The sequence below is a fragment of the Lepidochelys kempii genome, chromosome 10 (assembly GCF_965140285.1).
Source record: "Lepidochelys kempii isolate rLepKem1 chromosome 10, rLepKem1.hap1, whole genome shotgun sequence".
In the NCBI taxonomy this organism is placed as follows: Eukaryota; Metazoa; Chordata; order Testudines; family Cheloniidae; genus Lepidochelys; species Lepidochelys kempii.
Genome location: NC_136389.1, coordinates 69810132 through 70053924, shown reverse-complemented (window position 1 = coordinate 70053924; position 243793 = coordinate 69810132). Strand labels below are relative to the sequence as shown.

Genomic DNA, 243793 nt, shown 5'->3' with positions numbered 1-243793 from the left:
AACCCGAGGGCTCTGCCAGACTAGGCCCGGCATGCAATCACGGGCTCCATGCCTTGCCTAGCAACAGGGCACCGAACAGCCTGAGGCCTCACTGGAGAAAAAAGGCCCATTCTTGTCTGTGAAAGATTCATCGTTTGGGCTGAAAGTGGCCCCTCCCCTCTTTCAAATACTTGTCAGCAGGGAGAATAAAGCTTAGATACTGGGCTGATCAGATCATGGCTAATCTGTTATTCGTTGCCACTAAAACTGCCAGAGGACTTTCAAACAACTCTACTGTGTGTGTGTGTCTGGAAGGAAGCAGGCGGGAGGCAGAGGGACGCTCAGGCCATGGTGCATATCAATGAAGGCTGCTGAAGGCACAGCCAGACGTGCATTTTCCTCTGTGTCTGTCATGGGCTGCAGGAGGGCACTTCCAGGTTGCAGCGCTCTGTAGGGACATACCAAGCAGCTAAATCCATAATGCTGTCTCTGCCCCATCCCAGAAACCACAGAGGATTAACTGCAATCCCCAGCACTAACTAAAGAGTCAAGGGGGGGAAGAGGACACAGGCCTGTTTCCAGCCAGGTGGGAGAAGCTTGCAGCAGGATATTAATCTGACATCACCCAGGTGAACCAGCCACAATGTAAATGCCACAGGAAGCTTGGCCAAATGCAGGGGCCCACTGGTATAAGAACTTGGCTGCTTCCAGATCTTCCAGGACCGGTGGTGCTTTCATGGTCGCTTCCCTGCAGTTTTGTGAAGTTTCCCACTTCGAAAGCACTGGCACCTGTAGCCAAAGCTCACAAAGCAGCGCCAGCCAAAGTGTGTACATCTCAGAAAAACACCTTTCAGGCTGATCGCAAAGGAATAAGAGGAGAGATTGACAGATACCAGCAAATTCCCACAGGTGTGCAAAAATTTTACTGATTGGCCCAGCTCTGCTCTTATTTACACCAATATAAATCAGTTGGGACTTCACTGACATCAGCAGAACTGCACTGTTGTAAAACTGGTGTGAGATCAGACTGGGACATGGAGTTCAGAGGATGGCACAGAAGAAGCAGCTCACATGTTAACCAATCTCATATGAAGAATGTTAGTGCTAGAGACCAAAAGCCTTGGCTGGAATTAAGCAGTGCAGCTGGCTGGAAAATGTGGCTTTTTTCTATATCAGAGGGGTAGCCGTGTTAGTCTATAGCCACAAAAACAACAAGGAGTCTGGTGGCACCTTAAAGACTAACACATTTATTTGGGCATAAGCTTTCGTGGGTATAAGAAGTGGGGTTTTTACCAACGAAACCTTATGCCCAAATAAATGTGTTAGTCTTTAAGGTGCCACCGGACTCCTCCTTCTTTTTTCTATAGAAAATTTTGCATTTAAAAAAAAAAAAAATTCAAACCATCCGCCTGAAACCAAAAAAACCCAGAAGTGTTCAGTATTTGGCTGAAAAATTTTGGTTTCTAGCCAAAAAGTTTTTGACTCAAATTCAAATTTTTCTGCAGAAAGCAGATACTTATTGCAGGAAAATTCTTTGTCAAAAACCCAAATTTTCCATCAAAAAACCGTTTTTGACGAGCCCTATTAAGCAGAGAGCAGAAGTCCTGGATAATCTTTGCTCAAAAAGCTCAGTGTCTGAACCTTAGTCTTCATCCAGAGCACCCCTTGGTAGGCCTGTTTTGGGCTCTTTACAGCCAACTTTGCTAATGCACCTCCATTTTGTCCCATAACACCCCCTGCTGGGCCTGTCTTGTGCTCCTTACACACAGTTTTATTGATGCATCTCAAGCCCAGCCTGCAGCACTGATAAACCCTCAATCTTACAGTTCTTCCGTGCTTGAGATTTGGGGAGGTGGATTATTGGGGCGGGCCAAATTGATGAGAGTCTGGTGAGGATGGGACAAGGGGTGCCCACTTAGACTGGTGCCTGGACTGAATCCTTCCAGGCTCAACAATCTCCTCTTAATCAAGAGCAATTAATGACCTTGTGGAGGATCTCAGCCTCAGCCCTTCCCTGCTCATGTACCAGCCCAAGGGGGGAGGAGACAGTGTAGAAGAGGGTAGAGAATTAATTGGATATTGTGCTGGGAATCGCCTCCTGGTTGCTGTCAATCTTTGAGTGAACAGCCTCTTGTCTCACTCAATGGGAACGTTATATGCTCCTTTAATCCTCCAGTCTGTATTGTCAGAGCTTCTCCCTCCTCCTGTCTCTTCTCCCCACCCAGGACTTCTGATGACCCCAGCTGGCAATCTTCTGTCTGATGCAATACAAAGAAGCCCTTAACTAACACACTGTGATCTATACAGGCAATAAAGGCTCCCCTTTACAAGGGCTTGCAGGCAAAATATATGCAAATGTTCATCCCAGTGTGGGTGGTTAGGTGTGTCACAAAAGCAATGACACAGTTTGGCATGATTCACACTCTCTTTGCAGCAGAGGGCCAGGACTAGAGTAGTGGGAAGTGCTGCAAGTCAGAGTGGAAGTGCTTGGGCCGAGCTGTGTACGTGGCCTAAATTAGGGACAGCAGGGGACTGCTTCACATAGGGACTGAGGTGCAGCAGCAGAATGGTGCATGGGAGACCAGGATGGGAATAGCAGGGAGTTTAGCCAGTCATTGGCAGAGCTGCCGGAGGGTGGGGCACAAGCAGACAGCAGAAGATGTTCCCAGTCAGAGGGCTTGTGTACACTGGCACTTTACAGTGCTGCCCAGAATGCCAGAGCTATTGGGGGACCCAACATGGGGTTGCTACAGGTCAGGACTGAGCTGCGTTGCCTCCCTGGCATGTGACTAAAACAAACAGGATAATGTCCCCTAGATTCAGTTTGGCTGCGGAGGCGTCGGCGAGGGATACAATCAAGTGTGTACAGTTCGGACAGACACGTGTACATTTGCAAACCAAATTTCCTTTGTTCTTCTAAACAGGTGAAGTGCAGCACTCTCCCCAGCAGTGCTCACTGGCTGATTCCTCACAGGTGCCATAGCAGAGTGGGGCTCCCGAGGAGAGCTGAATGAGCAGGGGCAATGGCCTTGAGGGCCAGTTCAGGGACAGCATTTGGAACATAGAGGAAGGTGCAAACATACTTGTGTGAGGAGCTGACAAATGGGAGACAAAGCTGGTGTCGCAGGTGGAGCAGAGGCAATGTACGGCAACCCCCATTCATGTCCATCCCATAGATGGCGCCCAGATGCCCTGGGCACATCTGTCGCAGAGACGTCCTATGGGCACCCCCGGTAGCCTACATCCCAGAGAAAGTGCAGGGATGACAATCAAAGACTGCATGAATTCTCCGCAATGTCCCCCTCACAATAGCTAGCTCCGATTTCGCACATTGGCATTTCTTCCTTCATCTCCTCCTGCAGACTATCCAGCCTCCAGCTGTGGTCCTCTTCCCTGTTGTTTCATCCTGCCTTCCCATTCTTTCACCCTGTGTTACCAATGTTCTCAGGAATTGCATCCATCTCTGGGGATGCCTCCTTCTCTGCAGAATCCCCCTGACCTTCCTCTCTGCTTGTCTCGACCTTAGAAAATGCTTCATCGCAACTTCCTTTAGCCAAATGTCACTAAGCCACAAGACGGGCAAGAGGAGCCTCCTCCAATGAAACTCCATTTCCTTCCTCTCCCTCCTCAACCCAGAGCTTCCATTTGACTGCATAGTCTGCAACCTTCATGCCATCCTTGACACTGGATTCTCCTTCTCTTTTGAGGTCTGAGACCTGCCTTTGGCTGCCTCTGCAACCTTGACCAAGAGTAGCATGGCCTCCCTGCAGGAGTCTTCATGCAGGTCAACATCTCCTCCTGCGTAGACTATTGCAACTCCCTTCTCCCCCTCACACATACCCCGGTCCCACCTTTCCAGATTCCAGCACACCCAGAATACTGCTGTTCCCTTCTCACCCATACAAAGCAGGCTGGCCAGCCCATCTAGCTCAGCATTGCCCTCCTTGTGTTTGCCACCATTCGGCCATCCTTATAGCCCTTCTCTTTCAACCTCTCTTCAGTTGTCTAGCACCGGCCTCTTGTCTTTCCCTTTCCACTGTCTTACCACTACTACAAAGGTGCAAGTTCTTGCTCCTTTGCAGCACCCTGTCTGTGCCTTGCCTCTCTCACTCTGGTAAATAAGTGCAGAATTTCACTCGTTAAAGCACCATATGAAAGATGCTGTACATAATAACATGGCGGCATCCTACTGCAGCTGAATTCCCCAGTGTCTGCGGTGTCCCCTCCAGTGACTGTGCAGCCCTGGGACAGGGAAAAGAACCTCAAGACTCAACCACATGGAAGAAGAATGAAAGTTAAAGCAAATGCTGTGTGGAAGCCAAGCACCCCTTCGGTGATCTGCTCCTGTCCTGTGAGCTGGGCGTTGGAAGGGCACTAGCAGCCAGCAGCCTGCTTAAGTTTCTCCCCTGAGGGTTTGGATCCCTGCTCTGGGAGTGTGTGCTGTTCCTTAGGAGGCCGGCAGCATCTCCTGAAGCCAGGAGGCCATGTTCCTTCCCACATTACCACATGAATAGGGCCGGGGAGGCAAGCCCCCACTGTCCACTCAAGCAAACAATTTGGATAGCAAATTGACATAATTACAAGGGACAGAGAGAAAAGAGAGGAGTGCCCCCTCCCCTGTGCTCCAGAGGGCCCGACCCCTGCCAAGTTACTTAGACCCTTTGTGAGACTCAATGCTAGGTACTGATTAGAAAACGTATGCCCTTTTCAAGGGCTCTAAGTGATTGGCTGCCTTAATCTGATTACAATTTACAGAGCTCCTTCAGAAGGGTCTGAAGAGCCATTCACACACACAGGGACACAGGGTCCAACACACACACACATGCATGGACACACTGAGACCAACCCACACATATATGAATAGACACACCGTGACTGACACACATACAGGTGACATAGAGACTAATGCACAGCTACACTGTGGCTGACACACATGCATACAGACACACCGTGACACTCTCTCTCTCTCACACACACACACACATATGCAGGGACACACAGACCGACCCAGGCACACCACAACTGACGCACAACCTGACACACACGCACGTGTGCACAGACACACTGAGACAAACACACGTGCACACCCTGACAGACGCCCCCCTACAGCTGCACAGTGGAGTTCCTATTCCGGGGGAGCTAGTGAGCTGAGTACAGGCCTTGCCCTTGTAAGTAGCTCTGTGGCAGCCCTTTCAGCAGCTGGCACATGATCTAAACCCACCTGCCTGCCTAGTCACCACAGGATTAAGTGCTGCTGTTCCCCACCTTGCCCCTTGCCCTGTTCCAATGCCATTTAATGGCCTCCCCTGAGGAAGCCACCATCTTTACATGAGAAGTTGTTTTTATCTTTTCTGCTTCTCGGCCCATAGATCCCAGGGGATTAATTGCCAGGCTGGGCCTTAGAGCCTATGTGAACGTAGGTTTGTCCATCCAGCCCACGCTCCTATGGGAACCTGTCTGGACAGCTTTGGCCAGTGGCCTCATCCTTCCCATCCAACTGGTACCTCCTAAACCCCAAGAGCCTGGGCCTGAAGCCTTCCATGACTTCTTTTCCCATACATCCTCCTGCCCTCCAGAAGAGGCCAATCCTGTGTTCTCACCAGCCCCTCAATGGGAAGCTCCCAGCCGGCTGTCACTGAACTTCACACACGCCATCTTGAGACTGACATTCTTTACAAGGCTCTGTTGGGGGTAGTGGGAAGCAAAAGGGGGAAAATCTACAGAGCCTAGTCCACCATCTCCCAGGGACAGGCATGGGAACGTACTACCAGGGAGGAAAACAGTCCATTGAAAGTGAGTGGACAGAGCAAATGTATTTGGAGGGACGGAGGGGCTGAGATGTGCAAGGCTCTGCCTGCCTGTCAGACGCAGGCACAGAGAGCAGGGCAGACTCATAAAGTTCAGCAAAGGGCCCTCACACAGTGTTCTCCCCCCAGGGAGACACGAGGTAGTGGCCTTGTTAAGCCAATGAGGGCTGTTTGACCTTTTGGGCGCTGACCTCCTCTGCCGCGGGGAGCAGCGAGAGGGCTGCCAGGAAGGACATGTCTGCACTGCATTGGGAGTGAGCCTCCCAGCCCAGGGCCACAGACTCATTTTGAAAAAAGCTCCATAGCCAGTGCGGCTCAGGCTGGCCAAAGCTGGGGGGTGAACGGTGGGCTTGAGAGACCGAGCTCCAGCCTGGGCTGCACCATCTGCAAAGCTCTTTTTTAGAGCACCAGCATGAGCCCTGCTAGCCTGAGTCTGGAGCAGGGCATGGGGCAGGGAACACACAATCCTAGCATAACGCAAGGCAACGCTTCTGGGAGCAGCCTATGGTGCAGACCTGGGGGACTGTGCAAGGCAGGGCACAGGAAGACACTAGCACTAGTTCCATTGCATGGTGATAAGCTGATAGAGATGAGATAAATAGACAGGGTAAGGATAGGGCCAGAATAACCTGAGAACCACGACACCTGGCTCCACCTGGCTCCTTGGGAGCTCCCTCTTTGGTGTGGCAACCAACATGCCCATTAAAAAGACTCACTCCCATATTTTGGGTTGAATATTTTAGGATTCACTTTTTAAAAGGGGGCACTTTACGACACCTAAGAGGTTTCCGAATTCTAGCTGGGCAGATTTCCCCCAGATGAAGGTATGTGCACAGAAAGGCCTGCTGTTTCCTTCCCTAGTGAAAACAGGTTCCGGGGTGAGCAGTGGCGGATTTAGAGTTAGTGGGGCCCTGTGCGCAGCTTCATTTTCAGGTTCCCCCCCTTGGGACCCAACAAAGAAAAAGAACATTCTCTCTTATCTCCCTCCCGTTTTTCATTCCTTTTTCTTCATCCTCCTCCTATATTATAAGTAATAAGTAAATGAAAATAAAGTGAGGTATCTTGATTGGGGAAGGGGATTGGGGTGCAGGAGCGGGTGAGGGGTGCAGGCTCTGGGCTGGGACAAGGGGTTGGGGGGGAGGGGTGCAGGCTCTGGGAGGAAGTTTGGGTGTGGGGTTTGGGGTCTGGGCTGGGACAGGGGATTGGGGTATGGGAGGGGTGCTGGCTCTGGGCTGGGGCAAAGGGTTGGGGGGAGGGGTGCAGGCTCTGGGCTGGGGCAAAGGGTTGGGGGGAGGGGTGCAGGCTCTGAGAGGAAGTTTGGGTGTGGGGTGTGGGGTCTGGGCTGGGACAGGGGATTGGGGTCTGGGAGGGGGTGAGGGGTGCTGGCTCTGGGCTGGGGCAAAGGGTTGGGGGGAGGGGTGCAGGCTCTGAGAGGAAGTTTGGGTGTGGGGTGCGGGGTCTGGGCTGGGGCTAGGGGTTGGGAGGGGTGCAGGCTCTGGGAGGAAGTTTGGGTGCAGGCTCTGGGCTGGGGCAGGGGGTTGGGGTGTGGGAGGGAGTCAGGGGGGCAGCGCTTACCTCTGGTGGCGCGGCTCCCAAAGTGACCAGCACACCCTTCTGGCAGTGGCTCCTAGGCGGGGTCAGTTCTCAGCCAATGGGAGTTGCGGAGTCGGCGCTCGGTGCGGGGGCAACGCGCGGAGACACCCCCCTCCCAGGGGCCGCAGGGACATGCCGGCCACTTCCGGGAGCGGCGCGGCATGGAGGGAGGGAGGCAGAGTGGGCAGGGAGCCGCCTTAGCCTTGCTCTGCTGCTGCTGGCGTGTCTCTGCGTGCCCCTTGGGGGAGGGGGGGGCAGTGGGTCTCCGTGTGCTGCTCGGGGTGGGGGCAGCGCGCGGAGCCACCTCTCCCCAGCCAGGGGCGCGTAGAGACGTGCCAGCAGCCAACCGCTTCTGGGAGCAGCACGGTGCCAGCGGCCATGGCATGCAGGCAGCCTGCCTACCTGTGCCCTGCAGCGCTGCTGCATTTTGGGGGCCCCCCTCTTGCTGGGGGCCCAGTGCCACCGCACAGCGTGTTTAATGGTTAATCCATTCCTGGGGGTGAGGGAGGTGAGATTAAATCTTTCCCCTGCAGCACTAGGAACCCAAACACCACAGCACCAAATTAGAGCCTGGGAGCCTGGTTGTGCCCCAGGCCTAGTCCTCAGTCACGCCCTTCCTGCCCTTGGGGCAGGGGTCGGAGAGTGACTTTAAGCACCTCACCCTGCCCCTTACATATTCTGACCTAATCCCCTACTGGGAGCGCTTACATCTGCTCTACACCAGCCAGGAAGGCCCTCGGTGGGCGGAGATATTCCCAATGGGGCCATTTCCACCCCCCTGAAGGCTCCATTATGGTGCCAAAGCTGCATAAAAAGGAGGTGAGCAAAACTGAGACTCAAGCCCCATGAGTCAAAATAGAAAGTGAAACTCATCAGGCTTGAGTAGGGTTACCAGATAGCAACTGTGAAAAAACGGGACACGGGTTGGGGAGTAATAGGCACCTATTTAAGAAAAAGTCCCAAAAAACAGGACTGTCCCTTTACAAATGGGATGGATGGTCTCTCTAGACTTGAGTGAAATGCTCTGTAAACAAAGAGCATCACAGGGAAATCTTGAATACTCTGTGCAGATGTGGTTGCCCCATCTCAAAAAAGATATATTGGAATTGGGAAAGGTACAGAAAAGAACAACAAAAATAATTTGCGGTATGGAACAGCTTCCATATGAGGAGAGATTAATAAGACTGGGACTTTTCAGCTCGGAAAAGAGACAACTAAGGGGGGATTAAGGGGAGGGATAGCGCAGCGGTTTGAGCATCGGCCTGCTAAACCCAGGATTGTGAGTTCAATCCTTGAGGGGGCCATTTAGGGATTTGAGCAGGGGGTTGGACTAGATGACCTCCTGAGGTCCCTTCCAACCCCCTGATATTCTATGATTCTATATGGTAGAGGTCTATAAAATCACGACTGGTATGAAGAAAGTAAATAAGGAAGTTTTATTTACTCCTTCTCATAACACAAGAAATAGGGGTCACCAAATGAAATTAATAGACAGCAGGTTTAAAACAAAGGAAATATTTCTTTACACAGCACAGTCAACCTGTGGAATTATTTGCCAGGGGATGTTGTGAAGGCCAAAACTATTACAGGGTTCAAAAAAGAACTAGATAAATATATGGAGGATAGGTCCATCAGTGGCTATTAGTATGGTATCCCTAGCCTCTGTGTGCCAGGGATGGATCACTAAATGATTACCTGTTCTGTTCATTCCCTCTGAAGCACCTGGCATTGGCCACTGTAGGAAGACAGGACACTGGGCTAGATGGACTTTTGGTCTGACCCAGTATGGCCATTCTTATGGAAAATGCAGTAAGGTCCCCAAGCCACCAGATCAGTTAGTTAAGCAGGGAAGGAACTACTTCACAATACTGGAATGGCTTTTTATCACATTAATAGAATTATTAGCACAAAAGACTGAAGCTCCCAACGTCTGTCCCTGGCTCCCTACAGGCATGGGGGTGAAGGGGGCTAGGATCCCTGCCAATTCAGCCAGCTGGACCCCTGAGGCAGGGGCACCTCATCTCCCTCTCTCCAGTTGACCCAGGAGTGGTGCTGATTGCTACCAGCCTCGTCACAAGGGTTTGAGTCTTTACTGCCCTGCACATTGTGCCATCATGTCCACCAGGGCAAAACCCTGCCACTTGGATCTGATCATGTTACACACTCCCTTTGCACTGCTCTAAGGTGCATGCAGTGGAGACTCTGACTCAGGGCCTTTGGACGGGGGAGAGTGTCAGGAAGAGCTCCCCTTTTAAAGATCCAAACTGCCCCACAGCAGCCCACCCCTTAATTTTTGCCACCCTGTCCAAGTAGAGGTGGATGAAGACTTATTTGGGCCCTGGACACAAAGAACATTTGGACTCCCCACACCCTCTTCACCAGGAGGCCCTGTCCCTTGCTCCTCCTCTTCCTCCCATAAGGCCCTGCCCCCTGGCCAGGCCAGAACCCGGAGCCAGACCATGGTAAGACACGGTAAGAGCTGCCCAGGGAGCCTGGGCTGCTGTGGGGAACCCCAAGCCCGCCACCTGTCCTGGGCAGTGTGGGGACATGGGCTGTGGGCTGCTCTCGAGCACCCCAGCCCACCGTGCAGGGGTTTCCGCAGCAGTCTGTTAATCCACCACTGTGCCCAAGGATGTCCAGTACTGGCCCATACTGCCACAGTGCTCCAAGCTGCAAACTTTGGGCCATTACTGCAAAGGATGGCAGTCCTTTTTTTTTTTTTTTTTTTTTAAAATAGCAGGTTCATCTCAGGTCAAACCAAGACAAACCCTGATTTCTACCAGAGCCTCTCCTGGCGCTGGGTTTCCTCGACCCGGGAACACAGCATTTCAGAGCCTCCTCCTTTGTCACAATGTTTTTCAGTTCCACCAAGCAAACTGTCCAATTAGAGCAGGGCCTCTTGCTTCCATCTTTGCCGACATTTAATTAACATGCTGCCACTGGCAGCTGCTGACAAATTCCAGAAACATGTTGTAAAGGGTTTTTGTCTTTACCCAGCATGGAAAATGAGGGTGTCACATCCCAAGGGGGCGTGAATAGCTACTTTCACCTCCCCCTCTCAGGTGTGAGAATTACAGAGAGACATAGAGAAGAGATCCCATCACCCCTCCCACCGCCTTTCTTTCCTTTTCCCTCTCTGTTCCTCATATATTACCCTGAGAAATACACTGGCTCCAGAACAGGTTTTCTCCCCTGCCCCCAAATTCCTCTCTTATTGCCAGTTTTTCACTTATGTGCTTGATGGATGGGAGAAGGTCGAGTGACTTGAGCACTGGACTGAAACTCAGGAGACTTAGGGTCTATTCTTGGCTCTGCTGAGTGACCTGGGGCAAATCACTTCCCCCCTCTGTACCTGGTTTCCCCATCTGTAAAATGGGGATAATGATATTGCCCTCCTTTGTAAAGCACTTTCAGCTCTACCAATGAAAAGCAATATACAAGAGCTAGGTATTATTAATATGGGAAAGGGATCCACATTCTGTATCTTGGACTCCGACGGATCAGGACCCTCCAGCATAACCATCTAGACAGAAGGGAATGATCTGTCCCAAGAGAGGGGGTAGGCATGGAGGAATGGCCTGAAACCAACAAAGAGGGAAAAGTTCCAAATAGTCAGTGACTGGGCAGTGAAACAGCTTCCCCAGGAGAGCGATAGAGGCCCGGTCACTGCAGCCTGGAGAATATGGGAGTGGGGACAACAGAGGCAGCAGTTCTGCTCAGACTGGAAGAACAAAGTGACCCATTTTCGCAAGGTATCAACGTGCAGCAAAAATATTTCCACCAAGCAGCCAGCACAACACTATTTGGACCCAAACACCAGCAGTTTGGAGAAGCAGAGCCAGTACACCAATGATCCGCAAGGCAGTCCTAGGCCCTGATCATCGGAACCATGTAGGTGTGATATCTGCGTGCATGGTTATTGTGATTTCACATGCAGCGAGTACAGCTGTGCACCCAAAGGCCCAGCCAGACCTCAAACCAGTCACTGATATGGGCACTGGCTTGGAATGTGAGCACAGATGGGCCTGATTTTCAAGTGCTCAGCATTTGCCATGAGGGCTAGATTTCCAAAAGGGCCCAGCACCCCACCTGCTGAGCAATTTGGAAAATCTGGCTCTTTACTTTAGTGCCTAAAATGGGACCTGAGCTCTCTGGGAAATTTGAGTCCATATAAGTGCTCAGCTCTAAGCAGCTAGGCCCTGATATGTCCCAGGCACAAGAGCATTGTCAGCCCATGGTGTTCAAAACACACAATGTGTCTGAAGTCAGTCTGAAACCAGACCATGTGGGCCGGAGTCCCCAAGGTGTGGAGCTTCCCAGCTCCCTGGACTTCACGGGGCATTGAGGAGAGGGGGGTTCAGTACCTGGGAAAAGATGGATTGAAATGTATTTCAGGTACATGGTGCTGGGCCCATAGGCCAACTGTCTCCCCTCACCCCATGTCCTTGGATTTTAGATGCTCTCTCCTTTGTTTTCACCAGCAGCATTCCTGTTCCCCACCCCAGTGTAGTAGCAGGAGGGGGCTGTTGGCCTGATCAGCCCCTTGATTGTGCTGACTCAGAGAGGAGGCTGGTAGCATGGGGCTCTGTGCAACAAAAACAGGGATCAACCTGCCCTCCTCCCCCACACCAAACCTTCCATTGAAGGCTGAAAAATTCCCATGAACCAATCATGTTGCAAGTGAATCTGTCTCTATCCCAGCATCCTCCCACCATGGCTCCCTTTGTATTGCTACTGGTCGAAATGGGGCAATGGACAGAGTCCCACCTGACTCTCACTGCTCATTAAAAATGGGACATCTCGTCACCCTAGTAAAGGGACAGTCCTGTTTTTTGGAACTTTTTCTTATATAGGGGCCTATTACCCCCCCACCCCGTCCCATTTTTTCACAGTTGCTTTCTGGTAACCCTACTCATTACCCAACGGAGCACACCGCTGGAAAGAATAACAGTGCTTTTTATTCACACGTCCAAGGAGCAAGAGCTAATGACAAAGAGGAGGGAGAGAGAAGGGCAGCCGAGCTCCAGGAGTCAGGGACAGTGGTCAGGCCAAGAAAGCAAACATTTGTTTTGAGTCAGCATCGCAAAGGAACTGAGAAAGGGGGTAGGCACGCAGACTCTTGGGTTCTAATCCCTTGAGCAAGTCACTTTCTTTCCTTGTGCCCGTTGTTCCCCATCTGCCAAATAGGAGTAATGATGCTTACCCACTTCACAGGGGTGTTGGGAGGGTTAATTATTAACGACTGCAAAGCACTGGATATGTGCCAAGTACGATTATCTACTCTAAGTGTAACAGCGCCCCCCAGCTGCAAGGACATGCTTCTCTTACCCCCACACTGGATCCATTATTATTGTCCCTTCATCCTCCACAATCCCCAACATCCAAGGTGTCGTGAGGCCCAGTTAACTCTGGGCCCAGACACAGCGCCAGCTGAATTGTTCCTGTGTGAAATCTGGGAACTTGAAAGCTGAGAGATCCCACCCAACAAGCACCTAGTAAAACAACTCCCCCCACAGGTGCTAAGCCCCCTCCCACTGCCGCTGCCCTGTGGCAGTGCTAAGGGAGATGCCCCAGTGTCCGTTTCAAACCTCTGGCCCCGTGCTCTCAGGTAAGCAAAGACATATGGCTTCACTGGCTGTTCTCCAGCATGTTGGCTGTGTTGGCTTTACTGGCTGTTCTCCAGTGTGTTGCTTAGTGTAAACAGGGCCTCTTCCAAGCTATCCCACCACGGAGGGGAATGTGGGAAAGGAAATGGGGCCTTCGGAAGCACTCAAAGAGTCTGTGTCCAGTTGGGGATTGTCGCAGGGCACCTCCTTTTCTCAAAATACACCAATAGTGTCTCTGGAGAGCTAGAGACGGAGGAGGAGTCCGAATGCCACCTAAAGGAAACCCAGAGGAAGAGGCAGGTCAGGGGTCTGTCTGTGACCTCTTAACATCAGGATGATGGAGAGTATCCCTCCCGCCCACTGGCTACCTGGCACATTCCCCTGGCAGCTGCCCGGCACCTGTACCCCTCCCGCCCCGACTGGGCTAGTGACTGAGCAGTCACCTTTGGGGTAAGGTTTCACTAGGCTGGGCATGGCCTGAGACACATGTGCTGGGCCGTTTAGCACCTCTCCTTACCCTTCTCCCGGTGAAATCCTGCCCTTTACTGTGACACCAATAACAGGCAGTTAGTACAGTCACACCACACACCCGTATACACCCACTCCCCAACCCCCTTCCTGCCATACCCACATGAGAGAGGTCTCAGTGCCCAGCATTTCTGCCACGAGGCAAGCATGCTGTCGTGGATCCCTGATGGATAAGCCCATGTGTGCATGGCACTGGCCAGTGCCCTGTGCCTGTGTGCTGCCACGAGGGCAACTAGGATCCACTAGTCCCTATCCATGCAGACTTCCAAGTGCTGGGTGCTAGTACTCTAGGGGCACCCTCTGCCCGACCAGCTCTTGGGCTCTTCAAGGCCTGCCCTCCCATGCATCGCAGCCCTGCCTACCCAGCTGGGTTAGGAAGTCACAGGTTTGAGGGTGGGGTCATGCATGTGGTACAGGCCGCTCTCCTCATCCTCAGGCACCTGCAAAGACAACGAAACTTCCATCAGGTCCCCATGCCCTGTCATGAAGGTATGGACAGGGCCTGCTTTCCTGCCAGTGGGGGGTGCCATAGCCACACAGCTGGGGAGGGAAACTATAAACAATGGTTTCAGAGTAACAGCCGTGTTAGTCTGTATTCGCAAAAAGAAAAGGAGTACTTGTGGCACCTTAGAGACTAACCAATTTATTAGAGCATAAGCTTTCGTGAGCTACAGCTCACTTCCTCAGATGCATATCGTGGAAACTGCAGCAGACTTTATATATACACAGAGAATATGAAACAAAAACAGTGGGGTGGGAGGAGGTATTGTTTCATATTCTCTGTGTATATATAAAGTCTGCTGCAGTTTCCACGATATGCATCCGAGGAAGTGAGCTGTAGCTCACGAAAGCTTATGCTCTAATAAATTGGTTAGTCTCTAAGGTGCCACAAGTCCTCCTTTTCTTATAAACAATGGTGCGGCCATGTCATGGACAATAGCGCCACCTTGTGGCACACCACAACTCCCAAACAGTCCACAGAGCTCAGGCCTAAAGCCACAAACAGGATCCCAACACCTCCTTCTGCCACGCACCGGCCCCCCATCACCAAACCCCATTACCCCAGCCATATGGACACTGAGCCCCAAATCCCCATCAGCCGAAGGGCACCTGACTGCGACACCCTCCCCTGCACTTCCTGCAAACAGGCCACCAGGCCCCAAAGCTCCCCTGCCCTGGCCACAGTGAAAAGGACCAGCCCCCATAGCTCACCTCCCAGTAGACATCATCCTCAAAGCAGTTCTCATCAGCAGGGTCCCCCAGGAACGGCAATTTCAAAATAGCACCTTAAAGCCACAAAACAGAGAGTGAGATGGGAAATGCCTCAAATCAATGAGAAACAAGCAGGCCAGGGCAAAGCAGCCAGGGACGAGCCCCACTGGGGTGAGCGGCTGGGGGAGAGAGGGATCAGGGAAACTATTCCCTTCCTGTGTTGTAGGTGAAGTGAGGTTGGGTCAGTTTTGAGCATGTCTAGCCCTGGCCCTTCATATTCTCCCTGCCCTGCAGGCCCAGGGGGGTCTTGTTTCGGGGAAGTCAGTGAAGTGGAGTTCACAGGCTGGGGGTAATTTTAAAGCGTGAATCATGTGGTGCATTATAGCAATGTGGGCAACCCTATGGGAAACATCTGGGGAAGGGGCCATCTCCTCTCCTACTATCTGTTAGATGCTGAAAGCAGAAAAGTGCTTCCTAAAAATGGAGACCTGCTCCTGAGTGAGCAACATCCCTGGGAGGCAGCAGGCAAGGCTTGGGCTAGAATTCCGCCATACCCCAACAACCCACAGGATGGTAGCAGCAAAACGTCAAATGGGGAAATGCAGAGCATCTGACCGCAAGTGTAACACCCGGGGCAGCCAATCAGAGACAGAAAAAATTAGAACTAGAGCTCACCCTTAGCTCAGCACTGAATCAAACCCGACTCACATCTAACCCAACCCAGCCACAAGCTGAACCAGACCCAATCAGAGACAACCCCAAATGAACAGCAACTTCCAAACTAACCAAAGGACTCAGGCTGAACCTGCTGAGATTCAGGGTTCTGCATTCGCTGATCTATTTCCTCTCCCCTTCTGGACTTGGGGGAGTTCAGCTGGAAGCAGAAGCCTTGAGGATCTCACAAGCCCTGGCCTGTTTTCCATGGAAATGCTCAGCTCTGTTTGGGATACAGAACTGATCCTCTAAAATTGTTATGTTCCCCATTCATTGCAGCCTTCCTGGTTCCTGCTGCTATTTTCCAGCCCCCCTTTTGGTTCATAACATGCCCCAAAGTCTCATCCTGCCTGCTAAAAGGGTCTGGAGCGGCAGATGGGGCTGCAGAACATCTGGGCAATTCCCTGCCCCAGGCTGTCAAAGATGTGCCTTATCCCAGTGTGTCTCGTGGTGGACAACGTGCCAGAGCCAGGATCTGCCCATTCTGCTGGGAACCTGCAGGGCACAGCGCCGTGCTGCCACACGAGGAAGGCCTACCTCCAGAGGGCAGTAGTTTTGGAAATGACATCATAGTTTCAACCAATCAACATTTCCCACATGACATCGGGAAGTGCCACTTTTGGAGGTAGGACTTCTTGCGATGCTGGGGTGGGAGAGGTATTAAAGGGTTGTTGTGATAGGGCCAGTGGGGAACAAAATAGTCCTTGGAATGCCACATGTTTGCAAGCCTTAGGGCTCATCTCAATTTCAGCGGCTGCATGTGGGAGCAGAAGGGTCTTCTAGCCCAGGAGATGGACCCTTCCTGTAAGCCAGGATGTGAGCAATTCGAGTGGCTGAGCCGGCCACTCTACAACCACAGCCTGGACCTGGGCCTTCTCCTCCATTCCCTGCACCCCGCCCACTCACCCACAATGGCCCCCCCAGCCAAGGCCATGGCCAGGGACACGAAAATGCCAGCTGCCTGGAACCCCCCTTGGACAGTGGGCGTCCAATCCTTGTAGTCACCCGTGAAATCAAAGGCACTGATGAGCCTGCGAGGAAGGGAAATGATGAGACCAGCTGTCAGAGAGACGCTCCTTTGAGTCAGGGAGTCCGCGCTGTGGAGGACGGGGGAGCTGCACTCACAGCCCTTTCAAACCATCTCCCTGGCACTGAGAGGACACATTCCCATCGAAGAGTGGGGAGATTGTAGCAATATAACCCGGCCTCTTTGCTTTTATTCCTTCTTTTCCAGTCTGTTCCCACCCCCAGAGGCCTCAGCCTGGACCTAGAGGGGTCCAAAAACCACGAGACCCAGGGTAGCTTTGAGACCTTCACGGTTTATCCTGGAGTTTGACCCAGAAAAGGAAGCAACAGAGATAAAGAGATGCCCCTTCATGAACCCAACTGCCCCTGCTCAGAGTCCTCCAGAATGAAGGTGGGCCTTGGAGTTATAGGGGCTCCCAAAAGGGGGCAGCTGGAAGAGGCGGCAATCCTCCAAGCCTGACTCAGCCCTACAGGCCCAGCACCACTCAGGATGCATATCTGTAAGGGGGAACTCAGCTGCTGCCACTGACTCATCTCATCTGCCTCCCCCCCCCAAACCACACACGCTGGCCCATAACCCACCCCATCGCCATGGGAGAGATTTAAGCCATCTTACCCTTCTTTTCCATACACCTCTTCAGTGGCTGCGGCTGCGGTGACAGCCCCCACGATCCCCCCAATAAGCCCCGGCATGGCATGTAGGTTGTGGATGCCGCAGGTGTCCTGGATCTTCAGCTTGGACTCCAGGAATGGCTGGAGGGAATGGAAGAGAGAGAAAGAGAGAGAGATTATTTCCTCTCCCTAACTAAGAGGCAAGAGCCTGGAATTCCTCTGAGCAGCACTTACCATGAGGTAGACAAACCCAGCGGTGGACACGATGCCACAGAGGAATCCAACGATGAGGGATCCGTATGGAGTCAGCATCATCTCCGCGCTGGTCCCCACAGCCACACCACCAGCCAGCGTTGCATTCTGGATATGAACCTGTGCAAATAACACTCACGTCTTACCACTTCGGCTTTGGGACAAGAGCGTTTTAAGCCCATTTGTGGCAACATTTCAAGGCAACCAAGGAGAAAAGCAGGGGAGAAAATGTTCACAGAGAAAATGAAGATCTGGGCCCATTTTCCTTTGCATTGGGATTGGCTCCCTGCCCATTGCAAATTCCCAATTACTGGATTTGCCTGAAGCCAGAGATTTTTGACCACCAAAAGTTACATGAATGGGAGGAGACTGAAGATGAAATGTCAACAGCTGATAGGCTGGGGCATCATTTTCATGTAGAAGAAACAAAACACTGCATCCACACGTGCACTGCTGCACAGATATTCCCAAAGCCTGGTGCTGCCACAACCACAGCTCTGTACGGGGCCTGCTGTCTCTCCCATACACGAGCACACACCCAGAAAACACCCTGCTCTGACACACACGTCACTGTATGGGCCCCGCTCCCTCACAAGCACACACACACCTAACACCGTATGCTTTCATGACACCGTACAGTTCAACCCTGGCACATGCCCACCACCATGGGACCATTCCCACCGGCTCTGCAGCACAGGTGTCTGCATGGCTCTGCCGTCCTAGGGATCCACCGGCACACAGGTGATCACATGTATCTGCTCCTCCATTTGCCCAAGCATGCTCACATACCTGCTGCTGCATGGAAACCGCACATGGTTTTCATGACAGAGCTTTGCAAAACAATTCATTCCTTGAACATGGCTCAAGCTGCTGTGCGGAGGCTAGGAGCCCTGGATGCAACCCCATGAAATCTGGTGCACAGTCACCAAAGGAAGCAGCCCCAATCAGACTGCCTGGCCCTTCAGTCATCCATGAAGCCAGGAGAGGGCACAGCAGGCGTCTCCAGTCCTTGCTTACCATGTCGAGCTTGCCTTTCTTCTGCAGCAGGCTGGAGAAGGCCACGGTGGTGAGGACACAGGAGGCCAGTGAGCAGTAGGTGTTAATGGCGGCTCGGTGCTGCGCATCCCCATGGTTTGAAACAGCTGAGTTAAAGCTGGGCCAGTACATCCACAGGTACAGGGTACCTGGGAGAGGAGGGGCAGGAGTGGGACAGTGAGGGGGAGAAGTAGGAGGGAGGGGAAGGAAAACAGGGAGCAGCAAGGGGAAGGGGAGTTAAAAAGAAACCATAAGAGATGGTAGTTATATGGCGAGGAGGCTAAAGCTGGCTGTGCCCCAAACCCCCAGCTCCACCTCCATGGCCAACTTTTCCCTCTTTCCGAAACACTCCAACCAGGAACTCAAAGCTGCAATAGCACATGGAGCCTTTCATTTCTAGGGCACCAATTCCTGTCAGACCCCAGGCTGGGGGGACTGTCTGGCTCTGGAATGCTGGGAATGGCACATGGAGCCTCTCACCTCACAACACCAGTTCCAATCGGACCCTAGGATGGGGGGACTGGCGGGCTCTGGGGTGTCTTGGAATGGGACATGGAGCCTCTCACCTCATAGCACCAGTTCCAGTCAGCCCCCAGGCTGGAAGTACAGGGCTCTGGGGTGTCTGGGAATGGCACATGGAGCCTTACAATTCTAGGGCACTAGTTCTAATCTTATCCAGCCCCGGGGCAGGGGATTGGGGGAGGGACTGGCCAGCTCTGAGGTGTCAGGATTAGGAAATGGGATACACAGGTTTTCACCACTAGGGCACTGGCTCCAGTCTGGTTTCACATAGCCTGTGGGATGTAGGAGGGACCCAGCACAGCTTTCATGAAGTCTCCAAGTCCACAGTTAACTCACCGATCATAGCAAAGAGGTCGGAGTGGTACACAGAGCCTTGCTTGTCTTTACTCTGTTCCAGGTTGGGCCGGTACAGAATTCTGGTCACTGTCAGGCCAAAATAGGCTCCAAAGGTATGAATGGTCATGGATCCACCAGCATCTTTAACCTGTGGACATAGAGCAGAGGAAAATTCACATGTTGGAAGTATTCTGGCCAATCGACTGTCCGTCCGTCCAGCCTGTGCTGGGTCACTACAGGAGGGGAACAGAAATGCTCCTGGTCCCTCCGACTGGCAGGCAGAGCATCTCAGCCACATCCTTCCAATTAGCCTCCTCTGTGGAAGGCATCATGGCAAAGGGGCATTTCTGGCCCCTCCATCATGTGACTCCATGGCACATGGGTTCCAGCAGCATCCCAGAGTAGAACTACCCCGAGGTGGCAGTCCCAGCGTGGGCAGGTAAAGGGCAGACAAAGAACAGGACTTTTAAATAGAGAGTTATTGCCCCTTGAAACCTGGGGCTTTTAGAACAAATATTAAAAAGCCACAAAACTCCCAGTAAAGGCCATGAGCAGAGATGGGCAGAACCAGAACTGCAGACCCATTGGCAATGCTCAGATCTGGATCCAAACTTCCAAGCTGGCCCTTATCTCTCTAAGGGGCTGACTCAGAACTCAAGGTGCAAATACCCCAGAACTTTGAGGGAGGGGTAATCAGGACCTGGCCACCATGAGGAATGAACCCCAGTCATCTCTCCCCTCAGCTCTTACTTTCCTCATTTTCTTCCCCTCTTCCCTTCACTGCTGCTGCCTCACACACTTGTGCTTGTTGTTTTCCATCCTTTTCTTCTGCCTCAAGACACACATGCAGCTGCTGAGATGAACTCTCCTGGAAGGGAGCTTTCCAAAGGCATTCCCCTAGCTAAGTTCACCCAGAGCATTGGTGTTGGGAGGAACAACTATGCAGATGGAAATAATGGGCAGTCCCCCAAAACTAAAAGGGTTGAACTTCCACCCCCACACACAAGCTCCGGTCTGGACACTTAAATTATTCGCTAATGAGACAGGAGGGAGTTTCAGAGATGAGAGTTTAAAGGGATACAGTAAAGATAATCATCACATATTTAAACAAGAATACCCTTCCTTGCTTATAAGCATCTACTAACCACCCCTGTCCCTCCCTGCATTCCCTCTGCTGGGTTACTAAGGCCACCTACGTAAGCGAGACAAGGTGGGTGAGGTCATATCTTTTGTTGGGCCAACTTCTGTTGGTGAGAGAGACAAGCCTGTGAGCTTACCCAGAGCTCTTCTACAGATCTGAAGAAGTTGACCTGAAGCAGAGCTCAGTGTAGCTTGAACACTTGTCTCTCTCTCCAACAGAAGTTGGTCCAATAAAAGATATGACCTCACCCACCTTGTCTCTCTAACAGCCTGGGACCAACACGGCTACAACAACACTGCATACATAGGTTAGTGACATTTGGCATCTCAAAGAACCCAGTTTCCCTGTGGTGACTGATGTTCTGTGTTTCATTCAGCTGGGCTGATCAGTTTCTCTTGTTCCCTTTCAGATGCCCCTGTGCATTTGGGCTCCCAACAGTGGAGGATTTAATCTATACTATAATTTTATTTTAAACCATGAAATTGTTGCCCTGGTACCTAGAGCACTGGACTGGGACTCTGGAGACCAGCAGTCCTGGGTTCTAGTCCTGACTCTGTCACTGGCCTGCTGTGTGCCCTTGGGCCAGTCATGTCACATCTCTGTGCCTCACTTTCCCCATTTGTAAAATTGGAATAGTGTTGCTCACCTCCTTTGTAAAGTGCTTTGAGATCTATAAATGAAAAATAATATATAAAACCTAGGGATTATTATTTCTCTGCATTTGAGGGATCCTTCCTCCACCTCCACCCCACTTTTGACCCCACCTGCACTTAGGATTGAGGTGAATGGGTTCCCCTTTCAGAACAAATCTCTTTTCCTCCGCCAGAGCAAAAATCTCTCATACGCTGCCAGAGGCCCTGCGGCTCCTTTACCAGACAGGTCTTCACTTTATGGTGTGCTCTGATTTTCTTCAGCTAAAGAAATATTATAGCAAGGGAAGGAGCCAAGAGGAAAATATTGTACAGCCATAAAGGGTCTGGCTACACCGCAAGAAAAAACCCTGCAGCAACGAGTCTCAGAGTCCAGGTCAACTGACTCGGGCTTGCACTACAGGGCTAAAAATAACAGTGTAGATGTTCCCGATGTGGCTGGAGCCCAGGCTCTGAGACTTGCTGCTGCTAGGGTTTTCTGCAGTGTAGACATACCCAAAGAGAGCATCAGGCCCTCTGTGTGGAGACTCCCTGGCTGTCTTAGGAAAACCCCACCAGAGGGGATCCCTTGCTCTCAAGTCACTGCCGCTGCTTGCGGAACCCTGGGAGATTTCCCATTCCCTGACTAAGGTAGGAGAGAAGCTAAAGGGTGGGAAAAGTAGCCCCGGCTGTTTGCTCATTGATGCGTTTGGAATCTTTTTACATTTCTGCTTGAATTGTTGTGGCTGGAATTAACCCTGTGTGTTTAGCCAAACAAGGAGCTGATGGACCTGACTGGAGCCAGGCACTGTACAATAGCCTACAGACAGCTCTGATGCTGCACCTCACTCCGGACCTGCCTCCCCTCTACCTGGCTCGGACACCCTGTTTGCACTGCCAGAGAGGAAGGGCAGGAGACAGCCGATTTTTCTGACTCGAGGGGAGCCTTACGTGGAGCAGGCTGATGAGGATGTACTCATTCACAGCAAAGAGCGTGACTTGAAACAACGTCAGGGTGAGCAGCTGCACAGGGCTGGTTTTGCCCAGGATGGCCCCAAAGGCGATGCAGACAGAACCAACGCAGAAATCTGCATTGATCAGGCTGGGGAGCAGGGGATGGGAGAGAAAACAACCTGCAGGTTAGTAATGGAGATCCTCCCCCCCTCCACCACTCCCAAATCTAGAGAGTTTCAACTTTGCCAGGACCTGAACCTCATCCTGGCTTCCCTACCAACACCCCCCTTGCTGGGTGTGACTAGAACATGGTCCCTTTAAGGGACAGTACCACTTCTGCATCCCCCTCCCGCTGGGCGGTGGCAGCATAGACTCATAGATGGAGGCCAGAAGCGACCATTGTGAACCTTTCTAACACAGGCCACAGAACTTCCCCCACAATAACTCCTAGAGCAGATCTATTAGAAAAACATCCAGTCTTGATTTAAAAATGGCCAGTGATGGAGAATCCCCCACGACCCTGGGTAAACTGTTCCAATGGTTAATTGCTGTCCCTGTACTCGGTATATGCATGGCTAAGGGTGAGATGAGTTATGGGTCTCTCTTCACTGGGGTCCCCAGAGGAGCTCCCAGTGGGAAGTTAGGAGACCCCTTGTAAGGATAAAGCCTTTTCCTGTAGCCATATTGTAAGGTCTGAGGCCTTTGTCTGCAGCCATGTTAGGAGAGCAGCAGCCAGGAGCAGAAGCAGAAAGTCACATCTTCACATTCTATCTAAATTACATTAAAACAATGTACTATCGGGCTGTTAAGAAAGTGATCCTGTCCTAATAGTAGCCATCATCACCAGATAAAGAAACAAATCTTAAGATGGTTAAAGAAAATGTTGTGTGATGGCATCCTGTCTGGCAACTTATCAACAAGTTGTGGTTGTGAAATCCCTACTTCTCTATTGTTTATCTGTATGGTCTTTGTCTGGTTCTTTGATTGTTTGTCTGTTGCATAACAAATTTTGCTGGGTGTAAATCAATTGAGGTGATGGGGTATGATTGCTTAAAGGATTGTTTTACAGTATGTTAGGATTGGTTAGAAAATTGTTTAGTCATATTTTAGTTAAATGATTAAGGTACAGCTAAGCAGGACTCAAGTTTCACTATTTAAACTGGATCCAAAAGGAAGTTCTTGAGAACCATCTCCAGGACACAGCCCCAAGATCAGAGCTGCCAGACCACAACACCCTGCTAATTACACCATGCAGAAACTGGAGTCCCCCAGATTTCGTGCTGGCCAGTCAGGATCAGGTTAAGTTTGTCTGCCTTATTGGGAGTGGTGAACATTGTATGCTTAGCATGGGCATTCTGTTTTGGTGATTGTTAATAAATAGAGGTTAAGTAGGATATTACTGTGTAAGACTCTTTCACTGGTGGAAGACCCTGTAAACCCGCAAAAGATTAAGCCCTGAGTCCACAGGGAATGGGTGTTTGTTCTCAGTCCACAGGGAATGGGTGTTTACCCAGAGCCCACGGAGGAGTAGAGCCCAGAGCCCACGGAGGGGTAAAGTTAGGTGCCTTTTGCCTGGAGCCCTAGGAATTGGGAAAGGGTGGGGGTGCCTAAATCAACTGGGTTATATGCCTTGAGCCCTAGGAACTAGGTAGAGGTGGGATGTCCTAGAATGTGCAGGCAACAAATTTAGGGTAAAGTTGGGTGCCTTATATCTGGAGCCCTAAGAACTGGGAAAGGGTGGAGTGCCTAAATTAACAGGGTTATGCCTTGAGCCCATGGAAGGGTAAAGGTGGGTGTCCTAGAGTGTGTGTAACAGAGAATTTTGTGCAGGTAACACCCTAGTCCTTAGCATGTGGAGAATGGCATAATGAAGTTTCATCAGATCTGAGGCTGTTTGTCCAAAAGGACCTGAGCAATGAAAGTCCCAAGACTGAGGACAAACAATGGCCCTGACACTTGGGGCTTGGCCTGGAGCCTGTGAGATTTGGTCTCATGTGGCTGGTCTTACCTGGCTCCTTCCTCACCATCCACCAGAGCCAGTCACCCCTGGAGTGGAGGGTGGAACCCAGTCACAGGTACACAGCGCCCTCACAGCTGAGGGGGGGAGGGGGAATTGGGACCAAAGACCTTTTCTTATGAAACAGGCTCCATGGGGTCTTTAACAGCAGGCAGGGCAGAAGATGTAATATGATCTGGAGCACCCTTTCTCCACAAAGAGCAGGGGCAGAACCTCCAGGCTGCTTGGTCCCCTCCCTCCCTGCATCTCCCCTGTCCAGCAGGAGATGGCTTCCATCAGTCCCAAACCCTCTTACTTTTCCACTCCAATGAGTATCTTTCCATTCTCGAAAGAATGGAACCAGCCCTGCATCAGGAGAGCCCACTGGATCCCAAAGGCGGCAAGGAGGAAGTTGAAGCCAACAGCTCCAAAGCCATAGCGCTGGAGGAATGTCATCAGGAAGCCAAAACCCACGAAGATCATCACGTGGACATCCTGGAAAGCTGTGTCAGGGAGGAGAATTCATCATTATCATGGGGGGAGGGGAGGCGGGGACTCCTGCTGTTTAGGAACTTGACAATACCCCTAGGTCAGAAATACCAATGATTTTTCAGGAGAAATTTTGAAAAAAAATTCATTTTAAATTGTGCACAAACATTTTTAAAACAAACTGAAAAATGAAAAACCTTCAGTTTTTGGAAATGCTTTTTGGTAAAATAGTTTGGCTTTGAGGAAAAACCATCAGTGTTTGGAAAGCCCTTTCAGTAAACATCATTGATTTTCATTTCAGTGAAAATATTCAGTTTTGAAAACAAAACACTTATATAAAAATAACCTGAGCTGTAAAGCACAAACATCTCCATTTTTTAACAAAAAAATCCCAGAGACTTTGAATCAGAATTAACATTTTCCATGCACACTTTTGCTCTACTTACAAACCCCTTTTCATTTAAAAAAACAGAAGTTTTGATAATTTTTTGCCCAACAACCTGTCTGAGCTGGGTCAGAACCCAGTGTCACTGACTGCTCTGCTCCTTCCTGCTCTGGGAACTATTATTGTTAGCAGCCGTTATTTGTATTATCATAGCACATACAAATGAATCCCAGTCATGGGCCAGCACCCCATTGTGCTAGGCACTGTACAAACAGCAAACAAAAAGACAGTCCCTGCTCCTAGGGGCTTACAATCTAAGTACAGGACAAGAGAGAACAGATGGACAGAGAGGAGGCACACACTCTGCTCACTTCAATGGAGGGTGAAATCCTGGCTGCAGTGAAGTCAATGGCAAAACTCCCATTGACTTCAATGGAGTCAGGATTTCACCCAGAGATTTTCATTCTTTGTTTCATTGTTTTCTTAATCGAAAGTGAACCTTCGTCTGACTGGAGGTGCACAGCCGCTTTACCGGACACTTGTACTGAATAAGCCTGGTACTCAGGGCATGACAGCTCGGACACCGCTCCATACGTTCTGGTAGGAAAATGAGCCTCGAGAGAGGAATCCTTTATGTGATAAACCTGGAGTGGACGTCAGCACTGCTGGTTTCTTTCCGATAACGCTCAGCCACAGCAATTTAAAGTGAAACTTGGGCACAGTTATAAATTAAACCATAAAAACCACATGTGTAAAAGCCTCCTGAGCAAGAGGAGGACGACGAGGACCGGTTCCCTCCACCAGTTCCCAGGGGGATCCCACAAGCAAACCAGCATGTGCTGCACTCTGCCACTGTGGAATGGAAAGGGTAAACGTTCCATATTGCTCAGCTACGTCAATGTCTGTACTACAGAGTGTGCAGAATATTGCACAACAGCATAGCATATTTGTTGTTTAAATGCTTGGGCACTGTCAGCTTGGCTTAGAGAATGGGCTGGCTCAGAGAAAGGAAAACACTGTGCAGCTAAATCATGCGGAGTCCGGTCTAGGCACTGACACTTACAATGGATTTTCCAGCCCTTTTCCCAGTGTTCAGAGGGAAGGCCGGCTGCATTTTTGTGGCTAGTTTGCCATCTAGTGAAAGCGCACGTCTTGAGTGGAACGAGAGTCTGATCCAGCTTCCACTGATGCCAATGGGATTCTTTCCTTTGACTTCAATGGGAGTCAGATCAGGCCTTGAATGAAGCAAGGCTCTGCAGGAGTCCTGGTTTCAGTTACTGTGCACTTCACAAGCTCTACCAAGGTGTGGGGGGACATGGGTGTGGATGGGATCAGGTCACGCTGTGCCAGACTCTGGGTTTTTTTTTGTTCTTTCAGAAAAACCTAGGAAAATCCATACAGACGAGCTACAGGGCCAGATCTGCAGCTGGTGTAAGTCAGCATAGTTCCACTTGCTCCAACAAACCTCTGCTGATTGATACCAGTCAAGGATCCAGACCATATAGATCTCAGAGGCCAATTTGCATATACACAAATTTTACCAAATATACACTGATACACATTTTCCCCTATTAGGCTACATATCCAACACCATTCTAAAAAGAAAAGAAAGAAGCAATAAATATGTGTATTGCCAATTAAATAATATTAACTGACATTTTCCACTTTAACAAAAATATTTAGACAAAAATCAAGATCATGAGAAATAATACATAAAATAAGGCCCAAAAGTCATAGTTCAGGTGGTGGGGTTGAGATATTAATTATATTATTTTATTATTATTTATCTGTATTGTGGTAGCATGAAGGAGCCCTACTCATTGGCCAGGACCCTATTGTGCTAGGAGTTGTACAAACTCAGAACAAAAAGACCACCCCCCCCGTCCCAAAGAGTTTACAATCTAAGGAAAGCTTTGTACTTTGTTTGCCCTTGAGAAGAGTAACGTGTTTGCGTCTCACATGGGCAGAGTAGGAGTCATGATGCTCTTAACCTTTTTATTACATTACAATTCAGTACTTGGGTTTTAGTTTGTTGTCATTTAGCAACCTTCACTGTTTACTGCAGGAAGAGTATGGCCCCTGGAATACTGTCTACACTGAAGAATCTTTCATCCCTTCTCCCCGCATTCAGAACAGATGATTCATTCTCCAGGGAATTTCACCAGCTGATTTTAAATTCAAGTGAATTTTAGTGCTGTTGCTGAACATGATTGAATTGACAGCCCTGGAAATGGGCACCCCTAGATCAGTTATACACACCTTCCTCCCTGCCCACATTTTTCAACCCTACCCAGGAGGAACCATCTCTAGGGCTAGAAGAGAGAGTTTCCCACTGTCCATTCTTTGTCTGCTGCTATTTTGTGAGCACCTTCCACCACTGCACAAATCAGGTCAGTTCCACTGTGGTACCAAGGATGAAAACGCTAATGAAAACCATTTCAACCACCTAGACCTGCTCTAAGCAGAGGTGACACAGAAAAAAATGCCACTGCCCTATCTACACTAGTGTGGCCCTCATTGCCACTACCCACAGAGCCACACTGGGGCTAATGCCACCATGGGAGATTTTAACAAATAGGCACAGTGGCTACCCGGACACTATGAGCTAGGGGTGTAGTTCCCAGCTCAGGTACATATACTTGCACTAGCATGACGAGAGTGAGCGAGCATGGCTTGTAGTGTAGACATGGCCAACTTTGGATGAACACTGGTTGGACACATGGCTTTCATAAGTAAACCCTGTTCTGAAAGACAATCCTTAGAGGCAACTGGGCTAGTCTCTAGACTTCTTTGTTTTAGCTATAAACACACTGTATTTGTAATGGAAGTGTTCTAAACCGGGGGTTCTCAACCTTTTTATTTCTGAGCCCCCCCCCCCCCCCCCAACATGCTATAAAACATCCACAGCCCAACTGTCACAATAATGGGCTTTCTGCATATAAAAGGCCAGGGCTGGTGTTAGTGGGTAGCAACCTCATGCCACAGGAGCCCCTGCAAAGCTACATTGCTCAGGCTTCGGCTTCAGCCTCGGGTGGCGGGGCTCAGGGCCCGAGCTTCAACCCCATGCGGCAGAGCTTTGGCTTTCTGCCCTGAGCCCCAGTGAGTCTGATGCTGGCCCTGCGTGGCGGCCCCCCTGAAATCTGCTCGCTGCCCCCCAGGGGGCCCTGGACCCCTGGTTGAGAACCACTGTTCAAAACAGATCTGTGGCTCAGTCCCTCATGCAGCCTTGGAAACAATCGTCTATCTTTGCAGATTCTTCTGAGCTGCCACTCACCAGGTGACTCCCACCGGATGGCTTGCACGGGGGCTCAGGCCAGTTGTAAAGGGGTCAGCCAGCTGAATGATCCCTGTTTGCACATGAGACAATGGCCCGAGTGCACAGGGAAGCTGCTGTGAGCCAGGGAGGACTCAGACACCAGGATGGGATCAGCAATCCAGGTGAGTTTCCCTAGGAAGCTAGACCTCCCCATCTGAGAATGGCAGGTATTTTGCGTCCCCTTTGCCCTAGCTTGGGACAAGACAAACCTAGAAGGGGTTAATCAGTGGCATAGCCTTTGGCCTCCAGGGCACATCCAGTTTATTAAACAAGGCGACACTAGTTTGGAGTCTCAGCCCCATCGTCACTCCCGCCCTGGCAGACAGCTGCACGCCTCCCAGCTTGGTGTGGCATGGGCGTTGCTCCATGGGCATTGGGTCGGTGGCACTCATGAACTTAACATGAATCTTGCATGCACTTGTTGATAAGGACACAACCTAATGAGGAAGCTGCCAGCTTGAGATACTTCCTTGGGTTGAGACCTGCAAGCCTCTTTGAGGGATTTGTATCTGAAATCCTCAAGGTCAGCTGCAGTTTGTCACACTTACTGCATCTGTAATGACTATATTGCACACTCCCACCAAGGGGTCCTTTTCCCTTTGTTTCACTGAAATACCCGGAGTTGCCTGCAGGTCTTGGAAGATCTTGTCCTCTCCCCTGTGACTTGCTCAAACACCGAAGTAATTTTCATTTGCCTTTGACGTCTCGCTGATCTTGTGCCAAACAGGGATGGGTGACCTGGAGTCCTGGCCCTGTATTGTACTGTGTCCTCTCAGCTGGAATTTCCTATCAGAGCTTGCAGGAGTCGGCTTTTTCTGGTTGCAGATGCTACTGCCTCCCCCTGTCCTCATGCACCCAGTTCACCCTCCACATACCTGCCTCCTTCCCTTCCCCCACTATACACCACAGCTGGTTTGTTCCAGAGAAACGGCTCATCCCCCAGCTGCCTTGCTATGAGAGGTGTGTGCTCTCCCCTCCTCAGGTGACCCAAAGGCTGGTGTCTGTCACACTCTGTGTTCAGGAGCACAGTCCCTCCCCCTATCCCTGAAAGAACTGCATGTCCCACTCCTGGGAGTGCTGCCCCCAGAAGCACTGCTGGCTGGCTGGCGGCATTTGGCACTGCTCCCAGTGCTATACTCAGGTGGACAGCACAGGAAACTGGCTTTGGTTACCTATTGCTGGGGAGAGAAGGCATCTCACCCGCCCCCACTAATCTTCTGATGCCAGCTAAACCCAGAACAATTGAAACCTTCTCATCTAAGGAAAGGAGGCCCCTAGGACACCACTTGTATCACCATGTCCACCCCCTACAGGAGTTCAAAATAATACTAACACCTGAATCTGCTCAAAGGTTTCCACGGAGATCCATTTGTACCAGGCACCACCCCAAACACGCCCTGAGGTACGGGGCTCCTTAGGGGACACAGTGGCAGAGTCCTCACCTGGTGCTGGTGTATCAGCTTAGAGTTTGCCGAAAGCTCTCGGGGCTGGATGTGAACGTGACACTGATAAATGCTCCTTGACTAGGGAAGACCTCACCACCTGCCTACTCTGCACCCTTTTCCATTGCAGTCCTAACGCAGCTGTGTCTATCCCAGCTGACAGCCCCCTGCTGCAAGTGCCAGGATATCTCCGCCAAGCCGTGAGGTTCTGTGCACACAGCACCCACCATCTGGCCATTTTATACAATGTTTTAGATCCTCCCTGTGTCAGCTCCTATTTCCACCCCCATCAGCTCCTGCCACCCTCCCTGCTGCCCGCCTCACTCTTTGGCTTTCCATCCCCCAAAGCTGGTCAGCCTCCCACCCACAACCACCCTGCCCATCGGTGCTACCACGCCGTATTTTAAACTGGCTAGTCAGGGGCTAAGGTGTCCCACCCTAGGTGTGCATGAGTGAAATTGAGCTCGTTCCTATTGGCTAGCTGTAAAAGAGGATACATTATTGCAGCATATGCTAGGTTGCAGCCATTTAAGTAGCGGGAGTGAGGCTTTGTCAAAGAGCAAAGCACTGCTGCTTCGGAGCACGACGAGCTGTCGGGACTGGGCCACTCACTGTTCGCTCCTGGTTTAGCAAAGTGAAGCATTTTGCTCAGGAAATCCAAGCAAGGGTGTTAACAGCAAAGTCCTGAGCCCCTCAGATGTTGTCTCTGCCTGCCCTGTGCAAGGCAAGGGAATGCCTCGAAGACACTGCAGGCAGATCAAACTTCTATGTTACACCCATGAGTCATTATTGTGGCCCCGTCAGTCATCTCCCAGAACGTGTCCCCCTGCCCTCAGCTGAGCTCAGGGCGAAGCAGCCAGCATTAAGTACATCAGCCCTTCATTCAGCACCTGTTTATTTACTCTGGGTGGCACAGCACTTCCTCATGCTACCCAGCTTGGTGAGCACTGAGCCACACAGGTGTTTGCTGCTCCTTGCCCAGGATGCCAGCCTCTCCCTTGAGCCAGCTGTCCACGGCACTGAGCTCTGGGAAAAACAGCCTTCCTCCCTCCACCGCAAATGAGGAGGTCAGGGCTGCTCCTGGGCGAGGGGCTCTCATGGCAGCTAGAGGTGAGTGACAGCTAGAGGAAAATGGAGTCAGGGATGGGGAGGGGAGACCAGGTGTTGTATCTTTGCACCCTCATCTCCTCCAGGGAGGATGCTCTGGATCTGGCCTGCTGGTCAGCGAGCTGCTGTCACACCCATCCCCACTCAGCTCTGTGGAGCAGGGTCATGTCCTGGGCTGAGGAAAGGGCTGGAGAATTGAGCGATTCATTCCTCCATATGAGCAGAAATGCTTTATCCAGCACAGCCCATGGGAGGTGGCAGCACACAGAAGCCTGCAGGATGGAGGAAAGTTTATCCCCTGGTCCTACAGAGCATAGGAAACATGGCACTGGCATGGCAAAGTGCTTCAGTCACAGGGCCGGAAGAGTTTGTGGGAGGCTATGCACCTTTGGTGTAACCAGCCCAGTTTCTGGGCAAAAGGGGTGCCCCTTAGGAAGATGTGATAAGTCCTCTCTGACAGGAATGATGGGGCTGAGGCCAGAAGGGGTGACTCACCAGAGGCAGGGAATCACCACAGCCATCCTTTAAATCTGGTGGCAGGACTGTATGAAGCAAGGACTGAAAGCAGCCATGTGCTTTCTCCTGGGCTAGATGTGCTGGGGGGGAGGAGAGAAGCCACAAGCATGTGTGCTGCTTGGCAAGGTAACAGCCACCAGCACCTTTCCTCCCAAAGGACCCCCAGGTACTTCTCAAACTATATACATAAAGCAGCAGGTGAATGCAGACACCTCTAGGGGTGTGCATCTCGGCCTATATGCGTCCTCAGAGCTGGAACAGCAGGGACAGGCTAGAGAATATTAACCCTGCGTCCCACATACCACATCCCAACTGCTATGGACTCATACACAGTTTCCTCCTCTTCTCCTTAGTGTGTTTCACTGGACAAGCAGAGAGCATTCTGATGTCCTACAGCAGGGATCGGCAACCTTTGGCACGCGGCCCGCCGGTTTGTTCACCTGCTGTGTCCACACATTCGGCCAATCACGGCTCCCACTGGCCGTGGTTTGCCACTCCAGGCCAATGGGGGCTGCGGGAAGCGGCGCAGGCCAAGGGATGTGCTGGCCGCTGCTTCCCGCAGCCCCCATTGGCCTGGGACAGCAAATTGCGGCCAGTGGGAGCCGCAATTGGCCAAACCTGTGGATGGGGCAGGTAAACAACTAGGGGGTTTACCCTGGCAGGCCGTGGGCCAAAGGTTGCCGATCCCTGTCCTACAGCCTGTTAAGCAGGGGGGCCCTAGGCTTAGACTCAAGGATCCCAGCAGTAGATACAACATTCCTTTAGCCCTTCAGTTGCTTTCCCCCATCCACCCCCCATGTCTGCAGGTAATACAGACAAATGGGACTGTGAAATGAGCTCAGTCCCACCTGGTCTCTAGCAGGCAAGTATCGAAATCCCTAAACCAGCCAGTCTGACATAGTTTCACAAGAAGTTCAGTCTTTGCTGCAGGAGAGGGATGAAATACATCTGCACAGCTGGAAGGAGATAGGGCTGGGGCAGCAGGTGTGGGGTAGCTGCAGGTCAGGACTGAGGTGCACTGGCAGAGCTGGGTGGGCAGCCCAGGACTGGGATGAGGGTGGGGGGAGCTGCAGGTCAGGAGTGAGGTGCTCTGGGAGGGCTGTTCTGGGGAACCTAATACTGGGATAGAACAGGGAGATGTAGAGCAAGATTGGGCAGAGCTGGGGGGGCAGGGGCAATGGGAGGGCTCAGGGCAGCAATAACCAGGGGTACTGCAGGCTGGGATGGAGGTGCATGAGCAGAGCTTCCGGGGGAAGTTCCCGCACCACCTGCCTTCACAATCCTGGGGCTGCTTGTCTTGGACTTTCACAAGCCCCAGAACTTCAGTGACATTTGTCTCATTCGCCTTCCTCCTGGCTGGCCTGTGGGGGGGTCTGGCATTTACCAGTGCAGGGGCTGGTGTTTGCCAGCTGTACTCACATGGATACCTGAAGTAGAAATCGTTCTCTATGTCACTGGTGAGGTTCTTCTGGTGCCACTCCTCCTTCCAATGCGCATCGGCTTCGGGGTCAAAACGCACAAAGACCCCAAAGAGGATGATCATAGCGATCTCCCAGAGGAGGCAGATGAGCGGCAGCCGCCAGCGCATGTATGTGTTCTTCACCATCCCAGACCAGCTCACCCGCTCAGATCCCAGAGAACCCGCTGGGGTGGAGGGGGTCCATGCACCTAGACAGCACCAGCCCCAGTCCTGACGCCTGGGGAGGCTCAGTCCATTTATACAAGTCTGGCGACGTGGGGCATGGTGCTGGGAGCTGTCAGTCCTCACAACTGCCTGGGGCAGGCTCATATTTCAGTTCATGGCAAGTTTAATAGATTTTAACTCTCTCTGCTTCCAGCCACAAGAAGGGGGGTTGGGAGCATGGAGGCACATTTCCAGCACCTTCTCTGAGGAGCTCAAACCTACCTAGGAGGATTATACTTATCCCAACTTTACAGATGGGGAAACCAAGGCACAAAAAGGGGCAACCGTCACATAGTGAATTGGCTGCAGAGCAGGGAACAGAACCCAGGACTCTTGATCCCCCCCACTCCCTTACTCTAGCCACTAGACCCCAATGTCCTTCAAGAGGCAGGAATAGAACCAAGGAGTCCTGAACCCCAGCTCCACACAGTAGCCACTAGATATGCTCCCCTCCAAGGGTCAGGAATACAGCCAGGGAGTCCTGAGCCTCATATCCCTTGCTCTAACCACTCGATCACTCTTCCCTCCTGGAATCTGAAATAGAACCCAGGAGTCCTGAATCCCTCCCTACTCTAACCACTAGGCCAGGGGTTCTCAACAAATTTTTTGCTGACCTCAGAGTGCAGCCACCAACTCTTGCTTGTGGCTGCACTGATGCTTTTTCCTAAAAGTATTTATTTTTCGTAAATTAACAAAGTAATATGCACATATATATATATATCCAAATCATTGTAATTGATTTATGTAAGGTTTGGGTTTTTTTTTTTCCCAGACTCAATAATAAAAATAATGCACAGTTATCCCTATTCTTTACTGGACCTAACAGATTAGAAACACAAATAAGGTGCTTTGCATGTTCTTGTCTTTTTTTATTATTGTTTCTTTTGCTTTTTTGGTAAAAGTGGTTGCACAACAATTCTGAAGTAAATTTTAAAAAGCTTTGACATAATAGAAGTCCCAATAGTAATGAAAAACATATCTGGGTGGCTTGGGTCTGGGAGAGGAGGGGAGGCATGGCTGTGGCTGCAGCTGGCCCTGGGGCTCCTCCAGGTAGGTGGCGGGGCTCAGGCTGGCTGTGGGGTGGGTGTGCTCCGGGCTTCAGCCAGTCAGGGGCTCCTCTGGTCCGGGGTGTGTGTCACTCGGGGCTTCAGCCAACCACAGGGGGGCCAGGGCTCCAGCTGCTGGGGGAGTCAGTGGCTAGCCTTCCCAAAGGGGTCTCCACCTGCTGTCCATGCGACTGCTGCTCACCTCCTCACCCCCCACCCACCTCTTGCATCCCTCCTCAGTCTCCCACCTGCTGCTTGCTTCCTCTCACCCACTGCTTGCCTCCTCACTCCCCTGCCACAGACACCCCCCTGCCGCCACGGGAACTCCTGCTCACCTCCTCACTCCCCCACTTGCAGCCAGACCCCCACACCTGCCTCCTTACCCTGCTGCTGGCTTGCCACATGCCTCCTTATTCCGTGGCCAGGCAGCGTCCCTCCTCAGTCCCCCACCCCGCCACCGCTCGCCTCCTCACTCCCCTGCCACAGACACCCCCATGAGAACCCCTGTGTTAGGATATAGATATTCAGACCTGTCTGTAAAGGCCTATACTCTAAGAATTTAGGTGTATTCTTATCACTTAGCTAGTTATAGAGGTATAAAAAAGAATCAAAATCACTGTCTGCTGGTGTAAGGGCCTTCTCTTACTGTGACAGTCTGAGGCCCTGTGCTTAGGCTAAGGCCTTTGGCTAAGCAGCAGAGACAGCCATAAGCTGGGAAGCGACCGGTCACCTCCTCACATTCCAAACTAGTCACATTGAAATAAGGTGCTATTGGGCTGTTAGGAATATAATCCTGTCCTGATAATGCCTATCGCCTCCAGAGAAAGGGAAGTGCCTAGAAAATGTAAAAGAAAACTTAGTTTGATAGAATCCTGTCTGGCAAGAACTCACTTATCAATAGCTGGGATGTGAAATCCTCACTTCTGTATTGTTTTGTCATTATAGTTCCCACTTTGCTATTGTTTGTTTGCATGGTCTCTGCTTCTGTGATTGTTTCTGTCTGCTGTATAATTAATTTTGCTGGGTGTAAACTAATTAAGGTGGTGGGATATAATTGGTTACATAATCATGTTACAATATGTTAGGATTGGTTAGTTAAATTTCAGGAAAATGATTGGTTAAGGTATAGCTAAGCAGAACTCAAGTTTTACTATATAGTCTGCAGTCAATCAGTAAGTGTGTGGGTGGGGGAAAATGGGAACAGGGGTGGGGAAATTGGAATAATGTTTTGCTAAGGGGGGAAATGGGAACAGGGACACAGGTAAAGCTCTGTGGTGTCAGAGCTGGGAAGGGCGACACTAAGGAAGGAAACTGGAATCATGCTTGCTGGAAGTTCACCCCAATAAACATCAAAGTTGTTTGCACCTTTGGACTTTGGGTATTGTTGCTCTCTGTTCATGCGAGAAGGACCAGGGAAGTGAGTGGGTGAAGGAATAAGCCCCCTAACATCCTGCTCGCTGGTGGCTCACTACGCTCTCTAATGAACTCACACAGGAAAATGACAAAAGACAAAAACATCACATCAGTTGTGGGTGAACACTTTTCAAAAAGTGATCACTCTATGTCTGAACTATCAGTCCTCATCCTGCACAACACTTTCAAAAGTTGAGCCTCGGACCTTAAATTGATAACTTTTCTAGACACTAAATATCATGGACTGAATAGAGACACTGGATTTAAGGTTTATTACAACAATCTAAAACCCACTAAGAACTCCTCCAAGCTGCTTCCCCCTTCCTTTCCACCTTATGATTGGAGTGCTGTTAACAGGCCCCTTCACCTTGAAGGGATTGTTTGGCATAAGTAGTTAACTCATATTTTGAGGGACTGTTCCACCTTGTATTGAGCTTTGACATTTAAAGTTTCCCAGACCTGAACAAGAACTCTGTGTACCACAAAAGCTTATCTCTCTCACCAACAGACACTGATCCAATAAATGATATTACCTCATCCAGCTTGTCTGGCTAAAGGAACCCTTTAAACTCCTAAGGTTGAGCTAATTAGACACAGCTGATCTGGCTTCCAAGTGAGTCAGCAAAGAGGCTCTTCATCTCTGTGCGGGGTCCTAGCACCTGACACCCTGATTCGCTCATACAAGATGCTTAATTTATGCCAGCTCTTTTCATCACTGTTGCATTTGGCTCCAAATCTTCAAAATAAAGGACAGCTATTAACCTTATTGCCTGCTTCTAGACTGCCAATCTAGCCTGAGAAAGTATGGCTCTGTCCTGAGGGCTTGATAGCACCATCCATCCTAAACAATCCCTTAAGATAGGTCCTGCATGCATTGTGAGGCCATTAACACATGATACCATTATTGCAAAAGCTCTCCTAACACAACAGCTCACTGCAGTGTTCCAGATGGTTACCATACACTCTGTTGGAGTATTTCTCATAAGGGAGAAAGAGCAAAGCAAGCTTGTATATCTGATCACAGCTCCTTCCTCCAGGGCTGTGCATATCCCACCTGTGGTAGGGGCCATCCTGCATCAGGTAGGACCTGTGAATGAGAGGCACTGGCATCCAGGCAGATAACCCAGCACATTGTGTTCTGGACTGTAGTTGACATGGTTCTCTGTTCCTCATCTGACTATACCACCCTGACTCCTGGCTATGGTACTGAGGTGTACCTGCCACTTGCTGTCCCAGGGAGTCTGTCTAGTTAGCCTGGGGGTGGAGTAGCCTCTTGGAATGCTACAGCTAGCAGCATCTGTCTTGGCTTACTCCAGCGCCCAGATCACAACATGCATGTAGAGACTGCGTTTGTCCTTGCAGATTCCCACCAAAGGCCAAGCACCTTCCCCGAAGGAGGATTTTTGGAGGACAAGCTTAGTTGCCCTGAGGACCTGGCACTCCCTGGAAGGCTGTTCAGAGTCCTACCCCTAATACCTCCATGTGACTCTGGTTGCATTTGCACACCTGAGTGACATGCATACCTGCAGCTCCAGTGCAGGGCATGACCTGGGCCATGATCCAGTCAGAGTTCAGATCCCTTCTTGATGTCCCCCGCAGCCAGTCCTGGCAGGCACCTGCTCCCTGCATTAGCTAAGGGAACGAGCACTGGTCTGTAGGATTGTTACGCCCCCTGTCAGAGATGTTGGGAAACCAGCCCTTTGCCCTGCAGCCCAGTCCAGACGTTTTCTTCTGCTGCCAAAGTGACTTCTAGAAGGTCTCTGATAAATGAGCGTGCAGGGTTCAAGGGAGAATTTTGTAACACAAGGAGTCCTGTCACAGCTGGCTATGCTGCTGGGAGGCATGGCGTGCGTGCGTGACTGCCCTCTAGCAGGGTAGGCCAGAATTGCTTTTGTATATCGATTCTGCAAAGCTGGATCTCTAGCTCACTGGGGAAAGGCCTGCATCCTGGGGACCATGCCACTGCCTCTGGTAATGATGCTATTGGCTCGGCTCTGCAGAGAGTCGCTGGGAAGATTAGCCGATACAGGCAGTGCTATAGAATCATCATTATCCTGGGCATAGAACGACGGCCATAGTCATCAACTGTTTGCCAGCCACCAGCATTGGCATACTATGGAGTAAGCACCAAGTGGCAGGGCCCTGCTTTACATGGGACGCAAGTGGCGAGGCATTTTTGCAGAGAACTGGGCTCCTTCGGTGCCCAAAGGTGCCAGTCTGAGTGGGGGGGGGGGGCCACTGGCACCCAGTGCTAGGCTTCCCTGACCCCTGCCAGCCCTCTCCTGCCCTGGAAGTGAGACTGGGACATTCCTCTGTGATACCACCCTAGGTGCTGTAAGGCACACGCTGGCACCATCTCACTTCCATAACCTCCAGTGTCAACCTCACACCAGCTGGACCAGAAGTGTCGGTCATTGGCTAACTATGGATTCTGAGCCCAATTCTTCCCTGGCACAAGTCTAGCTACATCCACTGGTTTACCCCAAGGGCAAATTTTGCCCATTGCAGTTACTATAAGAACTTGGAAGAAAGAGCTTCACATGTGTGTAGGGAAAGGGAAATCAGTGTGATTGCACCTAAGCTTCATGGGTTTGGCTTAGGGCCCATGGGTGCCTCTCCTTGTCCCCACTATAAGTAAGAATTAAGTAAGTATAAGAAACTATAAGTAACAGAAGAAAGTGAAGTGAAATTTTCCTCACAGTCCACATGTCCTAATCCACCTCCTCAGTCCCATCAGGGTGCTGGGAACAGGGCAGGGTTGGGAGGCTCCCGGTGGGGAGTGAACAGGCTCTGCAGAGCTTCTTTAGGGCCTGGCTGCTGCCCAGAAAGCCCCAGTGCCCCACTTATTCTTCTGGGCAGGGGGTTGAGTGGAGCTTTTATGGAGAGCATTTATTATGTGTACTGCAGTAGGGCCCAGTCACGGACCAGGAATCTGTTGTGCTAGGCGCTGTACAAACACAGAACAAAAAGGCAGTCCCTGCCCCCAAGAGTGTACCATAAAACTTCAGCTAATTACAGGGCAGCTGGAAGGAAAGCATTTAACAGGGCTGGCATGGCAGATCATCTCCATGTAAAGGCCCAAGGGGAACTGGGTTTCAGGGGGGGAAACAGTTCATTCCATTCACTGCCCTTTCCATTTCTGCTTCATTTTGCAGGGCTGGACTTGCGTAATTAGAAGTGGCAACTGCTTTTCACACTGATGAGTGTGTGTCACAGGGGCCTGTGCCATTATATGCATCGGTCCTGAGTCTGTGTGCTAGTCTGTAGTGCTGTGTGTGATGGGAGCTAGGCTGAAGGAAGCCATTTGGGCAATTATGGTTGGATTTATCAGGGATCAACCTTGTCCTACAGAACTTCTTGACATTTCAGTCCTGGGTTCCCCCCACCACCACAGCTGGGCTGCTGCTCCTCTGTCCTGACCTCAAATACCCCATTATTCTAGTCCTGGGTTCCCCATGCTGCCATCCCACCTCCTGCACTGAAACCCAACACACTCATTTCAAATGTGCCCCAATCCACATTTGAACCCAGCGACCCTGAAGTGGAAGGCATGACGCACTAGGTCATCTCAGCTCATCTCCAGGGCTTCAAACCAAACATCTTTGGCCAGACACTTTACAGAGGTTTTCAGTTCAGAGCCTGATTGAATAACAGCATCCTCGGAAAACGACCCTGAGATGCTCTCTACCCCTACAAAGATCCTTAGATCCGTGCGAAAGGCCAGAGAGACAAAGGCACTAGCTCCCTCCCTAGACCCTACAAATACTACTATTCTGGAACGCATGGATCATAACAGCTTCATTTACTGACCCCCTCTTTCCACCCTGCCTCCCCCTTCCTCACCAGCTGTTTAAGCATGGAGCTCCCATTATGGGAGCATGGGGCACAAGGTAATGTCTTTTCCACTGGCCTGATAGTCTCACCTTGCTGCACTGCTCAGCATTCCCACCTTATCAGCCTGCAGATCAGTGCTTTGCCACCAGAGTCCAGTCAGAGCCTGCATGCTCCAATGACTCCTCTGCACACATGCTCCCACTCTCACCTGAAAAGCCCCTATGGGGAGACTGTTCCTTTAGCAGCCACTTTCAGGCTTCTAGCCCTGGGAACAGTGCTGCTGGAGCGGCTGAAACAGGAGCAGCATTGTTAAGTGCCACAGAGCTTGAACTGTCCCAAAGAGGAGAGGTTGTGCAGTGCCACACCTGGGAGGGGGTACTGAGGAGTGGGGGTTGACCAGACAGCCTCTTGGAATCCATGGGCCTGATCAGAGTCCCCCTCTCCAGGTAGTCATTCTGTCACTGGCTAGGAGTTCACCGTTATTATCAGCTGCTGTCGGCCAGCAGCATGGGAGTTCCTAAATATCTTCTTCCCTGACAGCAGCCTCCCACCTCTCCCAGACCTAGCTGGCCACATCTGTTGGGACAGCTCCATCTCTGAAGGGGACACTTGTCATGGGACCCTCCCACCGCTCTACACATGTGTAAAGCTCTCTGCAGTGACTCAAGAGCATGAGTACCAAATCCCAAATTGGTTGTGAGTTCTATTCTTAGATTTCACCAACCACTTATCAAGTGTAAAGTCCTCAGGTTCTATAACAGCCTAAATAGAGGCTCACAGACAGTCCCCTTGGATACTCTGATCAGTCTCATCACCCAGGTAAACCTGGCTTTGTGATAAATGGCCCCTTACACCAAAAATCACAGCAATATTCAGGTTACTCCCAGTCTCAAAGGACCAGTCACTTACACCAAAGACAACGCTTCTAGCAAATCCTATAATAAACTAGCTAAAGATTTAACAACTAGGAAAAGGAAATATGAGAGTTAATTACAAGGTTAAAGCAGTTAAACATATATACACACAAATGAATTCCAATCTTAAGTTTTGAAAAGTAATAGAAGCTTCTATGATAAGCAAGCTCTATATGTCCTTTGGCTAACCCAGGCTAAGCACTAGGGATCTTTTGCATATGCCTAGTAATCCTGGCCCCTCAGAGTGCAAGCAGCATAAAGATACCGTTCCTCCTTGCTAGGAGTTTTTATTCCCTTCCCCAGCTCTGCTTGGAGCCGCAAGATGGGAGGAAATCACTTGCAAGACTGCTCTTCATGGTTTGGGGAGAGTAAACAATGAAGTCTTTTGTTCTCTTTAACATTCCACACTACTCCATCTGGGGTCTTGACCTTTCCTGTTGGGCAGGATGTAACACCTTCTGTTGGAGATCAGCAGTTCACACTAGTTAATGTCTCTCCCCTGTCTGGTGATTTACATAGTCACAAAGACTTACAATGCAAACACTCAAATATTACCTTACAATATGGGATACAGATGCTATAAGTGAGATTAACGCAGGCAGCAACTCACAAGCATTCAATAAAGTCTAAACACTACACACATTCTTATAATTCTAATTCCTATTTTTACAATATTAACACCCAGGTGAGCCAGACTGACTCCAGCTGTGTATTTGTCAGGGTTCTCTTGAGGCATGGGGACCTTGGCATGAGCTGGCTCCTGGTCTGCCAGTGTCACAATACTGTATTAGGCTTTTTATGGCAGCATAGCAGCTAGGGTTGGGGAGGTTACTGAGGTGGTAATAAGGTGCTAAAAGGTGTGGGTTCCTGCTGCAGAATATCACCATGCTCTCTGCTCAGGGCTGAGCCATTGCCCTAGAGGTCTTAGCACACATTCCTCTGTGACCGCCTAGGGATAAATCAATCCACCACGAGGCAGTTTGCTGACCCCTGGGAGGACAGTAATCCCTTGAGGGGAAAAATCTGGTATTTATTTATGATTCCAGGGCAGGAGGGAAGGGCTCAGACAGTTCATAGATACTAAGGTCAGAAGGGACCATTATGATCATCTAGTCCGACCTCCTGCACAACGCAGGACACAGAATCTCACCCACCCACTCCTGCGAAAAACCTCTCATCTATGTCCGAGCTATTGAAGTCCTCAAATCGTGGTTTAAAGACTTCAAGGAGCAGAGAATCCTCCAGCAAGTGACCCGTGCCCCATGTTACAGAGGAAGGCAAAAAACCTCCAGGGCCTCTTCCAATCTGCCCTGGAGGAAAATTCCTTCCTGACCCCACATATGGCGATCAGCTAACCCCTGAGCATATGGGCAAGATTCACCAGCCAGATACCCAGGAAAGAATTTTCTGTAGTAACTCAGATCCCACCCCATCTAACATCCCATCACAGGCCATTGGGCCTATTTACCCTGAATATTTAAAGATCAAATAATTACCAAAATCATGTTATCCCATCATACCATTTCCTCCATAAAACTTACCGAGTTTAATCTTGAAGCCAGATAGGTCTTTTGCCCTCACTGATTCCCTTGGAAGGCTATTCCAAAAGTTCAGTCCTCTGATGGTTAGAAACCTTTGTCTAATTTCAAGTCTAAACTTCCCAATGGCCAGCTGAAGGACTCCTCAAGTAAGAATTTGCCATAGATCTAATGGGGAAATCAGCTGGGTGACTCTGGCAGACATTGGTCCATGGCACGGCCCTACCACACAGTTTGGAAATATTGGTCATTTCTGCTCAGGAGAAACAGGACAGGAATGGCAGAGGGTGCTGCAGGTCAGGCCCGAGGTTCACTGGCAGAGCTGAGTAGGGGGGTGTCTGCACCATGCCTGGCCACAGCTGGATCTCTCAGTGCCTTGCTTTTATGAGCATTAAGTATTTTAAAAAGAAGACAGAACCCCTCCCTGTTTGCCTGATTCAGTGGGTAGAATCCCCAAGGAGGCAGGGGAGAAAAGAGGCTCTTTGGTTGGCAGTAAGCTGTCTCAGCTCATCCCCTTGCAGTGAATTGCAGGAGGGTGCTGCACTGACAGAGCGTACCTTCTGGGGTCAATGTGGCAGCAGGCTGCTCGTGTTCGGAGGGGATGTGGCGAGCCACGTCCTGATGCACCTTGCAGACAGGTGTCAGTGAGCCGGGAGGGCACGGCCCTGCAGGGCTGCAGGCTCCGGAGAACAAGGCCTGTCTTTTGTTTACCATGTTTGGAGTGAATTTGCTGCTCATGCAAGTGACTGGAACTTCCTGCACCAGCCAACAATGGAGACCAGGCTGGGGCCTTGCAAAGCACTTTGGAACGTGAGAACTGGAAACACAATGTCCAAGCAGATGCCTGATGCACCTGGGGGATCCCTGCCCAGGCAGCTGCAGCCTTGGTCCCAGGGGAAGCCGGGGCATCTCTGCCTAAGCAGCCACATCCATGTCCCCAAAGCACATCCCTGCCCTGGCAGTCCTGTCCCCAAGGCAGTCAGGGGCATCCCTGTTCAGGCAGCCCTGGCCCTGAATCAGCTAGAGGCATCCCCGGCCCTTGAGTGAGCCAGGGGCAGCCCTGGCTCAGGGTGCTGGTGGCATTCCTGCCTGTGCAGCCCTTGCCCTGTTTAGTTCTCATTTCTACTTTAATTAACTTCTGATAGCTCCCTGGGATCTGCTGGAATGAGGAGAATGAGGTAAATGCAGCCAAGATCTGAATCTTCTCTGAGCAAGAACACAAGGGCAGATGAGGAAGAAGATAGGGTCGGCATGAGCAGTGGAGCAAATCCTTCCTAGGCATAACTCCAGAGACATCATTGGATTTACACCAGGGATTAATTTGGCCCAGTGTGTTTTAGTAAGACGTGAGTGGAGGCCGCTCAAATCCCTTCACAGGAAGATAGTGCTGAATGACCCCTTGTGGGAATTCCCCTTCCCAGAACCTGATTGTTGCATCTGCCTGGCTCTGGGGGCCAGGGTGTGAACAGGGTGTCAGTGAACCAGGGATGTAGTAACACAATCTTCACCCGGTCAGGAGAGGGCAATCTCTGGAATCGTAGTGCCAAGGCAGTTTAGTTAACCCCTGCACTCGCCCAGTGCCCCAGTTCTCTTCCTGGAGCTCAGTCACACTCACAAGGGATGGGGTTGATTACTTATTTCCTGCCTTTGAAAGCATCCAAGACCCTCTTGTTCATCCTGACCCCACACTCCAAAGCCTGAATGAGCACAGGAGAAAACCCAGCAGCACCCACTAGAACTGGCCTTTGGGCATCAAGACATGGGACCAAATGTGGCCATGATATAGGTGGGCACAGCTCCAGTCAGTCCAGTACAGCAGGGGTGAATGCTGAATGCTCTCTGTGAGCAGGAGTTAGTATCCCCTCATGCACTCATCTGGTGTCAGGAGCCACCTATGATTATTATTTACTACCAAAAGTGTCACAAGGTGCATCCTACTATGGATCAAAGGAATGATCCCTACACATGAATTTGATGACCTGATGCTATCAGGAGGATGTGGGGAGGGGTGATGAGAGCATGGAGTGGTGGGAGAAGAAGTAGGAGGTGACCCCAAGGATGTTATTCAATTGCTCAGTAAGCGATGATTTGATCTTTGCCCTGCCTTCAAAGGTGGCTCATTTCCTGTCAGTTCTGCATAACCCAAGGTCAGTGCTTAATTGTAATGAAAGAGGTGCCGGGGCTCAAGCAATTTTTTTACATTCATAACTGATGCAGCAGGTGCCGGGGGGCTATGAAGTGCCACGCCTAGAGGTGGCAGGGCTCAGCCCTGGCACAAATTAAGCACTGCACATGGATCTTGAGGAGCACCTGTAAAGAGGAAAGGGCAGCATCCTTACAGACTAGCATGGAAAGGGTGAGCGTCTCATAGGGGGCAGCATGAAAGAGGCATAGACAAAGTTGTGGGAGAAGCAGACGAGCAGGCAGTCCAATCTGGCATCACTGGCAGAGCAGGTGCCTCGCCAAGGGCCAGCTCCATCTCCTTGTGAAGTCAATGGGAGTCTTTCAACTGGTTTCTTTGGAAGTTGGCTCAGGCTGTAAAATTCACGCACAGTTAAGCTGGGAGGGCCAGGTGAGGACAAACAGCTTGAACTTGGAGAAGGGGGATTCAAAGAGGGAGGGATGTGGTCAGGTGAGTGGCCAAGGGAGATGATCATGATGGCTATGCTTTGTGCAGACCGAAGGAGGGGCAATGTCAGTGAGGGAAGCTAGGCAGGAGATGTTAAAGCGATCAACATGAGAGGAGTAAAGAGGCTTCAGTGACGCACTCCAGCGGGACAACTCTGCTGGAGCAGCCCTTGCTCTGGAGGCCATATTAGCAGCTGTGGACTCTGGCAATCAATCCAGGAAGTTTGCAAACAGCATCTTTCAAGGAGACATCCATGAGAAACTATGCTGGGCTCAGCTTGTTTTTTGTCCTCAAGCAATCCCTGATAAGGCAGGTCTTGGTCACACCTCGCTAAGTGCCCTTCTTGAGCTGCTGGGACAGGATCGGCCTGGAGGGAAGCCTGCTAAATGCAAACAGGGCACCTTTGCTAGACAGGAACCATCTGGTGTTCCCATGGGCGAGTGGCAGTTGGTACAGAGAGGGATTCTGCTACCCGCTGTGGGGGTGAGGCTTTATTAAGAGAAAGTAAGTGCTGGCCTTTGAGAGGCCAAACACAACATCCCACTGAAGACTAAACAGTGGAAGGAGGGGTGATGGAGCCCACAGCTGCTAAGAGTAGAAGGGGCTATACCATGGCCAGCCAATGACACTCAATCTTGGCTCAGCTGAGAGCCTGGGAAGATTCACTGAAAGCTCAGGTTTGAATACAAGTCACCCTCACCGGACTTGGTTTATTTCAGAGATTCTGCTTTCGCCCAAACTGACACCCATGCAGCAGAAAACACAAGACACTCAATCCTCCCCCCAGAAGTACAAATCAAACAGGACAGCTCCTAGGTTCCCCAGGGCTCACTGGCCTGGCTTCTGGCCAGCCCACCCCCCTGCCCCTGTCTTCCCTAGGAAAAGAAGCCATTGCTGACAACAGATGCCAACAGGTGGCACAGTTGCTCTGGTGATAAACACAGTTCAGCTGCAACTTTAGCCATGGACAAAGCGTTTCAGCTGTACCTGTTAGTGGCCTCTCTGCAGCTAGCAATGGGTCACATTCCTGAGTGCAACACCCCCTTCTTTTAAAGTGCTCAGCTGCATCCAACTAGCTTCCAGCTGCAAGCCTGGTTCATCCCCAGGACACCACTCCATGGTGGACAGTCAGTCGTGGGCAGCCTACTGGGCAGACCCATTCCACCAAAAAGATATCATGGGGCTGGGGGGACCTCCTTCGGCCTCCAGCCCATCAAAATGACTGAATATGGGTGGGGTGAAGGGCCCGACAGCCAATACCCTCCAATGACAAGGCTGTTCAAGGGTCTGGTGCGGGGGTGAGGAGGCATTCGGAGGCATCCATTCGTTCTGCCACGTTACTTTATTATCGGACCGTTCGATGGAAGGGGGATTGTGAATCAATGTATCAGCACACTGAACAAGATCCAAATTCGGGAATCATCTCACCCCTCATTATTACCGCCTCATTTTTCAGAGCAGGACACTGAGGTACAGAAAGGTGAAGTGTTTTGCCCCAAATACAGACAGTGGGCCTGGCTCTCCATTGCCCTGCACCTTGTACAGTCATTTCTGCCAGTGCAAATCAGACAGCAGCCATTCGGACCTGATCGCATGGATCAGATCACTCCTCTCTGGCTGAACTCAGAAAGCCACGAATACCCAGTTCCATGCTATGTAATATCTGATATATTCCATGGTCTAATAGCAGATGTCATATCACAGGAGGGATGAGCTTCTCTAGAGAGCCACTTTGCTACATGCAGAAGGCTAATTGAGATCGGGTGTCCCTGAGTTACTTCTGGCTGGTAGTTTCTTCTTAGCCCCTGACTGGACCAGCTCCTGGTTCTGGGCCATTAAAAGCACCTGCTTCCATAGACAATAATAAAACTGATTGAGCAGTTTACTGCACACTTATCTCTGTTGCTCTATAAATACAACTGGTTGCTGAGGACACCGGTTTAAACTGGGGTGTGCAAGCTCTGGAGAGAAGCATGGCATAGACATGCAGGTGGCTCCAGTCTGCACCTCCTCCCCGATACACCTCCCAGCCCCTCTGTGTTTCTCCACTGAGAAGAACCATCAGTACCTGGACTGAACCTAAATCTTACTCTCCAGACCGAGGCAGGCAGGGTCTCACGTGGGATGCCGGGGGGAGGAGCAATGGAGCTAGATGGCGCAGCATACAGTGGGGAGTGGAGTCAGGGGAGGGTGGGTGGACTACAGTGGAGGAAGTGGGAGGGCAGCTGTGATCAGGCCACAGTGTGTAGATATTACACTGGACTATTCTACCCTCTCTGGTTCCCCTTCACCCTCATTTCCCATCCTTTACATTCCATTCCTGGCCTCATTCCTCCCACCCCCATATCTCAGCCCTTCCAGCTCCTTCCCTCCGTGAGTCCATTCATTTGTACCCCTCCCCTGGAGGCCCCCCCCCCCCAATTTCTCCAGTATACTGTTTCTTCTGGCTGCATTCAGCCTCCTCACTAATTATCCCATTTACCCTGGCTCTGTTCAGCTAATATGATGCCTCCTCAAGCTCTGTTCCTCCTTCCTCCACTGCAGTCCACGCTCCCTCCCCTGACTCCACTTCCCACTGTACATTGTCCCCTCCAGCTCGATTCCCCCTCCCTACCAGCATCCCATGCACTTGGACTCAGCACCCCCATTCAGGTCCCATTTCCTTAGAGCTGCCTGGGGTCAGCACTGTCAGATACTATTCCAGGAGACCTGGCCATCCATCAGATATCTGAGGGTGAGCTCTAGGAAGTGGCTGCTCTCCCCACCATGCTAACCCCAACAGGTTACCCCCCACTAGACCCAATTCCGCCCCCTTGGCAGGATCTTTAGAGTAGTTGAGCAGGGCTTCTTTATTCCCAGCCCCTTTCCCTCCTCAACATGTGTCAGTGGAGATGGAGTAGTAGATTATTTCCCAGCCTTGTTCATTAACAACACAGGAGCCAGGCCTCCACATGAAACTGTGAGGACTGGAGTGATGGAAAAAGTCACCTCTATGCACAAGACCCAAGGTCTGATTTTTGGGTGTGTAGTGACCTCTAGTGGGGAACATGTGTATGTTTAAAGTAGCCATGTAAGGTGAAAGGCAAAGGGCCTATAAGGAGAGAAAACGACAAAGCAGCGATAGGGGTGCAAGAGTGGGAAGAAAACCGCGTAGTGAGAAAAGCAGTAAAATCACAGACAATACAGAGCAATCCAGAATTTGCTGGTGCCTCTCTCTAGAAAGTCAAATATCTAGCAACTGGGAGAGGGGACTGTGGCTCTTGGGTTCTCATGCCTGTATAGGCTGTTATGATCCCCAAATCTTAGCAGCAAACTGTAGGGCTAAAATAAATTCTGCTACTGAGACCATAAGAACCATGGGAGAGTGAGGGAACATGCCTGGACCAGCAGGTGGTTCTACAGGTCTAGAGGAAGTACAGGGGGAGAAAAGTGGAGGGCCTGGAACTGGATTAGCAGAGGGTTCTGCAGGTCAGGACTGGATTAGTAGAAAAGTCAGTACAAATACCAAAGAACTTGATTCAAACAGCCCAGCAGATTCAAGGAATACACACTTAGCATTGCTAGAATAGCTCAGCACACCTCAAAATGCTTGATCGTTCAGACAGTCATGGGCAGAAGAACAAAGCAAAAAAAAAAAAGGCCAACATCTAAGAAGCTTCCTGAGCCAAGGACAATTAACCCTGAAGTAGTTACAAAAAAGCTATATGCCAAGAAACTAGAGTAGCAGAAACATCATGACATGAATGCCAAGCCTCCATCCCTGCTAGGGGAGAATGTTAGATTCTAAACAGAAAGCTGCTGGCAATCTTCTGCCAAAGTAAGAGCTACACCATCCAAACCAAAGTCATTCATCATAGTTACCCTGAGAGCCATGCCTATAGAACAGAAGCATCTAAACAAAACCAAGGAGAAAGCTAGTGCTCTGTTGAGGAAATCCAGAATCCTGCTGACAGAAGTAACATACATCCACCCCAGCCACTGACCAGGAATAACATATGGCACAGCAAACACACATTGCAGGTGATGGATCCACCTCAGCAGCCAAACAGAGCCCTGCTGAAGGAACTGTTCTGAGAACAAATGACCATGAGATCACAAAGCCATGGAAAATAAGAATTGGTGGCTACTGACAGATGTCCACTAAGAGGCAGTATAATCCTCGCCCCCCCACACCCTCATTGGGAGTTCAGGTTATCTCCATTTTTCATCTCATTGTACTAGTCTGTGGTTATTGTTTCTGGCTGTTATGTTTTGTTTGCTTTTGATTTTTAAAAAAATTGAAAGACCTCCGCCATGACGCCGGAGTGTTAGTCTTTGAAACCCTAACCCACTTCACATGAACTGCATCACTGCTGATCCCAAGTGTCCAAAAGTCAGGAGTCAGGCCTCAAAATCATAAAATAATTTTAAAAAACACAAGATTTCAAAAATATTAAATGCAGGATTCTTTTAATTTGCCTCCTGGAGTCTGAGCTTTTAGGGGTCACATTTTCAAGCTTTTCTCCACCAAATATTGCAAGATTTGAGATAAAAATCATGAAGGTTGGCAACACTTCCAGGGTTACCAATTTTGGCTGGATGTATTGCTTGGGGATTCATCATGACATAATATTTAAATAAAGATTCATCTTTAATTCCTGGTGACTCCATGACAATCCTGGAGGGTTGGCAACCCTTCAACCAGTTCAGGGGACTCATCCTCAAATGTGACTAGGGTTGCCAACCTTCCTGGCTTCATCGGGAGTCTCCCGGAATCAGGCTCTATCTCCCGGAGGCTACTGAAGCCAAAACAGGAGATTTTAGGCACTAAAAGTCCGGCAGTGCAGCTGGGCTAAGGCAGGCTTCCTGACTCCACACCTGCTCCCAGAAGCAACTGGCATATCTCTGTGGCCCCTGGGGGGCAGAGGGTCTCCGCATGCTGCCCCAGCCCTGAGCACTGACTCCGCAGCTCCTATTGGCTGAGAACAGCAACCAATGTGAGCTGCGGAGGCGGTTCCTGCAGGCAGGGGCACTGCAGAGCCCACTGGCCACACCCCTTAGGTGCCGCAGGGCGGTGCCAGCCGCTTCCGGGAGCCTGCCTTAGCCCTGCTGCACGACCAACAGGGAGCTGCCCAAGGTAAGTGCTGCTCAGCCAGAGCCTGCACCCCTCACCTGCTCCTGCGCCCAAGCTCCCTCCCATAGCCTGCACCCCTCACCCTCTCCCACATCCCAACCCCTTACCCCAGCTCAGAACCCCACAGCCAAATTCCCTCCCAGAGCCCGCACCCCTGACCCCCTCCTGTACCCAAACTCCCTCCCAGAGCCCACACCCTCTCCCATACCCCAACCCCAGCCCAGAGCCCACCCCCCCAACCCCTTGGCCCAGCCCAGAGCCTCCACCCAAACTCCCTCCCAGAGCCCACAACCCCTCTCGCACCCAAACTCCCTCTTAGAGCCCACAACCCCTCCCGCACCCCAACCTAGGGTTGCCAGGTGTCCAATTTTCAACCAAACACCCGGTCAAAAAGGGACCCTCTGCCCAGCCATCACCAGCCCAGTGAAAATGAGGGGGAGCGGGGCCTCAGAGAAGGAGTGGGGCAAGGGTGTTTGTGGAGTTAAACAATTGGCAGTCCTGAATGTGGGGTCACGGGGGGGCGCTGTCAGCGTTCCCCAGGGGGCTGGGCAGCAGGAGCCCTGACCCAAGGGGCTGATTCACGGGAGAGCCAGGAAGCCTCTGACGCTCCAGTGATGGATACCACCATAGTGACATCACAATGAAACCAGCGTTTCAGAGACCAATGAGCGGGTGGCAGCATCCTTGCTGCGATGGCAGCTAGGGTGTGAAGGGGGAGGGCAGACACCACGTGGTCGCCCGGCCAGGCAGCAGTGACGCCCTAGAGAGGGCATAGAAGACCCTAGCAATTACCTCATCATTGCCCAGCGATGACGTCATCACCTCCGTTCCTCTATTCACCATCCTCGCGCTGCCTCTCATCCCAGCCTTTAAATTTTAAACTCAGGGCACCAGCCAATCAGTGGTTCTCTCCCACAGGCTGACCCTGTACGTCACGGATGACCGCCAATCGCAGCCAGAATCCCTTCCGTCGGACCTATCAACTGGGAGTGGAATAGGGACTCCTGAGGAGACTGCGCCGCCCGGGTACTTCCGCCCAGAGCCTGTTCGGCAGGAGCCAATCAGAAGCCTGTGAGGGAGGGACGGGGGGGGGGTGTCACACAAACATCGCGAGAGGGCAGGGCTTGAGGGGATTCGGCCCAATTGGAGAAGCGGGATCGGGGCAGCCGGGAGCCAATGGGAGCAGGGGGAAGATGAGCGCGCGAGCAGTTGGATCGGGGCAAAAAAGGATTGCAATGGCGGTGGCGGCACCTTGAGAGGGGCAGGTGGCAGCGAGTCCGCGGGGCGACAAGGGGCCCATGGGGCGGAGTCGAGGGGGTGCCCGGGGGGGTCGTTGGCTCTGGGGTTAGGGAGCCCCTCTAGCCATACGTGTGGGGGGAGGCAACAGGGTGTGTGCCTGGGGGGACTAGGTCGGGGGGGGCAGCAGGGTGTGTGCGTGGGGGGGTCTAGCGGGGGGGCAGCAGGGTGTGTGCCTGGGGGGACTAGGTCGGGGGGGGGCAGCAGGGTGTGTGCGTGGGGGGGACTAGCTGGGGGGGCAGCAGGGTGTGTGCGTGGGGGGGGACTAGCTGGGGGGGCAGCAGGGTGTGTGCGTGGGGGGGGACTAGCTGGGGGGGCAGCAGGGTGTGTGCGTGGGGGGGGACTAGCTGGGGGGGCAGCAGGGTGTGTGCGTGGGGGGGGACTAGCTGGGGGGGCAGCAGGGTGTGTGCGTGGGGGGGACTAGCTGGAGGCAAGGAAGCAGCTGGGGGGCAACAGCCTGTGTGCAGGGGGGTTAGCTAGGGGTGGGCAGTCTCTGTGCATGTGAGGGGCTAACTTGGAGGGGGCAGCAGGGTGCGTGCGTTGGAGAGAGAAGCAGGGTGTGTGTCGGGTAGGGGGGGTTGCCGCCTGAGGTGCTTTGTGATTGGACAACTCCTTCAGTGGCAACATGACCTGCTCCCACAATGTGGTTTTTCTACTGGATGTGGCCAGCTCCCTGCAGAAGAACCAGCTCCAGCTGGGCTGCCTGAGGATTCTGAACTACTTGGGCTGCAGGTTTGGCCTGGCCAAGGTACGATGGGGTTTCAAGTTCTTTGACTCGTTGGGCGCCCGAGGCAGAGCCGCCCGCGTGGGTGATTTCTGTGAGCTGGGGCCCCGCAGCTGGGAAGACTTTGAGGAAGAACTGGAGTCCAGGTTTGGGGTGCAGAGCCACAAATCTCATTTACCTGGCCCAGTGCCGAGAGCCACCCTCACCCAGAATGTGCTGAAGGAAACACTACTGGATTACCAGTGGGATCGACCTGAGATCACCTCACCAGCCAAGCCATTCTTGAGGAGCCAGAAGAGCAGGTTGATTGTGGCCCCAGATGAGCCACTTGAGAGCCATATGCCCTCTGAGGGCTTTGTGAATGCCGTCTTTCTTTTCTCTCCCTGCCCTCATTCTCAGAGGGAGCTACTGCAGTTTGTGTCTGGAAGTGATGTCCATTCCTGCTGTGATTTGCCCTCTTCTCAAGAGGTGGCAGAGAAACTCTTACCCAAGAGAGTCCAGGAGATGATTGCAGGCCAGAAAATCACTCTGTATTGGGTAGACACTGCTGAATGGTCCAAGGTAATGAGAGCTAATGCAGTAGAGTATTTAAGACCAGTGTTAGTGTACCACTCCCTACCAGGTTTCAGAGTAACAGCCGTGTTAGTCTGTATTCGCAAAAAGAAAAGGAGTACTTGTGGCACCTTAGAGACTAACCAATTTATTTGAGCATGAGCTTTCGATGAAGTGAGCTGTAGCTCACGAAAGCTCATGCTCAAATAAATTGGTTAGTCTCTAAGGTGCAACAAGTACTCCTTTTCTTTTCACTCCCTACCAGTTATCCAACTGCACAGGATGATGTCAGGTAGCTTTATAGTCTAACCTTTTGGTGTGAGGTGACTTTCATTACAAATGAAATGAGTAGAATTATCTGCTTAATAGCTAATGGGCATCCCTGCTCAGCTGAGGCCCATGACTGGAATGGCAATTACCTTTGTTCAGATTTAGGTACACTGGAAGATGGGGAATCATAGAATCATAGAATATCAGGGTTGGAAGGGACCTCAGGAGGTCATCTAGTCCAACCCCCTGCTCAAAGCAGGACCAATCCCCAATTAAACCATCCCAGCCAGGGCTTTGTCAAGCCTGACCTTAAAAACTTCTAAGGAAGGAGATTCTACCACCTCCCTAGGTAATGCATTCCAGTGTTTCACCACCCTCCTAGTGAAAAAGTTTTTCCTAATATCCAACCTAAACCTCCCCCACTGCAACTTGAGACCATTACTCCTTGTCCTGTCATCTGCTACCACTGAGAATAGTCTAGAACCATCCTCTTTGGAACCACCTCTCAGGTAGTTGAAAGCAGCTATCAAATCCCCCCTCATTCTTCTCTTCTGCAGACTAAACAATCCCAGTTCCCTCAGCCTCTCCTCATAAGTCATGTGTTCCAGACCCCTAATCATTTTTGTTGCCCTTCGCTGGACTCTCTCCAATGTTTCCACATCCTTCTTGTAGTGTGGGGCCCAAAACTGCACACAGTACTCCAGATGAGGCCTCACCAATGTCGAATAGAGGGGAACGATCACGTCCCTTGATCTGCTGGCTATGCCCCTACTTATACATCTCAAAATGCCATTGAACCGTGCCAAAGTGCTTATTTGTGGGATGTCTCATCCATTGACTTAAGTGGGAGGGCAGGTGCTTAAATACGTGGGTGCCTAAATTCAGGCATCCAAGCTTGAAAGCTGTGGCCTTACCTTGTTAAATAGGAATGATAATACCTTCCTTGCAGGGTGGTTGTGAGGATTTGCTAGATAATGATTATAAAGCATTTGAAGAACCCTGCTGTATTGAATATAATTATAAAATGTAATTATGCATAAAAATTAAGGATGCAGGAAGCTATATTTAAGAAGAAAAAAGGCAAATAGGCCATCCCTCGCCCCAGTACCTTCTTAGATATTCTCTTGCACCATTTTCTCTAAATGACAACTATTTACATTTCCTGATAGTGATCATCTTATTGCTAGTACTAACTTGTTTCCTTATTTCATTTCAGGTGCTAGAGTCTCCAGATCATGCTGGGTACTGGACAATCTTTGAACTGATCTGTCTGGTGGGTGGCATCGTTTTGCCATCCGAGACCTTAATTCAGGGTTTGAGTCACCACAGAACAGAGGCAGCCCCTCTCTTTTGTAGAAAGTCCAGCTCTTCTAGGCCACAGTTTGTGCCATGGACCACAATCTTGCCCTTTACTTCAACCTTGAACTGTCTGCTCTCTAAGCCTTCTGTATTCCAAGCATCATTCCCGCAGCAAGAAGGAGCATTATTCCTCAGCAAGCATGGTAATGGAAGGGGTGGCCAGGCTTTACTTAATAATGGATTCTGTGTTAGAGACCAGAGCCATGATGTTTCCTCTTGCTAAAAGCACATGTAGAGGATTCCAGTTATTTAAGGAGATCTCAAATGATAACAGTAAAATAGAAAGACAGTGCCTTGAACAAACTCCAAAGGGGCCACTCATGTGTGAGCCAACATAACTAGGCTTGGAAGGATTACGTTTTTACGGGTGAATGTCAGTTTCACCATATACACACAAACCAAAGAAACAATATTTCCGTCGATAATAATCAAAATTTACTGATAGACGAAGTATGAAAAATGCTTCTTGAGAACTTATTAGAGTTTGATTTAAGGATAATAACGGTGTATATTTGTGATGTTGATTAACTGTATTGGTTATAAAGCTTTAACTTTTTGAATTTGTGTCTGCCATTAAATAAATAGCGTCTGACTTCTTCTATTGTTTGACACCCCCCATAATTTTCCTCATTGTGAAAACTTAAATTAATAAAAGTTTATTTTAAAGCATTTTTAATTTAATATCTGTTGATATTATAAAAAATACAAATTGAATTCTGCCCAGCCTAAATATAACTGTTGGCCTCTGTTGTGCTGTTTCTGAATGAATACAGATAAGTAATGGACAGGAGCCTGATTTGAGACCTTCTGAAGTACCTATACCTCTATTGCAGAGCCTTGTGCACATGCATGTGTGTGGGTTCCTGTGTGCGTTCCTCTCTTTAATCTGCACCACTTTCCCTTACCTTTCCTTTGGCCAAAGAGAGCTGAATGGGAGACCTCCTTCAAAGCTGATTAGATCAGCTTACAGGGTGTAGCTTTCCAAGTGATATGCAGTGCTTGTTTTTCTCCAACATGAGCTGAGTTTGCTGTCTCCACAGTGCTCTCAGCCCTTGTGCTCAGGACCACAAAAGCTCAGATCTTTCCTGTGGTCCCATAGCATACTTACCACAGAGCCACTGCCTGCCTGCCTAATCCATGAGCTTTTTTTACACTTGCTGCTGAGTCTTCTGTTCCTTTACCCATTGTTTGTTTTTTCACCTTGAATAGGAGTAGAGAAGCAGTGGAGATGTGCAGTGATTTTGGAGCCCATAGCCATGAACCAGAGACACTTCCAGAGTCCAGTCAGCATCTTCCTGAAAGGCACCTTGACAGACTGGAATTTGGTGAAGGCTGACAACTTCCTCACTGAGAGCTGGATACTGCAGAGCTCCCAGGCAGGACAATCAGAACAAGACATGTTGTTTCAACAGCTTGTAAGAAGGCTAATTACTGAAAAACTACACATGGTAAATGTTCCTGCCTGTACTTAGCTACTACCCTTTCTAGAAACTGCAAAGAAATAGCAGGCACTCATATTACAGTGATGAGGGCTATCTTAGTGGTTTGATAAATGTTAGTCTGCTCCACAAACTCATATTTTGTTCTAAATTTAGAAACTTTTTTACAAAATTCAGTCTCTAACCTAGTTGTGAGCTGCTTCTTCTGCCGTTTGAAGGCTGTTTATATTTAGTATTTTTAGATAACCTAGATGTCTTTCCCCTTCATATAGATTGCTGAAGTGTCTGCATCTGAAGTTTGGTCCCCCTGCACTGCAGTTTTATCCCCACTCTCTGACACTGTTGCAGTCCTTACCCTATTCTGCACTGAAAAGGCTGCTGAAGTTCAGAGATGTCTCCTCCAAGGAGCTGTGACTGAGAGTTCTTCCAAGGACTATGCCTTTCATCTCCCAGAAGTTGTGAGCAGTGTATTGAGTCAAGTTGATATTTCAATCAGAGATGATCTAGATAGTTCTGGTAAGTGTGTAGAATGCAAAATGAATCTCCTTTTGATAGTCCCTAGGTCTGAATTCTTAGAGATTGAAAATTGGTGTTCCTAGTGGACCGTCTCTGGCTTTGGAACTTGCTCCCTCTGGCTATCTGCCAGGGTCCAAGTTTGCTGGACCCCAGGCTACTGTGGTGGGTGGTAAGTGTTGTTGTTGACTGAGCATTTGCTTTACTGTGCTTATTGGAAAGGCTCGGTGACACGTGCCAGGTAGTAGAAGCGTTTGGGGCTTTGGGAGCGCTGAGGCCACTTGAAATATCCTTAGTTTCATTCTAACTTTTGCCTTTCTGTCCAGAAGAGCCTTCAGTCCCAGAGTGGGTCCAGCAAGAACTGTCCCGCACAGGTGGCTGGAATCCTGCCATAGTTGAAGGGTGGTACTCTCTATCGAACATCTGTGGAGCAAGTTCAGATTTAATGGAGTCATTCAAGTAATTCTCTTTCACCTATCCCTGAATATCATTTGGACGTTGTTACTTTAGACCAGGAAATGTCACTTACACTTCTCTAACTAATCTCTAAACTCTACATAATTACCTGATACTTGCAATGCTTGTTAAATAGGTAGATGTTACTGTACCTGCTTTACAGAGGAGTAAGAACCAGGGCTGGAATCCTGACTAGTGCTCCCTCGTTTTAAAAACTATACCAGCGGTTCTCAAACTGTGGTTTGGGACCCCAAAGTGGGTTGCGAACCCATTTTAATGGGCTCATCAGGGCTGGCTTAGACTTGCTGGGCCTGGAGTTGAAACTGAAGCCTGAGCCCCATTGCCCGAGGCCAGAGCCGAAGCCTGAGGGCTTCAGTGCTAGGCGGTGGGGCTCAAGTTACAGGATCCTGCCTGGGGCTGAAGCGCTTTGGCTTTGCCCTGCCCCGCCCAAGGGCTCTGTCAGGCTCAGACTTCGGTTCCCCCTCCTGAGGTCATGTAGTAATTTTTGTTGTCAGAAAGGAGTCACGGCTCAATGAGGTTTGAGAACCCCTGAACTAGATCTATGTCCTTTGATGCTGGGTATTTCTAGGACACCAAAATGAGACCGAGATACTGCAGACTTCATCCCTTAAGATTTAGTACAATCCAGCGCAATACAGTGAAGTCAATTGGCTCATTAAGAAGGAAATTTGTTTCTATTTATGCTTACTGGTGCCCCGTGAATGCTGACTGATTATAGTGAGATCCTCCTAAAGGGCTTTCTGTGTGAAACATGCAAAAAATACTTACTGAGGGTCAGGATGTGATTAGATTACTGAAACTGTGTTCTTGGCATTGGTCAGTGACATGTCTATTATACAAGAAGAATTCTTATTTTTTTTTCCTGAGCGTCACCACCTTAGCATAAACTGAAAATATTTTCCTTTTTCTCTGTGCCAGCACACAAACTCTAGGCAAAGTTTTGAGAGCAAGGGGTTTGGAGAAAGTAGGGGTTCTCTAGCAGGTACTATGCAGGGGATCAGGCTGAACTTTCCTGAGATGAGGGTGGGTGGGCAACCTGCAGTGAGGGTACCGAATTCCTCTCGTTCCCTGCTTCTGCTGATATCTATTTTTAATTGCTTTGACTTTTTTACAGGCTGCTGCAGGCTGTTTCTGCTACTGAGAAGGAAGAGGCCTCCCAGCCTGAAATGGAGCTGACACACTGTCTATCTGAGTTCTATCAGAGAAAATCGAGTGAAGCATCTGCCACAGCTGAGCCAAGGGACCACAAAAAAAGACGTATGTCTAGACGAGGATTGCGTGAGTGCTGAGCATTCCCATCATCCTGTAGTCTTTGGCATTTTGCAGCAACATTCTTGGTAACCTGAAACTTGAACACCTGACCTTCCCTGAGCAAAGGCACAGTTCTGAGCTGCTTCAGATGGTGGCAATGTAGCTTGTTTATTAAAGGGTAATGTTATTTATGCATAAAATGAACCCTGAGCCCCAGCTGGACCCAAGCAAAGCTGTACAGTTATTGACAAACCCATTTTCAATAACCATGCAATATGCAAATCTCTGCACTTTAGTTGCCTATTGCCTTCTGGACTTCTCATCTTTTTGCCCACAACTAACATGACTTCACATCTTCTCCACTTTTCTTAATTTTTTAAAATTAGAACAAACATTTTAACCAGCTTTCTTCTCACAATATTTAAGCATTAGACATTTCAGTATAATAATTCAGGGATACTTTATGAATGTCTTGGACTGCTAATCCCCTACATTTTCAGGGAAAGTTTACCTAGGTGGGATATAGTGGTGGAATTATATAAATAAGAAGCTGCCTCATATTACAGAAATTGAATTCTTTCTGACATAGGGAAGGATGCTTTAGTTTCTAATGCAGAACTAGGGTTTTTACCCGGTTAAGCAGCTCCACTCTGGGAGCATCTGAATCATATAATCCCTGTATAGCTATTTCTCAGTGACATTTCAGTTAATATGCAGATTTCTATACTCTGTATTATAAACCCTCTGCTCTAATTAGACTCTGTACTCAGGATTTTCAAGCTGCTTGCCTGCAACAAATATACCACTTAATCATCATTCTCTCTTCACTGAAGCAGAAAACCTCTAAAATGTACTTTAAACATTAGGAGAAAATGCCCAAAAAGCACTGAAAAGTGGGGTTTGCTTTTTAAAATTAAAAAAACTGTATTTCCCTGTTTACAAGCCAGCCGGACACTTGTCCCCACCATAGCTCATATATCTGGATTTATATTGTCCATCCTTCACTGTTGATAAACAAAAATGTATTGAAATCATTCAGAAGACATGAGCCTGACGCTTAAGGAGAAAGAGGCTGAGGAGAGGGAGGCAGGAATGACAGAATCTTTTAAAGAATTTTTAATGTTTTAAGCCATTTGCCCCCCTCAATTTGAGAGCCCATTTTGAAACAACAGACTGGGGAAACCTTTTGTTAAGCTGGTAAAAACCATGTTCTGAGCTAAAAACAGTTTGGTTTCCAGCCTGGTTTTTAGTCCAGGATACAACTGTTGTCTTGAAAACAGGAAGCTGAGCTTGCTCTAACATTCTCCCCCCTTGTGTAACATGGTACTCTCGTCCTTACTCTAAGATGAAGCTACTTGCCCTGGGTTCCTCTTCAGTCACTAATGGGGTTGCCCCTCTAATACCATTTCTCTTGTAGAAAGCACTGAGCAAAGGCCAGGTGCCCGGAATAACTGTTTGAGAGCAGTGTATCTATACATTACGATTACATTGGGTACGTGTGTTGCATACGTTCAAAGATCATGATGTGGCTAGCTAACTGAAAACAGTTAGCAGTCTCTATTCCTTCCTAGGTGAGCTGGAGATCCACCCTTCAAAAAGGAGGCTGAGCCTAGTGAAACCGGCAGAACCACCTGCCTGAGTCTTTCCCTCACATTCTGAATTCTTCTTGCCCCATCACTCTGCCGAGGGAAGCTAACGTTGCTGTATTGAAATTTACATTTTAAACAACCAAAAATTTATGTTAGCGATGTAGCATCTAGCCTGTCTTGTGGTGCCAGTGTTCTGCCGGATGGCGTCTTGTGATCACGCCGTCTGAATTCCAACTCCTCTGTGCCCGATGAGAATTTAACCTTTTGTGATCCTACAGGGGGGGTCCCCCGGACTCCAGTCAGGCAGAAGATGAAGACCATGTCCCGCTCCCTGCAGATGTTGAATGTAGCAAGGCTGAATGTAAAGGCTCAAAAGTTTCAGCCAGATGGGGTGCCACCAGCAGCTGGTGAGAAGGTACCTCAGAAGCTGTTACGGAGATCAGATGATAAGCTGGAAGAAAATCGAAGAGTGCTGAAAATATCCATAGGTACATGTCAGACAGGTTTATTGGCTCTGGTGTTTGTGACGGGGGCAGAGCAGAGCAATTAGGTAAAGTGGCATGGCAGCAGATACAGGTTTGGGGCACTCTCTTGAGATTCTCTCTCTTCATGCCAGTGGGGGTGAAGTTCTTTCCCTCTGAGGTTTGCTTTCTAGACCTTTATACTGACCTATTGGACTGCATAATTTGTAGCATAGGATGTGGTTAATTACTCCTCTAGTTGCAAAATAATTGAAAGCAATGTGAGACTGTATACGGGAGGAAACAAAGATGTCAAAGCATCTAGGTGTAGGTGGAAACAGTTATGCCCATGATATGGGGGGCTTTCTTGTCTTAGGCTTTATTCTGAGGCAAGGAAAGAGCCCTGTGAAGCTACCTCTGGTGTTGATCTATTCCAGTCCTCCCTCTTGGGATTTTGAGGGGGATTTGACTGGGTGGCACTGAAGCTAAAGCCCCAGGAGCCCAGGCAGGATTTCATTTTAATCTGATGGTGTTGGCTTTTGTTTTCATAATTTGGAAGTGAAGGCTGTGCCAGCTATAGGTACTATAGCTTTTTACTGCTATCCTGTATAGGAATAGTCCTGTGTGCATGTGGGGAGGCTCGCATAGCGCCTGCCATTCCAGACAGTAGGTCTTGCTGCCCCCAGGGCTTGGTGTCTGTTACTGGCATATTAGAGGTAGTCTGGAAGCCTGTTTCAGTCTGAGAAGGACTGAGAGCTTTATCGGTTCACTTGCCTTGGGTCTGAGTTGAGGATTCCTGAGGGACTTCTTTTGTAAATCTTCTGTTGGCCTGGCCATCATGTTGCAAGAGAACTGCTGTTACAACCCCACTCTGTTATATGGGCCTGGTTATTGGAGAGGACAGCTGTATCTGCCCATTCATTACTTCTTGCTTATAGTTCGTTTGCTCTGCTTACCTTGCAGATTTCAAAACTGAAGAGGAGATGCTTTCCCATTTAACTGCAAATTACCAAGAGGCTGTGGTTAATGGAGAATTTCTGACTTTTGTGTGTGCACGGAATATGGTCACAGCCATTAAAAGCTTTCTGAAACCAAAAGATGCCAAAGAAAGAGAGGTAGGCAAATCTGTTGACAAATGCATATGCTGAGGCTGTGCTTTCAGTGACGCAGGTCTTTCCAGTTAATGCCACACATAGATAAAGATCTATGTAAAAGTGTCTCCAGGCTCTTAAACTCTAGAGATGTGGGTGTTTGGTTAAAATTACATGCCAGGATCACTGCTGAAGTATGAGATTCAAGAAAAACTCACTAAATTTTAGAATTATTTCATCGTGTGTGTGTGTGTGTATAAATGAGCCAGTTCAGGCATGCACACACAAACCTTCGCTCTTCTGCCTGAACTGGTTCATTTATACAAGAATCAGACCGTTATAAGAAATGTACTGCCATGGAGTTCTCTGGAAAATTGTTTGTAAACTAAAAACTGATTTGGTACTGATTCAAAAGAAAATGTATTTGAGTTCATATTTGAAGCAACAGCTGGGGAGTTGTGGGTTCATAAGGCTATTTAGAAATAAAAAATTGGTTGGTTCACAAATAATTGAAGGGAGGAATAGTGTGGAAGATACAAAATTCCAAAGTTCTTTTGAGGGTCCTCCAGTCAAAACCAGATCTATGTCTGCACACTTTCCTGCCTCCTGAGTGCTTACATTAGCTACATTTTAGTACAGATAAGACCACACGTATGGATGAACTGCAATAACACTGAATTGGTTTCCTTTCAGACACACTAGATTGTTCATAGACAGAGATGGAAAAGGCCTATTATGTCACATTTAGTTCTTCCTCTGCCAGAGGCCAGGGCAGGATTGTGGGGTGGGTTTTTTTTGTTTTTTTTAAATCCCTTCCTACTAAAATGTCTGCCACTTCTGTTGGGAAATTATTCTACGGTCTACTATTCTCAACCCACGGCCCAATCAGAACATAGCTGTGACCCATGTGACTTCCTCAGGGCTATACAGGTAGTGGCTGAGGCCCACATCGCACAGCGAGCCGCATAAGCGGCCCACAATGGTAAATTGGTTGAGAACCACTGATCTAACTGATAGTCTAAATTTTCCCTGCTTATTTTCATCCCTTTACTCCTTATTGTATATTCTTGTACTATTTTTACTAGCTTCAAAACCTGGATTTTTTTACTGAGTTGTCTTCCATAGTACTGAACAAGTTAGAATGAGAACTTGCTGCATGATGAGGGAAAAAGTACCTTGGAGCCCCTGTGCTATGTTTCTGTGTATTTGCAGGTGGCCTGTCTGGACAGAGTCCGAAGTCATCTCCTGAAGTCCAGCAAAACTCTCCGACAACAGTATGATGTCAATCCTAACAAGGAAACCAAAGTCAGAGAGTATGATGCACAATATTCTATTTACTGCAACTTAAAAACCACTGCAGTTTTGATTAGCTATTTTAGAGGTCACTTTGCAGTACAACTAGAGATGTATTTCTATGGGCAAATCTTCAGGGATAATTTCTGTATCAAAGTGAGTGAATATCCACTGCAGTGAAAGCTTTATTACAGCGAGATACAGTGTTTAAGAGAACATGTCACTCCTTTCAAGGAAAGAAAACTAACCAAATGAATTTTATATTAATAATCCCATTTCCCCCCTCCCCCACCCCCAAACCTTTGAAAGCTCTAGTCAGTGAGCAGTAACATGAATGTGACTGTTTGACTAGAAAGAATGGCAATAAATTACTTACTGTTTCTGTGTAGGTGTCAGCTTCAGGTATTTCTGCGCCTTGAGATGTGTCTGCAGTGTCCCTCGCTACAGAGCAGAACAGATGAAATGGAGCAACTGGTGGAGGAGGCAAGTAAATACGGCTGGGCTTCTAGATGGGATTGGAAATGTTGACCTGGAACACGTAGCTTTCCCAGCCCAATTTTCTTTGCTCACACCATAAGGATCGGTCTTGGAGCGGTTGATCTGTGACACTTCTCCCCCATCTGATCTTCTCTTACAGATGACCGAGATGCTGCGCATTTTGTGTCTCACTGAAGACCCAGGGTACCTTACAAAGTTTCTTGAGGAAGTCTTAGTAGCGTAAGTGCTTTATGGTGGTGGTTAAATATTAAATGTTATCACTGGAATATAGGCTTGGTTAGGTACCTGTCATAGGTAAATGGCAAACTTTGAGCATTGATTTCAGGTAGCTTTGTAAAACTGTCATGAAAATGTACTAGCTCAGATACAATCCACTTGCCATACTTTATCCTTATTGTTAAAGAAAAGACAACATGATATTTTACTTGCCCATCAAAAACAGTTACTTGCTTAGGACGAGTAGAATTTTAAGTCATGGTAAAGGCATAGGTACAAAAGTTAGAAGTGAAATCTCACAGGGGTGGATTTTGTGGGTCTTGCTGCCTATTGTGTGTTTGACATGTATTCAGGCTTGGAAGAGTTAGATTATTTTTTTCCCCCCCAGTAAATGTCGATTTGACCATACACACACAAATTGATGAGAAATATTTATACCAATGCTAACTGAAATTTACAGATAGACAAAGCAATAAAAGGGCTGCTTGAGAACTTATTAAAATTTGATTTAAGGTATTTTGACAAGCTGCAGTTCAGCAGTTATAAAGCTTTAACTTTTTGAATCTCAGTATTTATTGGTGGTTAAATAATTGTATGATCATCCCATAAGTTCCCCCATTGTGAAAATTTAAATAGATAAAAATAGAAAGCTTAAAAACAAACATTGATATGTGTCAAAAGTAAAAATAAAAATTTGAATTCTGCCAAGCTTACCTATGTTGTTTATCCGGTGGTACCTTCTAGATATATGGACTCCATACCAAAGACCCTTGGTGGTCTTTACTACAGTCTGGGTACGCAGATTCCTCCGAAGTTGGCATCTGTTCTGCCTGCAGACTTCTTCAGTGATGACTCGATGACTCTGGATAGTAGATCTCCAACTCTTCCTCCATCTGTGACATCGGTCCCAGCTCACAGCACAGCTTCCCTAAGCACTGAGACTGATCAATTGGAGGAGCTGCGCACCAGATCTGCCAAAAAGAGGAGGAGGTATTTCCTAAGGGGGAGGGTTTTATTTTGTTCACAACCCTGTGACTGAGTAGCTATCTAATCTATAGTCCTCATCATGGTGAGCTCAGTTGCTGGATAACTAATCAGGGCTGATCTTGGTAAGTATCTAATGAATTAGTTCATGCTATTCAGGCCCTAAATCCGTTAAATCACATTAAAAGCTGTGCCATGCTTCTGGGAATATGGTTGTTTTGTCCATGGAAATGGAACTGTGCCATGATGGGCTTGTAAGAGAGAATTGTGGCTTGGGCCTTTGACATAAATTAAACCCAGAAGACATTTTAGTTAAAAATTTGTCTAACTACTTTCTTTATATCTGGATTAATGACTAATGCTAGTTTTAAACAACTTAATCACGCTCCATGGGAACATCATGGCCTATTGTGTAAATTGATTAGCCAGGTAAATGAATTTGAATCCTGCCTTTGTGATCTGTTGCCCAATTTCTCTTCTGGGAGGGGTTCCATACCCCAGGCTGGAGTGTTCGTTTATTTTTTTAAAAGAAATCAAATCAAACTCCACCAGATTTCTTAGACTACAATGGAGTTAAATGAAACCCACCCAAACAAGGAATTTGCAATCTAACTCCATGTGCTGAAAGTTTTGCATGCTCTGGGATATCCTGCAGTCTTAATAGTGTCACTGATCTGTACAGATACCAAGTCCATTCTGTGGAGGAGTCACGCTGTGCAATATATTTCTTCAGGAACCCGAGGAGTTAAAGATGAAACTGAATTACTCATTGTGGCTGAGCCTAGGTGATATGGTTTTGAATGAATTAAGGACTGAGTTTCAGCCTTGTTTTTGGATTATAGTTGGAGCTGTTTTATCAAAACACCTAAAGGCTCCTTGCAGTATAGATGAGGTCCCTGTCCCAACGAGCTTGCAATCCTAATACAGATGAAGTCTGTAATATGACCTGCTTGCCTCACTAGAAACAAACTCAAGTTATGTTCCATATAAGAACTGATATCAGTAGAGCTGGTACTTACATTTGTCTGTCTTTATTCTATCTTCGTTTCTTGTACCCTTTCTAAAGGAATAATGCATTAGCCAGACACAGGAGCATGACAGAAGCATCGCAGAATTTACGCCAGATTGAAATTCCCCAACTACCCAAGAATCCCATCAGAAAGGTAAAGCTTTCCTAGGGGATTGGGTGGGGTATCGGCAGCATTGTAATACCACATGTGGGTGCATTGTGTTCTTTGCCTATTGAGTGCCCTGTATCAGCTGCACAAATCCTTGTGAGGCAGAATTTGAAAACTGAAATACTTGTCTAAATGTTTCACACTTATGATTTTAAGTATAAACTAGCAGTTTAACACTTATTACATCTTCATTTCAGGAAAACTCTCTCTCTTACTTTGCCACGGAAAAAGCCCAACAGCTGCTTCCCCTGCAGAAGGAGGCAGTGCAAGGTATGACAACTAGCTTCTCCATAGAAAGCTGAGTGGTTCCACACACGGCTGATTTCATTGTACATTGTAGTGAGCCAGGAGTGTTCCACAAATAAAGAGACAGGAAATCTGCAGGAAATGTTCCCACGGTCTGTGGAAACTTTGGGGAAAAGTATTGGCGTTCGTGAGTTAATTCACTCAACACGCTGATAGGCTGTTGAGTAAGTTACTGAATAATTTTATAAAAAATGACTAATTTCAATCAGTGTAGTCTCAAAAATATACAAAATGTCAGTCTTCCATGTCTCCCTTGATCTGCCAGTTTCCTTAGATCTTCTTAGATTTCCTTAGATCCTTTTGCCTCTGATTCATGCTCAGAGGACCACAAAGAAATTTGATATAACAACCATTGGGCTTCAGTCACCACCCCATTGAGACGAAGGGGCAGTTCATACTCCATTCTTATCAAAGCTCTCATAAATGTCATGTTCAGGATATCTTTGCAACTAGAAACTTGTTAATGTCGGTTTCAAAATTCAAGTGTTCTATAAAATGTTAGGTAACAAACCTACCACCGGTGCTGCAGCTCAGATTCTCTGTCGTGGATATTTCCCATGGCCCTAATCGTGATCCTTTTGGTGCTTTGAACTCGACCTACCTTCTTTCTCCTTCTTAGCCTCTTTCTGTAGATTACTGTCAAGGGAACCCTACATAGCTGACAAGTGTAAATAAAAAGGAACCCTCATAAGAGAACTCCAGGGTGGGTTTGGGGAAGGGCATGGATAGTGACTGTTTTCACCAGTACAAACTACCTCTTCAGTTATTTGGCTTTTTCACACCTTTTCAAAAGTTATTTGCTTTCATAAGTGTCGGGTCTATTTACATTCTTCCTACCTCCAGTGCCCCATGAGAGAATTACCTTTGTGGTATATCTACTTAGTTTTTGCCATTTCTGGTGCTTTCAGAGGTGACAAAAGTGCGACGGAACCTCTTCAATGAAGAGATGCTTTCTCCATCAAAAAGGTCCCTGAAGAAGATGCCTCGAAGCCAGTCAGTATCAGCTGTGGAAGGTCTGAGACACAAACGCCGCTGCTCTGACGAGGATGGTAGAGGTGGGATATGAGCTTACGCAATTGCCTATATCTGGGATCTGCAAGAGAAACTTGCATTTACTTCCCCCGCTTCCATAACAAAACAAGAATTTCTGGCATCTCTTGTTACCTGTAAAGTGAATTTGCTTCCTATTATGGAGATGGTATTTTTAGCTCAATGCTGCAGTGATTGGGTTGCAAATGGTGCAGGGTAATATTTAAATCCAAACCTGTTTTCATCTGTAAATTAAATATTTTCTCACAAAGAAAGCAACTGTTAATCAGTGAAGATCGCTTGAAGTGAAAACCTACCCACACAAACCCTTAAAGAAAACATCCATGTAAGAGATCGTTTAGCGTACCTTGACACTCAGACATCACATTTAACTTTCATTGACTTCACGCCTCTATAAAAGGGATGGAGTCTGTGCAAATAACTCACCTTCCTGTCCTGAAGGCAGCTTGGATCTTTTAATCTTTTTTCATGTGTCTGGCTGCTGTGGTACAAGAAAAATGAGAGATGATTGAATCCTTATACAGACCATTAAAATGTGGATGTCTGTGAGGGTACTGTGCATTTATCTGTCACTAAACTCAATTCAATAGATATCAGGGCTATCCCCTGAAGTCCCAGGTGTCTGTATTTCTATACTATTAAGTCCCATAATTGTACAATGAAAGTTAAGCACAAACCTGCTTAACTTTAGATCCCTTCCTTTTACATTAATGCTATCTATTATTTCTTTAGCACTGTAGGTGTACTCAGTGCATTACAGATCTATGGGAAGACAAGGTTCCTGCCCCAAACAACTAACAACTTAAGTACACCTCTACCCCGATATAACGTGACCCGATATAACACAAATTCAGATATAACGTAGTAAAGCAGCGCTCTGGGGTGCAGGGCTGCGCGCTCCAGCAGATCAGCGTGTCTGGCTCCGATACGCTTCTCTGAGCAGCATGTTAAGGGTCCCAGGCAGGGGTTGAGGGCTTGGATAAGGGGCAGAGGGTCTTAGGGGACGGTCAGGGGATAGGGAGCATGGGGGGTTGGATGGTTCGGAGGTTCTGGGGGCAGGGCAGACGGGGAACGGGGGCGTGGGAGTCCCACGGGGCCTGTCAGGAGGCGGGGGTGTGGATAGGGGTCGGGACAGTCAGGGGAGAGGAAGCAGGGGGGTTGGGTAGGGAGCGGGGTTCTGGGGGTGATTAGGGATGGGGGGGTCTTTGGAGGCAGCGGTCAGGGGACAAGGAGCAGGGAGGCTTAGATAAGGGATGGGGTCTTGGGAGGGATAGTTAAGGGCAGGGGGTCTCTGGAGGGGTAGTCAGGGGACAAGGAGCAGGGGGGGTGTTGGATGGGTTGGGGGTTCTGGGGGTGGGAAGTGACTTAATAACGGAAATGCTTGAGGCCAAAGCAAGTTCGATATAACGCGGTTTCACCTATAACACGGTAAGATTTTTTTGGCTCCCAAGGACCACGTTATATTGGGGTAGAGGTTTAGTTATTTGGGCTACTTGCAAGATAAGGACTTAAATTAGGTCTAATAAACGAGGGAACAAAGGGATGTAACATAAAAGTTATGTGAATGGACTAATTTCAAGATTTTATATATAAAACTCACCTTTAACTGTAAAATTTATATTGTGTGTGAGGTGTGCCATGAGAGCAGCTTGGCTGTTGTTTTGATGGTTCAAACTGAAGTGTACAATTGCCCACCTGCCCTGAATAGAGACTAAATAATATGTAGATGTGATCTATAAGGCTCTAAAATCTTCACACTCCCTCAATCCTATCCAACTCCCCTCTCAGGCTTGTTTTCAATGTCTGATTGTGGTTTTGTCACTTTCAGATCATCGCAAGCTACTGACCAAGAGAGTCTCAGAGACGCCGCTGCACAAACAGATCTCCAGGAGGCTGCTTCATAAACAGATCAAAGGCCGGTGAGTGAATGGTATTGGGTAGTTCTGAAATGTTTTTAACCAACTGCTGGGTGGCCAAGATGTGGACTTCAGACCAAACAAGTACTATGGAATTTAGCAGTGTGGATACAGCAAGACAATTTGTGGAGACTACAGGTCCCAGCATTTAAGTGAGGACAACAACCACCTGCTTCATCATGCATATTAAATGCATCTCTTATGCTTGCATCAAGTTGCCATTGTGCCCCTTAGGCAAAGTTGGGTGCCACTTCTTAGGGTTCCCCTACAAAGGCTGGTTTGGTGGTGTGTTTTATACAGTGAGTTACTAATGAGAACCAGGGGAAATCTCAGCTGAAGTTGGGCCTGTTCTCCTGTCTGTTACTTGTTTGTGCCACAGCTGGAAAGACATCCTGTGGCCAGATTGATCTCTTGATGGGAGGCGGTGCCTACTAATCACATGTTGAGACTACCTTGCAACTTGTTGATGTGGCCTTTGTTAGCAAATGGTGATCTCTGCAGCTCTGAAAAACAAATGTTTAGTTTACTCTCAAACCAGGCATGGTGTTATGGGGAGTCTGAAATGTTTTCACTGTTTCTCCAAGGTGTTCTAATCCTGGCTCTGACATCAGTATTGTGGAAGAATCGCCAGAGAAAGCCATGAGTGGTAGGTATTAATTTAATACAGACTGATCACTTTCCTTTTTTTACCTTGCTGCAGTTCATACTAAGATAGCACCCTTCAGTCTGGATGATTCCCAAGGACCCTAAACTACAATATATAGAGAACATTCCACCCCTGGAGTGGAAGGCAACAGTGAACTATACAGAGCTTTTAAGAAAGAATGAGAACTTTAGGGAAGCAGAACATAATTCCCCAAACTGGCCATATCACAGCTATGAACATCTCAACTTTTGCCAGGAATGCTGTAGGACTTCTGGACCGCGGAAGCCACATTTAAAAGACATTACCTCCTAGCCTTGTGCTGGGACCCCTCGTTTCTCTTCTCTAATATACTACAGCATAGTGTCTGAGGCTCTGCAGAGAGTTAGGAGACCACGTGGTTCCAGCTGGTCAGTCTTGCCCCCAGCTAAGGAACAGAACAGCAAGATGGGTTTGGGGTGAGATGAAATGAAGAGCAAAAACCAACAATGGAATTAACTAGTCAAAAGACAAAACTCTTATTATCCAAAGAAGCCAAAAACATGTTTTCCTAATATTACTTTTCTAAATAACTGTTGTAGATGCCACAGAATGTTGAATGATTATGAATGGGAGGAGATGTAGCCATAAGGCACCTTTTTAGATACAGGGGGTCTTTGCAATGAAGATATTTGGACTGGAAGGAAGCATATGTTGTAGTATTAGAAGTCCCCACTGAAGTTGGGGAGTTGGGTTTCCTTTTAACGCTTTTCATCTTCTGATTTTATTGAATGTTCCACAAACTAGCCCCTTCCCTGCCTGAGACAGGGTTAGTGAACAAATGATTGTTGGATAGCTGCAGAGAGATCCCTTCCAGAGGCACTTGTCTGCCAGCTGTAGCTTCCTTTTGGAAGTGGTGTGTGTTTTGAGAGAGAAAGCCCTGATAGTATTACTCTTGACTTCCAGAAGTGGGTTTAAGAAGAAGTCCGCGCATCAAACAGCTGTCGCTGAATAGGACACACTCTGGCTCTTTCTACTCCACCGCACAGCCCAGCTCACGGAATATGCAACGAGTACACTTGGTACAGCGAGAAGTGACCTGTGTTAAGCAGGATATAACAGGTACTGGGGTTACTTACCTGGCATTAACTGCCGTAGGTAGTCTAGCTGCCAGATTCTGGTGCAGAAGCATTTTCTGGTTGGCACTACAGACAGAACTCTTAAGGGTCTGAGGCATCTGTTGTGGTGAGAACTGCCAGATGGCATCCATTATAGCCAGCAGAATATAGCATTTTTGTATTTGGAATCTCTGTGTTAGGAACCACTGTAGCTCCATTCTCCTATGAGAAAAGGAAGGTCTTTATTACTCAGCCAGCCGAGAAACAATCTGACCCAAACCAAGAAACTGCCTTACCCATTAAACGTAACATAACCTTGTCAGCAGCAGGAGTCCTAAAGCTGCTGCCAGACCCTGGTCTTCTCTGTGGGAGCATAATGCAGTGCTTGATGGACTCTTCAGAAGGATTGTAAACTGATTCTACTGAGCAGTTCAGGACTTAGTCGTGCTATTCATCCTAACAGCTTTGTCCTTGAGGACTTTTTCCACACGTGTGTGTTCAGCTATTAGTAACAGCTGTTTAGTGTTAGTTATTTTCCTGTGATACTATAGAAAACAGTACTGATTAGCTCAGGATGTGAAACTTTGGGTAGCCAGCAAAGAGCAAGTGGTGCCAATACTGTAGCCCTTTAATTGTCTCTGACCATCTGAGTGCCAGGAACAACTGTGCCCAATCACATGTCAATGCTTGGTGCCAATCTAACTGCACTATGCTTTTTGAAGGCATTCCACAGTATCCTGATAACCCAACCATCCCGTCTCCCAAGAGGCTTCTCTTTGGAGCAGTTCTTGAGGCGAATAGCCCTAAATTGAAGGATTCACTTGGAACAAGGAGAACAAGACACAGCTCAGACTTGGAGGAACCAATTGCCTATCAGGTAAAAACACCTTCCCACTCTCTCCCCCTCTGCTTATATGTACTTAGAGAGACAAGGTGGGTGAGGAAATATCTCTCACCAGAGAGAAGCTAGCCCAGTAAGAGAGACAAGACACAGTGTGGCTTGAAAGTTTGTCTCACTCAGAACTAGTTAGTTAGAACAGAAGTTAGTCCAATAAAAGAGAGTGCCTCACCCATCTTGTCTCTCTAATATCGTGGGACCAACATGGCTACAACTACATTGCATATACGTACTTGTGCGTCTTTAAATAGCTCCTTCTGTTTGTGTGTGACTTAAATTGTGCGGCTCTAGTCAAACAGCTTCTGTGGTTTTTATCACCAGAAATGGGTTTTAAGATGCCATTACACAGTAGTATTAAGTATGTTCTGTTCTTACTCTTAGACTCCCCAGAAGCCCCTGAGCTCTGCCAGTAGAATGCCAAGGAAATCCCCTCGTACTCCACACAGAACACCAAAAACGTTGAAGATGACTCCTGGCAAAAGTCCAGCTGCTAAGCAGACTGCAGCTAAATGTTTGGGAAGGTATTTCTCTCCTTCCAGACAGGAGAAGTCACCACCTTATCGTAATGAAAGAAAGAAGGCTTATTTAGCACAAGTAACTCCTCGGAAAGATTCTTCTCCAGTGAGATTATCCTCCCCTTACAAGGAGGTGGGGTTACTGACTCCAGAAAAGCAGGCTGGGAATGAAGTGCTTGATGATATGTTTAGTGCACCTCTAAAAGATTCCAGTCCAGCAACTGCTTCATATACAGCAGCACAATTGCTTTGTACTACCAATGAAAAATCTATCACAGACCCACAGACTCAAAGACGCTCCTTGAGATCCTTCCAGAAAACAGCATCTCCAGCTTCTATTCAGATGCAGACTCTCCACGTGGAGATTCAGAGAAATCCACAGCTAAATTTCCATTTAGAGTCAGTGTCTCAGCCAATGGAAGCAACTTCCAGGAAGGTTAGATGTGCAGCTCCAAAATCTTCGAGTCCAGTGGGTGGAGTGGCTGCTGCTTTATCTCCAGAAGCCCAAGCCACTTCGAAAACACGGTCTTCACTTAATTCTCCTTTTGAATCTTCCATAAAGACTCTGTCCACAGATTCTCCTCCTCACAGTAAAACAAGATACCTTGACTGGGAGTTTAATACACCTAAAAAATCTCCTTTGAAATCTCAAAACATCGCAGGCACATCCCCAAGGAAAGCCCTAGGGTCTCCTATCTGTGCACCTGGGCACACCAAATGTGGAGAAGAAAATCCTGCTCTTTCGCTCTCAAAGTCTGCTAGAAATAAGCAGAAACATCATAGTAATGGTAATGCTAGGCTTCCTGCACAAAGCTCTCTGATTCATGAGCCCAAGGCTTCTGAAAGTGTCCACATGTTAGAGAGAAGTGAACTAGTGGGTATAGATGCTCAGGGCTCCTCCCCAAGAAAGGATCAGAGTTTGGAAAAGCAACTGTCCCCTGAAGGACATGTGCAGATCTCAGATGTTGTGAGTGAGTGTGAGCACTTAGATTCCTCTTCTTTAGACAGCAGAAAGAGTGATGCCTCAGAAGCTAGAGTTTTGCCATCAGAAGAGCCTAAAGAGTCAAAGACGTTTACTGTTAAGAAACCCTCCAGATCTGACATTCTGAATGCTTTGCCTGCTACCTCAAAGTCTGCCTCTCCTGCCTACTCATTGCGCTGCACGCCAGACAGAATGCAGCGGGAGGCTGCAGCACGACTAGGGAATCCTGAACTTCCAGCAAAGTTTTCTACTCCTAAAAGTCATAAGTTGGCCTCTGCTAGTCCACCAACTTATGAGGTTGAACTTGAGATGCAAGCTTCTGGCCTGCCTAAGCTTCGCATTAAGAGGGTTGGTTCTGGCTCAGCCATGGAAGTACAGTCACAGCTGAAGACCAGCAAACCCAGTGGAGAGGAAAGTCCCTTTAGTGAACTTGCTGTGGCCTGGTGTGCTAGACACCCAGGAAAACTAGCAGCTGCCTGTGTTTCACCGTCCTGCTGTCACTCTTCTCACAGTACGCCTGGGAAGGGTGGAGGCCAGACCTACATTTGCCAGTCATACACCCCAACTAGCTGTGCTTCTAACACCACCTCCCCATCTCATGTGGATACTGGAGTTCCCTGGACACCGTCTCCAAAGCACAAAGGGAAGACCACCCCCGATGCCATCAAGGACTGGCCACGGAGAAAAAAAGCAGCAAACAGCAATGCCAATGGTGGCTGCGGTCGATGTGAGAAGCATGCAGAATGTACAGGGAATGTGTCAGCAAGTGAAGAGGGAGGAACAATTTCTGACCAGTGCATCAGCAGCAAAGCTCTGCGGCTGGCTGACTTTGAACTGGAAGGGGTTTATAGGCTTCAGGACCAGTCACCTTCCAGCGACACTGAGCCCCGAGCTGATGAGGGTGCTTCCACAGGGACTTTTGGCCTGAAATCCAGGAAGCGGGCCTTTGATCTCCTGTCTCCAGAGGAGGAAACCAAAGGAGAGGCTAAGAGGTCTTGCACAACTAGAGACTACCTGGATCTGGTCAGCTCTTCCACAGATGAGAGCAGCACAAGCAAAAGGAGGATATCCACAATGCCTCCTGGTAGAACCACCATGTCTTCAAACAGAACTCCTGGGCCACAAAGTTCCATAGGGGATGACGATGTCTTCAGTGTTTCAGGTAATCCATTGTCAAGTGTCACCCTACTGAAATGCAGAGATGCTAATTTGAGAATTTGGAAACAAAGTGAGATGCGGCTGGGAACATGCAGCTAATACATCAGAAGAAATTTGAAAGGCAGATCTATTGGAATGAGATGGAAGGGTGTGAATGGATAGCAAATTACATGAGTCCTAATGCCATATTGCAGCTAAAAAGACCAGTGTTGATTAGGGTGTATATGCAGTCATGTCATGGACTGGGTAGGTAGCTCTGCAGCATCAGAATATTTGCCTCTGTTGTGGGAAACTTTTATTAGAATATTGACAAATTGGAGAGAGATCAGAGAAAAGGATAAACTGACTGGCAGCTGGAGGCTCTTACATGGTGGGGGATTAAGGGCTAAAATGATTGTGGAGTCACATCCCTGTCCCTTTTCTTAACATAGTGAAAGGGTATTAAAACCCATGATTGGAGAGTTGTAATTTGGGGTGGTAGCAATGTGGTGAAACTAGGAGTAATGGAATGGGAGGAATGTAAGCTGCATATGATTGGAGAATCTCCCTGACATATGTATTAGGCTGGGGTGTAATAGCCTCGGGCCTTGGACACTTTAAATTGAGCAATATATTAGACACCTGGAAGAATGCTGCATGGGTTCGTGGGATATGGAGTATGATTCTATGCTTCTCACCCCTAGGCTTGCCTTCTCTGGTACCAATAGCTTTATTTCCACTCACCCTTTTTCAGCATTATGCATTTCACTCTTTAAACTCATTTTAAGAGGTTGGTTTTTCTCTGAAGTAGGCACATGCAAGAACGTACGTATTGTACATGCAAGCACCACAACTGTGTGCAAATAGCCATGTCGACAACTGGCCCTTAGCACTTGCAGTTTCTTATTTTCAGATGCAGACATGGCAACTGCACACTCAGATAAGACGTGCAATTATATGCCCATGTCCTTGCCAGCAGTAATGCCAAGTCAGCAACAGACTTGGAAATTACAACTAATTTTATTAAGGGGGTTTGCAGTCATAGTCAGTATTGTAAGCAAGGCCCCATAGATTTCATGTCCTTGGAATCCATCCTTTGTTCTACAACTTATGTTGTTTTTTTAAGAATTGTTTCTATTCCTTATGGTTGCAAAGAGCCCCTTAACTATGATGCTAGAGTAACTGATGCCGTGTCTGAGTCTGCAGACAGCCTGAAACAATAAGTACTAAAAGTTACAAACTGACAATTCTTCCTGGGTATTCTGTTAACTCAAAAGCTTAGTTATGCCCTTAAGGGAAGTGTTGCTTACTCCTTCACATAAGAACCAGGGGTCACACAGTGAAATTAATAGGCAGCAGTTTTAAATCAAACACAAGGAAGTACTTTTTCACACAACGCACAGAGCTCCTGTGGAACTTGTTGGCAGGGATATTGTGAAAGCCAAAAGTATAACTGGGTTCAAAAGAAAAATAGATAAGTCCATGGAGTGTAGGTCCATCAATGACCATTAGCCAAGATGGTCAGGGACACAACCGCATGCTCTGGGTGTCCCTAAATCTCTGACTACCAGAAGCTGGGACTGGATGATGGGGATAGATCACTCAATAATTGCCCTGTTCTGTTGAATCCCTCTGAAGCATCTGGCACTGGCTTGTCAGAAGACAGGATACTGGGTTAGATGAGCTATTGGGCTGACCCATTATGGTGGTTCTTATATTCTCTGCTGATCACTTTAGTAAAATCATTCGCATATCCCAAATTGTCTCCCACTCCTTCCTAGACTTCTCAGTTTCCCCTGACCATCTCAAACCAGCAGTTGTTGACATAGGGCAGCGTAAAAGCCAGCTCTTGACTTACTTGAAAATTTCCATTGTGCCACACCAGTGTGCTGCAGTAACCAGAGGCCTTGGTGGGAATGCTGCAGTTTCACGTCTCATTGTGCTTTTCCAGGTTCAACTCCACCAGTGAAGGGCTCCCTCTCCGCTAGTGGTCTTCGAGCACTGACCCAGTCCCCGCTGCTCTACCAGGGACAAACACCATCTCGGAAGAAGTGTGCCAAGGGTAACAGTTACCTGTCATTTCATAAAGCCTTGCACTCAAATAGATACTAGACCTGTGATCTGCCTGCAGTTAAGTCAGGTGGAAAGTGCACAGGCTCTGTAACTAGGAAAGGGGGGTGTGGGGAAAAGCTGGAGGATTTGCTGTGTCTGTGCCCAGCGGGCTCCTGTTGCCAAGGAGTTTGGCCTTAGAACTGAGGTAAAACTGAACTACATTTGCTTGGGAGGGTGGGGAAGTAGCATGGGGCTAAAATGATTTGAAGGGAAATGGAATTTACTGGTAGTGGGTTTCCTGAGGCAGGTGCTGAGCTGTAAACCTGAAAGGGTAGATTTTCACTAACCCTTTCTGCCCTCTCTAGAAGATGAGCTGGATGTCTTTCAAAGCATTACGGACCAAGAAGTGTCTCCGTTCTCCAGTGCAGGCTCCCGGAGGCGGCCCCTTAGCAGGACTTATTCACGGAAGAAGCTACTCAGCTGAACTCTGCAGCCAGCGAAAGAGAGTACTTGAATGATGATCTCGCCCACTATGTGGTACATCCTGCTGTCCCTAAGAGAGCGAGCTTGCTTTTTTGAACTCATGGGGGGCTCATTGCTATAGGGACTTGTCTGTAGCCAGGATGTGGGAATCCCCATCTCCACACCTGTGGGGTTTAATGAGGAATCAGTGTTTGAATCAGCCCTGCAAGCTCCTCCTTCCATTTGGCTGGGAAAGAGGCAGTCATGTGGCAGTGGGAATAGGGAGGGCTCCTTAGGGTTCACTAGAAAGTTTTTTTTAACACAGTAGGGATGTATCTCCATCTATTCTAATCCTGGTTCTGTCTTATGGGTGTTTCCCTGTTGGAGTTTGTGTGCCACAGATTCAGTTCGACCACATGAAGAGAATGGTCACTATTTTAGCATTCTTTTGTAAAAATAAACTAATCTGAACTGCTACTTTTGTGCTTTGTGTTAAGAATTGTGGATCTGGTTCTGGGAGTTTGAAGGGCTGTTGGATGAGCTTGTGAAGTCCTCTAAGCCTGAGCAGTGGGGGGCATATACTGTGTATTGCTCTTACATAACATGTACTTCCTCTCTGTGAATCTAGTCTAATATAAGGCTGTGAGCTTTCTCTTCTCCCCTGTCCCAAATTTACAATGGGTGGGCTGGCCTTAACCGTGCAACAGCTGTATTCTCTGAGCAGGATACTGCAAGGGAACACTTGAGATTATAGTTCAGAGCCAGCTGCTTCTCTTTCTACTAAATGACAGGGGGTGTATATCTCCCCTCACTGAAAAGCAAGGTGGTTAAGTACTAGGTGGATTGCACTTGTTGTGTGTAACTTCTCTCTCCTGTAAAATCTCATTGGGTGGGGGGGGAGATGAAGTGCACTTCCATAGCATGACAGGCTCCTTCTAAGCTTCAGCCTCACAGATTCTCATTTCAGTTTCCCCCGGGTAAGGAAGATCAGATGGCACTTAACAAATGCCAGTCCCATGACTGCTTAGAGATGCCTGCACCTCCCTCCCTCGGGAAGATGTAGAAGGAGGGCTTTTGTAGCAATTACGCTGGAGGCAGAATGCAATGGATTCTCCTCTGCTGGAGGCTATTCCGTACAGAAGGAGAAAAACCAAGTGAGTTAAAAGCTTGGGAAAGGAACAGCCATGAAACCCAGCCTCTGAAATGATGATCCAGGACCCTTGGAGCTCTGTGTAATGTACTGCTACCAACAGGCAATACAAGAAAAAAAGGTTAAGTCTGGTCATAAGGGTCAGGTTCTGGCTAAGACATAGCACACAGATGCGTTGCCTGACCATAGCCAGTTGAGAGGTTCCGTGTTCCCAAGCCAGTGCCTCACCCTCAGGGGTTGAGAGAGTGTAGGAGGCTGTGACACAAGTGATTTAATAAAACTCAGGCTGCTTTATTAGAAAGTTACAGCAGAAATGTAAAAAAGTTACTACAAAGATATTTACAAGTCCCCCTACACGTAGTGCTAATGTCAGAAAGCAGCTCCCCCTGCTGCAGCCAATAGAGGCTTTCCCTGAGGGAGATGCCAGCAGGCAGGCTCCAGAACTGTAAACATAAGTCCATAGTGGTAGAGGCTGACCAGAGCTCTGCCCAGGGAAGCTGCTGGGGCGGGGGGGGGGACTGCCCAGCTAACACAACTGGGCTGGGACACCAAAGTGGAACTGACTACACCTCCCCTCAGCTGCCTTTTTAGCAATTTTTCCTTGTGGTGAAAATGTCCCAGCCCAGTCCTTAATGAAATGCAGTATGTTTGTAGCCAAGCTGCCTTGGCCAAAAGGCAGAGCAGGAGGGTATTTACTAGCTACCTGTGGCAGTGATTGCTCCTCCCAGCGCTGTGCACAGTTAGTTAGGGTTCAAAGCTTGAGTCTAGACTGGGTTTCTCCTGACATCAATCATTCCTGGATGGGAGGGCATTGGAGCAACATTGAGGCTTGCTCTGCGCAGCTCCCTCCAGGGTTTGGGCAGAGGAGCCAGGTTCCATGGCAGAACCATGTCCTGGGGCTGCCCAAGTCTCAGCAGGTACTCTGCCTCTCTCTGCTGAATCCCCTCTGGGCCCAAAGGGTTGTCACTGGGTAGTGAAGAGCGCCTCCATGTGGATGGTAAAGGTGCATGCACCAATTCCCTATTCTCATCCCTGCACTTATGGCTTCCTTCAGTGACAGCCACCTGCACCTGCTGTTCCACAATACCAGTGCCCAATTCTTCACAGGTCCCAAGTACAGCAGGTGGTCTGTCCCCAGCTCCAAGCATGCTTCTGTCCGCTCCTGCTGGAGAAGACAGGTTGTTAGAGAAGTGGTTCTTTGGAGAGACCCTTAGATAAGTCAGGGAAACTCAAGTGCGTGCAAGTTACAGCAAGAGATTGCTGAAGGGCTCCATCCCCTCTGCACCGAAAGAGTGGGCATGGATAATAATCCAGAGGCAACTGCCCCGACATAGGCTCTGCCCTGCCCTTCAAACTCTTGCTGCTATAGAAATGGGAGTTTGCACCTGGTCACGTGCAGGCAAATGAAAGCATGCCTCGGGGGTAAAACTCAAGCGGCACTCCCTACCCTGACCAGCAGGGGTTTCCTCACCTTTGCTCTGTCCTGGGTGGCTCAGATTACTCAGCCTCTGGTTCAGCACCTGGTTTGCCCACACGTAGCGGCTCAATTCTTTTTCCAGCACTTGGATTCTTCCCTCAAACTGTAGCTTGCTGCTGGCCAGCCCCTCACCCATGTGCTCTACAAAGAGAAGGAGTGTTATTCCAGGTGGTGGAGCTTAGACACTGCGCTGTAGTTGCCCTGCAAAGGGTTCATGAAGCAGAGGAGCTGTTGGGCCACAGAACTCCATCATGGAAGGGTTAACTGAGGCAGGGGTATCAAGGAGCCCACTTGGCTTGACGGAAGAACAGGGTCCACCTCCAGGGGCATAGGGAGGCAGGGGCGTTACCTTGGCTCTGCTGGAGCAGGAACTGGATGTTCTGCTCGTGCTCCTTCTGTTGCAGGGTGAGCTGGCGGTCCATCTCCAGGTGCTGGCGCTCCACGGCCACCTCCAGCCAGTACACCTGCTGCTGTTGCTCCTCCAGCTGCATTTCCAGCTCGGAGAAAGCAATGTGCTGCCTGTGCTGATCCTCTCGCAGGGTCACCACCTGCCCCGGGCCCAAGAGCAGGCCCCATGTCAAACCCTCACCAAGGCTCGGAAGCTTCGCTCTTCCCCGCTGATCAAGTTAGTTTCTTGCTAAGGAGCAAAAAGGGCTTGGTCTTCAGTAGACGCCAGCACTTTCAAAGGGCCACAGCTGCCTCAGTGCCATGGGGGGAGCCATGCAGCATCTGAGAGCAATGTCAGGGGGCCAGCTAGAGCAGAGCCCAGCTGGGGTACCCAGCACTTCCACCCCAGTCAGGGTGTTTGCAACACTGGGGGCTTGTGTGTCACACAGAAACCAGGCTACAAAAGGAATAGCGGGGGGCTGCCCCCTCACAGTAGAAAGCCAGCAAAGGACCAGGACTCCTGGGCAAAGGTACCGCACAGTGCAGGAGGGAAGTGCCATTTGATTAGACACCACGGTCCCAAGCTGAGCAGAGGGCTGGGGCAGGGCACCTATCTGGACCCTACCTTATCAAAGTACTTGCAGAGCAGAGCTCGGGTCTCGGAGGAGGAGAGGTAACTGAGCTTGGCCATGAGGTTCATCTCGCACTGGGACAGCAGGCTGGCCGAGGCCCGCAGGACCCGCTGTCTGCATGTGATTGACTCGTTCTTGTACTCGATCGCAGCATCCAGAGCCTCAATAGCCTCGTCCAGCTGGAACAGGATCCGCTCCTCCTGCCGCCCCGGGGGGAGGAAGGGAGCTGCAGTTACTCCTGGGTTAGAATGAGGGGGAACGGAATCCACCCAGAGCAGTCAGGTAGGTGATCTGCAAGCTACACCCAGGCTTCAGCCCTGCCGGGGCCCCTCACTCTTGAGCCCCCCCTCTTATTCCACTCGTATCTGACACACACAGAGCTCTGCCAATGCACCTTACTACAGACACGGGCCTCCCAAAACGGATATGTCCAGCCTCAGGCCTCTTCCAAGGCTGACAACTGTACTCAACTGTGCTAGATTTGGATTGACTGTAATGTGCAAAATCAGGCCCATCACAGTCTTCTTCCATGTGACCAGCGTAGCTCTGAGGCTAGGCGCGAAAGGTTAGCACACAGCCCTTTCCTAGACATCCTCTCACTATCTACACGAGCTGTGGGGTGGGCCCAAAAGGCAGCTGGTTACCTCCGGGGATAGCAGGGTGCCCTGGCGCAGCTTGTTGTCTATCTCCAGCCTTTGTTTGAGCAGCTGGTCCTTCTCCTGGCGCAAGCTATTGATCTCCTGCCGGATCTGCTGCTGATCGTGGGCGCTGCCATGACGGAGCTGTCCGTTTTTCTCCGTCAGCTCCTTTTCCAGGAGTTCCAGGCGGCTGGACACACGCACGATGTCATCCGTCAAGGCCTGGAGCAGCAGGAGAAACAAGACCTCACCTGAGCACCTCCCCAAGGGAAACCCAGCCCTGCAACTGCCCTCCACAACACCCACGCAAGCCAAGGGCAATTAAACCAAACCATCCCCCAAGCCACAGCGAGGGAGATTCCAAGGCAGGAGTTTAATGGAGAGGCTGATGTGGCTCAGATTAAAGGTCAAGAGAAGGCAGAGAGCCAGCAGAAGTCACACAGCGTGGGCACTACTCCCTACCCCAAACCCTGCTGATGCTGCCTCAGTCCAGACCACATCCCCAGCCCCGCCAAAGCACCTCACTCCTGCAAGCGTAGGGCAAGCACTCTCCCCCTCCCCATTCCCCAGCAGGAGCAGCTGTGTCCGAGGGACCTTCTGCATCCCACCTGGCTGGACCGGCGTCTCTTCTTCTCCAGGCCGTTCTTCTCCTGCAGCAGCGCTTCCTTTTTGGCCACTATGGCTTCCCGTTTCCTCAGCTCATCCTCCAGCTCGTCCAGGGCACGACGCTGCTCAAGGACTTTGTCCATTTCCAGGTCCAGCCACTTCTTCTGCTCCTCGATTTTCTGATGGAAAGAAAGGAAGAGAGGTAGGGGATGGGGGAAGGATGTGGTCACCGATAGGAGGGAGGTTAGGTCTGGGGGGCAGAGGCTTCTACTAGCTACTTCTCTGGCCCCATCACTGCAGATCTGAATGCTTCACCCCTTAATGGATTTATCCTCACACACCCCTCTGAGCTAGGGCAGTGCTCTTATCCCCAGTGTACAGAGGAGGAACTGAGGCACGCATAGGCTGTGATTTGCCCAAGGGCACACAGGAAGTCCGTAGCAGAATAGAGAACAGAACCCAGGTCTCCTGAGTAACAGGTTAGTGTCCTAAGCACTGGGCCGGCCCTCCTGTCATCCAGCCAACAGAGAAGGCTTCACCACAGCTGCTCCATGCCCCAGCCATTTGGGATTACTGGGGCTCAGGAGGGTCCTGGCAAGGACAGGTCAGTGCACTTCAGGTCCCAAGAATATGTGGGGCCCAGAGCAGAGGCTGCATGTGAGCTTTGCCCCCTGGGGAAGGAGGATACAGTGAATGTTAGGGGTGTGGGTCAAGCTCAGTCTGTCCTGCCTGGGGGAGATTCCAGTGACAGCTGCTAATGAGGACATGGGGGCCAGACACCTTTGCTGACATTACCAATCTGGTGCAGGACTCCCCTAGGTGCCCCCCGCATTGGAACAGGCAGGTCACTGCTATGTACCTGCTGCTGCTCCAGGCTGATCACAGACCCATTGCTGCCGCTCCTCCGTTTCCTCTGGAAAGCTGCAATCTCCTCAGTCTTGATGCGCAGGATCTTCTGATGCTGCTCATGTTTCAGTTCCAGCTCCTGCGTGGGGGGAGCAGCCGTTAGTTTGGGGGTGCAGTGGGGGGAGAACAGGTTGATCCCGAGCCAAGGAGCTCAGACTGACAGACAGGGCTGGAGCCCTCACAGCCTCAAGCTCAACTCATTGGGCCAAGCTGTTACTGCAGAAAAGGCAGTACAGGCTTCCCTCCGCAACCTGCTGCAGATGAGGACACACGGACACACACCAGAGCTACCCTCTGCCCTTGGCTGGCCCCCAGGGGTCTCGCTCTTACCTTGACTCGGTGCTGCCGTTTGTGCATCTCCGTCTCCAGGCGGCGTTTCTGCTCCGTCTCCTCACGCAGGCGCCTCTGCAGCTGCCCCTGCTGCCGCCGCATCAGCTGGATGTTCCTTTCCAGCTCCCGCACCCGCTTCTCGCTCTGGGCAGACAGCGACACCAGCCTCTCCGTCGCTTGCTTCTTCTCTCGCAGCACCTGCCACGGGACAGCTGCTCTCAGACTCGAGGCCAGGAAAGTGGACACCACCCTGCCCTTCGGAGAATCCCTGATAGCCTTTGGAGAGAGAGCGAGCCCCCAACCCTATTCCTTCGACAACCCCTCAGACACAGGAGCCACAGCCTGGGGGCAAGCAAGCTGTGCTCAACCTGCAAGCGCTTCAACTCCTCCCAGCTGGGGCAGAGAGGTGAGGACCCCGCGCTCACACTGACCCGTGCCTTGCTCTGGGCTGCTGCAACCCTCGTGCGATATTCCTGCAGTTTGCATTTCTCTCCAGCGTCCTGGGGCTCCTTCCCCTCCAGTTCCTGCAGCTGCTTCTGGCCACTGCTCAGCTCTGCTCGCACCTGTTCCGCCTCCTGCTCCAGCTCAAAGATCTTCTGGCAGTACTGTCTGTTCATGGCCTGGGCATCCTTGCCTGAAAGCACCAGGAAATCCACACTGTTGCCAACTGCTCTGCACCCTCCCACCCCTCTCCCTTCCAGGAGGCACAGCTGGAAGGACAGCAACGCCAAGGGACTGAATGGACCTGGCAGCTTCAGGCATTCGCCAGCCCCTCAAGAGCAGCAGTTGTGGCATCAGGATACTGGGCTGTGCTAGAATAACCTCCGCAGGGCACGAGCTGGGGCTGTCCCGGGCCTGTTGCACAGGTGCACAGGCAAGGAGTCACTTCCCTTTTCTGGGGATCAGATTTCCCACCTTGCCCCAACGTTCTCTTGGCTCATCCTGCAGGAAGCCCCACTGCAGCATACTACGTAGGCCACCAGCCCTGCTGGTCTGATCTCCAGCAATCCCTGCTCTGGCTTGAGATGGGGCTGGATGCTGTGACTCCTCCCCTTCTTCCAGTCAGCACCCTTCCTTCCCTCAGCTCCTCCAATGAGAGACCCTGAGAGAGCCAGAGGAGAAGCCAAGAAGACGGATCTCAACCAGTAGGTGGTGGCAGAAGCAGCACTAGAGTGGATAGAGGGGGAGAGAGATGGCTGAGGGGGGGACTGTCTCATACTGCATGCAAGGGTTTAATCAGTATTTTCTGAGGCCAGGCAAGCAGCTGGGCACAGGGCCCACTTCCCTGCTGAGGAGGGAGAGTCCCCTTGCTAGCAGTAAGAGCAAGCCCCCCAAGATGCAGGAGAGCGTAGCCCAGATCCAGGGAGTGGGGCTATGCTTGTGGTAACAAGTGTGGCGGGGAAGGTCACTCAGCGCACTGCGAACCTGGCCTAATGGGGAAGGCGCACAGGGAGGGATGCAGAGTTGGAGGAACAGAGGGAACAATGTCCCACCAGGAGAGAAGACAGGCAGAGATCCAGCACCTCCTCCCATAGGTGTAAGCCCAAAAGCCCCAAAGCCTCCTTGGTAGGAACATCACCACTCCAGTAGCTCTGCACCTGTCTTGATGAGCTCCGCGATCAGCTCCTCCTTCATGCGAATGTTTATTGCAAGCTCCCGGATCTTCTGCTGGGCTTGCATCAGCCGCCGCTCTGAGTCCTTCCCTGAAAGACCTTCCCTGGGACCAGCCTGCTCCCTTCTCCCGCAGGCCTCTGTAACACAGAGAGCGAGCCTGCTTCAGATCCTCGCCCAGGAAGCTGCCGTCCCAAAAGCAAGGTGGAGAGCGAACAAGCCAATAATGCTGTGGCCCAGATCAGGCGGAACGCAGTCCATGGTTGCCCTCATCTTTAATACCACCACTACAACCCTCAGTCTACAGATCCCAGCATGCAATGCTCCATCTTGAGAAAAGCGGCCGGGCCACAATCTGCTCCGTTCTGCATTAGTCTGGCCTAGGTTGGGCAGTCTGGATGCCCCTGCACCACCTTTTTTTTCCAGAGCAGAGCACATGGCTGGGCTCCTCACCACTGCCAATAGGGACTGAGGGCATCACGAACCTTCAGAAGATCCCCCCTAGTCTCCACTCACCTTTGGCCAGTTCCGGGGGCTCCTCCTGCATGGGCAATGAGTTGCCTCTGCTCTGCTCCTCACACACCTTGCTGGAAACGTCCTTCTTGATCCAGCTTCGGATCCCATTTCTAGAACAGCAGCAAATCAGTTTAGCTGGGTGCAGGCTCCGCTACAACTGAGGGAAGAAGGAACCTGCTCCAAGCCTGCCACATGGCACTAGCCCAACAGAGAGGGATGAGACTGCCCTTGGCCTATCAGGCAAACCAATGCTCTGCGGGAATGGGTTTCAGAGGGGCTGGAATCAGGAATGAAGCAGCAGACTCAAATCCATCTCAGGCCATTTTCCAGTGGACAGGTGCTCACATCCTCCAAGCCAGCAGTTGGCCAAGGGCTGAATGGCCCCAGAGATGGAGCTCACCTCTCAACTCTAAAAATGGCCCCTCCAAATCAGGGCAGCGATACAGGAGGAGGAAGCTTGAAATGCCCCTGCCTGTGCTGTGCAGGGTGGGCTCAGTCTCTGGGGCCATCAGGCCTCTGCCAGCACTAGCCTTGCTGAGCAGTTAGATGCTAATCTGCAATTCAGCCATTACAAACACACTCACTTTTCCTGACTCTTCCGGTTTGGCTTCTGTAGTTCTACAAGTACCTCTCGGACTTAGGGGACATGGCACACGCCTGGCTAAGGGCTCCGAGGTGGCTCATTTAGAGCCAGCCCAATTCCTGGTGCAGGAGTCTCTGGCTGGCGATTGGACAAGTCCTTAATCAGGGGAAGCAGACATGGTGTTCAAGGAGTGGCCCCAGCCGACGTTCCCGTGTGTGCAGCCTCCACTCACCTGCGCTGGTGCAGGGACCGTTTCTGCTCCCCCTCTTCGTCCAAGGATGGCTCAGAGTCCTCACTGCACTCCCTCATCAGCATCACGTCTTTGGCCTCCAGACTGCAGGCACGGCTTTGGCAATGCACCACCAGGTCCTCCCCCAGGTGGGATGGGCTGCTGCTGAGCTGCTTGGGGCAAAGCGGGTGGTCATGCACGGAAAGATGAACAAACTGCGTAAGGCCCAGGGCTCAGGAGGGGGCACTGAGTTATAAAGAGGGAGACAATGTGGAGCTCAGTGGCTTTGTGAGCAGGGCTGGTGAGTTCCTGGACCCAGCCAGCTGCTCAGCACACCAGGCTTTACCTGCAGCCTGGGCTCGGGATGCAATATGTAAGTGCTCAGACTTGGTTGAAACCAGTTTTTTCCCAAACTGAGCAAAGGCCTCACAACAGGGAGGACAGCACCAACGCCTAGGGCCGAGTTAGAGACTGAACATGGGAAAGGCCAGCTCCTCCAATCAGGGGAGCCAGAACAGAAACCAGCCCTTCCCAAGAGCAAACACCCGTGGAAATGACTTACACCCCCACCTTTCCACAATGGACTCTTCTGCTCTGGCTCGTGTGGGACGGCGTGGACTGGACCAGGCTGAGGCCATGGGACCGCGTGGTATCCAGCGGGGCCGTGTGAGGTCTCTGGGCGAGCTCCACCAGGTGAATGTTCTGCAGCAGCTCTGGCACCTGCAGGTCTGGCATCGCCATCTCCAGGCGCACATGTAGCTCAGATATGGCATCCTGCTGCTCCTGCAACTTGTTGCTCTGAAAAACAACGGAAGATGGGGTTTCCCACGCACGTCTCAGGCCTGCTGCTAGCACAGTAGCAAACAGGACATGCTGCACTCTCCCTGATTTCCCGCCCCCGCTCTCTGTGCCATCCGGAAAAGGAGTGGCAGATTAATAGGAGAGATGAGATAGGCAGGGAGATTTGGCTGGGTTTGGGGAGTGGAGGGGGCAGGCACTAAAAATCCAACAGGAAAATCCCACCCCAGAAGGGAAAATCTACAGCACAGGGCAGGCTGGGCCAGGCAGCATCTGAAATTAAAGGCTCCCTAGTTGGGCCTATTCTCTGAGGAATAACAGTGCGATGAAGGTTGAAAAGGGAGCAAGGGCCTGCAGGGACACCAGGAGAGTGCAGGGAGGGTTTGCCCACCAGGACAGAGAGGTGCAGGCTGCAGGCAACAGGAAGGGGAGGGGACTGCTGGGTCAGATATTCCCCTGGGCATGGGCAGAGGCCAGCAGTACCTGCAGTTTGTACTGCTCCATGGCATCCTCCAGGGCAGCTAGGAAGTCACGGTTCTCCTCCTCCAGACGCTCCACCTGTCTCTGCAGCTGGGCCAGGTGCTCGTCTCTGGCTGCCTCACATACTTTCTCTGTGCTCACCTGCCCGCAGGGAAGGGAAGAGAGACGGCATCAGTAACCCCCCAAACGTCACTGTGCCCCCCTCCCCGCCCCACACACGGCACAAACAGGTATGTCTGCTATACGGTGTGCCACTCACCAGTCGGACACAAAGACCTGTTCACGTCTCCCCATGTGATTGGGGTGACAGGCCCGAGAGGAAAGATGTTATTTAGACCGTTACTAAGTCAGGCTGCAATGGGGGACACTGCTGGGAGCGAAGAGTTGCAGTGCTAGCCATTCCCTCTGCAGGTTGTGCTCAGTGGGGCTCCCACAACACACCCCCCCTCCCGCCCCATTGAAATAACTTCTCTAGTTCTACAACCGCTTTCCCCACCAGAGGGGTGGGTACGTTCCAAACTACATTGGAAGCTACTTTAATTTCACATTTAAAAAAAAAATCCCACTGGAACCCAGCCACCGTTCGGCCTCGCTACCATCTGCCAGCAGGATCCAGGCTTCTCCCTCACTCCTCGGCCACATTCCCTGTGTGGATGCTGCTTTCCACCTCAACAGCAGCTGCCTTTCAGTGGGGAGGCACCTAAGAGGGATTGGGAAGCTTTCCTAGTTGATGTCTGAGAAGCACTTTGTCCTCTGTGGAGGACAGGGACTGCTGAGTTATTCAGGGGAAACCAAAACTGAACCTGTGTCTCCCAAATCCCAGGCTAACCCTAACCATTGGCCCATCCTTCTTCTCTCATAGGGAGTACTACTCCCCTCTACCCCCAGGAGGCTGCGCCCACTCACAGATGGGCTCTAATGAGGGCCTAACACAGAGACAACCTCATCTCATTCTCTTCTTTCCCACTGCCAATGCAGCTTTTCCTTTACTGTCCTTCCCAGGTGCTTCTCAGCACTCTGCTCTCGCACGAAGCATCACTGCCTGCGTAGCCTGGCCTGGGGCAGGTGATACCAGACTGACACTTCTCACTGCCCAGGGTGACCAAACAAGGGTGACACCCCAATACCTGAGTCTGTGGCGGCTTTGAGCCTTGTGCCTGGGGGCGCCGATCCTCTGCTGAGGTGCTCTCAATGCCGCTATCCAGTCCAGAGGCAGAGGTCAGCTCGCTCCTCTCACTCTCAACCGCACACAACCACTCCTTCACTCGCAGGATCTGCTCCATGGTCAGGTTGCCCTCCCCTTGCAGTTCCATCAGGAGCTGGTAGGCAGCGTCCGTGCACGTCCTGTAGTGAGCGCACTCTGCCAGCAAGCGGGCCGTGCGGTCTTGTGGGCACCGCTTGGCAGCGTCGGAGCGGTTTATGATACGGGTCTCCGAGCGATGCCGCTGCTCCAGCGCCCTCTGCAGGTTCTTTATTTGAAGCTGCAGCTCCTCTACATGCTCTGTCTCCCTGCGGCAGTTCACCATGGCCTTGTTCTTGATGTTCTGAGCTCGGCTGGCGTAGTTCAGCGTGTTGAGACTCTCATCGAAGTCAGAGGAGGAAGGGCTGACGCAGGCGATCATGACAGTCTGGGCATTCCCTCCCAGGGAGTCTTTCAGGATCCTAAGGAGAAGAGCGAAGACATCAGATCAGAGCAAGGGGCTGCAGCCCATGCTACGGCAGACATGCCAGGGGCTGGCAGGGTATTCACAGCACCACCCTTCTGACAGGGTAAACCCAGGAGTACAAAACGCTTTTCATCAGCTCAGTGCTGGGGAAAGGGGCCAGGACGACAGCCCTGAGCTCCTGTATGTTCCTACGGGAGAGGGAGAGCACAGCCTGAAGCACTGCAAGCGTCCCTCATACCGATCTCTGGTGAAAACGCCTCCAGTACAGCATCCCTTCTGGGGCTGAGAGGGGCTCCAATAACCTCTGCTGGGCATGGTAACAAGGGAACCAGTTATGTGACCCTGTCCAGGCTAGGAACTAGACTGAGACCACCTTAGTTCACACAGGCCCCAAACCGCCATCTGATGGGAGCATCTGCTAGTCTCGGCTAGGCAGGAACAGATGGGACCCTCCATACCCCACTCCCAGTGCCCTGAGCCACAGCAGCACAGGTCACCCGCCGAATGTTTTATAGTGAAGCAGCATTGGAACAAGCTGGACTTTCACGCTTATCCTTGGCTCCCTGCTTCTCAGGGACCCCTCCAGCCAAACACACCTACAGGATAGACTGACAGGCCTGGATACCTGTGGCCTTTTGGAGAGATGGACAGCTGACCCCTTCAGAACCAGTCAGAGAGCCTCCAAGTGAGAGCAGCAGGGGCAAGCAACCTGGCAAATTTAACTGTGGCAGCCACCAACCCTGACTGGGCAAGGGTGGTCAAACCCCAGCGAAACCCCTCGGCACGCTGGGAAGGAGTAGAGAAGGCTGTTATCCCTGCTACGGGGCTAAGAGAGCACCAGCCAGATAAGCAGTGTGATGTGGGTGGCCCAGGAACCATGGGGTACCTGGTGATTTTGGAATCCCTGTAAGGAATGTGGCTGCATTTCCTGCGGGGGTCTCCCAAGGCGCTGATCACATTGCCCAGAGCCAGCAGGCCACTGTTGATCTGGATACTCTCCTTCAGGCGCTCCCCTGTGTTTCCAGTCTTCACCACCCGCTCTGAGCCCGCTAGGTCCACAAAGTGGAATTTGGAAGCCAGGACTTGGCCGGAGGCCGGGACCGAGGCCCTGTCGTGGAGGGTGAGGCGGGTGAGTCGGCCAGCACCGCGCCGCTGCTCCATGGTTACTGTGAAGATGGTGTGCGAACGGCTCGACTGTGTGTTGATGTGGGTGGCTCCCGTGTGCTTGACCGTGTTGCCCATTTCCAGCAGGCTCAGGACCTCATCCAGCCCCTCCACTTCGGTTTCCTTTACCCCATACAACACTGTAACGAGACAAACACAGCAGTGACAGTGCTGGCATGGATACTCACACTTACTGCCCGGGAAAGCCACACAAAGAGACAGCTAGGATGTTCAGCAGGGGTGGAAGGGCAGTTGGGACTCACATATAGAGTAACTCCCAGAAGGGAAATCTGTTTCCTACCCAAAGGCTTTTCCTCCAGTCAGCAGGGTACACCGGTTTGTTATTGTAGGGTTGCTCGAAAGGGCCAGACTGCGCACCCAGCTAATTCATCATGGGCCACGCTCCTGCATTCAGCCATAGGCATATATTTTAAGCAACCAATGCTGGCTCATTTGTTTGGGAGACAAACCCTTCCACCCCAGCCTCACCAAATAAATAATGGGCGTAGCTCAGATACAGTGAAGCAGAAAAATGAGGTTGCTTAGCTACCCTTGGGAACAGCCCCAGGACTGAAATGTTGGTCCCGATCACATACAATCCCTTTGGAGGCCTCCACAGCACACCCTGGCTGAGCTTCTCAGAGCCGACGGTGCTTAAGAAAGGTGAGGGGCCACAAATCACAAGTGTTGCTGAAAATGGAGACTGACACCCTGAAGGCGTCCCTTTAGACCCCTTCCATGCCGACTGCTGCCATCACTTTCACATGGTCCCGCTGGACCCCAGGAATTTCAGAGGGAATGGACCAGAGACATCAGGCAGCAGAGCAGTACTGAACTAAGGCCAGTGTCTCATCCAGTATTGTCCTAGCAATGCCAGATGTCCTTCAAATATTCCACTTTCCTTAGAGAATACATAATCCAGAGCTGCCCCTAGAAGACAGAGACTCTACCACAAGGCTAGCGTGGGTTTGTTTGGCCACCATTACTTTCTGTGCATAAGGTAACTACTAGGCACATGGCTAGTGTTCAAAGGTGAGGCCCCTGCGCTGCTTCAGAGAGCCCAGTGCAGATGGGGCTATAAAAAAGCTCTCCTTGCACTATTCAGCAGAGCCTGCTAGCCAAGGTCAGCTGCATGGACAGCGAGTGAGATCTCAGGTGCCAGGAGACTTCCTTTCACCCCCATGTTAAATGGCCACCTGTGAAATGACTTTCCAGCCCCGGGGGACCTGAAAGGCTGAGCTGCTGAAGATGTTGGAAGGGATGTTGCTCCACCCACGTTCAGAAAAAAAAGCCCTTAGATAAAGCCTCACAGCTGGGCCCGCCCCAGTCAGAGCACATATTATGCCCCGTATTCTGTAACTGCATGCTATTGTGGCCAAAAACCTGAGTCCCAGCCATGGTCACCATTCATAAGTTTCAGAGTAAGAGGCTGGGGGAGAGAAATGGAGATAATCGCTTCTTTGTCAGGGCAGAAGCACAGTGCACTGCTTTGCAGGAACACACGTCCAGCCCTGGCCATGGGAGTCAGTCCAGGAGGGGAGTCTAAGAGCAGCCACAAGTACCAATATTGCCCTTGTCGTCCTCACGGATCTGGATGTCCTTGCTGGCCGTTTCCACTTGCAGCAGGTCCTGGAACTCCTCCTTATACACCTCCAAGTAGGAGATTCTGACTGTGTAGTCAATCAGGTCATTCTCATCAATGAGTTTGAAGGTCTCAGCCATGGCACGTGGGATGATGCCCTGCTCATCCTCATTGATGGAAGCTGGCACCGAGAGAGACACACAATCACCAGAAGCAGTGGATGCCCAGAGAGCCAACTCCAGTGTGGTGTGCAGCAGAGGACAATCAAAGCAGAGCACATCTCATGCCGTAAGGACAGTATGCCACAGGGACCAGCCTTACACCATCCCATGTGCTCAGCAGTGAGGGTCCATATTAAAGGCCCCTAAAGGAGCACTTCTCATAGGAGATCCTAGGGTCCTTGTCCAAAATTCCCCTCAACCCACTGGTGCATTACTGCTGCCCTTCATGCAGAGGTGGTGTATCTTAGGGTATGTCTTCACAGCACAGTTAACTTAGCCTGGGTGTGAGTGTTCCCACAGCCAAATTATGCCCATGTCCTCACTGTTTCTGCACTTGGCCTTGTGTATGGAGGCACATCCCACAGTTCTTTGTACTGAGAGGTTCTAGGATTCTTTCCCAGCCAGTTGTGTCAATTGTAGGAAAACTTGCTTGTCCTTTGGGGGGAATTGTGGGACAGCACTGGAGGATTATCAACACTTGAGTGATTTAGCCTGAATCCTCACTGCAAAATGGACAGGCTGCAGCCTAAGTGAAAGCAAGGTCTGGGCTCTAACCCACACCCCTAGCCAGGATAACTAGCCCAGGTTTAACCTGGGACAGAGATTTTTCTGTGTGGAAGGTCCTGGGGGGTTGGGCTAAACATAGTGAAGAACCAAGGTTAACTGTGCAGTGAAGACATATCCTTAGTGGTACTGCATGTATGGACTAGTAAAGTGCTTTCTTTAGGAGAGAAAAGTAAATTATAATATCCGTAGGTAGCAAACATTATGGCTGAGGCTGAAATGTGATTTCCTTTGAATCCAGCTCTGCTCAGAACTTTCTCCAATCAAAAAAAATGTTCTTCTGGGCTGAGAATTTCTTTAAATTAAATTAAGTTTTACATTGACCTTTGATGTGTGTGGGGAGTCTCCAATATCCCCAAACCATCTGAAGTTGTAAGCCTCAAACTTGGCATGAAGACAGCCCCAACTGCAAAAGGAAAAGTCAAGCCAAGCTTGAACACATACAAGCAATTTAGTATTTTTATAGCTATCTTTCTGCACATGCGCAGTAAATATTTTAAGGGGCCTTATGTACCAAAACAGCCAACCCTTCAGTATTAAAGCATTTATGGGAACTGAACAGCAGAAGCTCAAGAAAAGGGGGAAAAGGAAAGTGCAACAACAAAAACCTATGAAATGAAATGAAATGCAAAACTCTGTTAAGACTGATTTAGGGTATGTCTACACTTAAACAGCTATAGCTGTAGTGCTTCAGCATAGACACTCGCTACAGCAGCGGGAGGGGTTCTCCCATCGCTGTAGTTAATCCACCTCCCTGCGAGGCAGTAGCTAGATTGATGGAAGAACTCTTCCATTAACCTAGCACTGTCTATACTGGGGGTTAGGTCAGCATCTCTGAGGGGTGTGGATTTTTCACACTCCGAGGGATGTAGCTATGCTGATGTAAATTTTTAGGGCCCTGAGAAATAAAGGAAGCATGGCTCAGGAAAGTCAAAGGTGAAGGCACCCTTAGGAAATCACAAAACAATCTCCTTGCTTGACCTTCCCAAGATAAGCAAGTGGTAACCATACTTCACGTGCTGCTCAAACACAGGTATTGATCCCAAGCCAGTGGATGAATAGTTTTGCAAAAGTTAAGTCAGGTTCCTATGGGAATATTACATCAGACACAGGAAAATGTGCAGTGCCTAGTTTTGCAGCTAAACATAAAAGCTCACTATCCACGGGGCACCAGAGAGAGATGTGTACTCTCTTGGTACAAGTGCAGGACAGGCAGTATGGCCAAGCTGAGGAGCCTTTGAATTTCCTCAACTTTTTGCCTGCTTCATTTCTCAGCCTTGACGTTGCACTATCATCATCTTTTCATGCTATTATTACTAAACTAGCCCAAGAAGTCCTGTCTGCCCTGCTCACAGCCAGGCCCTGGGCAGTGAGTGGAGGAGGGTACCATTACCACACATGCATCAAGGGGGACAAGACTAGGAAGGTGCTACTTCTCCAGATACTCACAGACACTTGCTTCCCCAATGGTGTACGTTTTGCCCGAGCCTGTCTGGCCATAAGCAAACACAGTAACGTTGAAGCCTTCAAAGAAGGCCTCGACAAGCGGCTGCACACAGGCGCCATACACAGACTCCTGGTTTGAGGATTCAGTGAAGACAGCATCAAAGTGGAAATGGCGGTTACGCCCCAGGGTCACCTTGTTGGTCTCTGGGTCCCCATGCAGGCAGGCCTCGTGTCCATGCAACAGCTCCTTGGGCAGCAGGGGTCGAATGCGCACGGCCACTCTGACGGGAGTCTCCTCAGCTCGAGGCTGGGCCTCAGCTTTCAGACCCATGGTCAGCAACAACAGCAAAGTCAGGAGAGCCCCAAGCCAGGCGCTGGCACCATCTCCCTGCCCACATGCTGTAAGGAGAGAAGTGGGTTAGTGTAGATTCAGGCCAGCAATTGCCTCTGAACAACCATGGAGAAAGGTTCCTGATGATTTGATTGAGGGCTGCAGAGAGCAGAGCTGGAAAAAATCCAGGATCCAGCTACCAGGGGTCAGTGCAGGGTTGGGCCCTACTGTACATTTACTGGAGCTTTATCCAGTCTTGTTTCACACTTCCTTAGTTTTGGGGCTCCCACGCATTTCTTGAGGGGCTATTCCCCAGCCAGCTCAACCTCAGAGCCAGGACTTTATCCCCATAGTCGGTCTGCATTTCTCCACTGTTAATCTCCTCTAGCTCCCCATGCACAGCCTGAACAATGCCTCCGGCCCCTGGAGTTCATCTGCTTCACCTTGACTCTGCCCTGGCGACTGGAGGGTCACTCCTTTCCCCCACTCATCTGATTAAAATGGGGACAGGCTGGGGGCACAGGCAGACCTGGTAATCTGTGCCTCTTGGTGCCACCTACCAAGGCCTCTAGGCACCACCACTAAGCAGAGAGAGCAGCGCTCTCCATAACTACCCGGGCGGCCCTAGCAAACCCCCACTCCCACAGGTACACACAGACCCTTAAATCTCCCCAGGGGCTTTGGGGGGGTGGGGGAAGCTGCTGCCCCACTGAGCCAGCTGGAGACAGGAGGGGTGCCCTGAGCCCCTCCAGATGGGAGAGCAAGGTGGGAGAAGAGGGTCACCACTCTGACCCCAGGGCAGTGGCTGTGTGTGTGTGTGGGGGGGGGGGGGATGCCAAGGGACCCAGGGGTGGTGGGTGTGTACCACGCTGGGCGTGTACCCCCGTCGCAGGGCACTGCACTGAGCCCCCTAGGGTGCTGGGCGCCCCGGGGGGTGGGGGGGTCACTGAGCGCCCCGGGGGCGGGTTGGGGCCGCGGCGCTGAGCCCAGCAGCCCCCGCACTCACCCCTCGAGCCGGCCGGACACTAAGAAGCCCCGGGCCGGGCGGAGGGGCCGGGCGCGCTGGGATGGCGTCAGGCGCGCGCCCCGGCCTGGGGGGGGCTCGAGTCCCGCCCCGTTAGCGCCGCCCCCGCTAGGGGCGTCAACTCCGCCTCCCGCCGCGTCAGACTCCAGCGTCATCAGCCGCCCCCCACCCCCCCTCCAGGGTCATCAGCCGCCCCCAGTCCTGCCACCCCGCCCCCACCAGGGTCATCACCCCCCCCGCAGTCCTGCCACCCCGCCCCCACCAGGGTCATCACCGCCCCCCCAGTCCTGCTACCCGCCCCCACCAGGGTCATCACCCGCCCCGCAGTCCTGCTACCCGCCCCCACCAGGGTCATCACCCCCCCGCAGTCCTGCCACCCCGCCCCCACCAGGGTCATTATCACCCCCCCCGCAGTCCTGCCACCCCGCCCCCACCAGGGTCATCACCCCCCCGCAGTCCTGCTACCCGCCCCCACCAGGGTCATCACCCGCCCCGCAGTCCTGCCACCCCGCCCCCACCAGGGTCATCATCACCCCCCCCCCCCGCAGTCCTGCCACCCCGCCCCCACCAGGGTCATCACCCCCCCGCAGTCCTGCCACCCCGCCCCCACCAGGGTCATCATACCACCGTCCCACCCAATCCTGCCACCCCGCCCCCACCAGGGTCATCACCTCCCCCACCCAGTCTTGCCACCCCACCCCCACTAGGGTCGGGGGAGGGATAGCTCAGTGGTTTGAGCATTAGCCTGCTAAACCCAGGGTTGTGAGTTCAATCCTTGAGGGGGCCATTTAGGGGATCTGGAGCAGAAATTGGGGATTGGTCCTGCTTTGAGCAGGGGGTTGGACTAGATGAGCTCCTGAGGTTCCTTCCAACCCTGGTATTCTGTGATCACCCCTCATCCCCCAGTCCTGCCACCCCCAACCAGCATCATCAGCCCTCCCCTCCCCAGCCCTGCCATCCCTCTCCAGGGTCATCAGCCCCTGCCACCCCAACCAATGTCAACAGCCCCCCAGCTCTGCTACCCCCCCGAGTCATCAGCCCCCCAGTCCTGACACACCCCCCCACCAGGGTCATCAGTCCCCTGGCCAGCCCTAACACCCCTCCCCCCACCAGGGTAATCAGCCCTCTCCAGGGTCATCATCCCAGGAGTCCTGCCAGCCTAACCAGTTTCATCAGCCCTATCCCAATCCTGCAACCCCCCTGGGTCATCAAGGTTGTCACTCCCCCCAGCCCTGCCACCCCCAACCAGCATCATCAGACCCCCCCAGTCCTGCCATCCCTCCAAAACCAGGGTTATCCCCCCCAGTCCTGCCACCCCCCTACCAGAGTCATAAGCCCCCTATCCCTGCCATCCCCTCCCCAGCCCTGCCAACCCCCACCAAGCCCTGCCACCATCCTGTTCCAGCCAGGGTTATCAGTTCCCCCAACCCAGCCACCCCCTTTCCCCAACCACCCCTTATCCCAGCCCGTTAAACACTGCCTGATCTGGTGTAGGCACTCTGGCTCTCAGGAGTGATGGGGAGGGCTTACATGGCGGTGTCTTTGTGGCTTAGTGCAGGGAGGGCTTTTATTGCATGAACCCCCTTGGGATGGGGTGTGCCAGGCTGAGGGTGGTATGAAGAGAGGTGCTCAGGAGGTGGAATGGCTGGGACAGAGGGGCCAGGGGCTGATGTGATGCCAACTGTGAAGGGCAGAGTTGTGAAGTGCTCTGAAGGGTTGGTGCAAGAAGCTTGAAGTTGGTGTGGTAGAGGACGGGGAGCCAGTGGAGGAAGTCAAGGAGGTGGAGGTGACATGGTGAGAGCGCTGGGCAAAGCAGGTAACCAGCCTTGTGGTCTGAGGAGGGGTGACGAGGGTGAGATTGGCACAAAGACACCTCCTTGATGTCATCCCTGACAGGGGCCTGGGACTCCGCTCAGCCAGTACAAATCCCCTCATTCAAAATACGGTGCAGTCTCGGCCCTGGTGAGAGGTCATGGACAGGAGTTACAGGCTGAGTGACCGCTCTGGACAACTGGGTTAATTGTGCTCATGTCACAAGTGAAATGAGCTTGGTGATCTCAACTAGTGAGTGTTTGTCCACATCACAGAGTCATTGCACATAACGGCACAATTAGAAGTCCCTGCTTGTGCGACAGACTAGGTCTGGGAATGTTATAATCAGGAATGAAGTGTGTGTGTGTGGTGAGGGGAGTTGGTGGCAGACTGGAACAGGAGTGGGGAGCTGCATGTCATAACAGATGTATCAGCAGAGCGGCGGGGGGTGGGAAGGGAAGCACTGGAATAGCAGGGGGTGCTGCAGGTCAAGAACAAGGTGTCTTCGCAGAGTTATGGGGTGTGTGTGTGTGTGTGAAATACCCACCTTCCTCGCCAGAAGCCCCATAATACATCCAAGGATGTAAGAGCAAAGTGGGAGGAATGCAGCCCTGGGATGCCTGCGGGGTGAGGTACCATGGATGGACTGTCCTTCCAAATGACATGCCAAAAGCATGGAAGGAGCTGGCGGCCTGCTCAGCTGAGGATCCACTATTGGACATGGTTTGGAGAACAGCTGCTGAGGTCAGACACTGCTTAGCCCCATCAGGATCCTCCCAGCCCTCTGCTACTGCAGGGTCAGGTTTGGGGTCTTTCTTTTAGGATGATTTGATTGGTATCAAAGTTGGGATTTTTTAATCTTGGGAATCTTACAATGAATGGTTAGGTCTGCCGCTGTCACCCCCTGCAAGTTTTGGGAATGGTATGGCCCATGCAGATTACTCCCTCAGTGAGGGCTAGAATAAGAAGAGAGGGGAGTCATTCTACCTCAAACAGTGGAGAGGACTGGCAGACAGACAGACAGACTCTGCTGAGAGAGAGAGAGAGATCGATTTACAAATGGTTCTCCGAATCCCTCTGCGCAGAAGTGCCAGCTTCACCCCAGACCACCAGCCCTTGATGGAGATGTCCAGTCCCACCGCGCTGAAAATGGAAGCGAATATGCTAGTTATGGGAGCAAACAGCGTGGGGAAATCAGGTAAGAACTTTAATCACCAAAGGAAGAGCAGGGAGAACATGGAAAACTTCCTAGCTGGGAGATCCTTGGAGCTGGAGAAAGCTCCCCCAAGGGAAGGGATATGACTGTGAGCTAAATCTTAGGGACTTTTAAAATCGAACTGGACAAAGCTTGGAGAATAAGCTGTAGGGAACAACCCTGCCATAGCCAAAAGACAGTGGAGATGGGACCTGTTTGGTCTATTCCATCTCAAAGAGCTGTGATTCAAAGTGGGAAAGCAGAGTGCATCCTCTGAGACAAGAGAGTTCCTTGATGGGTATGTTCTGTAAGTGAAAATGCTTCCTAGTCAGTTTCAGTCCATTGAAATGCTGGTTCAGGAGAGTTCCTGATCTATTCATCCTCTCTTAGCAAACTTGCTGGTTCGGCAACGTGTGAAATAAAATACAGAGATTGTTCACACGCAGCTCAGTGAGAGTTTAGTGGATACAGAAATGGAGAGATGGCTTCATTGCAGAGCAGGCTGTCCATACCAGGCTGGTGGCTGGTGCTGAGCTGGGTTCAGGGTAGTAATCGCTCCACTCGGGTTTGCAAGGGAGCTAAAAAATGTCATCTAAAATCCTTAGGTTTTTTTTTTTTCTGTTCTCTTCTTTGAAGCCTTGACGGTGCGTTTCCTTACCAGGCGATTCATTGGGGAATATGGAGACATGGGTGAGTTTCATGCTGGGGGCTTGCGTGTTAACTTCCCCTTGTCCTTGTGGGGTGTGAATTGACCAATTTGGAAAAGTCCTGATTTGTGTGACTGGGTCTATCTGTGGGATTTGGCTGTTTCCTGAGCCATCTCTTTTCCTCTCCAGGGTTCTTGCCTGCTAACTGCAGGCTTAAGGGTTAAATCTACTCATCAGAACCAGTTGGTGCATTTAGAAGCGTTTCTTGTAGAGGTGCGAGGAGCTCCTGCGTGGAGCAGCTAGTGGGGACGCAGGTGCAAGTGCACTGACTGAAGGACAAGAGGGAGATAGATACTCCGACAGGTTGGGTTGTTGGATGGCAGACTCTCTGGCTGAATGCCAACATGCTAGGTGTGGCTGGTGCCTTACATACAGCACAAAGGCCGTGGTCCTTGCCCCCTGGAGTCTGATCTCCCACCTGGAGGAGAGGGGGTGTGTGCAGCAGGGAGGCAGTGAGTGCGTGGCAGGGTTGTCATTGAGAGGACACGGCTCTCTGGTTGTCTGTGATCTATACATGCAGTGATTTCTGTGCCTTTTGGCAGAATCCATCTACAGCCACAGCCTGGCAATGGAGGGCAGAGAGATCCTCGTCCACATATGGGACGTCCCCTGTTCACAGGTGAGGGGCCTCTGCTGCTGCTGTCTCACATTCTTGCCCCCAGGAAAAACTATTCTCCTAGCTAAGAAAACCCAAAGGCAAACCATGGACTTGAAGCATCAGCCAGACTGTAACCCCTACTTCCGACTCTCCCCAACATGACTAACCTTTGGGCCAACCAGGTGGCTAGTAGGCAGCTTGCAGGGATAGCGCCTCTCTCATGCTTCCAGCTGGAGGGTAAAGGCCTTGGGACAGCAAAGACTGTATTCCCAGGCTAGCACCAGTGCAGAACTTGCCACCCTGCTCCACTAGTCCTGGATGGGAAAGAAAGGGGATGAAGCAGCAGCTAGCTCAGTGCTGGACCTGATTGAATTCCCCCCCCCCCCCCGCCATACTGGTTCAGTGGACGTGGCAGGGAGCACCAAGCGAGGTCCTAAGCTGAGAACGCCAAACTCGTATAACCTGCAGCCAGAGCAAGCATGGCCAAAAGCCCTCTTTGCTCCACACGATGCGAGGTGAGGATAGCAAGCCTGACTCTTGTCTCTTCCCAAGTGTTCTGGCCTAGCCTTGGTGGGCTCTGCCAGGTATCGCTCCTCCCCTTCCTTTTACATTGAGGTTGTTGCTCTTCTCATTTCCCCCTCACCTTCCCTGTTTCTTTCTGCCCACTAGGGTGTTCCTCCCTGGGGAGGATGTGACTGTCACCCCCTTCCCTTGCCCGCCTGTCCAAAGACAGGGTGTGCTGCATCTCTGCCAGCATGGAGTCAGAAGCCTCCAGCTGCTCTTGAGCCTGGATGCTTTGCACAGAAGGGCAGTAAGTTGCTGCTAGTTGCAAGCACAGCCTCCTTGAACCAAACTGGTGGAAGGGCCCCTCCGCTCCCCTCCTGGGAGTCGAAGGTGGCTTGGTTTGGGTATAGGAGGTTAGGTGGTAAAAACTTTACCTTTGGGTTATGGGTACCAGTCTAGTTTATGGTCGGGGCTCAGCCCCTGTGCTGGCCAAGACCAGGATCAAAGTCTCTCTCCTCCTGCAGCTGGTGTTTCCAGATCGGGGTTGACGTGACCGGCAGAGGTCACTACCCAGCTGCAGTTGGCCTGTATGTTGTTCAGAGGGGAGTGTAGGAGCTTCAGTTTCCAGCCCAGCCGGATGATCGTGTGACCTTTGTCAACACTAACATCCTCCCCAGAGACTCACTCATTTATCAAACTCCACCCCATCTTCCTGTCCCATCTCTCCTCCCCCAGGACTGGGTGGATGAGAGCTCTGCCAAGGAAAAGCGAGTCCAGTGGGCAGATGGCTTCGTCCTGGTCTACAGCATCTGCGACCGTGCCAGCTTCAATGTGCTGCGCCCCAAAGTCCAGGTCCTCAAGGCAGCCAAGGAGGCTCTAAGCCAGGAGAAGGTGCCTATCGTCATCGTGGGCAACAAGCGGGACCTACACCACCAGCGGGCGGTCTCCAGTGAGGAGGGCCGTCTCCTGGCACTCTCCATGGACTGTGAATTCTATGAGGTCTCTGCAGCTGAGGCTTATCATGGGGCACTCATGGTCTTTCAGGGGCTGGCGGAGCGCATCTGCGAGGCCAAGCTGGCATTGAAGAAGGGCACTGGGATCCGCAGCATTGTCAAAAGCATGTCGGCTGTGTTTGCCCGGAAGAGGACGGACTCGCTCTGAGCTGGAGCCTGTTTGTTACTTCCCCATGTGCTGCCAGCTGGAAAGACCAGGGTGCCCAGCCTGCTTCACTAGACTAAGCCCTCCTACCCCTGTGAAAAGAGCCATGTACTCTATATGAGGAGTCAAATGGATTCCCCCAGCCTCACACCTGAGAGCCTCAGGAAAATGGCTGAGTCTGCCCCTGCCATCATATATATACCAGTGCAACCTGGGGTCTTTATAATTCAACACCTAGGAGTCCATACTGTCCATCCCCAGGGGGTTGGGCCCTGTTATACAGTGACTAGCATGGTGTCCAATTTAGCTATAAATGTGCCACCCCTGAGCTTCCACCCTTTCCCTTGAGGACAGGATTCCTCAGCCAAGTAGTCTGAATATTATGTATATTACAATAGCATCCAGAGACTCCAGTCAGCACCGGTGCCCCGTTGTCAAGCTCACAGGCTCTCTTAGTTTTCACTCTGCTAAATAACTCCCTTCCCCTCCCCTCCCCTCCCTAATATTGGAAAATACCAGAGCATCTTTCTGCTGCTTCTGGGAGGATCTTACCTCCCCCAGTTCCTTTGGTGGGGAGCTGCCACTTCCTCTCAATACAAATGAGTGGGAAGGACCAGCTGTCTCCTAGTCCTCTGTTCCAATCTCAGCTCTCTCAACTGGGAATCTAGGAGCAATGACTTGGGCATGTGGCTGTTTGTATCTGTCTTAGGTACTTATTATGGTCTCTATCACCATAACATCTGAGCACCTCACAAGACTGCTGTGAGGTGGGGCAGTGCTATTAATCCTACTTTACAGAGGGGGAACTGAGACACAGACACATTAAGTCACTTGCCCAAGGTCACACACAGTCTGGTAGATAAGGGAATTGACCCCTGGTTTCCAGAGTCCCAAGCTATTGCCCTGACCCGTAGACCCTCCTTCCTTCCCCTTCACAGGGACGTGGTATTGGGTAATGCTCCTTGTAAGCATGACTGATGCTGATGTGGTTCTGGAGTGGCTAGTGGGTGCACGCTGCATGTACAGAGGGTGGCATCTGTATCTGCCCATTGGTGTTTCTCAGCATCTCAAATGTCTGTATCTTCAGCCGACACCAAAGCCCCTGGGATTCAGGGAACGTTGTCAGCCTCTGGTTCTGTGCCTCTTCTCTGTGCAATCTCGACTAGTTACTGAGCTGTCACAGTGCCTGGTGTTGTCTGTGCCGACCAGCTCCTTCCCCCAGTTCTTTTGCTGACAGCAGAGGTTTCTGTTGTTTAAACGATGCATTAGACATGCATGTAAGATTGGAGACGTGGCTGGTTTCCAGGGCTCTAGCATGGGATCCAGTGTATGCTAACCTGGTCCCTGCTGGGAGCCACCGTTTGTCTGTCCCTAGATGGTCATCAGGCAGGGCCTGTGAGTTGAAGGAAGGGCTAGGTTCTCCCCACAGATGGGCTGAAAACCAGTAAAATTTCTCTATGAATGTGGAGCGGCGTCTCTGCTCCTTCTACCCCAGCCCCAGGGCTGTAAAGGTTGAGCGTAAATAAGAGGGTGCGTCTGTAAACACAGTGATTTCTACTGCAATAAACCCCCTTTTTATAGGAAGCTCCTGGCTCATCACAGCCTTGGTTTTTGTGCAGGGGAAGGGGGAACACGCCTATGGAGGAGGTGGGTGAGGATAACTGCCTTTTGGCCTAGCCTGCCCTAGAGTGTGACAGACCAAGGGCAGAAATCTGGGCACCTGCTGCAATTTGGCTAAATCTTCCTCTTGCTGTAGTCCCAGGCCCTTCACTATTAACCCAGCACAAGTCAGCTCAAACTGTCCTGGTGAACTTGTGCCTTTTGCTGGCAGCCCAGCTAATCCGGCCGGTTTGATAGCTGTGAGGAGCTGGACAAACTATTCTTTTCTCCCTTGGCTTCTGTACACAGCCCCTGGTTTGGATCAGAGTGCTATGGAACAGCGTGTATACGATGAGCTGTGTGTGGTTATTGTTGGACTGGCATTGCAACGCGAGGGGCTCAGCACCTTAGCACCAGGCCCCCAACCTTGTGCTGCTGCGTGGCACTAACTTGTCGGATTTTAAATAGTTTTGGGTTTCAGATCAAACCTGTGAGAGTGCTGATGGAAGGCAGAGCCTGGCTCAGACTGGTCCTTGCAGCGCTGGAGAATGAGTTGGACTGTCCCTGTGTCCACACTTACAGAGCGGGGCCCATTGCCTGGATTTGCAGAATCCCCAAATGTCTTGGCCCATTAGCCCTCTGGGGCCTGGCACTGTCTGGAGCACTTGGGAGCCAGGGCTCTGGAAAGCCACGCTGTAGGAGCAGGTGCTGCCTGAGCCTTTCTCCATACAGAGTAAAGAAAAAACACTACAACAGCTGTGCTGTGTGACTGTGGAGTGCAGGCAAGGGCAGGAAAGGCAGGAATCTCCTGTCCCTGCTGTACAGCAGCTCAGCAGAGAGAGCTACGGTGGGTGCATGTTTCCCTGCCTATGGCTGGAAGGCGGCCTCAGCAGCTCCCAGCAACGAGTATGGGACAGGACAGCTCCGTCTGGCACTGCCCTCTTGTTCCAGGTCTGAGTAGGTTAGTCACATCCATCAGGGCAGCCCCAGCCCTCCTGAAAATAGTCACCCCTCCGTAAAGACAGAGAGCTGGAGGGGAGGAGCATCTCCAGCTAGGCCTGTTCCCTCCCATCACCTAGTGCGTGGGGTGGGGAGACTATTGAGGTGTGGGCGAGGGGCATCCCATCTGATAAATGAAAGGGCCCAGGCTCCAGGCCACTGGAGGTTCAGACCCTCTTCTCCCCTCACTGCTACCCTGGCACAAACTCCCCTTTGCCTAAGGCCAGGAAGTATAGGGCACTAGCCAGCCTGACACAAGGCACTGCCCGGTTGGGGGGAGCTGGCGCCGAGTCAGGAGGAGGAGCTGGCATGGACTAGTCACAATATTGCACAACACGCAGCCCTTCCCCAGCCGCTGGAGGGAGCGGCTGGCCCCAAAGGCCCAGATGATGCCTCCTCTGCCAGGACCATACACAGCACCACCCAGCCCTGTTTATAGGCCCATGGAGAAGCTCTGCCCCAGCTTATGTCACGCTCTTTGGGCTGCAGCCACCCCCGGCCCCTGTCTGTGGCTGTGCCTTTGGGATCAGGTCTTTGGACCTGTGCCACCCAGGGATGCAGGGACCAAGACAGTTGCAGTTTGATCCAGTTCAGTGGGGACAGCCCCAGTGGCACAATCTCACTCACCCGGAGGAAACGAGTATACCAGGCACTAGACAAGTGGGGAATGTTTATTATTGCAGTAAATAGAAGAGCCGGTTGCCCTGAGTGGGGGATGGGGAAACACACAGCTGGGAGGGGGATACAGCTCACCGTCCTGCAGGGAACCTACCCGGATACTGAGCTGCTCCTACAGGATAGGAAGAAAGGGACTCCAAGAGCTCCCCCATGCCATAGACTGCATAACACATGCCTTGTTACTGACTCCACAAAGCCCTAACACCACATGGAGGGCCAAGGAGATGGCCTGGCTTCTGGGGAGCTCCCACCCATGGATCCTGCCGTCCAGCACGGATTTCTTCCCTTGGGTCTCAAGTGACTTCTGCAGAGGAAGACTAGGCCAGAGGCAGGGTTGTCCTGCGTGGGATGAAGGTGGGAAGGAACGAGGATGGGAAGCCACGTTCCCCCCTCAGGCATTTATAAAACTGCTGTCTGATGGGAGGGGCTGGTCTGCAGCAGAACCCGGCTCCCCCAGCCTACAGTGCAAAGACAAGCCTCCGCCTCAGCTGCTGCCCACACAGGGTACATGCAAGATAAGCACTACTGAGCAAGGCCCAGCCCTAGGCAACATGGCCTCCCAGCTCCTGCCCTTTCCTGCAATCCTTTCCCTCTTCTCTGCTCCCTCTTCCCCCTCCTTCTCTGCTCCCTCACGGTAGAGCTGCTTCTTCCTTCATTTTCCTGCTTCCAGTCCTCACCTTCCCACTCAGGAAACTGCCTCTTACTGTGTCACTGCCATTCAACCCATCACACGCAAGAGGGGGCCAGCAATTGCCCCCCTACCCCCCGACCCACACTACAGCCGGCTTATTGCATCTACCTCACAAGGCAGTTTGGGGGAATAAAAGAAACCCAGAATGACACACATGGCAAGCCATGTAACTACAAGGACCAGTGAACCTGGTGGAGAAAGGACATCTTTGCTAAGGATTCAGCACATTGTCCTTTCAACTGAGGGCTGAGAAGACTCCCAGGATAATGCAAAAGCCCCAGTGGCTCCACTGGTAAAACCAGCACAGACCAGCCCTGACATTCCTGATACAGCGCCTGCCGTAAAATACCAGCAGCATTTGGGATTGAGGACCCTCTGACCTCTCTTCAGAAAGAAGCCAACAGGGCACAACCCCATTTCTTTCTCTGTGGGGTCACCTTGGAGGGATGGGCAGTGACACAAACTGCAACCCTGCCCTCGTTTTCCCCCCATGGCCATTGTGATACTGCACAGCAGGCCTCCCCACTAAGCAGGGCCTCAAGTCAGTCTCAGTCTCCAGGCCAGCTCCCTTCTGGGCAGACACACAGAAACAGGCCTGAATGCACCCGGCCTGCTGGGAAAGGGAATGAGCTGGGACTGTCAAACTCATTTCACTCCTGGCCTCAAGCTGCAATTGACCATGGTGCCAGAGGTGAAGGTAAGTCCCCGTCCCTGTCCCCTTATCTGTGCTGGGGCTGTACAGAGGGAACACTGCTTTGAGATTAACTCCTGAGGGTCCTAATACTGAAACCAACAGCATGATGCTCGACAAGGCACTAAGCGCAGCAGGTGCAGGCTGGCATGTGTGAAGCAGGGAGTGAACGAGCTCCCGCCCCGGTTCAGTCCTTCTTGAAGGCCATGGTGTAGAGGTTGCTATAGTTAGCCCTGGTGTACACAGGCTCTGGGCTGTAGCGGTATGAATTTTTGCTCACCCTCCTGGTGCTGAGCCCCTCCCTATAGGGGGAGAAGGCAGATTTGCGGGTCATGGGGTGGTCGGGCTCGAAGGTTGGGCTCCGCTGTAGAGCCTGGCGCTGGAAGGAGCTCGGCTGCAGGAAGAAGGGATCCTCCAGCCCCAGGAAGGAGAGGGGATGGTGAGCTCGGTTGGCTCGCCAGTTTCCTCTCAGCTGGGATTTCTCTGGGGATGGGGAAGCCACAGGCCTGGAGCCCTCCTGACTTCGGTGTTGCTCAGGAGTGGGATCATTCTCATGTGCCGTCTCCTCTTTCTTTGCCAGCAGCCTGGGGAGCTGAACAACAAGAGAACACGTGATAACACCCCGCCTGCCTATGGGTGGCCTGAAGCACTGCTCTGCCCCTTGGCCAATGGCTGCCAGAGGGACATCTGAGTACGGAGGAAACTGCATTTAGCTCCTGTCTGCTCTGCACCATAACTAAAGGGGTCCTGACACTTACCAAAAGAGTTGCGGTTTGCCCCCGGGTCTGGCCAGAAACCACTGCCGCACTGTCCCCACCCCAGAGGTGGCTGCATTTTAATGGCTCGGCATGTGCAGAAAGATGCTATGGAAATAACCAGAGGAAGGGCATGTCTGGCCCTCCATCCTCTGCCCTAGGTCCCCATTGGCATTTGGCTGAACCCCCCTGTTCATTCCCAGAGAGGGGGAGGAAACCCACCCTGCTCCAGACCTGCCCTGTGCTCCAGACCTCCCCATGCCCTCAGTGGGTGCAGAGTGTGAGGGGGCTGCATGAGCCTCAGCCCAAAGAGGCCTCCATCTGGACCATTCTGCTCAGAGGGAATTAATCCCTTTAGCTAAATCCCCACGCGCTGGGCAGGGATGAGCAGGCTTCACTGCAGCTCTTACACACCGAGTACAACCAAACCTGGCAGGAATAAAAGGGCTAGGAGGGGGCTGGAGAGCTAGCGCAGTGGCCTCGGGGGGTAAGGAATGCCAAGACTGCAAAGCATGGCCCCCGCAGATGCCCTCCCTGGCCTTCAGCATCCTCCCTGCTTCCCCTGCAGGAGACGGGGCAGCAGGACCAGCCGCACCAAACTCATTCTCTGCTCAGTGGGGGACCCTGTGGGGTTAGCTTCCCCCCCACCATCCCACACATTTCTGCTTCAGACTGGAGCCAAGAAGCCTCCCTGCCCCCTCCCCACAAGTGACTGCTCCCAGATCTAGGAGGTCACGCTGTTCATCCTGGGACAGCATACCAAAGGGACAGTGGCGCACTGGCCAAAGGGCCCAGGCTGGCCCTCAGGACCAACTCAGGTCTGGAGATACTGCAGCGCTAGTAGGCCCAGACCTGCTGTCAGGCTCCAGGGGACCTTCAGCTGACCCACCCCTCCCCCTCAGGCTCCAGGGGACTCTTCCCTCCTCGGGCCGGAGGCTCCAGAGGACCAGACCTACTCCCCTCCAGCCCTGCTCAATCACCAGGGGACAGGCTGCTGCAGAGGCTGGGAGATGCAGTGATCAGCTAGAGGAGCAGAGCTAGGTTCTCTAAACAGTTGATTCTGATTTGTCTCTCCAGCCATGTGGGCGCTGGACCCCGAGTTAGGGTCCCTTAGCTCGGGTTGTCTCTCACTGTCCAGATGAAGGATGTATTAGGTCAGGTTGTTCTGGTCTCGGCTGCTTCTGGGATTTTCACTGCAAGGCTTTTCCAAAGGCCTGCTGGCCTCAGGGGGCAGACCCCAGGGGGCTGAGGGTTCCCCACCTAGCTTGTGTGCTCAAAGACAGAGGGCCAACGCTGCCCGGGGATGGGGAGGTACACAAGTAAAGCCTCCCAAAGACAGGACCAGGTTGGCCCCTAGACCCAGCCCTACTCCATCCCCAGTCAGGATCCGCCCTGCATGTAACATGCAAGGAGGGTGTCTGCTGCCTGGACTCCCAAGTGGAGTCTGGCCCAGGCACCAGACTGAGCCCCAGACAGAGCAGGGTGATTGGTTCAATGCTGGGGCTGGTCCCCTTCGCCATCTTGGCTTCTTTGCTCCAAGCCAGGCTGCCGAGCTGCCCAGAAGGTGACCAGTCCCAGGACAGCGAGTGCTGCAGCCGTGGGAGCAGGGACCCAGAGCCAGGTGCCTCAGTGTGACAGGAAGAGTCAGGGTCAGATGCCCTGGGGAGCAGTGCTCAGGGGGGTGACATCAAGGCACTGAGGCTTTTCCTGACTGCTGAGCCAGCCCAAGGGGTCTGTCGACAGGGAGGCAGTTCTGGCTGGATTCCTAGGAGCTACTGGGACCGACGTAAGGAGGAGCCAGTGATTTTGCTGGGCTGGTGTTTGAAAGAACCCACCTCCCCACCCCACCACTCTGCAAAAATGGCCCCTCCCTGCCAGGCACCTGCTCCCTTCACTCTGCAGAAAGAGCGCTAGGAGGAGACTGCAGAGCGTCCCCTGCCACCAGGCAAGGGCCTCTCCCCAATCCTCATCCCTCCCACCCTTTGAGGCAGTGGCATTTTGTGTCGTAAGTATAGTGCACACTGGAGAATGATGGGACCCCAGGCCCACATGGGAATGCACCCCATTCCAGGGGACCCCTGCATGCAGGTGACTGCCTTGTCCATGGACTATTACTGACACAGTCACAAACACCGACCAGCTAAGTAGGTGCCAGACACCAGCCCTCCCAGTGGGGCTCTGCACCAGGAGTGGCTCGGGGGACCTTGAGTCTTTATTCACCACCACACTGATCTGACAATACTGCCTGCTCCTCAATGGGCCCCTCTCCCTGCCCCTCCCAATCTCTATCTTCTATCCCTCACAAAGCTCTGTATCCTCGAGGCTACTCAGACCTTACACCCACCACGGAGCTGGGGCTCCTGGCCATTCCTGCCACACAAAGCGGAAAAGCCTGCAGCTGAGAACTCAACTCCAGACAGATCCCCAGGGGTTGGGCAGTGGAGCCCAGTGGGCAGTCTGCATCTCCATGGACACATGATTAATGGGCTGAGAGCCCTGGCTCAGGCAGGGGAAGGGAGGGAGGGAGGGAGGCAGGCAGGAATCAGCTGGAGGGGAGGTGGGTCACTCCCTGAACTTTCACCTTGCCAGGAATTTCTGGTCACAGACCCAAACTCTCTCAGCTGGGATTTCCTAGGACAGTCCACGTGAGCAGCGCTCCAGGGGCCTGGCTGCATCAGTCTGGTGAATGGAAGGACAGACCCCACATGCAGTATGGGGCTTTTGGGCCAGCCAATCTGAGAGGCCAAGTTAGCTAAGGGGTGCGACTTGGCTGTGCATCTCACAGCTGACTGGCAGTAGCCCCTGCTTTGAGGCTCCAGACAACGGTCTCCAGGGACCCTCAATCATGACTTTGGCTTCACAGGAGGAAGGGGGCAAAGGACTGGACTGGCAGGGCGGCTGCAGGTCAGGACTGAAGGGCACTGGCACAGCTGGGTGTGAGGCGGCCAAGACTGGGGTACATCAACAGGGCACCCCTCTGCACCATGGCCCGTGTAAGCAAAGCCAAGAGTCCATTGCTTCCCCAAGCCCAGGAGGTACCCCTTAGCCCCTTCCCCCGGACTGCCCCATTCTGAGCTGAAGGAGGCATCTCTAACATGGCCCAAAGGAACCCCAGACTGGCAGTGAGTCTGGTGCTGTAAGAGCCCTTGATAGGATTCCCAGCAGGGAGGGGCTCCAGCCAGAGGTGGAGGAAGATACATGCCCCAGGCCAGAAGAGGCTGATCCTGGCCAAGCGTGTCTTGCCTTCACACTGCAGCGCAGGAAGGGAGCTCTCAGAGGAAGGGATAAACTCACCTGCACGTAGTGGGACAGGGTCTCCACCATGCTCCCGGTAACAGTGCGTAGGGCATCCCCCAGAGCGCCCACCTTCTCTCTGGCTATGGAAGCTGCCTTGCGAGGGGTGAGTTGGAGCAACTCCCCAGCTGTCCCCCAGGCAGCAGAGGGTACCCTCTTCACGTTGGAGATGGTGGAGAGATAGGCAGTTTGTAGGTTCTGGGCCATGCTGCCCAGGAGGCTTGGAGTCTTGGCAACCTCAGCCATCTGCAAAGAGAAATATGCCCAGCCCTTCTGGTAAGTGCCAGGCATGGCCCATGCTGGGGGGCAGCAGGCCCCACCTCTGTCCTGCAGCCCTGTCCTTCCCTTTGAGTGCCCCAGCTCCCAGAAGCCCAAAGACTGAACAGATGATTCAGAGCCAGAGCCATTGGCCTTAGGCTGAGCAGCTTGCACTGGGGCTCTCTCTTGTCCTCCCTCGCCCAACCCCCCAGGCCTCCAGAGACAAGACAAGCCTGCGCCCCCCCCCCAGCTATTTGGTTCAAGGCTGTATTTCCGGCGGAAGTTTGTCCAACTCCCCTAGTTGTACTGAGAGTGGGGAGGGCAAAGGTGCAGGGCCCTCACTTCCCTTCTTCCTTGTCCCAGCAGACCTACTAGAGGAAAGTTTCCACTCAGCCATTTCCAGCGCTTAATCTCTGGGCCAGGTTCTCGGTCCTGGTCCGGCAGCACAAAGCAGCTGTGAAGCCAGTGATTCTAGCCTCCCAAGGATTCCCCTGCAGAGTGACCTCATCCCTAGGTGTCAGAGCTTCACTAGTAGTGGTTCTATGCCACCCTCTGTGCCCAGTGCAAGGCCCTGGGCCCCCTTGGGCAAAGAGCGGCGAAGCAGGGCATCCCTACTCACCAGCTAGTCCTGGCTGCTGGAACTGCCCCCTAGGGCTGTGGGCCGAAAACTGGAAGTTTGTTGCAGTGAGGGGTGTGGAGCAGGGGAAGCCAGGCCAGAGACTCCAGGCCTCTGCATCTGACAGGCCTGGAGGCTGCCAACTCCCTTTTCAAGGGTAGTGGCTGTAGGACAGGGGCCTCTTCAGAGTCTCGACCAAGTGAGGGAGGCTAAAGACCATCACTTCCTGCCCCTCCGCCAGGGCTTCCAAACCCTCAGCTTGCAACAGCCGTCTCCACACCTCCACCTGGGAAGGCACAAGCAGAGGGGACCCTCGAGAGCTGCCCATGCCTGTTTCTTGGGAATAAAGACCAAGTGGCTGAGGGGCACGGGGAGCATGGCCCATTGGATCAGTGGCTTCTAAATAGAACTGTTTCCCTTCATGTGGCAGTGTTGTCTAGCAGTTATTGCAGGGGCCTGGAAGCCAGGACTCTGAGCTCTGCTACTGATTCCCTCTACAGCCTTGGGAGAATCACGCCCTTCCCTCCCTCACCTCCTCCTCTATACCTGATCCCTGACTGTAGTAAGGGCCACAACTGCTGCCTTGGCCACTGGACAGGACCTGCAGGGGGTTTGTAAAGATTCCCTCGCTGACCCATCAGAGCAGGTGTGCTCGCTGCTCTGCCCCTCTCTGTACCTCACTTCCTTTGGTTTCTTCTTTCTCCAGCTCTTCCTTCTCTTGCTCCTGTTCTGGCTCCTTACTTTGCTCCTTGCTCAGCCAACCAGCTGCTGCATTCTGCACATCACACAGGACCTGCTGGGCCTTGGCCGTGCTCTGCCTGGCCACGGCACCCTGCAGTGAGAGAGAGCAGAGAGCCCCTGCTCACAGGTGGGACCTCACCAGGGCCACCATGGAGCAGGGTGGCGGCTGCATTGTGGCTGCACTTGGGATTTCTTGACTGCATCCCTTGTGCTTGTCACTGGCTCCTGAATCCAGGTATTTCTGCAGCCCACCATGGCAATGCATGATGGCCAGCACAAGGCTGATAAGTCAGAGTTCACTGCCCCTTGCCAGGGCTCCAGATTCCCACAGCAAAGCGGAGTGTACACGGGGAGCCTGCGGGCCAGCATAAAGGGAGGGGGAGCTGCATTAACACACAGCACAGCACAGGACCTTTCCATGCGAGGGCCTAACTGTGCTTCATGCTGGGCAAGCCAGCCCCGATCCACACCTGTTCCAACCTGCGCACCGGGGACAGTGCTGCTGACCCAGCGCTGATGGAGCTGCGAGGCTAGGCCCGTTGATGCTTTGCAGGCTCAGGTACTACAGTGAGGAGATGAACGCTAAGGGGAAAGCCAAGCAATAAATCTGTTAAAATGCCAACATTTCCCCTGTCAGCCTCCCGCCCCCTAGAGCTGAGGGACACACAGGGAACCCTCACCCACCACTGACATGCTGCCTCATCTAGGTGCAAAGCAGCAGCTGTTTAACTGATCCATAACAAAGGTGCACACCAGTTTAGGACAGAAAGTAAAGAGAATTCCAGAGCCATTAAAAACCACAGGGGGGATTTGGCGAGCCGAGATGCAATTACCCTGGATAGAATTTGGCCAGAACACAGGAGTCAAAACCCTAACTCTTTCCAAAAGTGACTTTAGATCTTTAATCACCACAAGTGGCCCAGACCTTGGAGTTAGGTACCCTCCGATTCTCTCCCCTCACACCACTCTGCGCAGCACAGCACCCCTCGTGTCACACTGGAGCACTGTGGTCAAGAGAGTCCTCTAACGAGTCACTCACACCCCATCCCTTGCAGCAGCTCCACGATCCTTGGTGGTCTCCCAGCCAACCAGGCCAGCTCTGTTTAGCTTGGGAGCTCTAATTGGAATGAGTGGTTCGCAGGATCCATTCTGCGTCAGTGCTGTAATTGTAATGGGATGTCCAAGGGTCAGAGAACAGAGACACACATGGGAAGAAATCCCAAAGGCAGCAGGGGACTGTGGGTTCTGGCGGGGCTGGGGGTGGTTTCCAACCCCAGGGGAGCAGAGTGGCGAGACGGTGGGTTGGAGGTGGGCTTTTTACTCCTGATTTTATCTGTGCCTCCACTGGGGCCTTTTGCTTTGGGAAGGATGTTATGTCAAGATCATTAATTAACCGTCTAAATTTAGAGCCAGTTAAAAATAATCCAGCCTGCTAGCTTGGTGGGGGCCTTGTGTGCGCTGATGCCACAGAGATTATAAGGGGCCAGGACCCTGCCTGCCTTGGAGGGAGAGTGAGCAGCTAGCAGCAAAGCATGAGCCAAAGAGCCACTTGGTTCTTCCCATGGAGCAAGTGAAGAGAAATATATTCACAACAGCAATACCCAATGTCCTGATCTCCACCAAGCGTGAGGCCCTGAAATGTACTGGCTTAGCTCCTAGACGGGGCAGTGGTGGATGGGCCTAAACAGTTAGAATAGGACGTTGGGTGGCAGGACGCCTGGGTTCTGTTCCGGACATGAACTTGCTGTGACCTTGGTGACTTGGGCAACTGTGTCTCAGTTTCTCCTCAGTGAAATGAGGATAAAACCCCGTTCTATCCTGCTGAGAGGTTTAACTGAGTAGGGTGTGTAAACCACTCGGAGAGCCTTAGAGACAGAAATAGACAGATGCCAAGATGAGAAGAGCATAGGATAATTTAGTATTACTACTTATGTTTACTTCCCTGTCTCTGTGCTAGCATCCTTCAGTACGGTTCAGGAGATGGGGATTGTGCAGTAACTGCTGCTACACCAGCAGGCGGCCCCAAAGCACTGATTCTGTCTAGGTCCTCCATTAAACATTGGCTGTCGTTCGTGTGGCTTGGGATCCAGACTTTCATAGGTCCAAGGGGCTATCAGCCCACGTTTTATGGCAGATCAGTCCCGGCACTAAGCTGCTGCCAGGGTCCCCAGGAGTTCCCCTTAGCTGTGCAGGGGCACTCACCAAGCCTGGAATCCATGTGGTCAGCTCCTGCCCTCCGGCTTTAGTGCGCTGGATGGTTCTGGCTGACTGCTGGTAGGCGCGGTGGGAGATGGTGCTGGCCAAAGCACCGATCCTGGTGAAGATGCCAGGCTGTGGCTGGGAGGGCGTCACTTCAGATCCATGCACCCTTGTGGGCTCATGAGCTACAGGCAAAGAGGCAGAGCCAACTGGGAACGGGCATGAAACTAGTATGGGGAGAGGTGGGAACAGGACATGTGGCCTGGGATTCACCTGACTAGCTCTGCACCCCCTTTCCATGGGAGACTTGGCATGGAACTGCTCTCCTGGGATCTCTGGGGGTGGAATTCTAGTGGTGCACAGAAGCAGGTCTCTGCATTGGGACTGCCCCGCTACCCAGCTGTACAGCAAAGCCCCATACAGCCCTGTTCAGCACCTGGCACCCTAGGGCTTTCATTTCAGAAGCCTCTTTTTCAGCCCTCCATGCCTCCCCCTCAGCTCCAATGACCCAGCCAAGTGGTGCACCTTGCTGAGGAATAATCAGCCCCCTTCTCTCTTCTTTCAGGCTCCATCTGCAGGAGGCATCTGACCAGGGTGACAGCGCCACCTTGTGGAAAGCTCAGCAGCTGGCTCCCTGAGAACTGGTTGGTTGCAGGAGGTAGATCATACCTGTGTTTAAAGGGCCCATCATGTGGGGCCCCTCGCATAGGCAGAATTGCTGGGCCATTTACTGTGTCCGAGGACATAACAAGGAAGAAGGAACAATAACCTGAGAAGAAGGGTATTCACAGGGCCACCCCACCCTCCCTATTGCTACTCAGTACACAGCCAGGGGATCTCCCGAGCAGGCTAGGTTTGAGAGAGGAGGCTCTACCCAACCCCATAAATCCTCACACGTTCCCATGGAGGCATTCGCCAGGCGTGCGGGGAAGACAGCACAAAAGAGACATTCTCCTTTGGTCCTGGCCAGAACCAGCCGTAGTGTAGACAGAGGCTGGAAACGTTGCCAGTGCACCTCAGTCCTGAATGGCAGCAAACTCTGCTAACCTGGTGCTGGAGCCCTCACACTAACCTGCCCAAGCTCCGGACCTCAAACTCCCGCCCCACCCCAGTCCTGCGCGTCTGAGCAGAGGCCTGACAAACTCACTGAACTGGGCAGTCTTCACTGTGCTGTGTCCCAGACAAAGGCCACCAGAGCCATTTTCGTGTGAATCAGATTTAAGACCAGGTCTCCCCAAAGGAAAGACTTCTGGATTAGCACCAAGTGCCCCCCTCCCACTCGCGACGCCATTCATTGATGATTGAGGAGGCAGGATTACCTGGCTCATGCTCCTCTTCTGGCAGGAGAAACTCCACCAGCTTCTCTAGCTGTCCCAGGGCTCCATCTACCCTGGCAGCTGCCATCTGGCTAACCCGGCTGCTCCAGATATATTCTGCTGTGCTCTTGGTCAGCTCATAACCCTCAGCAGTCAGCCCCAAGACCCTTTCCAAGGTGCCAGCTATGGAGTTGCCAATGGTGCTCCTGGCAGTTTGAATGGGGGTGGAGATGGAGTCCTTCAGTTCGGATGCAATCTGCAGGAGAAGAGATGGAGAAGAGACATGCAACATGATTCAGTCACCCAGGTCTCACTGCATGAAGATACAGTGACCAATGGAACCCAAAGCATGGCTGTGTGTGGAGATGGCTCAGAGGCAACCCCACAGGAGAGGAGCATCAGCACCTAGATGGTCTCACTCTGGGTTGAAGGATGCTGAAGGGGATGGAGCACAGGAAGCAGCATGAGCAGGTGTGACATGACCCCACTGGTCTGCATGTGTTTAGGAATGACCCTTGGGGGCCCCCCCAAACCCTCACCCCTAACAGTGGATGACTCTCTGGGGCCCCAGGGGAGACCAGTGGCTCCTAGCATGTTACCCTATTAGCCTCAGAAGAGCCCATCACCACCCAGTTATCACACACATGGAATCTGGGAATGAAGTCAATGCCCCCACTGTCCCATGAAAACAGAGCTCTCCCCCGGGAGATTCATGGGGTGGGCATCATCCAGGAATGGATGGGTCCCACGGGGGGGAGTGGGGGGGAGAGAAGGGCAGGAATGGATGGGTCCCACATGGGTGTGGGTGGTGCCCAGGAATAGATGGATCCCATAGGCTGATGGGGGAGAGGGGTTGGGTCCATTACTTACTTTCTCCACTGGGTACTGGAGGGCAGGGATCTTCTCCTCCAGGTGATCCAAGCCCCTACAGGCCAGAATGTTGGCAGCTGTGACTGAACCAGACAAAGCCTGGATATTAGCATGGTGGTAGAGGGCTCTGTGCTGCATGGAGGGGAGGTGGATGACTCAGTAGGGGATTCCCTCTTCTTTGTCAGTGCAGATCCTGATACCCCGCCACAAAGCTAGCAGGCACTGTGCTGCAGGGAGGGGTGTAGGTGGCATCGTAGAGGGCACCTTTGCTCTCTAGGGCGTTGTGTTTAGTACTGACTCAGAGCGGTGCTGAGGCTGGGGGGGGCGGGGGGTGGTGGGAAGGGGGAGGTACAACGCTTCTTAAGTGCAATGCCCGGAGCCCTCCTCCCTGACACAGGCTGAATGAGTTCCTACTGTTTGTACAGCACTTGGAGGTGCTTGGATGGCGCAGGCAGGCAATATAGTAGAGCTAGTACTGATGGATTCTACCCTCCCTCTGCCGCGTCCCCTGGCGGCTGCATTAGCACCCTCCTGCTCCACACCTAACCTGATGTGTCCTGGGGAAGTGCAGGAAACACATGGGTCAGAGGGGACAATCAAAGGGGTGTGGCCAGGTCCCCAGACAGACAGACTACAGCTCCTGCCGGCCTGTGCCATGTTCCCCACCTAGCACCGCGAGGGTGGGCATTGGGAAAGGTGCCTGGCTGTGTGGCTGAGCTCTGGCTGCAGATTGGATGCACCCAGGGATTTGCTGCACCCTGGCCCCGGCTTGGGCACTTAGCATTGGGAAAGAGCTGGGAAGGAGCCAGCTGGATGGAGCACTTGGGCCTCGTGCTGAGCTGCTGACTTTGCACTTTCTTTTCCTCCCCTCCCCTGCAAGACTCTCCCCCTCCCCACCGTGGGATGGAATCATGGTGTTCTGGGAACTGCAGACAGACCTGGGCTTGACCCTTCACTGATTTTCCCACAATTCCTTTCTGGAGATGCTGCAGGGGCTTTTTCTTTGGGGGAGGGAGGCTGGGCTAGAGGGGTGGCCAGGCCCTACTAGCAGGTCTGCCAGGGGGAATCCACAGCTGCCAGGCCCAGACACACTGCTCTGAGGGCCAGGGTGGGTCCTGATGTTCCAGCTGTGTCCTAGAGAGAGGAGGGACTCTGACTCTGTTGCTGTGTTATAGACACAGGTCTCCAACAGCTTAAACCAGCCCAGGCAAAGCTTGAAGCCCAACCACCTACCTAAGTCTACGTGGGAAATGTTTAGCACATGTACGGGCACTGTTCTCCCTTCATTAACTCAGCACAGGGAGGGCTGACAGAGTCACAAGTGCAAACTGAGGCAGGGTAGTTACGAAACTTGCCCCAGGCCATGGAGTGAGTTGGTGGCACGGCCAGGCCTAGAACAAGGTGTTCTCAACTCCCAGGCCTGTGCTTTGGCTGCTAGTCAGAATCTCTCCGCTGCAGCCTTCTTTTCTGGCCGCTCCCATGTGCTGACAGTCCCTGGTTCCCACATTCTCCCCGTGCCCCACTCCCCCGCAGCTGGGAAGAATCCAGACTCACACTGAGGCTCCAGTCTGCGCACCACAGGCTCCATGCTCCACACAGCCAACGAGCTGGCCCCCTTGACTCCTCTCTCATAGGCCTCACACACCGATGCCACGAGTGGGTGTACCTCTTTGGTACTGGTGTATGTCCTCTGAAGGCTTTCGCAGGTTGTGTTCACCACCGGCAGCTGCAAGACCCTCTGCAGCACATTCTCCTGTGCTCAGCAAGAAGGGGACAAATTGGGGGACTGTGTACAAGAGAGAGAGCCCTGTAGGAAACACTTGCTAATACAGGAGCAGGAATCTCAGTGGCACCATTTACGTAACAACGGCCACACAGGTCTCCCCCGTCAACTACAACAGTCAGTCTCTCAGCTCCTGCTGCAGCTGTAAGAGGGGACCTGGGGGCTTGTCTTTTGTTTCTTTGCAGCAATCAGGGTTTGGGAGAGGGGAGGAAGATAGGAGAGACGTGTTTATTTAACCTTCCTCTCCTTGCACCCACTGACACTTAACCTTGGGCTCTAACACATCCTGTCACCATAGAGGTGGGTGAGGTATAAGACCCCGAATAGAACAGAATGGAGGTGAGTGGGACAATCTGTAAGTGGGGCAGCGCTCTCTGCAGAAGAGCCCTTCCACATGCAGCTCACAGGAAGCATGTTGGAAGGCTGGGCACTGCATGCCTCTGTCCATGACCTTGTTTGCACGGGCTCTGCAGTGTGGGGGGTAATAATGCTAATTCCCAGACAAGAGTCAGTAAGACATTACAGCTGGACAGAGCACTCTGAACTGAAAGCACTGTTAGAACATTGTGTTCATACAAAGCAAGCACTAAAAATCAAGACCTTCCTAGTTAAGTGAAAACACCTTGGCTCTGCCCCTTTATCCCTGGCCCCCATCACCCAGTGCAGTACATGAGTCTGATCAGGACATTAGGAAGTGGAGAGGTTCTCCAATACGACCTCAGTGTGGGAGGAGGAATGGGGTAGAGATTGGGCTAATCAAGGCTTGGCAAATGGTGGCTATGAGGCAAGTGCTGCTTCTGGAATGTATGTTGCAGAGTAAGAGGAGATGTTGGAGTTTCCAGTGATCTCCAGGTGGGTGTGGGGGAGGTGAGGAGAGTTTCTGTATTTGGATTGGTGCCCACATATGTCCTGAGCTGACTATAGGTCTGTTCATATAAGAAATATGGTAGTTGATGGCATTTCCAGGGCTAGCAATCACATAACTCTTACACTAAGGCCATCTGAATGGCTCTGGTTCTTTACATTTGTACTGTATTCTCAGCATGGTAGCAGGTTTGTGGTCCATACTGCAAAAGTGGGTAAGGTCAGTCACTGTGCACAGAGATTATTGATATATAGGCAGTTAAACTGTCAAAATTAAGGTTGCTTCTGGACTCTGAACTACTGAGTTTCTAGACTTTAATTTTTTGGGCTTCTTTGGTTTTTTGGGGGGGGGATGAGGAAGCTGGGGTTTTTAATAACTACAATTTTCTAACCATGTTTAATTTAAACTGATATTTACAATATTGATTGAATCAAAGATTTTGTCTGAGAATTTCTTAATTTTTTTTAAGAGAAAGCATTTAAAAACACAGATCTTGCTAAAGATTATCACTGTTTTCTTCCAGCAGACACTGTATATTGCTCTAGTTACAGATCTGTTGCACAGACAATGCAGCCTTGCTCAACGGAACACAATACAGCATAATATTTGAATTAAATACTCCGCTGGCAGCATTAGCAACCCCCTACTCCTCAAGCCAGACTGATGTTGCTCATACACAACAGTCTTTGCCTCTCTACCTCTTGCCCACACTCACCTTTGTGCTTCCATTCTGCATTTTCTGGCTCCTGTTTGCTGCCATCATGATACATCAGTCTGCAAAGCAAAGTTCAGAGCCTAGTCAAGGAGCTCCCTGGGAAAACAATGCTGGAAATGGTCTGAGCACTAGTCTGTAGTCAACCCAGTGGCTCTGATGGAGTCTCAAGCTATATGGTACATTATGACCTTTTGCATCCTAGACTGGCAAGGGCAGAGAGCTATGCTGAGGCAGCAAGTGCCTTGGGTGGGTGAGACCTGGTATTGCTTAACAGCAAGCCATCTATCCAATTAAGCAGCAGAATTGGGGATTCCAAGAAGAGTCCCAAATGACCTTCCTCAGCTAAAGAAAGCATCTGCAACACAGGGACTCAAAGATGAGGTTGAGACGCATCAGCAAAGCTGCGGAGTCCAAAATTGCAGTAACGGTCCTGTGAGCCAGGGCTCGTGCATTGAAGAGCTTGCGGGGGGGACGGGGACGGGGGACGACGACTCAGGATATGAATAGCGGGGGTGCTGAGTCATGACTGAGGTGCAGCAGTACAGCTGTGCAGGGTTGAGGTAGAGGACTGGGGTGGGGACTGCAGCAGCATTGGCAGAACTGCGCAAAGAGCCCAGGATAAGAGTAGCAAGAGGTGCAGCAGGTCAGGATTGAGGCACACTGGCAAAGCTGAGGATAATGGTCAGGGCTAGATTAGATGGTGCCATGGTGGGTCAGGATGAAGGAGCATTGGCAGAGCTCAAGAATGAAAGAGCACAATCCACTCACGCTGTGCCAGCTCTGGAGAACACAGAAAGCAGACACACTCCACCTACTCAGGAGCACAGCCCAGTGCTAGTTCAGATACAGATTCCAAGACACCTCAATGCCACGTCCAATGCATTGCAACAGCACAATGCATGCTCCACCCACTGTGGCCAATGCATCCCAAAGCCATCTCAGGAAGGAGCCTATTTCAATCTCCAAAACCCTAATGCCACCTCAGGGGCATCCCTTCGGACACCCCTTATTGCCACTTCCAGCACAGATTCCTTCTTTCCCAGCCCAATTAAATGCAGAACCATTAAGCAGAACTGCTTCGCTAGCTGTCCCCTGCCCCTTCCCTCCCCAGCATTAGAGAGACTGTACACTAGGCATATGCCTGCTGTTGGGTACTCACGGAGCAGCAGTCAGATGCTGTCCTCAGCAGGGTGCCAGGAGCTGAGAGCGTCTGGTCGTGCTATCCCCAGAGCAGATCCTCTGACTAAGATGCAGCTTACCCCAGACGGTACCACCTCAAAGCCCCACCTCCTAGCCGCACAGGCCAAGGAGTCTGCAAGTTGCTGTGGTAACATGACAAATGGCTCCCTCGGCCATACCAAATTCAAAACAGATGATTGCATGACCAGTCTGGAAAACGCCCCTGCCCAGTCTCATTGCAGATCCTAGGAACTGAGACACAGGACCTGTATCTAACCCGACTCTATCAAAATAATGTAACAAACGGGGAGAGAAAAATCCCTTGACATTAACACTCAATGGAACCATGAGCAATAGGCAGCCTCGGGGCAGTCAGGAAGAATATGTCTTTTTTGCCAGCCCAGGTGGCTCTCACTGGCAGAGTGACAATGTTGGTGGATGGATGGAGTGCAATAAGGCTCGCATATTTAGGACTGAGACTGTAGCTCACAAAAATCTTACTTGAAAACTTAGTTCATTGGACAAAGACACTGCTGTGTGGACTGAAAACAGGCTGTAAAGGAGAAAGGTAAAAGGGATGTATTAAGTTGGGAGAGGGGTATAGGGGGGAGTACAGAGATTGCAGTTATGATTGGATTTATTTAACTTCAGTTGGACGTGTCACATCAGCACCATTCAGAGAGACCGAGATGGAAGGAGTGGTGAATGCCAGAGGACAGAGAAATAATGCAAAGGGCCCTAGTGAGGTGAGAAGCCCAGAGGTACTTAACGGGAGGGAGGAATCCAGGGGTCGGTAATGGCTGAAAGACACTGGTTGTTTGCAGACATGATACTAGGGTGTCTTGAAACAGCCAGCAGCAGATGGGCAGGGGAAGCACCTTGCCACCATAGTAGAAAGCCCTCTACTTGCTGAGTGGCTGCTTCATGCTTCCAGGTCCCCCAGCCCAGCAGATGGGGAATGACAGTGCAGGTCCTTGAATACCCAGAGCTTCACAGCCTCCCTCAAAATGGATAATGAGGGAGGTTTGAATCAGACACACACAGAAACCCTGCTGACCCACTCACCCTCCCACCTTGCTTTGGTGGTATGGGGAGCAAGTTCCTAGCAAAAATATTCCCAGGCAGACAGGGGCATGGGGGACTCAGAGGTTGAGCCTTGAGGAAGACATATTCCCCATACCAAAGAAGGTAGAGAGCACAGGGAGCAACCTGCCCCCCAGCCCCACACGCACACCTCAAGCTGCATGAGGCTGGCACTTCTACCTTCCTGGTTAAGCTCCTCATGCCATGGAGGTGAAAAGGGAAAGGCAGCATAACCCTGTATAAACTTTCCAGGCCATCTCTGTGATGAGTCACTGCTCTCCAGACAGCAGGGCAAAGGACAGCAGCTGCTCCAGAGCTGCAGAGCATGTATTTGGCAATGGGCTTCCTGCTGGATCTTGCTAGCCTTAAGTAAAAGAATAACTGACCTGAACAGGACGGGGAAGCGTGTGGCTGAGTCTCCCTCCCTATTGGCCTTAGCTGGGAATTAAGACACAACACAACCTCTGCCCTGCTAAATGTCTTCATTTCATATCCCTCTCTGTCCTAGTGCAGGGAAAAGGCGACTCCAGCACTGTCCGGGCCCTCTGTCCATCCCAGCCCTGCTGCAGCACAAAGGCCTCATCAAAACTTCCCCACTACTATCTGTTCTCAGACCACTGCCCCTCTCCAGCTAGCCAGGCATGCTCTGTCCATGGCACAGAAAACATCTCTACTTCTGTAGACAATGGCTAAAGCTCACATAACTGACTAGGATCAGCAACCTGGAGCCTTTAGGAGCTTAGCGGCTCCAAGTCTGCTACACACCCACTAATAGTGCAGGGGGAAAGGGTTGAGCCAGATCTCAGGGGACACTGGGATTACGGATATTGTAAAATTTCTCAAGGATCACCTGGCTGCTGGTGATTCAGTAGTGGAGGAAACTCTCTTTCTAAATCAGCGCTGAACTCAATTCCTTGCATTTTGTTCAAGGGCACCATGCTGCTGGAAGTGCCATTTTCAAGCTGTGTGTGACGCCTTGTGTTAGCAGCCAGGGCTCACTTAAGGCCCACTTATTACACTGTGCCCCATCTCCCATTGCAATTGGCAAAGTTATTCTTCATTCCTGGTCCTAAACGGTTGTGTGTTATTAAACAGCTGCTGCAGTTCCCCCTAGAACTCTGGGACCCTTCTGGGTGAAGGGCAGCATATACACAGAAGATACTAAGCACCTACTGATGACAGTAGAGCTGCCTGTGTTGGACAGAAGGCCTCCAGCCCTCAGGACCTGCTCAGTGGCAGTAGGTCAGATCTATTTCAATTTCACATAGACCATCTCACAGAATTTGCCTTGGTGCATTTTGTTATCCAAGATGTCAAGCACCTGGAGCATATTTGCTCCCCCAACTCCTTTCCAAATGAAATCATGCTCATTTCAATCCTGAGGAGTGTGGCTGACCTTCCCCCTTCCCAGTGCTCCGAAGAGGAAAGGTCTGTAATCCAGCTGCACGCATAGGCAGCGCATCTCTGCTGATTCAACCTTCAGCCACCTCCTTTGCACACAACCCTGAAACAGACACAGATTCAAACTCGCTTCAGTTTATTAGTTGTGTTTCCCTAGACAATGTACAGCAGCAGCAGCCCTTATTCCAGAAGCCTGGAGGAGGCTGACCTAAAGAATTCTCTCCTTTTGGTTAATTCTCCAGCTTTCGTTATATTAAGCTAAATTAAATACATTAAACCCATAGATTCCTGCTTGCAGGGGGAACCACAAGTATTAGCTTCTAAAATCCACTGACCTGCTTAAGGAAAGGACTAAGACAGGCCTGTTGGAATCCCACAGCAGTGAGCCTGGAAGCCCAAGCATCCTTGTCAGAACCAGATAGTGGTGTTACAGGTCAGCCCCTGGTGGGGAAAGGCTTTGAGGAGGCAAGCCAGCCTGAAAACCTTTCCTCACTTATCCCCCTTCTCTGCGCAGGAGAGTTTTTTCACTCTTAGGCTGTCTCACCTGGAGTCAGTGTGACTAGGCGGGCCCTTCGACAGTCCCTCTGTACCAGAAAACTGCTGGGAAAGGTCGTAAACTCGCCACCCTGCCCTCCCAGCTGCAGGGAGGAGTGAAGTCTCTGCATTGGTGGGAAGCAGAGATCACAGAACAGGCTCAGACACAGAGAAGGGATCATTTTAGCTCTTGCATCACAAGTAGATTCTACAGGAGCTGAGCCACAGATGCTAATGAAACGGGGATTTCTGTAAAGTCAGTCCCCCTCACCCAAAAGGATGTCAAACAACGTACATCATACACTTTAGAAAACTAGACAGTATTTTCTCCCGGAACCTGTGTAATAATTCAAAGCAACATTCCACCTAAAGATGACTGGGAGAATGAAAGGGACATTAGAGTGGTAGAACCCACACAAACAGAGAGGTGACATATGAGAAAAATCACTTGTCCTTATCCAAGCAGGTGGCCATGATGGGGTAGACTCTAGAGAGGGTCAGATAAAAGGATTCTCTTCTTGCAGGTGCTTATCAAAGGATTTTGGCATCAGCAAGCCCATCCCAGTCCAAGAGTGTAAGTTCCCTTTTCTGACAACATCCCCTGGCAGCGTCATTCCAGCTCACTCACCAGCAGCCCTGGGGCAGGTTTCTCTCAATAGCATAAGGATTTAAAATTGATATTTGAAAACTTTCAGCAAAACTAAAGCGATATCAGTTCAAAAGCTGCTTCAGAGAGTACAGAAATCATCACCTTCCTGGGATTACAAGGGTTTGGTGTGTGTATCTGGCGGAAGGCTAGTGCTGGTGAATGGTGCCAGATCAGCACCATGGATTTCATGGAGACTGAAATCCTTTGCTTATCCCAGCATGAGCAGCACTGAAGTAAGCTACCTACATACACTGGAAAAAGAGTGTACCTAACCATGACCTGGAAGAACCCTTCTAGAGAGGAATTCAGATTCCATGGCCCAAGCAATCCTTGGCCTTGTATTCTCAACAAGGAGGGCAGATGGAGTGGTGGTTTCTGGGATATAGACATCTATTCACTAGCAACTGGATCCAGTCCCACCAATACATATTCAATAGTGACCACTATATCACCAAACAGGAGCACTCTTCAGTTACTATAAGCCTGGGCTGGCTTTGAACCACTGCCTAGAGATGAAAAGCTCCATATATCCAATTAACAGTCCCCGGGCATCATCCAGTTCCCTCACAAAATTCATGTTTTAATCCAGGCCATTTGAACTACAGTTCCCAAAGCCTTTCTGGTACCAACATGCTTGAATGTATTAAAAAAAGGATGAATGATTGTATGAACCCCCGTTGGTGAATTCTGCCTTTCCAGTGTCAGCACCACTCCTTATGGCTTTTTATACAATTTTAGTTGCCTATGCAGCTATTCCACATCTCTATTCAAATACAGGAGACAGCAACATGTCCTTAACTAGCAGCAATTTGTAAAAAGTCTTGATTTCCATGGTTCACAATATTCTTCAGGAATGTTTTGCTCAGTCCTTACACAGCCTCTTCACCATTCTCCTTCATCATGTAGGATGTCACAGCACAGGGCAGCTCCTCACCTGAGAGGATATCAGGAAGTAGGAAGAAGTAAAGCTGACTCCTCCAGAAAAAAACACATATGAAGAGCGATTATCAAATGTGTTCATTTTTAAAATACCATCCTGGAATGAAAACGGTCAGAGAAGCAAATCTGCCAGCTCACCGTATGTGATGCTCTCAGATCAGTGTTTCAACTTCATATGTGGACTTGCCACTGTGAGGATCCCCACCAGGGATGAGAGGAGGCCACAGAGCCCAATAACTCCTGGGTTGGTTTTGTAGATTCCCAGCTGGTTCAAAGGACTAGAGAGATCGCAAAGGTTCTTCACTGTGTCTAGCAACAAGGGAGGGTGTTTCCTCAGTGTGCAGTACAGCAGGAGGAGAAAGGGCTGCAACCCATCTGCATGGAAACCAAACAGGTCCTGATCTTGTTTGTCACATTGAGAAGAGTTCTCCTTCCTTGCCTTCTTCCTTTGAGCCTCCTGTTCCATCTGCCAGGAGATCTCATACAAATCCCTGGTCAAATTCATCAGCAGTGAATAGTAATAGCATTTGGTAGCCCAATTCCGCCACTTCTGCTTGTCAATGTCAGGGACGAGTCCAACACTCTTCACCCACAGGACTGTGTCACAGATGAAATACAGGACACGGCTGAGGTTGGAGGCTGTCAGGCAGAGACGGGGCACCAGGTCTGGTAGCTGAGTAGTTCTCCTGGCTGCTACCATGGCATGCACCATGTTCCCCAGTCTGAACACTGCAAGAGAACCCAGAGAAGTTAGCATGGCTCACTCCCTGTAGGCTGCCATCCAGTTCTGCTTTTCAACAACTAATTGGTCTTCTGGGCCTCGTATATTTAAATATTGTCTTTTCATTTAAGGGTAACTTTGTATTTGCAGAAGCAAGAGGCTGGCAATAGTAGAGCCATGTATAGTAGACAGATGCAATACAAGCTTCCCCCATATAGTTTGGTTGATGCACCTCAATACTCACTGGCAGCATCCCCTGCCATTCCAGTCTGGGACATCCACACAGCTCTGCCAATGCCCGCCTGTCTGTCGTGACCTAGAACACCCTCCACTACTCCAGTCCCATTCTGAAGTCTCTTCTGAACGGGTACTACCGATCATGCTAAGTTCTACAGTGTAAGTGAAAGAGCGATACAGACAGACACTCTGCTGTAAGCTGAAGAGGATGTAACCCAGCTTCTTGGAAAGAAGGTGCCAGTGTACCAATCCCATTGCACCCCTGAGCTACACCCTTTCTAAATTAGTCTTGAGGGCTAATGATTCACAGTCTGACCAACTTAGAACAACACCTTTCCTCAGGCGCACATTTTTAGGGGAATTATGCTACAGCTAGTTCCCAGCCCACAGGTATCATATATTTCAGTTCACAGCATGGATTACAACAAGCTGGCTTTCACTTACTCCACAGCATTGGCCCTGCCATGTGTATTTTGAGCAGTGCTAACCATACAACACAGCAGGTAATAAAGTGAGTGCAAATGCGGTGGGGGAAGGGTGTATCTACTATTCCATGAGTATGCAAAATGAGGTCCTATGATCCGAGGCTGCATGGTAAGTTAACTACTTAAGAGCCGGCACAACTGGCATCTGCTTAGCTGGAATAAGCAATACGAAGAGGGACCATCCGTCCGGATATGGGGTACTTACATTTGCGGCCAGAGCGCATGCTAGATTCCAACTCCTTGAGCTTCATTATCACCGTCTCTTTGTCAGCCTTATGCTTTAATAAATAGCTAAGCAACATGCATGTGTGTTGAATGGCTCTGGAATGGAAAAAATGAGGAAAATGGTTCACAGGACACAAGGACCAATCACGGGGCTGGGGGGGGGGAGAAGAGAAAGGAACAATTTCTTCCCAAGTTAGGGACTCCCCATGGACCATACCCATGCGACAGCACCGCGAGGTATAAAAATCACATGATATTACTTGTTAGGGTCAGCACTCTACAGCATGCAATGTGAGAAGCAACGCAAATACAGTGTGAACATGACAACGGGAGACCATGCAGCTGAGCAGCAAGCAGTCAATAAAGGGTTTTGTTGGGCACATTTGGTGGCAAGGTAAACGAATACTGCCTGAAATATCCACAGGCAAATAGTGCTAAAATGCTAGCTTGCAGCAAGGCTCTGGGTCTATGAAGGGGCGAAGCCAGTGTCCTTGATGGAACAAGATGCAGATCAGTAGAATTTTTTTTCCAGAGTCTGTTATTTGTATTGTGGCCCCAGCAATCATTAAGCAGCAATAGATATCCACTGCAGTAGGTAGAATATGGAGAGATCCCATGGAAGGGGTAAGCTTCATAAATCACCTAACCCACTGCTGAAACCCAGCCAACTCTGGAGTGGAACGCAGGAGCTGTATGAGCACACACTAACATTGCACAATTTGGAATTGGAAGTAAAAATCAATGCCTCCAACTGAATCTGGTAGCTTACAACGGAGAAAGACACAACTGAGTAAAGGAACTGAATTGAAACTGGGGGAAGTTTACAGAAGAACAATCAAGTAACTGGAGATGGATGGTGGCAGGCCGTTGGGGCAAACACCCCTTCACCTGGGGAAAGTACCCAGAGATCAGTAATAGCCACAGGCAGCAAGGACCTGACTTTTACTTTTCATCCAAAGGCTGGTAGCTCCTTGCAGTACAGCACCCCAGCACCGCACTGGGGTTTTGGGTCAGCACTGACTGGGGGAGCTTGCTTCCTACTGAGCCCCCACACAGCACCCCAACACCATGTGGGGTCAGCACTGAGTGGGGAGCAGGCCCCATACTGAGCCCCGCAGCACAGCACCCCCTGGCACTGCGCTGGGGTCAGCACTGAGTGGGGGGAGCAGGCCCCATACTGAGCCCCGCACCCCACAGCACCCCCTGGCACCGCGCTGGGATCAGCACTGAGTGGGGGGAGCAGGCCCCATACTGAGCCCCGCACCCCACAGCACCCCCTGGCACTGCGCTGGGGTCAGCACTGAGTGGGGGGAGCAGGCCCCATACTGAGCCCCGCAGCACAGCACCCCCTGGCACTGCGCTGGGGTCAGCACTGAGTGGGGGGAGTGTGCCCCATACTGAGCCCAGCACCCCACAGCACCCCCTGACACCGCGCTGGGGTCAGCACTGAGTGGGGAGCGTGCCCCATAGCGAGCCCCGCACCCCACAGCACCCCCTGGCACCGCGCTGGGGTCAGCACTGAGTGGGGGGAGCGTGCCCCATAGTGAGCCCTGCACCCCACAGCACCCCCGGCACCGCGCTGGGGTCAGCACTGAGTGGGGGGAGCGTGCCCCATAGCGAGCCCCGCACCCCACAGCGCCCCCTGGCACCGCGCTGGGGTCAGCACTGAGTGTGGGGAGAGTGCCCCATAGCGAGCCCCGCACCCCACAGCACCCCCGGCACCGCGCTGGGGTCAGCACTGAGTGTGGGGAGAGTGCCCCATAGCGAGCCCCGCACCCCACAGCGCCCCCTGGCAGCGCGCTGGGGTCAGCACTGAGTTGGGGGGAGCAGGCCCCATACTGAATCCGCACCCCACAGCGCCCCCTGGCACCGTGCTGGGGTCAGCACTGAGTGGGGGGAGCGTGCCCCATAGCGAGCCCCGCACCCCACAGCACCCCCTGGCACTGCGCTGGGGTCAGCACTGAGTGGGGGGAGCGTGCCCCATAGCGAGCCCCGCACCCCACAGCACCCCCTGGCACCGTGCTGGGGTCAGCACTGAGTGGGGGGAGCGTGCCCCATAGCGAGCCCCGCACCCCACAGCACCCCCTGGCACCGCGCTGGGGTCAGCACTGAGTGGGGGGGAGCGTGCCCCATAGCGAGCCCCGCACCCCACAGCACCCCCTGGCACCGCGCTGGGGTCAGCACTGAGTGGGGGGAGCGTGCCCCATAGCGAGCCCCGCACCCCACAGCGCCCCCTGGCACCGCGCTGGGGTCAGCACTGAGTGTGGGGAGAGTGCCCCATAGCGAGCCCCGCACCCCACAGCACCCCCTGGCACCGCGCTGGGGTCAGCACTGAGTGGGGGGAGCATGCCCCATAGCGAGCCCCGCACCCCACAGCACCCCCGGCACCGCGCTGGGGTCAGCACTGAGTGTGGGGAGAGTGCCCCATAGCGAGCCCCGCACCCCACAGCACCCCCTGGCACCGCGCTGGGGTCAGCACTGAGTGGGGGGAGCATGCCCCATAGCGAGCCCCGCACCCCACAGCACCCCCTGGCACCGCGCTGGGGTCAGCACTGAGTGGGGGGAGCGTGCCCCATAGCGAGCCCCGCACCCCCCAGCACCCCCGGCACCGCGCTGGGGTCAGCACTGAGTGGGGGGGAGCGTGCCCCATAGCGAGCCCCGCACCCCACAGCGCCCCCTGGCACCGCGCTGGGGTCAGCACTGAGTGGGGGGGAGCGTGCCCCATAGCGAGCCCCGCACCCCCCAGCACCCCCTGGCACCGCGCTGGGGTACTGAGGTCAGGCGCCGAGCCAGGGCTGGCTGCGCGGAGGCCCCGGCAGTGGCTCCCAGCACCGCAGAGCCATCTCCCCTCCCAGCGCTGTCAAGGGAGGCTCGGGTAAACCGCCCGCCCGGCTCGGGGCTGCAGGCGGGACCAGGCAGAGCTGCCGACACACCCCAGCCGCGGCAAGGGCCAAGTTCAGCCCGAGCCCCCGGCCCCGCTCACCGGAAGAGCCGGTCCCGGCCCTGGGTCTGGTTGGTGAAGTTCACAAACGCCTCCATGCTGCCGCGGGGCGGAAGAGAAGCGAAGCCCCCGCAGCCTCCGGCCGTACTCGGGATACCGGGGCCGCTTCTTACCCCGCCCGCCGCCCGGGACACACAGACAGGCTCCGCCCCATGGAGCTGGGCCCGGAACCCTCCGCCGTGGGGCCTTGTCTCCACCCGGACCTAGCTCCGACTGGACCTAGCGCAGCAGTTACCACAGCAACCGATCAACGGTCGATTACAGGTGAGTGAGGAGGAGGGGACTAATCACGGGGATGTGTCCTCAGCAAGCCTCCCTCCCTTCCCAGGAATGGGGACCCCCCCTCAGCAGCACCTCCCAGGGAATGGTTATCCCTAACATGGGAATGGGGATCCCCTCAGCAACACCCTCCCCCGCAGTGGGGATCTCCTCAGCAATAGCCCATCCCCATGAACAGGGCGAATAAATTCCAGGAGACCCCCTGAAAATCCAGTGGCTGGGTCTCCCAGCTTTGAAAATTAAACCTTGCAGTAAGACTCAGCACTTACCCCAGAATCACCTGGTCTTCAGGGTCACATCAAAGCCTGCCTCTCATTTATCTGTCTCCCCCACTCTCTATCCCTTGACATGCCCTTCATTGTAGAAGACATCATGGATCCTGATTTGTACCTAAGCAGTTCTAGTTGTTTTGTCTAGGGCCTACTATCTGCTCCCAGGCTTGTTTGTGGGGTGGTAAATGGCAACCCTGCAGTTGCCAGCTCACACACACTGGCCGCTCACCCCGCTTTCTCTGTATGAGTGGTTGAGTCAAGAAGGCCTGCAGCCCTGAGCCAAATAAACCTACACAGCACTCGTTTATCTGTGGACATTTTAGAGCTCCTCCAGCATCATCACTGCCTGCGGCAGAGTGGAAAGAGCTTGCATAACTTAGGGCGTGGTCTCTCAGCCTGTAGGTGTTTGGCTAAGGTAGCAGCAAAGCACATGCAAGCTCAACGGGGTCTGTGCTCATTTATTAAAAACAAACAGCTCTTAGGCCTTGTCTTCACTGCTAAAAAGGTGCATTTTTTACCATAAAAATGGGGTACTAACATCCGTGAACTGTCCTGAGGTAAAAACACAGTGAAGATCAGGCACTTCATTTTTGCTGTGAGGTAGACTCACTGAGGTCAGCACTACATCTCATCTAGTGTGCCTTGTGTTAAAACTAAAGTGCCTTGTCTTCACTGTGTTTTTACCTTGCAATAGATAGATCATGCACATTAATTACCCTGAAGGAAAAACATCTGCTTTAGCAGTGAAGACAAGGCCATAGAAGAAAACACGAGCATGCCCAAGGTGTTTGGGTTTGATTAAAGTCCATGTATTATGATCCCATAGTACTGTGCTAGCAGCCTTCAGTTTACAGGGGAGGAAACTCTTCCATTTGCAACATCTGTGTACAGCTCTCTGTAACTTTGCAGGACAATGACTCTTTTGTGCTGGATTTTTTTACCCTTTTTTTTCAGCCCAAAGGGGAAATTTTGGTACAGTTCCATTTGGCCCTTTCTGAGTTGTGTCAGTAGGAAATGTTTTGTTTTCCAAGTGTCATTTTAGACAATATTTCTGTGCTCTGATCATTGTGGTAAAGTCCCAAAGCCACCCATCAGGTCTGGAGCTTCATTGTACTAGGCACTGTACAAACATCTAGGAAGTCACAGGCCCTGTCGGTTAATTTAAGAGCTTCTAACTTGCCATAAGCTTAGTTCACATTGACACAGGCCTTTGACTAGTGCGAAGAAACATGGTTTAGAAATAAATAAAGTTTTAAGCAGTTTGAAAAGTTTTCCTTTGAAACAAATCATATCTTTGACTTTCTCCAGGCTGGGTCAGCAGGGAGACAGGCAAAAACCAGTCTACCTGTATCCTAACTGATCTGTAACACCACACCTAAAACTTGTATAACTAGCTGTGCATTTTAGATGTCTAATCACCTGTGTACTTAACCTGCATATATCCACGTGGATGGTATTCACATGGCACAGCACTGAGCTGTAGAAGAGACCATGGGAAGACAATGAGGAAAGCAGAAGTGAGTCCTACAAAATAGGTATAGTCATTTCTCCATATAAAGATAGGAAGCTTCCTTCTTTGTTATAGCTAGTTCCTAAGTATTATCATCTGTTTCCTCCCATTATCTCAAGGATCTATTTACTGTAGGATTTCCTGGGTCTCTCCATCTACTGTGACGGGCACCTGTGTTGTCATCACACCAGGGAAGACAGAAAGATGCCAGTATATATCCGGAAACATCCCCTGGAGATCCCTCCACCTTCTGAAAAGGACTGGATTAAGAAGGATGAGGAAGAAAATTTCTTCCTGCAGGATCCCGATCAAATCTTTGATTCATTGCCTCAGCCTTTCCGGATGATCAATAAATTGGTGACCCTAGTATTCGAGCAGGCCTGGGAAATCATTGAGAAAAAGGAGGCACTTCGAGAGGCACAGACACTGAAGGTCCAGCCCAAGTTGTACCTGCCCACAGCTGAATTCCAGGTACTGAGACCCTTCATAACACAGCTGCCACCTGTCATTGCAACAGTTTGTCGAGGCACTGTCAGTTCAGTTCCTTTTGCTTTCTTCTTCCATTGTCACCCCTCTGCCCATTTAAATTCCCGAGACGCCATTAGCATTTCCCTCGCTTTCAGTTTCATTCCACAAGGCTACAGCTCTAAGCTTGCTCATCTGAGAAGTACAGGACATGGCCCATTTCAAAGCCCATCTCACCCTCCTGAAAGAGGCGAGGTGGTATTAAATCATGTCAGGCTCACCCTCTGCTTTTCTACACCAGACTGACCCTAGCCCCTGCTTATTCTGGAGAAGTTGATGAGTCTGTTGCTATCATATGGACAAACTCAACTGCGTTTTAAAAATAATACTTTAGAAATGGTGCAGAGCAACACTGAATGCAGCTGCATGGTGCCCAGGGACTGTGTGGGCTTCCTGAGGAGAATGTCTGCACTTGCTCCGCTTTCCCTGTGGGAGTAGTGGGGTGTGGGAAAGCTCTAGTGCTACTGAACAGTGCCTGGGGATTGAAGGCTTCTGTTTATCCCTAGCACTGGCGGTGACAGGGCAAGCTTCCCTTGAAGAAGTTCCTCATCCTTGATATTGGTGGGATCTTTCTGAAATTGGAGCTAGACTTCATGCCCTAGTGAAGGTCATAGGATTTCGCCGGCAAATGGCTGGTGTAGCTGATCAGTCCCTCTGTCATGGGGTGGCGGGGCAGGGTCATGTTCTCTTCTGCTTTGTTTTTCATCTCTGCAGGTGATGGGAAGAGCCAACTGCCTCGCAGCCTCTGGACAGCATGTCTTTGTTGGGCTCTCCACAGGGCTTGCAGTTTTCAGCATGCCCAACTGTAAGCGGGTCTGTGCTTGGGAGTCAGCCAGACTAGAGATTTGTGCCATCCGTACCTCCAACCTTGGCAATGAGACCCACCTTTTCGTTACTGTGGATGAGATGGGTAGGTGCCCCATGAGCTTCCTCAAGTCCCACATGGGGAGAACTTTGAGGACAAGTTTGCACCATGATGGAATGGAGGTGGTGGGGGAAGTGGCATCTACTCAGTAGAAAAGAGCTAAAGCAGGATGGAAGTAAGCATGAGTAACACATTTCTGAGAGGGTCCTGCAAATAATGGGGACTAGTCAACAGACTTCAGAGAGGGGGTGGCCCCATAGCTAGTGCCCTCCCTGTTGCGCAACAGAGGTTGGTTACATGGGGGAAGCAGCACACTCAGCGCCTCTCACATTCTGTAGCAATACCCTGAGCCAGTCAAGGAGTAATGTTGCTGGGCTTCAAGGCGGAGGCTTTCATCCAGCCCTTCCACTTCAGGGACAGTCAGTGTACTGCAGTGTGGAGGTTAGGCTGAGGAGAAAAGATGTCAGCTCCATATTGAGTCCAGTGGCCTTACCATGATACTAGTGTATGCAGCAGTCCCAGAAGGGTCCATTGGCTTCTGGTTGAGTCCAACACTAATGAAGTTGGTTTTAGTTCTCTTTCCATTAGAGAGAAGAAAGTTGGATCTGAGCAAATCCCCTTGGAGCACAGGCCATCTCCATGCTGGACTTGTGGCTAATGTGGCCACCCTAGGGTGTGCGTGGGGGGGAGGACGTGTGAAATCCCATGTCCTGGCTGCTGGTGTAACACCCCTAGCAAGACAGATGCATAGATGCTTTCCAAGTTCTGAGCATTGCTGCACTGACTCCAATAGCTGAAAAGTGCATGAAAATGCCTGGGGCTCCCACCCACCTCCCCCTTTCCCATTTGAAGCTCTGTTTTCTTGGGGAGGAGGGCTGGATGCAGGTCTCTCTGCTTATGTCTACACTGCAGCTAGCAGCAAGCCTCCCAGTAAGCAGACAGACCTCACGCTAGTGGGGCTCAAGCTAGCACTGTAAAAATAGCAGTGTGGATGAGGCAGCAAGAGTAGCAGCTCAGACTAGCCACCCGAGCTTAGAGCAAGGGGGTCAGGCAGGCTTGGATTTGGCCAAGTTGCCAATTGCCATCTATGCCACAACGTCCACACTGCTATTTTTAGCATGGTAGCCGAAGTGGAGCTAGCATAAGTCTGTCTGCCCAGGCTGCAGCACTCCCACTGCAGCGTCTGTATTCCCTCTGGCTGGGGCCATCAGCACTGCTCTGTGTGTCACTAGACAGCAAGCTGTGGCTGAGTCTTCTGAGAGCCACAGAAGGCACCTAGTCCTAGTGCCATTACTGCACCCTCCAAAGGAGCTGAGCTGCGCCCCTCACTCTCTTCCCACCCACTTCTTGCCTCTGTTTTTCTCTTCCAGGACTTGCCCGTCTCTTTTATTTTTACAAAGACAGTCTGCTGCTCATTAAAGTCCTAAATGAAGTGGTAAGTCCTCTGTGTGTGTCATGGGCACTGAGGCGAAAGTCTCTGTGTAATAAATAATCGTGGTTACTAACAGCACTCAGGAAACATGTGGCTAAGGGCAGCAGCTGGAATGGAGATCAGAGGTCCTGGTAACTGGGTCAGTGGTGCATAACTCACCTGTAATCCCCTTTGAACCCGCATTATCCCTGGTACAGACCCCAGGTTATGCCCAGAATCTCCTCTGAGATGTCAAAATCCCAGAGGTGCATCAGCATTCAGCAACAAACTAACTCAACACTAAAGAAGCCTGTCTTCAAAAATGTGGAGTCTGACTCTGGCGGACTGGGCCAGAGCGACTCAGGCACGGGGGGGACGGGCTCTGGGCTGAAGGGGCTCAGGCAGAGGGGCTCTGGGCTGGGGGGGCTTGGGCCAAGGGGTGGGGAAGCTGGAGGGCTCGGGCAGAGGGGTGGGGTGGGGTGGGGGGCCTCTGGGCTGGAGGGGGGGGTGCTGGGCTGGAGGGAGCTCTAGGCTGGGGCACAATTTGTACTTGTTTCCCCTCTTTAGCTTGTTGAAAAGCTTCTCGGCCCTCCCAAGCCACTCACAGGGGGCTGGGCCTCGGGCTATAGCTGCATGTCAAGACTTTGGGGACTCTGGCCACCTGTCAGGTTCCGGCCCCCCTCCCCTTCTGTGCATTGCACACCTCCTTTGTGACAAACCCCACAGGGCGGCAGGGTGTCCCATTGTTGCCGTCCCTGGCTTCAGAGAATCCCTCAGGCTTGGCAACAGGCACACGGACCCTGCAGGCATGCTCTCTGCAAACACCCCCACTGCCCAAGGCCAGCCTTACATTGATCACAGACAACCTGGACGCCCCATGGCCAAAGGAACGAACCTTTGCTCAGGCTTTGGGAAGAGCCTCTCAGGGCTGAAGGCTCCCCACTGAGGGCCAAAACCATAGGTGGCTGTAGAGATTCCTGCCCCAGTCTTCAAGGCCCTGCCCCGTCTACCCCCCGCCAGTCTGTGCTCTCAGCTCTCTCTGCCTTTATCACCTTTGCTTTGCCCATGCCACTGCTTCCTTCTTGCCTTTCTCCCACACTCCTCCCCCTGCGGAAGATAGATTCTGCACCTGCTGGTGCTCGTGAGTGGCTTTCAAGGGTAGCCCAATGCAGAGCCCGCTGCACTAAGCCAGTGGAGGCCTGACTCTGATGAGGTGTGGAGCTGAAGAAAATGGACACAACAGTTTAGCCCAATGCGCACAGAAAAAGGCACCTCTGGCCTCCAGCCCTACCTGAGAATCCTGGAGCACTGTGAGGTGCAGGAGCAAACCCCCAAGAACAAGGGCATCTTCTCCTCCCCTCCTGCTCCTACACCAACCCTCTGCGCATGGAACGTTCTTCCCAGACCTGTTCCCGGGGCGCCTGCCTCTTTTCAGTCAAATTCCCGTGTCCATTAGCAATAAGGGCACACCACAGCAAGCATCACTGTCCCTTTTCAGCAGCCCCAGCCTTTTCTGATGCTGGCATGCCTTTCTTTGGCAGGAAGAGATCAGCAAGAGAAACACCTGTGTGGAGGCGGAGCTCTCCCAGAGGGGCGATTATGCAGGCATCCTGCTGCAAGGCAAGTCCTGTTGGGACCCAGGAAGTGTATCAGATGCTGGCTGTCCTGCTTCAATGGGTGGGGCCTGCAGCTCATGGAGCTTTGTAAAACTTACTCACCAGTCTAGGGAGCATCCTCTGGGATTCCCCAGTGCCCTCCTCAGTCACCCCAACGTGTCCCTCCAGCCAAGGAGGCTGACACTTCTCCCTTTCATCTACCAAAGGCCCAGCAGGGACCGAGCCCGTGCGGCCAGCTAATCCTGGAAAGCAGCTCGCTCTGGGGCTGGTCAGTGGTGCCTCTGGGTCTGCCAGACAGGCCATTCAAAGCAAAGCAGACTCCCTCCTCCTGCTCTGATCACCAACCCCAGCTCCTCAACCCTGTCCCCAGGCCCCACATTTACACTGGGAGCATATGGGCCTGTATACTGAGAGGCTCTCTGCTCTGACACAGGCTGGAGAACTGCACAGAGAGGCTCTTCCTGAACCTGCTGCAGCAAACAACCCTCGCCAAATCACAGGGGTTTCCTCGTCACAATTCTTGTCTCAGAGCAGTGAGAGCCAAGTGAATGCCCTCTTCTGCCCCAGCAAGGTCTTTGTGCCCACAAAGGGGCTCTGGTGGAACCTTGAGGGCTAGAAAAGCAGATGTGACACCCCACAGGCAGCCAATAGGAGACCACTTTGCAACATGACCCAGTGAGTATAGCTCCAGTCCCTAGATCAGCATCCCCAACACGGGGCTTTGTGGGGATATGAGCTGGGGGATCCTACATTTGAAAGGGAACCCTAATCCCATTCTTGAGGGTACATAACAGCAGCGTCCTCTTGCCTGAGAGACCTTTTCTCCTCCTTTCCAATTGCTCAATGCAGTTTCCCAATGCAGGCAGCACAGAGGCTTGGCTGGAGATCTACCGATTGCCTAAGGATTCCTGGCTGAAGGAGACAGACCATGCCCAGGCAGCTGCAGTAGTGTCATCTTTCAGAGAGAGGAGGTTCAGCCAGGCGTCGATGGTGCAAAATGTTTTTCTTTCCTACCGAGATATCTTCTGTCTTGCCCTTTCACCTCCATCTCTTTCCATAGCCCTTGTTTTCACAGCTCCACCAGGCTGAGCGGGTTTGTCAGCACCCTGATGGGGAAGAAAGTGGGGACGTTGTCACCCAACCCACATTTCACAAACCCCTCGTATTGTTGGGCCACTATTGTCACCCACAGGTCAAGTTTTCCAAGGAGGTTCCTCGAGATCAGAGGCCAGAATTCAATGTGCTCCCCTCCCCATAAGTATTGCCCCCAACTGGGGAGGCATCCAGTGCAGGGTAGTTTCTCAGGCAGCCATTTCTACCCCCTGAAATGCCCTTCATACTGGCAGAATGGCCAAAAAGGGCCTTAGTGTAACTGAGAATTGGGTGAGGTATCTCCAAGTGTGAGTCAGGGAAGCTGATCCTCCAGTCTGGGCTTTGAATTGGCTTCATTTTTCAGTCCCATGCCAAAGAGAAGACCTGGCTGTGTGTCAGAGCCCCACTTGCTCAGGTGGAGAAGGGGATGCTCTGGATTACCATGGTCAGCTTGTATGAACTAACCACAGCCTCTTTCATTTTCCTTGGCAGAAAAGTCTGGAACTGCCAGGAGAGGGCTCTGCAGACACGGTAACCAAGGCCTGAGTGAGAACTTACCAAGCTCTCCAGGAAGATTATGGATGTTGAGTTGGTGGCTGTATTTTGAACCCCCTGCATCCCACCTTTTGGGGAGGAGCACCAGGAATCTGGGTCACACTCTTTGTTCTAAGCATCCAGTAGATCCATTCCAGTGTTCACCTGGGCTAGTCCCCGCCAGACCCGAGATCAGCAGAGGCTGGCCTTGCCATTTAACAGGAGTTGCTCTTCAGCACTGACAGGCCAGCTCCCCGCCCCCAATGACTCAGACCCAAGGCAAATGAACACCTAACATTCCCTTCTCTACTGCTCCAAGTACTCATGTCAAGAACTCCCCTTCGCCCTTGCATACACCTAGGTCCTCACTCTCACTAATCCCCATTCAGGTACCTAGCCATGTCTCTGTGCAAGGACCAGTGCTGAGGGCAGGAAGCTGATGCTGGCCTCCTGCTTGTGGCAAGTGTCCGGTTCCCCATTTCCAACCAAGCAGAGGGGATTCTACCCCATCACAGGTCCCTTGAAGCCTACACTGGTTCTTGTACTCAGCAGCAATCTGAGTATCCCTCACCTCTGATCCACTCTCACTGGAGCCTGAAGACATCACATACTGTTCCCAGGACCATGCTGTATCCGGGGACCTTTGGGGAGGGATCTCTAATGGTAGTTAGGGTACCCTAAAGGGTAGGGTATTTGGAGCACTGGGTGATGGGGCATCTGGGGAAGAGCTGAGAGTGGAGCGCTAATGCAAGCAGGATCCCATGGGGCTGTGCATGTTTCCCTTCAGATGGAAGCTCTGGCTCCCTCAGGCCCATGGGGCATGGCCTACATAGCGGACACAGGGACAGTGGGAGCAGCATGCTGGGAGGGGAACTCTGCAAACCCTTCCTGGGAGGAGGGTTTGATTCCCAGGGGAACAATTCTGCAGGTGTTCAGCTGTGACAACTTCGTTGTTGGTAGCATGAGGCAGCATAGGCCACAGAGCAGCTCCTGGAAGTGCCCGTGCTCAGGGTGACTGTCTTTTCCGTTGCAGGAATCACCTATGTCTGCAAACAGAGTTGAAACTAAGCTGAGTCCCCCGGTGCTGCTGCTGAAGGTTAGGTCGCCCAAACCTCTGACAGGTCAGGCCCCTTCTCTCGGGCCCTTTGTTTGTGGTGGGGAAGTGGGAATTTACTCAAGTCTGGTTAAATAATAATGGTTGTGTCTCTCTGCATATTTCTCTCTCTCTTTGGGTGCTTTTATGTGTCTGTCTCTTTGTGTTTCTCTCTGTGTGAGTGGCTGGATAGCAACATAAAGATCAAAACTTACAGGAAAATGCCCACTGGCTCCACCCTGCCCCTTGCCTGTGGCTCATCTCTGATCCTGGAGTGGGACTCGCTGCTTACTTAGCTGTTAGTATCCCAGCTGCATTAGTGATGCATCACCTCTATTAATGATTATTATGTATATTACAGTGGTGCCCAAAGGCCCCACCCGTGACCAAGGCTCTATGGTAGTGGGGTACGGCACACACACATGCAGATACGATCCCTACCCCACGGAGCTTTGAATCTCGTCCTCTTGCTTACTGCCTGGTCTTCGTGGCCTTTCCTCTCCTCCACCCTTATTCTTACCAAAAGCAGTGCCAGGCCCAGCCTGGCTATCTGAGCCCACATGATCCCTATCCAATACCAGCTATACAGGGGTAGAGCAGCTGATCAGAGAGACGAGCACAGAGGGAGGCAGCCTGGGGTTTAGGCCCTTTCCCCAGGGAGAGGTGAGGCAGAAAGCAGCCACCATTGCTTTTGTAAAAGGAGCTGGCTCCTGGCCATGGACCTGGGCCTTATGCTAGGTCAAAGGCCTGTGAGAGGTGCTTCCACCCAAGGGAGGAGAATGGACTCAAGTCTCCCACCTCCATGATGGTATGACCCTACATGAAAGGGGAAGGGTTACCCCTCCCCCAAGAGCTTTCGTAGATCTCAATGGATTCTGCTTCTTCTGGATCTCTTTCTCCCCCCTTGGTGTTCACGATCCAGGAAGCACTTTTAAAAGCCCTTTAGAGGCTTTGATGAAGATCGATGATGGCAGTGTGATCGGCTTGGGACAGAATCACGTGATCAAAGACTACCAATGGGAACAGCAGGACGCAATCTTTCGCAGCACCTTCCAAAAGCATCTGGAGAGAGAAAGTGAGCCTGACAGCAAGGAGGAGAAACCCAGGTGAGAGGGATGCAGGAGTGCACCTCCAACCCTTGCATGCTGGCATTTCAGCCCAGGGATTCACAGGAGTTGCCATCACACACCGCCATCTCCAGGGCACTTCCCAACTGTTACTCTGAACCGGGGCCCAAGACGTTGGCTCCCTGGTCACAAGCCATCAGGGTATGGCCACAGCCACTCCTGATCATGTTGAATTGCCCTGTTTATCAAGGTATTTCCATAGCATGTATTTATTATCCCTTCCTTCCTCAGCCATGCTGTGTTTCATTTTCTCCTGCCCGGCCGGATACTGCAGATCGGACCTGAAATCAAAGCACAGCCAGGTAATATAAAGCAGATAGACAGAATGCATAATTAACCTGTGGAACTTACTGCTGCAGGATATTGAGTTTCAAACTAGATCAGGCACTGTTATGACAAAGAATAGCATCTGCAAAGACATAAGCCCGGATGAAAATGATAAGGGCTATCAATCCTCATGCACTAGGCACCTGTAAAATGCTAGCTGGGTTCATAAGAACTTGCCCCATGGTCTGTTACTGCACAAGAGAAGATTTATATCCTCCTCTGCAGCATCTGACATTGGTCACCCTGGGAGGGAGGATGCAGGACTAGAGGGATGATTGGCTACTTTCTTGTGGCCCTAACCAAAGCAGAGTGAAGTGGGCACTGCCATAGGCCAGGAAGTGCTGTGAGTGGGCCAAGGGCAACAAGTGTCATTGCTTACTGCCTTCCTCTGGTTCATGATTCAGCAGTGAAGCTCTCTGTCCGTGTCCAGCCGTCTCTTTGTTTATAATTTAGCAGCCACAGAAACTGCTGCAACAGATGTTCCCAATCGGTGATGCATGGAGAACTGGCTCTCTTTCTTCTTCCCAGATGAGAGAAACAGGGCGGGAGGGAGGAAGAGAAGAGCAGAAGGTGCCCATGAGGTTAATTGTCCCTTGTGAAGAAAAGTTCTTATTGCACTAAAGAAGCCCCAAATCCATAAATACTTTCCCCTGGTACTCTATCAGAGGGATGCTCTGGGTTTACGAATGACAGAGAGTCAGGGCCAGGCGATGGGGAATGGGAGGGGAGATCTCCTGAGACAATCTCCCTGTTAATATGTGGCTCCCACTGTGGACACATTTGAGCACGCCCCGTGCTCCTGACTGGCTGAGTCACTGTGGCAGCTTGGCTGCTGTGGATACAGTAAAAGAAACAGCCTTCCTCTTGCCGAACTAACTAGTGTCTCCAGCATTTTAACCAGCAGTTCCTGTCCTCAGGCAGGCCAGCAAGTGGCACCAGTGCATTAGCCTGCCATCTTTGCGCCAACGTCTCATCACTCAAACCAGCTGTGTGGCCCAGACCCCAAGGAAGTTGTCATAGGTCAGGTGCCTGCTGCTCTCAATATATGCTGGCACTGGGGGCATGGCTATTGAAGGTAGAGGGGCATAGTTCTCACACCATTGCACAGCAAATCTCTTTCTCCAAACACGTCTATGTCCCCAGTGGCTTTGGGTTGATTGGGCTTCCTGCTGCCTGGACCACCTCTTGTAATGGGGACTGCCAGGTGTGGGGGAGAAGCTGGTGGGGGAGGGGGTGACATAGGCAGTTAGAACAGACAGGCAGGGAAAGAAATATCACCAGGAATAAGAACTTTTGTTCTGTTTCAGGCTCTGAATGAGCAACTCCAAGGGATGCGGAGCCCAGACAAGTTTCTCCAGTGTGCTGATGCAGCTGGCACAGGAGACTTCTCTGTGTAACTCAGATTCCCTCAACTCCTGGGACTGTTTTTAGGGGAAGCAACCCAGGCTTTCAAGCTGCCCACTCCCCTCTCCTCTCTCTGATCTCCCTCTTCCAGACGTGCCCACTGGAATCACTGTGCATTGGAATGGAAGCCACAATCTCTGCCTGTATTTACTCACCCGGCCATCAAAGGAGAAAATGGGTAAGAAGCGAAAGAATGGGGGGCAGGAGTGCAGGGTTCTTATTTTCAAACTTCTGCTGTAGATTTTAAAAAAAAGTGGTTTGTACAAAAAGGCTTTTCCCTTTAACCCTGCACTGGCAGGAGATCTTCTGACCTTTCCCAATAGGGCCCCCTTGTATCTTCCTGACCTGAAAAGGGCCCCCACGGTCAGGCTGACATTTCCCAGAGGGCACGGCCCCTGACTTTTTCCATACCTTTTGCCCTGGTAGGGCACCGTATGTTTGTCCCCATGGAGCTCAGTCTCCCACAGCCTCAGCATTTCTGATTCAGTCATTCATAGCAACCAGCAGTGAGCTCACAGCAGGGAGGGAAACTGGGTCTAACCTGAGAGTGCTTCCACCCTGCCCAGGTAGGAGGAAGAGGCTTAAGGGCTAAAAGTCTAATGACACTAGGAAGGGGATTGTTCTCCCAGACAAGCTGGGATGGGAACCCTGTAAAGGCAGCATCCTTAGCCCCATGGCTGGGGGGCAGGGAGTACTTCATTTCACTCTCGGTTGGCCAATGTTGAGAGGGGGTTGAGCCAGCTTTCATTAGCTAGAAGAAGTGAGACATAGGAGAGGAGAGGAACTGGCCCCATGGCTCACATTTCTCCATTAGGCCAGGGTGGCAGCTGGATGGTGAGGATTTCCAGATGGACAGTGTCCCAAGTGAGGCCACTGCAGCAGGCAGCTCCTGACCTGCACCCACTGTACTCAGCCCGAGAAGGCTGACACACACCAGGGGCTGATGTGGAGGGACGGGGACAGGGACTCCCCTTCTCCCTGAAGATGAGGCTCAGCTGTTCAGAGGCCATGCTTCTCCCTCCAGATGCTGAGCTAAAACCTGATACTGTCTGGCCATGCGCTGCTCCAATCACCTGCTCAGCTGTCACCTCCTGCTCCTCTTACATGGCTCTGGCATGTGAAGATGGGACGATAACGGTGTGGGACAGAAGTCTAGGTGAGCTCTCCCATTGCTGGAATTGTTGGGGACTTGGGGGTCTGGATGTGCAGGCTCTGGATCACAGAGGGGTTTTCAAGAACATTTTCCAAAAAAACCTGCAGGCTTGCTTGTTCCCTAGCCACAGGTGGCCAAACATCCCAGGTGGCCTTAGCTGAGTAGCAGAGTCTGTCATGTCACATGGCCCGAGTTTTCAGGGGCCAGGTCCAGTTCTGACAGAACTATCCCCTGTCCTGCAAGAGGACAGTGAAACCAAAATGCCTTTGGGGCTGGCCCACAGTTATGTTTGCAGCAGCTAAAGCTCCCAGTGCCCTGCTTGGATGGTTTCGGGACATTCCTCCATCTGGACGACGTAGCCTCACGCTATTTGTGGGGATGAAGCAGTGTCACTACATCCTGACAGTCTGATTCCCGATGACAGGTTCACAGCATCACCGGGCTGTGATGCAATGACCCTCCCAGAACAAAGTTCAAGAGCGTGCCCTATTCTGTACTTGGGCTGGTCCTTTGACTGCACCAGAGCAGGCCACAGTCCCACCCAAATCCATTGGTGATGCAGTGTGAGCAGGCTGTGATACTGCACCGCTACATGGCAACGTAAAGTTTGGGTTCCTTAGGCTGAAGCTGAGAAGGTGGCAACCCTGCCATGCTGCACCACAGCCAGGAGGACTGCAGGCAAAATGAGCCCAAAACAGAACCTGGCCCAATTCCTAGCTAAGCCAATAAGATTGAGTCATGCTCAACTTCCCTCCCATACAAGTCACTAGCTATCTATGGTACTAACAGAGGTGCCCATTAGTTCAGTATGGGTGGGGTGGAACCATGCTGAGCTTCCCTCACATGGAGGTCACCTCCTTGGAGCCAGGCTGTCTCTCTCTCAGGTGGAGGCCAGATTCAGTGCTGGCGCCTGTATCTCCAAACTGCTGTTTGTTCCTGACTGTTGGATGCTTGTGCCTTTCCCAGGGTTTCCACTAGCTGTGACTGCCCTTCCAGAGGGATGTCTCAGCCGCACCATCCACTTCCTGCAGACATCTACAGCCCCAACGGACCAGCTGCCTAGGCCCAAAGTGCAGCTTCTGGTGCTGTGTACGGATGGGTCTCTCCACCTGGTTATAATATCAGGGCCCAGAGAGTCCAGGACCGTGCTCCTGGCAGACAGGTGAGGTGGGTTCTGCTAGGCCCCAGGGAGGTTGGTCACAGGCTAGATAAATTGTCTCAGTGGCGTGGTGGGGGTTCCCTTTGCTAGAAGAGAGTTGTAAACACTTTCCCTCCCCTTGGGAGACCTCACCACTGTCTTTGGCGAGGCAGGAAGCAACCCAGCAAACTCTCTCACCCCATTATCAGTACCACAACCTTAGCAGCAACAGTCACTTTGTTTAGCAATACACAATCACAGTCCTTCAGGCATGGATCGGGGCATCTCCTTCCCTCTGAGCTCTGGCTGATGCTGATGCGCAGTGAGACATGAGCTCATGAGACCACAGGCTCAGGCTGCCCTTTGGCCTGTCCCTACAGCCCTGCCTGGAGCCATATCTCAGCAGGCATTGTCCCTGCAGTAGCCACCGTGAGGTGATGCTGGTGCCTGCTTGGCCTTCTTCCAGGAGAACCTGGAACAGAAGTTGGGGTGGAATTCCCTGACTTGTGCCTGCCTAACTCCCGTTTGCTCATGCTCCTGCCAATCTGACCTTTGATGGTAGGGCCAGCTCCCAGTTTGCTGCTCTCAGAAGGGCAGCATTTGGCTTAAATCCCCTGTGAACCCCTGAGTCATGCACTGCAGCTCTCGCTCTCCTGGCTCCTCAAAGTGCTGCATCTGCACCCAAGCAGCATCCTAAGAGTGGGTTTACTTTACAGGTCCGAGGACCCAGATCAGACCATCAGTGCAGTAGCACCGATTCCAGCCTTACCTGGTGCAGTGAGTGTTGCGAGTCTCCCCCTCTAGGGCCCGGTGTCCTCTGAAGTGCATGACTGTGCAGTAGGGCCTGGGGGCACAGCACTAGCAGCTGGCCTCAGTCACCAAGCACTGAGGTGAGGCCTGAGTGGCAGCACCCCCAGGAAATCCCAGAGGTGTGGAGAGGTCACAAGGCAAGTCCAGCCCAACCCAGTTATAAACTACAGGTGGAATGTGGAGCCCTGTGACCAGCAGAGATGGACAGCCATTTCCAAACAGGCACCAGGACCTTGTGGAAAATAAAGGGTTAAAAGCATGTGGCCGGAGCCAGCCCTAGTGCAGCAAGTGGTGCTCTGCTGTTGCACCTCAATCCTGACCCACAGCATTTTTGCTATTGCAGCCCTGGGTTCTCCACACAGCTCCGGCCCATGCTCCTCATTTCCGGTCTGCAGGGTTCCTGCATCCTGCTAAGGCTTTAAGGCTCTCTCTCCTGCCCCAGCCCCAGCCCAGGGAAACGGGAATGGCCCTGCAAGTGCTCTCCATGCAGCTTCTGTGCCCTGCTGCTATTTCAGGTGCTGGTGTTCTCCTGGGATGGCACAGTGTGCCTCACAGACACTGCCGCGCCACGGCCTGTTTGCCACTTCATCACCCCACCCTCTCACACAGTAGCATCGCCCTGGCAACCGGTGTTTACCGTGGATACCACGAACCACGGCCTGCTCCTCCGAGGTAGGGAGTCTGGCACAGAAGGGAACGGGTGGAGGGAACTACCTGCTACCATGCACTCCTGTCACAGGTGGGAGGGGAAAGGGGGCCCTGAGTCTCCAGCTCCTGGAGTGGTTTCAAGCTAGCAAGTCCTAGGAGGCAGAAGGGTCAACTCACAATATGAAATGGGGGTGGGGTCTCCCCATGTGGCTGACAGATCTGCACAAGCTGCCCTGGACGCTAGGCCGATTAGCATTGTTGTGCAGCATCTGTGCACCGGTATCTGTCTGCACGCTGGCCCCCCTGAAAGCTGCTCACAAGTCGTACGCTGGCCTTTCAGTGCCTCCTACTGGTGAGAGGCAGCAGGACTTGCATGGAGCAGCAGGGACAGAAAGCCTTGAACATCATTGCTGGGGCCATGGGGACTGCAGTGTGCGTCCCATGCTTCAATCGCTGTACAGGCTGAACTGGGCCAAGGTAACAGGCTGAGTAGACTGGCTGCCTCCCCTTTCCCTGAAGCTGGTCTCCTGGAAAAGAGGGTACTGGTGCTGCTAGGGTGAAATTTTTGGTTGACTTTGAGTGCTTGTATCATTCCCCGTCAGCTGGTGCAGGAGTCCTCAGCCTTACTCATAGGGTGGGCAAGATGCTAGTTGAGGGAATGTTTTCTAGACATCTTCCGTCCTACTTGCCATCAGTTGGTTGCACCGCTCTTCCTGTTAGCCATCGCCTGGCCCCTCCTCCCTCCCATTTGTGATCTTAGCACACCCCTTCTGATAGTTGCTCAGGTAGCCCACTGCTGCAAGTAACACTGGGAAAGTATTGATGTATTAGTAGCTTCTCCAGGGTGATGTAGCAGCTGGGAACACTGGGGAGGAGGAGTGCATAGCCACGTACATAGCCATCTCTTTGCCAGCCCCATGTGCTGCACAGGCCATGATGCGAGAACATCCATGCTGGTGGATTTCTAGCAGAACCCACTCCAGACCTTGGCCTGTGTGGCCAGCTGGTGGCTCAGGACTATTTGGTCATTCGTGGTGATCGCTGCTCTAAATGAGGCCATTCGGGTCTTCCCCAGCTGAGTAGCTTGACATCAGAGCAGCCTTGAGAACAGTATACGCAGATTGGTGCAGCCAGCTCCATGGTAGCCTTGGGTCACTCTTGGCCCCCTGTGATGGTTCTGCAGAATGTGCATCCTGCATGTCCTCTCCTCTGGCACACAGGGGATGAGCAGCAGCAGCAGGCTGGTCCCCGGACACAGACCAAAGACAAGCAAAGCTCCATCTTCCTTTTTAATTTTGATTCCTACCTGTCCATGGAAGTTTTCCCAGCAGTACCGGAGCCTCCTCCTGAGTCCTTGCAGCACCTGCCATGGGTCGAGAGATGTGACATTTTCTTCCGTGACAGGTAAGCTTTTCCCACCAGGAAGTCTGCAGTGTTGGAAGCTGGGACTTGGCTCACACTCCTGGTAGGGCAGGTCCTGCCCTAGACCACAAAGGGCCCAGTGAGGTTCCAGAATGGCCTGAGGCGGGATTGTGTGGATTGGTATGATTTGTTCTTACGTATCACTGGGGTGAGACTGGAGTAAACTGTGGGCTATACCGGGGGAGCTGGGTCTGTGCCAAAGAGCAGACAGACACTCCACCTCAAGCATCCAGCTCTGCCCCTGGGGACGCTGCTCTGGGCATAGCAAGGGAGAGACTGTGGATCTCTCCAGATGATTCTGTTTCCCCATGCACACAATTGCAGGGCAGACTCCTCCTTTACTGAACATACACAGTAGGTTTCTCTGCTTGAATAGGAGCTATTGCATCTTTGATTCAGGCTACATTAACTCCACCTGCTAGGCAGAGACTTTGCTATCTCATATTGTCACTAGATGGCAGTGTTACATCACTTACTGGATGACCTGTGTCTTGAGCTGTTACTTTTGGAAGACTGTCTGATCCAAGTCAATGGGAATCCTCCATTGACTTCAGCCTCTCAAACGTAAGGCTTGATCCAAAACCCACTGAAGCCTAGCGGTGGGGGTTGGGAGAAATGGCCTAGCAGGTTTCTGTTACCTAACACCTTTCTCTCTTCTCCTTCTAGGCCTGAGCCAGGGGAGTGGCAGGCTAGCTTAGGGCACAGAGAACCTTTCATCCCTAGCACCAGCTCAGTAATGCCTCCCCTTTCCATAGATCTGTCCCAAGGAAAAGCCTTTCCAGCCTGCACCTTTCTACTATTTAAATTGGCGACCCCCTTAGCCCATTGCTCTGACAGAGCTCAAATCACCAACCACAGAAGAACAAGTTTGTAGCAGACCTTAGTTTAGTCCATGGCAGGTACACATGCAGCACCCTGATTTGTGCTCACACAGGCTATCGGATGAGACCACAAATGGGGGGTCAGCTTGGCTGCTGACATTCTAGCAGCCCATCTCAGTGTCCTGAATGGCACATGAAGAGGTGTCTGGCTGTTCTAGATCTCGATCTGCATTGGAGGTGGTGGTGGTCAATTCGCATGGATTTATTTGTAATTGGTTCGGTAGAGCCCAGAGAACTCAGGGACAGGGAAAAAACAAAGTCTGAGCCCCTGCCTTCTCTTTCTTAGACTGCAGCGCCTGTCAGGACTCAGCCAGCAGGTACCCAAGTGCTGGAGCCAGCTGCGGAAGCATGCAGCCGCCCTGCAGAGGGAGAGCCGGAAGAAGTGATGGGGGCAGGAGGAGCTATAGTTAAGATCAACTTCACAGCTCTGGGTTGGCAGTAGGCCCACAAACCTGGCCTAGCATTGGCATTTTAACAGCAAACTATTTATTTTAACTGACTAATCTCCACCTCAAGGCAGCTCAGCCCACTGACTGACTTTCCCACCTCTTACCCAAGCCCACTGATCAGCCCATGCCAGCAGGGAGCAGAGCCTCCTCCCCTCATTCATCAAGGATACTTGCACCATGTTGGGGGCATTCTGATAGCAGTGTCTGCTCATCACAGGGAGGGACCCAGCAGCCCAGACAGTTGAGCTAGAGAAGGTGCAGTGCAGCTTTGAGTCCCACATGGACGTGGAAAGTCCAAGCCTAAACAGCAGCTTCATGCCTGCAGTTAGATCCGCATCCCTCCCTTTCAGTAAAGGCCTTCACACTGTCCGTCTGCTGTCTGTCTGTGGTGCTTCAGAGGCTTGGCCCTGAAGTGGGATTGCTCTTCTATCCCATCAGCTTTGGGGCTTCCCACATGCTCATCCCCTTGCATTTTAACCAGCCTGGTGCCTGGGGATGGGAGAGAATAGGACAGTGAATGTAGATGGACAAAGGCACCATTGTCCCACATGGTATTGGTGGCCTTTAGCAGCAACAGGGAATCCAGATGTTCCCCTGAATCATAAGCTTTATTGACCAAGGATGGGCCAACACAGTGTTAGAGGCCTGTGCTGGCACTGGCCAGGCCTCTAGATGCTTCTTCCAGCCAGTATCACTTCTCTACCCAAACCCCATGTGAGGAAAGTGTTGCTCTCCATCTGGATCTTCAGTCAGCCCAATGAGATCTACCCATTTATCTAGGTCCTTGGCACTGTGGTATCTGGACCCCTGCCATGGGGAAGGGATGAGGAAGAACAGAAGAGAGCGGGAAGGCCTGAGAGAGATGGGAGGGAGAAGCAGAACAGTGCTGCGGGTTGGTTTGATTTCTAGTCTCGCCTACTTGCAGCCAAACTAATCCTGCCATCTAAGCTGGGACCTATACAGAGCAAAGTCATTATTCCCGGACAGGGAAAGGGGTGCCTGCAGCTCACAGAGCTGCCTCTGTGACACTCCTGGGTCTGAGAGGGTGTAGGAGTAAGACACTAGACTTGAGTCCCATGTGATAATGGAGAAATACTGACCACCTCTGGAGGTGCTAGTTATTGGTAGGACATATGGGGTTGGGCACTGCCCTCAAAAGCTACCTCCGCTGTTACTTTCTCAGGATTGTAACTTCTACACTAGGCCTTGCTGGATACCCAGAGCCAGGCAAACCTGGTGGTGCTCAGGATTTGTTCCTGTTTGATCACCAATTCTGCCTGGACCCAGCAGCTGTTCCTTGAGGAATCAATAAGAAGACTGAGTCATTCTGGCCTGGAGAGGCTGCTAAAGGATTCCTGGGGGCTGCATGGGTCGGGGAGAGCTCGAACCACACTCACCCACCCTGCGGGTTGCTTAGAAGCAGATGTTAAGAGCAGCAGCATCAGGCTCAGTGTCTGTTAGATGACTCCACTGAGCAGCAGAGGGAGCTCAGAGAATGTGTTTTTGGTTTGAGCTGATCTATGGCCCAGGTCTGCATTCCTTGTGTACCTGCAACTCCAAATGACTTCAGCAGGCTTTGAATCAATCAGTCCTTAGTTCTGGGGGTACGTTTGCCAAAAGGCTGAGGCCCAGCCTACGTAAGCTGGAGGCACAATGCCATCACTGGGGCACAAGGAACAAGCACAAACTGCAGCCGCCAAGGAGAGCTTGCCCCTTGGGAAAGTCAGCCCTTAATAATTTAGCACTAGACAGTGCCACTGCTGCCTCCTTGTGGTCAGCTGTTGTCACTAGAACAGTGGGCTGCAGACTGCTGAATGCTTTGACTTTCAGTAAGCAATCTTCCCCTTTGGAGGCAGGTGGCAGATCTGGGGAGAAGAGACCAACATCCTCCAGGGATATGCGACAGCAGGCAGGGCAGCAGTCACTGGCTTGCCTCCCACAGGCTTTCCTCAAGTAGTTCGCCCTCTGACTTCAAACTGGGGTGTTTTGCCCAAGTGAGGACCAAGCCATTTTGCCATGAACGTTTGTGGCCTTTGTGACCTATGGGAGTACCATGCAATGGCTAGTAGGGCCCATTTCATCTATGGGGAATTCCCCAGGAAGGTGGCAATAAAGCAGCACACTAATGGTTGACTTTTTAGGCCCAGCTTTGTCATAAATTACATCTGTGGCTGGTTCCCGGACTCTGCACAGAGATTGTGACTCAACAGCAGACATCCTTCTGCTCCTAGTGCTACTCAGCTTCCATATGCTTCTAGTTACAATGCATCTTAAGCGTATGTGTCTCTTTACCAAAGACTTGAGCTCAGACCCTCAAGGGTATTTAGGCACCCACCTCCAACTGAAACCAAAAGTTTGTGCCTAAAAGCCTTTAAAATGTGGCCCTTGGGTCTGATCTTTTAAACACCACCAAAATGTGATTCTCATGACCACGGTAGTCCTGTTGGCTTCCAGGAGTCAGCAGCAAAGGGTGGTGCCTCAGATCTTTATACAGAAGCGAGGAGAGAAGCCCAGCCTCGACAGAACTGGCCAAGACAGCAGAATGCTCTTGCAAATGCAGGAATATAAACCCTAGCCCCGTATAGAACTCTTCCCTGTGAATCTCCCCTATATTAGCAGCTTGTAACTGTTTGCATGGTAGGCTGCCTCTAGTGGCTAATTTAACGCCCCCAGATATTAGTTTTCCAAACCTCAAAGGCTCAGCATAGAATAAGCAATGGTCACATAAACACCACCCTATACTGGAAACCTACTGACTGCTATGCCTATCTACATGCCTCCAGCTTTCATCCAGACCACACCACACAATCCATTGTTGACAGCCAAGCTCTACGATACAACCGCATTTGCTCCAACCCCTCAGACAGAGACAAACACCTACAAGATCTCTATCAAGCATTCTTAAAACTACAATACCCACCTGCTGAAGTGAAGAAACAGATTGATAGAGCCAGAAGAGTACCCAGAAGTTACCTACTACAGGACAGGACCAACAAAGAAAATAACAGAACACCACTAGCCATCACCTTCAGCCCCCAACTAAAACCTCTCCAATGCATCATCAAGGATCTACAACCTATCCTGAAGGACGACCCATCACTCTCACAGATCTTGGGAGACAGGCCAGTCCTTGCTTACAGACAGCCCCCCAACCTGAAGCAAATGCTCACCAGCAACCACACACCACACAACAGAACCACTAACCCAGGAACCTATCCTTGCAACAAAGCCCCTTGCCAACTCTGTCCACATATCTATTCAGGGGACACCATCATAGGGCCTAATCACATCAGCCACACTATCAGAGGCTCGTTCACCTGCACATCTACCCATGTGATATATGCCATCATGTGCCAGCAATGCCCCTCTGCCATGTACATTGGTCAAACTGGACAGTCTCTACGTAAAAGAATACATGGACACAAATCAGACGTCAAGAATTATAAAAACCAGTCGGAGAACGCTTCAATCTCTTTGGTCACTCGATTACAGACCTAAAAGTGGCAATTCTTCAACAAAAAAACTTCAAAAACAGACTTCAACGAGAGACTGCTGAATTGGAATTAATTTGCAAACTGGATACAATTAACTTAGGCTTGAATAAAGACTGGGAGTGGATGGGTCATTACACAAAGTAAAACTATTTCCCCATGTTTATTTCTCCCTCCCCCTCCCCCGGCCTGTTCCTCAGATGGTCTTGTCAACTGCTGGAAATGGCCCACCTTGATTATCACTACAAAAGGTTCTCTCCCTCTCCCCCCCACCCCCCGCTCCCCTGCTGGTAACAAGAAAAGGAGTACTTGTGGCACCTTAGAGACTAACCAATTTATTTGAGCATGAGCTTTCGTGAGCTACAGCTCACTTCATCGGATGCATGCCGTGGAAACTGCAGCAGACTTTATTTATACACAGAGAATATGAAAAAATACCTCCTCCCACCCCACTGTCCTGCTGGTAATAGCTTATCTAAAGTGATCATCAGGTGGGCCATTTCCAGCACAAATCCAGGTTTTCTCACCCTCCACCCCCCAACACAAATTCACTCTCCTGTTGGTGATAGCCCATCCAAAGTGACAACTCTTTACACAATGTGCATGATAATAAAGTTGGGCCATTTCCTGCACAAATCCAGGTTCTCTCACCCCCCTCCCAAAAACCACACACACAAACTCACTATCCTGCTGGTAATAGCTATCACCAGCAGGAGAGTGAATTTGTGTGGGGGGGTGGAGGGTGAGAAAACCTGGATTTGTGCTGGAAATGGCCCACCTGATGATCACTTTAGATAAGCTATTACCAGCAGGACAGTGGGGTGGGAGGAGGTATTTTTTCATATTCTCTGTGTATAAATAAAGTCTGCTGCAGTTTCCACGGCATGCATCCGATGAAGTGAGCTGTAGCTCACGAAAGCTCATGCTCAAATAAATTGGTTAGTCTCTAAGGTGCCACAAGTACTCCTTTTCTTTTTGCGAATACAGACTAACACGGCTGTTACTCTGAAACCTGCTGGTAACAGTTCACCTTACCTGATCACTCTCCTTACAGTGTGTATGGTAACACCCATTGTTTCATGTTCTCTTTGTATATAAATCTCCCCACTGTATTTTCCACTGAATGCATCCGATGAAGTGAGCTGTAGCTCACGAAAGCTTATGCTCAAATAAATTTGTTAGTCTCTAAGGTGCCACAAGTCCTCCTTTTCTTTTTTCATAGAATTTTTGTGGCTCCCCAGTAACACCAGCCCACTTTGGGAGATGCCCATTTTCACTGCAAGGCCCCTGTCTCTCCCGTGTTCAGGCACTTATCACTTGCCCAACAGGACTCTGTTTTGGCCTAAGTTTTCATGGGTGGTTTCAGCAGGTTTTTTTTTTTGGGGGGGGGAGGGGGGAGTGTAAAGAAAACCCATTCAGCTAGCAAAGCATAGGGCACGAGTAGGAAAGAAAACGATCCTTTTCACACTTAAAGAGCGGTTCAGATGTTTGTTTTGCCTTTCAAAACTCATTTAGCTTTAATCATTCAAAGCTGCCATCCTCGCTGAGAGGTGTGTGTTACTAAGTGTTGGAAATAATATTATTTGAAATTAATATTGTTATGGGAAACCAAAAACTAATTTAACTATAAATTCCTTTATTAAATCCAAAGGCCAAATGGTATTTATACAGTTGCTGTAAATGTACCTACAAAGCCTAAATAATCCGCAATTTACTATACTCAATACAGTAACAAAAAGTATTCATAAGCATGTGATCAGTATACTTACAAATAGGCCAGACTTAGGGATGACAGTCGCACCCTGGCATACTCCAGCATGATAGTAGGGTCTGACAAAGAACCTTCAAATTCATAACTTTCATACCCTGCAACAAACAAACGTCAGAGCCAATTACCACATTCAAATCACTTGTAAGCTAGACAACTCATCCTAATTTTGATCCAAATAAGATTTACAAGCTCCTTCTACCCCCCCGCCCCCACTCCCTCCTGCACCAGGTCTCTCCTCCTTAATCTCTTCCCCTCCTTCCTGCTGGCCAGCTTTTCATTGCAGCTGGGTTCACACAGGCTGGAGTTAACACTGGTCTGTGGGGTGGGAAGTTCCACATTGGCTCCGTTTAAGAGAAATTCTTATTGAAAACCATCTGCAGTCACCCCTATCAGTCAGAGGCCTTCTTAGAAGCTTCCCCTTATTCCATTAGTTGTGCTTTGAACCAGACATCCTCCCTACTGCATTCCCTTTGGGCCTTATAACTCATTTTCAAGGCCATCCTTCTACCTCCTAGTCAGGGCCTCTCTTTACAACACCCAGATATTTCCTTAATCAAAACTTAAGCAAACTCTCATTATTTTTTTTTTATCCTACACTAAGTTAGAGTAAGGGAGTGTGGGGGAAGGCAAGAAATAAAGAGCTTGACTCTGCAGCTGAGCATTGTGTTTCCTTTGTGCAAGATTCGCCATCCCCACTTTGCTTCCTGGGCTGCAGAATGGCAGCAGAGAAGATATGTGGCCACTACAACAGCATGAAGGCTAGATCGACCCTCCTGCCATACACACACTGACAAGGATCCGTGGCTGGGAAATCCACACGCCCGGATGCTGTCCCCCAAAGAGCAACTGTGGCTTCACGGCAATCATCCCTGGAAGAGGAGGCATGATATGGGTGCAGATGTATTCACCTTTTCAATAGGTGGTCAGTTTGGTTGAATGTATTTATCCCCAGACGTGCTTATTAACAAACAAAGAACTGTAATGGATAAAGCCCCACTAATGTATCTGACCAAGATAACTAGGGGTGGGGAGACACCATGCAGAACAGAAAGGAATAACCAATTGCAGGATGCTGATGAAGTGTCTTCATTTTTAGTCATGACTTTAATGCAGGCCAATTGTCTCCCCTCTCCCCAAAGGCCTACAGAATTGTTGGTATGATCAGCTATTTAAAATGTACATTGTGCTTTGGAGCGCAGTAAACAGCTCTATAAACATTCTGGAGAGGATCCTAGGCAGCTAATCTTCCACTATTGAGGGGCACTCCTTCCACTCCCACTGCCTCAAAGTACTTGAGCCAAGCAGCTAGGTTAACTGCAGAGCTGGGCACATGATCCTGCTGCCGCCACTGGGAGCTAATGAAAAGCCTTGTAAATATCACTATAAAGTAGAGAGAGAAATCCATCAGGGGTTTGATTGCTCTTTTTGGAGGGGCTGAAATCTGTCCTCAGTGAAGTCAAAGGAGCTTCATGGGTTTCACTGAGTGAGGAACTTAGCCGTCTATGATCTTTTAAAGAAAAAAAACAAAACTGTAGTGAACTCAAAGGATTATGCACGCACAAGAACAATCCACATGGGGGAGCTCAAGCAGCACAATTTGGAGAGAGCGGATTGTTACAAGGAGTGATTCCATGGAGTGAATGCTTTTATGGGAGATAGTTTTCTGCTTTAATGTCACTAAATTGTCTGCTACACCTTTTGAGAAGCCAAACACACATCCTGCCCGTTTCCTCACTCAGCTTTGCTGCAGCGATGGGGAATCTGAGACTGATCCAGTTCGGATTATGTTCACTTCTGAACAAAGGGGCAGCCAAGGAAATATTTACCAGCCAAGGAAAAGGTGGGTTCCCCAATACCTCTGTGGTGAGTGTTGCAAACACAGGTGAGGAGGGAAAACTAATACAGACAGCTGGAAGGGGTGGCACTCCTCATATCGTGGGGGCCAGGAGGAGGCCAGGACCATTCAGCTGGAGGCTTCCACACCTCCGGCCCACAATGGTGCTCCTGTTGTCCCTGGCAGCATTTCTCCACTGGAAATATTCATGGATTCCAAGGCCAGAAGGGACCACTGTGATCATCTAGTCTTACCTCCTGTCTAACCTTGGCAACAGAACTTTAGAACATAACATCCCTACTGGGTCAGACCAATGGTCCACCTAGCTCAGTATCCTGTCTTTGGATGGCGGCCAATACCAGGTGCTTCAAAGGTAATTAACAGACCAGAGTAATCAAAGTTATGCCCCTGTCATCCAGTCCCAGCATCTGGCAGTCAGAGCCTAGGGACACCAAGAGCATGGGGTTGCATCCCTGACCATCTTGCTACGAACCATTGATGGACCTAACTTCCATGAACTTATCTAATTCTTTTTTTAACCCAGTTATAGTTTTGACCTTCACAACAGCCCCTGGCAACAAGTTCCACAAGTTGACTGTGTTGTGTGAAGAAGTACTTCCTTTTGTTTCTTTTAAACCTGCTGCTTGTTAATTTCATTGGGTGACCCCTGGTTCTTGTGTTTTGGGAAGGGGTAAATAACACTTCCTTAGTCACTTTCTCCGCCCCAGTTATGATTTTGTAGACCTCTATCACATCCCCCCTTCGTCATCTCTTTTCCAAACTGAGCAGTCCCAGTCTTTTTAATCTCTCCTCATAGGGAAGCTCTTCCATTCCATTAATCATTTTTGGTGCCTTTCTCTGTATCTTTTCCAGTGCTAATATAGCTTCACATTAGCTATCCACCAGTCATCTGGTACAGAAACTGATTTACGTGATAGGTACATACCATGGTTTCTAGTTCTGCAATTTCATATTTGAGTTCCTTCAGAACTCTTGGGTGAAAACCATCTGGTCCTGGTGACTTATTACTGTTTAATTTATCAGTTTGTTCTAAAACCTCCCCTACTGACACCTCAGTCTGGACAGCTCCTCCGATCTGTCACCTAAAAAGAATGGCTCAGGTGTGGGAATCTCCCTCACACCTTCTGCAGTGAAGACTGATGCAAAGAATTCATTTAGCGTCTCTGCAATGGCCTTATCTTCCTTGAGTGCTCCTTTAGAGCCTCGATCGTTCAGTGGCCCCACTGATTGTTTGGCAGGTTTCTTGCTTCTGATGTATTTACATTTTTTGCTGTTAGTTTGAGTCTTTTGCTAGTTGCTCTTCAAAATTCTTTGCTCCCCCCAAAAATTCCCTTTGAACTACCCCATATCCTTTAGAAAGAGCCATCTCATCTTGATTTAAAGATTTCCAGTGATGGAGAATCCACCACCATCCCTCTTCACTTGTTCCAATGCTTAATTGCCCTCACTGTGAATATGCTATCAGAGCATCCCCTGGCCACAACTGCCTCAGAAAACGCCCCCTTCAAAGGCGCTCCACAGCTGAGGAGGTACAGCAGAAAGGGTAATACAGCCCCAGGCTTTGCTATCTTTCCCTTGAGGTACACAAGGGGGCTGAGGAGGAAATCACTCTGTAGGCAGGAGGGGAAATGAGAGCCAACATGGAAAATTACATGAAGCTCTTTGGCGGCAGGGACGCTCTTGGTTCTGTGTTTGTATAGTGCCTGGCACAAAAGGGGCCTAGTTTATGTGGTAATATAGATAATAATTAAGCCAGATCATCTAAGACAAAGCCAGTCAATGGGGAAGCAGATTGGGGGATAGTGAAGGACAGATCGGTTTTGCTTTAGCGATGCAGTGCAATGCAGCAGCAAAAAAGCCCAGACCAGATTTGGGCCGCACATAGAGAGCACCCAGATCTCACCATGGAGCAGAGAGGTGAGAGCTCCTCCCTATGGGCCCAGTTCTACTCCCCTCACTCACCACAAGTAGCCCCACTGCTATGACAGAATCACAGGAGATGGAAGAGGCCTGAGTTCATGTAGCCCATCACATTCCCCGTGGCTTTGTACCAAAGGTCCATCCAGCCCAGCATCCTGTCTGCTGACAGTGGCCAATGCCAGGTGCCCCAGAGGGAGTGAACCGAACAGGTAATGATCAAGTGATCTCTCTCCTGCCATCCTTCTCCACCCTCTGACAACCAGAGGCTAGGGACACCATTCCTTACCCATCCTGGCTAATAGCCATTAATGGACTTAACCTCCATGAATTTATCCAGTTCTCTTTTAAACCCTGTTATAGTCCTAACCTTCACAACCTCCTCAAGCAAGGAGTTCCATAGGTTGTGCACTGTGTGAAGAAGAACTTCTTTTTATTTGTTTTAAACCTGCTGCCCATATGTGCAAAAAAGCACCCTTGAAAATCATCAGTGAAAAGGGCAGTTTAAAATTTTAGATGTCTTTCCAAAACAGACCTACTCCTGACCTGAAGATAGATCAATTTCAGAGTCCTCCATACAGATTTTAAATGTACCATCCTGCCTAAACTATGGATTCAGGAAGCACTCCAGCTATTGTTTTCCTAAGGGTGAACGGTTCTTGAATAAAGTTTCCAAAGCATTACTCAGGCAGGTTCTCTTAACACCAGGCATTTGCCTTTCATATCATTCACCTGTTTTAAAATAATTGTTTCAGCAAGTCTACTTATTTATTAGCATACAAGAGTGTCTAGCAATATCTGGAGTTTCAAGTTAATATGAGCCTTTAGTTAATACATGTGGGTACAGCGGGTGGAAAATGGTTAAGTATTCTTCACTGAATGTTTTGAAAAGGTTTATTTAAAAAAAAAACCAAAACAATTCCTTCTAAGTTTTCCCAGGTTTTCAAAGAACCCCTCCAAATTTTTCATTCCCCATTCTTTTTTGCCACTGAGATAAAGTTTGGGAAAAAGCATCTCTTTCCCCACTCCTTCCCCCTACCCCCAGTTTTGGGGTTTTCCCATTAAAAAACCTGGAAAATTTCACCAAAACATGAAAATTTTCAGCAAGATTTTTATTTTAAAAATGCTTCCCCCCCTTGAAATAGATTTTTTAGACAAAAAAGTCAAACCAGCTCTAGGCATAGGGGTATTATTAAAGGCAAAGAACTAGGGTCATGATTTTCAGAAGTTACTAGTGATTTTTGGGCGCCCAACTTGAGACACAATCAAAGGGACTGAGTTTTCAGGAAGTGCTGAGTTTCCTTCCCAACTTCTTAAAACCAGGAACCCTTAGGTGTTTTGGATTGGATATGTAAAATATTGGCCTTGATGCTTTGAGTACATAAAGCTTAGCTAGCGATGTGCCTGGTAACAACTAACACTCTAATGGAGTGTGGCAAGGGCATGTTCCACTCCTGCCTCTTTCCAGACAAACTATTCAGAGACCTTCTTCAGCTAGAACACCCAGTGATTGATATACAAAGTTCATTCCCACCATCATTACAGATCGTGTACCAGCCCTAACAGTATTCTGGGACTCGAAGGCTCCTGAGCCCAGCAGGGGAGACTCTACCAGCCTACAGCTCTCTCACTTTCTCTCTTCCCCCTTTTGCACTTCCTTCTTATGCCTTTGTACCTTCTGAGTTCATGAGATGGTTAGGCTGGAGAGAGAGTTACAAGCTATAATCAGTCTACCAATATGGCACAGTTCCCATTTTCAGGCGTGCACAGGTAACTAATTGAAGTTGCAGTGATCAGAATGCTAGATCAGCTGCCTAGTCTAGTTTACTCCCAGCATGCTCTACATTTGCACTGAGAGGATTCTTTAAGGGCTACTTTGGCTTAGGTTATTCCAAAGTCCTGTTTGGGAACAAAGAATAGGTTTTCCCATGGCATTACAAAAGGGAAAACACTGTCACAGGTTGCTGCATTGTTGCCAGTCATGAGATATAGGGCCATCTTTTGAAAACAGCGTCTAAAAATGTACACGCAGTCCAATTGATCATTTAGATATTCATATGCACGTGCAGTTACATATTCTTATTCTACAAAATGTGTGGTTTTGCACATTCCAATGTGTGAGCTTACAAAGTTTGTGAATGCATTTTTCAGCACCTGCATTCAAAGTTTGGCTAAAGTCTTCAGTTGGAGGGAAGTTTGCATGGGTTACTACATATTATGGGCTAGATCCTCAGCCGGTGTAAATTGGCAGAGCTCCATTGAAATCAATGGAATATATATCTATTTCAGTGAAGAATGCCTTTTCCCACACTAGAGACCTTCTGAACACACAACGGGTCAGTGCATGGAGAGGCATTTCAGAATGTTCCACAGCAATCAGGAGTCATCTTTAAGACAGTTGTCTAAGACAATTACTTTTAAAACCCCCAAGATTTGGCAAGTTAAATATTTTGAAAATAGGGATATTGTAGGTACATTTGGAAGGTGTTTTGTTGACAAAGGTACAACACAGAGAGCATTATGGTGCACTTCAGGCAATTCTGCTCTGTTGTTCTCACAACCTCAATACAAATAATAGCTTTGAAAGCACTGGCTCTTAGATCCTACTGTGCTAGTGAATACATAAATGGGCCAAGGTAAAATGAGCAAAGATAAAGATACTAAGCGGAAACCATTCTTGATGTGACTTTACTGATTTCACGGCAGTGGCACCATAGATAATTATGTCTCATTCAACCCCCTGGACTGCCTTCACTTATCTCCAGCCATAGTGTGGGTTTGTAAGAGAAGGCAAAGTTTATTGAAAAAGCACTGTGCTCCTAGCTGTTATGGATGGTTGTCACTAATACAGCTGCTAAAAGATTCTTCAGCCATTGTGGTCCATCAGTGTAGTAAGCTGCTTAGCCATAACGGCAAATTTTGCTTCATATAATGCCACAGAGCTCATTAGTAACGGTGGGACCTAATGAACGGCCAGTAAAGTGGGTTTTTTAGTAGCGCAGTCAAGCTACGCCCCATATCAAAGCAGATCAGAGCAAGCAGTGTGACTGTGCTCCCAAACCTCCACAGGGGACACTCCAACAAAGTTAAAATTTGAGGGCCCAAATATTTGCTGCAGATACATTGAATGGAGTCTGGGGCCAGAGATCAGAAGATTTTGCCATAACTTTGGCTGACCATACAGGCAGCTCCTCCTGCAGTTGCTGCCCCTGCAAACTCATCTGAGAGGTGTGTGAGAGAGACAGACAGAAAGACAGGTCTATGTCACAACTGGCCCCTGTTAAACAGACTCGGCAGAAGCCAAGGATTGACTGGATCATGCAGACTGAACACACACCCACACTTAGTAGGGGCAAGCCAGCCAGACAAGGCAGTGACTGATCAGCTGGGGAGGATGGAAGGCCTGCTTAGGGCCCATGGCTATAAGCTAAAGCTGCCCTCCCCTTATGGAGCCCTTAGGGGAGGGGTCTGGTGGGAAGGCTGCCTGCCCTCTCAGGAGCGAATGCCTTCGCCCAGGATTTCTTTCCCCATGGCCTTTTAGTGATCATTTGAATCCTCCTCTTGGTTGAAGATCCCACCCTGTCTAGGCTAGGCTGGGCTGATTATTTGCGTTAGCGTCCTAATCTCTGGTGAACAATATTGCTACTATATTTAATGGGAGATAGGGTTATTACAAGATGATCTGGAATGGGCACTGCACCATTATGGTTTGCTCTGTACCTCAGAGCTAACATTTAATTAAAACTGCCAATAACTTTCCAGGCCTTTGACATCCTGGGCTAAACAAAGGCATGGGGGCACCCAGGCGGTTTGGTTTTTATTTTAATAACTGTCCGTCAACAGTAGGGGGTGGGGAATCAGGTAACAGAGATGGACTCCCCAGCATCCCTACCACATGGGGATTGCTAGATGACCCCCTGTACATGCAGGCATGCAGATAGGGCCGTGGCTTTGCTCTGCAGCCTGCAGCAGGAGGAGATGTTAAGCTATGCTATTGGTGAGGCTGCTTCCTTCCAGAGCCATCCGTTGGGAGTTTGGTTTGTACCAACCCTTCTGCAAGATTGTGTCTTGCCCGTCATCTCCTGTGGGCAAACAGGCAGGCAGGTGCAGTGAGCCCATTGTACCATAAACAAGCAAACAAACAACAGCTGGCCCTCGAACACTGAATCACCATAGGCCAAGTTCTGATATTCAGCTTGAATAACTAACACGTTGAGCAGTCCACTGACTTCAAGGGGACCCATTCAGTGGATCCAGTATTATTCAACTCGAGGAAGATTATCCAAAAGCTTTATCCCCTTGGGTCTTCTCTTCAGCTTCAATAGACCGGAGCTTCAGGTCTCCAACCCGTTATACTAGACTACAGTTGCATGTTTCCCTTTATTCATAGGATCTGCTCATGTCTCTGAAGAGCCACACAGGTGCAATAGTGAATGACTGAAATGAGCACGCACTTTAGAGACAGAAAAATGTTTCGAACAGGAAAGTGCTTTGAGACACCAATTCGCCCACCCACCCTGACTCCTCCTCTGCACCTGCCTATGCACTACGAAGCAGCACTACACATATCAGGTTTTGAGAGTCATACAACAGATCGGGCTAATCTATTTTTATCCAGTACCTGAAAGTTGGTGTAAGCTCCGTGATCTTCTTTACTTGTACCTGTGCCTATGACCTAAGCAATCAATACATGCACCTTGCAGAGGTGATCTCAGGAGTGCTACTGCCATTCAGTGTGGTTTTCAGTATAATATCGATCAAGTTCTTGGCTCTAGGTGACCCCCATTTACCATGCTGCTTCTGAAGCAACCTCCTTTGTAAGAAAGGTTATTCTAGAGATTATGAAAACAGAGCAGTGTGTGATCTATGGGAAGCTGATAAGAGAGGCTCACATGTAACATGACTCATAGGAACATTTGCCCAAGGAGAGTACCTTATTGAATGGTCCAAGCTGTCAGCTTTATTCTTCCCAAGATGAAAACCAAGTCACATAAGGAAACAAGAAATGCTGAATTAGTTTTTCTTCCCAGAGGCCACGCCAGGCACTGCACTGTGCTGCCAAACAAAAAAATAAATCATTCTTTGAGCCCTGATTTTGGTCCTTCACTCTTGTGAGCAGTGGGGCCTAGACACACTGGACAGGGAATGCCTTGTATCAGTCACACCACCCTGCTCCGGCTGACTCACTAGCAGTCTTGACTTGCTCAGGAGTGGGGGGTGGGGGTGGGGTGTATCAAGCCCAGACTAAATTCCTACCTCTCCTGCCTCCTGGGAGTTTTGAGAGGGCAGTGACTGAGTCCCAAGTCACCGTGCATACAGATCTCTTCCCTCTGAGTAGACATTTCACAGGAATCTGATGACAGACTTGCACACAGAAAGGGCTCAGTCCATAGTGTCTGCGGCTCTCAGGTCCATACACACCCTACCAACCCCACAAAGCATATGCACACTGCAAGAAGCTCCTACTAGCTGCCACAGCAGTGACCATTGCTAACTCGTGTGAGCCTGGGGGACAATGCAATGCTGTCCTTCCATCGGTGTGGGAGATTCTGCAAGACGGGCCAGTCCCATCAATGCCCGCAGCCGAGGCTCAAGTCAGCCAGAGCAAGCAAAGAATCACGTCCGAGACCTCCCCTGTGAATACAGTCTTCACAAACTGGCCTTCGAGCATGGCATTACTCAGCCAGTTGTATTTGTTCCCGCCTCCTCCCCAATCGGAGACATGTTAATCTAGGTTCCTGTGGCGCAGCATGGTAGCATTTCGTAAGATGAGATCCTGGAACTCATGCAGAACCTGTAATAAAATCATTCCATTTTGCTCATGAATGCAGGGGAGAAAAAAACAAACAGTTTTCAAGAAAACTAGCTGCTGGGCTCATTCTATCCCTATTCCCACAGCAGGTAGATGGAAATGCTCACCGTCAGCTCACACAGATGTCTTTTTCCTAGTGCATTAATACCTAAAGCTCATACACAGACACAAGCCCTCTAACTGGATCAGAAATACCAGCGGAGTTACGTCACAGATTAAATTTGACGCACTGGGAAGGACTCTCTCTCCTCCTAAGCCATAGAGGGGCTATAAAAGCTTTTTAGTTAGCTGGGGAATCTCCCGTGGGGATGCATGGCATAGGACAGGCATAGGCTGCCTTGGGCAGGCCCCTTACAAGCCCCATTATAGGGGGGGACAGGGATGTAGTGCAAAGTGCTAGAGAGATTCTGGGGAACCTCTGGCTTGGGCAGCCACCTGGAGGCAGCCCTGGGGAAGCTGCGGTAACTCAAAGCAGTGCCCAAGTTAGGCACAGGAATCATTTTGGCCATTCACCAGCTCAGAAAGGGAGGTGGTAAAGGTGGATTAAAGTCATTTTTGCCCCTCACCCTATGTGCACTCACCTCTTGGAGACATGTTACACAGTGCCACTCATTACATGTAAGGATTTTAGACCATCAGATGATCTGCAGTGCTATTCCTCCCTCCCCTGCCCCCAGGAGGGATCAACGGGAGGACCGAATTCCTGCTTCCTAGAGATAATCGATATAAAATTATATCCTTCCCACACCCACACCTACCTAGAATCACAGAAGCATTGGAATGGAAGGGACTTGGAGAAACCATCTAGTCCCACGCCCTGTGCTGAGGCAGGACCATGTGTTTGTCTAATGTGTTCGTAAAAACCCTCCAATGACAAGGATTCCATAACTTCTCTTGGAAGCTTAATTAAGCACAGGACTATCTTTACAGTTAGGAAAAACTTTCTAATATCTAACCTAATTTCCTGCTACCTGATTAATGCTCTGACCATTACCGTCTCTGAACGGAACAATCAGTGCACATATGCATATGCACTAGCTTTGTATGTAGTTTCCGAGTGATCCCTTTCATGCACAGAATTCAGGAGAGTAACATCCAGTTTTAATGATCTGGAACTCTACCAACTCACTCCATTGCTGCAATGATGCGATTACAAGCCTTTGTAAATGCCCATGTGTACTTTGGCTTTATTGTGCCATCTACAATGATTTTAACTGGATAGACGTTAATCCTGCCTCAGTGCAGGGGGATGGAGTAGGTGACCTCTTGAGGTCCTTTTCAGCCCTACGTTTCCAAGTTAGCACAATAATAGAAGGAAACAGACAGCATATATTGTTTGCTACCTGCCCCCATCCCCCCCGAAAGTATTTGAGTGAAGACCATTTACAACTGTCACAGAACCATTTATACACACTGCAAAACTTTACCCTTGATTTTGATTGCTGACCCATTTTGTTCTCTGTTTTCCCCCCTTAAAAATCATTTCCAAGCTCTTTCAAAAGCAGGTGATTTTGACTCCTGTTGGGAGGCTCCACTGGTTGACTTGTGTTGTTCGATTCGTTAAACCCCCCCTCTGACCCTAAGTCACTGCCAGCGCAGATTGAAATTAAAAAAAGGTGGCAGAATATGCCCCAGTCTCTCCTCAATCAATACTAGGCTAAATCACCTGGATCCATGGTGCATGTAATACATCATTTGATAACCCCATAAATTGCTTTCAGCCACTCGTTATCTAAGATCAAGAGTACCACCATGCTCTGCCTGGGATTGTCGCGGACCCTGATATTGGGTGACCTCAGCTGAGCCTCTTTTCTTTCTCTAACTACTAGATCCTAGCAGTTTATAAATTGCTTTGAGTTGCCTCCCTTTTGCAAGTTACTATTACATCAAAAGGCCTAGCACTTTCTGGCCATGGATCTCAAAGTGGTGCATAAGAATTAAAGCCTAGCAACATCCCTGGAAGCATGGATGTATTATTATTCGTCTTTTAAAGAGGAGGGAAGTGAAGCAGAGAGAAATGAAGTAACTTACACAAACATCACACAGTAAAGCAGTGTCAGAGCCCTCCCAGGTTACACGACTCCCAGTCCCCTGCTCTAACCCTTAGGGAACACGGCCCCCAGTTACCATTCATTCACATGGAGCTAGCTTAGCTTTGAAGCAGGGGCAACAGCCCAACCTCTTACCTGGATGTTTGACTAACCTGTGCCATGATGGATGACTATTACCATGCGCTGGCCTAGCTAAAGCAAGCGGAGCACTTGTGTCTGTTCCCACTAGTGAGGCGTCCACATTGCAAAAGCCACTAACACTGCTGCCATTAACTAGCACCGTTGACAATCTCAGCTGAGAGTCCAAAATCTGAATGGGCACAAAAGCTGGAGTTCCTTCCAAACCCTCCTTAAACCTCACTCCTTCCATCAACTCTTCCCATAATAATCCACCCAGATAGGTTAAAATCAGGCATATTTTTAGACAGAAGCTATTCCAGCGTACTAGAGAACAGGCCATGATCTCCTCTCTGCAGTGAAACTACACTCCTGGGAACAGGAGCCCTTTACTGTGGTATCTTCTCTCCCACTCCCCACATTGGTTGGGAGAGCTCCCCTCCCCCCAGATCTCAGAGGTTACTGATGAGTCACAGAAGGAAATTAAATAGGAAGGGTGAAGGTGACTAGGCATGATTAAACCCCATCTCTTCAGGGCTACTCCCAACAGATGGAGTGCAACTCTTGGAACAGGTTCACTTATTAAATGCAGACCCACAAGACGCAGTGGAATTGCCCTAAGGGCTAGAGGTTGATATGGCAAGGCAGTATTAGAACAAGTATAGCGTGGTCACTGGGAGACTCAGGCCCCCCGACTTGCTAAGGGGATCACAGTGTGTCACAGAAGGAAATTGCAGCCTAAATCCCTGCTGTGGAGGGAGAGGCACAAGAGTTCCTGCCCCAAGAGGAGTGAAGGCTAGAGCCCTGAGAGGGGATGCCATGAAGGGATCAGAGAGGCACTTATGCCAGAACTGAGACAATCATGTCTGTTCTCTTTGCAAATGGGTGACATTTGTAGACTGACTTGTTATAAGTTAGCTGCTCAACTTCATCTTTTACATACAGCCTAATAGTGGAAAGCACCGCATTGAAGCAGTGTGGTTTCTATCAGCTTCCCCAGAGAGGCCAACTTCCCTTTAATGTGCTCCTCCTCATTCTGGAGCCACAGCTCCACCATGGCATGAACCATTTAACTACCAGCAGCTTGTATTTCTCTCCCCCAAGTTAAGAAGCCACTGAAAAGAAAGCTATAGAATAATGTACTCTCTGGATACAAGGCTCTAAGGTATGTATGGACAATGCTGCACCTTAGGCATCTACCTCTTCTCCCTTAGGAGAAGGCTTCTGACACACGCAGGCCAGATCTGGTGTAAACTGGCATAGCTCTAATGGAAGCATTGGAGCTACACTGATTTCCATCCACTAGCAATCCATCCCCTAATCCAGATGCACCCCAGAAGGATCACAGCAGTTAGCTGAATGTAAGTACTGTAGCTCTCTTGTTCGCTATTTCTAAGCACATGTCTGTCTCCCCCCTTCAGTGGCTTTTCCTACAATTAGAGATTCAGCCTCAACATGCGGCAGCTGTTCTGAACACAAACGAAGCAAGAGTGGTTACCCTAGTGACCTACATCTAAGCACCTCGAACAGCTGTTCTCCTTGCAGCCACGGAAAACAGAAGCATCTGATTGGAGCCAGAAATTCAGCTGTCCCTGTCACCCTCCATAGGGGAGCCCTGAACCCTGTGGGGATCAGGAGCTAATGCCTCAGGTCCATGTTTCTCCCTGGAATACTCTGCCCCTGATGGGCTCCAAGCAGATGAGGCACAAGACCTTTTCTAACTTGGATTACAGCTAATTAGCTTCACCAGCCTGAGTCCACAGAATAGTCCTGTTTCTCCATGCAAGGGCTAAACCCCCACAGATGGGCACTTGGCAGAGAAGAGAAATGGACATTTGAGGATAAGTTTGAGTGGGGGCAGGTATAAGAAACAATTAAAACAAACCCAATGCTTTTATCAAACTGTCCTCATAAGGCTTGAACCTGTAAGATGCCCCAGTCCCTCGAAGTCAAGGGCATTGTGGTTGCTCAACTGCACCTCACAAAATTAGTCAACACCTGGCAGGATCACACCCATAGGTGCCACAAGCACACAACCTTTCCATTTCAAAGCCCCATATACAAGAAAACTAAGGCAATCTCAGACATCACATTGCCATGACCACTGTTCTAGAAACACAGGGATTGCCATCTCACGTGAGGATACAGCTATCCAGGAGCCTGTCTTCCACGGTGGTTTTAAATGAAGGGACTAAATTCTTGCAGTGGCAAATGTCCTTATAGGAAGTTTTCCCTAACCCCTGTGAGATGGCAGCAACAGCAGCTAGCTCTTATGCAGTACTTTTCATCAGTACATCTCAAAGCACGTTACAGAAGGAAGCCTCTCTCATTATCCTCATTTAACAGATGGAGGAACTGGGAATGGCTTATGCCCTGAAATAGGAAGGTTTGGAGAAAATTTTTCCTTCAAATCTGGTGATGTCCCCTCCCTAGTGAGCACTATCCACTAGGCTTTGAGTTACCCATAAGTCCCCAGTGCAGGAGCGGGTATGGCTGCTCTCTGCCACCTCAAGCTCCCTCCCTGGCACACTCTCCACCTTGGGGCCTCTGCACCTCCATTTATTCTGTGCCCAAAGTCCTTTTAAAGAGAAGAGACCCAATCCCTTCTCGTAGGTGCCATTTTGCAAACATTTCTGCACCTGCTTAACTTTACTACTGTCAGCAGTCCTACTTAAATCAATGGGGCATTGACCATTCATGGTAGCAAAGTTACACACACACACACAAGTTTAAGGCCTTGCCTATACTACAGGATAAGGTTGACAGAAGCTGCCTTACGTCAACCTAGCTGTGGAATTTGGTTCCCACCAATGAAGTGCCTATCTGCGCTGATCTAGTAACACTACCTTCCTGAGTGGCGTGGAGTCATGGTTGATGTAATTAGGTCAATGTAGCGTCAGTGAAGACACTGCATTGTTTAAGTAGACTATTATTGGCTTTCAGGAGCCATCCCACAATGCCCCACCCTGACAATACAATTGAAACAAGCACTCCTGGTGAGGCCGCACACCACCGACACAAGGAGCCCAAGATGAACACACACAAGCAATTTAATAACTGTGGTGGTTGTATGCCGACAAGTTAGGTCAACATAATTTTGTAGTGTAGACATGGCTTAAGTGTTCGTAGGATTGGTGCCCTAAATGAACCCCAGGGCAGGCTGTGGATGTGACCAGAGTGCACTCTACTACAATTATTCTCTGCTTCCCAAAACCCATATGTGGCAGTGAGGCAGAAGGCTGCTCTACCTTTCAAAAAGGGTAGCCAGGTGGGCACCTGGATGCCCCAGTTCATGGGGAGTGCAGAAGGGGCATAAAGCCATCATCTTCTCTATCCCAAGCGCATGAACAGAGGAACTGTGAATTGGGACACTTTTAAAAATTAAGTCAAAGTCATCATTCACTCTATAAGTCTCTGCTAAGAGTGCTCCAGGGGCTAAAAAGACAGTTTTGCCAAAGCTATGTATACAAATACGGTGCTTTAGTGATAGTACAGATTTGGAATGGAACTCAGATCTCTCTATATACACACTATAGCTATGACCTGAATTTTAAAGTCTAACAAAAAACCCACCTCAATTATTTTAACCACTTACCCATTGTGTTCCAGTATTGATTTTGAAGCATACCAATTATTTAAATAAATTGCCTATTAAAATTCATTTTCAGTTAAAGGTCAGACCTACAGATTGAAACCAGATGCAGTACATAATTCCTAACAGTATTGTGATTTGCACACAGGTTCATTGCTATGTTTCTGCAGAAGTAATTTCTCTTGCCAAATCTGGCTCCATTTGCTAGCATAGCTATTACACTCTCGATCAATTAAGGGAGCTTTTTATTACCATTATCAGAAAGTTTAAAATACTACAATCTTAGTTAAAAAGGCACTGCAGCTTAACTAACTATAGTACCTAATTCTTGTCATTGGAAGAGGAAGCGGAAAGGAATGGCGTTTAGAGCTGTGTGGGCATTTCATTTAATAATGAGTGGACCTGAGAAGCTTTGAAGTTGTGAAAAACAGTCTACATCCTTCAATATGGAGACGTTTTATGAACTTATGAAAATGTTTGTTCAAGTCCTTTCTTTGAACATCTGTGAACTCTTGAGTATAACTGGCTGCAGGTGGTGCTTATAGTTTATGAAGAGACCGGGGAGTTACTAATTGGCTGCCTTACCACTGCCCAGGTGTCTTCTCCCCCCCTTTACAGCTTTATTTTATGCTAAGGGTACAAGGGATTTAGCTCCGTGGATGAACAATCTGCAGCAGAAAGGACTTGAACAAACATTTTTATTAAGGGACCTGTCATTGTTTTAAAGCTCTTTACATTTGGCACATCAGTGGCACACAATTAAACTAGGAAATGGAAGTACATGAGTGTATACAATGGAAATAATCCAGGTTGTGACCCTGTTAATCAACCCTTCACTGCGGGCCAAAGGAGACATGCAGGCCTCCAAGCAAATCTCCTTTCTTTGGGACTGGATTCTGAGCTGAATAGCCCCTGGCTCCATAAATAATTCCACTGATGTGAGTGTGATTACTGGTGGAGTAAGGTGCTGCCTAGCATGAGTAGCGGGTATCACAATCTGGCCCTTGGTCTCCTTAAACTTTAAAGAAAAAATTGCACCTTTCTAATGGCCTCAATGCTGCCATCCATAGGCTAGGTAGCATCTTACTCACAGGTGTTGGATTGAAGCTAATTGAGTTGCTCAAAAGGCTAGATTGTCGGGTAAAGCTCCCTTGTCCCTTTGGCTGGAGGAGGGGAGAGTAAGGGGTAGGAAAGTAGGGGCTAGTCAGCCAATATGTCTAACAGCAAACAAGTGGTTGGGAAGGCCCAGGCAAGGGTGAGCATGTACATTGGTCAAACTGGACAGTCTCTACGTAAAAGAATAAATGGACACAAATCAGATGTCAAGAATTATAACATTCATAAACCAGTTGGAGAACACTTCAATCTCTCTGGTCACGTGATTACAGACATGAAAGTTGTGATATTACAACAAAAAAACTTCAAATCCAGACTCCAGCGAGAGACTGTTGAATTGGAATTCATTTGTAAATTGGATACAATTAAATTAGGCTTGAATAGAGACTGGGAGTGGCTAAGTCATTATGCAAGGTAACCTATTTCCCCTTGTTTTTTCCTACCCACCTCCCCCTCAGATGTTCTTGTTAAACCCTGGATTTGTGCTGGAAATGGCCCAACTTGATTATCATACACATTGTAAGAAGAGTGATCACTTTAGATAAGCTATTACCAGCAGGAGAGTGGGGTGGGAGGAGGTATTTTTTTATGCTTTGTGTGTATATAAAAAGATCTTCTACACTTTCCACAGTATGCATCCAATGAAGTGAGCTGTAGCTCACGAAAGCTTATGCTCAAATAAATTGGTTAGTCTCTAAAGTGCCACAAGTACTCCTTTTCTTTTTGCGAATACAGACTAACACGGCTGTTACTCTGAAATCTGCAGCAGTGACATTTCCTGGAATACAGGAGCAAATATGGGGTTTCCATGCAGATATCATATGGAAATATAATGTATGCATGGGGTTGGTTGTTCTTTGAACAATAATAGAGTTGGTTGAAATTTTTACTCCAAAAGTTTTCCCATCAGAATAATTCAGTTTCACCCTAACTGAAATTTTTCCATGAGGAAGTATCAATTTTGATGAAAAAGTTTTGGGTTTTCTCCACAGACGAATTTTGAACAGATTCCAAATGGAAATTTTCATTTTGAAACACTTGAAGTTGAAGCTAAGTGAACATTTTCCTTCCAAGAGGTCAGTTGCAAACAAAATGCTTTCGTTCTGAATTGGTTAGAGGTTTCCTGTGGGAAAACTAATATTTTTCCTGCCAAAGAGAGTTGAAAAAAGATTTTTTTCCCCCTCCAAAATTTCAGCTTTGACCAGCTCTGGGCAACACATTTGAGAATGTTTGAGCTGCTCATGCTTTAGAGCATAGACTTCTACAAAATGTTGAGCCAAAACAAACCAACCTTAAAAGGTGTCCCCCAAGGCATTAATGGGAAATTTCAGTCTAATAAGCGAACACCTGGCCCCATGTGTACCAGCCAAGAGAGGGAAGCACTCTCAAGACTGAGTGTTGCCCATCTGCTCACACCAAGGCTGAATTTTAGTTATAGCTTTGCCCCCATAATACATAGCAAATCTTGGAGGAACTAACAAACAAAACAGAAAACACTAAAGAAAACCAAGCCCACCATCAAGTGTAGTGCCCAAGCCATATTGTGCCTGTGCGTTAATATTAGTTCAGGGTTCATCAGGCACTCACAGACCTCACAATTTATCCAGGCTAATCCTTTCTCTTAAAAGCTCCTATTATTATGTCATAAAATGTTTTTTCTTCAGGGCTCTATAAAATATTTTAAAGCTCTTTAAAATTTATACACCAAAGAGAGCACCTTTCCAATTCATGGCAATTGTCTGCCTGGACCTTTAAAGAAAAGCAGATCCAAACAAAATATAATAGGTAATTTGTTTTGTGTGTGGGTAGCTATAATTTTAGAATGCTTTCCCACCTGAATGGCTTATTCTTTTTGCTAGTATCAATCTCTCCCTGCTGACCAGCACTTTTCATTTTCTAGTGGCATTTATAACAGCAATGAAGTGGCAAAGTTTACATACAGGCAAAACAAATTCCCCTTTTCTGGAGATGCAGTACAATACATCCCCAGCACTCACATGACTTACCAGAGCAAATATTTGGGAAGGTTTTCAGCTGCATTCATTTTCCAAAATGAGAATTTTTGTTAAAAACAATGTATGCTCCAGTTTGCATGCTATGGGCCAGATCCTGAACTATGTGCATTTGGAGCAAGCTGGGGTGGTGGAAAAGGTGTCTTTTGGCCATCTTTATGGCTCCCCAGTCCTGGAACCAGCTGTACTCAAAGCTGGTGCTTGCATCAATTAGATATTTCATGCTGACTGTCCACAGCCCTCAAGGACTTTTCTGGTAGCCAGGAATTACTTGGATACAGGGAGGTTTCAGTTGCACTCCCTTTCCCTGACCATACCCTAGTGCTAGGACACAGAATGGTATAGGGCAAACGCAGCAGCTCCTAAGCAGTGGGACCTATATAGGTTGAATCTGGTTGGTTTATGGCTGCTATATAGCGGTGGTCCAGTGCAAAGCAAACAAGAACCCAGGTCTATAATTTCTACTGCAGCTTTAATGCAGGACCTGTGTTAGATGCAGATGCTGAGCTGTACCACACTGGCAAAGCGGTTGGAGGCTTTCTACCAGTGGAGGGAGGAGGCAGACAGAATGGAGCAATGTCACAATGGGATAAATGCAGTTCTGTGAAGTTACTCTAATCTAGACTGACACCAATGTAACTGAGAGAATCAAATCCAAGGTCTCCAGGGGTGCACGTGACGTATTTCCGTGTGGGTTGTCAGCAGTGGGGATGGAATACATGGCCTTCTGGATCAAAAAGCATAACCCCCTGCTACTGGGCTACCCACCTCTGTTAACGTAAAGCAGGTAGCCCATTCAGACAGCTATGTGGTCCAGGCACTAAGGGGGACAGAGAGCCCCGCTGTAAGTATGGATTACACACATTTAGGGTAGATCTACACTGCACACTCCTCATAGAAAACACACTGCATGCCCCCCTAGCATGGGTATAAATAGCCATGTAGATGGCGAGGCACTGCTTAAGTGAGTAAAGACACACCTGAACCTTAGGGCACATGCTCTCCAACGCTTTCTACGCACCCAAGCAGTGTCTCCCACATGCCTATTTTTAGCAGTGTAGCATCCTGCTGCAGGGACAGGCTCCAGCAGCTTTGGCATCTCCCTGCAGTGGGGAAAGGCTCCAGTTGTGGAGCTTTTTCCTGCTGCCTTCCTACTGCCAGAGCCTTTCACTGCAGCATGTAGCTACACATCCCCTACGTGCTGCCACCGGCATAGGAATAGCAAGGCCTTAGAATGTCTCTCGCCTCCGTTTAAAAGGCTTTGAGCAAGGTCCTCAACCACCCACTGGTGTCTTGGTGCCACTGAAGTGGCACAAAGGAATGTTAAACCAGCTCCTGAGGATTCCCCTGGCTTTATGCCACCTACTTTCCCTTGTGGAAACCTGTTGGGGGCAGAAGGAAGCACTGCTGTGACATGGGAATGGCCCCCAGGCAGTTTAAGGCAGAACAGCTGTGAGGCTGAATTCCCCTCCTCTCACCGCAGGGTTGAGAACCAGAAAGGTGTCTTGGTGCCACTTCTCTGCCTCCCCACTCAGCAGTGCTGAGCTGTTTTGGATCTCGTCTACACTGGTTTTACTCTCCTGACTGCAATGGGGTAATGCTCAATTGACACTAGTGCAAGTCTGTGAGGGGATCCACTCACGTCACGTGAGCGCCTCCTGTTGGGTGTGCATGCTCTCACAGCTTTTGCGGTGCTCTCTAGGGAGAGTTTCTCTTTTTCAGGTGCATTTTCAGTGACTCAGCCCACCATTGAGTCACATACAGTCCACAGGCAAAACACAATAGACCCCTTCTGGGGTATACAGTCTAACAGGGCCTATCCCAGTACCCTGGTTGGTCTTCTGCATCCCCTCTAGGGCTAGTTCTCAAATAGTCCTTGCTCTGGAAGGGAGCAGTGTCCCCAGGCTTGCTCCCTGGAGACTCTTCATTCAATAGCAAGCCTCAATCAATCCCAGCTGAGTCACTGTTGCAGTTCAGTTCATCCCCTTTTTGGAGTATAAAGTTCAATACATACTAATTCCTTTGGGGTCTTCAGCCTTTTTCCTGAGCCAATGTAAACTCCCTTCTCGGGGCACTCAGCCACTCCCCACCAGCCACAGGTGGAGACCAGGGCTCACCCACTATACCAAGTCCCAACCCAGGGACCCTACAAATAACAGCCACCTGCTGCATCCCTTTAACTAACTCATTGCTGCTACTGTTCCCTGGGCCACTTACCCACAGCCCCAGCATGTTCAGCTTCACCATTACCTCAGGCTGAAGCCTTGCTTGAGTCCCAGTAGCCAGCCAGGAGCACTTTCCTTGCTCCCCTGGTCCCAGCTAGTGATGGCTCTGTCCAGATACTGGAACTGCTGCAGCCAGTCAGGAGCATCTTACTTACTCCTCTGACTCCAGCCAGCAACTGAATCTGCTCAGGCTCAGCAGCTCCGTTTATGAGCCTGCTGGGCTCTGACTGGCTGCTTCCCACACAGCCTCTCTAAGCAGCTTGGAGGACTCACTTCTTCTGCTCTTTTCTTAGGGCAGGGTTTGGTAGGCTCACAAGCCCTCCAGCAGGTAATGGTCAGGCCTGCTACACCCAGTCACAAAGTTGAAGTAGAATCATGCCTTAGAAGGGCACATATCAGCCTTTGCCCGGGAGCCAAGGGTAGAGAGGCATGACCCTGGCCACATCTCCAGCCCATCCAAACATGCCTCCTGAGATATGGACAGCACCACTGCCCAAGATAGCCCTCTGTCACCACCTGCACCTATACTCAGGGCACCCTATTCACTTCTGCCCTGCCGCCACTTTACCTGGCTAAAGCGGCACAAAGAGGCTAAAAGGCAGATAGCCCAGGTACTGGGAACCCCTACACCCAGTTCCACCATCTCTGAACTGCCTCTCCAGGAGCCCCACACAGAGGTGGCACACTTGGGCAGGATGGAGGAGGAGGGCACAGGAGGGACATGGCCAGGATGCACCTTCACTCTGCCAATTCTGAGCTCCATTATGGCCTTGAAGCAGGAGGGCAAGTTAGGGCAGCTCTAAGGGCTGCCTTAACCTGCACCAGGACCCACCTTGGCCACCAGCAGTATCTGAATAAGGGGGAGTACAAGCTGCCTCCTTTCTGTCTCCACTCGCCACAATAGGTGCTATTACAGGGAAGATTTCCCCAGAGATGGCAAACGTTGTTCTGGATTACATCAGCATTCCAGCATGGCCTCCCTACCTCCGACACTAAGCCAGACAGAGTTCAGTCCTATGCAAATCCCATGCTGGAAGCTATAATTTGAAATACAAATTGTTAAAATTGATTAAGATCCCTGGAATCAGATTCCATCTCAGTTAAACAAGTGTAAATCCAGAGCAACACCACTGGATTAGCAACAGCTAGCTGAGAAGAGAATCTAACTAAATAAATGCGTGCATACATAAACTACTGACATGTTTCCCCCCTGTTTTCATATGCTCTTGGTCTTGGAGAGTTGGATTCCATGGATGGACTGTGCAACATCAAACCATTATTTTCTGTTTTGACAAACACTTTCGATTTTTGTGACTAATAAGGGAAAGAAATGACTTTAAAACAGGCCAGGCAGGAGCTGATGAAAAGTGGGGAAATGCACACCACAGTTAATTTTAAAAGTTGTAAATTCTACTGGACAAAAGCAAAATTGTTTAGCTATATTTGCTGTCAAAATGGGATGGCTGCCCACTCAAATATTTTGTGATGCTTCTGTAAATACATTTCACAGGTATGATTGATATATCAGTCTATCCTGATGCCAAACAGCTGGTCCACTCAGTGACTGTAATTTGATCCTGATGTAAAATAACTTCTCTAATATTGTTTGCCCAGGATCTTCCCCCTTTGCAAAGAAAAAGAATCAGAGTCATACAATGTGTAGCAATGCTCCTGGTTAATATATTGCCTAACAGACTCTTCTTTTGGGGTCACAGTTACAGAGTATGAGAAAAATTAAAGCAGCAGGAGGACCATGGATGGATCTGATGGCTTTGAAAGAGCCTAAGGGAAATAATGACAGGTTTCAGAGTAACAGCCATGTTAGTCTGTATTCGCAAAAAGAAAAGGAGTACTTGTGGCACCTTAGAGACTAACCAATTTATTTGAGCATGAGCTTTCGTGAGCTACAGCTCACTTCATCAGATGCATACCGTGGAAACTGCAGAAGACATTATATACACAGAGACCATGAAACAATACCTCCTCCCACCCCACTCTCCTGCTGGTAATAGCTTATATAAAGTGATCGTCAAGTTGGGCCATTTCCAGCACAAATCCAGGTTTTCTCACCCCCCCACCCCCCTCCAAAAACCACACACACAAACTCACTCTCCTGCTGGTAATAGCTTTTCCAAAGCGACCACTCTCCCTACAATGTGCATGATAATCAAGGTGGGCCATTTCCAGCACAAATACAGGTTTTATCACCCCCCACCCCCCGCCCCACACAAACTCACTCTCCTGCTGGCAATAGCTCATCCAAACTGACCACTCTCCTTACAATGTGCATGATAATCAAGGTGGGCCATTTCCAGCATAAATCCAAGTTTAACCAGAACGTTGGGGGGGGGGTAAGAAAAAAACAAGGGGAAATAGGCTACCTTGCATAATGACTTAGCCACTCCCAGTCTCTATTTAAGCCTAAATTAATAGTATCCAATTTGCAAATGAATTCCAATTCAGCAGTTTCTCGCTGGAGTCTGGATTTGAAGTTTTTTTGTTGTAAGATAGCGACCTTCATGTCTGTGATTGCGTGACCAGAGAGATTGAAGTGTTCTCCGACTGGTTTATGAATGTTAGAATTCTTGAAGTTTAGCATTTCCTATGCCAGAACCCAGCCAATCCTCCACAGTGTATCCATCTCAGGCTGCCTGGATAGGTCTGCCTTCCATGCCAGAAATCTGATAGGATTTAAGACTTACTGTGGAAAATGTTTCGGCACTTTTGAACAGGCTAGCAATGAAATCTCTCCCCAGGGGTGGAACTGACAGCCCGGTGAAAACTAATCATTATAGACCCCGGGACTGGTCTTGCAACCTTTTCTCACACAAGCAGTCCTAATTCATGCAAGCAATCCCATTGATTTTAATGGGCCTACTCTTATTCATGCAACCAATTCTCACACTCAAAAGGGTTGCAGCTTTAGGCTCCCTCTCGCTTATCTTTACAATGGAAATACTTAGTTAAGTTACTGTATATGTGAGCTTAGGTTTGCATAGTGCTTTGTGGAGAATGCATTTAATTCTGTTATCTTTCTGAAAGTGCACCGGTGCCTTGACAAAATTCAGTTTTTATTAAAAATGATTAATGGCTACGAATTTAATCAACGCATATTCACACAGCAGCAGCTTTACCCTAAGTTTGATTTTAAACAGCTTGTGTCCTGACACATGAGGTATATTATATCATTTGACAGCAGTGACATTTATATTTGTAATTACTATACGGTGACAATCCATTGGTAAGCTTGCCCCACTTCAGGAAACACAACAGATATAAGGGTGCCGCACCAAACTGTGCTAAGTGTCACAATAAATCAATGGATTAAAAGATTAAAGAGCAACTACAGTGTGACAACAGTCTCCGGATAACAAAAGCCTATGCACAAGAATTAAAGCAATTTATTTTGGAGTCCATATGATTTTCTTTCCTCTACTAGTGGGATACAGTTGCTGTTTTAGTTCAGCAGCTTCAGAGCAGCGGAGGTGTTGCACAGAAGAAATCACTGTGCTCTGGGGAGTTGATTATAGAATACTGAAAAATTGGTCAGTTCAAGACGGAATATAGAAGCACAAAAATGGGATATAAATTTTGATAAACTGTGCAGGAAAAATAAGGTACAAAGCAGGTTTTTTAAAGACACAGTGCATCAAATTTAGCAAGCACCTTCTACATGTTATCAGCTTACAAAATGCTATGTTGAAAGCAGTTTTAGACCATTTAACATGTGGCAGATACAAACCCTTCCACCTGCAAGATCAGAAACAGCATTTCAAACAGTGTAAAAGCAATTAGTGTCGGGGGGGAAAGAAGGGATATCTTCAGGTCTGTTGGTAATTAATGGCACTTATTATCTGTTGTTGAAGGAAGCTGTCAGATGAGATTTGCTACCCAGATTGTCCAGATGTAGTAAGCACATGGAACTTTAAACACAATCCATAATTTAGCATCCTATTATATTGGTTTATGCTATTTCTTGAATGTATAGTGATACTGGGACCCATTCATCCCTAGCCTAGCTCTATTAGAATTTGGGGAGTTACACCAGAGAAGAGATTCCTCTGACCTTTCCCATTTGTGGGTCCTATTGAAGTTAGTAGGCGTGTGAGGGTGTGTTTAAGTAAGGGGGTAGAATTCAGCCTGGGGGAAAAGACTGCCTGTTTTGGGCTAATAAAAGAAAAGTGTAACTTGCTGGAAATCAGAGCGAATTTTTTCTGAGTTTGTTTTTGAGAGAAGGTTTTAAATCAACCTGAATACCCAGTTTCAAACTCTTGCTGCTATGTCGGTTCATTTAATCCTTGTAGGATTGGGCCCTGTCATAGGGTAAGGCTGAGACTCAGCTGCACTGACAGGCGTAGCTAGTCTCCCCAGATGAAAGAAATGAGTGGAGTCATATGACTGGCAGATCATGTGACTAAAGCCAAGGGTTCTCACCTTCATTGCACTGTGACCCCCTTCTGACAACAAAAATTACTACATGATCCCAGGAGGAGAAGCCGAAGCCCGAGCCCAGCCACCCAGGGGGCGGAGGGGAGAAGAGGCCCTAAGAAGGAGAGACAGCATGGCTGAGGCTACTGGATGCAGACACTCAGCTGTGGTAGGGTTCCCAGGGCTGGGAAACCAATGGAAGAGCATGAGTATGGGTTCCTCTTATACTGTCACCTGGCTACTGGAAGCAGTGACCACAGACCAGAATGTTCTCCTTCTTACATCACACAAGGACAAGGGGCTCTTTAAGGGCTTCGTTTTACAGCAGGGTAGAGCTCATGTGCTTAGAAAACAGGCAAAACCACCTGCTGTTTCCCAAAACATCCATAATCACCTGCTTGCATGTGCAAAAAAGGTCACGGCACACAAAACAGTCTGTGCATTCAGATATCGATTCTGTGGAAACAAGGCTGAACTTCACCCTTGTGCTTGGGGCCCCTGGCAGATGCCTTATGAATAGGCTGAAGTTGATGGGCAAGATGGTTCCAAAGGAGTGATCATGCAGTTTTGGGCTCTTTTTCACAAGAGAGGGAGCCTCTAGTCCAGTGGCTCTCAACCTTTCCAGACTACTGCACCCCTTTCAAGAGTTTGATTTATCTTGTGTACCCCCAAGTTTCTCCTCACTTAAAAACTTTCAAAATCAGACATAAAAATACAAAAGTGTCCCACACGCTATTACTGAAAAATTGCTTACGTTCTCATTTTTGCCATATAAATTATAAAATAAATCAATTGGAATATAAATATACAATATCTAGGCGAGTTGATGTACCCCCGGAAGACTTCTGAGTACCCTCAGGGGTACATGGTTGAGGTCCACCGGTTGAGAACCACTGCTCTAGTCTGTAGCAGCCCTGCATAGGTTGGTGGGGTGGGCAGAGTTGAGGGAAGGGCTGGATCTGGGTCACAGGACTGGCCATTGAGTGGCCCTAACTCCACGTGCAGAGTCATTACATGGGCAGGAGCACTAGTGGCAACTGCCAGGCTCCACCTCTGGCCTTAGGTTGGAGAGTATGGATTCGCCTTGCACGTCACCTGAAAGACACCCAAGTCCTCCTCAGCTGCATATGGAAGTCTATACATGTTCCATGAGCGCATGCACATTTGAGGAGTGCATCCTTTTTGCCTTACTTTGAACATTCATGCACTGCACAAAACATTGTAAAGAGGAATTGCAGGTACACAGTATCTCTGGGGAAGAAGGAAAAAAATGCTAATTTTCTGTAAGTTCCTGTATGAAAATATTGCCCAAAAGCACTCCATTTTCAAGCCGATCAACTTATTGCAGCCGGGCACTGATATCAGGGAAAAATATACACGATGCATTGCATTGTGAAACTTGCGGGTATTTTGAGATCAGGAATTTTACTCCAAGTGCAGACTGAAGTAATCTTTTCCACTTGATAGCTAGTAAATGAGAGTCCCTTTAGCGACAGTGCTGTAGCCACATTTTTATTATATACGTTATAGAAATAGCAACCAGACATCCGGGGTGCTGGAACAATTTTAGAGTGGGGATACTGATGATGGAAACCATGTATTTGGTGTTTGTTATTAGTACTTTAAGCCAGAGGGTGCCGCAATACCTCTAGTTCCAGCACCACCGCCAGGCATCAGCGTTCCCATCGAGAAGGTGTTTTCTGTAAATCTTTCTACTGTTATTGCGCAAACAGGTCTCGCTGAGACGTCCCCAAAATGAACTGTAAATAAAAGAATCTCTGATTTTCACAAGATAGTTTTGCATCTGGGTTTGTAGGTGATTATAATAGATTCCCGTACACAAGGATAGAGGTGGTTTTATCTGTTACTAACACTGTAATTTATACTGATTGAAGCCCAGCAGTCATGCATCTTGTCTGCCTCAGGGTTTCTCATACTCCCCAGTCTTCTGAAGCAAATGTTTATTGACAACTATCTCAATGAATTACAAAATACACGCTGTACGTGGAGCACTAAAATTCTGCAGAACAGCTAATCTCACACATATGCAGTGACTGTGACTAACAGTTCTATCCCAAGCAAATGTTTTATTACATGAAGCCAACAACTGCAAAAGTAGCACAAGACTCATACGATAACACTTTTAGTCAAAATAAATGTTCTATCAAACTTATTTAAATGACTCATCTGACGTTACATAGATTCTTCAGTAGGTGACAAAGTTGTTCATTAGTTAAGGCCTAAGTTTTCCCCGGTGTTTTTCATTTTCCTATCAAAATTATGCCATGCAGGAATGATTTATAAACTCTGATGCTATTTGTATAAAAAGAGGTTCATAATTCAAAGAAACGAAATGAAATATTTAGGGAAGATTAATCGTGAGTGCACCGCTACTCTAGCTGTCTAATCATTCATTTTATGACACAGCAATATTTGTTCGGCTAGTAACTCTTCCTTTGGGGAAAAATATCTAGTGGCTCATATGTTGCTTAATATATTCAATGGGAAAAAGCAAAGCAAATCTCATTAAGGGAACTGGAAAATAGTATGAGCCTTTAAACTGACAATGCTTTAAAAAGCTAGCAAAATTTACATATTTACTACACTTTTGCGAGTGTAGATACAAATAACTATTAATAATAACAATGAGGTATTATGCTAATATCTAGACCAGTGGTTCCCAGACTTGTTCTGCTGCTTGTGAAGGGAAAGCCCCTGGTGGGCCGGGCCGGTTTGTTTACCTGCCACATCCTCAGGTTCAGCTGATTGTGGCTCCCAGTGGCTGCAGTTCGCTGCTCCAGGCCAATGGGAGCTGCTGGAAGCGGCGCGGGCCGAGGGACGTACTGGCCGCCGCTTCCAACAGCTCCCATTGGCCTGGAGCAGCAAACCGCAGCCACCAGCAGCCGCGATCGGCCAAACCTGCGGACGTGGCAGGTAAACAAACAGGCCCGGCCCACCAGAGGCTTTCCCTGCACAAGCGGCAGAACAAGTTTGGGAACCACTGGTCTAGAGGTCCCAGCCAAGACTGGAGCTCCAATGCATTAGGTGCTGTAAAAACACTTAGTAATTGGGCTCTGTGCAGGGGTAATAGTTAGATGAAATTCTCTGGCCTGTGTTATACAGGAGTTTAGAGTAGATGATCTAATGGTCCCTCTTCTGGCCCTAAAAGTCTCTCAATATATTAAAGAAACAATCCTTGCCCCAAAGATCTTGCAATCTAAGGCCCCAATCCTGCAAACACATATACATCACATTTTGGCAAAAAGTTGAAATAGGGGTGGGAATCCAGAGAAATTACAATAAATTTTCATGATTTCCCCCCCAAAAATCAGTTAAGGAGTTGGTCAATTTTTAATTTAAAAAAAGCAGGATTTTTTTGGAAGACGTTTTCCCTTTTTTCAAAGCAGCTCTGTCCCTACATTAATTGTAACCATAATGTACTAAGAACATTGTAGAAAAATCTAGAAAGTACAACCCTCCAGACAAGTCTCTTTGACTCTATGCATGGGCCAGTGCCACAAATGGGCATTAGACATCCAGCTTCCAGTTCACTGTCAATGGCAGTTAGGTGCCCAATTGCCATTTGGGCCTTTGAAAAATTTCCCCAGAATTAACTAGCATTTGAAAGCTAGTACAAGACCTTAGGTGAAATCCAGAACCTGAGGATAACTTTAAGGAAAATTACTAGGGCTGTCATGAGATTAAGTGCTCATGGCTCTGTTGTAGCCAGCATCGCAAGATATTTATATGCCAGATGCACTAAAGATTCATATCTCCCTTCATGCTTCAACCACCATTCCAGAGGACATGCATCCAAGCTGATGACAGGTTCTGCTTAATAACAATCCAAAGCAGTGCGGACCGACATAGGTTTGTTTTCATTATCTGAGTCAGATGCCACCAGCAGAAGCTTGATTTTCTTTTTGGATGGGTCAGGTTCTGTAGTTTCCGCATTGGAGTGTTGCTCTTATAAGACTTCTGAAAGCATGCTCCGCACCTCATCCCTCTCAGATTTTGGAAGGCACTTCAGATTCTTAAATCTTGGGTTGAGTGCTGTAGCTATCTTTAGAAATCTCATATTGGTACCCTCTTTGTGTTTTGTCAAATCTGCAGTGACAGTGTTCTTAAAACGAACAGGTGCTGGGTCATCATCAGAGACTGCTATAACATGAAATATATGGCAGAATGCTGGTAAAACAGAGCAGGGGACATATAATTCTCCCTCAAGGAGTTCAGTCACAAATTTAATTAACACATTTTTTTTTAATGAGCGTCATCAGCATGGAAGCATGTCTTCTGGAATGGTGGCCGAAGCATGAAGGGCCATATGAATGTTTAGCATATCTGGCACATAAATGCCTAGCAGTGCTGGCTACAAAAGTGCCATGTAAATACCTGTTCTCATTTTCTGGTGACACTGTAAATAAGAAGAGGGCGGCATTATCTCCTGTAAGTGTAAACAAACTTGTTTCTCTTAGCGATTGGCTGAACAAGAAGAAGGACTGAGTGGACATGTAGGCTCTGAAGTTTTACATTGTTTTATTATTGAGTGCAGTTGTGTAACAACAACAAAAAAATCTCCATTTGTAAGTTGCACTTTCACGACAAAGAGATTGCACTACGTACTTGTATGAGGTGAACTGAAAAATACTATTTCTTTTGTTTATCATTTTTATAGTGCAAATATTTGTAATAAAAAATAATATACACTTTGATTTCAATTGCAACACAGAATACAATATATATGAAAATGTAGAAAAAAATCCAAAATATTTAATAAATTTCAATTGGTATTCTATTGTTTAACAGTGTGATTAAAACTAAGATTAATGGCAATTAATTTTTATAATTGTGATTAATTTTTTTGAGTTAATCATGTGAGTTAACTGCGATTAATCGACAGCCCTAAAAATTCCCTTTCCACACCTGTTTAGTTACTTACCAAATATGATCTTCTCTCTCTCTCTCATACACACTCTCCCTCTCTCTCTCTCACACACACTGTCACACATATATACACACACACACACACACACACACCTCCATAGAATCATAGAAATGTATGGCTGGGAGGGAGAACTGTCAACCACTGTTATCATTTTAACAACTTTTTACATATCTGAAGAGCATGGTTTCCTCCCCATTCAGTTTTCTCTTCCCGAGACTAAACATGCACAATTCTTTCAACCTTTCCTCATAGGTCAGATTTTCTAAACCCTTTATCACTGTAGCAGCTCTCCTCTGGATTCTCCAATTTGTCCACATCTTTCTTACCACGTGGTGCCCAAAACTGGACACAGTATTCCAGTTGGGGCCTCACCAGTGCCAAGTACAGCAGAACTACTACCTCTCACATCTTATATATGACACTCCTGTTAATACACCCCCAGAATGACATTTGCCTTTTTCACAACAGCATCACACAGTTGAATCACATTCAACCTGTGATCTGCTAAAATGCCCAGATCCTTTTCTACAGTACTGCTGCCTAGTCAATTATTTCCCATTTTGTATTTGACCATTCCTTCCTAAGGGTAGTACTTTGCACTGGCCTTTATTGAATTTCATCTTCTTGATAAATTGGAAAATTGGTCTGAAATAAATATAATTTTGAATTCTAATCCTGTCCTTCAAAGTGCTTGCAACCACGGCCAATAGGTGTCCTCTGCAAATGTTATAAGCATGCTCTCCACTCCATCATCCAAATAGTTAATGAAAATATGCAATAGCATCATACACAGGACACATCCCTGCAGGACCCCACTTGACATCCATCCACAATAGTAGCTTGAAAAATAGATTTACAAAATGTGTATGAAGGGATATTGTGGGAAAGCCAAGTCAAAAAAATGGGTTTTGCATTTATAACCAAATGCAGGTCCCGTAAAAATCAACAGGAGTCTTTCCATTGGCTTCAGTGGGAGCTGGAGCAGGTCCCTAATTCTGAAAACTGTGAGGTTCATGGTCAGACCTCTTGTGGGAGTAAATTCCAGAGTCTGGAGGTCTGTCCACACAAACCGCTACAGCAGCACGGCAAAATGTGGCACTGTAGGATGCCAGTGAAGACACTGCATATGCCAACGGGAGGGATTCTCCCATTGGCGTGGGTACTCCACCTCCCCAAGAGGCAGTAGCTAGGTCGATGGGAGAATTCTCCCGTTGACCTAGTGCTGTCTACACTGGGGGTTAGGTCAATTTATCTGTGTCGCTCAGGGGTGTGGATTTTTCACACCCCTGAGTGATGGAATTATACCAACCTAATTTCCTAGCGTAGACCAGGCCTGAGCCAGCCTTCTGTGAAAGTTTTGTCTCTCACACTCACAGGTCTCCCCTACTGGTCAGCAGTTGTATCGTTCTAGTGGTAACTCAGGACAGTCCTCTGGAGGGCTTTGCACCTCAGTACAGAGTCCCTGAGGTTTCTCTCTGTATGTGCTGGCGAGCCAGCAGAGAGACAAGGTAATTGTCTGATAGGAATTGAAAGCCAACTCTTCAGACCTTTAGCATAACTGATCTATATAAGATGACAAACTTAGAGTACTCTTAATCTATTTATTGCACAGGGTGAAATTGCACGGTGGCTCAAACGTCATGCTAACTGCTTTACTTAATACACTCTTATTTAACAGTCCTAATATAAGATGTTATTTGGCCTATTTACCTACAGTACTTTCAGATTTCAATAGCCTGATCCTTTTGTGGTAACCTTGAACTTAAGTTGTTTCTATCCTTGCCAATAGCTCCAGCTACAATTATGCAACTGAACTGCTTAGGAATGCATAGCTTGTATCAATAAAGGAAACTAAATTAAAGAATTCCTTAAAACAAAGGAATGCATTGGCTGCTCCACAGTTTAGAGTGTCAGCCATTCCTTTTCTTATAAGCCTTTCATAGTTACGTTTTTTTAAACCATGTGACTGGAATGGCATTGTGGCAATAAATGTTTGCAGTTATCGATAGATGTCAAAGTCTGAGATTTACCAATGGAAAATTTGCTATATTTCAAGAGTTACTACTGTTAGAGTCTAGTAATCACTGTTTGAAATAAATTTGAAGAAACCTGGAAATAAATAGATGGGACATCATAAGTGTTCATTGAGATTTAGTTTTCACAAGAATTAGCTAGTACCTAGATAACGTTCAGAGGGAACAACATTACAGAGTGTACAAAACTCACCATCCCAGAGTGCTTCTCATGGTATAACGTGCTGTTGCACCCCCTCCACCTCATTCTCTTTCTCCAGGCCCCTTGTGGCCTGGGGTGGTGACTTGGCCCTCTGGCCAGGTCTCATTTATATTCTCATCCCGTCTAGCACAACAGAGTCTTAATCCAAGTTCAAAAACAGCACCAAAAGACTCTTCAGCTGCGCCTTCAGTCCCCTTCCTTGCAGGTAGGCCCTAGAAGCAATAGCTCGTCTTATTGCCTAACTGCTAGCTCCAATCAACCTGACAATCCTGGTAGGTCTGTCCTCCTACCAAGGTCCTCTGCCAGGCTGTAACCTTCAGACAATTTTTATCCTGAGTCAGGTTTTTTGCCCCACATAGGAACAGCCTGTCTGCTCTCTTCCCCAGTCAGCCCCCACAAGTCTTCCTCTTAAGTCCAACACCTCCTACAGGTGTCAGGTGGTGGGGCTAACTGAACAGGGCTGACTAGCCCCAGGCCTCCTGGCCCTTAAAGTAACAGGGCAGCCTGCCCCACAGAGTTTATACACATTTGGATTTCCTCATCTCAGGCCATCCTAATTTTCCAAGATATAGCATAAAAAGATAAAAAAAGGAATGCCTTATCAGTTCCATCAGGCAAGGCAGTAGATTATCCCTTTTGCTGCCAGGAATCAGATGCAATTCTAGGAAGTATCCAGAGATTTAAATATTGATAAAAATCAATCATTTGTATAGTTCAGACTTGAAAACAGGGAGAAGACCAATGACTAACTTGTGTTCTCATCAGTAATGTTTGATCATTTCAAGTTTGTTATAATTGAGAGAATAAGTATTTGCCAGCTATAGTTGTAATATGAATTCAAGAAAAATAAATGTGTTAAAATAGCATTAGGTGCCTGACAATTTACACAGAAGGAATATTTCATATTTCAGGCTAATGTGAAAGGACATTTTCAGTCTTGTCTTATGCCACTGTGCAATAAAGGAAATGAGGCAGACAGCCATGTGCATGAAGACTGCACAGTACTTATATCTTTAACTGAGCTGGTCGATTTTAATAGCCCCAAAAGGAATTTTATGGCTCATCAAGTTAATTCATGGGCTTCACATTGACAGTAACGTATATATAGGTATGGGGGAGGGGCTGAGGCTTGACCCCCTTTGTGGGTATAATCTGTACCCTTAAAATTTAATGCACCATCTTTAGATCTGCCACAATGAACTGCAGGCACAAACTTAGATGCTTAGACTCTAACTACTTGACTTGTATGGCTCAGATACTCAGAGAGGCAAGCACTCAGATGTGTCTGCATGGAAGGCGTTTACTCACCGCAGGTACCGCCTAATTGTCAAGGAGGGGCATGGCAGGCACTCTTTTTTTCTTGGCACCCTCTGTTAATGGCCTATAACCCTGTAGTGGTCTGTCCGTTCTTTGACTCAGCCCTCCGGCCAGGACACTCATGTGTATCTGGTATATAAAGAGTCCAGCAATGGGGTAGTCCTCTGGGTTATGCAAGTGACTTCAGGCTTCCCCCCTTGGATCGGGATCTCCTGGTCCAGACTCTTGTGTCTGCAGAGCCTTCTTCCCTCAAGCAGATTCCTCACACCCAGAGTAGATTTCTGTCTTCAACACTCCCTAGGTGTTGATAAGAGAACCTGGGCCCAGCCTCTCCACCAGGTTCCATTCCGGGGCCCAGTGGTAAGCAGCTAAGTCCTGCACCCCAAAGTGCTATTCTGCTGCCTTCCTGGATCACTTCCTACCAGTTCCCCTCTCTTCCCAACAGATAAAGTCAAGTAATTAAATAACTGAACTCAGACAAAGTCTCAAACCTTCAAGGAGTCACAAGTCCTTCCTTTGTGGCCTTGACCAAGTAAGTCACTCTAATCAAACCTCAGGCTCAAAGAGGAAGTCCTTTCATCTCCACTACCTGTCTACCTCCTAGTGAGCTGCTCCCTTTTAAGCTCTTTCTCCAGCCCAGCATGCTTTGCTAGTCTGATAGGGTGGGGCTGCCTGGCTCCAAAGTAGCTCTTTAACTGCTTCCTTTCCAGTGTGGGGGCTGTGCACCTTGTCACATTGCACAATTCCTCATCAGGAGCAAAGATGCATGCATAAGTTTTGTGGCATGCAAAAGGGAAAATATTCTGAAAATCTCCTGAAAACATTCCCCATCATCTCTATAATCTGGCTAGAACCAGTCATAGCATGGGTAGGCAAGGAACAAGCTTCCCTGCAAAGATCTGGTAGCATAGTACACAGCTCCTCCCTGTTCAATGCTGGATCTTGATTAGTTCCAGAGTGAGTGTTGGTTCTGTGTTACTGACAAATGTTGTCTGTGAACTACTGCAAACTACCGTTTAAACACTAACTCCAGAGGGTGAAGTTAATGCAGTAATTTGCTTCACCACCTCCTTCAGAGCTAACTTTTCCTTACACAATGCTTGCTACTTGCCCAGGAAACAGACAGTTCTATTATAACTTTGAATTTAAATTCATTGCACTGTGATATGTAAATCATACCTTCATCATTGCAAATGGACTAGGTTCATATAGCAATAACAACTACAGTCTCACATTTTGCTTGGTATAACATATAATCTTCTGTTAAATTCCATGGGCAATGGAGCCATGGCATATCAAGTGTAAAGCAGTGCATATGAAATGAAGGGCATCTGTTTCCTCAAAGTCTTTCAGTATTTTAGCCTTTGGGGATATTACTTTCAATGCAGTAGTTTTCATCTCAGCTGTCTTGGTATAAATTTTTTTTCCTCAGGTCCCTTCCGACGTATCGTAAAGTTTGCTTTGACAATTGCATTGTGCTTTCCGGAGTCACACCCAAAATATGCTACGATTCCCTGATCAGAAGGTAAATGGGAGGTGAAAGAGAGCCCCAAGTGTAGTGATTTTATTAGTGAGTGTTTTACTGTGCATGTAAAAAAATAGCCCACCTCTTATGGAGCTGTGAAAAACACAAGTATTGTCAAATAATAAAATACTAATAGGTAGCAGTGTGACATTGAGCTCGGATTCATTAGTGGGTAAGTGGCAGATAGACGGAGGAGGGTAAGTATAGCGATGAGGCCCTTAGACTTGTCTAGGAGGGGTTGGTTAATGGTGACCGTGGCAACAGTAGAACAGGAAACAGGTTGGAGAGGGATCTAAGAGGGAATTGGAAGAGAGGAATTTGAGGCAGCAGGGGTAGCCTGCACAGGAGGAGCCTGGAGACATAAGGAAGTAGAGAAACAAGACGATAATAGGAGAGGCAAGTGGGGCTGAAGGAAAGTTTCATCAGAAGGGGGATATCATGGAAGTCTTAATCACAGCAGGAAAGGTGCCAGAGGGAGTGGGGGGGGGGGGAGGGGAAGGGAATGATCGGAAGGGATAGAGCAAGACGTCCTGTCAAAAGATTTATATATAGAAAATAAGGGACATATCTGAGAGTGAGACACTAAAGGAAAGGAGGTTTTGGGAGAAGGGAGAGGAGGGGAAACTGCAGGGAGTTTGTGAAAACGATGAACTACATAAATATTCCCCTGGCTGTCACTCAGTGTGACTTTGGGCAGAGACGGAAGCTAATTAGAGAATTGTTCTCCTGATAAATTACCAGCAAGGGATTCTTCCTCCAGCCCAGCCCCATACACTGCTCAGGCTCTTTCCTGTCACCCTCGTACATCCTCCCAGCTTCCAGCCTGGCTTTGCCATTCTCAGAATGCCCTTATGCCCGGCGTTCTTCAGGCCTCTGTCTAGGGAGGATTCCCTTATGAGGGGAATTCATTGCTGCTGCCTTTAGGCAGCTTTAAGTCCCCTTTGTACCACTAGTTCAGTGAGAAAGGGACTTATAAGTGGCTGAAGCTCTGATGGACTGAGACTCTACCCTTTCCAAATTTGGTTGGAGGTCATTTTACACCCATCTGCACTGATGTGACAGCACAAGGTGCAAAGCAGGAGAATCGGTGAATTCATATGCACTGTGGTTCCTTCTTATGATTTATATGATCAGAAAGAACACTCCGATGCAAATACTTCTTGGGATGCAACTGCAGCCAGGAGGATGGAGGATAGGTCCATCAGTGGCTATTAGCCAAGAGGGTCAGGGATGCACCCCATGGTCTCAGTGTCCCTAGCCTCTGTTTGCCAGAAACTGGTGGATCATTCAATGATTGCCTGTTCTATTCATTCTCTCTGAAGCACCTGGTACTGACCACTGGCGGAAGGCAGGATTCTGGGCTAGATGGACCATTGATCTGACCCAGTATGGCCATTCTTATGTACCACATTACTGCACTGTACTATTCAGCAAGCTTGTCCTATATCCTATGTCAAAATCCTTGGATGATGCAGGACTCCAGCATAGCAGACTAAAGATAAATTAAATAAAGGTTTTATTGGATTAAACGTGAATCATAATCAGACTAGCACTGCTTGTGTTATGTGATTTAACATTAAATTTAATTTATTTTACTCTGCCCCTAAATTTTTGATTTTCAACATGCTGGAGATTTGGGTCCCCCTCTGCAGCAAATGCAGAAGTGTCTTGTGGAAATGTTCAAGGAGAAGAAACTAGTGTTTTTTTTGAGGCTGAGTATAGGGCAATTGGGGCTTTTGGCATCCTGAGGCAAGTGGGTGGCAATTTGTGATTGTGGGATAAATACAGTAGCTGGATGTTTCTGTAGAGAGCCCCAGTTCAGGGAAGAACTAGAGCACATGCTTGAATCCATCTCTGTTCAGGACATCACTAAAGAATGTGCTTCACTGCAAGAATGTGCTTAAATACTGTCCTAATAAGGGATGCTTTCCTGAATCAGGACCAAATGCTCAGCACTGAAATAGTTAATGCTGACATTTAAATAGCCATCATTAGGCTCTAGAGCTAACACTCAGTTGAAATGATATATTGTTTCAGTCTGCATGCAGACTCCTAGGGACATGACTGCACTAGTTACATTTGTTTGGAAGACAATCTTTGCAGCAGTGAGTACTAGGAATATAAGGCCAGATTCACTGGTACACACTGGCTGTTTTGTGCCTCTCCAGCCATCCAAAACAGCAGTGTTCAGATGGGTATATGGATGCATGCTTGGTCAGAGAGGTGCAGTGCAGCTGGAATGTACCTGTCAATTTTACCCTTTAATTAATGCTAAAAATTGGAAGCATGATTCCAGGGCAATGCTTAGTTTCACAGCAAATGCCACAGCTACAGAATCACTGAGCGCATTTCCACTGAAGCCCTGAAGGCAGAAAGTATCATTTGCTTAAATATCTCAAGGGGTCATTTGCTTAAATTCGATTCAGCTTCTTCTGCACCTGGTACTAGAAAGCAGCTGGGGTGGTTCGGCTACAAATGTATATAGTAATTAAATACATTAGTTTGAGTGTGACATCTACCACAATTAATTAGTCACTATGCACTGGATGCAGACCGTACCCTTAAAATGGTCTTCCTTCAGGGAATATATGTTACAACGTGTTCACATCCCTTTTCTGAACGGCTTGATCAAAAGTCCATTGTAGTCAATGGAAACCTTTCTGCTGACTTCACTGGAATATGGATCAGGCCCAAGTTGAGTAGCTCCATAATTCCCCCTCCTCCATATTGCCACACCATGGCTATTGTCATGCTTACAATGTCAAATGAAAAGCATTTCAACTGAATGTGTTGAATTGTCTTTTTTAAGTCTATTGCTAATTCCAGGTATCCTTCCAAACATTCTGGTCAGGTTAAAATTGCAACTCAAATGCCTAATTCTGGTTTGTAACAGCTATTCACTGTCAATTGCAAACATCACACACACACACACACACAAACCCTCTAGGACAACATCATGCACAAGGCATTGTCTCATTAATCATCAGGTCTATTCTAGATAAAGAAAAATTGTGGGTGCGGCCAGGTCATCTTCAACTGATTTGATAGCAACTGCATATTAAGAGGCCACTTCAACCTTAATAAACCGCAAATTAAAAAAAGGCAACTGAATTTTTCAGACGGCTACATGGATTCTTAATTAAAGACAAATTCTGTGAAAATTTTGTCATTGAAGAGAACTTCCAATCAATCAAGTTGTGGTGAGTGTGTTTACAAAGTGCTGCAATAAAGAAGGAGGAGGAAGATTGTCAAGTCGATGTGTCAGCCATGTGTGGTAGGCAGTTTAAAAGTTGGCTATCAGATGAATTGTTAATACTTATTTAAGACTGAGCAATACAGATGTGTTGAAGTATTGAGTGTTACCAATACAAGAGGGACCATGGAAGAAATCTCTAGTACTCAGCAGCAAGAAATGCTAATTGATTCAGCTAAGGCAGGCATTTTCTGTATCTACAAAGTACCAGTTTTCCTTTTCTGGGGTTTATTGAGGGTTGTTTAGAAATCCTTAACCATTGTTTATGACCACACATATCTTATAATTCCTAGTTACAAAACAGATATTGTATATGACAGATGGAAATACACTAGCTTGCATTCTATAACCTTTGAAATGTTCCAAGGCCCAGAGTGTGCAATGACTTATGTGTATTCAGCTATATGCACTGTGAATAGTCTCATTTACTTTATTTGGGCTACTTGCAGTGTGTAAACTTTAAAGTTAAGGATGTGTGTAAGTCTTTGCTAGAGGGCAGGTCTATACGACCGCTTAAGTAGATCTAACTTACATTGCTCGAGGGGTGTGAAAAAGACCCCCCCTTGAGTGACGCAAGTTACAGTGACCTAAGCGCTGTCCACCCCAGTGCTATGTCTCGCAGAGGTGGAGTAATTATGCCTATGAGAGAGCACTCTCCTGTTGGCATAGAGCAGGGTGGGCAAACTTTTTGGCCCAAGGGCCACATCAGGTTGCGAAACGGTATGGAGGGCCGGGTAGGGAAGACTGTGCCTCCCCAAACTGCCTGGGCCCCGCCCCCTGACTGCCCCCCTCAGAACCCCCAACCCATCCAACCCTCCCTGCTCCTTGTCCCCTGACCGCCCCCTCCCAGAACCCCCTGTCCCTAAACACCCCCCCAGGACCCCACCCCCTATCCAACCCCCCCTGCTCCCTGTCCCCTGATTGCCCCAACCCCTATCCACAGCCCCGCCCCCTGATAGGCCCCCTGGGACCTCCGACCCATCCACCCATCCCTCCCTCCCCCACTCCTTGTTCCCTGACCACCCCCTTCCAGGACCCCCGTCCCTAACTGCCCCCTCAGAACCCCACCCCCTATCCAATCCCCCCTGCTCCTTTTCTCCTGATCGCCCACCCCGAACCTCCGCCCCATCCATCTGCCCCCTGTCCGCTGATTGCCGCCCAGGACCTCCTGCCCTCCCCCTGCCTCCTTATCAGGCCACTCATAGTGGCAGGACAGGCTTATTTGAAAGCCTGGGAGGTGGGCGTAACTCCAGGGGAGAGGGGGCAGCGGGGGAGGGGCCGGGGGCTAGCCTCCCCGGCCGGGAGCTCAGGGGCCGGGCAGGATGGTCCCATGGGCCAGATATGGCCTGCAGGCCGTAGTTTGCCCACCCCTGGCATAGAGAGTCTTCACCAGATGTGCTACAGCTTTTAGTGTAGACCTGCCGTTAAGTGTGACTGGATGAACATTAGCTAGTAGAAGCGCTGATGGCCTAAGTTTATATCCAGTGCTTACTTTTCATCCAAGAGGTAGATTTGTTGGACTTGCTTTGCTTTTTCTTATTATTTGTCAATATAGGGATAATAGCTTAATATCTCCGAGATTGCCTCTCTCCTCATGTCCTACTCCAAGGAGGCAATGTATTCTTGGTGGAGTATCTTCAACTAGTATTTGCTTCCCTAGTCAGTTCAAAAGAGACGGAATTCGTTGCTGTTCAGAACACAGTACATGGCTTATTTATTTCTGCAGGCTCTTGTCTCTGAATGGGAGCCTTTCCCTTCACTTCAATGGACTTTAGCTCAGGCCTTAAAGGAACAATTTATCCTAGAAGGAACTTAAACTTGACTCTTTCCCACTGTTTTCTTTTATGGAAGAGAGAGGTGAGTAGGAGGTGTTTGCAGGACCTTTTTCTCAGACACTACATACTTTCCACAGGCCTGGAGGGGTGTGCGTGTGTGTGGTGAGGGCTGGGATTTAAGAGAAGGAGGTGGTATTTTAAAAACATCTATTCTTTTGACATGAGGCATCAATTTTCTGGTTGGCTAATGTCGGTTCTAGAGTTGAGGTGAGGCGGCTGGTTTTCAGGATATTTGTAAGCACAGTGCTTTCTATATTTATCAAAGCCATTTACAACACTGGCTAGGAGGAATTCTTATTATTTGACATGTCAATCAAAATAACAAAATGAATGATGTGATTTTCTTTGGGTGTACACAGTGAGAGGTTTCCAACAGAGTTATTCTCTGAAACAGAAAATAAATGAGAAAAGATTGCAGACTGAATGCAGTGTGGCTGATTGGTCACTGAGAATATTATATTTTAAATTTCTATTAAAAATAGAAATTAGGCTAAAGGTATCTTTCTATCTCCTTTTCCTGCCAGGGTCCAATCCAAAGCTACTGGAACCAGTGGTCCATTGACCTCAATGCACTTCAGATCAGTCCTTTAATCTACATGGAAATTATTTCTGTGCTGTGAAATACAATCAGGGTGTTTAAAACCTAATTTGAGTATTGCTGACTAGCAATCACTTGCACTCCACAGAAACTAACTACCAGTGAATATGGTTAGAGCAGAGGTGGGCAAACTACAGCCCGCAGGACTGTCCTGCCCAGCCCTTGAGCTCCCAGCCAGGGAGGCTAGCCCCTGGCCCCTCCCCTGCTGTCCTCCCTCCCCTGCAGCCTCAGCTCGCTGTGCCGCCAGAGCTCTGGGTGGCAGGGCTGCAAGCTCCTGCCGGGCAGCAGGGCTGTGAGAGCTACTGGCCTGCCCCGGTGCTCTAGACAGCGCGGTGGCGTGGCTGGCTCTGGCCGGGCAGCACGGCTGCCAGTCCTGGTGCTCTGAGAGGCATGGTAAGGGGGCGGGGTCCCGGGGTGGGGGCAGTCAGGGGACAGGGAGCAGGGGAGGTTAGATAGGGGGTGGGGTCCCGGGGGGGCAGTTAGGGGCAGGGGGTCCCGGGTGGGGGCAGGCAGGGGACAAGAAGCAGGGGGAGTTGGATGGGTCGGAGGTTCTGAGGGGGGGCAGTCAGGGGGTGGGAAGTGGGAGGGGGCGGGGGCCAGGCTGTTTGGGGAGGCACACCCTTCCCTACCCGGCCCTCCATACAGTTTCGGAACCCCGATGTGCCCTCAGGCCAAAAAGTGCCTACCCCTGGGTTAGAGGGATAATCACTCAAGGTAGCTAGCAGTCTCATCTTCACTGATGACTGTTGGAGTTCAATGCTCTGGTTAGGACTTTGGGGAAAGTTTCATGCTATATGGGTTCTTATACAGCAGTCATCACTGTTGTACCTGAGCGCCTTCCAGGAGTTAGTCATGTTTCTTAATGCACATCTGTCAAACCGGGGAAATTCAGCCTTCACTGGCTTGGGGGAAAACATTTTCAAAGATTTTTCCTCCTCCCACAGTTCTGTTCCTGTAGCTGTTAGCTGAACGCAGTTTTCCTGGTGTGAGAACCGATTTCCATTAGAGGAAATAGAACTTGTCCATCATCGTGAATAGGGAAGCTGAAGTCACTGGTGCACAGCCACATTGACTCATTCACTCAGACATGGAAGTGGAAGAATTCAGACTTCTGCTGCATTCTTTGTAATATGGATTTTTTTTTAAACTGGAGGACAGTAGACCAAAACCCCAGATCTGAAGAACTCCAAACTTTTGATCTAGATGTGAATTTTATGGCTTAACTTTAAGCACAGAAATGAGGCTCTCTCAGAATGCAGTACACGAAATAGACAAGAAAAAGAGAAAAAGTTATCTTGGCTTGCATGTGACTTTACAGAGTCTGATACTCTTACTCACACTGAAGGCAGTGCCTTATCTCTCAGGTAATCAAAGAGTTGCCAACTCTTACAACTTTATTGCAGGTCCTACTATATTTACTGTATTTCTTAAAGCCCCAGCTCCTGGAGTTATGAGACTATTTGAGAATCTGAGTTTTAAAAAACTAATAGTACATTTCTAGCCCTCATGCTGGCAGAGAAAAACCTGAAAACATGAACTGAGTGCATCCTAAAGGCCCCCAAACCAGACGGCAAATGAAAATAACTCCAAATATCCCAAGATTTTTTAAAATCTGACTGGTTTGGGCCTTACTCATGATTTTTGAGCATTTGGGATTGGCAATACTAGGACTCCTCATAGAGCCGGGAAAGGGATAGCAGAGATGGCCCATTAAAACATTTTGGTTTCCTTAGTTTCTCTCAGTAAGTGATAGGGTACATTCAGTGCTGACTGCAGGTGAGCCTAAGTTTCCTAGGCCGGTCAGCAAATGCTGCTAGCTGGGCTCTGGTTAGATGGCAAGCTCATGACTGAAATGCTCAGCAGCTCATTCCAAGTATGGTGGCAGGCTGTGATCTTAGAGTTCTACAAATGCTAAGGAAAACGGCTATCACACCGATGTATGTTTTCAAAGGAAGGTGGATATCAGACGGACATCGAGGTTCTTCAAGGTCACATCTGCACAGACTCTGGTTCTACATTGTAATGGAGACGTATGGTCCCTGTTACTGCTCAAGAAGGTTCGTATCAGAAACCTCACCCCAGTGCCCAGAAACCTTCATTCCATTTTTAAGAGGGCTGTATGAGTGATACATGAGAGTCAAATTTCTGGCACTGTGCAGTTAATGATGGGGACTGCTGCTGCACACCAATTCATTTTGCTATGGGAAAAACTTAAAACAATAGGTCCTAGCTGTCAGGAGAGGACTAGGTAAGGGAGAAGGTACTATCAACGGGGTAGGAAGCTGTTCCTTTCTAGCAATCAGTATATACTTACTCTTTTTCAAGAACCTCTGAATAATAAATAATAACCACAACTGTTTAGCAGGCAAGTCAGCTTCCGTGTAGTCCGATAAATAAACTCTGCAAGCTCTGTTGCCTCACTTCCTCAACTGGAATGCTGCTAGCCATTTGCCAGCTGTTTTCTCTGACCTAGAGTAACTGATGTATTTCAGAGCAACAACTCGGGATCGAGCAACAACCATGTAGTCAAAAGCATCACTCAAAGATCTATTAGACAAACCAAGCAAGGCAATGACTGCGGCTGAAAACAGCCTTACATTTCTGATCTTAACAGTGAGAGAGATGTTGAAGTCTAAATCTTAAAATTACATGAGAAATAAGAATCATAAGCCATCATGCATAGACATAGAATTAAAAAGAGAGTCTGTTGTACTGGTGTTGACTGGAATTATATGAACATTTAGCAAAGAAAACAAACCACAACTGGCCTTTTAAGTGCATTACTAATAGGAATAGCTGGACTCTGTGCATCTCGCAAGCCAAAATTTAAATATTGCCTCATTCCAATTTGTTTGATTACGGTTCCCAGCAGCCACTGCACACAAGAGCATGCAGCATTTTAATTCAGACAAGCACTGGCTCGGCAGAGAGGTGCTGACAACTGCTTGGCCCTGCCGTTTTAGTAGCAGTCATTGGGAAGCTGTGGGAGAGCCTTAAAGGGGAAATAAAATGATGGTTATGGGAAGGTTGAGGCTGGGTGAAATTTTTCACGTCAAACTTTTTTTTTTTTGTGGCAAAACAAGGCAGATTCCGCGACTCCAGAAAATTTTGCAAATTTTTGTCAATTTCACTTAGTTGGTCACTTAGAGGAAAAAACGAAAAAAGTTGTGTTTTTTTTTAAAGAAATAAAAACTTTGTTTTGATATTTTGAAAATGAAATCTTTTGAGTTTGTTGTTTGAGACAATTTCAGTTCAAAATTTCCTTGAATTTTATTCCATTTTTAAAGTTTTAAAGTAAAATGGTGTGCTGTACTGTGTAGTTGCCTTTTCCCTATGCTGTCTGGGCCACACCAGCCAGGATTCAGAACCGGGAGGCCAAGAGCTGAGGTCAGGATACCAAGGGGAGTCAGATACCGAGAATCAGGAAACCGGGAGGTCAGGAGATAGTAGCGCTGGATGAGCAGTCCAAAGCAGGGTGGAGCCCGGTTATACAAACAACTTCCTGTTTCTCCTTCTGGCTTAAGAAGGGGGAGCAAGGCAGTCAGGAACTCCAGTATTCACCAATTGGGGCCCCTGGGTGGAGCAATCTATGTGAGCTGGGTTTCAGCTAGCCCGATCCTAACACATGCCAATGAGGATCACGTGGAGGTTGGATCGAGATGATGCCCAGGAACCCTACAGATCCGGGTTTGAGATCTAGGAGTCATGACATATCCACTGTCCCAACGCAGTGTACACATGATGATCATGTTTATTCCACACTGGCTATTAGAGCCTATGGAATAATTCAACACAAGCTGCCTAAATATCCTATAGTTAACAGCAAAGGCTACAGAAAGAACCCCCCCCAAGATTTTACCTTGTTGTTGAAACCGTTACAGTAACAATTGTATTCTCTTTGATCAGGTGCTTCACCAAACCACCAGCAATTTTTATTGTTGCCTCCAGTAGAAATGTTCTTCGAAGCAAAATTACATTCCCGAAATGAAAAATAATTTTAGACCAGTGTTCACTAAAGGGAGAGATATTTTTGGGCAGAGATTCAGGTTCTCTCATTTTTACAATGGCTGCTCACTCCCTTTGACCAGCTGCTAAATCCACCCATGTGTTGTCACCATACATTCTCTAACTTGCCTGAATACCACTTACATTGGATATAGTGAATAAAAACTAATACCATGGGTGGAGTAGTCCATTGTGAGCATCATTTAACAGTCAGATACTGCACAGTTCTGAGTCCCCTCTGCATCCACTTGCTTGAGGCCACAGGGCCCAATTCAGTTGTTCTGCATGTTGGTTAGAAGAAAAACGATCCAGTGGGTAGAGCAGGAGATAGAGCCTATTCCCCACCCTGCTACTAACCTCCTGGGTATTCTTGGGCAAGCCAATTTGTGTCTCTGAGCCTCCATTTCCTCTCCCTCCCACCTCTTGTCTGTCCTGTCTATTTAGATTGTAAAGTGTTTGGGGCAAGGATTGTCTATCACTATGCATTTGAATAGTAGCTAGCACAATGGGGCCTGATATCAGATGGGCCGTCTGGAAATTACCATAATCCAAACAATATACCAATGCAAAGTGAGTGCCCAAAAGTACCAAAACAGTAGTGTTGCATCTGCTTTGCACTAGTGTAAATGATGGCACAAGGTACAGAACAATGGTGAATCAGGCCCGATGTGTTTCCAGAGTGTGCAGTGCCCCCACACTCATTCTGCCCTTCATCACTACCATGTTTAAACTGGTACTTTAAATGGGGCTGCTAAAGAGCAGGTTTTGTGGCTGTCCATTGTCAAGATGGCAGTGACCCTTTTTGGGTGGACTGGGCTGGAAGCTTGAGAATTGCTTGCTGCTGAGTGTAAGACAACTTGTTTACCATATCCTGATTTGGGACTTAATCCTGCCAGGTACTGAGTGCCTCCTGCACTGTGTCCAGCATCCTCAGTTCCCATGGGACTCAAGGCTGCACAGCACCCTGCAGGAGGCACCCTTTAGGCCTTGGGTATGGCAATGACTTCAGACGGGATTCCTGTTCATTTTCAACATCTCTAGTGATATTGGGAAAAAAAATCCTAGGGAAACTGATCCATCAAGAATACAGGGAGGGATGAAAGATTCAAAATGTTCTTTCCAAAAGAGTCAGGTGCATGGACAGATCAAGGAGAAGCAGCACTTCTAACCATTTTAAAACTGATAAAAATGTAAACTATGTTCCAAAATTAACAGCATGCACAAATTGAATTAGCAATCAGGAAAGAGTGAAGACAAATGAAGGATGTAATTGCTTGGGAAGAAACCTAAATTACAGCAAAAACTGTCTAAGAAGCCTGATGATCTGGATGATGTAGTCTAGTAAGCGTTGGCCTAAGAGAGCACTATGCTCATGGGGAACCCAACAGGATTCTCAGTAAAGAGAATGAATTGCTACAAATATTGACTTAGCGTCAGAAAGAAAGCTAGATAAATACTACAAAATAATTGCACACAACTGGTACTCTCCAATTTCAACTGAATTCACTTCAGTCTTGCTCAGAGCCCTCTGCTTTCTATGAATATTGGAGAAATCAATTTTTCCTGGCATGAGTATTAACAAATTTTAAACATGCACATTCAAGTATTTGTGCTGGAACTGCTTGTACATACATCAGATCAGGGAATAGAAATGATACCATGTAATTTACCTGACCAATCCCAGCTAAGCAACACTGTTTGATTTTCAAAGATTTACTGAACATTCACAGAAAACGTTGCCATGAATCTAAAGATGGATAAAGATAAATCAGTCATTCACTTAACAGTACCCAAATTACTCCCCACCAGATGGAGAGGGTCCATAGCAAACAGTAAGCTGCAAATTTCTCTTTCATTGACAGCATCAGCCATGCTCACACCTGCACCAAAGTACGCTATTTTTATAGTGGTAGCAAAATTCCCCACCCATGATCAGGGTCCCAATTGTGCGAGGCACTTTACAAATGCCTAGTAAGAGACAATTCCTGTCCCAAAGAGCTTAGAACCAAATCCAGATTTCCTGAGTCCCAGTCCTGTGCCTTAGCCACAAAAATGTCCTTTCTCTCACTCGGCGTTCAGCTCTGGCCCAAGCCACCACCGCTGCTTCCTTTCTGGCTGGCGGTGAGAGGGAGGTGGGGCTGACAATGTGCTACAGTTAAGAGCCCTGGCCTGTACAAAGATTGCATAGTAGCCCTGAGATGCTGCAGAGCTACATGGATCTCTCTTCTGGTTGCTGCAAACTTGAGACAGGCAGTGGTTTATTACTGCACATGCTGTCATTATGCTCTTTGGTAAACTTTCTGATATTCCTTTTTTTGCTTTTGCTGTCCTCCTCCGATTGATTTTCAGGGAAAACTGATTATCTTTCACATCTCTGTTTCCCAGTTGTGTGCGCTTCTTTGATGGAAAAGTGATTATCCCCCAACACAGGACAACAAGATGCATGAAATTAAAAACTGCAATGAACCTTAAGAGCTAATTTATTACTATCTATTTAGATCAAACATTTCTGAGGTCATTTGGTCTTCCTTTGCTAGGCCCTTAATGATCTCAAGTTCAGTTACCTCCCTGTTTAAAGGAATAAACAACTGGGTCAGATATAATTATGTAGTTTGTATCTCGAGCACAATCACCTTTGTTTTCTCTCATATGTCTCTTTACTCATTTGATCAGATGCCTTTAACACCACTGCACTTTGTTATGCTGCCCTGGACTTTTTCCAGGGACCAAGTTTAAGGGTTAGATCCTCAACTGGGATAAATTGGCATAGTCCTTTAGATCTCAGTGGAGATCCATCAGTTTACACCAGCTGAGATTGTGGTGCCAATTACAGGTCTCCTTCTACACCTGTTACTTTGTTGACCTCAGTGGAGTTACACCATGGGGGGGAAAAGAAGTAAGTGAGAATAGGCCCAGACCCATTCACACAGGGTGGAATCCTTGAAGGGACGTAGGACATCGCAATGCTGAGCATCATACCTAACTTTTAGGCACCTAGATAAGTCACAGGAACAACACTGGGATCCACAAAGCCTGAGTTCCCCCTAAGGTTTCCTGTACAATGAATGGGGAGAGACAGGCACCTGAGAATGTGATCCACAAAAAACACTGTGCTAGGGAGGGAGTTGCCTAAACTAGCCAATGGGACATGTGGTCAAGAGGGGGTGTACTAAGCCCCTTCACTCTCTCAGAGATAGGCGCCTAAGTCCAGGCAACCGGCAGGCACCTATCTACAAATGAGAACCAACTGCCTGGAGTCACACAGGTTAGATGCCTAAGGTGTTCTTTGTGGGAATGAATTAGGTCCCTGCCTCTATACACACAAAATAGCTGGAGGAGGAGGAACTTGCCTTATAACATTTAGCCCAGTGGTTAGAGCACTCACCTCGGATATGGGAGACCCAGGTTTGATTCCCCGTGCTCTGCCAGAGGGGGAGAAGGGGCATGGGAGACCTGAGTTCAAATCCTAAGTGAGTGTTCTGAACACTGGGATACAAGTTATAAACTGAGGGAAGCACCACCTCATCCTCATATCTTGCCATGGTCCCATTCAGACATAGTGAAGATCATGTTGTTTCATAGTCAGGCCTTCTCTCCTGTATCACTAACTCCTCCCTCTTCTCTCTTGCACTTAGGCTACTGAGTATCTCCTCTGCAGTCGCACTGACCTCTTATGCTCACACTCCAGTCTTACTCCAAGTCATCTTCACTTCTGCAGAAGCAGGCAAGGCATATTATTTTAATCTGCAATTGCTTGTGCACATAGCCCTCCAGAAAGAGGCCCTTGGGTAACTGGTGCCTTATATAGAATGGTACATTATCACTATTATGCTACATAGAAAGGGCTGAGTTCTTGCGTATGCCAGTAGGGTTGCTATGCCCAAAGTCAGATTTACACTGAATGGTGGGAAGCTGCCAGTGTGTGTGCCACGTCCCCTACTCGAGTGATTAGAGTGCAGCTGGGGTTCCACAAGAACCCTCCTGGCCATTGCTCAGGTGGCTTGGTCAGGCCCTTTCCCTGGGCAGAACTACGCCCTTTCTGCTCTGCCCCAGCAGGCTGTGGGCCTCCAGATGGAGCAGTGGTTGGTGATGCTATCTGCCACGGCCACCTGCACTCTGGGCACTTCTGCTCCTGGTAACCTGGCGTTTGGGTTACCCTGGCAGACCCTCAGCTTTAACTGTTGTCTGGCCAACAAAGGCAAACCTCTGCCCTCTGTGACGTTGCAGTAACCCCACTGAAGTCAACAGAATGACCCTCAGCTGACCCTCAGTTAGGGCTGGTTTAAGGTGCTTTTCCATTGCTCCAGGAGAGCAAAGGGACACTACTGGGCGGCCAGGGTGTTACATCTCTACTAGTCGTGACTGACACTCTGCTAGCACAAGTCCTTCCCTCTGAAGCAAAGGGCAGCAGCATGGACTTTCTAGAGCACCTGCCACCCAAGGACCACAAAGCATTTCACCTTTACAAACAACCTTAACCGAGCCTGACATCACCCCTGAGAGGCAGGTAAATGTAGCATCCTTCTAGTCTATTGTATCATTTTATGGGACAGAACCTCAATAATACCACATAATGGGGGAGTCACTGCCCCACTCTAAATGCACGGATGGATGAACCTGAGCTCCTTTGAGAGAATGCTTGCGGTTGTAGTGATGATTTTCCTTCTGCTGCTGTACTGATTTTCTCTTTTCTGTTCTGTTTGGTCCAGATTTGTAGCCCAAGGCAGTGAGTTAAGAAGAGAGCTTCTTTGAGATACCACCAGAGCCTGTGGAAAACACCACTAGTAGGATAAATGGAAATGGTAGGGTGGTGTTTGTACCTTGCAGTGTGCTGCAATAAAATCTACATCTACTGTGTCAGGTGCACTCTCAGCAGTACTGCTGTGCTTGGCTGCTGTCTTAATCAGGCATCATTGCCAGAGCCCTGAAATATACAATAGGACCTCTCTGATCTGCCGTTTTCAGTTTGCACTTAACGAAGGTTTAAAGCAGAATGCTGTAATGACATTGAAAAACAAGATGCTGTAGTAAAATGCAAACTGTATTACAGCACACTTAATAGTACCCGATAAGCATTATACTAACTAACAACTACTAAGGGTCAGATTCCTCAGATTGACCAACCTTGTGTATCTTTACATTGTCACTGGCTGAAAAAGTCTATTCAATATGAGTGAGTGGATCCTCACTGAAGAAATGAGCACAAATTTTGGTATGGCAATAGTTGTCACTCCCAACCTAAATAAGAAAGCTCAGGAAAGCCCATAATTCAATGGAAAGCTTTGCCATGGCTGTAAATACTGGAACTTCAGAATAAATTTGTATCTTGGGGAATTCAGTGGAACCTTCCAGGAGGGATATTCCCACCATCTTTTGATCTTCCTTTCAAGCAGTTAGCTATCCACACCTCAATTCTTTATAATCCCTCCTGATAGTACAGGTTAGCTATCTTATAGAGGCTTCCTAAAACAACAGTGAAAAAACGTTGTCCTCTTTCATAGCGGGAGTGCTCACATATCCCATTGAATTCAATGGAAGCTACAGTTTCTCAGCTCTTGCAAAAGGCCACTTTTATTTGCATGCTTACATAAAGGATTTAGGGTCTTAATTTTAAGCAGCAAGGTATGAAACTTTTGGCCAAGGATTATTTGAATGTAAAACACTCTTAGTGATTAATGTAACATCCTTTACGCCTCTGCATGATTTACACAGCTTTTGATCGTTCCAGAGGAGGTTGTTTAATTGATTGATTGATCTCAGATTAAGTCAAGCAGCTAGTATTCATTTAACAGGGGCCATCTATAATAGGGCAAGTGGCAGCTGAGGCCCAGTTCAGTATGAATTGGAGCCTTAATGAACGCATCATGATTGTCATAGTTTAATCAGGAAAGTAAATAATCAACTTAAAAAAGCAAGCAGAACCCTTGAATTCAAAGTGGGAATTTATTTTTCTTCTTTTATTAATCTTATTTTACTTGAAAGATCTTATTACTCTCCTTTGGGATACAAGTTTACTCAAGAGATGTGTTTTTGCTTTTTGTCTAAAGGACACACTAGGAATGCTATTTCTCACCACAACAAATTTTAATGATAAGAAATGCCCATAGTTACTTTCAAACTATTAGAAGTGCTGTTGAGGTACAAAAAAGGAATGAACAGCAGAAAAATGTACTGATAAAGCTTTAATTATTTTAAGTCCACTAAATGTTCTATAGCTTATTTTCAAGAGAGACAGTTAAAAGAGGATCCAGATTCATTTAGCTACTTATCTGCTTGTTTCAACCCATTATTCACTGTAACCAGAGTTAAAAATTGGACAGAACATCTTTCTACTCAAGGAAAAAAGCAAACAGAAAATAGTTAGCTGTCTTTTCAAAAGTTTCTCACAAACTGAAATCTTGGGAAGTCTCACAAGAGAGAGTCAGATATCACTGTGGAATATCTGCAGCCTGATCCAAAGCACTCGAAAGTCAATGGCACTCTTTCCATTGACTTCAGTGAGCTTTGGCTCAGTCCCTTTCTGCAGCAAGTGTCCATGGAGGCAGAGGCAGTTGTAATAGTCCCCAGAAGATGCGTTACTGGAAAATTTTATCTCAGTAAAAATATTTCACACAATGTGGAGAATTTGCATGAGTTCCAAAGCATTAAACTCATCAAGGTAAAAGACCATGTCTACTGGAGTGTTTGTACAGTACTTAGCACAATGTGTTTCCAACCCTGACTGGTGCCTCTGTGCGGCAATACAAAAAATAATTATAGGGGATTGTGACATCTCACTTGTCTTGGGCCTGAATCTGTGAAATCCACTGGACTCGAGGGCAATCGGCATTACACAAGAGGTGCTTGGTGGCCCCAAAACTCCGAGAAGGAGATTTTCAAAAGCACATAGTGGATTAAGGAGCATGAGAGCTTTGGAAAAAATCCCCCCTCCCCCCAGGCTCTGTTAGGATGTTTGGCTTTCCAAAACCATTTTTCATGCTGCCTTTAAAAAGGTGCTAATCATCAAAGAGACAAAACCCTTTTCACATTGTTAATTTTACTTTCAGCTGCTGTAGCAGTCTTCAAGATTTAGTAACTCATTCTTTGATGAGCCTTCTCCATAGCTATCAACCATCTTTAATTAATACCGGCTGGACATTTAGTTTTAGTGATCAACAATTAATATTCTTGTTACTCACACTTAGCTGTTTTTAAATCAGTCTTTCAGCATTAATTAATTCCCTAGCTGTAGAGAATACTCTATTCCCAAGAATTTCAAAGAGCCATTTTTTGGTTTAAGCCCTATTCTCATTTATTTTACATTTTTTCTGAAGAAAATATCCATCTTCTCTTGAGTCCAAACCCTGCACTATGAATGATTTGCTGATTCTGTCATAATACTGCAACTCACCTAAACTATGCCACATAGTTATGGACAACCAGCCATTACCACTGTCACAGATTTGCTTCATAATTGAGTGTGATTCTCCACGAAACTTACTATAGCAAAACCCAACAATTATGGTGACAACTGACCTACTCCTGCTGAAGAATCTTCATCCACTAGTTTCAAAACAAAATGGAGTCTGTCATAAATGTTTTGCCTGCCATCACAAGGCCCTTCATCAGCACTATGTGCTGAGTAAGAAAAATGCATTTCACCATATATGAGGAAGAATAAGCAATTATCCTTTGTCAATTAGATCTTCAATCAGTGCATTATAAACAGCTGGTGATGCACAACCATCATCTTCATTTAAAATTAGAGAACCTTTTCTGAGAGCTTGTTAATTTCCATATATTTATGAATTTTTCTTCACATAAAAATATCTTGTCTTCTTTAAAAATCTGTAACTTAATCCCCTCTTGGTATCCAGGGCAAGTGATGTATTTTTAGGAGAGAATAATTAGTGAACATGTGGACGGTGATTTTTTAAAAAAAAAAACGCTGCTCTGAAAAAGGGGCTGCCATTTGAAACATTAGGATGATAGTTATCGGTTGTAATACATCACCAGCTGTTTCAAACTCGGTGATTGACACTCCCCAGGGTCCCATGCTGCAAAGTGCTGAGTTCTCTCAGCTCCCTTTGATCTCAGTGGGAGTTGAGAGAGCACACCACCAACTGATTCAGGCCCCAAATGATGAGGGATATTTCCATCTCTACGTGTCAAGTGGAGAGGCCTATCCCTTTGTGAACATCACTAATAAAAAGCAATTATAGGGGGATGCATGAAATGCATGCTAGTTAATGTTGGTTTTAATTTTGTTTAATAGTTCATAACATTTAATTTCAATATTTAACCATCTGAAATGGAATGAACATCTTGTCCTAATTGGCCATATTTTGCTTTTCACCGCTGCTGTGAATTTGAGCCTTTTAAATCTCTTCCCTCACTTTAATGGACACTGTTCAGGTCTTGTGCACTAGTAGAACCAAACCAACATGTTTTCTGGTACAGAGGGCTGGTTGGAAAGTGATATTTATTTGCTGTGGAAAATCCAGAAATCAATTTAAAAAAATTGTTTTTTTCCTCCCCAAAAATGTTCACAGAATGTTTTGGTACTCCAGGGAAAATGGGGTTGAGGGGTTACTTTTGTTTTTAATTCCAATAAAAAAAAATAGAAAATTTCATAAAAAGGAAAGTATTCTGCAAAATTATTTTGTTGAGTGTCACAGGGTCCACTCATCTCCTGTGGCACCTCCTCCTGGATGCTCTGGGGATTAGTGCTGGCCAGGCATTGCACCCTCCTCTAGCAGTCTCTCTCCCATCGTCCTCTCACCCTGTGGACCCCTCTCTCTCCAGAAACCACAGTCTCCTCTTCGTGACTTGGCCCTCTGGACAGGTCACCATACGTGTTCCCCAGTTCTGGGGTATCAAAGTCCCACGTGACAAAGGGACTCAGGCAGTGTTCCTGCACACTGCCCCGCTGGTGTCACTTCATCAGCAGCTGCTAAGGGTCCCAGGCCTGCCTTCTACTCTGGGTCCCAGCTCAGTGGCCCTCTCATCAGCAACCAAGGTTTGACCTACCCCATGCTTCCCTGTTTTTCCCCTGAGCCGTGCCTACCTCTCTGGCTCTCCCCCTTCTCTGGGCTTGCCAAACCACACACCTGCCTCCTAGGAAGTGACTGACGACTCCTTCTCTCTAGCCCCTATTCTGTTGCCAGTTTCCTTTCTTATACAGCTGCTGCTTCTTCCTGCCCAGCTGAGCCTGTTCTACTTAAATTCCTGCTCCCTGTCTCCTTCTCCAGGTGCAGCCTGGGCAGTTAATTGGCCCACTTAGCCATCTTAACCCCTCCAGGCCTTGTGTGGGGTGAACAGCCCATCACACTGAGAACAAAGGCTCTTTTTAATTGACTCTTGGGAGCTATCCCCTCATTTCCTTTTTCACCCCCGGCAGGATCTTGTAAACACTGTGGAGCGAATCCAGTTTTTTAGGGAACACACAATGGGGGAGAACAAGCATCACAGAGCATGGAGCTCTGGCCCTGATTTGAGGGGGACAAGAAGCTGGATCTATAGATAGGGTGACCAGATGTCCCGATTTCATAGGGACAGTCCCAATATTTGGGGCTTTGTCTTATATAGAAGCCCATTACCCCCCACCCCCAGCCCGTTGTCCCAATTTTTCACACTTGCTATCTGGTCACCATATCTACAGCTGACCTCAGTACCCGCTGCCTCCATTCCCACAGCTTCCTTCATGGATTCATAGATCCCAAAGCCAGAAGGGACCACTGTGATCATCTAGTCTGACCTCCTGTACAACACAGGCCTCAGAACTTTCCACAACTAATTCTTGGAGCAGATCTTGTAGAACAGGGATTGGCAACCTTTGGCATGCGGCCCGCCAGGGTAAGCCCCCTGGAAGGCAGGGCCGGTTTGCTTACCTGCTGTGTCCGCAGGTTCGGCCGATCACGGCTCCCACGGGCCGCGGTTCGCCTCTCCAGGCCAATGGGGGCTGCGGGAAGCAGCGCGGGCTGAGAGATGAGCTGGCTGCCGCTTCCCACAGCCCCCACTGAATGCATCCGATGAAGTGAGCTGTAGCTCATGAAAGCTTATGCTCAAATAAATTTGTTAGTCTCTAAGGTGCCACAAGTCCTCCTTTTCTTTTTGCAGATACAGACGAATATGGCTGCTACTCTGAAACTTATAAGGCATGTTTTCTAATCCTTTAATCATCCTCATGGCTCTTCTCTGAACCCTCTCCAATTTATCAACATCCTTCTTGAATTGTGGGCACCAGATTTGGACACATTATTCTAGCAGTGGTCGCACCAGCGCCAAATTCAAAGATAAAATAACCTCTCTGCTCCGAATCCAGATTCCCCTATTTATGCATCCCAGGATCACATTAACTCTTTTGGCCCCAAGATCGCACTGGGAGCTCACGTTCAGCTGATTATCTGCCACAACCTGGAAATCTTTTTCAGAATCACTGCTTCCCAGGATAGAGTCCCCCCTAAACAAAGTATGGCCGACATTCTTTGTTCCCAGATGTATACATTTACATTTAGCCAGATTAAAATGCATATTGCTTGCTTGTGCCCAGTTTACCAAGCGATCCAGATTGAATCAGTGACCTGTTCTCTTCATTATTTGCCATTCCCCCAATTTTCGTGTCATCCGCAAACTTTATCAATTAAGATTTTGTGTGTTTTCCTAGGTCATCAATAACAATGTTAAATGGCATAGGACCAAAAACCGATCCCTCACTGGAAACCCGCTTCATGATTATTCCCTATTACAAAATACATTTTGAGACATATCATTAATCAGTTTTTCATCCATGTAATGTGTACCATGCTAATTTTATATTGTTCTAGTTTTTTAATCAAAATGCCATGTGGTAACAACTCAGTGCCTTTGAGAGGAAAAGTTTATTACATCAACACTACTATCCTTAGCAACCAAACTTGTAATCTCATCAAAAATATATTAGGTTAGTCTGACAGGATCTATTTTCCATAAACCTATGTTGATTTGCATTAATTACATTGCCCTCTTTTAATTCTTTATTAATCCAGTCACACATCAGCTTCTCCTTTATCTTGCCCAGGATTGATGTCAGGCTGACAGGCCTCTAATTACGTGGGTCATCCCATTTACCCTTTTTAAAAATTGTCATAACATTAGCTTTCTTCCAGTACCAATGTCAGGATTCTTTTTGTTCCTAATATATTTAAAAAACTCCTCATTGTCATTAATTCTGACCAGATTTCTCCTTGTTTCCCTTATCAATTTTCTACGATTCCTAATTTCTGATCTATATTCTTTGCTATCAACTTCCCTTTTCTTCCATTTGCTTGAGAGAGAGAGAGATTTCATTTTTATAGGTGCCTTCACTTCCCCTCTAAACCAGGTCACTCTTAACCAGCACAGCCTTCTTCCTCAATCCTGGGATTTTGGCTTTTGGGGCATCTAGTAAGGTATTCTTAAATGATTCCCAATTATCATTCACATTTTTGGGATAAAATTCTTACTCCCATCTGAATTGGTTCATAGTTATTTTCAGCTTTGGGAAGCTGATCCTATTAAAGTGCCAAATATATATATTACTGGGCTGGACTTTTTTCTGCTTGCATATTATAAATGTGATCAAGTCATGATCACTTGCATCTAAGCTACCATTAGTTTTTAGTTCTGGGATAGATAAGACAGAAAATAACATAATGCCTCTATATAAATCCATGGCACGCCCACATCTTGAATACTGCGGGCAGATGTGGTTGCCCTGTTTCAAAAAAGATATATTAGAATTGGAAAAGGTACAGAGAAGGGCAACAAAAATGATTAGGGTATGGAACAGCTTCCATATGAGGTGAGATTTAAAAGACGGGAACTGTTCAGCTTGGAAAAGAGATGGCTAAGAGGGGATATGATAAAATTATATACTGTGGAGAAAGTAAATAAGGAAATGTTATTTGCTCCTTCACATAACACAAGAACTAGAGGTCACCCAATGAAATTAATAGGCAGCAGGGTTAAAACAAACAAAAGGAAGTATTTCTTCACACAATACACAGTCAGCCTGTGGAACTCGTTGCCAGGGAATGTTGTGAAGGCCAATACTAAAACAGTGTTCAAAAAAAGAATTAGATAAGTTCATAGAGGATAGGTCCATCAATGGCTATTAGCCAGGATGGGCAGGGATGCAACCTCATGCTCTAGGTGTCCCTGGCCTCTTTTTGCCAGAAGCTGCGAGTGGGTCACAGGGGATGGATCACTGAAGTACCTGACATTGGCCACTGCTGGAAGAGAGGGTACTGGGCTAGATAGACCATTGGTAGTCTGTAGCAGACATCAACTAATACCCCATCTTGTGTTGTTGGGACATTGCTCCATAAACATTCAAGATCATTTTCGGGTGAGTTATCAGTGACTCAGAAACAGGTATTTCTGACAGAGTGCCACTCCCCCTTCCCTTTTGCCCACTCGATCCTTCCTAAATAGGTTACAGTCATTGATTTTAACATTTCAGTCACCCCATCAGCTTTCAGTAATACCAACTAGATAGACTTTGTGCTCCTAACTGTACAGCAGCTAAACTGAATCAGCTAGTAGAAGTCTATGGGGAATATGCCCCCCAGAACTCTCTCCCAGCACCACAGTAAATTTTCTTAGCCTGACTGCCAGCTGAGATCATTATTTTTCTCTCTTGGAGCCTTTCCTAGTAAAAACCTTGTATTAATTGCCATCTGATTAGAAAATTAGCCGAATAACTTTTATTCTGCCCATATCCACACTCACTTAACACCCATAAAATACATTAAGTACAGTAATTCACTGAGTCCCAGTATCCATCCTAATAGACTATAGCATATTAGAGGGTCTAATAGATACTGGCAGCTCTTCTACATAACTCATCAGTAGGCTCATGCAGGGTATATTACAATCACCTTTCTCCAGGGTGTCTATAAAAATATGGCTATGCAGTCTGTGCTCATCATTAGAATTGGAGGTAGCAGGTCTCATTGCTTCTCATGGGGATTGCAGGAGTACAGACTATGTAAACTCATTTGCACCAGAGATAGGTTATAGGATGTATCTAAAACTAATTCAATCACTAAGGTTAATATGTTGTGATAGATATTGATAGTAGAATGATTGACTGAGTGATTTTTCTCCTGATTGAAGAATGTAGATATTTTAAGCACTGGTAGATGTCAATGTTATGAATTACCTACATATATGTTCTATTTATATTCATTAGGAATGGCTAGTTCTTGATAATTTACTAGTGGGAGGAGAGCTTTGGGGCTAAGACAGGAACAAAACCACAACACCACTTTTTCCTTCCGTCATACCAGGTCCTGGTCCTTGTCAGGTTGCACTCAGGATCATAGAATCATAGATTATCAGGGACCGCAGGAGGTCATCTAGTCCAGCCCCCTTGCTCAAAGCAGGACCAATCCCCAATTTCTGCCCCAGATCCCCTAAATGGCCCCCTCAAGGATTGAACTCACAACCCTGGTTTAGCAGGCCAGTGCTCAAACCACTGAGCTATCCCTCCCCTGGAATGGAACCTGAAGCAGAGGGGGACATACACGTGGTTTTACTTTCTCTCCCTACTCCCCCCAGTTTCTGTGGCTCCCTGGGGATGGTTTAGCCTCCAGCATAACTTTAGGCACTGTTAGAGCTGCTTTAAGTTATGGTGGTTTATATTAGCCCACTTTATGCTGGCCAAGGATCGCAAAAGTACAATGTGCTCTAGCCATGCCAACTCCCTCCCCTAGCATGAATCCTCCCATGCTAGGGTCCAGGTTATGCTGGTTCTAGGCTAGCCCCATGCCAGGGAATCCTCAGCTGCCCTTTCAGGCATGATTTTGAAAACAGTTCCACTCTCACTTAGGTAAGATAGGCACCTGTTGAAGTGGCCGGATTTTCAAATGTGCTCAGCACTCACAGCTCCTATTGATCTCCATGGCAAGCTGCAGTGTGCTGAGAACTTCTGCAAGTCTGTCCATGCGAGCAGTTTGACAGCCCCTTTGCATCACTGGAACAGTGCAAAGCGGCTGAATCTGGGGCCAGGGGCCAGTATAGGGGAAGGGGATGTCTACATCGGATTTAGGAATAGACTAGCTTTTAAATAAGGTTTAGGTCTGTAAAGATTCATTATCACCTTAAAGTGAAGATAATCAGTCATCCTTTGAATCTTGACCTGCCCCTGAGCATATCAAGTGTTTAGTTTTTAGTGTATGAGTTTGTCTCCATAGTGTTAAACTAATATGATAAAGTGGGGGAATGCATCGAAAGAGAGAGAAAACAGATCATTCTTTTTGCTCTTCTCAAATTATGTAAAGTCCAGCCTAGCTCCAGTGCAAATTGATGTTAAGTCCTATATTGAGCAAGCAATGTATAGGTGAGGCAAGTTGTACAGGCTGGTGAGTGAGTGAATTTTCATTAAGTACGTTAATCCTAATTCTTGCATCATGTCATCACTGCTGTCTTTTACCAAACAGGCTCCTGCAAAATTAAAAACAAAACCATTTCTAAACATTGAACACAATAAAAGGAATTAAAGTGTTACTTATCAATTAGGCCCTGGTTCTGCAAGGACTTCTGTATTCCACAACCCACTTAAGTATGTGCTTAATTCCCATTAACTTCAATGGGATGTAAGCACATGCTTAAAGTTAAGCTCACACACAAGTATTTTGCTGAATGGGAGCTCTATCTAGTACCTTATGTATTGGAAGCATTGTGCAGACATGAATCAATCTTCATAATATGCCCATGAAGTAGGTGGGTAAGAAGCATAATCCTCCCCACTTTACAGGTAGGAAACTGAGTCAGAAAGGTAAAGTGACTGTCATGAGGCCACATGGCAAGTGAGTAGCAGAACTGGGAACAGACCTCATTACTTCCTGATTCCTAACCTGTTCTTATTCCGCCAAACCACTCTGCCTACTCTATGTAAGTCTCTGGCTGCAAAGTATTGTCTTTAATAAACTTTTCTCCCCATCATTCTTCCATGGACCATAAGCAAACCCTACGGAAGCTGTACAAGAGTCTTTCATACTGGCAAATATATTATTAAACAGTTTAGCTGCAGTGATTTTAGTGTTTGGAGCTTCCCTGAAAACCAAATTGATACTGTGCTTAATTCTCACCCAGAGAATAGAAAGCATTTCAGATAAAAGAGAAGCTTGAAGCGTGCCATTTTAAGCCATTTGTTCTCTACAGGAAGCAGTGTTAACAGAAATTGAAGTTTATAAAACACCATTACAAAATTATTTAAATGTTGATTAGTGTTTTTCCATCTCTTCTTCTTTAAGGACTGACTGTTGATGTTCTGCTTGGATTCCGATTTGACCAGACGACCACTACCATAAGTAATAATAATTAACAATCACTAAACTGAAAATGTTTTTATGTTCCTCATTCAACTGTATTTATCTACCCAAGTAGGTGCAGAATAATAGCAAGATATAGATAATATGCATATTAAGCACTGAGTGAACCACAGCCGGAGGATACGTTTCTGGGCTGAGTTCTCTCATTTCCTACAAATGATAACTCAAAAGAAAATCTGTCAGTGATTTACAATGTTTTTTGTGTTTCCTTCAAAACTAAAGGATTTTAAAATGAATCTGACTCTATTTGAATTGCTTTAGAATGGGAGTTAGATGAAAATGGTTTACATTAGAATCTTGATACTCCATTTTTTCAATTCACACGAATACACAAAGCATTCAGGGGCAAGTCCTAGGAGTGTTTAATGATTCAGCAGACGTGAGATTTTGGACAATGGAAATATTTTCTACAAATGAGCCTTATTTGAGGGTTATTTTACACTAGAATGGTTATTAATGTTATCTGTGGGCCTGACGTTTTGAAACGTTTCACTAGATTTTGCACCTGGAAATAATTGTGGGGGGGGAATTTTATGGATGCAAACAATTGTGGGCAGAACTTCCTGGAGCGGATCCCTCAGATATGCATGAGCTCTGTGTAGTGTACCTAGAGCAGGGGACAGCGCGTTCCACTAGTGGGGAAAAAACTGCTCTGGTAGAATTGCCGCTGATTATTGGCTGCTTCAGTTTCATAGTGTTTGAAGGTGCGAGAGTTTCAAAAATTTGCTGACGTCCTGCTTGGCTTTCGTTAGAATTAATGGCAAATGTAAAGAAAAGAATGGGTCAGGTTTCCCATTAGAACCAAGAATTTGACAACTCTCACCATTAGCACTAATTACTTTACTGTACTCATCTCCCTGCTTAGAAGGACTCATTCAAATGTCTGGCTGGCAATGGCATTAGACAATGACTCGTTCCACTGCTGTGCGTGGGTAAGAAAACTGAACCATTAAACCAGCAGGAAGGGAAAGAACTCAGGCTTTTAAATATATGGTACAGTGTCAATGACTACTAGGGGATTGTATTGCCCTAGATCTGTGTCTGGAGCCTTTATAAGTGCCAGTGGAAGTGCTAAGTGTGGAAGCAAGGGTGGAACATTCCTCATGCAATTTAAGAGATCTACTGAAACAAAGACACATTGAGTGGAAGCTAAATCATTCTGGAAAGAAACATTTGAAGTTGGGAGAAAGTATTCTGGATATTCCACAAAGTGCTAGAGATCAGCATAAGAAGATGGTTAAGGGATTATCTCAGCGATACAGAAAAAACAACCAAAGCCAAGTATAAGGTTGGTTAGAAGATAGCAAATAGCTGAGCAACTGGGTAGACAATAAAAAGCCTAATTTTCAGAGGTACTGAGCTGCTGAAGCTCATTGACTTCAGGTGGGGTTACCGATGCTCAGACGCTGAGGGTACAGGGTTAGCCAATCAGATCATAGATACTAAAGTGGGTATTCTGATTGGCTGCAGACATGCTGAGCAAAACTATTATTTATCTTTGAGCCAATCAGATGTCAGTGAAACCTCTGCTTCCTGATTGCTTCATCAAAAGAAAATAGGTGTTTCTGACTGCCTAATTAAGTTCTACTTTACAATGTTTGTTTCTGAGGAAACACTGTTGCAGTTTTAAAAAAAATTCATGGCTCCAATGGAAAGAATTCCAAGTATTTCTGATAAAGGAAACATTCATCATGTATGTGACAAATACATGTACTGACTTCTGGTTGTAATAAAATTAAGATTTATTGCCTTTTGACTAAAATGTTGATTATAATCAATATTTACCTCTCAGGACGATAAGTGTTGATATTCATCTCCACAAAAGTCAATATTGCATATTACGATCATGTTACACTATAAAATGTTTCTTTATATTGCCTAGTTCTTAGTTTCCCCCCCATAAACAACTTGAAATCTTAATATTTGCCTGTTTGAACCATAATTTGTAAAATCAAATGGTTGCTTTTATGAATTTCTATTCCTTTCTGTTGTGTGTAGCTGAGGATAATTTCTTACACCTTTACCAGTGACATTCAAAGGACCATTTTTCTGAAATACGTCTTTGTTTTTAAAGATTTTCTCTAAATACTATTGCAGAGCCAACCTCAATTCTGTCATTGTGTCCAACTTCATACTGCAATCACTTAAAAACCTATCACTGCATCTACCTTATCCTAAGTACGAGTGATATTTGTAATGGTGGAACATAAACTGTTTACCTACTGTTTGAATGTCATACTAGATTAAAAAGTGTAGATTTATGAAGTTCCTTCCTTAACGGTGTCTGAATATGATCTGTTGTACTCATGATTATATGAAATGGCTTTACTTTTCCTGTCAGAAATGATCATCAGTGTAGGTACAGGATTGCATATATTTTTTATCCATAAATTTGATTACTACTTTATTCCTTTTACAGAAGTTAAATGTATGTTCTTTAAAGATAGAATGTCTCAGGATCCAATTTAGACTTGGTCTAGCCAAGGCTTTTAGCAACCTTCCACAGGAAATGGCAGTTTCATCATTATTGTCATAATATACCGTATAGCTCTCGTTCAGAGACGCTGCATCTCATTCTAGAATGATTCAAACTTTTGTTTCAGCTAAGGCAAGGCTGTGAGTCAGCTAATGCATATTTATGAGCCTGCTTAAAACAGAGTTAATTCATTACAAAGTATGTTGGGTTGAACTTCCTTGTGCTACAATTGGAAAGTTGACTCATAACTTTTGTAATCTGTATCATTCATGTGTGCTTTCTAATTCAGTGAGTCCCCTCTCTGCCGACACACACACACACATACCCACACACACACTTCCCCGCCTTACTTTATGTCGAGAGCATATAGCTCATACTCGTATGGAAATCCTATGGAATAATGAGATTGAAAGTCACCCCGAGGCAGATGGCTAACCCAAGGCCTATGCACTGCTTAAGCCCTAGTTTGAGTGCCCAAGTAATGGCCCTCTGCAAAGATATAATGTCACATTTAGTGTGTAATAAGAGAACGCTGACTCAGAGTATAAAGATCCATGGCTGCTGTTTGCCTACTGAAAATTTCCACTCATTTCTGTAAGGATCATTTCAGATGAGTGTTAACATATTCATGGAAGAAATGTTATCTGGCACTTGAGAGGCCAAGGAAATGAGAGACCCACCAGAGATAATTACAACCAATAAAATGCCCTTCTAGTAGGGAAACCTGAGTCGCCTACTAACTGTGCCCAAACAGTGGCATTCTGGGATTGCATCAACTCATAGTTTTCTGTTCAGATTTAATATTAAACTAGATAGAATCATAGAATATCAGGGTTGGAAGGGACCTCAGGAGGTCATCCAGTCCAATCCCCTGCTCAAAGCAGGACCGATCCCCAATTAAATCATCCCATCCAGGGCTTTGTCAAGCATGACCTTAAAAATATCTAAGGAAGGAGAGTCCACCACCTCCCTAGGTAACGCATTCCAGTGTTTCACCACCCTCCTAGTGAAAAAGTTTTTCCTAATATCCAACCTAAACCTCCCCCACTGCAACTTGAGACCATTACTCCTTGTTCTGTCATCAGCTACCACTGAGAACAGTCTAGATCCATCCTCTTTGAAACCCCCTTTCAGGTAGTTGAAAGCAGCTATCAAATCCCCCCTCATTCTTCTCTTCCGCAGACTAAACAATCCCAGTTCCCTCAGCCTCTCCTCATAACTCATGTGCTCCAGCCCCCTAATCATTTTTGTTGCCCTCCGCTGGACTCTTTCCAATTTTTTCACATCCTTCTTGTAGTGTGGGGCCCAAAACTGGACACAGTACTCCGGATGAGGCCTTACCAGTGTCGAATAGAGGGGAACAATCACGTCCCTCGATCTGCTGGCAATGCCCCTACATATACATCCCAAAATGCCATTGGCCTTCTTGGCAACAAGGGCACACTGTTGACTCATATCCAGCTTCTTGTCCACTGTAACCCCTAGATCCTTTTCTGCCGCACTGCTGCCTAGCCATTCGGTCCCTAGTCTGTAGCGGTGCATGGGATTCTTCTGTCCTAAGTGCAGGACTCTGCCCTTGTCCTTGTTGAACCTCATCAGATTTCTTTTGGCCCAATCCTCTAGTTTGTCTAGGGCCCTCTGTATCCTATCCCTACCCTCCAGCGTATCTACCTCTCCTCCCAGTTTAGTGTCATCTGCAAACTTGCTGAGGGTGCAATCCACACCATCCTCCAGATCATTTATGAAGATATTGAACAAAACCGGCCCGAGGACCGACCCTTGGGGCACTCCACTTGATACTGGCTGCCAACTAGACATGGAGCCATTGATCACTACCCGTTGAGCCCGACAATCTAGCCAACTTTCTATCCACCTTATAGTCCTTTCATCCAGCCCATACTTCTTTAACTTGCTGGCAAGAAGACTGTGGGAGACCGTGTCAAAAGCTTTGCTAAAATCAAGGAACAACATGTCCACCACTTTCCCCTCATCCACAGAGCTAGTTATCTCGTCATAAATAGATAGGTTCTTCAAAAGTAAGAAAAATGCATAAATTAAATTTAAACTAAACCAAGAGTTGCTAGATTCTGGCTTAAACCCATACCTAACTTCCCCTCCTCCCCCCAGATTAAGGGAAGGGAAGGGGACAGAGAAAGGAGAGATGGAACCACACTGCATGAGCCCTCCCAACCTCTGCCCCATAGAATGCTTGGCTTGCTCAGGGTTGTTGTAGGCTAAAGTATCCTTCGTGGAGCACCACAGCAGATGCACCTGCCCAGCACCTAAACAACGACTCACATTGGCTTGAAGGATTGGCACTGAATGTTTTACCTTAAGCTTAGTTACTCCAGCGTGCTTATAGAAATCAATGCAATCTGAAGGGAGATCAATCGGAAGATTCCATCTAAAACCACATTCTCCCACAGGGCTGGCTAGTTCACTGTCTCCAGTAAATAGTACTCATCAACATAACTATATGTCCAGATTTGCCTTCTCTTTACGGGCCTGATTCTCCATCCCCAGACACTAATGTTGTCATTTGACACTCTCCTATCAAGAATCAGGGAAATAGAGAATCAGCCCCAACATCTTTAAGTGAGTGACATCTTGTAAGGCCTGGCTTGATTGTGTTGCTAATGTCTTGTTTGTTGTATTTCATCTCCTCTGCCAGTGACGGGTTTGGATATTAGAACATATAAGACATTATGTTTCTGGTGACAGATCTAGTTAGTGCCTCTTAGCACAAAACTCAACCATGTTGTGTTATAATCTGCTCGCCTCACTTTTGTCACGGGTTACAAACAACAATTGAATCCAAGATCAGGCTGATTTTGATCAGAATGTGCTGGGACTGGGGAGAGAATGTGCCTATTTCATTCTTCCAGAATAGGTAGCCTATTAGCACAGCCATTTTACAGCCTTGAGATGGGAAAATTATGCATTCTCTCTCTGGTATTTTCATATTGTTTTTCTCTACAGCGCTTGTGAATCACTTTCATTTAATAATGGTGCTATGGGGGGGAGGGGTGGATTTGTACCACACTCTGCAGCCCTATTTGAATTTTATAGTGGTTTAGTGTCACTTGGTGTGCAGCCTTGATTGATTTTACTTTTTAATAGCCACACAGCTGCTTTCAGGTTGCTGAAGTATTTGCTACTTTGCTATTAGGGGGACAAACTGTGCCTTTAAGACACCAGTGTGGGCTTGTGGCATTGAACAGCCACATTGCCCAGGAGAAGCTCAGAGAGGGACTGTGCTCCTGAATGTGAAGGGTAGGATGGACCGCTGAGAATGGTGCGGCCTTCTCTTTCCATGGATGGCTCATCTTTTGAGCCATTGGGAATGGCAATTGTCCTGCCTCTTCTGGTCTCTAGGGGTGCATGGAAGTGACTATCTCATCCTTGCATGCTTCTGAATGCAGGGACTACAGTTGATTCTGATATGTGCTTGCGGCATGCAAATAGCCCCTTGTACTCTCCTTCCACAGCACCTCTGCACAAAAACTAAGGGCAGTCTGGCCCATAGTGTTTTGCCTGGGAAATTGGTCCACACTAGCATCTTAGATTGTTTGCTAAGTAACAGTTAGTCCTAGTGTGGGGGTAATCTGTAGGGAAGGCACTGGAAGTCAAAACTCGTGGTTTCTATTTCTGGGTCTGCTGCTGATGCACTGTGTGACAACAGAAAGTCACATAACCTATCAGTTCCTCAGTGTTCCAATCTGCAAAACAGGTACTGCCAGCCCATACTGATGATACTCAAACTGTTTATACTGGATTTACGGGAGGTTGGATGACTAAGGAGATTGGAACCAACAAGCTATCATGGGAAAGCCCAGTAGCTCATTACCACTCAAGCCCATATCCATAGGGATTCAAAGCTTTTACTGTCTGATGGCTGATTAATAGTCTGAGCCCCGTTGACAGGTGTCAACATCACAAAAGCCTCCAGTCAGAGCACAAATTAATGGGTTCCCCTGTAGACTGAGTGGACATCGAGATGACTGTCAAAGGCTCTTTCCGGTTAGGACTGAGACATCGGTGGAGGGAATTGGATATTATGGCTACTCATTCAATGGTTGTTGGGTCAGATTTTTACTGCCCACCCTCTCTTTTGGTGCCTGTAAGGCACACATCTATGCAGGTACAGTGCTGTCCGCCCTCTTTGCCAGCCTGGGTCATATCACAGTGCCCACCTGACTGAACTCACACAACTGTGGAAGGCAGAGGGGAAGAGAAAAGGGAAGCTGGGCTGAGGTCATATTAAAAAGCCAAGTCATGAGGCCTGTCAGGCCATCGCCTTTCGTGAGGATTAAAATTCACACAAAATCATTAAAAAAAACTTCACATCAACTTCACTTTAATCAATGTTCACCTTAAAGGACAATAAATCTTAATATTCTGTAAAACAAGAAGCCAGGCTGTGTGAAAGGCTTTTGTTAAACACCCAGAAAGCTAGGGTAAAAATTCATCCATCAGCAAAAACTGGTAGCACGCTTAATCCTTTCAAATTAATATTTAGACAGGAGCTTAAGTTAGAGGTCCAGAGAAAAAAATCTGGATGGCAATCAGCATCAGCCAGTTAGGATGCAGCAATTTGTGTACAAGTTCTGGTTGGTGAACAACGATTCTGACCTCAATATTGTCCTCTGAGGAGATAATCAAAATGTGCTGACTTGACACATTGCTGAAAATAACAGAGCATGAATCAGGATTTTCTTGTAACAATAATACCTACCTTATTAAGCATTGGTTGCAGTGTTGTATGTGTGTTGGACCCAGGATATTAGAGAGACAAAGTGGGTGAAGTAATATCTTCAGGACCTGAAGCAGAGCCCTGTGTAGCTCTAAAGCAGAGATCGGCAACCTTTGGCATGCGGGCCGCCAGCGAAAGTCGCTGGTGGGCCGGGCCGGTTCGTTTCCCTGCAGCGTCCGCAGGTTCGGCCAATTGCAACTCCCACTGACCGTGGTTTGCTGTCCCAGGCCACTGGAGGCTGCGGGAAGCAGCACGGGCTGAGGGATGTGCTGGCTGCCCTTCCCACAGCCCCCATTGGCCTGGGACAGCGAACGGTGGCTAGTGGGAGCTGCGATCGGCCGAACCTGCGGACACTGCAGGTAAATGAACCGGCCCGGCCCGCCAGTGGCTTTCCCTGGTGGGCCGCGTGCCAAAGGTTGCCGATCCCTGCTCTAAAGCCTGTCTCTTTCACCAACAGATATTGGTCCAGTAAAAGATATTACCTCACCCACTTTTGTACCTCATTCAGGGGTTTTTAAACTGAACTAATGGATGCCTGCATTAGTCAGATCTTTTAAATTCCTCAGCTGACAGGTGTACTAGTTAGGTAACCAGGAATAGGAAGGTGGTAATGCCTTTGGATAAAGCACTACCAGAACGTTGTGTCCAGTTTTGCTGCCTGTACTCCAAAAAGGGATGTTGAAAATTGGTCAGTGTTCAGAAAATGCTAAAAGAATGATATGAGGACTGGAATACATGCCAACATGTGAGAGACTTAAGAAGATCAATCTATCTAGTTTATCAAAGAGGAGGTGAAAAGGCAATTTGACCACGGTCTGTAAGTATCTGCCTAGAGAGGAGATTGATAGCAGAAAGCTCTTTAGCAGACAAAGGCATAACAAGATCCAGTAGCTGGATGCTGCAGCTTGACAAATTCAAACTAGAAATAAGATGCAAATTTTGCACAGTAGGGGTAACTAAGTACGTGGGATGTGGTGGCTGAAGTCTTTAAATCAAGGCTGGCTCTTTTTCTAAAAGAACCTTTGGCTAAGCTGGAGTGTATTGCGCTTGATGGAAGAATTGTTGAGTGACGTTACATGGCCAGGGTACGTAGAATGTCACACTAAATGATCAGCATCGATGGTCCCTTCTGGCCTTATCTTTTTTTTTTTTGATCCAGGAAGTGGGCAGAAGCCCACCCACCGCTAAAGGATCCCCCCCCCAGCCTAAGGGGGGGATCCACAGGACCTGGAAACCAAGTGATTTCGGAGGACAACTAATAAAATAATAGGAACAGGAGTGCGGTCAAAGGATCAATCAAAGGGAACGTGACGGGGACACCGAGCAGAGAACCCCGGACAGCACCCACTGTTCCTCGAAGTTGTCAAGGGAGTCAGTGGACGCCGCCCAGGGGAATTCTGCCCGGAAGTGTGAATGGACGGAGGATCGGAAATAGGCCCCACAGTCACAGGAGTCTCCATCGGCCAACCTCCTCTCCCTGGTTTTATAGATAGCCATTTTAGCCAGGGCCAGGAGGAGGTTGACTAGGAGGTCCCATGGCTTTGTGGGGCCATGGATAGTGAGTGCATAGATCAGGAGGTGAGGGGAAAAGTGCAGCCAGAAACATAACAAAATATTTGTGAGGAGCCGGAATAGGGGCTGCAACCTGGCACAATCCAAGTAAATGTGCACCAGGGCCTCCCTCACGCCCTCAATGGGGCTAGGATTTCACCCTATGAATATATAAATACAACACAGTTTTCTAGTTACTATTTTGTCCACTAAAGTTCCAAGCTTTACTTTGAATTAAGGAGGGCACAGCAGCAGGAGTCCAGCTGCCCCAAGACTGCTGACACAGCACTTTTGCCATACATTCATTATCACTCCCATGAAATTTCTTGGGCTGCAGTGGCAGCATGTGTGTCCTATATATGTGTTGTGTATTTAACTAACTCTTGTGCGTCCCACCACGGAGGTGACTTGCTGCAGTGACTCGGCCCTGCAGCTAAGTCCTTAATAAAAGTCCACTCCTGCCAGGGAATCCCGTGTGTCCAAATAACACAGTCTTTCGCCACACTCTCAAACAGGGCCCATCACCTCCTTCCCAAGGGGTCTGTCTTCTTTCCTCTGGATCAAGCACTCTTCTGCCCAGTCTCTGGGCACAGCTTTCACCCTTGTCAGGCTCCTGTAAGCCTCTTCCTTCAGCCCCTCCTGGGCTCTTTTGGGTTTGGCTCCCTGCTATTTCCTGAGTAGCCACACCTAAGTCTTTCTCCCTGGAGTCTCTCACAGGCCTCCAGCTGCCTTGTGCTCTCCTCCAGCTCCTCGCTCCAGCCAGCTCTTTGCTGCTGCTGGGCTTCCTTCCTCTTGAGTCCCTTAGGCTCAGTCTTTAAAAAACTCCCCAAGTCTGGCCTCCCCAGCCTCTCAATTCCTTAGGCTAGTTGGGCACAACCTGTCTATCCTCCTCCCCAACCACCATTCACCTAATGGGCTTTGTCCTTTTATGCCTGGCAGCCTAGTAGGGTGGGGCTAATTGAACAGGGCTGATTAAGGGCCCGGAGGCCTGAGCCAAAGGGGCACTCCACCTTGTTACAGTAATTCGGAGTGGAATTATATGGATGTTCTTTGTGCACTGAGAAACAGGTTAGCAGGAGTCCTCCCCTGTGGCTAGCTGTGGCAAAAGTGCTAAACAGACCTGAAGCTGGCCATGACTAGTTTGGCTTGGTCACTAGTGGCCTGATCCTAAGCCTGTTGAACTCAGTGGAAATCTTTCCTTTGACTTCAATGGGTTTTGGATTGGGCCCTAGTACAAGGGCACAGAGAATGAGCCAGGGAATAAAAGAAAAGGAGAAAATAGACCAGAACCCAGAGGGACAGGCAATTTTCCACTGAAAAAAGGTGTTTTCATTAAAAAATAATGCAAGATAGCAGCAGGTGTTCGTGTGTATGAGAGAGCGCGAGAATGCTGAGCCCTGAGTCAAGAGCAGGCGGGCTGCGAGAACAGCTTGCCTAAATGCTGTTTTCCCTTTTCTTCTTGTAGGCTGTACGTTCAAGATTTTTACCACTGCTTCTGTGGGAGCTGGGGACTTTCATGCAGCTGCGCTCTAGCAGTGCCCAGGGCAAACGGCAATTAGGCAGCTTTCCAAACGATATTTCCTGATTTAGAAATGTATATTTGGTGACGATCACCAGGACAGTTGAATGCATCAGTAAACAATTAATTACTTGTTACTTAACAAGCAACAAGACAATTAATTGCTTGTTAAGTAACCCGCCCTCCCCCTTTGATTAGGCCAATCAAAGGCCTTTCCAAACAAATAAGTCTTACACTGTGCGTGATAAAGTACGTTCTCTCTTCTGACTCACATTTTCTTTAGCTCGGTGCCCTGCCAAAGTACGACATATTTTTAAAACATATTCTAAATGAGTGTCTGAATTACAGCATAGGGACACAGGAATTGCCAGACTGGATCAGACTTGTTTGTAGACTATCTCATCCTGTCTCCCACACTGGCTAGCGCTGTGTGTCAAAGGAAGGGGCAAGAAACCCTGTGACAGGCAGGCATAGAATAACATTCTCAAGGAAAGGTTCTTTCAGGCCCCCATTAGTGAGAGGCTAGATTATGACCTGAATGCTTGTTTGAGGGCTTTCAACAACAACAAAAAACCTGTCCTATTGAAACTCTGATCCACATAAATGTTCAATCTCTTTTTGAATCCTGCTAACCTCTTGGTCTCAGTGATAGCCTCTGGAACTCCCTGCCACAAGTGGATTCTGTCTTGTGTGGAAAAAAGCATTTCCTTTTAATAGTTTGAAATAAATTGGCTACCTCTCAATGTCAAAGACTGTCCCCCTAGTCTTGTATTATGAGAAAACGTGAACAGAAGTTCCTGATCTCCCTTCTCTAGACCAATCCGTTATGTCCCCTCTTCTTCTTTTTGCTAAAATAAACAGCTCAATTTTTCCAGTCTCTTTATTCACAAAAAAGTTTTTCCAAGCAACCCATCATTTTTGTCACCGGTGTTTGAACCAACTCTAGTCCTACTTTATCCTGTTGGCGACAGGGTGACTAACTGAATACGGTATTCTGGCTGAGGCTATGACATTGATTTATCTAGCAGCATTATAACATTTTCTGTATTATTTCCCCTCCCCTTCCATATGCACTGAAAGGGTGAAATTGCAGCCCTGCTGAAGCCAATGGGAGTTTTGCCATTGACTTGAATGGTGCCAGGATTTTCCAACATTTTATTTGGGTTTTTTTTGGTGAAGCACTGCTGCACATTGAGGAGATAGCCACTGAACTGTCCAGGATGACTCCCACGTCTTTTCCCTAAAAGGGTCTGTCCAACCCACAAGCGGTAGTGCTGGTGAAAGTAGTAATATTTGTTTTAAAGAAGAGCATTTTAAAGAGTAGCCTTAGGTAAGGTGGTTCTCCTGCTCACTGTGGAGAGGGGGCTAACTTTGCATCACGGGGTCCGCTCACCACAAGTGGTGCCCTTCTCCTGACCGCTCCGGGATTGGCTCTTTCCAAGTCCAAGGCCCCCCTCGCTGCTGCTCGCTGCGCCCTCTACTGCTGCTTCTGCAACTCAGTGTGCTCCCTCTTTGTGACTTGGCCCTCTGGTCAGGTGACTACAGGTGTTTTCCCCCTTTCAAGTATCAAACTCTTTCCTTACTAGCAGTCTTCTCATTCACTGCCCCATGGCGCTACTTTCTCAGTGGCTGGCGGGGGAATCCAGACCCACCTTCTCCTCCAGGGTCCAGCTCAGGTACCCTCTTAGCAGTAGCCAAGGTCTGCACCATCCTGAACCTTGCTACCTTTCCTATTCCTTCTGGCTCCCTCAGGTTCACCAGCCAAATTCCCTTCTCTCAGGAAATGACTGCAAAGTACTCCCATACAGCACCTTTCTGCTGTCAGCATCCTGGCTTTATAGAAGCCCCGCCTGTTCCTGCACAGGTGAGCTTCCCCTAATTAGGTTTCAGCATGGTAGCCGTGTTAGAGGAGTTGTAAGTGCCACAAGGACTCCTTGTTGTTTTCCCCCTAATTAGGGCTTTCCTCTCAGCCATAATTTCCCCAATTTGCAGCCTAATAGGTTAATTGTCCCCTGGGACCTACATTAACCCCTTCAGGGTGCGTATGGGGACACATTCTACCACACTTTGTTAAATTGTTTTAAAAAGAAGAATACTATGAAACAACCGTGTTCATTGAAACACTTTTTAAGAACAATGAGTTAGAAAGCAGTTTCCTAACATGATGGAACATGTAGTGTAGACAAGACTTAAAAGCTTTGTTTCTTCCAATCCTTTCTATGAGCAGGATCAGTTCCTTTTAATCTCCCTTTGATGTTAGGCCACTTTTGCACTAATTGGAAATGTACAATGGCCACAATTAAAATGGCATTAAAAAGTAACTAATTAGGGGGGATTGTGGCATTGCTACATGAAATCATTTATCCATAAAGAGAAAGCTCTAAGTGCTAGCAATGTTTGTTAGGCAAGAGTAAAAAACAAAAACAAAATGTAAAGATGTTAATAGCAGCCACTGCAATCAGATCAGTTTCTGCTCCCTGTTACACCAGTGTAGATCTGCAGTGAGTCAACAGAGAACAGAACTGGACCATAGTCTCAGTCCCATTGAACAGACATCATTCAAAGAGCTATTTGAAAAAGTGTAATTGCCAAAATGCCAAGGGTGGGATTCATGAAGGGACTTAGTCATTGCAATGCTGAGCTTCACAACACTTAACTTCAGGTGCCTAGAAAATCCAGGAACTATACTGTGATCCACAAAGCTGAGTTAGGTACCTATACTCCCTATACAATGAATAGGGAGAGATAGACACCTCCCTTGCTCCACAGAAAATGACCAGAAGACGAGGAGCTCACCTTATAACTCTCAGTCCTCTGGTTAGAGGACTCAGCTGGGTTAATGATGTTTGGGAGATCCAGGTTCAATTCATCCATGTCTTTCAGAAGAGTGAGAAAGACTTCCAACAGGGGTCCTCCCACATCCCAGCTGAGTCCTCTAATCACTGAGCTATGGGATATTTTGATTTAGGATTCCCTCAGCCTCTCCAGCTGAAGCTGTTCTAGACTGTGTCTAAATAATGAAAGAGGAGTGGGATTAGACTCAGATCTCCCACCTCCTAGGTGGGTGTCCTAACCACTGGATTACAAACTCATACCCCCTTGCTATAGAGTGAGGCAACAGCGTGGATGCCCAGAGGCCTAGGGAACTCTTATCCTGAAAAACTTAAGCCCAGCGTGAGGGTAGCTGCCTTTGGAATTCGGTGGGCATTTGGCAGCTTGTAGTGGAGTCAAAACTGGGATTTAAGGCACCTAAAACGGGGGCTTAGGTGCCCAAGCACTGTTATGGATCCCACCCTAGAGTTCTCGTAGGTAGAGATTCCCTAATCCCAAAAGGCTTGTCACCAGCTTTAACCATGTACCATATATGCCAGCTGTGCTCTATTACCTACAAAAAATGAGAGGGAGAGAATGCTTTGTATAGGTCAAATACAGTCAAAACTTTTTGGAGTTGGGATTTAATTATTTAGGCCCAGATTCTCTTGGGTCAGCTAAGCTGTGCACAGAGCAAAAGGAGGTAGCCAAAGCTCACTTTAAGCCACCTATGTAACACCCCCATCCACAGCTATTCAGTGCCAGTCTTTGGCATAAGTTAGAGTTACTTCAGGGCTTCTATAGTGTCGAAATAGTAGTTGGCAATAGCTTTGAGGAATTCTGGCATCTGGGAATTAGCAGAGCATAGGGATACCTGGACTATATCCAGTTTTCTCCAGACTTGCCCCTTGTGGTGGATCGCAGGGGTGATGGCATACAAATTGGTATGATAGCTCTCTGCCTCAAGAATTCCTTATGTGGGGAAAATCCTCCACTGGTTGGATCTGCTGACTTTAGGACCGCTTTGGGCTGGGACGCTAGTGCAATGCTGCATTAAAGGCCCAGTTCTGTACACCTTACTCACAACGGGAACTTACACAAGTAGACGCAGTGGGACTATTCACGTGAATGAGGATTGTGTGAGCAAGGACTGCAGAATCAGGCCCTAAGTAAAATCTCCTGTTGAAAGAAAAGGTTCAGAGCCAAACTCTGCTCTCAGCTATGTTAGCATAAGCCTGGAGTAACTCCATTGATTTCTGTGCTTTCTGAACACAGCTCTTCCCTTCTATTTTTATCTGCTTGGAGACATTTGTATCCTTTTTCCTGCTATACAACACACTGGCAAGTCATCTGTGTTTTTCAAACATCACTAACCCTGCAAATTAAAAATGGACCCGTGATTAATTAGGATTTCTTTTCTCCTTTGTAAATGGAGTAAGTGCCTGCGACAGCTGGAAAATGCAGGTGTTTTCTATCAGATTCTGCAGGTCCCAAAGGTCTCAGAGTGCAGGAAAGATTTCCTTGGATTCCCTGTAGAATATTTTTCTTTGTTTTTTTCCAATTGTCTCTGCCTACAAAGATTATAAATCCAGTTCAGTAGAAGCAAGACAATTTTTAATGGATTTTTTTTGCTAAAACTAATTAAACATCTGCCTCTCCCATTGCCACAAATGGGCAGAAGATTAACGACAAAATAATGACTGATTTGGACTGCAAACAAGGAATTCTGAAGACTTAATAATTCACTTACATTCTCTCTTTTGTAGGTGGTTATGCTTTCTGCTCAGTACAGGAAATTATTGGCAACCTAAGGCCTTTGGGTCAGTTGGAAATAGCCTGAAGAATGTATTTTATATTGGCTGTCATTCAAGGAACGGAAACTAATTGATTAAGACCACCTCCACACAATGATTTTTATTCACTTAATCACGTGTTCATCTTGTGTGGTTTGCAGATAACGCTTGCCTTCATAAATCACGGTTACTGTCACATTTTCTGCTACAGGGATATGCAGCAAAGCACTTGAGAGGAGTCTGAGGAGACATCTTTATTTGCTATCTATGACACTTTGTGCAGAAAAAGCCTAATTAAGGTTTAGACTTTGAACAATAGCCTTGCTGGTCTGTTTAAAGCTTTTTTTTTTTTTTTTTTAATTGCATGGTGTCTGCACATTACATGCGGTGAGGCTTCTGCCCAGATAACAAATCTGCTTTAAAAAAACCAATCCCCCAGTATCTCTACTAGATTGTTACACAGGCCAAGTTCCCTTCATTTTACCTGTTCTTCCTGACTGTTATAGTTGTTTTCTGCTCTATTAGTCTCCATATCTGTTAATTCCCTCTGGCATGTTTTACTTAAGGCCTAGAGTTCTGGAGTGCTTTAAGGGGCCAGAGCTAGCCAATGGAAAGACTTCAGTGTGAGCTGGATCAGGCCCTCACACAAGTCCAGCTTCACATTTCTAATTGGTGCATATACTCACCCTTTGCTCCCAGTGGAAGGAAGGGGTGATTGTCCATAAGATGAGGTTCTGGGCCTGATTCTGATCTCCTTTGCTCCTGATTTACTTCACTGGACTTACCTCCTGATTTCCACCAACGCTTGATTAGACTCAGACACCTGTATTTAAAGACTGGCATCCAGAGGGCTGATTCTCTAATGCCTTCTACCCTGAGTTGTCATTCATACCTGTGTGAAGTGGATGTAGAATACTGCCAGATCTGAATTCTCTGCTCAAGTTAGTGGTAGCATTTTACACCCACTTTACACAGGTGCAAAGGTAGAGGCAAATCTGGCTCCTACTGTGCACTCAATAATTACAACTGCCATGCAGAAAGTCCAGGAGAGAGCTCACCTGGAGATTCCTGGTCTCTAAGCAGATGGAGGTGACACGAGATGCCAGATCGCTGTGGGAAAGAAAGGCGCGGCTGATCTATCCTTGCTGTAGTTCCAACCGATGAAAAGAGAATTCACCTCTAAAATGCATTTATTTGTAGCAAATGAGAATGGATGGCTCAGGGCCTGCAATAGGGAGTCTTTCACCACAAAGATACTGCTTTGGGTTTGGCCCAGTAATTGGAAATTGTTGTGATCCGATGCTTGTTTTGTGGCCCAGGTAAAATGAATTGGTGTTTCAGGTCAATCTCTTTTGTACTCGTGTCCAGATCACAAAACCCACTATCATCAGAACACTTGCCTTAGCAGTCTCAGCCCATGAGAGGCTGCAGAGACTAAACTCTCCTCCCGAATAGTCCACCAAGTGGGCTTCAAGAAGTTAACTTGTCGACAGATTTTGGTAGAAGCGTCAGACTTTTATGATTAATTATGGGAGGTGTGCGCAGAGAGTCCACTGAGTCCACTTATGCGCAAATAAATTGGTTAGTCTCTAAGGTGCCACAAGTACTCTTTTTCTTTTTGCGAATACAGACTAACACAGCTGTTACTCTGAAACACTGAGATGTGAATTCTCTGCTCCTATCTAATGCAGTTGTGTTAGAAACCTATTGAGAAAATATCCTAACTGCCATAAAGCTGTCCCCCCTCTCCCGCACCCCCAGCATTTTGGGTTGACTTTATTTGGTGAAGTTCAGAAATAAACACCTCCATCTGCATTAGCATGGAGGAAGCATGAGTGTGTGTAGGGAATCCACAATAATGAAGTTCTGCTGGCCAAATCCCTGTGCTGGGGGAATCAGCGGCCATAGAAGCTAGTCCAGCTCTGAGACTGCAGTAGCAGCTAAGACATTGCTCCATTAGTGCTCTATGGTCTGGAGGAAGGATTCTGTCCTTTCTCTTGCCCCAATCTCATCTCCTTTTTACTTGGCTGTGCTCAGGGAACAGGATTTGGCCTATTAAGAACAGTGTGCATCAGTAAGTCATCCAAATAGGACCATTTGTTTTTCTTTTAATGCTTTCAGAGAGGAGTGGTAACTCAAATGCATTTATTAGAACTGTTTAAAGTCTTTTCATCTATTAATAACGTTTAATGCTTTGGGATCTCAAATAAGTTTCTTGAGACAGCATTTCAGTTCACCTTTAATTTTGTTCTTAACTGTTCAGCCCATTGATTTAGCACTTACTATTGTTTCATTCCACACTTGTTTCAGATGTGAAAGTCTTCCAAGTGATTTTGGCAATATTGCATATTGGCTCAATATTCTGCTCTGTTTTATATTTGGAGGTAATATTTTCCCCTCTCTTTCTTTTGGCACCTCAGCCTTCATTCATCCAAGAAGCTAGCTTTCAAAAATAGAGAATATTTCTTGTTTATAACACTGTGAGTAAATGAATGTGAGCCTCATAATTAATGTGCCTCGTATAATTTATCATTGTGGAAGAAAAATTTATTTGTACTCATTTCTAGAGACAATATACAGGAAGCAGTAAATGGAGCCTTCGGGGGGGGGGGGGGGGGGAGGGAGAAGGGAAAGGAGAGAAATAAAAGGACCAGAAACTTTTAAATGCAGAAAAGGAGTTGTACGAAAGAGTATTTAACAGGAAGCTTTTTACACAGGGATTTTCCTAAAGAGAGCTGGGCATCTCACACCCTTAAATTCTTTCACACACCAAGCCCTAGATTTCTCTATGCTTTTAAAAATAGTGATACATGCCATGCTATTTAATATACAACTGCACCTAGGTTGCCATTTTTATAGCTGAACTATTCATGAGGGGGAAGTGTAACATGAGCCTAGACATTTTTGGGACTCAGCCATCTTTCTTTGATTGCCTCCAATACACTTTTACCAGTAAGTGGCATTACAGCAACACATCATCACAGGCAGATGAAAACCGGTTCTGCTAATGGAGCAAATGTGATGATGATTTCATTATTATTTGGCATTTATATTGCAATAGGGACTCATTGTGGTAAGTGCTGTACAAACCTGTAGAAAATGAGAACTCTGCTCTGAGGAGCATACAGTGCCTCAGCCAGGAAGGAAGGAGGGTGCAGGTAGCTGCTGTTAAATGGATTGAGCTTGGGGCTAGAAGTCAGAAGACTTGGGTTTTATTCCTGACTGCCACTGACTCACTGTATAACCTTGATCAAGTAATTTAAAGTAACCTCCCTGTGCCTCAGTTTCACCATCTGTATTCAAATCAGCAGGGCTGGATGCTATTCACCCCAGGGTACTAATGGAATTACCTGAAGAAATCTCAGAATCACTGGCAATAATATTTGCAAACTCCTGGATGACAGGAGAGGTCCCAGAAGACTGGAGAAGAGCTAACACTATGCCCAACTTTAAACAGGGGGGAAAGGAGGAGCCGGGGAAACTATAGACCAGTTAGCCTGACCTCGATACCTGGGTAGTTACCACAGCAATGTATAAAACATTCAATTTGCAAATACCTGGAGGATGAAGGGCTGATCACTAGCAGCCAGCATGGATTTACTAGGAACAAATCATGACAAACCAGCTTGATTTCCTTCTTTGACAAGGTAACTAGTTTGGTGGGTAAGGGGAATACGGTTGACATAGTATACCTGGACTTTAGCCAGGCTTTTGACACAGTTCCACGTGACATTCTCATAAGTAAGCTGGAGAAATGCAGGATCAGTAGTATTACCATTAAGTGGATACATAATTGGTTAAACAACCACAAAGAAAGAATAATTATGAATGGAATGATGTCAGGAATCTGTTCTGGGTCCAGTGTTATTTAACATCTGTATTAATGACCTGGGTGTAGGAATAGAGAACATATTGATCACATTTTCAGATGACACAACGTTGGGATGGGGGCTGCAAACACTTTGGAGAATAGAGCTAAATTTTTTGATAAATTGGAGAATTGGGCTATAGACCCAACTGGGCTATAGAAATTCAACAAAGACCAATGTCAGGTGCTACACTTAGGGAAGAAAAACCAAATGTACAAATACAGACTGGGGGATAACTGGCTTGGCAGCAGCACTGCTGAGAAGGATCTAGGAGTTCTGGTGAATCACAGCCTCAGCATGAGTCAACAATGCAATGCTGTTGCAAACAAACAAACAAACAAACAAAAAGCAAATACAGTTTTGGTTGCATTAACAGAGGCATAGCATGCAAGTCAGTTAAGGTGGACGGGGAGGGATATTTCAGTGGTTTGAACTTTGGCCTGCTAAACCCAGGATTGTGAGTTCAATCCTTGAAGGGGCCATTTAGGAATCCAGGGCAAAAATTGGGGATTGGTCCTGCTTTGAGCAGGGGGTTGGACTAGATGACCTCCTGAGGTCCCTTCCAACCCTGATATTCTATGATAGTACCACTCTACTCAGTGCTGCTTAGGCCTCAGCTGGAGTATTGTGTCCAATTTTGGTCACCACTTGTGACCTCTTTTGGGTGCACACAAACCTGAACTCACCTCTCTCTCTTTTCATGGTGCCCCCTGTCAGCGGTTGCCCTCATTAGGCAGGTCTTCATTGGCTCAGCCCTCCAGCTAAGTCACACATGGTATAAACGCATGAAGGAACCCCATCTGGGGTGACAAAAGTCCAATAGGACCTATCACTGTACCCTGGTTCATAGCTGCAGCCCTGTCTCTGGGCTCAGTTCTCAGCCCCTTCTGGCCTAGCTTCAAGTCCATCCCTTCCCTGGTATGAAGCAGTGCTCTCAGGGCTTTCTCCCTGGAGACTCTTTACCTTATTAGTTCTTCTCACCCCAGGTCTCCAGCCATGTTACTCATTCAAGGTTGGTCCCCTTCCCAGGATAACAAAGTTCAACAAATGGTTGGCCCTCTGCAGGGTCTTCACCCCCATCCTGGAGCCTTTAAACCAGTGGTTCCCAAACTAGGGGTGCCGCTTGTTCAGGGAAAGCCCCTGGCAGGCCGGGCCGGTTTGTTTACCTGCTGCGTCCACAGGTTCGGCCCTGAGATAAGGGTACTCCACAAAAACCATCTCAACTGGCAGCAGCATCCTTGCACTCCACAGAAACCATCTCAACTGGCAGCAGCATCCTTTCTGAGCATCTCAGCAGAGATGCTGAGCAGTGAAGGCACAACAAGAGTAAAGCTCATCTGTGCAGGAGGCAGAACCTTCCCTGAGGATGGTCCGTGACAGAGGAATGAACTCCCCCAGAAAGTAACGACTATTACAAACCTCACCACTTTCTGTTCCAAGTGCAAGGTGAATTTCTTTGACCGTGTCTTTTTTAATATAAACACACAACAACAGGTATCTTTATATAAATACATTTAAAAAAAAAAACCCCTACCAAACAAGACAATCCATTCCACATGCTTCTCCCTCTGGGGAGAGGATGACAGAACAACCAACACGAGACAGGTGTGTAGTTACATTGTGTAATACACAACTGGAAGGCACTCAGATACTACAGCGATGAGCGCAGTATACAAGCGTATATAGAATAGACGCGTGCAAGGAAAGTGGCCTCCCATCTTGCTATGAGGGAGGTCCCTCCGTGTCACGCTTGGAGCATATGGGGAAGGATGGCAGTATATGGGAAGCTTGACCTGCCACTTAACTGAGGATTTTCATCTCCCAGGCTCTCATTCTGGCACTGGTCAAGAGGGCTTCACTGAAAAAGGAAGGAAAAAATAAAGTCACTTAAGTAGAGCAGGTACTCTGACTCTAATAAAAACCAGTAACATGGTGCCAAGATGGAGTGGATCCAAAACCTGTAAAAACCAAGCCAGAGCCAAGATCAATGTCTTTGACGTTCTACTCCTTTCAGCGTGGAATCACACAGGACATTCAGTTAACAGGATAAAATGAGGTTAAAATGACTAGCTGAGAAAATAATGAGGTAATTTGCAATTTTTTAAAATCCAAATTCAATTTTTCCTGCTGTGAAGGCTCTTAGTGTTGTTAACATCTGACCAAGGGCCTGGGACTGAACAGTTGCTACGTAAGACACAGATGCTCTACGAGGCCAAACTCAGAAAGGAGCCTAGGGGGTCAAATTTTCTTGTTAAGCCACTGTCTTTGCAGCTCCCTTATCCTGAGGCCACTAGCAGTATGTCCACACTGCACCTGAGAGTAAGCCTCCCAGCTCAGACAGACAGATTTGCGCTAGCCACCCGAGCACAAGCCCACTCAATCCTCTAGGCTTGAGTTTGGGTGGCGAGACTGAGTCTTTGCTGGAGCCTCAGTGTCCACACAGCTATTTTTAGCATGCTAGCTTGAGGCCTGTTAGCATGAGTCTGTCCACCCGGAGTGGAAGGCTCGCTTTCAGCTTCAGTGTAGACATATACTGAAGGGTTGGTTTGGCCCCTGGTGCAATTTAAAGAAGACTCAGGGCCATTCTGACTTATGCTCAGTTGCCTGAGTCCCATGAGGGCTGTTCTGGTGTCCGAGGAATGGGATCACCAGATTGTAGCAGTGGTCGGGCCATGGACCCTTTTTTCCATCATGCCCCCTTTGCTGGGGGGATTATAGGGGAAAATTGAAGTTTAAGATGGTGTAATTCATACATTTTTCTGGCCTTGTCATCATGTAAATTACACTCAGACTCTCTTAGACTCTCACCAGCTTGCCATCATGTAACTTGCACCTTCTTCCAGTCCCCATAGTATGTAATTTATACCAATTTAGGCTCCATTATAAGCCACATTCAGAGGTGATAAGCAAGAGAGTGTAAGCTACTCACCTCTCAATTTGGACCATATTCTTTAAATCATACTGACCCCTACCAAATCTATATTATTTTAACATTGCAATAGTCCTTCAAAGAAAGAGTTACTTAGAAATATTACACATGTTACCATTTACCTGCTACCCTGAGTCACTTAGTAACTTTTGCATTAACTTCAAATGGCATTTCCTTTGATGGAAATCACTGAGGATATGCCTTAATTTTTGTGAGGAGCAAGCCTTGATATCACAAACATTCTGAATAATCAGTGGAAGCATATAACAAAACACCAATGCTAAGAGTAAAATTCACATAAGCATAATGTCTCCAATCCATGGTACTGTATGAACGAACCAATACGTTTATAATCTATTGAAATAAAATAGCAGCTAATTAAGCCATGCACACAAAATATATCTGAATATGCCTAGAAATGGGCCTTCATACGGTGGTGGATTCTTCATATCCTGAAGCCAAGATTGGATAACTTTCTGAAAGATATACAAATTACTAGGCTCAATAGTGGAGTAAGTGGATGAAATTCTATGGCCTGTGTTATACCTGAGGTCAGATTAGATTATATAATGATCCCTTCTGGCCTTAAAATCTATGAATCTATGGAGATCTCCATCTAATCAAGCCATGTTTTGTCAGTAATAAGATATTTTTCCACAAACAGTCATAAGGGATTTAGGTTTGGAAGTTTCTCAATTTTCACTAAGCATCTACTATTTAAGTTATCTGGTTGCGGTTTACCTGAAATTATCCAAAACCTCAGTGATCTGGGAATCTCAGAAGAACAGACTTTCAAGAGAGTTAAAGTAGTCACAGGCATTTTAGGGTCTAATAGAATGGGAACAGTCTTTCTTATGGCATTGCAATATTTGCATGTCCAAAAAGAAGTTAGCAAAGAAAAACCTATACAATTTCAGCTCATTTTTTCCTCAAACCTCATAAAAAATTGGGGATTTGGTTCAAATATTGGTCAAAGTTCAGCACTGGTTGTTATTTTATCTGAATAGCTGAAGTTCCAAACCATTATTCTTCAGTATTGATGACATGACTGCACCTTGCAGGGCACACAATATGTAGTAGTGTCAGATTTCTAGTTCACTGTACTGTATTTACGAGTCCAAATGGAAACTAGACCTGAACATCCTCAGATTTTCAGAGATGTTTGAAATACTAATCCAGATCCGGGTGTGAATTTGCAAATGGCCTCAAGTGGGAGAGCGAACCAGAAAGCTAGCTCTACAGTTTGCTTGGCATTGCTTGCTTCACATGCCTTAAACCTCTTTTGTTACATTTATACCAGGTTGTAAAAAAGGATGTTTAAATTAATGCACTGCCTCATTAAAAATACTCCTTCTGTCCCATGTGATAGTCACCAATATAATCCACAATTGGTTTTCAGTGATTTTTGAGTGTGCCTTACTGCTTTGATTGTGAACAAAATTGTTCCAACAACATATTGCAAACCCAGCTGAATTCTTTAATATTGCTTCCATATTGTATCTTTTCTCTCAGTTTAACTGCTGTTTCTTCATCCTTGTGAAATGTTTACCCAAGAGAGAGAACCTTTGTAAGAACCACCCAGACTTCGTTCATTTCAAGGTTTTATTAACCCCTTCACTGCCTTTGAATCTGCAGTGTCCACTGAAAGGTAATGTGGCAAATCCTTGTAGTTTTATACCTGCTTACCTCTCTGTTCTCATGTCTTCCTACTCCATGCTCTGTGTCATCCTCTTTTGTAAGGGTTACTCCTTTCCCCACACTAATTCTTGCCCTCTCTTGTGCTGTCCTGTTAGGCTTCAAACATCCTCTAATTCTTCTGCACCAAGTGCCCTCCCTTTCCTCCTTCAAATCCACGCCCTTTGTGAAGCCTACCAAACATGGATAGCGTGCTCCTCACAGCCATCCCTGTCCCCATGCCTGTTCTGTGTTTCTATCTGTTACATTTGATTTAGGCTGTAAACATGCAACTTGAACCCCAGCTGAGGATCTGGGCCCATGTCTCCTATAAAGTGTAAAGCACTATGTGTGCATGAAACTCCATTAGCAATAAGAGCTTTGCAGACAATTAACTTGTTCATGTTAATAAAATGTGAGCAATCCCTCCAGAGGTAATAATCTCTGGTGGTTTCCCTCAATCAGTTGGTAAAGAAATCTTATTATGGACACCACAAGCTACTGAGACACCCTTACTTTCAGCATAGGGGCTACATCTGTGTGAGGTAGAGAAGGCAGCTAGAGCTATTCTAGTGAGTTGTAGTAAAAGAGCAAAATGCCATTACTGGCTGTTTCAGGGAGACAATTATTTATCAGGCAACAAGTTGCATGGGTCTTGATGTAACCAGCCATCAGCATGCAATGGGTAATGTTTTCAAAAGTACCTGAGGGACTTAGCAGCCAAAGTTGCATGGGACTTGCAAGTGCCTAAGTCACCTGAAAATGGGACTTAGGTGTTTTTGAAAATGTTATCCTGCAACTAGTAGTTTAGATATCTGGCTGTGGCTACAGAAGCAGCAAAGCATCTTGGCTTCATTTGAATGCAGGGATGACCTCTTCCAGAAGGGCCAAAGACTATCTGGAGAAAACGGCACTGATAGCCTTGACTTTTTTTTGTGCGGTTTAGATATGCTCACTTTTGGTCTGTTTGTCGAGGGTGTGTCTTAAAGGAGCGAGAGGAACAATTGCACATATGTGACAAATTGAGCTTTGACAGGCTCAGCCATCATATAAGAATGATTTGTGACTTGTGTGTGTATACAAGTGCTCTGGACTTGAGCTGGCAGCTGGGAGTTCTGTTTACTACTGTCAGCTGAATAGTTTATGAGAAAATGTGTGTGTGTGTGTATAAGAGAGAGAGACACACACACACACAGACAGACAGACAGAAAGCTCTTCTCTCTCAAAGTGGACTGAGCGAGTCTGTTAATGACAGGTTTAATCACAATGGGAAAAGTGGTAGTATATATACCAGCTTCGTGCTAGCTCTCTTCCCAGGCTTGGCTGGAGTTGGTAGAGCATCTTATAAGAAAACATGCTGGAGGCCAAAGGAGACAGATGGCCCAAATCCAGTAACAGGTTCTGATAACAGAACTCCTAAAATCATTTTGTTGAATAAAAATTGATTATTTTTCGTTCCAAGTGAAACACAGAGAACAATAGAAAACGAACCCTTGCTCCCACAAATCCTTTGCAAAGGAACAGTACAGTGTGTATTGGTCCTTTTTTAAAACTGTAAATATATCATTCTAATGATCATTTTAGACAGATCTATATTTATTCTGAATTCACATTATTTTTTCCTTTAAGGTGCTGACATAATTTTTCTCTTTAATAGAACCTTTATATCATGCGAGGGGAAGAGAAGAAAGAGCCAGTAATCCCCAAGTGGTATCTCACTTACATTACACACCCTTGTTTTCTATACCATGGATTCCCATTATAACAAAGTCATTTTTTCCCCCACAGCACAACCACATTGAGCTTTTCATTTTGCAGTGTATTGGGGAAATAATGAGGACCTGGATTTGTTATACTTGCTTTCAGCTTCATTCTCAAATGAACGTCTCTATGTCCAATTTCCCTATGGGTCAGATCTTGGCCCCCGCTTAGATCAATAGCAAGTCTTCTCTTGGCTTTGTGGAAGAAGCAGCAGGTCCTTTAATCAGGTTCCAATGTATTCTATGAGAACGGAAACTTTTAGTGCTCTGACTATGAGCCAGGCATTCTAGGGTGGGATTTTCAGAAGGGCTGTCCGTGCTTTGAAGTCAATGGGAGTTTTGCCCACGTCAATGACAATAGAATTAGGCCAATAATGGGCACTTTGGAAAATCTCAACCAGTGTATTTTGGGCTCCAGTGTTAGCTGCGTTAGCATCAGTGATATTTGTTATTTTCTTGCTTTGCTCAGTTTGGTGATACCAGAATAAAAGATTTTTTTGTGTGTGTGTATTTTGTTTGCTCGGTGACTTCTGTTCTTGTCAACGGGCACTGCCCATGTGAATTGAGAGCAATATATGGCATTGCAATTTCCACTTTGCTCACTGCATTCCCTCATTCTACAATTAGATCTAGAAGGAAACTCCAGACACTTTGGATCTTCTGGATTCCCTACTGTCTGCTGACACATGGCAACATTGCTGCATATCTTGAGGCATCAGACACTACACATTTAGCATATTTAATCATTAACCAAGAAGACCATCATGTATCGTATGTATCAGAGAGTAAGATCAAAGGGCTAAAGTTTTGGAACAAATATCCTGCCCATTTTCTCCTTTCTTTACATAGAATAATGCGCATTTTGATGCCCAGAGTAGGTGTTTTAATGGATATATTCCTTTTCCAAGTGTTTGTTAAGTGCACAAATAAAATCTGCTTTCATACACAGGAAATCTGGAGGGTTTCAATTGAAAATTAGTTGTGTTTTCTGAAACACAGTATGATTTTGCATAGAAATGCACTGGGAAAGATCATGATCTGCATAAAACACCATACAGTTAGAAACATCGGATGCAGATTCATTGACTGGCAAAAATATAAATGTTACCCTTGATTTATTCTTGGGATAAGATTTATAAAGATCAGTTATGGTCTGTATTAAAGGAAATGGCTCAGCTGGTGCAAATAAAAATAAACTTAATGATAGAAATGGTAATATCAACCCGAAAGATGATACAAACAGTAGGAAGCTATACAGAAATTAATTGTTAATGTCCAGACTAGAGGACTACATTTCCTATGCACATTTAGGACTATGTAATTTCATTTAGATATGCAGCAGAGTTCTCATGCAAGATTTAAAATAAGATTAATGAGACTTATGTTACTATCACCCCACTCTCTGAAATGACAATATACCCCAAAGTTTGTGCTTATAAGGTTGGCTCATTCATTGCCAGCAGATCAGAAGATGCTACCCAGCTCATGATGTTCAAGAAATTAAATGCACATATCTCAGGAGTTATGCATCTAATTTTACCACAAATTGCAATGAAAATGGAAATACAAAATCCTGCATTTATCACGTGTCACTGAATCAACTCTGTTCCAATAATGGAAAAATACCCCAGAACATGACGCAATTGTCCCAAGAAAAAGCTGTTCAGGGAAGAGAAGATGATTAAATACATTGTCTGACAAAGAAGGAGATTTTTAGCACTCAGTGATAATTTGCTGTGCTGAAAGCTTTAGAACCACTTTAGACTAAAAAAACAAAACAAAAAAAAATGACTTCCAGGACTGTTGTGGTAACCCACAGGGAGGCAGTGTGGTCTGGTGGTTAGAATAAGGACATGCTGAATCAGGAGCTATGGAGTCTATTCTTGGCTCTGCCACTAATTTGCTGTGTGACCTTGAGCAAATCCCTTAAGTCGCAGCCCTGTAAATCTTCAACAAAACAACCCAACTGAGTAACAATTACTAACATCCATGGTGCAGAACAAGGGCCATCCATTTTCTTGCGCCTCAGTTTCCCAAGAATTAGCACTGTGGTAAGAATTGTGTACTTTTGTAAAGTGCGTTGAAATTCTCATATGAATGGTGCTATATAAGGGCACCTTTGCTTATAATGTTGCAGAACATAGGGGAACCTCAAAAAACATTCCTGAAATGTAGGGTTCAAAGGGCTTCATGCAGAATGATTTCCGAAGTAGCAGCAGGAGGAATTACACCCATTAAACATGGGGCTGGACTATATCTTCCCGTGATCATAGTTTAACAAGGCTAACAAATACGTTCAAGTCATCAGGCCTTTTATAACACTGCAGGCAAATACAACAACAGCTGCAGTGCTTGTTGTTTTCCAAGCTGCATAGATGCAGCATAGCTTCAGTATATAGTGTAGGACCGCGTCTCAGTGGTTGCACACACTGCCACCTTGAAAAACAATCCTGGAGGGTATTATACAAAAGCATAGCGAGCAGAATGCCTGCAGCAGGGTTTGCAGTGAGCCAGCACAGAATAGTTTTGTATCACTGAGAGGGCTTGTAATTAAAGTGGAGTATCCACCGTGTACATACCAACTTGCATCATTCTTCAAAAACTGAGAGGCAACAACTGAACTAGTGTGATAGATGACTGCATTAGAATTGAATTAGCTGGGAAGTGTTGACTTTTTGATGTATAATGCCTCTGAATGTGAACAACAAATACAAACTAAGGCTTTTATGAATTTGCTGCGTGAGTGAGTCATCAACTGACTCATGATAAATAAGACATTGTACATTCCACTAAATAGAAAACATGTTTGCAGGCTTTACGGTCAATTTTCTGAAAACTTTAAAATTAGCTCCATTGGAATGCATTGCCCAATAGCACAGGGAGACTTGGTGTGGTTTGTACATACTGAGCCTGGACCCGAACACCAAGTCAGAGCCTCAGAGGACATTACACTTCCTAGATAATGATAAGTTGAGCAGCAAGTGTCCCCTTTTAATTGTTTGCTTCCTTACTGTGCGGCCATATTAGCTGACAGTCACCCGACGCGCCTTCTGCTCTTCCTATAACACCTCTTCTTGTCAAAGTGGATGTAAATCAATAGATGTTAGCTTCTCAAGCAATGGAAGAAATGTAATTAGATGAGAAATATAATTAAAGGAGATTAAGGCATCTTCAAAGCATTCATACTGTTGTTACACTAAGTGGTTCTACTTCCTGGTTTATTTAGTTTAGAGAATGGTGAAGGGAAAAATTACTCTTTGCAGTTGGTTTATCTTCTATTTCAATTCAGATTTGACAGAAAAACTACTGTAGCTCTTGTGGGACATTATTGTTAGTGTTTATTTGACTATGAATCCACATCATGCTGCTGGCCACTGGAGCAAAAACAAATAATGTCCAGATGGACTGGGTGTCAGTGCCTTTTACCTCCTGGGTACGGAGTTCAATATGCCCCTGTTCAGAAAAGCCTAGACTGAATGACATCTGTTAGGTGGTCTCATGCAAAATGAATTGTTGCATCTCAGCCCAGGTCCTTGTGGCTAGAGATCCACCTCCTGAAAGCCTCTGTCACAATCAGCACACAGAGGCATATGCGCAGAGCAAAGAGGTCCCCGTGTTCATGCTACTCCTTGTGACTGCTTAAACTTTTCCCAGGACATCAGCAAACTGTAGCCAGCAAATTTATGGCACCTTTGGGAACTGGTGCCTTCAAAGCACTGCTCCAGCCTAGGTCCCTTTTTATGCACAGCCTGCTTCTGCACTCCTTCCACTTCTCTCACCAGATCTCAGAGGTTCCTTTCCTCTGAGAACATACCTCGGAGTTGGAGGTAATAATTCCACTATTATCTTCAATACAACCTGGTTTAGTCAGGTTAGAGGAGAGAGAGAAAATCAAAGTGAGTGGTATAAGCACATATCTCGTCTAAGGCCTGGCTAAGAGTCTCACGCACAGGGTGGCATCTTGTAGTTATATTGATTTAGGCAAAAGTATAAGAATTACAGTCTTACAGCATGAATCTGTCTGTCTTTACCTGACAGTTTTTCTCCCTCCATGGGAATCAATTACCTTCTTATTCTTAAAGGTGGAATCCAGAATCTGAGGCCTGCTGGTGGGTCACTGGAAGACAGGAAGTGCCAGAATGGACCATCTAGACTAGTACCTTGTCAGCAGCCTTGGCCAGTAGCAGATGTTTCAGAGGAAAGTACAAGAAATAATTATAGGAAGAAAGTTCCACTTTAATTCCCCCAAAGTTAGAGGTTGACTTAAGCCATGAAGCATTTGAAGGGTTTATAGCTAGATTTACAAAGGTATTTAGGCTCCTAAAATGCAGATAGGCACCTAGTAGGATTGACAAAAGTGCCTATGTGAGTTAGGTGCATAACGCCCATTGACTTTCACTATCAGACTCATGGCCTTGGCTATATATTGTGGCAATGAGTTCCACAGGCCAGTTGTTCAATGGTGTGGGGAAGTTTGCACTGCTGATGTCTGTGCTGTTACTGGAGAACTTATGTCTCCAAGGTAGTCTTTCGGAGCCCTTTCACAAGCTCTACAGTTAAAAGATTTAAAAATCTCTCTCTAATACACAACTGCAAATTTAGGGGCAGACTGTGCCTGGCCCTTAGTGTGGGTATGTAGTGTCGTGGGGCAAGTAGGGAGCATTCCTCTCTAGTGCAGTCCGCACGTAGGTTAGGCATAGTAGCAGCCCTTGTGCTCAAGGCAGCATAAGGAATGTTCTCTTCCTGCTCAGTCAGGCCCAAAAGGAAGGAAGGAGGTGGGACCATAGCTCTGACTCTCCTAGCCAGCACCAATGGAAGAGGCTGGGGCTATGGCTCTTTCCCGCACAGCCAGCCCTGGTGGAGCAATAGCAATTTAAAGTGATGCCCATGGAGTATCATCTGTCAGGAGCAATATTTTGCTCCATGTAGCTAATATGGCCCTGATCCTGCAATCAGCTACATGCAGGTAGCCCCCTGCAATGTATCCATACGGAGATCATTTCCTTTATGGAGATCATTACAGGATGGGGCCTAAATATAGTCACATACAGGCATGTCAGATCCAACAGAAAGCAGTGGGATTTTGCCATTCTTTGTTTGTACAGAACTTGATGACAGTGAGCTCATTAAATATCATTTCTTTCCAGCCAAATGTGCCAGAACATTTTGTGTCAAAGCTGTCATCCAAAAGATGGTTATACAAGGTCCCTATTGATAAAGCAATTATGGAAGAGCTGTACACTTCAGTGTGTTTTATCTTCAAAGGGCATTTAATTCTCCAGATATTAAAGGAAGAGTTGTAAGAATTTAAAATAACCCACCTGGGGAGCAAACCTTGCAAGTACAATTAAATTCAGCAGAGATACAAATGGAAGAAAGGTCCATTGATAACAGGGGTAGGTGGTGGAGGAAAGGGAAAGGAAAGACTAACTTTGGAAAGGCTCTCAGCTACTTATATGACATATTGTACAATAATCTGTTTATTACATACTACCCTGGTGATCTATATTAAGTAAACAAAACTTTATTTATATAAAGCATATGGTTTCATGACACTTATTGTATTGTTTAATGTATCAAGCAACAGCTAGGTCAGGGGTATAACACAGCAGGAAAGAATACTAGAGAAAGAAAATTCAGGATGAAATTCTATAGCCCGTGTTATGCAGGAGGAAGCCAGACCAGATGATTATGATTGTCCCTTCTGGCCTTAAAGTCTTTGAGTGAAATCCTGACCCTAGTGAAGTCAATGGGAGTTATGCCATTGACTTCAATGGAGCCGGGATCTCACTCTATGAATCTATGAAAATCCTTTTAAAATTGCTAACTCCTTCCAAATGCTATGACATGGGATTTAGGATTTCTCCATCCTGCATCAGATTATTGGACAATCTGGTCTAGCATCCTGTCTTGGACAGTGGCCAGCACCAGCTGCTACAGAGGAAGGTACAAGATGGTCTGAAGTAAGCAGTTATGGAATAACTTGCCCACAGGGTAGGTTCTTCCTAATTTCCATTATTAATTATTGTCTTATGTCCTGCAGCATGAAGGTACATATCCCTTCAAAAACACCTTGAGGCAGATCCTCAACAGCTTATTTGAAGTCAATGGAACTATGCTGATTTATGTAAACCGAGGATCTAGTCCTTGCATTCCCTTCCCCCGCCTCCCCAGGCTTTACTATTGTAATGCAAGAGCAAGAGTAAT

At 48.4% G+C, this 243793-nt stretch overlaps 7 protein-coding genes and 1 long non-coding RNA gene across 20 annotated transcripts; 3 read left to right on the top strand and 5 right to left on the bottom strand.

Annotated features, from left to right (window-relative positions):
• Window positions 1-12317: 12317 nt before the first annotated feature.
• RHCG (Rh family C glycoprotein) lies at window positions 12318-50239 on the bottom strand. 5 transcript variants are annotated; one of them, XM_073304146.2, is made up of 11 exons: window positions 50161-50239; window positions 24259-24445; window positions 21944-22094; window positions 19223-19370; window positions 18347-18513; window positions 17312-17449; window positions 17082-17218; window positions 16346-16470; window positions 14726-14799; window positions 13876-13953; window positions 12318-13258 (listed from the first exon to the last, which is right to left on the bottom strand). In XM_073304146.2, the coding sequence occupies exons 2-10, from the start codon at window positions 24423-24425 to the stop codon at window positions 13885-13887; spliced, it is 1176 nt and encodes a 391-aa protein (XP_073160247.2). In that variant the 5' UTR covers window positions 24426-24445; window positions 50161-50239; the 3' UTR covers window positions 12318-13258; window positions 13876-13884. The 5 variants fall into 5 exon arrangements, with proteins under 5 accessions (XP_073160247.2, XP_073160245.2, XP_073160248.2 ...); XM_073304144.2 differs by lacking the exon at window positions 50161-50239 and adding an exon at window positions 32617-32929; XM_073304147.2 differs by lacking the exon at window positions 50161-50239 and adding an exon at window positions 32625-32704.
• Window positions 50240-51241: 1002 nt separating this feature from the next.
• TICRR (TOPBP1 interacting checkpoint and replication regulator) lies at window positions 51242-76138 on the top strand. Of its 3 annotated transcripts, none has more exons than XM_073304141.2 (22): window positions 51242-51949; window positions 53427-53712; window positions 54779-55017; window positions 55281-55524; window positions 55851-55980; window positions 57113-57276; window positions 59117-59326; window positions 60263-60414; window positions 61603-61703; window positions 62073-62166; window positions 62321-62400; window positions 63142-63387; window positions 64448-64544; window positions 64757-64829; window positions 65774-65920; window positions 67744-67834; window positions 68416-68477; window positions 69420-69575; window positions 70294-70448; window positions 70851-73128; window positions 75055-75165; window positions 75521-76138. In XM_073304141.2, the coding sequence occupies exons 1-22, from the start codon at window positions 51290-51292 to the stop codon at window positions 75637-75639; spliced, it is 5895 nt and encodes a 1964-aa protein (XP_073160242.2). In that variant the 5' UTR covers window positions 51242-51289; the 3' UTR covers window positions 75640-76138. The 3 variants fall into 3 exon arrangements, with proteins under 3 accessions (XP_073160242.2, XP_073160241.2, XP_073160243.2); XM_073304140.2 differs by having other exon boundaries at window positions 55848-55980; XM_073304142.2 differs by having other exon boundaries at window positions 55848-55980; window positions 57113-57255; window positions 75521-76137.
• Window positions 53991-70468, bottom strand: LOC140895029 (uncharacterized). The gene is made up of 8 exons (XR_013636441.1): window positions 69593-70468; window positions 64401-68901; window positions 63112-63368; window positions 62060-62466; window positions 61566-61678; window positions 60256-60298; window positions 58759-59289; window positions 53991-55944 (listed from the first exon to the last, which is right to left on the bottom strand). It is a non-coding gene; the product is annotated as an uncharacterized LOC140895029 (long non-coding RNA).
• Window positions 76139-77037: 899 nt separating the features above from the next.
• KIF7 (kinesin family member 7) lies at window positions 77038-94046 on the bottom strand. 4 transcript variants are annotated; one of them, XM_073304135.2, is made up of 19 exons: window positions 93942-94046; window positions 92608-93003; window positions 90354-90554; window positions 88514-88931; window positions 87088-87622; window positions 85964-86101; window positions 85253-85480; window positions 84686-84852; window positions 83871-83980; window positions 83342-83494; window positions 82175-82377; window positions 81744-81941; window positions 81367-81492; window positions 80510-80686; window positions 79908-80123; window positions 79257-79463; window positions 78594-78792; window positions 78239-78385; window positions 77038-77932 (listed from the first exon to the last, which is right to left on the bottom strand). In XM_073304135.2, exons 2-19 carry the CDS (start codon window positions 92933-92935, stop codon window positions 77532-77534), a joined length of 4152 nt encoding a protein of 1383 aa, XP_073160236.1. In that variant the 5' UTR covers window positions 92936-93003; window positions 93942-94046; the 3' UTR covers window positions 77038-77531. The 4 variants fall into 4 exon arrangements, with proteins under 4 accessions (XP_073160236.1, XP_073160237.1, XP_073160238.1 ...); XM_073304136.2 differs by having other exon boundaries at window positions 77038-77929; XM_073304137.2 differs by lacking the exons at window positions 90354-90554; window positions 92608-93003; window positions 93942-94046 and adding an exon at window positions 89093-90340.
• A 2728-nt stretch (window positions 94047-96774) lies between these two features.
• LOC140917957 (ras-related and estrogen-regulated growth inhibitor-like protein) lies at window positions 96775-101487 on the top strand. Its single transcript, XM_073361485.1, has 4 exons — window positions 96775-96969; window positions 97603-97656; window positions 98216-98292; window positions 99511-101487. Exons 1-4 carry the CDS (start codon window positions 96831-96833, stop codon window positions 99934-99936), a joined length of 696 nt encoding a protein of 231 aa, XP_073217586.1. The 5' UTR covers window positions 96775-96830; the 3' UTR covers window positions 99937-101487.
• A 1694-nt stretch (window positions 101488-103181) lies between these two features.
• PLIN1 (perilipin 1) lies at window positions 103182-121702 on the bottom strand. Of its 2 annotated transcripts, XM_073304129.2 has the most exons (9): window positions 119163-121702; window positions 118004-118062; window positions 116195-116393; window positions 114641-114723; window positions 113774-114026; window positions 112458-112639; window positions 110191-110346; window positions 108641-108886; window positions 103182-105183 (listed from the first exon to the last, which is right to left on the bottom strand). In XM_073304129.2, the coding sequence occupies exons 2-9, from the start codon at window positions 118049-118051 to the stop codon at window positions 104779-104781; spliced, it is 1572 nt and encodes a 523-aa protein (XP_073160230.1). In that variant the 5' UTR covers window positions 118052-118062; window positions 119163-121702; the 3' UTR covers window positions 103182-104778. The 2 variants fall into 2 exon arrangements, with proteins under 2 accessions (XP_073160230.1, XP_073160233.1); XM_073304132.1 differs by lacking the exon at window positions 119163-121702 and having other exon boundaries at window positions 116195-116426.
• Window positions 121703-121785: 83 nt separating this feature from the next.
• On the bottom strand, window positions 121786-128670 carry PEX11A (peroxisomal biogenesis factor 11 alpha). 2 transcript variants are annotated; one of them, XM_073304134.1, is made up of 3 exons: window positions 128440-128670; window positions 125437-125552; window positions 121786-124517 (listed from the first exon to the last, which is right to left on the bottom strand). In XM_073304134.1, exons 1-3 carry the CDS (start codon window positions 128493-128495, stop codon window positions 123946-123948), a joined length of 744 nt encoding a protein of 247 aa, XP_073160235.1. In that variant the 5' UTR covers window positions 128496-128670; the 3' UTR covers window positions 121786-123945. The 2 variants fall into 2 exon arrangements, with proteins under 2 accessions (XP_073160235.1, XP_073160234.1); XM_073304133.2 differs by lacking the exon at window positions 128440-128670 and having other exon boundaries at window positions 125437-127395.
• Window positions 128311-150814, top strand: WDR93 (WD repeat domain 93). 2 transcript variants are annotated; one of them, XM_073304126.2, is made up of 17 exons: window positions 128311-128721; window positions 130638-130989; window positions 131758-131953; window positions 133279-133343; window positions 134861-134943; window positions 135802-135925; window positions 136520-136558; window positions 137595-137682; window positions 138577-138760; window positions 139013-139083; window positions 140604-140690; window positions 141537-141668; window positions 142632-142827; window positions 143520-143580; window positions 144129-144285; window positions 145482-145665; window positions 146851-150814. In XM_073304126.2, the coding sequence occupies exons 2-17, from the start codon at window positions 130723-130725 to the stop codon at window positions 146948-146950; spliced, it is 2034 nt and encodes a 677-aa protein (XP_073160227.2). In that variant the 5' UTR covers window positions 128311-128721; window positions 130638-130722; the 3' UTR covers window positions 146951-150814. The 2 variants fall into 2 exon arrangements, with proteins under 2 accessions (XP_073160227.2, XP_073160228.2); XM_073304127.2 differs by lacking the exon at window positions 128311-128721 and adding an exon at window positions 130003-130543.
• Window positions 150815-243793: the final 92979 nt, after the last annotated feature.

Coding starts and splice junctions, on each gene's coding strand:
- RHCG (XM_073304144.2), bottom strand. CDS start 32,803: ATGGTGAAGAACACATACATGCGCTGGCGGCTGCCGCTCATCTGCCTC. Junction 18,514..19,222: donor CGACCTCTTTGCTATGATCG/GTGAGTTAACTG, acceptor CTCCTCTCCCAG/GTACCCTGTACCTGTGGATG. Junction 14,800..16,345: donor GGCTGGGGGGGCCATTGTGG/GTGAGTGGGCGG, acceptor TGTGGCTTTAAG/GTGCTATTTTGAAATTGCCG.
- PLIN1 (XM_073304129.2), bottom strand. CDS start 118,051: ATGATGGCAGCAAACAGGAGCCAGAAAATGCAGAATGGAAGCACAAAG. Junction 114,724..116,194: donor GCGCAGACTGGAGCCTCAGT/GTGAGTCTGGAT, acceptor TGTCTGGTTCAG/TCACAGCTGCCAACATTCTG. Junction 108,887..110,190: donor AAGAAACCAAAGGAAGTGAG/GTACAGAGAGGG, acceptor TTCTCTTTGCAG/ATGGCTGAGGTTGCCAAGAC.
- LOC140917957 (XM_073361485.1), top strand. CDS start 96,831: ATGGTTCTCCGAATCCCTCTGCGCAGAAGTGCCAGCTTCACCCCAGAC. Junction 97,657..98,215: donor TGGGGAATATGGAGACATGG/GTGAGTTTCATG, acceptor GCCTTTTGGCAG/AATCCATCTACAGCCACAGC. Junction 98,293..99,510: donor GGGACGTCCCCTGTTCACAG/GTGAGGGGCCTC, acceptor CTCCTCCCCCAG/GACTGGGTGGATGAGAGCTC.
- WDR93 (XM_073304126.2), top strand. CDS start 130,723: ATGCCAGTATATATCCGGAAACATCCCCTGGAGATCCCTCCACCTTCT. Junction 131,954..133,278: donor CGTTACTGTGGATGAGATGG/GTAGGTGCCCCA, acceptor TTTCTCTTCCAG/GACTTGCCCGTCTCTTTTAT. Junction 135,926..136,519: donor GGTTCAGCCAGGCGTCGATG/GTGCAAAATGTT, acceptor TTTCCTTGGCAG/AAAAGTCTGGAACTGCCAGG.
- TICRR (XM_073304140.2), top strand. CDS start 51,290: ATGACCTGCTCCCACAATGTGGTTTTTCTACTGGATGTGGCCAGCTCC. Junction 62,167..62,320: donor TGGAGCAACTGGTGGAGGAG/GCAAGTAAATAC, acceptor CTTCTCTTACAG/ATGACCGAGATGCTGCGCAT. Junction 62,401..63,141: donor CTTGAGGAAGTCTTAGTAGC/GTAAGTGCTTTA, acceptor GGTACCTTCTAG/ATATATGGACTCCATACCAA.
- KIF7 (XM_073304135.2), bottom strand. CDS start 92,935: ATGGGTCTGAAAGCTGAGGCCCAGCCTCGAGCTGAGGAGACTCCCGTC. Junction 82,378..83,341: donor CGCGGAGCTCATCAAGACAG/GTGCAGAGCTAC, acceptor TGGTGCTTTCAG/GCAAGGATGCCCAGGCCATG. Junction 80,124..80,509: donor AGAGACGCCGGTCCAGCCAG/GTGGGATGCAGA, acceptor CTGCTGCTCCAG/GCCTTGACGGATGACATCGT.
- PEX11A (XM_073304133.2), bottom strand. CDS start 125,677: ATGGGTATGGTCCATGGGGAGTCCCTAACTTGGGAAGAAATTGTTCCT. Junction 124,518..125,436: donor CATGCGCTCTGGCCGCAAAT/GTAAGTACCCCA, acceptor GTTCTCTTGCAG/TGTTCAGACTGGGGAACATG.